Raw genomic sequence first — 287,184 nt, 5'->3', positions numbered from 1 at the left:
TGTGGATATCAATCGGAGTGTTATTTTTGTCTTCATGGCACAAATGAGATCATAGATAAGCTGTCTCAGCACATTTTGAGTTAACCAGTCATCACTTCACAACTCCGTCATCTCCGTTTCTACATTCTAGTAGTTCATATCACATTTTAACTACTTGGTACATTTATCAGATAAACAGTAGTTTTCATACCCATGCGATCTGTGTGTATGTGTTATGTGGTGCATCTTAATTCAGACATGACATTGAGCTGAATGTCTTGATTCCTTACAGGCTGCTGGAGACCAGTCTTCAGTGAACCCTGCCTTTCAGGATGCATGGAGCAGCGATGAAGATTAATTCTGGCGTTTTGCATGTGCGGACAAAGTGGACATACACAGACCATGCAAATGAGCACACTCCCTTTTGAAAAATTGAAAAGTTAATCATGGTATGGGACACCTGTGAAGATATTTGTGGGTTTAGGGAAATGTTTCCTGTTTCATCATTGCAGACAAAGATGAAGGCCTTTAAATGAAAATGAATTGTGTGAGGAATTGTACATTTTTATACATGCACAATTTTATGATTTTTTTTTTTTTTTTTTTTTAATATTGCATTGCACATATATGGCCAACTTGGTGTGCATAGTAAGTTTCAAGAGGAGACTGCCCATAGTCTTCAGGTGGGAATCACCATGCATTCAAGTACTGCTGTCACCCCTGAAACTAGCCTAGGAGTGATGATGAAACCTTTCTCTCTGACTCCCTCTCATCACTGTTTTACATATTGCCATGACTACCATGAGGACACCTGGAACCCCAATTGGGTTTAATACTGACTCCCGAAAACAAATAACAAAAACACATCAACATTGTTATCTTCTGTGATGTACCATTATTTCTTGCATTTCAGTACATTTATTTTGATTACGACACTACTTATATCCAAGATAGTGTTACTCTGTCAGCTCTTTTCAACAAATGACCTTAAGTGTCTTGAATTGTACAATGTTTTTGTTAATCTGGTATGTTTTGCATAAAAGCATTTTGGATGCCACTTTATGTCTCTCACTTACCGATGTAATCCTACTGCGGTTTTAGGGAGGCTGTGGAAAAAAACAGTAGCAATGCTGATCCCTTTTTTTTTTTTGTGTGTACTGAAACCAATTAAGTACGTGCAAGGAGAATATCATCTGCTATTACAAAATCTCGACATAGCTTTCGATGAGGTATCACTCAAGCATGAACTAGAACTGCTGGACCACGCATTGGCCAATCAGCGAACGCGGAAGCTTTGCTGGAGAGCAGACCCCGCCCCCGGGAGGCTCCCATAAGAAGCAAGGGGCTCGCGCAGTGTCAGCGCTTGAGCAGAACAGGAGGCACACCTGTAGGGCATCGGCAGGTGAGCCGGGATTGTGGATATAGACAATTTGAAAGACCACAGGGATTTTCATCAGCTGGCAGCAGCAGCAGCTAAAGGTTTGCAATCAGTGTTTTTTATTTTCGTAACTGAATCCGAGTTAACTGATTTTAAAAACAACCCGAAGATAAAAGTTAAAAAAAAGAATTACCCGAATAAAAAATAAAAAAATCTGCTAACACCGGTGTTGATGCCAAAGCGTGCCCGTGATTACGGAAACGGTTCCTGTCTTTGTGTGTTGCTTGGCAGCTGTTAGACCCGTTTTTCAATAATTGTTTCACCTGGTCCTCATCAACTAGGGCACATGTTGGGATCTAAAGCGATACTGTTATGTAAATGTATTTGACATTGGCTAAAAAAAAAAATTAAATAATTTTGATGCCTTAATGGTTCACTAACTAACTGAACATAGGAAAGAGTTTATATTTAAATCTTCTATACACAATATAATTAACTTTAATGTTGTGTATTTTGTTTAAAATGTATGGCTGGTTAATATCTTAATGTAACGACGCATTCATGGCTTTTTATCCTGTTTTTTCACAACATAAATAAGTCTGCTTAAGTTGTTGGAGGATTTTGAATGTGCTCAGATTCATCCAATTGTTAATTTTATTTATTTTTTTTAATCTTTTGTTAAATGTGGGAGCTGACATTAAAGGTCCACCATATGAGGGTGCGCCATGGGAGGAGCAGTCTTTACATCAGGATCTCCCTATAACGTTAATTGACGTGTCAATGCTTGCCATGTCTTAGTCAGTGTGGAAACTCCAGATAGACATGCCTCTTTTTTTTTTTTTTTTTTTTTTTTTTAACCGTTCACCCATAGACTTGAAACCCTGTTCCCGTTGCATTCAGGTAGACACACCTTGAAAACCAGTCATGTAGGGTTATGTCCTATGTGCACTGGTTGGCAGACTAGAGGTGATGCATTTTATTCATATCCATCAACTCACAGACCCTCACAAATGGCCCAATGTCTTTCTAGAAACAAAAATAATCCAGATGTATTAAATTGATGATTTTGTTTAGTATCGGTTTTGTTTTTTCAAAATGAAACCACCTGAGATTCGGACTCTTCTCAAAAACCAGTCAAGCCAGTTGCTGGGAGCTGATAGCGACCCTGTAACTGTGCCAGACACCACCCGCGTCTACACATTGTCACATGTGGGTGGCATTTTAAACTCCTGAACCATTACTGTTGGGTCATGATTAATGACTGCAGGGCTGTTGACAGGCTCACTGAGGTCATTTCATCCCATTTACCTTCAGTTTAGAAAATGATGCCAGTTTAAGCTTGGTGGCATACTAGCAGCATTGCAAAGTGTGTAATTATAAAGCATTGGAACTGTTTTTTAAAACGTCATTTAACATCATTGCCAAATAATTTCTGCTTGCTTACAGTATACCCTGCTAACTATTGTAAAGCATTTCCAATAGAGAAACACAACGTCGAGGCAGCGTACTTCTGTGATGACACAAGGTCCTTTTGAAAACATGGACTATGCTAACTATTCTATAGACATTATCCATGCGTACATTGTTGTTCGTTCTCTGAAACCAGACACTGACTGCCACTCATTGTACTCCCTGTACACTCTTTGCTTTGTCTGCCTCAGATGCTCAAGGAGGCCAGCAAAGAATGGCTGAGTGGTCTTTGCCCCCCCCCCCCCCCCTATACATTCCAGTCTTACAGCCATGGCAGTACACATGGGGATTTTTCTTCTACCACTATACTGAGTTGATGAGCACAGTTCAGATAGTAAAATTCCATTGAAAATGGGGGGGGGGGACTGATTGCATGTGGAGGAAACTGTGATGTCTGTTTTAGGGAAGTTTTGCAGCAGTAGCTTTGGGGAAACTTGCTTCCTGTTGGAATTTCATAATGAAAGTGAACCTGAGTAACCTTTTTATATTTTTATATTTATTTTTTTATTTTATTTTTTTAAATAAAAAATACACCTAACGAGTTTTCTTTTCTTTTTTTTTTTTTTTTTTTTTTTAATATAAATTTATGATCCTAAATACAAATATCACTGACTTATTATTGTTATTATTATTATTATTATTTTTTTTTTTTTACCTGACCCAAATGCCAGTGACCTTGAGTCTGGTCCAAACTGAATTTCTTACATCTGTCTTTGCTCTTTTTAGGAAAATTGCAGCCCTCTTTTTCCGAAAATGGAATACGATAATATAAAGTCCTCAGCCGCACTCATTTACGATGAGTTCATCCAAAATGCAGGTAAATCTTTAAGCATTCAAGATGACTTTGTGGTACATTTAGTAACTTTAAAATCCTCTGAAGCAGACCCTTGTTGATCTCTCAAACCTGACGACAATCTTGTGTTGCAGACAGGCGGACGGCGAGCTGGTTGCTTATGTCGTCTCCTCTCCCCCAAACCATCATCATCGCGGCGTACATTTACTTCGTCACATCGCTGGGGCCTCGGATAATGGAGAACCGCAAAGCCTTCGACCTCAAAGGAGTCCTCATAGTCTACAACTTCGGTGTGGTTGCTCTCTCGCTCTACATGTGCTATGAGGTGAGTCATGTTGTCTTTTGTTTCAGTCGGTTAAAATGAAATGTGTGCTGCTGAAATCCACATAGTAGAGTCAGTCAGTACTTCCTGCGTCGTTAGGTTCATTGTTCAGGAAAGAAGCCGTAATGCATGCCATCAGTCTATCAGTCTCATGCCAGCAGTCTTGTGCAATACTATTATATATATTTTTTTTTTTATCTTGACTTTGTGAGGTCAAACTAGATCTGCAGGTGTTTTTCCCTTCATGCATTGTATTGTGCACATGCTGGGTAACTTTCACATTACTTAATCAGGTTACTTAATTTTATTAATCTACTGCTTTCAATGTAATCAGTATCCCAACCACCTTTTTTTTTTTTTTTTTTTTTCTTTTGTAGAATGATTCATTTTAATCTGTGAAATACTACCTCAACAGAGTGTTGCTTACGAGTATTGCATTGGATATTTAAGCCAACAGCACCATGTTTAGATAAAAACTGAAAGATTCTGAGACAAATTAAAAGCTTAATAAAAAGCTACTTGCCAGTTACTTGTTAGTCACCACGCTCTTGTTTTCTTCAGTTTGTGATGTCAGGATGGGGAACAGGATACTCTTTCCGCTGTGACCCAGTCGACTACTCTGATTCACCACAGGGTGTGAGGGTAAGCCACTCCTTTACAGATTGTGATTTAAACGCAACATCTGATTAACTTTAGCATAGAACATGTACTAACAGAGGTGGAATATTTTATTCTTTTTCTTTTTTTTTTTTTTTTTTTTTTTTTTTCTTCTAAAGAACCAGTGCTGAAATATTATTTACTGTCTCCTCTAGATGGCAGCAACATGCTGGCTCTACTACTTCTCAAAGTTCATTGAGATGTTGGATACGGTAAGTGACAAAATCACTGTCGGGCATTTGGCACTGTCTGTTCAATACATATCCTTAAAGTATTGTGTTGAACCAGACTCTGTATTTCATTACTCCGGTAATATAATCAGTTAAATCATTACATTAATGGTGTTTTATTTTCCTTCAAGGTCTTCTTTGTGCTGAGGAAAAAGAATAGTCAGGTGACATTTCTCCATGTCTACCATCACTCGATCATGCCCTTCACCTGGTGGTTTGGTGTCCGCTTTTCTGCAGGTAGGAGTCTTATTTTTTTTTTTTTTTTAATTGTTGAAGCTAGAGTTTGACCTTGCATTCATTTCGTATGACATTTTGTGACATTCTCCCTATTTTCAGGCGGCATGGGGACACTTCACGCCCTGCTTAACTGTATCGTCCATGTAATCATGTACACGTACTACGGCCTGACTGCTATGGGCCCCAAATATCAGAAGTACCTTTGGTGGAAGAAGTACCTCACTACGATCCAGCTGGTATTTTTTTTTTTTTTTTTTTTTATATATATATATATATATATATATATCTTGTGATCTCAAAAGTGTTAATGTGTGAAATCTTGACAACTGAACAAACCTTCTTTCTCTGTTGCTCCCCAGATCCAGTTTGTTATCGTTACCAGCCACATCTCCCAGTATTTCTTCCTGAAGGACTGCTCCTACCAGTTCCCCATCTTCGTCTACATCATCAGCTCGTACGGCCTGATTTTCTTGTTCCTCTTCCTCAACTTCTGGTACCACGCCTACACCAAGGGCAAGAGGCTGCCTAAAGTACTGCAGAATCAGACATGGGAACACCACAGCAACGGAGTTATGAATGGGAACGCCAGTCACGACAAAGAAGAGTGACGCAGGCCTCTGCTTGGGTGTCGGGGTTTGGCCTCATTCATGTTAGCAAGATGCATCTGAGATTCAACTCCAATTAGTTTGGACTGTATCTTCTGATTGGTTTTCTACTTGCAACTGCGAAAGACAATCTTTGCAATTTGACACAAGCTATATTTAAGAGGTTTATCGACTCAAGCTGAAGGGTTTTATCTTGGTTTTTTTTGTTTACAATGAAGGTAAAGCCCAAGTTCTGCTATGGAAGTACCCAAATATCCCTCCTTTCTACAACAGTATGGTTTTAAAATATTTCAAAAAGTCAACTCTACTATTCACACTGACTATAGGGCTTCACCTATGGTAAGACTGTGGGACCCTCAGCTATACGTTCAAACTGGGCTTCCTCAAAAAAGCTTGTAATGCTGAGATAATTTTCACTTTTGTGACTTGATCTTAATGTGAAAAGGTCTTTTTTAGGAAACCCAGTTCAGGGTTTTTAAAGTTGTGCACTGAAAAGTTTGTTATTTCACCTGGCCCAAAAATAATAATAATTACGCTGACTTTTGAGTCAATATATTTTTTGTCCTGTTCAGGTTGTTGTTGTCCAATGGTTACATGCATGCAGAACAGGTTTTTTTTTTCTTTCTTAGTTTCTATCACATATGCACACCCACTTCTCTATGGTTGAGTCGCACTGCTGCTGATGGTACACACATTTGGTGAAAAGATCTAGCTTTTATAAAGTAGAGTTAACTTATTCTCCTATGAAGCGAGGATGTGACAGAGATGCCGGAGTGGAAGGCTGACAGCCCGTTGGGGTTCTTGTAGGATCCAGAGCTTGAGTTAGTTTTACTTATTGCAACATAACACTGTATTACAGGAACTCAATATGCACAATTACTTGGATTCACTATTAAGCCTCTCAGACAAAACAGGAGCAGCCTCCCTTGCCTGCTTTTTAAAAAAAAGAAGTATTTTGCTTCATGTGTTGAACTTTTGCGGCTAATGATGTCTTCAGATGGCCGGAGACGAGTAGTGCCTTTTGGACTGAGGTCTGTGGAGTAGTTTTATATCAGAGTTATGATGATCTTAAACTGAAAAAAAGTGAATGTAACACTCTGCTCCTTTGGTAACTTTAGAGCACAGGCTTGAGCTTGATGTGGAAAGAGTTCCACCTTTTTTTTTTTATTCAGGTGCAAATCCAAGTTGACACTAAATATTTAAAGTTATACATTGCATACAAATAGGGGGGGGGGGGACTTTTTTTTTTACAATTCTTTGTCAGGTCCCTACTGATAATTGTTAGTCTACTGAAAAAAATGATGTGAAGAGATGTTGTTTATATTGTATTTTATATGTATTTATATGAGAATAAATGATCAATGTACATTTAAAAAATGTCTCTTTTGCTTTTCTTTTAATTGAGTTGTGGAAGTTTTTTTTTTTTTTTTTTTTTTTTTTTATTAACTTGTTTTGAAAAGTTGGTGCAACTCACTTGGACAAAATAATTGCAAATAAAAGATTAGCAGGCAGAATATTGTCGAAACCAGATTTAAAATTGAACCCCAAGTCAATTTTACGAGATTTTACCCTTTCTACAAGTGAATGGCGCTGATATTGCCTCTTTTGTACATTTTACATTTGTTTTAAATAATTAACTTATTTGGGGATTAATGCACATAAAGTCTTATGGATTTTTTATTTTTTTTTGTAAGTATTCCCATCTGGAACCATGCATTGTTCAGCAGCACACTCTTCCATCATGTACAGATACATTTCCAGAACCCCTGAGTGACTAGGAATAAAATTGGATTGCATTGTCCCATCACATGTGCAGCCCACATGACCATAGCAGTGTCTGACCCAAAGGGCTTAATGCTTTCAGGTGTGTTTTGATTGTATTACTGGAGTGGATATATTTATTTCAGATATCCTTGGGCAAAGTACATGGTTTATAACGTAACGCCTTTTAGCTAGGTGCCTGTTAACATGTGGGATGTAGCTTGATTAAGCATGCGAATGTAGTAGTTTCAATTCAATGTCCATTTTGTATTGTGAAACATCTTCTAATAATTAGTTGTTTGCTTCAAACCTAAAGATTGCACACAGCCCATGTTGTCAACATTTCCGAAGTACTTTTCCCGATTATTTAACTTGCTAGCTAAATAACTCACCACCACATGGCACATTTCACATTGTGGGCAATTTGACAAATATATGGTTAGTCTCTATCAGCATATATAACATGGTCAATAAAGCCTGAGCAGTTTCCCCTTGTATTCCTGTTAATTCAAATACATTCAAATTGTGCAACTCTAGAGTCCATGCTTACTTCATGAAAAACATATTTTCAATAACCAAGTGATGCTTTGACCTGACTGTAATAAGCTATTTTCACCAGTACGAGCTGCTGTTAATCTGCGAATAGAGAATGTGCGCTCCTTTTCAGTGCATTATAGTGAGATTGATGGACACATAACTATGAATAAACACACTGGTGAAAAAGCATAGCATCGCTGCTCCCAGCCATCTGGTTGAATGTATTATGGAGCTACGCTCCATCTTAATCTCAGAACATTGACTGTACCTCCATCGGTTCTCTGTATCTACAGGGTAAACATTTTCTGAAATTGTATTTTGCAGTTTAGCTTGTTTCCCTAAACTGCTTGTGTTTCCTGAACAGAGGAATTTATTTTTTTATCCCACCATGCATAGGATATTCAATTTTGAGCAGACTTTCATAACGTAAAATGTATTTTCTCAACCAGAAGAGAAGCATATACATTTAATTTGTAATATAAATTAAACCAAGCACACTATTTAAATGAAAATCCTGCAAATTAGTTTTCCAGAAAGACAATGAGCCCGAGCATAAAGCCAAAGCTATAGGGACGGCTTGAAAACAACATGGTGATGTCCCAGAGGCCCCAGATCTCAATCCAATTCATCATTTGTGACTGGACTTGAAAAAGGCTTTTTTCGCTCACTACCTTAATGCAACCAGACAAAGATTGAGCAGTTGTTTCAGAGACAAATGGGGAGAATCGTGACCTATTAGAGACCTTTCCACACAGACTCAACTGCTGCCAAAGGTGCATCCTGTAATTACTGGCTTTATAATGGGTTAACACTTATGCAAACAAGTATTTGGAATTCTATGCTTGGCATTTTCTTTTTATAAAAAAAAGTCACATTAAATCTACTTTGAGTTAATGTTGTAAGACAAAATGAAAACGGGGTGGGGTGGGGTGAATACATTTCAGAAGAACTGCATATACTCAATGTAATCTTTCCAATTATATATCCATGTATTTTAGATTTTGGATTATTTATATTTTACATGTAGGAAAACATGCAGCTCTTTTTCAGTCTAACACACTTCCTTCTCTCCATCACATCACACACAGGAAACAGGAGAGCACACTGACATGTCTATTTATACGTCCTTCTGCACTTACGTGGTACATAATGACACCGCCACCAAACAACAGCCCCGGAGCTTTTTATTGAATGACACTCGGCTGCGTGATGGCAAATAAGAGAGCTTTAAATACATAAAGGGAAGCTGACGTCAGTGTAAGATTAAGCTGCAAATTACAGAAGTCATTTAAAGTCTGTGAAGCTTTTCCATACAAATACACAGTGGTATATGAGCGCTGAAACAAACCGGTTCAATGGAGAGATGAGAACAGACATAAGGACAGCCCAACCCTCTGAGGGCATGGATGATCGCTCTCCGCCATGATGAGTTCCAACAACCCCCCGTCTGTCTCCGAGCCACCCTCGCAGGTCCTTCCCTGGTTTTACTGTGGGAGAGGCCGGGTTAACTAGGTCATTATCAGGCGTGTGAGACGGCGCATCACTGCAAATAGGTGTAACACACATGAGGAGATTTGTTCCTGCCTTCCATCACAAGAAGCACACTGATTTATAGATTTAGAAAGGGTTTGATGTTAGGAACATTTAAGTCACTTTTAGTCGTCTCAGTGTTTTCATATTTGCCTTGCACCAAGCGTTTTACTCCAATTTGCTCAATGAAGAACAGCAGAAGTGGCACAATGATAATCACAGTAATTGGCAACAGTTGCCATCCCTTTATTGTCATTTAGAGGACTTGTAGTGGAAGAAAAATGACCTCTGATATGTCCAGTAACATCCTCATCAGCAAGCTATTTTCCTTACCTCAAAGCTTAATTAATGACATAGATATAATAATAATAATAATAATAATAATAATAATAATAATAATAATAATAATAATAATAATAATAATACATTTTATTTTGTACAGCGCTTTACACATACAATAAAATAAATAATGAAAGGCAGAGAGATGACATTATAACAGAAACATGTTGCAACTTCACTCTCAATTTGGCCTGATAGTGGACATATTTAATCAAATGAAGTTCAATTTAATTTACAGCATCTCATCCATATTGGGCACCCAGAAACCATTTGCAAAAGTATCATAAAAAGTATGCAATAAAACTTAAAATGATTAAATGAAGAGATTTTTAATGTGATCAAAAGACTCTTTCTTACTATGGGCTACAACATGAACATAGAATTGTGGTCATGTTTTTGTTTTTTTTTGCTCTTCCCACTGGTTTGAAGTGGCATCCAGCAGTTATGGAGCACATTATTGTTCATGTGGGGAAATGTTAACTCAGAAAGGGAAATATCTGTCTCTTTAGATGCTAAATGCTCCACTATGTTCACCTGTTAGTTGTTAACTTTGTCTGTGTTTTGTTTGGTGCTGGGCAGGTAGTGTACAGACAGGTCTTTAGTGCTTCTGAAAACAGCTGCAGCTGGAAATGACGCTATGAGAACAATATGACTGAACTCTGTAGCACTGAGAGGAACTCTAATCATCTGTGGGTTCATAACTTTGCAGCATTCACACAAGTTGTCCCGTGGTCTATTGTTAATATGAAAATATTGATTATATGTGCTTTAATGATGTGGAGAAAAACTTGTTGTTCAACGTCTTTAATGGTGACTCTCCATACAGGATGTCACAGTTATCACACTTTGCCACAATCAAAGGTGACATCCAATTGAAATGAAATGTGTTGCTGTCTACCACAGTGGTGACTGTCAGGGGGAGTCGTGAGGCTGTTTGAAACGGCAGAGTCACAGCTGATTGCAGATGACAGAAAGAGAAAATAGCTAGTCAGTAATTGCTTTTTCTTTGTGGACCCTGTAATTTGCCAGATCACGCCGCTTCCAGTGGCTCCATCGTTAGAGCATGCCTGTTTTCTTAACATGACTTGTCGTGACTCGTGACAGCAGTTTGGGATAAGGACATACACGTGTCCTACACATCTGATTTTTGCACCTTGTAAAGGGGTGACAGCCCCTTGGAAGACAGTGAGTGCTCACATATGGGAGAGAACAGAGGGTGCTGGAGGGGGAAAGATAGCATATGTCTGTGACATGAGAAGTGCCAAGGTGATCTATTGAGGCTTTGATATTAACAAGAGCAAAGCAGAGCAGGAAACTGTGTGTGTCAGTGTGTGTGCGTGTGTGTGCGTGTGTGCATGTGTGTGTATGTGTGAGTCTGTCAGCAGAGAGTACATGTCTCTCTGTGAATAATCATTGTATTTTAGATAATTGTGGGTATTTGGTTGCCCCTAATGATAACCTAATCCTCCTCTGTCTCTTTCTTTTTTCTGTTTTTCTTCTCCTTTTAAAATCTTTTCACTATAAAAAAAAAAGCAAGAATAAGTATGGTTTGGCTTGTTTGAATTTTAAAGACAGACACCATATTTTGCTCTCAACAGAGTCTGCTTTCATTTGTTGATGTCAGTACCTTTAAAGTCAGACAGTGCTGCATAATCTGGTAGTTTTGATATCAGACTGGTTTGATGGAGGACAATCTTAAAGAAAGCAATTGTTTTTTAGGCCCATATAGATTTTTGTGCAACTCTGTACATTCGAGAACTTAAAAAAAAATGTAATCAACAGTTGCATTTGGTATGGGTTCAACTCTGCAGGCTTCCATGTGCACCTTCACATTTGCACCTCTACATGTATGTTTTTGAACTTTGTGTGCAGGACTCTGTGTGCACAGCAGTGGAACAAATACGCTGCGTTTGGACAGAAGGATGTTTTCCAGGTTCTTATCCACCGCGCCACAGTGTATAATTTGTCCCAAAGCCGACTAATTGATCAGCGTCTTGTCTTCCAATAAGTTCTCAGAGTGGTGTCTGGTCTGCTGTGTGTTTCAGCTGCTGCCTCTGCTAGCTGTCATATCGGTTTAGGGACAAGCGGAAAAAGGAAGACTATTCATGTGGCCTGCTTTCAGATTTTCTGTGTGTTCTAGGAATTTTCAGCCTGATTAAACTATTCCCCTTTGCTCTGACAAATCATTGATGTAAATTTGTATTCATTTTCCCGCTGTTTACCCAGTGTATGATGTTTTGATGCAACAGTACGAAAGGGGAACAAGGCGTACACCCTTTGGCATTAGCATAACCCTTCCACTCCTGTGAGTATGATAAGCCTGGGGGACAATAGCTTCATGCTGTAGCACTCTGCTTGCTTGCTTTGCTGAATCCCAGGCTGTGTCCCGGTTCGCCTGGCTGTTCCCCGAGGGCCTGACTACTCTGCTGCCTGCATTTCTGTCTGCCTGTCTAGCTTCTTACTCGCTTGTCTTCCCATCATAAAACTGAATTGAGATATTCCTGGCAGAGTTATACCTTCAAGGAATAGTTAGGTATTTTTCCAGAGACATGCTTATTTACTTTCTTTGTTAGATGATCAATATCTGTCTGTTGAAAATGAAGCTGGAGCTAGAGGACGGTTTGCTTGGAATACAATCTGGAAAGAGTTGGACAGAGCCCAGCTCGCTGGTCGAACCTGTTTTCTAGCCTTTTAGCTAAACTAAGCTAATTGTCTCCTGGCTCCAGGTTCACATTCAAAGGGAAAATTTGAGAGTGATATCAACGCTCAGGAAATGTCTATGTTTTAGTTTTGCACAACACACATCCCCGGGTGATAAATACAAACCCGTGACTCAACATTAGCTTAGAGAAGACGATTCCTGCGAGATGTTTTTAAAAAAGCTGCACTTCTGTCGTGATGGATGAGGTAGTCTGATTCAAATATCATCGCTATTATCCACTGTGTGAAAAATGTCTGGCCATTGCAGCTGCTCACGCTTCCAGTCAATATTTGGATGAGGGAAGAGGCACATTACCTTCAGAGTGTATTTATAAAAGCGAGACTCTTCACTCGGGGAGCAATGGGAACATTACCTCAAAATGTGTTCTCAGAAATTCTCAACAAGCGCACAGTCACATTTGCTGGATGCTATTACCAATTATCTCATCCCTCTGTGTGTTTTTGTAAGGCTTTATGGGCTCTCTGAGCTTTGTTCATCCTTGTTATTGCGGTTGCTGTTTGCCATCATTTTTTTGTTTTACAGCCTGAACTGGGACAGAGTGTTGGAGAATGCACAGCCACACAAATCAGCAATACAAATACTGTGTGTGTGTGTGTGTGTGTGTGTGTGTGTGTGTGTGTGTGTGTGTGTGTGTGTGTGTGTGTGTGTGTGTGTGTGTGTGTGTGTGTGTGTGTGTGTAATATGAGGTTTTGAGCATTTTCTGGACAAGAGCCGTAAGCTGAACATGTTCCAGATATGTAAGAATGGAAGGGAGGCAGTTTTGGCAACAGTTGTCCAGAGGGGCCTCTCGTAAAGTACACACTTTAATTTGATTTGATTATTCCTGATGTTTGCCATACAAAGTGTTGCATAGGTGCAGCCTGCCCTTCAAGCTGTTCATGGGCCAAGGCTTCTATAATCTTCAAGGCCTTATTACTTGAGGAGATCCACATGTGCGCTGACTGAATTGAACTTTCTTTGACCTGCAGTCTTTTTCAATTTAAAGTGAGACTTGCAAGGGACATTTGCAAACAAATTGGTCAAATGCAAGGCAACAGATGTCGTGATATCATCATTTTAACGGGTCAAGCTGCAATTCTGCTGGATCATACATTTCGCATAATGCAAGGATGAACTATGTCATTTTATTACATACCCCCCCCTTGACTGGTTAAAGCCTACGTCTTTCATTCTTGCCTAGTTTTGGAGGTATCGGCCGAGAAGCTGTTTGCCTTCTCTCCAATATAATATAATATATAATGGGAATGTATAGCAATCGGCTTGTGGTGCTCAAAGTGATGAGAAAATACATTGAAAACTCAAAAGCAATGTCTCTTTCCACAAATCATGACCCAGAGACTAAACCTTGTTGTGATCATTTTCATATAGGAACTATGGTTAAAACAAAAATAGTCCCACTTTTTTCGAGAGAAGGAAGACATCTTTACCATCGATATCTAAAAAACAATGCAACTCACACCAACACAATCTAGTTTGATAAATAGCACTACAGGTAAAAGGAACAATGTGTATTATTCATTTTAGGGTGAACTCTTCCTTTAACACAAAGACTGTAAACAGGGGAAACGGCTTGCCTGTCTCTGTCAAACAGTAATAAAATCTTCCTACATCTACCTCTAGGGCTCTCTAATATAATACAGTTACTTTGTATCTGTGCACCCCTGAGCTCTGGCTACTGCACTCTTGAAAGAGCACACACTGCACTCATACACATCATCATGACATCGCCATTACTTTTCAAACAAAATATGCACACAAAGCTTTTTTATCTCAGATCCGCTCTAGATAACCAGGCTGCAGCTCAAAGTCCTGCCTGACTAATTCCACCTCCTGACTGAGGTGAGAATGTCTCTTGCCCAAACGCCATGTCTCCATTCCCTCCAGGGCAAAAAGAAAGGTGTCTCAGTGTGTGTGTGAATGTGTGCGTCAGCATGTGTCACTGATAGCTTTGGAGCCTAAATAAACACGACAAAGCAGACGTTCTTTGGCTCTGCCATAAACACAAGCCTTATCCGCCTTGTCTATGTGTTGTCACAAAGAACATTTGCAATTCATGTCTCTCTCAGGGTACGCTGCGTTCCCCCTGGTTGCTGAAGCAAGAGAGAGTCACATAACCTCTGGGAATAATTGCAAGTGCATCTGTGAGTGTCCTACTTACTTAAATATGTCAAAGCAGATTGAGCCTTTATTTCCAATATGTCACAGTCTTTATTCCTGCGTTATTTTCTCTGGAAAAAAATCCTGAATAGTTGGGCAAATTCTGATTTTACAAAAGGAATCCGCTTTCTCATGTAATGTGAGCCCATATTTAAGGAATAGTTCAACAATTTTGGTAAATATGCTTCTTTGCTTTCTTGCCGAGAGTAAGATCGATACCACTCTCATGTATGACCGCTCAGTATAAGCTAGAGCCAAGAGGCCATTAGCTTAGCTAAGCTTAGCATAATGAGTGGAATCGGGGGGACATAGCTAGCATGTCTCCGTCCACGCGTGACAAAATCCACCTATCAGCGCAGACAAGACCAATAAATAGTCCAGCACGTGCCCTCCATAAAACCATAACTTGTTGTTTCTTTTTCTTTTCATACAAATGTCGTTTTTTGCAACGATTAATCAAACCAGAGTGTGTTACTGAGCTCTAGAGGTGCAGGGGTGGCAGAGTTTGCTACCTTAAGAACAGAGGCAAGGAAGAGGTTTCCTGTCTTTATGCAAAGATAAGCTGAACCGGCTATAGCTTCATATTTAGTGAGCGTCTTCTCATCTGACTCCTCTGGCAAGAAAGGCAATAAGTGTTCTTTCCAAAGTGTTGAGCTATTCCTTTAATATTACTGATATAGGCAGTAGTGAAGCATGGTCAACCTGGACATTAAAGCACCACTGCCAACTCAAAGGAAGGTGCAAAGCACAATTTTACAATTTTAAACCATAGCAAAAAAATAAATAAGAATCCTTAGCAACCATTAGCAGATTAGGCTGCACAACAATTTCCAGAGTTTTGTCACTGACATTCACAAAGTGCTAATTCCCCCATTCTGTAAATACTACATAAGTTCTTCCCACTCTATATTACTCCTCTCCTCTCCTTTAGAGTTTGTCCAGCCATGGGAACTTTCAGGAGGAGGGGGGGGGGATAAGAGGCTGGAGCATGAGAAGAACGTGATTGGCCAAGAGGCAGGAACCACTCTGACATGATTGGCTGTGAGCCTGGGAGCTGTGAGCAGAGTTCCCTCCTTATTCCAGAGAGCATCAGTGAGCAGCGGAGTGGGACTTGCTGTGTGAGAGATGCACACCGGATACTTTTGTTTGTTTTGGTTTCTCTGTTTATGATTCTAGGAGAGCAAACGCAAGACACCGCACGGCAGACAGGAGTGGATAAATAACCGTTTTCTGGAACTTTCTCAAAAAGATATAAAGTAAGTTATAATAAAACCCTATTTTTCTCCATGTCACTCCTCTGTAGTGATAACTGTAACTGTAGTACAGCAGCTCTTCTTGCTATTGGCTTACTATTTGAGAAAAAGTGACACATCACATATAACAAAACATATAACAATAAATCAGTAATTGTAATGACATGTGATACACAATGTGATAGAATGATAACAAATGCAGACACAGATACATCACAATAAACTCTTTACCACAGTTTATATTCTGAAATTAGAAGTTGTGTGCGTGCATGTGCACAAGTGTGAGTTATTGTGTTTATGTACACATGCATGTACATGTATGAACCTAGATGTGTACATCCCTGGGATTACTGAGAGTGTACTTGCACTCTGTGTCCGAGGGATGAGGCATGGTGCTTTAGAGCAGGGGACGGTGCAGTGCGACTTCACGGTGACCAACCTCATCTGCAAACTTGTCACCGCAATGCTTTGCGTTGACAAGAGGAGCTCAAGGACTCCCCTTCCCAAATCTCCCGGTGTGACTTTCAGGCTGCAGGGTGGTGGTGGCGGTAGTCGGCTATAAATAGGCCTGCTCCAAATTGTGCTGCAGTCACACATAAATCCAGAGTGAACAGGAAATGACACAGTCATTGTTTGTATTCGATGTCGTGAGTACTTTGATCCTCTCGGCAGTTACAAAAAATGTAATTTGAGTCCAGTGTAAACACAGAGTAAAACCCTAATAGATTGAGAGAAAGGCAAACTGAATTCAACAGACATGGACAGTAGAAGGAGACAGAATATTATAGCATCAATGTGTGTGTGTGTGTGTGTGTGTGTGTGTGTGTGTGTGTGTGTGTGTGTGTGTGTGTGTGTGTGTGTGTGTGTGTGTGTGTGTGTGAAAAGTGTTGGCATGTGTCAGAGTTTTCTTTGTTAAACTGCCATATGTGTCAGAGCAATACTCAGCAACTCCCCATATTGCCATTAAAGGAGGTTATCACCTCTGCTGCTTAGCCAAACAACAACTCCCTTGGTTTTCCATAGATATTCTTATCAATTACTCGTCAAAGTGGTTTACAATAGCAATATATATAGCAGGTGTCTTTGCGAATGTGGCGGACCATACAAGGAGCAGAGCTTTGTCTTGTAATAATGTGTACTCACTGAACACAGTGAGAGTGAGTTTAAAAAGTTACATCATACAGTATCATTACACATGAAATAGACCCAGGAGGGTTTATTGTAGAGCCAGATGACCAGCTAACCGACATATGGACTTGTTTATGTTTCATATCCCAACGCCCTCTTAGGTAGAGGCAGAAATGGCATTGTTATAAAGTTTTCTTCATCAATAAAAGCAGCTTGCCATGACAAAGTAAACTGTTTCTTTTTGTTTTACTTTGAAGCCATTTAAAGATAAGAACTTTTGCATATGACATCAACTTTTTAAAAAAGCCGCTGTCTCCTGCCCTTTGTTACTTCAAAGCCGGGGGTCGGCCTGCTGTTTCTAATAAATACCCGTCCGCCAGCCTTCTTTTCTCCGAGCTCCTTTATTGCAGAGTAGAACACAGGGTGCCTTGTGTTCTACCTGACCTCTACTATGCAAATATATACCGTCAGACTGCCAGCCAGCGCTGCACTCCACCTCAACATGGATGAGTCTGCAAGATGAGAGAGCGACACTAAACCCATTGTTTCACCTGTGCATTACCTGAGATAGAGGATGTAGTCACACACATGCTGAAACTCTGACCTGTATGACAGCACTCTCTTCCTCACTTCTAGTCCTGTGATGAAGCATCTACTTTGCAAGTCAGAATAGGCTGAATAATGGATGCCTGCACTGACTTGAAAATTACTGTAAAAACCACAAAGCGTCGAAAAAAATGATTATGGAGCACACATTAAATTTGTATTCCTACAAACCTCTGTATCCCCAATGTGATTTTGCCCTGGGTCTCTTTTCTGAATGAGTGTTGCTGCTTGCCAGTGTGAGAAAAAGCGAGGACAGAGTAATGAGCTTGGCTAGATGTACTCTGTGTGTACTGCACAGGGACAAAAAGCACCTGCGCTGCCCCTGATGTCTTAATATTGAAGAGGATCTCTGCAGCTCTGAGTGAAATAGCGAGCGCTGTAGGGTTTACGAGTTTCCAGAGGTTAAGGGTCAGGGGTCAGGCTGCAATGTTTGGCGCCAACAAAGTCAAATGTCAAACGTTTCCCTGAGCCATTCTTGGCATTTTATTAGTGGGAGTTAATGGAAAATTAAACCGTTTGCGTCCCAAGCATATTCATTACTGTAATAAAGGCTGTGTTTGTTTTCCTCCACTTTTCTGGCAAGGGATAGTATGCAAAGGTCCTCTTAACCTCTTGTGCGGAGGCACTGCAATATGCATGCATATACACAGACATGCACACACAAACGCTTATATGAGTGAGCAGTGCCAAAAGCATTTAAGTATCTTTAAATTGGAAACCCCGTTCCCATAACAATGAGCAGGAAAGTCTCTGTGTACTCAGGGCTTTTAGAGGTCATTCTGGGACTTCGCTGGTCTACAGCGCTTCAGTAACTGGGCTGGTTGATTGATTGTAAAAGTCCAGTCCTTTTAAAGAGATGCTTGAAAGGTATTTTCATCAATTACGTTTACATCTGCTTTTAACTTGTGACAGGAAACATGTTTCAAATAAGGTTTGTTGCCTGGGTTAAAGATGCTCCCAGCCTCCAGATGTTTGGCCGTATTGTCATGAATCCCTGTTTGATATTATATCCAAGGTGTTTGACCCTTGTAGCTGAAACTGAGTCGCTTCCAATTACTCGCCCTTAAAAGGCAGCACCGTAAGCATGCCTTGAGACCATCCCATGACAGATAGCAACATACGAGACATGTACAAAACATGCATAGAGGAAAAGATCTACGCTTCTTCCTCTCTGTCTTCCTCTCTCTCTCTCTCTCTCTCTGTAGTAGGGCCCAGTAATCAATGACCTTCAGCACAGCTGGATGGTATCAAGGGAACCACAACACAATGTCTCACTATGAAGCCACACTGTCATGGTCAGCGGTGGGACAGATAGCCTTTAACTGATGTCATGTACACGGACATAAGCAGGGACTGACGAATGACGGGGGTCTCTGCCTCTGCAGCAGCATCTGTGTGTGATGACTTTGTTACGTTAGGCAGGAAGAATGACCTCCAAGGGACTTGAGAGAGGAGAAGAAGGAGAAGAAGAGAGAAACAGCTGGGGCCTTGTGCTTCCCTTTCACGTTGTTAAACTGGAAGTCCTGTCACTGTGTCTGTTAAAGAGCGACAGTACTTTAACAGCTGGTGATCTGGGATCTGCCCTCAGAATCTGCCTAATCGTGGAGGGAATAGGTGGGGTGGCTTGATAATGTCTCAAGAGAGAGTGATGGTATGCGCCGGTCATCGTTTTGGTCATCTCTCGCACGGCACATCCTGGTGCTTTGTTTAGTGAACGCAGAACACTTTGTTTTCCTGGACTGCAGTAAAACTTTCCATAAACAACTGTTGACATTTTCTATGTTTGGAATGGGTCACGGCAATGTTGATGATAAGATGCAGACACATGACCAGAAACTCTTGTGCCCCTGATGACTGTAGGGGCAATGTTTTCCTTTGAGTCCATCACACAAACACAGGAAGGCTCCGTCCAACACAATAGCACAGTATCACACGCAATAGGGAAAAATGAGCACGACTTTCAAGCATTTGAGAGTTGAGCGGCGCGGAGAAACGAGCGTATTCAGCACTAAATGATTGTTCTTGCCCCACCACAGCGTCTCCAACAGAGTGAAGCAACTGGATAGTGTTGCACTGTAACGTATCAACTTGTCTCTCATAGAGAAGTGATTGCAGTGCTTGGAGTAAGCGCACACCGCAGAGTAATTGGAGTTAAGTGCCTTTGACAGCTAGTGTTGGTGCAAGGAAGGGATGAATAAACATAAGGGGTGGCACATGGATTATTTGATTTTTTCTCCCTGCAGCAGGGCCAAAAAGGACTCACTTGAGCTTACTTCTGGTATTTGTAGTCTTCGCCTTCCCCTGAAATAAATCCACTAGATGCATGCTTTTCTGCCAGTAGAAAGACGACTTGCCAGTTGGCAAGAGTTATATTAAAACAAGGGCATTTGGTCAGGTGACCTATATTATTTATCAGGTCATGGTCCTGATAAGAGCCTTGCTTTTAGTAGGGCACTGTGATGGAGTGAAGCCAGCTAGCTGAACATTAGATCAGGCTGTCTTTGCTTGCATCGCTCCACTCAAAAGTAAAACCCTTTGAAACACACATCCAATGTGTCCAATACAGAGTTTATTTAAAGTTATTTAAAGTAACAAACTGGCTCAGCAATGGTCAGGTCATAATAATTGTGTTTTCACTGTGCTTCCCACTGTTTCTCCATTAAATTATGTTTCTCCTGAATTAGGGTTGGGTACCCCCCAAAAAGAACTGGCTGGTACAACTTGTACAACATGTGTCTGCCCACATCATTTGGCAAAATTTGTTAGCTGTTACAAACTGCTACACTTGAGGGCGGGGTAAAAAGCCTGCTGTCGACCTCACATGTTTGCCGTGACTTGCGCTTTCTCCAAACACCTTTTATTGCCTGTTTTATACTTCCATTGACTGCCTGGTGTCTCCTCACTCACTACTCTTAATCGGCCCCCGATTGCAAACTTCTATTGTTTTGGACGGTGTGTTTGGCTAACAGCTAACAGCTTATGAAACTACACACACACGCTCAGCTGCTGCTCTTCGTGAAGATACACAGTTACTCTGTGCCTCTTAATTGTACGCCAACCTCATGTTTCCATGCAAATTTTTGAAATAATACACCAGAAGCCTAAATAAACGCTTCAAGTCTCGGTTACACACATGAGATGAAGCTGAGACACACACCTGCACAGAGCCAGTGCAGACGAAGAATGTGAGCGTATCTGTTGTGTGAAACATGGGAGTGAAAAACATGTCTGATCCACTAGATGGGGAGGTTGGCCAATTTTGTGGTTTGTATTCATGTAATCAAACAATACATCAGTGGCCTTTGCAGACACACCTGGTGGAGATCTGTACTCTACTGAGTGCACCCTTCTAGTGACTCATCCCGATGTCGTGGAAATCTGTCTTTGATGTGACTTGTGAGTGAGAACAACATTTTTTATAATAAATAAAAACAGATAAGCTGTATTATAAATATTAATATGGGTTTGGAGCATATTTCCCCCAAAGCTGTTTCCTGTTTACTCATTTCTTATTTTAACTTGGGCCAGCAATGAAGGTTATAAATTGGCTTCAGCCCATTCACATACTTATTTCCCGTTATATCGGTATCATGGGAAACACAACATGGCTATTCCATACAATGTCGCACACAATGTCCTCACACACTTTATATTCCTCTAATCATCAGACAAATGTCATATCCTGATATAGACAGCGTGCTTTATCCACCATCATAACATCTAATCGGCCAATCTTTTTGGTTCATGCCACTGCTGCTGCACTCGATGCCCTCTATTGCCAAATGTAAGCTTATATTTGCTAATAGTCATCAGAGGTTGCATATGAAGTGGATTTCTGGATGAAGATCAAGCTCACTTATTTCCTCTGATAGTATATTATTTGGAATGTTCAGAGTTTATTTATTGGGGAATAACCATGCTGGTTGATGCCCGACTCACACATTTTAGATTCAACATGTGTGCGGTTCTATATCTAATTAGTTTTTTTCGTTTGTCGCAGCCTGTGGTGTGATGGGTTCAAAGCCTATAGACGCCGAATAAACCTATTGCACATTCAACTGGCTGACTGAAATAGTGGAGTGTAAATTAGGTGTGTTTCACTCGCCATCAAAAGGCCTATATTCTACACTGAAAAGCACACCACATAATCTTGTTGTTACAGCACAACAATACAGTCCCAATATTAGCTCACCATCACATACAGATATCTGAATGTCCCATCATTTTCTTCCCCATAATGCCATTTATCTGTTATTTATCTGCAAACAGATTTCAGATGGGGCTTCACTGCACACAGACACACAAAATGTACCCTCGAAATGAGTTTGACCTCTTCCTGGTTACATTTGTCAGCTGGTTCAAACTAGATGAATGCTCTCTGTAGTAAAACGTCACTCTCTATTTTGCTTTCTCACTCCTACTCCCTGTTTCTCTCACAACAGTGGGTGGAAGAGTATTCGGTGGAGTCTCAGGGTCTAATCCAATGTGACCATCTAAGGATGTTGGCTCACAAGCCTCTGGGCAGACCTAAATTAATCTCATAGCCATCTCATAACATGTTGATCTTCAACATAGAGATGTGTTCGCACTCGGCTCTGTCTAATAAATCAGTCAAACAAATGATCAAGTTATACGGAAGCGGGGCTTTAAACAACGTAGCGAATATAATTGAATGGACACAGTAGAAGTATTACTTAACTAAATAAATACAGTATAAACTGCGTGCTTTGCTGCATTTGCTTAAATAAGCTTTTGTGAGGTTTCATGCACTGCAGCATTGGCTTTTTTAGGGTGATGTAAGGGTTGTTTTTACATTACATTCACAAATTCTATAGATTAAATAGCTGAGGGAAATCAAGAGTTTGAGATAAATCTGTTCTGCCATTTTACTTTGACTCTGAATCAGCAAGTAACTAATGAAAATGTTTTCTCTGGATGAACAAGTTGGCAAATGCATGTCTGTTGGAAAATGTTTGGTTTTATGGTTGTCTGTTATTACGTAGACAAGATGCCCACATTTCTGTGGTTTGATGCTGCTTCAAGTTGGCACATCTAATCATTGCAGGGGTTCACTGGAGAAATCAGCCCTGCACTCCTTGTATTTCTGCCACTGGAAATGTTTTATAAAAACATGATTACAGATATGTAATCAGCTTTCTGGCTCTCCCCATGTAATCCGAGGCCAAAGTAAGCCTCAGAGGCTGGGCCTTCTTTACATAACATGAAGAGAAAATCACAAACAACATTTCACCTCTGAGCAGCTGAGTTTTGGCCCCCCTTTCCTTAGCTCATTGGTCTGTCTGCTTAGCTTACCTTAACCCAGTTTAACAGTCACACAGCCAGCCCAGGGGAGGGAGCTCCTCCACTGGGAATAACATTCACCACACGCAGCATCATTGACTCATGTGTTTCACCAGCTCAGCTGATTTTAAAGGCCCCATGTTCATTTGTGCTAGAATACAGTTCTGTAGAGAGAAGTCTGCACAAGCTCAAACTCAGGGCTGTAGAGAGGAGTTTGAACATTATCATGTGAGGGTCACTTAAGGACAAAACAAAACTACAACTAAGATATACTAAGGTACTCCTCTGCCCTCACTGCGGGTGTAAGTGCACAACTCAAGATATTCCTGAATGTATGCTTACGTACCAGTGGCTAACGTTAGCAAGCAAGCTAAGAACGTAACCATAGCGATTTAAGCTACCCCACGTTGTGAGCACGAGGCCTACTCCTCCTCTTTAGATGGAGGATACCGTTACCCAATCCCCTGTGGCAACACCTCTCGGACCAATTAGCCCTCAGACGATGAAACTGATATGAATCATCCATCAAACTCCTTGTAAGTCAGCAAGCAAACCCAACACACAAAATGTCGAAGTAACTGGGATAGGTTAAGTAAATGAACAGCCAACGCAGCGTATTTACTACATTTTAAAATAAGTTACTGTTTAACAACTGTTTGGAGCACATTACTAACGTTAAACATTGCACATAGAGTCCACAATACTACAAATAAATGTTTAAAATATATAACAGTTAGCCAAGCAGTAAACATTTAACTTGATTTAGAAGTTTAGAACGCTACTAGCATTCTGTGATGGCTAGCTTCATTCAGAACTAGCTGGCTAGACTGCCATTGAACTGTGCCCAGTAGTGGTTGCTACTAGCAACAACACCCAACTGAAACCAATAGTGGAGAGTGCATAGGTCAATATATAGAAAGAAAGACGATGAAATTGTATGTATAGTTATAACTTACATGCATAAAGTAGGCTAATTCTCTGTGTTTGTGTAACAGAGTCAACTTTACTGTTAAAATGTTGTATTATAATTACACAAAATATATGTAAATAGTCATAACCCGACATGTTATACCTCCAGATTTAATAAGTGGAACGGTTGAGACTCCAGTGTTATTCCCCCAGTTTCTTTGGTCCCCCCTATATATGCTGTCCCCTGCCCTCACGTCTCCCCTTTTGTTGATATAATGCATTGGAGAGGTGAGTGATCTAGCTCCACATTATTTTATTGTAATTCACAATATAGATTTCACTAAATAATTGTGTATTTCTGTTGGACCACTACATAACTACCACTGAGTATAGTATTTTTTCTGTTTTTGTATTAAGTTACATTTACGAGTTTGCCTACTATCTTACACTTTGTGTGGTAAGCTAATGCCTCGTGTTTTGTGCTTATTCAATTGTATAGGAGCTGAAGTGCCGTTTACAGCTACTGACCGGTGGGTTTTACATTTTTATTTCTGTCAGATCTGCCGGCATAAAGACAATAAACGGAGACCGCCTCCAAAGGGTATCCAGTCTCGGGTCTCTTCCTTCTCCAACACAACACAACGCAGACAACACCGATTACATTTGGAACAAATAAAGTTGCAATGGTTTGTAAAAGTCTTGGTGCTCTGGGATACTGTGTGTGCATTCACGTAGAAGAAATTGGGCCTTTTAAAACATTGTGGGTGAGAAAAGGTGCAACACTGACGCATTCACAGGAGCTGGAGCTATTGTGCCAAGGGAAAATCATGTCCTGTCTTCGGGGGAAATATATCTTATGTACTTGGACACAGCGTCAGATATTTTTTTCTCTGTGTGTTGGCAAACCTCTGATAGTACGACTGTGTGCTGTGAGCTTCACAATAAGCAACAATACATTGGAAAGTAAATGAGACTTTGGCCTGGATTGTTATATGATACTTTATAAAATAAGTAAGGCTGCTAACCATGTTTCTAATGAGGCCAGCCCCCAACATAAATGCATCCGCCTTTGCATCTGTGTTTAGTTTGGTACATTTCCCCAAGTCTATGTTAACATATGGACAATAACTGCTGAGGCACTCAGGATTAATTAGTCAGTCATTGCCAGTCATTCCCTAACTAGCCGGGTCATTAGAGGGGCAGAAAACCACTAGGACTGGGTTTGCGACCTTGGCATTAAGCAGCATGGCTGTGTTCAGACACTCATTAGTGTCCCATATTGAAGCGCTTCTGATGAGAGAGATGCTTGCTGAGATTGGCCTCACCATTCGCGTGCCGGCTGTTTTCTGCTGGGCTGTACAGATAGGAGTGAGTCATAGGCCAGCTCTGCAGGGCCTACTCCTGCTTCCTTGGGTCAGTGATGTCATTCGGCCGTAGTGGGCCATGTGTATGAGAGAAATTAAATCGTAGACAATGCCTTGTTTGTGCAAGAGGGATGGAAAAAAGGGCACTTGGTGGAGGACAAATAGAGAAACACGTCTAAAATGCTTAAAAATGTGCGTTATTATATCAGCAGAACAAGAACTGGCGGGCGTACAGAATACTGGCAGTTGCTATGTAAACAATGTATAGTGTGAATTAAGATAGTTACTACTAAAAGGACAACATATAAATTGTGTCACATGGTTTTTAGTAAACATTTTAGAGGACAGAAAATGTATCAGGAGTGAAAAATTGGTGTGATACACAGTACAGGAAACTGCAGCTCTCTGGTGATCTCTGCTGGCACTTCAGAGCAGAGCAGCACGCTGTTTCATGCTGAACTCCTTGAATTTCTCTGTCTTAACTATTTTTTTTAAATATAGTGGGAATTACGTTTTTTCTATGTTATTTTTCAACGAATGTTTATTATCATTATACTGTTTGTTATTAACACACCAATGTGTTTTGTAGTTGCTACTGACTGATGCTGCGTAGTAATTCACTGCAGGCTTTACACAGCCATTTCTTTGGTTTAACTGGTCCACAGTGAGCCACAAACTGGTGCTGACACAAAGGCTTTCCTAATTATGAGCCAGTAGTAAGAAGAAAGAAGTTACACAGATTTAAAGGCCACAGACAACAGTCTCTTTCCTCCAGTAAGCCTCTAAATTGGCTCTTAAATCATATCACAGTAAAACAAGATATTTATTCTTACTTTATAGACCACAGTGTATGGCCAAGACTGATTAAATAACACGTAATTCACAAAAGGCAAAACAGCTGCCTGCTGTGGCTGGAACATTGACTGTATATAAGAAGTGGACGTAGTCACCGTGACCTCACACATTGGTTTGTGGACAGGCGTTATGGCCGTCTTCATCTTGTTTTTTTGGAACCAGAAGTGACACGAGAGGTTGGAGCTAAGTACAACCAAACACTTAACAAGACATTTTTAGATGACCAAAATTGTTACATTTAACTTTTATGCACTGAGTACACACCGTGAAAGGGTTAAAGTTGTAAACCAAAAACACGGACAACTCCCAGACCAGACAACAGCGTAGTTGCGACCTCTCAATCTCAAGGTAGAAACGCCCTAAAGCATACCCTGCTTTATCGTCTATTTTACTCTAAATGGGACCATAATTTATTAAATTAACATCAAGACTTGAAACTACGTTTCAGACACTAAACTCATGTTTACAATGTTTATTGGGGTGATAAATCAAGTGAGAAGAAGGGTCATTTTCTCATAGACTTCGTTTTGCAGCTGGAAGCATGGTTAATGAGTGCCATAAAAAGTTAACCAAACAGTAAAGTTGCAGACCTATAAACAGTGAGCTGAAATACCAGCACCATTTATAGTGGCATTCATTGTTGTTAAAAAAATGTGAGAGAATTCTCATATGTTTTTGATAGACCATAAAATCAGCATGAACTCTAATAACACTTACTCAAATAAATTTGGCAATATCTTTAAACATTTATTAAGTCATGAAGATTATACTTTAAAAAGATACTCCAGTGATATAGTATTGCACTGGTATTTAGTTGAGGGACTTGCAAGAGGCAGTTTTAAATTGGTTAAAATTAAGGCAGCAGAGTCTGAAACATCTTGACTGTTACTTACTTACATGACGAGTAAACAGACTAAATGTGTAAAATACTGCAGATGGACTGACTGTGATCAGAGCATTTTAATCAGAAGGGTTAGTGCTTCATTAACTGTTATGAATTAAAATTTTAACGAGATATCAAATTTAAAATATAAAAGCTTGAATGTCTTGTTTACCCTCATGATGTCACAAATGACCCTATCCTGAGCTCCTTTTTCTAAATAGCTTCAAAACCACATTAAAAAAAGCTAGTCACTTGGTTTACATGCATGCAACGTGTAATTTATCACATTTTGAAAATCTTAAAAAATCTGATGATGTGAAATGTTTTGAAGAGTTTCTTAAAATATTCCGGTGAGGAAAAATACATTGACCTGGCTAAATGGCATTTCAGTTGGTGGAGATAGAAAGCTTTCCTCTGCTGCAGCTCCCATCAGGCTTATGATCCAGACACGTTTTAATATAAAACCCTGCCAGGTGCAGCTCTACAACATCTCCTGCAGTGCTTAGCAGGGGCTTTGAGTGAAACTGAAAGTTCTATAGGCCCACATGCAGTCAAAGTTAACCTCATTAAAATAATCACTTTTGTTTTCCTATACCATAGGCTTCCTCATTTAATAGTTTTTTCAGATTTTTAGAACAAAAAAAAAGAAGACGTTATGAAACTGAGGCTCAGGAGCCTGAAGAAGAAGAACTTGGAATAGAAATGATTTCGACTTTTAGACTTTCATCTCTAATGCACAGTTGAATATCAAACTGTACTCCCACAACTGATGAACACAATTTCACAGCACAAAAAGCAAACAATAAAATATATGACTCATATTCGGGTCTGCCAGACAATTGGCGGAATATAAGACAATTATTATCAAGGAGCCAGAGGTGTGAGAGCTAATTTACATTTCAAGTTAATGTTATTGTATTTTTATCCCTGGTCCACCTGCTGTGAAATGGTTTCGAGCTGCTACAAAGGGCTCATAATCGTCAACCGAGTGCTACGGGAATGAATGGAAAGGAAATTTAGCTGTTTTGCCAGATATGGCTTTGCAACAGCTACTTTGAATTTATCCATACTTGAGAGTGAATTGGATCTCCAACATGCATATCATCATCTACAATTTTGAAGTATAGAATAAGGACTGTCATAATCCCTCCTGAAATAGAGAGCCTGCACCAAGTGACAGCACACATCTGTTGTCTGCATGCCGTGTGTCAGGTGTGTGTGCGCACATGTATGTTGGCATGCCTTTGAGTTTTAGTGCCTGAGTGTTTGATTGTACTACAGGAGGCGACAGCCCTCCTGTGGTTTGATCGTAGCTGATTTATGTGATGAATGGATTGAGGGATTGCAGTGGCAGTTAATGGTAGTCCTCAGTGTAGAGGACAGGACAAGGTCAGCCAGAGAAAAGCATTGACTGCTAAGGATGTGCTGCTTCTCAGTAGTGTCTCCGCATAGAAGAAAAATTAATTTAAAGTTGAGCCGGTCTTTGTTATTTGTGGTGTTGTGTCTTTTAGGTGCAGCACCACTTGGAGGAGCCACTGCTATGTTTGAGCTCAGTCAGTGCGGGCCGGAAGCCGGCTGCTGTTCAACACTGAGGATGAAGGCTTATTTTCTATTAATTTATTCCCCCTTCCAAAAGTGGTTCAGCTGTGATCTTAAAGCTGCAATCAGTGACCAAAATACAATTACCGAATCAATAGGATAATATTTGAGATGCCATCTTTAGATAAGTGAAGGAACTCCACGAGGTGGAAAAATCCACTTCAGTCGATGGCTGTGAAATGAGATTGATTGGATTGAACGCAGGTAGCTTTTAGTGAGCATAAAACAAGTGTCACTGCGTATTTACTCTGAAAACACTGTGATGTGCCTTATGATGGGTTGTAATTTATTTTAATTTGAAGAAGCAAAGATGGAGCTTTGCCTGATTTGTTTAATGATTGCTTCATTCCAGTATTTGCCATCTAGAATTGACTTTTAATGTATAATCTTCCAGTGACTTTTCTCCGCAATATTAGCGTGACAAATTTAGCAAAAAGCACATTTGATTAATATGGTCTATGCAGATCCGCCTACAAAGAGAATAAAAGTGACTGGCCATTTCAACAAAGCCACAGCGCCTGCTCATCTCAGCTGATTGAATGGCTACAATAAAAGGCTGAGATACTTTTGAGTGATTATTCAATAAGCAGCTGTGGGAGCTCAACAAGAAAAAGGAGACGTTTCACACAGTGGCTGAAATTTAGAGCACATTAGATAGCCATGACCTTCTACTGCCGCGTGAGGATAAACCATAGCTCAGCTAAATTTTTTGCTCACTCGCCTAATGTGATCACACAGGATAAACTCCCATCGCTCTCCTAAAGATGGCAGGAAGTTAATTGAAAACGCCAACAGAGAATGTATCAAAAGGACAGGGGGAAGGCACGGCACCTGAAGAGGGCAGGTTTCGTATCTGGATCTCTCATGCGAGGGGTCTGTAGGTTCACGTAACTTATGCTTCAGCCCAGACAGAAATCAACCCCCTGTGGTTTGCGCTGATTCATCACACACATAAAGACGCACAAACAATAAGGGCTTCCTGCCTGCAGTACAGAAAAAGACAAGATGTTTGTTTCAGTGACAGGTCTCACAAGCGCAAGTGAGACCAGTAATTTGTCTGCAATAGGGCCAAATTCACCATCATGTTATAATTCATTTCATATCTAGAGAACGATGTTTAGATAGCACGTTTTCTGGTGGTTCAATAAATACATATTCCCAGAAATAACAACATGGTAAAGCCTTTTTTTATATATACCATTGTGTGAATCAAATAGTTGACAGATGAAAAGTATTTTCTCATTTTATTAAGAACTTTAGTGCAAAATGAACTTTACAGTTTAAATTGAAAATATATTGAAAAAAAATAAAATAATGATTTCCAGCTATATACTGAATATGTTTACATGCTTGCACACAAATACAGATAAATCCGATTAAGACAATAGTTTAATAGCTTAATTCAGATTTTTTGAGAAATTTGAGTTGGCGTGTGCTTTTTATTATCAACTAAAACAACGCAATAGTGTATCACGAAATCTTGTCACATGATTTAATCACAGTCCCATTCCACTTCAGGAGGATTCATAATTATATTGAAGTGTCTGTAAGAGAAGCGTGTCATGGGACTGGTTATTCATCATAGAAATATATTTGTGTCACAAATTGTGCACATATGCATGAACAATCTTTGCAACACATTCACATCACTGTTTTGGCAAATATTTATAAAGCATGAATGGTCATCGGCTGCTGTTTTAATTGAGAATTTGCATGTCAAAATACTTTATCCCCCAGTGCAGCTTTCATGAGCATCCAGTATAACAAGGTGAATAATGATGGCTGGCTGAGATCAAGAGCGTGATGTTGTTCATCCATCTTTTTCCCCCTCTGTGTACTTTGTATCTGCCCCATGTCTCCTGCTGATTCAGTCTTTTGTTAAATTAGCTCCGTGCTCTCAAGGCTGAAATCCACATTGTTTTGGAGAATCATCATATTTGGGCTCTAGGCCCACCCTGAAGGGACAGCGAGAGATGGAAAGAGGGAGAGTTTATTTCAGTCATTTTAACAGCTCCTCCAGCTACCAGGAATAATCTGCAGAGTGGATCATGACACTGTTAATTCTTCATATGCGGCTGATAATGACACCACAGTTTGCGCTAAGACACTGAGTTCTTGACAGTTGCAAAATGTCAACTGCACTGCCACGTTCAGGGAAGTTTGTATCACTCCGTCTGTTAATTAGAGTTTTCTCAGTCTGTGCAGAGCGCTACGTGCAACCCGAGAAGAGCAGGATTGTCTGAAAAAGCTGTTTACAATTTATAAACTGCAGTCTTGACAAATTCAAAATAATTGACTGTGTTTTTTCCTAACAGGCACAGGTGCAATAGAGGTGCAGCTGTGTAGGATGAATCTAGTGCAACACACCCAGCAGGACTCTGCAGACAGCTTAATCATAAGGACTTACATCATAATAACACTTAATGGCTGCAGAGGGATGGCGTAGTGTGAGATGCCAAGAAATGTTTGACTGGAAATTTCCATATCGCTGTTGCTATGTTAAGGGATTTGGTGGCTACATTGAGACAAATGGGTTATGATTCCAGAGCCTGTAAGTGTGGTTAAGCATGATGGCTCATAGCAGTTAACAGTCGAAGAGATGGCTGAATATGAGCAAAGGTCAAGGCTGTGGTTTACCCTGAGGTTAGTTTGTGCTGCATGCTGATGATTATAATCTTATGTGCAAATTACACTCCCACTGTACCAAACCCCACTGCAGGCCTCTCACAGTAGAGGAGGACCAAATATACATTTTCATATTGTCTTGCCGTGATCAGTTGGTGCACCACTCAGTCTTAAGGACGGAAATTGACCTCAAGATGGTCACAAATGTGTATTATATATACATCTACAAGTATCTAGAAATAAAAATGAAGATCTAGAAATTTTCAACAATTTGTGCATAATTTTAGGTATTCACAAAAACGTGTTTGGATCTACACACAAATACCGATAATTTGAACACATATCTAAATAGTTTAACGTTAAAGTATTTTGAGTAAAGAGTTTTCACTTGAACTTCCCAGATCTGATGCTTTGCTTTGTCATTTTTTTTTAACAAATTAATTGTAATGCATGCATCACCTGTATATGTGTGGATCAAGCTACTTCTGCGTGTGGAATTTTTGAGAGTATTTTTTGCAGTCTCCAGCTCCACACTGATTCACAAATGGTTACAATATGGCGGTGATGATGATGCAAGTCCATCTGTCAGTCCCTTATTCAAACCATGGCCTTTATTTACATTTATAGGCTACTGTATATTGTACATAGTTGGTAAATGTATGCGCTCTAATCAAGGAGTGACGAGCTAGTCTGTCTATTTAGAGAAATGTCTTTCCCACGTTTAAATTACACATGACTTCAGCGAAAGCCCAGATGTCCCCAGTTTCCACTAGCACTTAAACGCAGCATACATTATTTGCGCTGTGTGGAGCTTTAACTCCAACATAAAAGTTACTCGATCCGAACGTATCATGTGATGCATTTGCACACATAAACAGTCTGTAAATACATACAGACGAAATACATTAAGACTGTCACAAAGGATTTTGGGCAAGTGTATACACAGGAAGCTTTTCGAAGGCGAAAAGGATAAGATCTGTGAGGTTGAAGTTATAATCCCTACGTAAAGTATTACTATTGACTCAGGTTGTGATGTGTGCATTTGTAAAACTATTTTTCATATGTTCAAATTGCTTGGTATTTGTGTGCAGATTGGAACTCGCATTTGTGAATACCGGACATTTTGCACTAATCTTTGTACATATCTACATCTTGTTTTTTATTTGTAGTTCATGTCCATTTGTGAACACTTAGAGCTCAACTTCACTCTGAGTACAGTCTGAGTGGAGTCTGCTCTCACCAGCTCAAGATAATAAACCTGAAGGTGTAACTAAAGGTATAAATCTTTGCAAAGTATACACGATATGGTGTGACAGAAAAAAAGGAACTGCACATTTTCCCTGTTGGATGCCACTTTGATAAACAGCAGGAAGGATAGTTGCTAAGTATGCTAAGAAAATCTGACATCAAGGAATGCAAGCGCTATTTATTGTACCAATGTGTGTCTAATATTTGTGCATATGTATTTTTGTTGCTGTGCATTCATTCCTGTCTTTACAGAGTGATGCACATGGTGCTCTTTAGTGCAAAATCAACATCATGCAAAGCCTGTGCACCATGTCATGACCCTCTCCTCTCCTCTCCTCTCCTCATGGCCTAGCTCTATCTGTTTTCCTGTCTGTGGTTATTACCTGGTCGTCCTATCAGTCCATATCTATTTAGTGGAGATGTGCCTGAGTGGAGGATAACGTGTTACCTGTTTAGCTGTTAACTCATTCAAAGTGCATTCTATGTCGCTGATGAGTCCTGATAGACATGGATGAAGGGGGGATTGTGTTGCTTCTGAGCTCATGGATCATACAAATGAAGGCGTATGTAGTAAAAGGCAGGTAGGGAAAAATTATTATTCAGGGTCCGCATAGGTGCATTCACACACAAGCTGCTAGAAAAATACACCGCAGGAGCAAAATGAGGAGTGCTAAATTGTCTGCTTACTCTCTTGATACTTCTCACTGTTTGATAACAACAAGACAAACCCAGACGTGACATGAATGCCAAAACAGTAGACTGTCTGTAAATGCTGCAATCAGACCACACCAGGATCAGATTATTTACTTCTTTGAAGTTCTACACGATTCTCCGCATGTGTCTCAACACCTTACACTATGAACGGTCCTGGACATTCAGTTCAGAACAACTGATCTTTCTGTCTTTGTGTGTGTGTGAGTGTGTGTGTGTGTGTGTGTGTGTGTGTGTGTGTGTGTGTGTGTGTGTGTGTGTGTGTGTGTGTGTGTGTGTGTGTGTGTGTGTGTGAGAGAAAAGATGAGAGAGACAGGCAGGTGTAGGCTCGGGGTTATTAGGCCAGGTAAACAGAACAGGGTTGTGTAACTCTGGCTGATAATTCACTGACCTTTTACACCCTAATGCATATAATAGGCCAGTGAGTCCCAGCATGGCTCCTTTCTCTCACACACACACACACACACACACACACACACACACACACACACACACACACACACACACACACACACACATACGCACTCGTGCCTGGTTGTCTAGGAGATCAAAGCTTTCATATTCTCAAACCACAAAACCCCTGGGAGGTGGCATGAACAAAGCCTGTCAAGAAAGCACTGTCTTGCTTGAAAACAAACAAACAAAACAAACAAATAATACATACACTGCATATAAATTCTTCACAGATTGGTACCAACTGCGTTTTTATTCATTTAGTAAAAACTTTACTTAGATGAAATAACCTGAATCAAATTGTCTTTGAACTCAATATAATTTTTGATTTACTTTACTATAGTCTGGAAAATACATGGGCTGCCTCCTCACAAATGTTTTCTTTTCTTTTGTTTTCTTTTGCTGATTCCCCTCTCCGATTATCCCTGTGCTACGGAAGCCTGCCTGTTTTCAGAGGTGGCACGCACCATGCAAAAGAATGAGCGGTCCGGGGACGACAGCCAGCGGGACAGTGTAAGTGAAAAACCAGCTTTGTCTTTTTATTTTTCCCTTTCCATCCTTTCACCTTTTACCTTCACATATCTCTACATCTTGACAGTAAAGATAGTCATTCTTATGTCTTCTATTATACTCCATTATATTTTATTGTGTAAGGGCTTTATATACGTCTTGGGCATGTCCTGATTCAGATAATGTGTCTGGCATTTATGGATCCTTTGGACGTTTAAGTTTGAAAAGCAATGTTGATTATAGAGCTACTTGATAATGTCTCGGAATTATACACCAGTTTTGATCATTACTGGGGATTCGGGATGGAAACCCCAACTTTTATTAAAAGTGAGATTATTCAAAATGGGAACAGACTTGTGAGTATGTCTGAAGTCCTTGTGCTGATCACTAGAACAATTTTAATTGGGATATTTTGCATGGACATCCCAGGATTATTGAGGTGGAATCTTTTATGTCTATCATTACTTTAGCGGAATTTAAACATAGCAATGTAACTTCAGGTAGGCTACCATTAGCTATAGAAACAAATAAAAGAAAGGCTTCGTTTGTTGAGAGACTCGGGTGAGAAAATTAGTGTGAAATCAATTTAGTCTTTTAGCAATAAATGCACAAACGTGGCATCGAATGACAACCAAGGATTTGAATGATTTCATCTTTTATGTTAGTATCTAATACTGTCAAAACTGGTAATTTCCTATTATTTCATATCTCACTTATCACCCATCCCCCACAACAGCCACTAGCAACATCTTACCGACTGTATCTGGGCTCTTGCATGATGTTGTCAGAGTTGTGTGCAAGCTGTCCGTCACCCACCACTATCCATCTGGATATAAAAGGCGGGTTCCTGGAAATCCTTATAAACAACTAGAGAGGTCAGAGCTGCTGTGGTGCTCGAGAGATGGTGCTCGGTTGGAGCAGCAGCAGACACTATCGGGCTTATTTTTCCACTGTGCATGAATAAGATATTCAATCACACTCCGCGGTTGTTGACCTTGGGTCGACGTCCAAATGTAGGGCCAGTGTGCGAGTCTTTCAGATTGGCTGACATCAGAGAGGAAATGCATTAAGCATGCAGAGGGACTATTTCTCCTTGAACGACTGTTGTAAGTTTGCCACATGCTCCACATTTCTGTGTGAATTGTTTACATGTTGTCTTTGCCTGTATAGAAACCAAATTATTATCAACTCTACATTCCAAATGCACTTTGCTGTAGCTCCGCGGGATATTATTGTACTCCAGTGTTGTAATAAACAATGCTGCTTTCAGAAAAATCTAAATTGATGCCGATGAACCCCTTGTCCCTCCTGTGGGGAAACACTACTGCCAGAGGTCACAAAAAACAAAAGACATGATTGCCCACAAGATAGACTGCTCTAACTGATCCAAAACATTACATTAAAACAAAAAAAAGCATGTATTCCCACTGGCATAATATTGAAAAGAGCTGCATAGATGTAAATGTTTTTTGAAAAAAAGTACGAATTACCTTTTTAAAATGTAATGAAATCACTACTAATGGAACAAAAACTGATTGATGATTCACATTTTGTGTCATTGAAGAGGCAATGATTTTAAGAATAACAACTGCGCGTGAGTAAAAATAATCTCATTACATTTTTAATGTTCCATCGTTGTTAGTGGGAAGCGTGACTGACGGGATTCATAACCGAGCAGCAGTAAGAGATTTGGCGAGTTGAGCAATAATTCAAGTCAAATGTGCCTGTGATTAATGCCTTCGTCAGTTAAGACAGAGTGAAAAGAGCAAGGCAAAGGGGCAGAGAGGAGCGACAAGTGAGTCGCTAGAGAATTGGGTGGGACATCAAGAGAGGACAGGTAATTAGAAAGAAGGGGGGGGTAAGACAAGAAGTGAATGTGAAAAACAAACTGAGAGCAGCGGAGATGCTCCCTCATCATCCTGAGGGGCATATTGAGGTAGAGCAGGGACACAGGCTGCGCTGATGAATACCTTTCGCAGGGCTCTCAGGGGCTGTCCAATCAGGCAGCGCCGCTGATGAATAGTCATGAGTCACCTTATCAGTATCACCATGGTTACGCAGATGTGACTGTGGTCCTGTGAATGCGATGAGGGAATAGAAATGGGCAAAACGCTGCTCTGTCTACTTCCCGCGCACATCTTGATCGCCAATTAGACCCCAGCAGGGGAGCATCAGGCCGTGTGTTTGGGCCTCTCCGGCCTTGATGGAGAGGGGGGCAGGTTTTGAGTGAGGGTGAAGGGACAGGGTGGGTACAATGGGGACGTTGGTTAGGGATTTAATGCACGGGAAGAGTGCAAAGACGGAGGAGGAGGAGGAGGAGGAGGATTCAGCTTGAATTAATCATAAATCACATTAATCAGCAATAAAGCCAGTTGACACTCAGCATGTACAGGTGGCAGGACGAGGAGAGGGGAAGTGGATGACAAGATATTAAATGAAAAAGAGCTGGGAAATTAGATTGAACAGGATCAGAGGAGGGGAACATTATCAGAGAAGCAGAAAAGTGACTGAAGGATGAGCGGGACAAGAGCCAGCTGCAGGAGATCAAATAAAGAGAATGGACGAGGGATAATGGAATAAAGGGCTTGGACAACAAGTAATGATTTATATAATTTCCTCACACAGACAGTCAATTCCCCAAAAAGCTGGGCTTTTAACACAAGTTTGCATCCCCATCAGGATTTGAAGGCACCATTAAAGACAGGTACCACTTATCTCAAACAATAAAGCCAAGTTTTTTTTGTTGCAATGTTTCAGCTCAGGGAGGAAGGGCTTTTTATCACTCCTCTTATTCAACCCTCCACTCATTTTTCACCCAAATGCACATTTTACACCATCACAAACAGCAGAGTGCATTGGTATAATAAAACCTGATAATAGCCGTCTTCTTATCGCTGATTTGACAGAGCCAGTGCTTATCTGCTTGCTTATTTATTCATGAGACAGCGGAGCAATCTATTGCATATTTGAAACATGTAATTAGATTAGCAGGCAGCTCCATACAATTAGGACGTACTCGGCCACTCAGGGAAATGATATGTGCTTTTGCCCCTCAGGTCTGCCAAAACTCGATGAGGCGACTTTGTTTTATTTATCTGGTGCACATGTTCTTGTCTCTCCCTTGTCCTGCTTGTTTGTTTGGAGCCAACACTTACTGTAAAGGCATCATCAAAGCAAACAAGGAGAGAGGAACGCAGGCCCAATATTTATCTATTCAGTTACACCTTGTGTACAGAAACATTACCACCCGCTCAGCGTTTCTCATTTCACAGCCTGTTGGCTGCGTTTAAAGGGTGATCAATCTTGCATAAGGTGTTTGGCAGCGTACTCAGCTCGGATGTGGGGCTGATGCATGGAGAGCGTTTTGTGAACTCTGGGGGAAGGTCGACACGATGGATTCGTGGAGTGATGAATCTGCCGTCCTGGTCGTGACAGAGTTTACCCGGATCAATTGATGGACGACATGTATGCTATCTTTTTTGTCTCACTTTGTCATTACAAAACAATCCAGACAATTACACTTTATCTCAGCTCAGAGTCGGCTGCACTTTTTATTTTACTGTGGCCCTGACCCTTTGCGCGGATGAGAATATATAGAAAATGTGTGGTAGGTTAAGTAACTTCATCCTGTCAGACGCCTCTCAAGTGTTATTTAGCATTTATTTCTCTATCTGCTGCATCCGTTTTCTCCTCCCTCTAGGTTTGGGACGCCTCCCTGGGAATTTCCTCTGATTTTGTTGTGCATCACAGAGCCATGCCTGAAGTCGAGGTAGATTCCAGGGCTTGTCCCTTCTAGACATATCTTCTCCCGCCTCACGATACTTGAGGATGGGGGGGGGGGGGGGCTTTTTGAAATAAATTGATTCATCTCCCTCACCTCCAATTTGACACTTCAGTGCACCATTGTTACTTCCTTATCATCCGTCCTGCTAGTTTTCTCGCTGTGAATCTTTTCTCATTGTCTCATTTCGTTCCCTCCTCCTGCTGAGATAAATAGGAAACGAGTGGATATGTGCCACTCTGTTTTTACAAACTACCATATCCTGCTGTCATCCAGTGAAATTGGACACTTTTTGCAACCACATTCGAAGCAGACATATTTAATATAAGGCATGCTATGTCACTTTGAAATTGTACTGCCCGAGGAGTGATGCAAATATGAATGGAAATGTAAGACAGCCTTACTTGGGATAGAAGAAAAAAAACCATAGCTTGATGTATGCCACGAATATCTAAGAATAGAAAGCCAATTTGCATATAACAGTCGAAGCAGACACTTAGCAGAGGCGTGGAGATTTCTGGAGATCCCCCACAAAGGAAGGTAAATAACATTACTGCCATATGTGATGCAGCTGAGTATGTATGTCACACAGTAAATGTGCAATGAAACTGAGGTTTCCTGATGATTGATAAGACCTTTAGAGAACCACTATAGGTCTTAACAATTTACTGCCTCTCCCAGCGATCATCTAGATCATCTCATTGTGTTATCCTCTTGCTGCTTTTCCCTCTCTAGGTCTGTAAATCCACAGAAATATTATGTTACTTATAGGCGTGAAATATAAACCCCTAAATAAAGACCCCTATGTTTTATTGTACTGTATGTCTCCAATGCAAAACACTCTTCCCATGCAAGAGCCCAAATGAGCCATAATATTCACGTATATGTCTGTTTATTTAATTATTAAGTGAATTATTCATGATTCAAACAGAATGCAAAAAGAGTACTGTAACAGAACACTATTCCCAATACACACTACCCCTCTTTTCTTATCCCCCTGACCCTGATACATCTGCTGTGAGCACTGTACACTGCAGGAGATGAACTGAGTTAATTTTTATTACACCATAGGATACCGTGTTTTACAGCTAAGTGAACCATCTGATCAGGCAGTAAAAACGCACACCCTGGTTGTAAATACCAGTAGCTCTCACCACGGAGAGATAGATAAAGCCGTGTTGTTGAGGCAACCCTTTTACCTAGACGTCATGTGCCAAGCAAACTCGTGACTCATGGAGACATTCAGATTGCAGTGTAACGTGAGCCACGGATATCAAGTTTGTCTAAATAAATCAGGTTGCATTAAGTATGAGATCTCTTTGTAGCCAATAGGGTTCAGGCAGAGAAGGGCAGATTGTAGATAAAAAAACCTCCTTCTCGCTCCCTTGTTTCAAATGTAGTGTAGGCTGCCAGAGAGCAGAGAGCTGCCTATGAGGCGGCAGATAAATGGAAGGACTAAATTGTTTTTTCAACCAGGTGATTTACTGCATCTCTTCCAATGGCAATCTTTCTTTTTCATCTCCTCTCTCTTTCTCTCTCTTCCTTCCCCTGCTTTGTCTGTGTTAAGTTCCATCCAAGTCACTTCTCTCGTTGCCGCCAGGCTTTACCCAGAATCCATTTAAGATTCATTCTCTGATAAAAATCAATCACTAAATGCAGAGCTGAGAGATGAATAATGGCACTGACGAAGAGGAGTTGCACATACTGAGTATAGTTGCAGGTTTCCCCCTGGGTTTGAGCGATGATGGTGCATCCCTGTATTTTAATTCTAAGCCGTGAAGCGTTTCGTAATCCCATCCGGTTTTGTGAAGTAGCTTGTAGCAAAACACACTTAATTCTGAAGCGTTTGTGGGATCCTGTGACCCGATCAAAGAGCAATACACCTGTTTTTTGGAACATGTCATCAACATGGATCCTGACTTGGCATGTAACATTATGTAACATTTTTCTCAAACTCAACTGCAATAAATCTGAAATACTCATCATCGGCCCTAACTCCCTCTCCCGCTCAGCCCAGACCTTCCCTCTCAACATTGATGGCTCCATCGTCACCCCCTCCACCCAGGTCCGCAACCTCGGAATCATCCTCGACCCCACCCTCTCTTTCCTACCCCACGCCAACCACATCACCAAAACTGCCTTCTTTCACCTCAGGAACATTGCACGCCTCCGGCCCTCCCTGTCCTCTGCCACCACCGAAATTCTCATCCATGCCCTCATAACCTCCAGACTCGACTACTGCAACAGCATCCTCTATGGCTCTCCCAACAAAATCCTCAATAAACTCCAATATGTTCAGAACTCTGCCGCTCGACTGCTCACCTCCACCCGCCGCTACGAACACATCACCCCGGTCCTACGTAACCTCCACTGGCTCCTGGTCAAATACAGGATAGACTTTAAAATATTACTCACCATCTACAAAGCCCTAAACAACCTGGCCCCTCCCTACCTTTCAGACCTCCGGACCTGGGGTGACAGGGCCTTCTCAGTTGCTGCACCCTCCCTCTGGAACGCCCTCCCCATCCACATCCGTCAGGCTCCCACCCTATCATCATTCAAACAAGCCCTCAAAACCCACCTCTTCAAACTCGCCTTCACCTGCTAACCCCTGCTCCCTTTCCCTCCCTACCCTCCACTACATGACTCATTCCGCACAGCTTCTCCAGTTTTTTTTTTTTTTTTAAATGTTCTGTTTATTTGTTTTGTTTGCTCCTTTGTGTTCTTTTTTTTTTGTTTTGTTTGTCTTCGCCCTATGTAAAGCGTCTTTGGGTATCTAGAAAATTGTTATATAAAATTAAAGTATTATTATTATTATTAGTAACTTAAATTGATATTAGGTCATCAGAAACTGAAATGGTGATGATATTTTTTTCTAAGAGAGAAATGCCTCTCTGCTGGGCTTACAATTCAACATTCAGATGGTGACGGATAAACTGTGAAAAGATAGAGAAAGATGCATCAAGGAAGCGAGCTCTTCCAGACCCTGGTGGATGTACTCCCTACTGATGATTTCACACTGCTATCTTTCTATGAAATTATTTCTATATGGGCACAATTGTCCTAAAAATAGATCCGGCAGGGCTGATGTCCTGTCCAAATGCTGTTTTTGGCTGCAAACTCTTACCAAAAAATTGAAGGCCATGCAGCACACAATCGATGTGCCATCTTAATCTCTCAAAAGGTCAAAAGAAAAAGTCAGTTTATGAAAAAAGGGATGGCGTCCTGTTAGCTGACAAAACGGTCTGATTAGTATGAATTAATTCATGAATCATACACAAGGGAGGGCTTTACTCTGAAACCTTTTAATTGCACATCGTAATGTGTCAGTTTGAACCCCAGTGATGTATCTTAAAAGTGGAGATGGATGGGAAGCAGAGATGCCTGATGTCTGATTTGCAGCAGGACCATTAGAAAGGTGGAACAGTGAAAAAGAGTCCAGGTCATTTGGCTAAATCACAAAGTCAGAGGAGAAGACAGGAAGAGGAATCAGTTAGGATGAAGGGAATGTAACAAAATGAGTGAAGATGTGGCTGCCTGTCGGTCCTTACATGAATAAATGAGAGTTACATGTGGGGGAAAATACCTGAAGCCAATATTGAACCACCTGCATATCTAAGAAGCCTCACATCAATAGTCTTCATCAAAGGCTACGACGCACAGAAGAAAGGATGGTGAATAATCTTTTGGGCAAAAGAATTCCAAGTCACATACATTTTTTAACAATTTCCAAAATACAACACAAATCAAAGCAGAGTGTGAATTGTGTTTTTCTCAAGTCTTGTGTTTTTGCTGGCCCTCAAAAAAAGGCAAAAGACCTGTTTTATAATGGGCACAGAGATTTCAGTTGGTATATTGATGCGCTGTCATGATCAAAGTATCCTCAGGCTGTTTAAACTGACTTCTTACCTCTCTGTCCTCACAGTAACTCTTTTCTATCAGATTTTCTCTCTAAGGGTGCCTTCACACCTAACTCGTTTGGCTCAGCTAAAGCCAACTCAGGTGCGGTTGCCTGGTTTGTACGGTTTGTTTGGACTGGTGTGAAAGGACTCGGTCTGTGTCGCCTGTTTTGTCAGTTCATTATCTCCCTTAAAAAGTGTGTGACAGCAATTCCACAGTAGTACGCCTCATGAATCCCCAATCTACGTTTGGATAGCTAGTCCAACTACGTCTAATTGACTGTTTGCTAAACCTTTCCCCAGTTGTCAGATCAAACTGTAACTACCGGCACAACCAGCCTGTCAAGGTTTGAAATTCTCCCGGGTATGGGGCTCTTGTGAGAGAGATACTCGTTATCTAAATAGTTTAAATGTCTTCTATTCCTCTATAGTTCATTTCGTATGTTGATAACGATATATACATCACAAAATACCATGTTTTCTGGTAGTTTAATAAGTAATTAGTCAATATGGATTAACCACATGGGAAATACTTTTTTTTGTGTACTACAGTGTAAATTAAATACAGGAGCATAACAGTTTCAAGTGAAATTCTGAGGAAAGAATTGATTTCCAAAAACAAATTTGTTAATTGCAATGGTCTAAGTGGTAATGAAAGGTGTTATGTAAAATCCAAAACCGCAATCTTAAAATAATATTCCCTCAAAATGTTTCACATCAGATTTTGTGATAAATTTGAGTTAGTATGTGCTCAATTTATACAACGCAATTGTCGATCAGGATCTGGCATTAGCGAAAGTGCCTTAAACTTGCATTCTTTCTAATGACCAGCAGGAGGCGACTCCTCTGTTAGCAAAAAGAAGTCTATGAGAACATGACCTTACTTGCACTTCATTTTATATCCTCAGTAAACATTTTAAACACAAGTTTGATTTATAGTAAAATAGACGATAAATAGACGATAAAGCAGGGTTTGCTTTAGGGCGTGGCTACCTTGTGATTGACAGGTTGCCACCACAGCGTTGTCCCGGGTGGGATTTGTCCATGTTTATCTCTTACAGCTTTAACCCTTTCACAGAATGATTTTAATTTATGAAAGTAAATGCTGCTTCAAAATGTATTATTCAGGGTTCAGTTGTACTTTGTTCCAAATATGACTTTGACTAACACATATTAACCTCTACAACTTACCACAAAATAGAAGAAAATTTGGAAAATTCACAACATGAGTTGTGCTGACTGCTGATTTCATGAAATCTGACCCGCAGCCCGCCCTGGACCAGACCCATCAATGGATTGGCACATGAAGTACACAGAGAGCACAGAAGAGTCACAGCAGACCAATTAACCTTTCACCGATCCCACTTATCATAAAGGGCCACTTAAGGCTTTAGGAGAGACAGCACAAGTGAGTGAAGATGAAGGACGGTGTGTGTTTAATCTTCAGTGGGAAATCACGAACACACACACACACACACACACACACACACACACACACACACACACACACACACACACACACACACACACACACACACACACACACACACACACACACACAGTTGGATGTCCGCACCTTTATACTCTCAGCTGTCTCTTTTTTCACACCCCTCACTCATGCAAGAGGCTGGACTACTGTAACCTTCTTCTGTCTGGTGTGTCTAAGAAAGCTATTGGTTAGTTATAGCTGGTACAGAACACAGCCAAATGTGTTCTGATAAAAAAACTGACGGAGAGCACAATCTTGAAATCTTGTCATTGGTTATTTGTCTGTCGCAGAATTAATTAGGAAATTTGTTTATTTGCTTTTAAATCACAAAAGGGCTTTGCCCCATCTCATCTGTCTGACATGGCTACAACATCCTTAGCTGCTCTGACTCCAACCTCTCACTAAACTAACACACATTTTAAACCTTCATTTAGGACTATTTCTGTAAAGGAGAGTTGATTTACGGGGAAGACTCTTTGCTACTTTCTTGAATATTCTGATCTTCTCACTGTAACTGACAAATGGAAGGACATAAAATCAAGTGAAATACAAAAGGCAAGCAATAAATAATTTAAGTTTGCACCTTATTCATAGAGGGATTTAAGAAAAAGTAATGTGTCAAATAAAGTGTCCAAGTATAACATCAGTGGTACCCAGAAACTAAAAGAGCAAAAGACCAGCACATAAATTGTTTAGTAGTCTGTGAATATACTGTCAAAAGAGGTTGTCGTTAATTCTGACAAAACTTCATTGACTCATTAGATGCATTATTCATCTGATATACTTTCAGCATGATAAAAAGTGAGGGTTAATCATGCTGGCTCCCTCGTTCCCCTCTGTTAGCAACCGTCTGTAGCAATGAGGCTAATACAGGTAATTATGTAGCAATGAAAGGCTGGATGGCTTCCTGGATGAAGATTGGCATCTTGACGGATGCAAGGGTGGACGGGGAGGGGCAGGGGTGAGGTGCTTTGGCTGCACGATGGAGGGTGAGGCTGAACAGTCTCGACAAAGAGGAGACGAAAACAAAGATGCACACACTCACACACGCAAGTTGATGCTCCGAGAGGTCCTTCTGGTCTAATAGAGACGTACCATGCTGAAGGGGGCAGCGTATGGTGCTTACTGCCAGGATAATTCATTTGTTTGCAGTTGGAGGGTGAATAGGTGTTTTTAAGCGGTGGGCTGCCTCAGGCCAGGCACACAACATTGAGCACCTCTGGTTGGCACAGCAAAACCATCTACTGCATGGAAAACTGCAACACACAAAATGGCCGAAATAAGAAAATCCAAGACTTAATTCCAGCCTGCTATTGTTAAGTGATCATTATTAGTAAGGCTAAAATTCATTCCCAACTTGTCAAATACCGACCTTTGGTTAGTTCCACTCGGCATCTGATACAGACGCACGGAGACAAACTTTAGTGTCTTTATGCAACATACCGGGATTTCAACTATAGCCAATGTAAACCCATCCATGCCATTGTTGTCCGCTTAGGGTGGGCAGTGTGAAACAAAGTCGTTAGTCATGTCAGTCACAGGAGTCACTAGTCACGTCAGTGGTCAGTCAGTCTGTAGTCACTCGAGTCATTTTCCAGGTAAACGTCCACCTTAATTATTTTCCTAAGCCGCACTAATTGGTTTTGTTGCCTAAACATAACTTCCTGTAGAGACAGAAGTTTATTTTGAAAAGAGAGGTGGAAATTCTCACGCTAAATGGGTACCTAAAGCGTCTTTGTAGGAAGCTTAGGGGCCAATAACCAAATGTCAGTATTTGATGAGTTGGGATTGAGAATTAGTTGGTTAACCCAGCCCTTGAAAGAAAAACAGGGCGTTTAACTGTTCTATTACTATTTGTGATGCGTTTTTATGAACTTTAGTGGCAAATCCGCGTTGGCTTGGCACTCGCATATCGGCGCTCATGTGTTATGTGTGAACTGTTCAAAGACGTGATCGGAGAGGGCAGCAGGGCTATAACAGACATATTCTTTGTAAGCTAACTATCTGGATCGGTCGTGGAGCTACAGCAAATGAGAGAGCAAGACACGTGGTTGAGGCGAAACCTGGGGGAGGAGTCGCCTAATTATAGCTTACCTGTGTGTGCTATGTGATGCATTTGCAAAACAGACAAAAGTGTTTTTGTTGAATGTAGGGCGTTGGATTTTTGCATGAATAAACATAACACAGTTCACAGTGAATAATCTATTATGTGATAATTTGTGCTGATGACAACATCAACAAACAGGAGTATGCTACGTCCATGTCAGTTCTTGTGTGTTTTCGTGACAAAATGTAATTTGGAGAGGTCTTATCTATAAATTGAAAAAGCATATAATGTAGGGGTGTCACCTATTAAAGAGCTACGTGGAATGTAAATGTTAACGGTTGAGCCTTATTTGATGGGGAAGCCTTGTAATTCATACAGAGTAAATGAATACTCCTCATGGTTGGACAGTTTACCATGCGGTCTCACCAGCTCACTACAAATGTGTGTATTTGTGTATTCAAGTGTGTCCTGAATCAAAGATTCTCCTGGAACCACTCAATACGCAAATAACTGATTACCTCTGTGCTACCCCCAAGGACAGTGCACCACAGAAACAACACAAAATTGAGCTTCTTCTTTCCACCAGTGTCCGGCAGAATCTTTGTGTGTTCAGAGGTGGGGAAAATGCATCTCGCACTGGAGGCTAATACAATGAAAATAAACAGCAATTTGCATATTAAAACTAATAATTTGCATCAGGTAACGCGTTTGGTCTTCGTCAAAATGAGATTGATAACTATTAATGGGTTTTCAGGTGCTTACATTCGGTGAAAAGATTGACTGTAATGGCCTTGAAGCAGTCTTTATTTAGAGGAGAGTCTCTGCTTCTGCTCTCACTGCAGCAGAATCAACTTCTCTGTTATTGACCACCTGATGTGTTTCCTCCACGTTGACTTGCTACTGTAGAGTGACATTCTTTCCTATCACACCGGTCTCACCTCAGATGTACACAGTCTCAGCTTTCAGATGGCTCTTGCCTCCCACTGTAATACCTATCATTAGATATATTTTTTTTTTCTCACCTCATGTGATGTGGCGTTTTCAATTTGAGCTGCTACTTTTGTGAGTAGCAGCTCAAGTGAGTGAGTTTTTTTTATAGCACTCTCTATTTTAACCTTTAAGTCCTCAACAATAAGAGGGACTCATTTGCATTTTATTTGTTTCTTGCTTGGCAATTTGGTCAACACATTATACCCTGACATCATCATTCCTCCTAAAAGCATTATAATCTTGTTAACACAGTTAGGTTTTCCCTATGACACATCTGATTATTCTCTCACTAAAAACGAATGTGATGCATACAGAAATTGAAGTTCATAAACCATTCATAGAGCCACATTTAAAAGTAATAAAATAATGTTCTCAAATCAATAAAAATTAAAATAAAGTAAAACAAATTTGCAAATTCTTTGACAACTTAAAGATTGGAAAGCAAGGTAATAATTTGCAGTAGGAAAAAAACTGGAAAATTATCAGAAACAATGAGCACTTAAACTAATGTAATTTAAGGTGATCTAGGTCATAATGGCCAAACAAATATTGAAGGCTAAAAAAGGCTCAGGCTAGCTTAAATAGACACACAAAGAGGATAATAAGAAACACTTAACGCTATATAATATTATATTCAAATGGAAACTGATTTGTAAAATGTGTGTGTTCTTTTTGAGAACATAATAACTTTAAGCGCATTGATGTGTCAGCGCTAATTGTGACGATGCTAAAAAGAGAAAGAAAATTCTGATGCTGCTTTGTGTAGGCCAGTGGTGCAGCAGTAACTATGTTACAAAAAGTATATGGTATAATGAAAAGAAAGACCTACCTGGTCCACCTGTAGTACACAGGTGTTTCCACTTACTTGCTTGATTAGGACATTCAGCAGGCTGTAGAGACTCTGCTTGATTGACATCTGTCAGACCCTCCCTTTAGAGAAAGGTTACGGTTTAATCATTCTTATTGGTTGATGAAGTTTGGTAAACTGCCCAGCTGCAACTATATGTTTAATCAGCCAGACTAAGGGAAAATGTGTGTGTGTGGTTGTGCAGAGCACTGAAGTCACTGTATGGCTAACATGTTAGCTAACAACTGGCTATCAACATTAGCGTTAATTGGAGTTCTACTTCTGACCACCCGGTGAATGTAAGTCCAGCATTCGGTCTCTTTCTCGTTATGTTTCGGTAACAAGTCTTCAGAAGTATAATTTTAAACAAAACTTTATCTGCTTGCTAAATGCTCTACTATGTCCAACAGCTAGCTGCTCACTTTGTCTGTGGGCGCTGTGTGACTCTGCTGTGGAAATGATTGAATCCAACCCAGCCCTCTGGGTGAACTCATTTTAAATAACAACCTGTGCTATAAAGTTTTGAACATGAACAGGGAGTGAGCTGCTGGTTCACACTCGGTCTGTACTTGGTCTGTGTGGCGACTTGAGCCGGCCACTTTTTCCGTTCCCACAGATTTGAGCTACTGCCGCCCCCTCAGGATCATTTCCGTGTTCTGTAAAAGAACCTCTGCATTCTGATTCTGATTCCGTCCATCTTTTCTTAGAATTCCGAATTCACTTACACTTCTTTTCTCCTCATCCAGGCGTCCGATGATTCATCCGACTCCCCAGAGCCGGAGCCGGTCAACTGCATGGAGCCCTTCCTGGTGCGGAGGCTGTCTTGCCGGACGATCCAGTTGCCCCCTTTGGCCTTTAGACAGGCAGAGCAGTACTACTGTGATCGCAAGCCAGAATCAGACACAGTCACAGTCCCACCAAGGCCCACAACACTGCCACTACGCACCCCGCCGCTCATCGCCATCACCTCCGCTGACACCAGCAGGTAGGACGACGTGGATGTGTGTGTGTGTGTGTGTGTGTGATTGTGTGTGTGTGTCCTTTCACTACAAAATATCTGTCAGTGGAATGGGTAATTAGAGTAGGGGGTTATTAGAGTGGAGTGGTTCAATCAATACAGTATAGCGTTGAGCCAGTCTTAATTTTATTATTAGATTAGTAAGCCACGCAAACCACAGGCTAACTCTTAATAAAGAGCCATGTTGCCATGGCAATTAGTAACATAACAATCAGGGACATCCGCCGAATATTGGCATTATATGACAAAAAGATGAAAACAAGGTCATAGTTTGTGGTTTGCTAACAATGTTGTGGAATAAGCAATGGTAAGGGAAAAACCACAGTAAGCTGTTAGAAAAAACAGTAGTGGCAGAGATTATTAACAGTTTCTTTAGCCAAAGAAAACTATCCTGAGCCTGACTGACGAGCAAGGAGAGTCGTTCAGCCCTGTTAAATTAAAAAGTCACAGCAGCTCAACTCTGCTACAAGTCTGCACGGCGCTGACATTTTATGCTCCTGGACATTTTTCAGTATTGTTACACTCCTCAGTTTCTCTGTCATTATTTTCTTTTAAAAAAGTCCTATTTTACCCAGAAATCATGGTAAACCAGTCCTATTTAAGTCAAGAACTAGACGGCTTTGTGCAATGTATGATTTTACACGTCTACATGAAGTCTGAATATGAAATAGATCTAAGCCATAGTCAAAGTTTAACTACAATGAAACTTAAAGGAAAACTGAAAATGCCTTTACTTGGACAGAATGGTCATGGTGATGGATAATGTGTTCCACGCAGCTTTCAAGCCTCTGCTAATTGTGTTTCACGCCGTATTGAAATTACCAGAAACAAATGGCAGCCTGAAAGGTGGGGAATTGATTACGGTATGATTTGAAAAATGGTTGGCAGCAATGCAAAGTATGCTTGATGTGTATTGGACTAATAACATGCCAACCACTGGTATTTAAATTATGCCTGACTGGCGTGAGTGTGCCTCATCAAATAACTAGGCCCAATAGGTTAATGTTTGTCACCACTCCACTGGCACTTACTGATCTCAAAACAGGGAATGTTATGCACCATTCATCATGATACAAGATAAAAGCAACTCAAAAGAGTTTTGTTTTTGAAAAACCTTTGCTACAACATATTTTCAAAACGAGCACTGTGATTTTGATTAATCTACTGTGTTATACAACAACACTAAAGCATTATACATCTCATTTATTTATATATTTTCGTACTGTAATAATCCAAGCTTACCGGCTGTAGACCTTTCAAAGTCTCAGTTTTAGAGGTTATGGCGACTACTTAGTTTTACCACAAAGAGACAAAAAGAAAATGTATGAGAAATGCTCAGCATCACTTTTTAGTGAGCACTGTCTCCGTCTCTCTCTCTCTCACGCTTGGAAAACATGACCATTCAACAACTGAGAAAAGAATCACACCCTATCCAGAGAATGAAATTAGGTTTGGCAGAGACGGTCATCAAGGCTCCAGCCAGCGTGATTCTCTGAGGGGAGACAGAAACAAACAAAGCAAACACATTTCTTTATCAAAGACAGAGGTCCAATGGAAGATAAATAATTTAACTTAGCAAACGGTCTAGAAATGTAGCCAGACAGGTGGGTATAGCATATAAAATTGTCGGTCAATACCCATTGTCCTGAGTTAGTATTGTACATGGAAACAGACGGCAGCACTCTTGTCAATCAAAGGGAAATCGGTACTCTGACTTGTCTTTGATTGTGATGGCATGCTTCGATAGACTCTGTTTCTCCCTCATCAGCATCATGCTATCTCGGTAACACAGTTCAGAGACGCGTCAATTGCCAAGATGAGAAAGAAAATACATCCGCCCTCCCCTACATGTTTCTCTATTGACCTTCTCTCTCTCTCTCTGTGTGCCAAGAATTATGGGGCCGACAGTGTTTCACAGAGTGAATAAGCAAAACAAAAAACGAGCAGTGAGGTACCGCTTATTAATTAGGCCTTAGCTTGTAAGTGCTTTTAATTAGAGAATATGGTGTTGCGGAGGACACTTTAAACAAGAAGACAGCGTTATTGACTTGTGGACTTCTTTAGAGGGATACAAAGGAAAGCTGGTGTCACTTGGCTCTAAATGACATTTTCAGCCAGGCGGAGCGATTTTCATGGCGACCCACAACAGTGATGAAATAGTTTCCACTCCTCCCTTCAAAATGAGCGCTATAATATCAAAAACATGTCGATTGTAAGAAAAACAGTATGTTTTTGTCTTTAGTTTAACATTTCTGTCTGTAGTTGGGCGCGTCACACATCTAATTTGCTCACGGCGTTGTCTGCTGTATCGCTGGACAGAAACTGCCACTCATAGTGAAGAAACGTAGTTAAGACAGCCGTTGTGATAAATGCCAAAAAGTTTCAGGAGTTAAATGTAGAGCAGAGGCAGCTCATCCTCTCTGAATTAGTGACAGCAAACCTTTATGTGAACTTCAGAAAAGGGCAAACTAGTCCCAAGTGTGTGCAGCTGACCACTCTTTAAAAATCACATAACATTGGCTGGATAAGGATCGGGTAATTGGAAAGAGGGTGTGTGATTATTTGAAAGAGGACAAGGCAGGACAGGCCAGTCTTTTCTTCCTCTACTTCAGACGGTCCTATTGACTGTTTTCAATTATGCCAATGTCCTTATCTTGTTATATCTTCAAAAGATTTTTTATCATCTTACCTTTCAAAACTATTGCCTGCAGCTCCAAAAAAGCTCAACCTGATGTTTAATCAAAGTGTTTTGTTGTGTCACACAGCATTTTCGTCTTTGATTATATAACCGTTTGGATTCATTGTTATTTCACCCTTTGACTGCAGACAAGCCTAACTATTAAACCATCAGTCATGTCCCATCATGTTAACACCATATCAAGCACGATTGACTGCTTTCATAACACAATAGACTAAGTATGAGCAGTTTAAGGGAGGATTTTAACAAAGGCCATACATCTTGACTTAGCTTCAAGCACTGATTCATCAATTATTCAGCACGGCGGTGAGGAAGAAATATACAGTTGTAAAACATTAAGAATGGAAGACGTGCTGTCCAACTGCAACTTCTGAGTGAACTTAGTGCCATTAACTTTGGATGTGGCTTAATGAGACTGTCTGCAGTATTAATCTACGGACTAATAAGAACCACAAAGTAGTGCACAAAGTAGTAATGTTCCCATTACATGCTGTCATGATGGGAATATAAAACAATGAGTCTGTCCATTAAACAGTTCCAATGCTGTTGTATTTGCCACTCCTCAGTGACTAGCAAACATTTAGTTTGACAGCTTCTGTTTAATTTATAGGAAGGGTAGAGATTTGACATAATCCATAGTATCCATAATCAAAGTACAACAGGTTTTGTTCTGTTTACATGCACATCAATGTTGTTTTAATAACAATCAAAAAGTTTAACTATATAATTGCACAGCAGACAAGATTTACAGATGGGCACAACTAATTACCATTACATCAACAGATGAACCAACTGAAACGCTAACCAACAGATGTTCAATATGTCACTAATATGTGAAAAAGTTTAAATATATAAATATGTACTGACAAAGGCTGAACCAGTATCAATAATTATATTGGGTTTTGGCTCAATATCGGATCAAAAACAAGCTATCAGTGCATTGAAGTCCTAAACACTAAAATATCATCTGAAGAGTCATATGCTTCATGTAAAAGATCATTGGTAAATTAATGTTTTTTCTCTCTTTTTTTCTTTTTGATTTTAGAAACGCATACATGCAGGTTACAGATAGAGATGTTACTCTTCTGATACTTTTTCAGACACCTTAATGCAGATACAGATACCAGTGGTTATTTTTTTAATGAATAATCTTAATAGCTGATTGGGTCATTCTTCTATGTGTAAGGGAACACAAGGCTGCAGATAGACATCTTACATCTTAACTATAAGTATAGGCATTTATACACCTACTTTTTCTTTAGGTTTGTTCAAACTTTAATTATATTCTTGAAGGGTTATAAAACAGTGTTGTGAATAAGAAACTAGTTCCTGTGAGGTGAATTGGTCAGGTTTGGCTGCTCTGTTAAATAAGGACCAATCAAGATAGAATCACTTGTTTTCGACCGCACTAATAGTAATCTCAGTCACTGTCTCATTCTCCCAAAATAACACTCTAAATCAACATAAGTAGAAAAGAAAACAAACAAATAAGTAAATTGTCATGCATGGCCTCCCGTAAGAAGCGAAGCTACTTCACCTGGATTTTGGAAGTCTGCAGGTGAGGACAGAAAATGCAGCCGTTTGCATCAATGATGGCAATAATGCTGGGTTGTGTACCAGCTTGTGCACAGAACAGCAAGCTGGTACTATCAATGCAATTAGCCCTGAGCACCCTTCAACATGAACTGACTCTTCCTCCAGTATCTAGTTTTTCTATTTATTTTTTTGCATGTGTGTGATCATTTGATGTTTACTGACCGATCGACATGCTACATGTAACAACAAGCAACACATTTTGCAAAAGTGTAGGGAAGGGGGCAACTTTTGTCTATTGTGTACCGCCTTTGAATATAAAAGAAACTGAAGATAATATAATGTATATAAAAACAACAATATGATGATAGAGTTCACTCTGCATTCATCATGCAGATGAATGCAGAGTGAACTTTCAAGAACTGCTTTCAAGAACTAGTTGCTTTCACTCTGCATTCATCATGCAGCGTGAAAGCAGCTAGTTCTTGAAAGCACTCATGTTGATTTCTGACGGATCTACAGATCTCAATGTTACCGTGTTTGAACCTTCCAAAGTCATTAAATCCAGTGGCACACATATGTGCTAATGCAAATATGCAAAGGTGTGCAAACGTAAAAAAAATTGCCCATCTGGTGCATTGTTTGGTGAAGGTGAGACCCACTACATGACGGGATACAATCTTCCCCGAGACTTTGTTTTCGGTCACAGTAATGGAAAATAAATGAAATGAATACGAATTGGGTTTGAGGTCAGTTCTCAGTATGAGAGTGCTTCCCTTCACAGTAGGTAAAGGTGGGCCAGCACAAAGTCCACATAAGAGCTGCTGATGTGTGCATGCGAGGCTTTTGCTCCATGTTTGATTTACCTCCCACTTCTGTTTTAAGTCACCTCATCTGGCAGGGGATGCACACTAAAGCAGGAGAGACTGCACACTGTTAGCGTCCAGGGTAATGGGCTTGGGAGAGGGTAGGGAGAGGAAGGAAAGAAAAGCAGTCTCCCCTGAAAGTCCCCTTTTCCCTCCAACTGATGACAAACAGAAGGAGAGGTTTAACAGGGTGGCTGGCTTGTTTGCACTCCTCCGGCCCCGTAGACCTCACAGTCGCACACACACATCCTGTAATGGCCCTCAGTTTAATTACTGTCAAGGTGAGCTTATCTTACCTGCAGAGTGTTTTAATCTTCTGTTACGGATATGTTCCTTATTTGGTCAGTTCTATCGATTGCATGTCCTCTTCTTCAACTCTACATAAACAGATTGTTGTTGTTTTTTTTAAAGATAAACCTATTTGGGCAAGTGGATAATGAAACTGGACCAGTGTTTTATGATTTGGCCACCTGGCTCTCTATCCACTCCCATCTCCTGCTCTTCACTCATGGAGGGTTTAAGGGGAGGTGCTCTGGGTGGGTCGCTCATGTTTTATGGATCATCCTGCTCCCTATATCCCGTCGCCACTTGTTTGTTCTGTGCAGGGGACTTGAGAAGGGAAGAGCAGTGCTATGGCTACTTGGTTTTACGCACGCCGTGGTTAAAGTTAACTACGGCCGTGAGGGTTTTTTTTCCCCCCCCAGAAGTTTGCGTAGTAACGTGGAAGGACCAACCGCCCGCGTGGACTGCAACACGAGCACCTTGCTAAAAAAATGGGCGTGAACGGAGAAAGCGGTGAGCACTTGGAAACCAGATTTAATTGAGTCGAGTTCCTTCTTCGGAGCTTCACTGTGGGACACTTGAACCGGTCCAAACCGCAGCTATGGGTCTACCTCGTCATGGGTAAATGGGTTCATCTTTGGCTCTGTCCAATGTGCTTCTGCCGGGCAGTGAGGATGAAGTTGATGGAGTTAAACTCATTATGTGAGCTCCAAAAAACTAACTGGACGTGAAGCACCCAGAGTAGCTATAAAGTTGTCTCGACTACTTCCAGGGTAACGCCTGTCATTTTGCATTCGGATTTTATTTTTTATTTTTTTCTTCTAAAAAGTCCCCATCACATAACCCCCGGGTCATTCCATTTGAATGCTCCTAAAGTGTTTACATTGATTTTTTTTTTTTTTTTTTAAAACCATCTTGAAAGCACCGTGGCGGGGAGGATGGACCCTGCCTCCGGGACAGTGGGCACGGCGTCTCTGGCTGCCGGCGGCGGAACCGGCGTGAGTGCGAAAGCGCCTAAACATCTGTGGAGGCAGAACCAGCCCGCGCTCTCTCCGCTCCACCACGCGCTGGTAGTGCGCAAGAACGACCGCGTGAGACAAAGAGGCTTTTCGGACACCGAGCGATACCTCAAACCGAGGAACATGGACCGGACTTACGCCGTGGACACGGGGCACCGACCCGGGCTGAAGAAATCCCGGATGTCGTGGCCGTCGTCGTTTCAAGGTCTTCGACGGTAAGGGCGAGCTGGGGGAAAGCGCTTCTTCTTCTTCTTCTTCATCTCGTGTGTCTTTCCTGGTTCTCCCTCGGTGGACATGGGCGTTGTGTGCATGAGCGACGCGCCAGAGCGGAGAAGTCTTTCTGCTCGTATTTCGTCCGAACTTTGAGGAGGTTATCCGGCTCTGTCGTGCCCTATGCTCGACCTCTGTTCATCCTCACTTTTTGTCTCGCACCGTCGAAAGCATTTACGACATTAGTGTAATGGAAATGACACAACGGATAAAGTATAGTGGTCGGTTCATAGCGAAAAGAATGAAATAGTCGCTTAATTATAGTCAAATATAATAGCAGTTTATGCCTTTTTTTTTTTTAACATTTAACTTATGGCATAACGTGTTTTTATCTGTTTCATTTTTTATTTTTTTTTTATGTATATATAATAACGGAGCTCTCACGCGCTCACACTTAGCTGTCACATTTAGGTCAGAAAGATGCGTCAGCCTGAAAATGAGGGTTCATTTGTAGAAAATAAATAGGAAAAGTTTAAAAAAAAAAGGATTAAGTAAAGGCAGCAATCACAGGCGTTTGCGTGTATGCTCATATCTATTAAATAGACTGAAGCTGGCACACTAGGCAGGCGGAGACCAAGGTTACTTAGTGAAGTATGACAACGGAGACTGGGAAGAAAAGGTAGGCGTTGACCAAAAGGCAGGTCACAGGGGACGTGCACATGCAAGGAGCCCCGAACGCAACTAATACTGGAAGCATGTTTTGTGGTCTTGAAGGATTAATACTGCTTAGCTTTAGGATGAGAGGTTAGTCTACTTTTCATGTTTTGAAAATACCCTCTGGTCTCTATGAGGGAAGAGATGCAGTAGGGAAGCTTCAGGCGACAGCATCACTAATACATGGTGACCACATCCTCTAAAATGACACTCACAATAATCTGACTCACTACACACAACAACATGGATAATCTTAGAGCATGCACGACATGTGCTTGGTATTCAGACATTGTGTGCATAAAAAGTATTTAACCAGACAAGATGCTGTGAAATGACGGCAGTTTTAGTGAAGCCTGCCTGCTTCCAGACAGACAGACACACACACAAGCAGCTTTGCACTCTGACAGCCCGGGTGTGTGGGTAAATGTTTCTGCTCTAATTACTCACTTGTTCTGGGAAAGAAGGGGGGGGGGACCCTAACTGAAATTAAATTAGAGAAGGTCACCTCAGCTCCCTGACTGAAGTGACTGTTGCGGATGTAAATTTATGTCAAATAGCTCGCCTTCTTTCTTTCTTTCTTTCTTTCTTTCTTTCTTTCTTTCTTTCTTTCTTTCTTTCTTTCTTCCTCTTATAAAATGGGATCGTCATTGTGTAGTTATGAGTGATACTTTCCTGCACACTGGCTTGTCCTGCCGACAGACAGAACGGTCCCTGTCACTGTGGCAGAGCAGTCACATGGAGGGAGGGAGGGAGGGAGGGAGTGATGAGAGCACAGATGGAAGTGACATTGTAAAGTGGTGTGCTGGACCAAAACATCCGTGTGATGTGAAAAGGTTGCATTGTACTTTACTACTTACTACTTTATCCCAACAAAGTGCAATTTAACAGGAGACATTCACTTTTCAGATTTGCTTCAGGAGGGTAATTACACGTAGATTAACCCAAACAAAACAAATCAAATTTTGCACAGGAAGCTAATTATGTAAGAGGCACATTTCACTCCAGCACATATTCAGGAGCACTAGCAGCAGGCCAAATCAAATCTGGCCCCTTGTTCATCGCAGCACGCCAGCATTTGCAGTTAGCCAATAGGGTAATTTGATTGGCCGGGGTCTTTAAGTGCCTCCATTGGGTCAACACGTTTTTGTAATTCTTATTTCAATGTCTTCTACCACTCGCAATGGCCTCCATCTGGTGCTCATTTCATAAAATGAGCACACCTTAGGTGTAGGAGTCACAGTAGGCAATCCTATCATGACACATTGTCAACAGTAACAATGCAGGTGTTTATATGATGCACAGCATATTGCAAGGCAGTACAGCAGTTGCTGCTTAAAAAATCAGACCAGCTGTAGTTAAGTTAAGTGTGAAGTAAAGGGTTTCACCTATTTCTCTCAAAGTGACTCAAGTCTGTTCATTCTGTGTAAATTACATTTAACTGCAACCCTTAAAATAGCACATTGGTAGAAATAAATTACAAATGTGTAGAAATCCTAATTGATTGTTCCATTAAAAACAACGTTGCTTGGCATATTGCCTCATTGATTGTATCGCCCAAACATCATGGAGTCCACCCTCCCGGCATTCATTGCGTTTCTTGCATTGATTTAAAATCCCATTCTACGGCCTTTGTGAACACACAGATAAACTGCTTGTCAAGAAAGACAGCCGACTTCTCCCCGCGGCTTGATATCATTTTAGCACATGTAGTCGGCTTTTCAGATACCCTTCGGCCTATGCAAATGTGTTGCCTGATGCATGCATGTTTACATCCAAGCCGTGCATCTGATTGACTTTTCCAATTATCAAGGCAGCGGCAGGTTGCCTATCTTAACATGAAAAAAACCAGCAATCAAGTTGTTGCTGCGAGCTAGATAAACAAGACCTATTTCCTGATTGTAAAAGACAGATAGAAACAACTTCTGAGGCAGTGCCCCCGTAGTAAGCTAATCAGAAGAGCCAGCTACTTGCTCAACACACACAGTTGATTTCTGTCTCGCGGACGGAGAAAAGACATCAGATCTGTTTCCTCAGAGGATTGTGGATGCCGCCGTGTCTGCCTGAGCGACTGGTTTGCACAAGGTCCCCGTGGTAAAACGCATCACAATGGAAGCTGGGTCTTGACGCTGCTCACGGCTTCTGTGAGACCTCAAGAGGAATCTAGAGCATCTTTTGACGAGGAGATGGCATTTCTCCATGCTCGTCTGTCCCTGCATGGGGACGCTGCGGGGGGGGGAGGATCATGATCATGATTTCTCTTCTTTCTGTCAATTCACAATCACGATTTGGCCATTAAGTGGGCGGAAAAGGAAATGTCAAAACAAAAAAAAAATAGATGAAACATCTAAGGAGGGACGAAGGGATGGCAGGTGCTCCATCTGGACATTTTGTCCCCTCACCAGCAGCAGATTGGAAAACGTACCTCTGCCCTCTCACTTTAGTCTGACGCTGTTTTTAACGGTCGTTGATTTTTCTGCAGCCAGTCCTCCTCCTCCTACTGTGACTGACTACTGAGAGTTGCCAGAGTGAGGTTTTTAGCCAGCACAAAGCATAACCCCCTGGCTATGTCATTAGATCCCAAGGGCAGGAACTGCTATTCGCTATGTGGCTATATATAAACCCAGTCACAGCCATACTCCCAGTCATACAGCATAGGCCCTACAAAGCACTGGCACAATGCACATCTACTGTACCCGTTGGCTAGGCTCCCAGGCATGTGAGAGATGTCCAGAACATGCTAATGAACACATTGCAGACGTGGCACCAAACTTTTCCATTAGCAGAGATCAGCACCAAGCGTAGCCTGGCTAATGAAATGGGTCATGAGGGATCATTTCTGACTCTTCTGTGTTTAGTGTCACAGCATGAAAGGCAGGCAGAGCTGATAATTACATGTGAATGCTAGGCCCTTGTCTGGGTCTTATTGACCTATTCACTCAGGCAGAAGTGGAAGGTGTATTGAGTTGGTTCTTCAGACGAGTGTCGTGACTTACCGGGGCGTTGAAAGATGAGCGTGTGCATTAGGAAGTCAGTAATGTGGACAGTGAGATAGGAAGTCAATTTTAGACAAACTGATCAGAAGCTCCCTAATATGTTTGAAATGATCACGGTAATAGATGTACACTAAATATCAATACTGAGGAGACGTTTCTTCTATTTAGTCCAGGTTTTTTTAATTAATTTTTTATATAAAGTTAGGATACTGTGTGTCTATGTAAAGAAGACACACAGTATCTGATTTCTCCCTACCTCAGCTAAATGCAAAGAAAACAATCTTATCAAAAAAGGACTTTACGCTTTTATAAGAATACATTTGCAGACATACAGTGAGTGCGACACTGGTCATACAAGAGGAGGGAATATGGTTTTAAATGTATTCACTAAGTGAATGGAATACAACCAAAAAAGCCCCATGGAAGATATTGAAATCCATGCCACTTCACAGCTACTCATAATCCATTAGCAAGTCAACTGTATGGCATTTACAGTCACTGTTTCAGTCATTCTGTCAGCCTTATCTGTAATACAATCATGAGGTAACGCCATTGAAAAGTTCCCCAACCTCCGGCTATAACACCAAGCACCAGATCAAATTTAATCGCATAATAATATAAGGTCAAAGATGTTCTAAATCAAACTTTGTTTTGTACTGTTCCTTTATAGTCCAATATAACTTACTGCGTGGAAGTTTGCAGAAACGCATATAAATCAAACACAACCCACTCTTTTTTTCAAATTAAAAGCACTGGAATTTGAAGATTTGGTTGAGCTTTAAAACATTCCAAATCATGCACAAAGCAAACAAATAAATTCTAACCAAACAGAGTTCTTTCAAATTAGAGAGACTCAGCACGATCTGAGAGGGATTTGTAAGAGAGGGAAAAGGTTATGTTCTTTATTGTCATGAATTTTTTTATTGAAGTGATCGAGCGCATGTTGAACACTGAGGCGGAGAGTTAGAATATTTATGTTTGATGTTCAATTTTTTTGATAAAATATAAAAACGGGGAAGGAAGTATTCACTTCTTCCTATTTCTTTTTTCATGCATAAAACACTTAATTATGTTAATGAGGTATTGTTTTCTATGGTTGCACAATATGTGTTTTTTTTATTTTTTTACATGTTCAAAAAAAAAGAGAAAAAATCACATCTTAAAAGATGGTACACTCAAGAAGTCTGACCTTGACACGCTTCTCTATTGTTACAGGTCTCAATACAGATGGCATAAGCCGTATGTGTGTGACCATATAGACTTTTTCTCTGGAAGAAAAGTGCTGGCAAGCTGAATAAAAGCGTTGAAGTCTTCTAGTTGAAAATCTATGAACTTTTTGGCAGCGGCTATTTGCGCACGCTTTGAATTGTGCTTTACAGGTAAAATATTCATTGAGTTGAATTCTTGAGGAAGAAAACCATAACATTATTAAATTAAATGACAGGACTTGGCCCAAAAATCCCCCAAGCACAAATCTGTTTTATTGATTGCCATCATTTTTTTTAAGTCAAATCAAAGAAAGTGGTAGAATTGCTTTATTTGTTCAGAAGACGGAGAATTCTCTGTGATCATTACAAAATCTAGCTACTTTTATCAGAACTGCACAAAGAGAAAAAAAAACCCCAACAATCTTGTAGAAGTTATGTCTTATACCAAAGCAAATACTGATTGAAATTAAAGTTCACAACTGTTATATGAACACTGTTGTTGTCTAGTGGGATCCTGCTAAGGGAACATATTTCTCCGTTGTGAAACCTGGACATTGTCCAGGGGGAACCACAGGCTGGTGGATGTGACTGGCTCTAGGAAAACATTATTGCTCCATAAATGAGAGGAGCTGTGCTCATCTGATTTTTACCAGCAGGAACATGCATTTGTTTAGTTGCCCTGGCTTCCCCTTCCCTCGCTGGTCATCTGCTGGGCTAATAAGAGGCCTGAAAACTTATTTTGTAGGACAGCCTTGTAAATGGCCATGAGCCAAAGCCTCTCCAGACTGACTGCTTGATGCTGGGTGATTCCCTGAGCTCTTGGCTGGCTGTGCTGTGCCGATCGCATTACACTCAACACTGTGATAAAAACTCTAACCACTGGTCTGGTCTAGGGACTGATAGCTTTGAGAGAGATAATACAGACTTATGACATATTAATGTGTTCTGTCAGGATATCTGTATCAAAGCTGTGGAGAGTACTATGAAGACAGAGTTTACTCTTCAGCATTTATTTCACATTAAAAGGCACATGGTCTCCATATGGCAGAGCTCAACTAATCTAATGTGCATCGCTGTGACCCCATACTTTCAAGTCATGAAATATTTGTTCCACTACAAAGTAAAAACATTGTGTATGCCATAAATAAGCCCCGTAGTTAATGTTTTTTTTGCTTGTTGTATCTTTACACATGGGTCTGAATAGAAACAAATACCTGAACTTCATATACATACATTTGTAAATGCAGTGATATTGAGGTACGTCTCTGAATCCAAGAGGACACAGTTCTCACTATCGTCCAGGGCACACATTTTTTTCCCCCTGATAAAACAACAAATCCATGTTGAAATGAACAACAACAACCTTGATGCTTAAAAAAAATAAAAAATACACTGACTGGTCAACATTTTCTGACCGTTCATTTGTGTCACACAAGACAATATCCTGTTTTGTTCAAAGTTTCAATACATTTTAAAAACTCCTCTGAGAAAGAAAGAGAAGAAACATATTTCCCAAAATGTCAAACTATTGAGTGGATGCCTCTGACTTTTCTCCACAGAGATTTAAAGCTTTCTATAGGTCAGTGACTTCCTGCTAAATGTCAGCTCTTTGTGTGTGTGTGTGTGTGTGTGTGTGTGTTTCTGCTCATTATAACCATATAACCTCAAGCAAGAGTTAAGCACTACAACTTGTCACAGAACACACATTTTATTTGGCACCCACTCAATTTCAACATCCCTATGAGAAACTGTAATGATACTTAACAGTGCATACACTGTAAATGCATTGCCTTAAAATTATCCATATGCTTTTATATACAGTAAATAATTTTTTATTTGATAAATCTCCTGCCAACAGAATGCCCCCTATAATAATTTTAGGGGGGGGGCTTATTTTCAGTTTTTTTTTACATCTTGTAAAGATCGTTTAGTAAATAGCAAAGCAATTGGGACTTAGGACTTGTGTCTCAATTTCCCTGTAGGACTGGACAGACTCAACAATAAATGGTGTTTATACTGGTGCTGACCAGGCTATCTGTAGGAGCAGGTGGTAGTGGAATCTGGGAAGCTTATCAGTGGGAACAAACGTAATGTACACTACCTTTTTTATCAGTGGCATGCCGATCAAGTAGGAAACATTGGAAAGCAATTGATTCCCTCGCATCCAGTGATGCCACAATGAAAACATATGATCTCACCCAATGGCTTTAATAGAACAGTTTAGGTTGCATAATATAGCAGGGCGGCAGCTAGGTATCACCTGCTGGAGGAAATGGGCTAACAATAAACAGCCTGACAGCTAGTTAAAAGGCTTCCTGCACACGAACAGGGTTTCATACTGCGCTGTAGTCATTGGTAACTGTCACTCATCCTAGGTCTCAACACCCCACGTATGGTGCTTGGTTTTTTTCCCTTTGCCTATTTTCTTTCTTTCTCTTTCAATCAGTGTGTCCTCTTGAGACATACTTTTTTTCTTTCCTTCCATTTCCTGATTCACTGACGCAAACACGGGCTCACAAATAACAGCAGTGGTTTGTGCACATACTGGCACACTTACTCCCCAGTTTTCATCTTTTCCTTCCATCCTTCCTATTGTCTTTTCCTTTCGCTCTCTTCTTCTCACACTCTGATTTGCAAGTAGAATATTTTCAGCATTGCATATAATGTTAAAGAGCAGGAGAGACAGTCAAACATTGGGCATGGTAAAGAGGACCAAGCCATAACTACAGTGTCATATGTTGGACCTTAAGTATTTTTGAGATGTTTGTATGGCTTTTATTTGATATTTTCACAGTAAAGCGACTGCAGGAACTGAGGGGAGAGAAATGTAGAATGGCAACAAAGGTTCCCCGCCAGACTTGAACTGGGGACGTTGCAGTTCAGTCCGTGCTTTATCCGTTAAACCCCCAAGGGATTCTGATCGGATCCCAATGCGGACAAGATCTCAGAGTGTACAGACTTGACAGTTAATGCGTCCTGGCATGACTGCATGACAAAAGTCACATTGAAAAGCCAAGTGTGACCACGGGCACAGACACGGATAGTGGTTTCTCATGTGGTTCTGTTTTTACTGCATTAGAGGTCTGCATACATGTTTTACACGTGTTTGTTGGCACGAATAGTTGCATCACTAAATGATAATTAATTACAGTAGAATACAGCTTCAGTCTCATGATAATCATAACAGTAAATTAAATCAAATTTGTAATTTAGGGAAGGTCATCAGTAATCTCAATTTTTGTTTCATTTGTGTTTTGAGAAAAAAGCAGCCCAACTGAAGAAATGCATATTTAATTCAAGAACAATGAATTATATATGCATTTCTTTTTATATATATATATATATATATATATATATATACACACACACACACACACACACACACACACACACACACACACACACACACACACACACACACACACACACACACACACACAGTACCAGTCAAAGGTTTGTACACTAAATCTAAAATATAAAACATATTCTGGTTTGTTGACCACATAATTCCATATGTGTTCCTTCATAGTTTGGATGTCTTCAATATTAATCTACAATGTAGAAAAAATAAAAATAAAGAAAACCCATTGAATGAGAAGGTGTGTCCAAACTTTTGACTGATACTGTATTTATAAATAAATGTGTTGTAGATTTACTGTACTGGGACAGAAATTTGTCATGCTTCCTATGATCTAGATATCAACTGAAAATAGTCTTTTATTCTTGTTTTTGATTCAATCAGTTATAAAGAACTCAGCTGACCTGAATCTTTTTTTTTATTTCACAAAAGATAGGTTTCTATATACCTGTTATCTCCATGTACATTTGACTACTTGATGATTTCATTTTTAGATCTCCTATACAGGCTTGAAAGCAGTCTGTATATTTCTACGGTCCTTGTTTTGCATGAATATGTCTGGGGCTGGTCGACAATTTAATTATGATGATTTATTGTCTTTCAATAGAATCGTATGCTGATGAAATCATATATCAAGATATCATGATTAACAATTATGCCGGTGAAATTGATAATAAAAAGAAAATGCTAACTCAGATTTTTAGAATATCTGAATTGCCAAGAAAACTGCTTGTTGGAACATCCAAGTGCTGTAAAATGAAACCTGTTCATTTTGTACTAGAGATCTTAATTAAACAAGCAACGTAGATGAGAACAACCGTGAACAACATTACCTGCAGCATATTTTGTCAAAACACAGTGTGAGGAAAATATTCTGAGTTTAGTAATGGACAGCAGAAAAGTGGATTGAGCTGCATGAATTTTTTAGGAGTTTCTATGGACATTGGGATCCTTTTTTTCTGCCTTAATCCACTGTGACTGACATGAATTCAGAAGGACCACCGCACGCTCTCTATGAAGAAAGCATCCATCTTGTACTGCCAACACACAAGTCTACAGGGTGTGCCTCTTTGAAATAGAAAAGTTTTTAGGTGCAGTATCAGTTTAAGACTGTGACTCATAAGTTGATTCACTCACTATGGGGATTTGATTGGCTAATAAATCGGCCCATGACCATTTGCTTATTAACAGGAGATGGATTTTGTAGCGGACCCATGGGGGAGAATGGAGAGGCTGGTCTTGATGGCTCCTATTACAGAGTCATTAGCAGAACTCTTCAGATTGTGTTGCAATCTTTGTAGTTACATCATTATCAGACCGTTCTATAATACATTATCCAGCTTGGTTTGGTTTACTACCTTCAGAATGACGGTGAGCTACCCGACATCATTTCTTTTTTTTTTTTTTTTTTTACAAAACTAGCTCTTGTGGGTGAAGTTAATGTAATTTACGGTAATTTCCAATTTATCTTTTCACGTCATTATTTAAAAGGTTTAGTTAATCTAGACTGTGCTCACGGAGGAAAAAGTCTTCCAGATACATTTTTTATTAGCTGAGAAAATATTTTGGTTCTTGCACCATTCACTACAAACAACGGATATTCATATCCACCCCACCCTATGCCATGACACTTCCCGTTCACACCCACTGATGTATTAGCATTCTAATTATGTTTGAGCACGTAAAGTCTGTCATTTATAACCACACATGCAGTATACATGCAATAATATCAGGACTGCTAAGTTACTACTGGTATGTAAGGTGTTCTAGAAGCACTGCACTGATCAAGCACACAGTTGCTGTAGACTTGAGATGTGGACCCACCATCGGACTAAAGTATCGAACTTCTCATAGAAACTTTGTGTGGAGTATCATTCCTTTATAAGCCTTTAATCAGTTTAAGGCATGCAAACATTTTTTTTGTTTTGTTTATACGGTTCCAAGCCCCCATTATTAACACAGATTCAGGCCCTCAAGTTCTGGTCCCCTGTCAACAACAGAATCAGACAATAATGAACATTACACATAAACACCCCCTGTAGCATAGTGGTTCAGCTATGTTGGTGGTCTGTTGACCCCTAATAGCCAAGTCTTTATTCCGTCTTCCCTCCATTTTGCTGTTGTATTGCTCTATCTGTACTATTAGTCCGGTGGTGCACCTGGTTCATAAAGCAAAGTGGCTCTCCTGGCCCAGTTGTGGCAAGCTGACTGACTGACTGTCTGTTTCTGTCACTGCCATGTATTTTTTATCAAGTGTATCATTAGCCTTTTGTATTAATACGTACTTCAGTCTTGTCTATGACTTAAAATGTGTCAATGACATCAATTTCAGCAGCCTGATCTATGTCTTGTGAATATGACTCCAAACACAGATATCTTGCCATAAACACATCAATGTTCCCACAGACGGTGTCATCTTAAAAACACACAGGAAGGATTGTAGCTAGCACCTTTCACAGACTGTGACACTTGACAGCACACCTTCAGCAGCTTTTCAGACATATACAGAAGACAAGTCTCTTATCTGTCAGTTTTACACAATGGGAGTAAAAAAAAAAGAAGGTAATTCTAAAAAAAACAGGGCAGCCTGTGATTGACAATGGCTTCCTTTTAACAACTCCACCCACGTCTTGACCTGTACTGTTAATTTGCATGACACATCTTGAAGACCAGTTGTACATTGAATTAGATTTTTTAAGTATGAAATAAATCCGTCCTTTTTGAGTTGAAATATAATCTCCTCGCATTTTCCCTTCACAGAAGGTCACCTTGCTCATTTGGGAAATAGTCACCATAGCTACATTTGTTGGAGGGTTGCACTGATTTCATTAGTGATGAGATCTCATGGGGATGCTTTGAGGACAGTGAGCAGAGTGCGGGGAGGAAGACGAGTACAGGGAGTTTATTAGTGGAGAGTAGGAGAAGATGGGGAAGTTTTTGCCTGAGCAGTTTTCATCCAACTCTTAACTTGGTGCTCACTTTTGAAAAAAATACAGCAATTTAAGATAAATGTTATATATATATATATATATATATATATATATATATATAAATGCAAAATTTATATATAAAAAATGTTATCAAAAGGAATGCTACGAGTGATGAAAGAATCCTATTCCTCTCCTTACCGAGCCAGAATAGTGGACTTAATTTAACTATCCTACTCTGCTGTACTTATTATCTCTATCAAGGTTAAAGGCAACAGGAATCTACATTATCATTTTTAACATGGCTAAATATGCACAAAGTTTGGCAGGGCAAGGGAAATCTAGTACTCTGTCACACTTGATCAGTTTTTTCTAGATGCAGCAGTGATAAAAACTGCGACGTGTCTGCAGGGCATCTTGGAGCACAGAATAACTGTGGCCCACTTTCATCCTTTCCCTCTGGTATGCCCTACCTGCCTGTTTGCATCTGCATCATTTAGCGCAAGATGACTCAAGGCTCAACTGTAAGAGAAATTCATATTTCAAAGGCTGCAGGGTTTTGTAATGTAAAAAAAAAAAGAAAAACAAGCTGGAAATACAAGTTACAAGGTTACAATGTTCATTTTTTTTGTCATTGTGCAACCTTGTTGTACAATGACAATACAAAAAATACAGTTTGTATTCCCATATTGCTACATCAGAAAAGCACAAAAAAAAAGAGTCATATGTAGAGGGTGGAGGATGAATTTAGGAGTGTCACAGCCCGAGGAAAGAAGCTGCTCTGAAGTCTGCTGGCAAAGCAGCTGATACTTCTGTGATGCTTGCCAGGCGGCATCAGGGTGAGCAGGCTATTCCTCCTACTTCCTTGTGTAGTTGCTGTGCTGTAAAGTCAAACTTTAATAGCAAGATTCGTTAGAATATTTATTTAAAAGTCAGTAGTTCTCAGACTTTTTATATCCCTCTGTGCCTACAGTCGTGGTCTATTCTCGTAAACGCAATAGCTCAGGAGCACCTAGGGGGGGAATTTCATCAAATTTGGCACAAACGTCCACCTGGACTAAAACACCTAATTTTGGAAGTCAAAGGTCAACTGTCAAGGTCACTGTGTCCTCACGTCTTTTCCATGCTTGTGAATGGAATATCAAATTTGGCACAAACACCCACTTTCCAGGATGAACTGATCAGAATTTGGTGGTAAAGGTCAAGGTCACTCTCACAAAACCTCACATTTTTTAGCACATTTTGTGCCAAAATACAACCGCGAGGCGGTAATTCTATTTTTCTATGGTCATGAATGCTGACAATGAAGGCAAAAAATTATGGGGGATATGACTGGTAAAAGCTATAGCAACAACTCTACCGTGAGAGTTTTCAACACTCAAACGCATGCTTTAGCTTGAGGTTGTAAAAGAGGTTTATAGCCAATTTGTCATTCTTAAATGTCTTGCCTGTCTTTGCTCTGAGGCTAACTTCACAGCCAGCTGTGGTTCCAGCCTCACCTGACACTCTAAAGCCCTGCCATCCCCATACAGAGGGTGCACCATAAGGGACTGAAATCTCAACGCCATCTTAACCCATTTGTCTTCTCTTGTCTTGCTCCATTAATCATACACACTGTCAGGACAGTCTTGCATTAACTACAAATGTGCAGTGTAGAAGTTAAAGACGAAGCAGTGGTGAGAGAGAGAGAGAGAGAGAGAGAGAGAGAGAAAAATTAGTTTGATTCCTGTCACATTCTTAAAGGATTCCAGCACATTAGCATTTAGAATTCTTTTTTTTTTTACACAATTAATTCAAATATATGTAAGCATGGGGAGACTTGATATCTAATATGGTGCATGTACTACCTACCCACAACTGTTTCAATTCTGCACTCGCCCACTTTAAAGCTGCACAGTACACAAACTTGACATAGAGCGTGTAAGCCAAAATTATTGTGGTAAGCCCTCCAGCATATTTCCCCGGAGTCTGTATTTAATGAGACTGCAGGTCTGTCCGTCATATTGAATCATTGTTTGTCTTCTGGTGGCCTCTCTGATGCTATATACACGACAAACTTGGTCATACTTCCGGACCAAAGGACCTTCTTACTGTGTCTAATTACCATGTTAAAAATCCGTAGAGAGTAACTGTTCTTCAGTGTGGCCAATTATTTGTAAGGTGTACATGAAAGAAAAAGACAAAACTTTTCACAGAGAAAGTTGTTTTTTCTTCTACTGAGGTCAGTTTTTCTAAGCTTTGTCCTGGCCTGCTTAAGGACAGTGTTCCTATCACAACTGAAGTGATTAAGCCTATGGCATTTCACGCGTCATAAATTAGCTGCACATAAATCAGATGCATAAAATGTGTTACCTACGTTGAAGTATTTTTCTTACATTACACGTGTACATTTTGAAAAATAGGCGAATATATCAGCTTTGGCAATCTACCAAAATAAATTGAGAAAATATCGGCATTATGGATATTGGCAAAGATCAATATTGTGTATCCGTACCTGTGTAAAGCATTTGTAAACACTGTACAAAAGTGCTACATAAATAGAGTTTAGAAAGCCATTTATCCAAGCATAAACAGACCTTTATGAGTCAGCCGGGCAGAATGTGATATATAGAGAAGAGACTGATGTCACATACGGCATTTGATTTTATTACATGTTGTTCAGAGTGTGAATCATTTCAGCTCTAGTCTCTTACGGTCCATCTACTATATTCTTTAACTGCTTTATAATAAGATTTATAAATGTGTGGGGATGGGTATCATTAGGATTTTATCAATACTACTACTCTTATCCCATGTAGCGCGCTGGGCTTGGTGTGTGTGTGTGTGTGTGGTGGATCACAGCCCCAACACAGAGTTTGTGGAGATGCTGCAGTGTGAAAATAAATAACACCAAAACCCAAGTTGGCAATTAGTTTTTACCATCATTTCACCAATAAGAGAGTTCCTCTTATTTCCTGCCTTTGACGCAGGAGTTCAAACTCAGCAGGGAAATAAAATATTAGAGAACTCAGAAGTGGAGGCTGTGCATTGAATTATAAGACGCAGCACTGTGTGATACACCTTTTATATCATTGAGAAATCTGCTCTGTTTATACTGCAGGTTTGTTTAAATTAGTAGCTTAATATGTAGGCAGCGATGGAAGTTACTGAGCCAGAAGATAATCGTACTATAAAATGTTTGGATAATTATCTTCTCCTACAAGTTGACTTTGTATAGTTGCAGGATTAAATATACACGTGTTGTGATCCAGAACATTTCAGATCATGTTCAAGTGGGAGAAAAATATATTTACATAATGCAAATATTTCTGTCTTATTCGTGAAGTGGACATTAGGCTGCATGTGCACAAAATTTGATGACCAATATTAATTGAACTCAGACAAGCATGAATATCACATAAGTAAAGTTTAATAAAGTTTGAAGCTTGACTTTTGTTTTTAGGATTAATATGCACATTTAGTTTTGTTTTTGCATACTTTTTCTTTTAGTGTAGATCACACTCAATGATTGAATTGGTTGATTGATATGATATGATGATCAGGAAATGGTATTGAATATTGATATCTTTTAAGGTATTGCATCGAAGTTAGAAATTCCATTATCGTGAAACCACAACTGTATATAAAACTTTCCCCCAGCCTCCTTGTGCCTCTGCTCCCTGGTGTCTCTGGGTATTCTCTGGTGATGAATAGAGCTAGATCTGGAAGCAGGTATGATTTAAAACGCACCAAATACATAGTGGCTATAAACCACTGTCCCTATGCTGCCACATTACCAAGATTCATCGAAGCCAAACTGAAGGTTAGGAATTTGTCTTCTGCTGCTGTATTGAATAGCAATGTGGTTCTCACTGAATGTGAAGAGTGTATTTGGTTTGGCTCCAGATATGGCATGATTTGTTTATCTTCATAGCTCTATTGTCTTGTGTTTGATGGTGGTGCAGAAGTGCAAGTAAAGTGGTAGTTGCACAGCCAAAGATGTTTTTATGCAAATCAGCTAATGCAGTGCAGTTTTTTTTTACCCACTTTGGCGTCAAATTGTACCCAGCAGATTATGATCAACCGTAAATTGCAAAACCAACTGCAAAGTGCTGTTTTTGTATTTTTTTAGCCAAGGCACGCATTGATTTTTTTTTTTTCTTTGATAAATATATATATATATTTCATCCAATACAGATTCTGGGTATTTTTCCCTTTTTTCTGTCAATTATAGTATAAACAATTATATACTTTAGCAGCACCTGCACCCCATCTGCAGTTTGTAATTTGAGGAAAGTTCTGTGTGTAATTAAGCATGGGCCAACAACGTGGATATCTTGAGTAACTCAATCCTCCGAAAGATCACCGCCATTTAGTAAATACAAGTCTTTATCTAGAGTAGAGGACGCATCATCAGAGGTAATGTTAATTTTTCTTATCAAGCAAAATTTCAAACACTGCCTTCTCTGATATAAGCTAAAAAAGGTTTTCATTATAAAAGGTTTGCTATTGTGAATTGTTGATTTATGTAATCATGTTAATGACTTCAATACGCCACTGACAATAAGAGTTACACTTCAGTAATGGAGTTATTGTGCACATGTAAACATACAACATTGAAACTAACTAATGCAAACTTTTCAAACACTCAGTAGTGATTTAATTCAGTAGTAGTATATTAGTAAAAAATACATGTAATACATGGCGAACAACATAGTGAAATGTGAAGTTTCTTTGTTGATTAGAGCCCATAAAGACATAGTATATTCAGAGGGTAGAGATGCCGTGGTGTGTTCAGGAATATCACCCTCTGGAGTCTAGTCACTGGTGGTGCTTGTGGTGGTGAAGAGAGTTGGCTGAAGATCTGAATGATGGGATGTGGAGGAGGACTTGACACTGATGGGGTTGGAGACTGAAGGCAAAGGGGCGGAAGAGGGTCGCATTGGTTTGTCTAAAATGACAAGTAACACAGCAGAGAGGAGAACAGTTTTAAAGTTTGACAGCAACAATATGATTTGCTTGGGGAGATCGTGGCAAGGTCTGGTTGGTTTAACTTAGTGAACACCTTTAGTCAATTTATAGGCTATAAGCCGGAAAGCAGGAGACTGAAAGATAGTGAATGAATGAGAGCGTCAAGACTCCCACTTAGCCTAATTAAACAACATAAGTTGTTGGAGTTGTGTTCTTTTCACTGCACAGATAAAAGAGGCAATGTTGTTCAATGTCTAAAAGTGTTAGATTAAATTAGCTGAGTAAATGCACTCAATACAAGCCCTGAAAGGTAGAAAGAACATGTTCCCAAGACAAAGAGTTTAGGGTTATGCTAGCAACTCTGTGAGGCTGTACTGAGGCAAAGCAGTGCTTTGAGCATGACAAGCATAATTAATGTTTCAATATTTACATGCTGATGTTTAGCAGGTTTACCATCTAAGTTTGCTGCTGCAAGTAGCACTAGAGACAAAGTATAGCTAAATATTATTAGTTTTGTAGGTATTGGGTTGTATACCAAAGTATTGGCAAATTGGATCTTGATCTGCTGGTGGCGAACAGTTAAACTCTGTTGATATCATCACATACAATCGCACAGAGCACAGCGTGGTGGGATTTGACCTCTGCATTTAACCAATCCCAAGCATTAGGAGGATTGGGCTGCTGTAAAGTGCCAGGGGATCGAATCTCCAGCTTTGAGATTGAAGGACAACTCACTCTCCCCCCTGAGCCACAGCCACTAAAGACATATCCACAGACAGACAGGGATTTGTTGCTTTATGATTTGATAACAGATGATATGTGACAATATAGTCTTGACAGTTAGTCTTCGCCGCTTAGGACTTTACAAGGAGTTTTATAATGGAGGGCCTTAGCGGCGTCAAGATTGACAGCCCCAGACAATGACAGCAGGAAATGGTTGAGTGAGCATGCGTGAGATGAGTCAATGGCAGAATCAATGAGAAATAAAGTACAGGCCAAAACATGTAAAAGTATTGTCATCCTGACTGACAACTTCATATAGTTTGCAGATTGCATGGCATCACTGAAGTCTGTATGGTTCATCCTCTGGTAAACCTGAATGTATGTACAACATTTGATGTCCGTCCTGATATTATTGAGATTTTCACTCTGGACCCAAATCGCTTGGCCGCCTGACCACAATCAAACAGTGATAGAAGTAAATCCCTTAAACGTTAAACAGATATCATTATTTGTGTGGGTTGAGGCCACAGAGGCAGTCCCTGTGTGATTCAGTAAGAGTAAAGTTGAACGAGCAGCAGCAATTTCTCCAAGGCTCAGAGAGCCAAAGCATTTTGGAAATGAAGAAGAAGCAGTCGGATATCAAAGTTGACACCAATAAATGTGTCGCTGCATACTGGCAAAGTGAAGGTGCCACTGGAGGGGTTCAGGGAACCGTAACACGTTCTCCTCTTGATGAGTGTCTGGCTTCCATCATTGGAAACTGCCTTGTCAGTGATGTTGTTCCCCAGAGGGAAGTAGACGCACACCTGGAAATGGACAAAGCTGCAGTTGGTTAATCGTTGCATTCCTGGGCACAAAGACATTTTTTTGAAGTGCACACTTTATAATGACACTTGGTAAGGACATGGCATGTAACCATTAGAGGCTGCATAATATGTTTTCCATCATCTTTACAATGACTAAAGATGATTTTATTCTCAGGTTAAAAGTTCAAACTTTTGCATGCCAAGTGGCTCACACATCTTCAAGTCCCATTTGTGTGCACTTGTTTCCGAATCATCTCACAATCATAGGTGATTCTTCTCTCCTTCAGATAGAACCGGTGTTTAAAATCAATACACATAGTCATTTGTGTTTTTTAAGGTGTTTCATGCGCTCCACATTTAGCTTTGCTGCTCCTTTGCTGCATCTGCAAAAGTTTTCATTTATGTACATTTTGAATTGTAACATCTTCCAAGCCCATGTAAGTAAAGGTTATGGGGCGTTATAGGGAAAGAGGCAAAGAGCTTGACTTTGTGAAAAATACTTCTATTTAGCCAAACCCATATTATGTCCTAGTAATTATAGACCAGACATACAAATATTTGAATGCAATGTCCGTAAACTAAACGATAAACTGAAATCTGAAATAATGTGACTGTCTGCTGAACACATATGTGATATTTGCTTTACCAAAGGCCCTGATTGTTTTTAAAAAAAAAATATCAGTGTGTGTCAGGTGTGTGGGAGACTGAATTCCACTGATGGCTGAGTCCAGTGCTTTGTTCACCTCAGACAAGAAGCCGACGTGGTCTTTGCGTATGGCAGTCAGCAGATGGCTGTCACTGAAAGAAAGCCTGAGAAACTGTATGTTGGATAGCAACAGACGTCTGGCGTCATAGGGGTTAGCTGTTGTACGTTTCTATACAAAAGAACAGAAAAGCAAAGATGTAAGCCAAGCATATTGGGTCTCAAGTTAATAAACCCTACTAGAAAGCAAAACTCCACATTTACACAACGGCTAGATTAGCATTATCAGACGCATATTAACAGCTTAAACATTTAACAATATATGACAGCTTCTATTACTTCCTCTTATCAGAAGCAATGGAAGGGAACAAAAAGCGTTTCTTACACTACACACGCTTTAAAAAAGATCTCATTGTGAGCCAAAACCAGGTAATAAGCACTTACGAAGAGCTTCACGCACACGAACTCCACATGAACTGTGTCTTCAACTGCAGAAACTAAGCAACTAAAAGTCCGACTTTGTTTTCTTACTCGGCACCTGCTTGTTAACTATTTCACAGATCTACTTCAGTGAACCAAGAGCCCTGGAAATTCTCTATCTGATTGATTGTCGCTGATTTTGAGTCCATATTGGGTAATCTAGGAGTCTTTTCCACAGTCACTGTATTTCTGTTTGGATCCCTGCAGAGGAAAAGATGCAGCAAAGGATGTCATAAGAACCAGAAAACGTTTTACATTTTTTAGTTTTTAGCTATATAACTCTACATTCGGTCCCTGACTAAAAGACTGAAGTTTAAATTCACACATTGATTTCAGTTGGATGCAAGAACAGACTGCCTCATGACAACTGATCCGTCATACAAACCTTACTGAATTTATATTCCATTACGCTTTCAGCAGTGTGGTTTGTATGGCAGGGTTTTTACTGTCATTAAAAAATGCATCAGCTCATTATTTGGAATTTGCATGGTAAAACATTTGGTGGTAAAGGAAAAGGTTATTCTTTTTCAACCTGAACCCTGCTTTTCCATGTGTTTGCAGCCTGCATCCCTGAAATTGGTTGCAATGTTTTACCTTGCGGACAATTGGGCACTGTCAACGTACGTCCACTTAAAAAGCTTTTTATTTTGCCACTGACAGGCTCAGATTGTCTAACAACATTATGTGATGTCAAAATAACAGAGATTTAGTAGTCAATACCATTACCAGTGAAATTCCACTATTCCTGATAGCCAATTCGATACCATGGTAATACACAAAAACAGAATGATTCCCATGTACTTTATCATACACTCCTTTTTTACCGCCTGCTTACTATTTTTTTGCAAATGTACAATTAAAACCAGATGATCCACCTCAGGTTTCTCTCCAAAATACATTTTACAACATTACATTAGATCACATCATGATAATGTATGATTATAAATTAGCTGTAAGCTCCCTTATTTGGCCAGTCAGTACTGTGTTGCCCACCATTTGCAAACAGCTACATTATTAGCTCTCCTCTTTCCCATTTCAACACGATGTAGCATTATCAGGAACATTTTCTATTACGCATTACATCGCAGCCCATTTAATGGCTGCCGGCTCTCTCTCAATACCGGACCAATTCCAAACTCATGAGAAAATAGGGTCCAGGTTGAAAGTAACCTTCCTTCGAAGTCCACCGTGGACGTAGTTTTGTCACTTAACGTGTGATATATTTTGCTGTTCTAAGTAGTCTCTGGGGGGTTCATCCTGTCTGAGCCATCTGGTTTGAGTAGTTGAAGTGTTACGAGGTTCCCTGCTCTGCAGATGTCTGTTACCTGATTTGTGCTGCACTAATGAGAGGGCTAGCCAAATGAGCAGCCTCTCTGGGTCCTTCCAAAGCCGGATAACGAAAGCACCAAGGCCCTGAAAGACATTTGGAATGAGCTAAAATGAGATACGCCACTGAATCTCTGTGATGTGCTCTGTTCCACATGGTTTTAATCACATGGATAGCGATGGAAGTTGATGCTAATGAGTTTATGTTTTTTAAACTTTGAGCACGATTGTAAAACCTTTCTCTGCTGTCCCATACAGTGAGTCTATTTGTTCTTCAGAGAAAAATTCAATTGTGGATTGTTGGACGAGTTTGTTTACAGTAACAGCACAGATGCAAACTGAGTTCCTGATTGAATCGTAGGCCCACATAAACGAACAGCCAATCACCCGTCAGCTTTTCCCTCTGCTGGTGACCATAGCGGTCTGTCATTGCTTTGTTTCAGATTGTTAATGTTGTTTTTGTTGTGAGCCTGATGGATACCTTGGGGACTGTAGTTATAGAGTATATCCCTCCTGGGATACAGTTGTTTTAAATGTTGGCATCAGAAGCAGGTTTGAAGCTGAAAGGTTGTTGGTTTTTTTTTTAAAGCAAACGCAGCAGTCAAATAAGTCTTCTCTATATCCTTCAGCCATTATTAAAGAAATTACTTAAAATCAGTAATTCAATTTCATACATCCTAACGAAAGACGTCATGCAACTGCATCAAATTCCCCTCTGAGAAATTGATAACTCATCTAAATAACAAGTCATTTACAGAGAGACAATTACCCAACTTACTGAATCCAGTCTCTCTTTAGTTCATGTACTGTTAAAGGCTGAACAGATACTCAACAGGGGCAAACCCAGATCTGGATTACTGCCACACTGTGATCAGCTGTTCTCAATGTCACGGTTTACTTCCCTGCTAAATCCTTCATACTTTTTTGAGACATCCTGCTTATAGTCAGATCCACAACCTGACGCGGATGAAAATGTAATCTTGTCGGGGGTGAGACAATACTCAGTCACTGTGTCCAGGCATTCCAGCGGGGCTTAACTTTGTATTCACTCTTATCTCAGGGACAAGGTGACAATCTCAAATGTTAAATGGTAAAAGATGAATGAGAAGGATGCTGGCACACGTGGGGAGCGAATAGCTTTGTAGAGGTTGGCTGAGCGGTGAAACCGTGCATGTCATTTATTTACAAAGGGGATATTGTATAAAGATGGTGTGTTATATTGAGGTCAGCTGCGGTAGATGCATAGAGGTCATGCAGCTCTCTGCTTACAGGGTGATGTATATTGAAAGCTCAGTGGGATGTAATTGTGATTTTATCTTTTATTTTTCTGAACAACACAGATCAATTGTAGAACATAGACCTCCGGGTAGATGCTAGCTAAAGAGATATCTTTCGCTTAACATGGCATTGCAGACTGTAGTGTACACAGTAAAATGGAGACAGTGAGGAAAATGTATCGCACACGTGGCTTAGATTTAGATTTGAATGCACTTTATTAAGGCAAACTGCTACGTTGGTATAAAAGTGATTGTTGTACGGAGAGTGGATGTATCTCTCAAGGGTGCTCATTAATAACAACCCTCTGGGGAGCTGATGTATACACACAGAGCGTAGTAAAGGAGACAGAAGGTTAAATGTGTACGTGACTGTTAGTGTCTATGTGTGTGTGTGTGTTATGTATGACTCTGTCCTCTTGGAAACAGAAGGTGGGCTAGCCAGCGAATCAGCCAGGAAGCAAACTCCCAAGCCGACAAGAGAGCAAAAACAACAGCTAGCCACCCAACCAAACACGCATTCAGAAAGCAAGCTGCCAGGCAGGTGATTTGCCATATGCCAAGCACCTTCAGTAGTCAGTCAGGCAGTCAGGCAGTCAGTCAGTCAGTCAGTCAGTCAGTCAGTCAGTCAGTCAGTCAGTCAGCCAAGTGGTGCACTTCCTCACTCTTTCAGTGGATAATGAAATAAACATTTCTCTCTGTCTGTCTTGGGCTAGATACATTAAACATCACACATAAGGAGCCATTGTTGTGCTCGGTTCCCTCAGCTCAGCAGCCCTGTCCATGTCCACGCATGCTAAAACCCTTTTTCCTATTTTCCCAAGTGCCAGACGTAATGTAAAGGTGCAGCAGCTTATAACGCTTCTGTTCTTGTTTGAATCGCTTTTGATGTACAAGCATGATTGGGAGCATTGCCCTTTATCCTGTCGAGAGATACATTTGTGACCGGTTTGAATCTTGAGACACGTTGGCACAATCCGATTCAAACAATGATCGGTACACACCTTGTGTCTTCTCAACAGACAATGCTGGAATGATTTGAACAAGAATAACAGCCAGATGGACCCAGGAAAGATGCTCTGTGGGCCAAAAGTAGAAAAGCTTAGGCTATTCAAGTTCATCCAGCGTGAAGCAAATAAGGCCGATAATTATTGCAGATGCACTTGTTGAAATACAGAAATTGCCAGGCTGAGGCTTATCTGTGATCTGAAACTCAAGCAGCATGCATTTATGCTTTCACTTGATCCATGTAAATTTGATTTGCTGTGTTTAATATAATCACCCACGGCTAAAAGCAATGAAATTATGAAAGAATCAGAGTAAGAAAACTCATTAGTATATGTATGTGAGATGTCCGCTGGCACAGAATATTCACCAAAGGGCCCAAGAGCAAGTCATATGAATAAGTTATGACCCTGCCAAAGCATGTGTACTGTACATGGATGTACTAATGGGCTATACATCAGAGAGGCCGACTGAGAGATGCGGTTGTTATTTGAAGTGGTGAGGGACAGCTTAATGCCTGATGGCTTTACACCAGAAGAGATGAAAGTGTAGCAGGGTGTAGAGTGTCTCTTCAGTAACAAGCAGAGAGAAAGAGCGGGCTGAATTTGAGCAGGCAGAAGGGAGCTGTAGTGTTTCCCTATGCAACATGAGTGTGAGCACTCCACTTCTCCTGCCTGTGAAGTTAAAGTCTCTGACTTTCTTCCTCGCTCTTATCAACTTGAATTTGACATCATCTGTTCTTACCCGTATCTTACTCTCACTACTTCATCTTTAACTTTCTTGGTAACTTTTACAAGAGTTGGCAGAGTACTTTCTGTTTAGGATTTTGAATTTCAAATGATTTATCTTTCATGCAGAGCCTAGCTCTTAATTTTTTTCTTTGAAGTTTTTGTATCTCTTTGGTGACCACTCAAAATACTCTAGAGGAGGAATAGAGAGCTTTTCATACTAAGTAGTACGATGTGGCCACTCGGAGGTCGAGCAAGAATTATTCTCTCTCTCTAGAGTGTTTGTGAGAAGACCTTGAGAGGGTCCTTGGTTTGACGAGGGGACCTCAGAGCAACAGGAGGCATATGCATGCTAAAGACCGCCGTCTGCTCCAGCTTGTGCCTTTGCAATAAGATGATGGTGCTCTGAGTGTCGATACTGGATAACCTATTATCAGTATATGAGACCTGAGAGGAGTAGTTTGATATTTTGTCAGTTAAGATAAGAAGATACAGTCAGCCAATTTAGCATAAATACTGGAAGCGGGGAAAGAGCCAGACAACATCTCAATGTCCGACTTTTTACCACATTCCAGCGTGGAATTTGTGACCAAGGGGCTTAAATCTTAAAATGTTGCAGTCTACATACATGCAAACCACATGTGACAATCTGAAATTGTTGTAACCCATTTAGCTTATATTTTTGATACACTTTTAACATTTAACTGTGGGGTATGCATTTTTGTTATATTTTCAGTATGCTGTATCTTTGAGGGCATAAATTCAATTTTTGCCAGGGAAAAGAAAAAATCTTAATTATAAAAAAATGAAATATAACTTCTAAAATAAAACCCAAAACTGAACAGTTTTAAAGTCATTGAAATGTTTAATACACTGTCGTTGAATTAGCATAACCTTTTTTTATAATTTTCTTTCCAATGGAAAAAGTTCTTTAAACTAACTGCTTCCAAAGCCTTTTCAGCTGAGAAGATTGTTTTCAGTACTTACATAGCCCAACTAAAGCACTCTTCTTGTCAAACATACTATAAATGTAAGTGTAAAGGCGTTTGAAACATAAATAGGGCAATCGTTTATCTCTAATGTTTTTTTCATACAGAATACAATGTTCTTGTCACTGATCTTTCTACGAGACAGTGTAATACTCCCACCATCACATTATTTTTCACTTTAATCTGATACCAAACGACACGTTCGCACAGCACCTGTTGCCCTCTTGCGTGATGCATGACTCATATCCAGCCGGTGGCTTTGTCTGCGCATAGCCAGGTACAGTAGTAGCATATGCTAGCTGCTATTGTTTGAGTCCGACTGTAAAATAACCAACACAAAATTGATGCGACACAAAAGATAAACATTGGCAACTGCCATCGGCATATGCAATCTTATTTTCCAATAGACCAATGGCTGCCAGCAAGGTAAATAATAGTTTGATGAATTGCTCCATCCCTATTCATAAGGCAACTAATTTGTCTATTGCGAGTTGCTTTCCAACTCCAAACAGTAAACACTGCAAACACTAAACCAGCTAAAAAGCAAAGGGACAAGAACACAGCAGGTACATGCAGTATTTACTCTAAGCTTGCGGATGGGAGTGAAACAGTGGAGAGGACAAAGAGCCCCACCTCCCCATTCCACTCCCCCACCACCACCAGGCCAAAACAGGGTCACAGCAACCACGTCCACTGGGGCCAGTGGAACGACAGAGTGCATGTTTGGAGGGAAACAAGGATTGCAGGAAAGGGGAGAGGAACAGTGGGAGGTAGAGTGGATGATGCTGTACTCTGAGGCTCAGAGGAGTCAGGGCCGAGAGCAGATACTGTAGTGCTTTGTGGGAAAGCAAAGAGCAGCACCACCGATACAGAGCTATCACAGCATTGAGCGTGTGTGGTTAGAATGAGATTAATCCCTCTATGCTGACTCCAAGATATTATCATACATGGAGTCCAGTCTAGAGCATCCTCCAAGAGTCGATGATGCTGAGTCTTGCAGTAGATTACAGATTACACATTACATATTTTCACACATTTCTGCCTCAGGAAAGAAAAAAAATGTAATCTAAAGTGGGTGGAAGAAAACGTGTTGACGTCTATCCAGCCCATCCATTTATTTTATGGATTATCTGTTCATGGCGGCAGGCATAACTCATACTATCAACTATTGTGTGACCCCACCGACACACTGGTGTGGTAATATTCATGTTCTTCACATAGACAAAAATACTTGCCCACCAAAGCATGTAGGCGAGTGAAGCTGAAATAATAATACTGAGCACAGGTGGTCTTTGTTTATTCGCCTATTGTAAAAAGAAGCATATTTTTTACGAGAGTACGGCTTTAAAAAAAAAGTCACTGTCAAAGGTGTAATGGGGAATAAATTGGAGCTGTGATGATAGCCGTGAACTTTCAAACACAGCACAAATTGCCCTCTATTATATTACATCTTGGTCACACCCAAGCACCTTTCAAACCAAAACTTTTGTTTTTTTACACAATAAAAAATGACTCATACAAGAAACACAGAGATGAAAACACCTTATGCCTAATTATACACATTTCACCTGCATTGGCTGCTTATTGAAAGTAAACATACATCTCTACCAGACATCATATATGTTGACATTGAAATACCACTATTAACTAATACATTGTGAACACTGAAAGTAATTATTATGTAACTTGCAAAAACAGATGTTGCACAGTTCGTTCTATAAATGAACAGCTTTTTTGTCTTTAACTATCATTTTTCCAAGTGTGTTCTCTGTAGAAACATCTTGCATAACAAGCAAACGCATTTATATTTAGTCATCTTTATTTATATTATTGGGCAGTGCCATATGTTGCCCAAGGGTTTAATTGATTGGTTAGCTCTGAAATGTGCACGCTTTTAAGCGTTGCCAGAGTACCACATTCATCATGAGGGAAACCTAACTTAAGACATTTCAGTACTGATTTCCACAGCACAGAGACATCTCTCCTCCAGGTGAATAATTATTTGCTGAGATGAAAGACAATCCCACGTGACACTTCTTAATCCCAGTGCTGTTTTTGTGAAAATGATTTATCAGTATACCCTTATTTCAAAGTATATTTTAAAAAGGAAAGTTTTATTAAATTCTTTCTCTTGTTTCCTGGATAAAACAACTCTGCTGAAGTGAATTTATTTGAATTTTTCCCGCAAAAGGTCTCTTATGGACCATTATTCTTTGTCATCTGTAAACATTGTATGACATTTTTTATCCTTTGGATTTACAAATAGTGTCACAACTGTACCCCAATTCTAATCTGCAACTTTGTCATGCAATCTTTACCTACCAAAGGTCATACTGGGATCATAAAATGTGTCCTTAAAAAAGGGGCTTAAAGTTGGTGTGCAGGTATCCTGGCAAATTAAATGTAGGTTAGTCTAATAGCTCTTTAACTACAGTGTTCAATGTTATGCTGATACTGAATGGATGAACTGAACTTCAAATGTAAGCAATGAACTAGTGATGGGAGTAACATATAACTGGTGTTAGGCTCCTTGACTGCCCTCATTTTCTCCGCTGTGAGATCAGCAGAAACAAAATATGTTTCAACTATTATTTTCCCCGTTTGACTCACTTTTATTCCCATCACTAAGCAATATCCGCGGTCTTCCACTGGTCTCTTTGTTATGCCAGTGTGGCTTGGAAACTGTTGAAGGAAGAGCTTTGCTTTGGCTGGCGTCACAACATGTGCTACACCATCGCGTGGGCATGTGAAAGATTAATATGTTTGCCTGAGATTCAAGGATTTCTCTCTGTCAGTGTGCTTGAGACGTAAGAGGCACTAGGAAGCTGGTGGCTGAACTGGGCAGTAAAACTGTGGGAGGTTTGACTCTGTACCAAACCTGAACACATGTATCATCAGTTTAGTAATAGTCTACAGTTTTATTTAATTTTATTTCCAGAACCCTATTCCATGGAAGAAAAACATCAGATTCAATTGACTGTAGAGGATTAGGATTGAATTGAATGTAATCGATAAATGTATACATACTAAACATTTTAACTTGTTGTCCCTTGCTCTGATGTGGTGATGATTTTTCCAATTTTCTGTGTGAAAACTGTGAAATCGAAGCATGGAAGCAACCAATGTTATAGGAAAATGGTAATACTATAACACTATTCTTTACATTGCATGTAACATTTTTGCTTCTTATCATACTGTTCCTGTTCCTCTGGGAAATGTCAGCCGAGTTTCAGTGTAGTTTTCTCATAGTTCACTGCACCAGCTCATTGTGTGGAAATTCTGATTGTAATTTATGGGATGATGAGACCAAACCCAACACTGTTTGGATCTTAATTTGGGAACTTCACTTCTGGTTTTTTTCTGCCTGGTTGAACACATTTATATTGTTAGCTTTGATATAAAACATTGTATTTAAACCAATTATACACTCATTCTACTACATACCACCACACCAAATTCCCAAAGTTAACACTTTGAAGTTTTTTTAAGGATTTATCAGTTACTTTCGAAATCCACAGAAACGACTTTCAACATCGGCATTAATTAGATCCACTGCACAACATTTATTGAAAAATACAGTTGTGAAGAACACCAGGAGCAAATGCCAGGAGTTCAGTTTTCATTTAAACTAAAATATGACTGATGTGTTGACTTCCTGCCAACTTTATCAGAGCACACAAGGCCAAATTGCCTTCTAAGTTACCATATCATCGGATGCTGACAAGCAATGTAGCATTCAAAATGCTATTTCTTAAACTGAGTCCGACGCGGTGCTCACTCTACATAAAACGCCTACGGGCCTACATACATCCCTTCCAGCAAATTTTACAGAGAACAAAGACTTCATCTGCATAACGCACCTGAATCTTTTAACTATGTAGGCAGCCAGGTTTTGTGTGCATGGAATAAAAACAAGACAATGCTGTTTTTCACTCTTTCCATGAGTCATCACGTGAACAACAATGTTGTAGGTGAACGCTAAATCGGTGGAGTACTAATTACATCACTGCATTGACCACCTGGGCCTCACAGCCTTTGACAGGTTGAGAGCCGTTGAAGCAATCACAATGCTATCAATCTCTGATCTTGCACCTTTTAATAAGTTCCGCTTCTGAAGTCTTGAGAACATTTACCAACAACCCCTGAGATTCACCTCGGTGTTACTTTGAAATGTGAGGATGAGCATTCATTTTCTCATTAATTATTCAGTGTCAATTTTGAGGAGTAATTCCCTTCTTACATGCATCAGTGGCCACTCCACACCCATGTCTGCAAACCCCAGCATCATCATCCCCTTGTTATTCACTTCCTAAATGAGCCATTTTATAATGCATCCTTATCTCGTTTAACAGATAATTTGTAATGAGTCTAGTCATTTCTTTGTTTCTGTTTACTTGAAGTGCCTTCTCTTGTGCGTATGTGTGTGGATTGGATGTGTGCAGCGCAGCCTGAGCAGTGCTTACTTCTTTTACGGAGTAATGAGGTGCAAAACTTGCCATACCTTTTTTGAAATCCTTTGAATGTGATAGGAGATCCAGAGAAGGAGGAAAAAGGTGTCTAGCATATTTAGTGAATTCATAGTGGGGCTGAAGGATATGGGGAAAAAACCAACTAATTGTGATATATTTTTTTGGGCCAAAAAAATGCAATTGTTATTCAGTATGGGATTACAAAAAAGGTTCCTTTTCCTATGAATTATTCATGAGCATAAAGTATTCTGTAGTATGACCAACACTATATAAACTCTTCTTTTTAGTAGGCCAGGCCTCTGTGTTATGATGCAAAAGATGAACTGAGGCACGGCTTGATATGAAAAGCAATTTGTTATTTAGCTATTGAATTGTAAAAAACTTCAATCACAGTAGAATATATATATATATATAAATTCAAGCCTGGGAAACTTGTTATGGTAACTGGTAAATGGACTTGTACTTGTATAGTGCTTTTCTAGTCTTCCGACCACTCAAAGAGCTTTTACACTACAAGTCAATCAGCCGTTCACACTAGTGGTGCAACGGATCGTATTACGAATCGGATCACAGATCGGATCAGCACGAATACAATGGCAGATACAGATCCCTTTGTTGTTTGGTTATAGCAGCTGGTCTACAAGGCTCCAGACTATTTTTATTATCACAAATTCTCAAATGTTATCCTTTTACTTTGTTTAAATCACCTATAGTGTTTTTTTTTAATTCTATATAAAAACTAACAATTCAAATGATAAGGAAATAAAAGATTGTATTTTTATTGATTAAAACAGATATTGTCATTAGTAGTTTTAATGAGTTATTATAAGCTGCTTAAACAGGTCATAATTAATCTCTAATATCCATTTTATGTTGCTGTGAAGACATCTCCATCAAACAACTATCTTTATTCAAGTTAATCACCATAAACACATCATAATAATGCTATAATTTACCTTCACCCAATACTCATTTTCACTAATCAGAGACTGAACGCATAATAATGTAACGGAATGTAACCTTTCTTCTCCTCCTGTCAATTTCAACACAGATCCTTGGACTCCATGTCTAAACACCAAATGGATCCAGACAACTGACATCGTGTTATTCTTTTGTCACTAAAGTCACCTCTTGCTCTTCTAGCTGAGGTTAGTTTAGGTTAGTTTAGTTTAGTTTAGTTTATTTGCACAATTGGAAAATATAAAAAAAAACATAACATTGATAAATAATATTACAGTGCAGGAAGAGGCAGAAAGCCCACTGGGCTTATTTGAAGCCTCCACATATATAATATCAACAAAAAAGAAATCCCAATACTATAACGAATACAATACAGCTATGGTATCTATTTTCTGCTAATACAAAGTAATACATTAACACACAAGCTGACAAACAACACATTTAGATATGCAGCTTATATTTCTAAGTATGTTCATATAAAAGACAAACCCACACAGGAGGAGGTTCAGCCTTCCCATGACCAGCATGTTTACAACCACAGGCTATCTCCCTGCTCTGCCCCTTGTCCCCTCTCAACCTCTCTTCCTTATTATCCCTGTGGTCATTTGTATTCATCCACCTCCATTTACTGTCACCCTGCGTCAGTTCCAGCCTGCTCTGAGCTCCTCTCTCGCTTGGCAAGCTGCTCCGCTCGTTTTCCTCCCTCACTCTCCTCCGTCCCTCCGTCCCTCTGTTCTGCATCTCTCCTACCCATTTCCTCTAATCATGGCTGGCTATGAGCACGCCAGAGTGCAGCTCAATAAATAACAACTACTGCCATGCTCTGAAATAAAGCAATACATGCAGCCCAACATAGGACAAATACACAAAGGCTGCCATTCAACAGCATGCACGCTCGCATGCACTCTTGTAATGAAACGTTTCTGCAGAGTATTGTAATGGATCCTTGCCAGGACCTATATTACTTCTTTCCTTGGCAGTGAACCCAGTAATAACTGAAGAATCCCTGAAGATTTAGCTTACTGGGTCATTACTCAGTCTTGACGCACATTGGCTACGACTCATAATGCTTTGAGAAACTCAGCGCTGATCAGGATCAAATATTTATTTATATTTTATACATATATATATATATATACACATATTATTATTCCTTTCTCCTGATTCTGTTATAAGTTGTTTTTGAAGTAGTTTGAGCAATTGGCAAGGGATATATTTATATATTTAATATGTTGTTGAAGCATCAAAAACACTGGATTTCACAATGATAAATGTGAAAACACAGCACAATAGCTTATTTAAGTACCCGAGGGCAGAAGAAATCTAATTACGGTTATATGTTTAGATCCACACATCTAAAACTGTAACATTGGCTGCCTATTGATTACGGACTAACGTAGCTCTACCACAGCCACAGCCAGTTTTAATTCCTCTTTTTTGTATGTTTGCTTTTAGGCCAGGAGGGAGAGAGGATGCGACCTTTGGTCATCATTGGGAGGGAGGGAATTATACAGCGGTCCCTGTCAGGGTCACCATAACAGCTGTGCTTGCTAACTAACTGTCCATGAGATAACCTCATGGTGTGTGCAGGTCTGCATGAAGATCTACTTGGATAATAAAAGAGGAAGTATAGCAGGTGTAAATATGAGGATTAAAACAAACAGGAAAAGCAGTTTAAGATTCAAGATTCAATAATTAATTGCAGTATCAGCCACAGTTAATTCCGAATTTGTTTCGGTACTACAAAAGATAAAATCACATAGCACACACACACAACATGGTCCGTTTTACTCAGGTGGAGGGAGGAAAGAATAGTGACATAAGGATAGAAAAAGTTTTCTACTTAAGAAAAAACCAAAACAGATCCCTCAAGTTCATGAATAACAATAAGAATAGAACAGGCTTACTGTATTTCCAACGTCAGTACTGTTCAGGTGTGTTTTCAAATTGGTTTTGTTTTGATGATATACTCCCGTGCAGGGTTTGTTTGGCTCCCTTGAGGTTTCAGCTCTCTTTCCTGAGCCAGCACTGGTTTATTTGTGATGTTGAGCAGTGATACAGAACCATGGTTCACTTAAGGACGGCTGTCACATCTTATGTCATTGGTAGAAACCTGTGAGAGGCGCTGATTATTCCCACTCTATCTATAGTTGTTTTTCTTTTTCCGAGGAGTGGACTGGCTCCGTTTTGCATTCACAAGGCCGACCGGTGTCACCGCAGGCTGTGAGTCATCTGAAGCGAGAGCTCCTTAAATTTTAAACTATAAAGATAAAATGTCACTGCTTCTGAACAGCACTGCATAGTCGGGGTTAAAGATGACGTAACTGGTATGACTGAGAGTCCAAGGACATTATAGCTGTAGTGACCTCACATGGCCTAAGATGGGGACAAGCCCAACATTTTTTGATATTGTATCAAAAACTACCAGAGGTGCAACTGCATAAACAGTCACATCACTGTTGAGGCCACACCAACGGCTCTACATGGTTTATGTCAGCCAGCATGTAGTCATGGTCTGCCTCCTTCTGATAACTCGGGTTTACTACAAAACGTTTCTACACAAATGCTGCCATCTATTGGTCAAATACTTAAAATGAACTCTGCTTGATTTTGAATTCTCCACTAGAACCTTTCAGTTCATGATGTTTACATTATGGTAAGCACATGAAAGAGCACGTTGAGCATCGATATCATATCTGGCCCCTTATCTCATTGTGTTCTAAGTAAGACTGATGGCACTTTTATACTCATGACTTGACTAAGATTAATACATAATGTCATTAACACAGTATTAGAGTAAATGATGAGTGTGTGATGGCAAGTATTCCCTAAATGCAACATTATGTTTCCATAGTGATGCAAAGAGTAAAATCAGCTACAAGCCTGAATATGTTTTATAATGGAATTTAGTATCTCTACTAAGTATCTATGGATGCCTACAAATGCATTTGTTTTTGTAACAAATATTAACAAATGGGAAGCTTGAGCAGCTGTGGAACCAAGATGGCCCCCGATGGTGGAACCCTCTGACTTCTCAGATGTGTGTTATATGTTTTTTCCTCCGTATTCTTTACAGAAACTGTGGCGTGGTGATTTCATGCTGTCCTTTATTATATTATAATGGCGTTGCCTCTTTTCTTTTAGTATATCTCTTTGTTTTTCCTTTTCTTGTTTTTTTGTAAATGACAGGGTGTCTTTGTAAATTAGGGTCGCCCCTCAATGATGATATCTCGGGTGTAAATAAAGGTTGACAGAATGAATAAGTGAGAAGGCTGTAATCAAGGATATGAGAAGATGATTGCTGATTTCAGATGTACTAATACATATGCATGAATACTCTCTAGCAATTTATTTGGAAAGAAGCAGAGAGGTTGTGCTGAAAAATTATTAATCCATTTTTACAAGTGCACAGGGATTTTGCAATAAAAATGCCTCCGCAGATGGCTTGGTTGGCATGGTTTTTTAAATGGTGATCTGTGCACCAGTGAGTTAGTTGAAGCTCTCTTATTCAGCAATCTTATTTTTCATCTCTGCACTACCTTTTGACATTTATGGTCAGCTCTGGAATAACTTGCCAGCCTCCAAATGTTCATGTTAACTCAATCATGAGTACCGGGGAGCAGTGTTCTTAACTCTGGGGGAAAGCATATGTAACACAAGAAAAAACACACAATTCTCACTACTTTGCCTGCTTCCTGGATCTGTCACTGAATCTCACAGTGGTATGAGATGTCCACTGGAGGGAGGCAGAGCTGCATCAAGGTCCTGGATGTGTTGTGTCTGTTAGTAACATAATAACATGTAAACACTTTAGTCTACATTGAAGTGTAGAGGAACCGTTGTTTAAGTCACCCTTTCAGGTTTTCTTGTTATCTCTTTAACTGCCTGCCACCCCTTTTCGTCCTACTAAATACTGTTTCAATACTATTTCAGCACTTTCCCCTCAACATTCATATGTCTGCTACACCTTGAGGTTTATGTCAGTGGTAACTATAGCAATAGGTACATGATTTACATAATAATAATAATAATCAATCCTTTATTAGTCCCACAATGGGGAAATTATTTCTCTGCATTTAACCCATCCCGGAGGAGCAGTGGGCTACAATGAAGCGCCCGGGGAGCAACTTGGGGTTAGGTGTCTTGCTCAAGGACACCTCGGCATGTTGCCGTTAGAGGGGTTTGAACCACCAACCTTGTGGTTACGGGACAAGCGCTCTACCTCATGTGCCACAGCCGCCCCATCTTAGTTATATTATACATTATATAAAATTAAAGGTCCAGTGTGCAGGATTTAGTGGCATCTAGTGGTGAGGTTGCAGATTACATCCAACTGAATACCCTTCTGCTCAACCCTCCCTTTCCAAGTCAGAGAACTACGGTGGCCTTCAGGTATCTTAAAACACAGAAGGCCCGCTATAGTTTGGTTTATCCGTTCTGGGGCTCGTTCTAATGTGACGACAACACAACAATTCTTACTTTCAGTCGATTGTAAACTAATTAAAACATAGTTATGAAGATATGATTCCATCTCTGCTAATGGATCCCCCTAAATCCTACACACGGGACTTGCAGTGATAAGATAGTCAAATGTCACGCAGAGAACCCTTCGCCAAAAAACAACCCAGACTCCAGACTGTGCTCTGAGAGGTGACAGCATGCTGTGTACTGCCAAAAGAAAGGCATCCAATCTGTCAAGATAAAAACATTTGTGGTCAATAAACTCAGATTAACACCAAGATTTTATGTATTATTTGAGCAGACAGTGAGACCCTAGAATTTGTCACACAGGGGTTTTGTTTTACACAGAAGAGAAATGGGAAATGGGAAATGTTTAGACAAAAGATTTGTCAATACAGAGTCGCAGCTGAATTATGCATGAAGGTGAATACAAACCAGACTAAATACTCTGGTCTTCAGTTTCCTTCTGTGTATGGTGAAGTTAGATGAGACAGTGTCCGCGCTGTTATCTTATTGCCTGCCGATCAGGTATGAATCATACATCTGTTGTATATCCTCTCGGCTAGTACGTAATGTACAAGGCATGAGACTTTATCATAATGCTTTGTGAATTAGTTCATATTTTGTTTAGACTCAGTAAGGTGCGGATTCACATCTCTTTTCAGTTTCATTATATTTTTTATTGGATGAAGTATTCTTAGAGTACTATTGGATTACACTCCACTGACAGGTGTTCCTGCTATTGTGTCCACTCCCTGTGTATGAAATAATATGGGCGATGGCTCTGAATCTTGATTTCAGTGATTACTGTATCCATTTTTTTCACTGGAGAGTACAAGGACTGTACTGTATGTTTAGCAAATCGTAATGCAGAATTTTTTTCTTTCATAAAAGAATACACACAAAAAATAAAAATCAAAGCTACACCACTGCTAAGTAGGTGCACATTGTGCTTTTATATGCGTTCTGATTGCATGCCAGTATTGTGAGCCAGTGTCTCTGTTTGTGGTGTGAGTCTGTTAGTGTGTCTGCATATACTGCAGTCCTGCCCTGCAGATTGGCTTCCCTTTTCTTGCTTTTGTTCCTCCAGCCTTTAGCTCTTGACAAATCCACTTGTCCCTCTCCATCCATGTTGCCCTTGGTAACCAGGGGGAAATGCACATAAATGTCATGCGCAGCAACGAGGAGGGGTTAAATAAAAAAATATTTTACAAAGAAAAGGAAAGAAAAATAGATGGGCAGTAAGATAGGTAGCAGAAACAAGGAAAGGAAAGAAAGAAGGATAAGAGAGGACAAGGAGTGGAACAGAATGACAGTGATGATGTCTGTTCGTGTGAGAGAAAAACAAAACATTTGCTCAAAGAATGGCACTCTTCTCCTTTGACTATTGTGAGGCGATGATAAATTGCAAGCTGTCAAATGAAGCCCAACAGCTCTCCATTGCTGACATGACTGAGTCTGACTGACTGCCACAGCTTGCTTTTGACTGACTGTTACATTTTGATGATGTTGACAGGCCATAGGCAAGAACCTTTACAACTTCAAAAGTTTCACATTTTTTAGCAACAAAGAGTTTGTCTTATTTATTAAATTAGTTTTTATGAATCATAGTTAAAGGCACCAAGAAAATTAACAAGACTGGAGAGTGATTAGGAGCCCCAACCAGTAGGATTTGCTTGTGAGTCAACTCAAGACACAAACCTAACTGACTGTGTCCATTTGAATGCGTCCAAACCGGATCTACTTCCACCATTAATCTTTTTAGCTCTCTTTGTAGTGGTGAACAAAGTCTTTACCCTTGTGTCAGCAATGTGCAGGGGTACTTGTAAGTTTATTGACCATATTTTTTCCCTATCAATTTCAAGCTCTTTTTCAATTTACAACATAATCATGAAAGAGTCTTTATGAATGCTTATAAAAGAAAAAAAAACACCTTGAAACTGTATTCCCTGTTGTCAAACTGAACTTAACTCTGTTTTCTCCCGGTATGGCCAGTTTTTTTAAATTGTTTTTGCATGTCTGTTTGAACCTGGTATTCCTGCACAATTGCAGATAAAGATCAGGCTAAACTTATATTATTACTATTATACTTTTCGTAGAATTAGATACCGGTGGTGGTTGTGTAGTTGTAATGATAGGATTGGCGGTTTCAAATCAGCTTAGTCTACTACTAGAAAACATCATGGATTGAGTCAGGCAGGTAAAAAGTGACAGTTAGTCAAAAGTTAGTTATCGATAACTTACAGAAACATTGTGTGCAATTGTCCACCTTCCACCTTCTCCCCTCCCTCAGGCTCTCTCAAACACACACATGCATATGTTTGCGGGCTGGGCGGTATGCATTTGCTTTCATATCGGTTCGGGTGAGTACAGGTTTTAAAAAATCCTGTCCCACGTATCACTACTGCGTGGGATTGATCACTCGTGTGATCAAAACATTTCCAGTGACTCAAGAGCGTTGTGAAAAAATGTTTTAATCATTTACAATATTCAAAACATGTTCTTATCCAACTAAATTATGCCTGCGTTGGCGTTTAGTCTTAAGAAAACATTTTCACTCCGGTCAAAAAAGTTTACTCTCCCACTTGCCACACACAAAGGGAGGCACGCGCCTGAATTAACGGGTAGTTCTGGCAGCAATTTAACAGCACCATAAACTACAGTTATATAACCACAATTACCAAAATGTTATTGGGTGCGAATGGCATAAAATATGACTACAGCCATATTTTAAGACATTATTTCAAAACCTCAACAGAAGCTACGAATGAAAAAAAAAAAAAAAAAAAAAAAAAAAAAAAGACATTTGGTACATCGCAAGTATCAAGTTTGACAGTATAATGGCTAAGATGTGTATTGCATTTTATTTTCAAAACAACTTACTTAATACTTGTTAACTCAAAGTACAGCATACTTCCACATCGTCTTCCTAATTCACGTGCAAGTAACTTGATGATTGCAGGACGAATTATATGCCAGAGGAGCTGCCAAAAGCTCCCGAAAATACTTTGACTTTGGTGATTGCATAATATTTCATCCAGGGCCATCAGGTTCAGATCTTTTGTAAGTATGGAGCACACTTACATGGTTCCTGGAAAAGGTATTCTGATAACTTTTTCAGTGCCACAGGTTGACATTTTTATAGTTTGAAGGGAAAAGTCTCGTCCAAAAACGTTCTACCTGCCAAACTGATGACATTCCCAACAGCCCCAGCAGCGCTTTGTGTTTAGCATGAGCACAAATTCTAACATGCTAAACTAAAATTGTGACCATAAACATGCTACTTGCAAAACAACAAGATGTCCTTGTGAGCATGTTGCAGAGCTGACAGCGTTTAGGTCACAACAGAACAGTTACCGTGGCTCTTAGTCTTTCTTTCCCTTAATCCCAGGAATGTGAATTGTAGCCAGAGTGAGATCCCAGATAATGTTTTCTTCTGTCTTTTCCCTTTTTTTGTTACAGCATATCTGGAACGCCTTGATGGGGAGCAGTTTACTGTATGTTAAGCTAAAGCTTGATAAGTGCAAAATACACTTTGAGTATATGCTTGACAACAACATAAGATACACTTATTGTTAATTTAATTGTAATTCTTTGCATTTGTATTGGCATGATTGGACTATTTAATAGTTATTATAAGAAATGCTTGAAATGTGATCCTTTGTGGTTTCTGCTCGGCCAGGTTAAATATTCTCTGCTGACTGCTGAAGAATAAGAACGTGTGTGCGTGTGCTGCGGGGAACTTATAGAAGCTAGATATATACAAATAGTACGGTAAAATTGTTGACACCTAGAGGTACGCTTTTAAGGTTGCATTTATGCATTTATGTAGAAATAGAAAGTAGAATGACTAAAAAGCTGCTTATAGTCAGGTTGGCTTTGTATTCCAGATAAGCTGCTGGTTGCTAGGCGGAGGAGGAGAAAATGCTAAAGGGTTGTATTTAGTCGGCAGACAAATGTTTTCATATCACCTGCAGGTCTACCCTCATTTGAAAAACTAATACAGTGAAAGGGAGTGGCAGAAGTCGGGGGCAAGATGACGCTGGTTGCATGAAACTCTCCCTCTCCTGCATTTATGCAAATATTAGCAAACTGCAAATGTGTGTCCATGCACCCATACAAATATGCGCATGACATCATATGCGGTCCCTAGGGACGTCCTCTCAAGCCGAGTCTGGATAGAGGGATACTCAATAACTAATGGGTGCTTTTAGAGCGGTCTGCTGCATCGGCAAATGCACCCTCACAGATGCATGTGCCTCGACTCTGAAGCACATGCATGAATGCATGCATAGGACATTTTTGCACCAGTGTTACTCAAGCTTGCCGTATCTCTCCTCATACCTCCCTGTTTTTTTTCCTCTCTATTGTACACACACACACACACACACACATACACACACACACACACACACACACACACACACACACACACACACACACACACACACACACTCGCTCACGCTCTGCTCAGCTCCAAAGGATCAGTAGCTTATAAACCGGCTGCAGTCAGCAGTCAGTCTCTCTGTGTAGGGGAGAGGAAGGGAGGACTGATTGCTTCGACTTGATGGAACAGAACTCAACCAAGCCTCACTGGATTCAGTCATACTGGGATGGCGCTTTATTATGGGATAACCAACGCAGGGCTCCTGTTGGCTTTTACCAGACAGAGCTGGGCTGTTCTGGGCTGGATTGGACTGAATTAGTTCAGCTTAACTCTTGCTGGGCTCGGTTTCACTGGACTCTGATGTGTTTGCCTGCAGGCCTCTGGGAGACGGGGCTGGAATAGACGGAATTCCCTTTTCATTTTTTATTTTAGCATCCCGCCCTCCCTCTCTCCGTCCTCTTTCCATCCTCCCCTCATCTTCTCCCTAGCACTTTCACAGCAGACATCCAGTGTTGCAGAGCAGACGCAGGCAGCAACCCTCAGTGCTTCTGCTCATCTGCTGGCTCCTTGAAAGAAGGAAAGGGAACAGGGATTCTTCGTCTCTTTTATATCCCCTGCTTTTGTACAAAGAGAGCTGCTGGTGTGAGGAATTACCAGCAGAGCTTTTCATTTCATCATCCAGCGGGTTTTTGGATATGCGTCTTTTTTCTTTTTTCTTTTTTCTTTTTATAGATTCCTAAATTTCGAGGAAATCGTTGGACTCTTGACAGAGAAGAAGCATATATTTGTGTGCGTATCGCTTTTTCTCTGATATATCTTGGCTGCCTTGTCTTGTCATTCATTTGGCCATTGCTGCTGCTGCTTCTGCTGCTGGTGGTGGTGGTGGTGGTGGTGGTGGTGACGGTGTCGGTGAAGCCGGGGCAGGAATGGCCCAGCAGGCAGGCATGGGGGTGACCCACCAGGACACCCTGGCAGTGCCCCCCATGCCCAAACACTCCGGCTTGAATGAAGACCTGGTGAAGATCCTGCGGGAGAACCTGCTGCAGCCGGAGAGGCCGAGAGGACACCGGCGGTCGCCCTCCTCCATCTCCCCCCGCCTCTCTCCCCGCAACTCGCCACGACTGCTTCGCCGCATGCTGCTCAACAACAACAACCACAAACAGAGGCGCTTCACTGTCGCACACACATGGTGAGACTTAGATGGACAGATATGCGGCTCGAAGATTGATAGCTATTGTCACTGTTTGGCGTTTGTAGATGGGGAGCTGCATAGGCTTACGAAGTGCTTGTGTGTGTGTTTGCCTTTGTTAGACATGTGGGCTTAAACCGCACACTGGCAAACTTTCAAGGTGGTGTTTGTTGAACGCTGTGTGCAGGGCGGTAGCTGTGTGCTAAGCCATTTGGGTAATTAAACTTTGTTTGTGGTTTAACTTGACTGCGTTCCTCTCCCAGAGAAACGGCAGTGGTATGCACGAGCAAATCTCCCCCTGTAGGTAATTCATGTCAAATCTCCGAGGAGACCCTCTTTTCATCTTCGGTAATGAGTTTCCCTCTCGCTCTTCCTCTCTGTCCACCTTAATCTCCATTTCTATCTCTCACCCCCGTGTGTGTGTGTGTGTGTGTGTGTGTGTGTGTGTGTGTGTGTGTGTGTGTGTGTGTGTGTGTGTGTGTGTGTGTGTGTGTGTGTGTGTGTGTGTGTGTGTGTGTGTGTGTGTGTGTGTGTGTGTGTGTGTGTGTGTGTGTGTGCCCTGTGTGCCTGTTACCCATTCTTACTCCTCTCACTCCCATCGTCTTCCCCTTCCTGTGCTGACTACCTCTGTATCATAAATCAAAATTTATTTCAAAATGCGAGGAGAAATACCCCAAAGCTGCCTGTCTTGTTAGTTGGGTAGCGTAGGAAGCCATCCATCACTACATTTCTTCCTTCCCGCTGTGTTTTTTTTTCTTCTCCACACCTGCCTGCAGTTTTTGTCTATTAATTAGTCGTCTATTCCTGGCTGTCTATCAGCCACTGTTGCACTCGCCCACGCCTCATATCATCCTTTCCTCTCATCCATCCCCCCATCTCTACCTCTTGTCTCCTCCCAATTCAGATTTATTTCCCCCTCCACCCTCCCTTCGCCGCCACCGCCCAGCATTATCATCTCCTTCTTAATTTTTTACGACCCTTCATTTTCCTCTCGTATTAATCACTTACTCTTTTGTCTCACTATCCCATTTTGAATCCTCCCAATTTTCCTTTTTCCTTTCATCCATCTTTCTTCCACTCTTATAAATACATACATATTTCATCATCCTTCCACCCTGATTCTTTTTTGTTGCCTTTGCTTCTTATAACATTGATGCTAATAGCTCAGAGAGATATACAGGATCTCGTGGCTCCTATAGCTTTTGCTATTTTAGAGGCTCCCTGCTTCCTGTGCGTCTGTATAATTTAAATATTCTGAATTAATTATCTGTGTCCCAAATTCTTCTGCATGTGAGTACGTGCAAATGTGAATGTTGTTAATTCAGTTTATGTAATTTCACACACCACCAGAATTGTTCTCCCACGTGCCTTTTTAAGCAGAATGCTATCCCTCACAGCTCCATATTAAGATGCCGAAACACTTTCTTTCTCGGAGTGGATTTTCCCTGTTCTGTATGACACCCAGCCTTGTCATCGGCTTGACGGTGGGGCAAGTGAGCATGGTTCTCAAGAAAGTCCCACTTATTAAATACCTGCGACTGATGAAAACGGCAGGGGTGAAAAGAGCAAGTGGCATGACGGTGCATTCATTATTGAAAAGATAAAGGAGCCAATGTTGGCCTACATTTTGTGATGAAATGCTGCTCAGAGTATTCTATCACAGTGACACTCAGTATGCACATGGAACGGACTTTCTGGTCATTCTCTTAGGAGGGGGGAATCCATTTTGAAAGCGTCTCAAAATACTGATTAAATGTCAAAGATTCACACCTGCCCCCTCTTTGAGATTCATTGCCAGTGTAGCATGATGTTGTACTATTCAGTTTTCTCTGCTGCTTTCCCTAGCCCTTCATATATTCATGCAGACCCTTGTTGTATGCAGTGTTGCCATATTAGACTGTCAAAAAGTAGCCCAGTAAGAGAGTAGGCATTTTTTTTCTAAATTCAATTCAATTTCTATCATCTCCAGTCCAGTCAGTGATTTTATATCGCCCAAAATCACATATTTGTCTCAATGCGCTTCACAATCTGTACAGCGTACATCACCTTCTATCCCTAGACTCTCAACTTCTGAAAAGGAAAAACTCGAGGGAGAAATAAAATGGAAGACGCATCAGGAAGAGCAACTGAGGAGGGATGTCTATTCGAAATGTCAGTCTTACTTGTTTTTTCCTCGTCTAACACATTTGAATTCAACACCTTCCTGGTTTCCGCTCTCACTTTCTTCACAGTCACCGTTTGATGCTGTTTGGCCTTCACCTGAGCGTGCGGCAGAAAACATCTCTGTATATGAAGCACAAAGAAAGGAATTCTTAGTTCCACCTTGTCTATGTGGATCCGGATGTAAAGTGTGTATTTTGTTAGACCTTGGTCGTTGCATCATGACTGTTGGGGTGACAGGAGAGCAAGAGATGGTGATGAGAGAGAACAATGAGCACTTAATCACTGCGTAACTCGTTGGTCATGTACCTGTGTCGTGTCATGACATTTGAAAGGGAAAAAAACAAGCGGCAGACTGCATATCAGACGGAGATAAAGAGAGTGTGGGAGGTTAGGAGAAAAATTGCTGTGTTTTTATGCGTGTGCGTGTGTGTGAGCGAGGGCACTGCAGAGAGACAATTTGTTTGCGAGAGAGAGAGACACCATCAAATGGCTGTAAGCAGGAGGGAGGTTGACAACTGCAGTGCAATTTACTCCAATCACCTCCTCATTGTTTTACAGCTGCAGGGAATCACAGGGCCACCTCGCTGTAAATCTGGTGACATACACAGCCCTCAGTGGCTCCACTCCACACTTCATTAACAAGAAGATCCCTCTCCACGGACAGATTGGCCTGATGCACTGCTCCGCCGTCCTTATCGGCACAATAGCCCAAGAAAACCATACACAAATTGTTTTACAATCACTTTGAGAACAGTTGAGAGAATGCGTCCCAAATGCTGATTGGCTTCTCTGCGCTGAATGAACTTGATTGGCTGTAATTATTTATAAAGACATAAAGAAGCTAATTTTGGGGTGGTTTAATGGAATGTAATCATTTTCCACCGTTCAGTGCATAAGGGGGGTTTGGTCTAATTTATCTGCAAATACATTAACCCCAAACAGTCCCGGTGGTTGTAAAAATGCGGTGGTGGTACAGTGGAATTTTGAAAGCTGTAAATATTTGAGCGGAGCTTAATTTGGATTTTAGGCAGAGTGTGCTAGTTTGATTCAGTTGTTGCCAATGATATTAAAACCTAATCCGCTGCACTGCCTCCAACAGCAGCAGAAGCATTAGAGTGGCTTTCTGTGTGGAATCAAAGGGTGCGTCTGCAAAACTGGGTGTGTTCGACAACAGACTTAATACCCAGTATTACATTGTGCCTTGCTCGCTAGGGACATGTCTAAGATTTGTGTTGTTTTTAGCTAAAGGTTAACAGCCAGATAAAGCGCCAGATATTCATGACCAGCATATGGCACCTTCTTCACCATGGTTACATGTTTTGGTCTTGTGATGCAGAAGGTTTATTGCTGACAAGAGTCATGTCTGCTTCATTATGACAGTCTGCTGATCTTAAGAGAGCTGCATGAATGCCCGTGCACACGTGAGTAGACGCGATTGAGAAGTGTTCTCTCACAAAGGCTCAGTACACAAAGCACGGCTTGAATGGTGCACTCTCAACTTTGAGTGACAGACAGGCCGACACTCACGATTCAGTTTTTTTTGTATTCTCTCCACCAGAATAACTAATGACTGTTAATATTCGGCTTTCAACTTTCCTCCTCAATGGCCCTGAGGTATTTTAAATGTTGTTGCACAACAGCGTCTGATGCTGCATTGCAACATCGCAAGTGTCTCTTTATGTAACAGCAGACGGGGATTTCAGCGGAGGGAGAGAACAGCTGGCTCCGACCGGTGGTGCTGATGCCAGAGCTTCTTCTCTGGCCGAGAGGTCCGTTTTGGGAGATTTGGTGGGGACGGCTTGGAGGGTTGTGGACGTGATGGATAGCCCGGTGAATGATTTATGATAGCCGGGTGAATACATGCGAGATCGAGGAAAGGAGGCAGGGCTGAAGAGAGAGGGGGAGTGTGGGAGTGGAGGACCTCAAGCAAAACAGTGGTGCTAATCTAGGCAGAGCATGATTCTCTACTTCTCACTGTGTTATATCATCTCTCTACATATGACTTTTCCTCTCCCGCATTTCTCTTTACCATTTCTTACTTTAAGGCAGCTGATGGATTGCACTAATTGTTGGTCAAGAACTCGCAATTGTTTGAAAGTACCTATCTGCACATCTGACCTGTCACGGACACAAGTTGGACATCTGGAATCTGACAAAACATGCATTTTTTTTTTTTTTTTTTTTTAATAATTAGTTTGACAGTGAGTATTTAACTGCTCCTGACCAAGAAATAGTCCACTACACACACGATGGGAGTAGTGTCTTCTGATCTAGCCCTCAGCAGGAAAGGGGATAAGCGCATTCAACAGAACAAATCCACTAACTAATTAAAATGATGAATATATGTCAAAGGCTTTATTATTTTGTGTGATGTACTTGATTAATCATCAATATTTGAGCTGAAATAATTCCCTGACAAATCAATAAGTCAGAAAATCACACAGCAACAAATTTGATACATTACTGATCCTATATTGGCAGGTTTTCTTTGTCATACCAGGATAGTGACCTGAATGAATAGATATTGAAAATAATTGTTAGTTTGAGCCCTCATCAATAGGATGTTTTAGCGTGACGGCAAAAATAGCTCCTTTCTCCTCTCGTCGGTCGAACAACATTTAGCTTACAGGAGCAGTGCCAATGTGTTGAGGGTAAATTAGTACGTAACACAGTTCTGTAACAAAATGCCCTTCAGCAAAGCCCTGAAATCCCAACTGCCCCAGTGGTCCAAATACGAGATGTCAACCTTGCCGGCTGGAATCAGCACTGACTGTCACAAACATGTTTCTGTTCCTCATCACAGCACCTTGATGTGGAGGTGATTTGTCCTTCGATGTGTTTACCCGGGGCTGGTCGATGAGTTTTTTGAGACGATATTGTTCGGTTGATCATTGGTGCTTTTATCAAATATTAACAGGATGAGAGTTTTAATCAGTATAATGTCCCAGTGGGCAAAGGCGATTGAAAGAACAGCTAGAACCATCTTGTATGTTCAGAAAATTGCATCACTTTACTGTAATGCAGCCCCTAAAACCAGGAAAAGACCACACTTTACGAAATCTAAGACAAAATCTAGTGTCCTGTCACAATATCGATGTGTTGCTCAGCCCTATGTAAACCCCCTTACATCTGAAGCCTTCTTGCTGCCTCCTCAGTGAGATGAAGGACGTTGTAAAGTGTGTACTCCAGGTGAGGTAGAGCTCTATGGCTGCCTCCGTTTGTCGCTTTGGATGACATTTCTATTAATAGCCAGCGCCATTTTGCCTGTTGTTCTTTTGATTGCCCAGCCTCCCAGTCCATGGTAAATACCTTCCTAACAGTCTTTGTTTTCAGGGTATGGCTTTGCACAAGTAATTACCTTTCGTTCCTTTGGATTGCAGCTGTCATCCTGCTGTGCAGCAAGGAGGATTCTCCAGGTTTTATCAGCCCAAACACTGCTCTCCACCCGGGAGAATAGAGCGCCTGTGATTTGCATACATATGAGCATTTGAGCAGTGCTACCATGCTAACGGTGCATGCTGCACGACACATCAGCACAGTACAGGCTTTTCATTCCCAAAGACCGGCATATTTGGGGGCAATGAGAATTTTTAAATCACATGCACACAAGCTTTTACTAATAGATACACACATTTTTCACCACGTGTGATTCCCGTATGTTACAGATGAGAAAGGACCCCGGGTTGTGACTCAGCTTTGACTTTGTATTCTGAGCTAGTTACAAAGTCGGTGTTGGCTGAGATGAATAAAAAAATTAGGATTATATAACTGTGGGACTGGAGGAGACTGTGAGGTGAGGTAGACGGGGATAGAGGAAGAGTACTTTTTTATGTTTGATATGCTGGAAGTGTATTTCACATCCCACAAAATGTTATATATCACTTATAAAAATGAAGAAGCCCCCTGGAATTACTGCTGTAACTGGATCATTTAGATATTATTAATATATCGGGGCCACACTGTCACGTTATAAATAGAGCTCCTGATGCTCTGCTCTGTGTCCTACCTTGTATTTGAGTGTAGTGGCCATTAGACTGACCTCAAAGGACTGCAGAACGGTCGTACATTACCAGAGACAGTTCCAAGTTACAGGAAGGCTTCTCGACAAAGAGACAGAGCTCTACCTAGAACCAGTTGCCTCAAAGACTATTTTTACTGCTAAAAAGCTTCCACAAAGGTTCCCCAAAACGCAGTTGTATCAAGAAACCTTTCATTGTAAAGGACCAGATTTGGAAAGCGAGAAACTGGAACTTCCACACGCTATATTTGCAATCACGTTCGGAAAATATCGGTCATAGTAACATTAAATATACAATAATCAAACCAAAATAAAAGCATAACTTTTGGAAATACATATCTGTAATTTTCTGCTGTAAGTAGCTTTAACTTCCAGTACACATATTATAGTTAGGGGTTACTTGATGCTGAATGGGTCGGGTAACTAGTTGCACATTGCCGAACAAAATAAAAGGTGAGGAATGTGCATTCACTGACGTAATACTCGCTAAATGACTCGATTTTACCACAAATATGGACACATAATGTATTTACTGTGAGGACTGTGAGGCAAAAGGGGAAATAGTCACAAACCACCCCTCGCACTATGATTTGGAACAGTGCTGTGAGTGGCTGTTTCCAAATTTTTGCATCTGAGTCCGTCCAAGCTCCTGTGAGTCTCTCTGGCTTTTCAGCTCAGTCTCATCCTTTTCTCCACATCGTGATCATCAAGCCCACTGCAGTGCCAGAAGTTGTCAGGCTCGCATCCATTACACTCCATTTCCAATTCTATAACCCTTTTGAATAACGGGTCGGGACACTAATGGTCATTTTCCTGAAGAGCGATGATCCATGCGACATCCGGCTCTGTTCCGTTGGGCTCTTCAGCAAACTAAAATAAAGGGTTCTGTGCAATTCGATTAGCATTTGTCATCCAACAGGTCCAGACACATGAAGGTGTGTTAGTGGTTACTGCTCGACCAGATTTAATTAAATGATAACCATAATGAATCTTGAGTTGAAGAGGCCACAGCTGCAGGGATTCATCAAAGGCCTTTTGATATGTTGATACGCTTTTGATTCAATAAAATGACATTCTGTCAGTGCTTGCTCCAACATGTCAGCCATTCATGTATTATGGTTTTCATTTTTGCTTGTATCAATGTATAAGAAATAGTATAGTAAATTTTAAGTCTTTGTGTAAACAGTATTCCACTAAATACACATACAGGCAGGTGAATAATAGAAATGATAAGAGAATACTGTGGTGAATTTGAACCTTTCCCCATTTCCAGTACTTTTCAGTTGTTTAGATAAAATAAGATAATCCTTTATTAGTCCCGCAGCGGGGACATTTACAGGATTACAGCAGCATAGAGATATAGTAAAAAAACAAGTATTATAAATAAGTAATAAAAGTAATAAAACAGGAAAGAATATTAAATAAGTAAAAAAAGTAAAAACATCCACAATAACTAAAAATATTATATATACAGACAGAATAATTATAGTATTGCACAGTGTATTTATATTGCATTTTTTAGTGTTGAAGAGGCCACAGCTACCATTCATTTAGTTACACAGTGAGGAGAGCAGGAGTGAGATCTCACTAGAAGAAAGTAGTTTCACCTTCTACCTTACCAGGTTCCAGAGGTCTATTGTACTTTTTTTTTTTCTTCACACTCTCCTCTTTTGGTTCTCCTCATTATCTTCAGCTGTGTTTCACTCCTGCTGATTTCACCACCAAAATTTTGACTTGATTGCTAATGGAGAAATCAGTTACTGATTAGGAGGCTGCTCTGATAAACGCAGCTGCACCAGAACCTTTGGCAGGGTAGCCTGAGAAGATGACTACCGTTGTGATGGGAAGTTTTTAATAGCTATGAGTATCTTTATAATAGACTGCAGATGGCCATGTAATCTTTTTTTGCATTCCTGAGGCCGCTTGGGAGGTTGAGCGGTACTGGCTATATTCCTTTCTCTTTCCATTATCACCACGGTGAAGATTCTAATCCTAATTACAGAGAGAAAAAAAGAAAATATTCACAACTCTAAATGAGGGTTGGATGTGGCCTAAAGATGCCATTATCATTTTCCCTGTGAGAGCCCTATTAGCCCGAGGTGAGATTCATTAATGGTGCATGGCTGTGGTAAACCCATTGGTTGTCTTGATTATAGTATGCAGGCTCAGTTCATTAAAGAATAATTGAAAGTATAACCCTTTTGAGTCATAACGACTATTTGTCTGTATATAGACACCATGTAGATTAAGGTCATTTTAAGGTTTGTGTGTCAATTCACACAAACATAATTTTTTTGTCAACAGAAATGTTTAACTTTATTTGGATTTGGAAAGCTGAAAAGCTGTGGATTTTTTCTTTTTTTTTTTTTATGAATGAAGTTAACATAAAGCTGTTGCAACTAAGTGTATAATGTGGAGGGAAGGGAGTATAATATTTGGTTTATAATCGGCTGTCATTAGTTTTTATTTTATTTTTATTTTAGTGGTTTCACTGACAAACTTTGGTGAATGAATATTTTAATATTTTCTATGCTAAGAAAGTAGAACACAATTGAATGCTCTTATTTTGAAATGATAGTAACTGCAATATTTTTTTAATGAAAAAAACAATCTTATGAGAATTCGATTTTCAGGTCTGATACTGTATGTTTCAAAGATGGCTGCAGAGCCATAGAGGAGACAGACTTGTTTTCTCCACACCGCTCTTTCACTTTTCATTCTGCTCTGGCCTCGACTCACTCAATACCTATTCTGTCCACATCCCGTGTCGGCTTTTCAAGGCTCGGTCAGATATTGAGGAGCCTTCATACAAGGGCATTGTACGGTATAAAGTCGGGTCATCTTCCATCATCTAACAACATCCCCAGGCTCGTTTCATCCTTTTCAATTCACTTCCATTCCCTCTAGTTTGTACTGGTCTTAAGCCAGATATGTAATGACATGGCAAGCTGCATCTTGTCATCCATGCAGCAATTGCAAAGATGATATAGGACAGGAAGAGGCAGAAGTAGCACAAAGGACATAGACTCCTGTGACTCCTAGCAGTCAGGTGGGGTGGGAAGCACTGTGACCTGCCAGCTTTTTACTGTCGCAGAATATTAAAAGAAAATGTTGAAAAATAGTTGAACTTTTGAGCAGCTGTATCACCTGTCAAACTGCAACAGGAGAACACTGAGTGGTGGAGTCTCCCACTTTCGCGACCCTCCCAGCTACCTCAATCCACCTTTCGTCCCTTTGACTGAACGGGGCCTGGTACAGAGAGACAGTGTCCACCTCCAGCAGTTCTAATGAGTTGCATGTCCACTTAAGATGCAGCTGCCTCCTGTGTTGTGCGAGCCGTCCTGTAATTGATGTCATCCCTTGATCATTTTTCACAGCTGCTTCCAATATCCTGTTCTTTATGAGGGTATGTTTTCATCTTTTATGTGCTCGCATTTGTGTGCGTTTGTTGGTGCAAATATAGACCCTGCAAATACATCTGCACGTTCGTGTGTGTGTGTGTGTGTGTGTGTGTGTGCTTTTCTATTTTTTTTTTCTTGTTTGTGAAAGTGCCTATCCTGATTACTATTCTCCTGCTGTCTGTCCGTCTGTCTGTCCACTGGGGCTGTCTTCTCTGATTGCATTGATTCAGTGCCTCTGCGCGCAGTATTATAAGACCAGAAATGAACAGTGTGCTCTGAGTATGAGGTAATTGGTTTGCACCTAGTTTGCACCATGGTTCTCAGGTGGCTGAGGATGAGTGAGATGGTGGGGAAACACTCGTGCGTGCGTGCGTGCGTGCGTGCGTGTGTGTGTAGAAGTAGTGCACGTGCAGTACAGCTATTGTCCTGGTTACAATTGAAAGAAGAATCAAAATCTGATTGTATACAAGTCAATGTGAAAATGACTCTACTTTTCACTTGTTTTATTCCCTCAGTAAACATTGTGAACATGAGTTTATGGTCTAAATCGCTAGATTCAAGTCTTCTTCAAAACAGCATGATGTCCATTTAGTAAGTTAAGGTCCATTTAGAGTAAAATAGACTACAAAGCAGGGAATGCTTTAGGGCGGGGCTACCTTGTGATTGACAGGTCGCTACCACAGCGTTGTCCAGTCAGTGAGCTGTCCTGTTTTCATCTTACAGCTTTAACCCTTTCACAGTGGGCTTTCATTTCGTGAAGGTTAATTCTAACCTTTTTGACGGCCCCAAAAAATGTCTGATTCAGCATTCGGTTGTACTTATTTTACCGTGTCCCTTTAACTTGTTGCCACCCTGTTATTAATTTGTTTTTAATTTCTCTTGTTCAATCTTGAATATAATCTACTCTTAAACTAGTTTTACATTCCTCTTATTTATTCTTATTTTTAGTTCCCTCTTTATTTGTACTTCTGTTTTGGGTTGCTGTAACCCTCCGTTGATCCCTAAAGGCTTGCCTAATCTCACATGTTCAGATTATGTTACAGTCACTGGCAAGAACCAGAAATCAGGACAAAATATTGACGCCATCAAAATGGATGTTTGAAGTCACACTCTGTAGCAAATAGCCATAATGATGGAACAGAGCGCCCAGGCTACACATCTTACATTGGAACTGCATTGTAATATATTTTTGTTAAATTAAATTGAAACAATTTGTAACATTTTGTAATTTGTAAGTGTAGTGTGTCCTTCTGAATCAATTCATCACAACATACTTACTTTAAAGAGCCACATCGCTGTTTAGGCCAGATGCTCGATTGGTAGTTTTATCTGTGAGCGAACAGATGGTACGGAGAAATGACCGTAAAATCTACAGGTGCCACAGAGGAGGAGGGAAAGTAGAGTGGATGAGGAGAGTTTGGATGGGTGGTGTACATTTCTGTCCCAGCAGCACCAGGGAAAATTAGCCGGTGAGTTTTTGAGGCAAACTGAACAATATCTGCTCTTCTATCCCAAAGGCTCAGTAGCTTGGCAACATGCACTGCAGTAATGCCCACACACAGTGTAAACAGGGAAACAGGAAACACACAGGAAAAACAGTTACATCACACTTCCCCCACAACACACACACACACACACACACACACACACACACACACACACACACACACACACACACACACACACACACACACACACACACACATGTGCGTACACAAACCCACACACCAAAAATGTGCAGATATTTATAGCCAAATATACTTTCTGCTACAAGTGTCAGACACAAGTCCTCGCTTCACTAATTATGTTTAACAGTTAATTTAAGAAAATATATGTTATGTGACTAAAACGAGAGATATGTTTGAGATGTAAGCTGCCTGAGACTAAGACATACAGTCTTGCTTTTATTTAGTTACGTGGGATTTTGAAAGGGTTCACTGTAATTACTGCAGTGGTGTTTGTAGGTGGAATGTGCTGGGGCAGCAACCACTCTGAACTGGTGACTGACAAAAGAATTACAGATTACAGTTGTTGAAATGGCCACTGTAATTACAGCGCGTTGAGTTGTTGCTGTGTGACAATGGGGATAACAATCTGACTCGAACTCTTTGGATATCAGCACAGTCTTTATCTTAAGCTCTGAGCCCAAAAACGGATAAAGCAAATTCTTGACAAAATATAGAGCTATAACTGTATACTAGTGGTGCAGCGGATCATAAAATTCATGACTCGGATTGCATCACAGATTAGCGTCATGGATCGGATCATAGATCGGATCAGCAGAAAATGGAAAAAAAAGGGAGCAGATATATCTTTTAGAGAACCCTGATCACATTTTCTTTTCCATCAACACTTATTGCCGATCATTGCTGATCTTTATTGTTGTTTGATTATAGCAGCTGGTCCACAAGGCTCCAGACTTTTTTTTGACCCATCGTCCCCAAAAACATTTCAACCACTCTGAAGTCTGTAAACCATAAACAATTCTAAATGTCATCTTGTTTACTTTACCTAGTTTTCTTTTTACCTCATAAAAACACACAATTCAAATGATAAGGAAATAAAAGATTGTGTTTTTATGGATTAAAACACATCTTGTCATAAGTAGTTTTATTGATGCATTATAAGCTACTTAAGATAGTGTAATCTCAGTGTAAATAGATCATATAAATTCCTTCTGTAATATCTATTTACTTTGAACATCTCCTTTTATATATCTTAGTTTTTCAAGTTTCTCACCAAAACTACATTTTGCGAAAAATTACATGTGAACACATCATGTATCGTTATAATTTACCTTTGTCCAATACTCATTTTCACTGAACAGAGCCTGAACGCATCATAATGTACCCGAACAGAACCCTTTCCCCGTGCTTTGAAGCAGCACTGAATGGTTCTCACAGACAAGTCAAATATTTGTTTTTAAACTTCCATCCCCTTTGTGTTGCCTCTGCGAGGGCTGCAAACTCCCAAGAGGAAAGAGGCTGTTTGGTCTGTAAAAAAAAGGAAAAAGAAAACACACCCTCCAGATGCTCACCTTGTCGGAGCCTAATCGATGCAACTAGGGAATTAGCTGCTGTGCATAGCAGTGCACCAACTGGGCATTTGGGTTTGTCTGGTCTAGTGTTCGAATAAACTGTCACTTTAAGCAGCGATGTTTTCTGTTCCAATTAAGCAGTGTTTTGAACAATATCCTGAATCACTAAAAGGTACACTTTCAAAATCTGTTATCTGTAAGATTAACCATTTTTTCCACAATGGCTGATCTTACCCTCTTCTCCATCTTAGACGTTTTGTTGCGCAGTTAATTTGAAACATTCAAGGTGGCTGGCATTGGGAGAGTGAGGGCAATTGCATGGAAGGCAAGCTGGTTCCCACTCTTTTCAGTCTTTATGCTAAGCTAGTAAGCGAACATACAACTGGCTATAGCTTCATATTCTGCATAAAGTGGTATCGATCTTCTTGCAAATAAGTGTATCCTAAAATGTTGAGCTACAGGTGCCAATTTCAGAACAATGGAAAAGTGTGTTTTATGATGATTTTTTGTTTCCTGATAATGGCCCATCTATGTCAGTGCGTTTCATATTCTCTATTGTTTTTGCCATTTGCTATCTACCTGACAGCAGCCACATGTTAATTTGTAGACCTACATTACTAATAGTCATTAATACTTACCTGTCAAAAGGATGATGTTCTTATAACTAGTCTTTCCATTGACATTGTTAATGTCAACGCTGTCGCAATGAACTAATCTGTCAAAACTGTTTTCATAGGGAAATGTGAAAATCCTTTTTCACTCTAAATAAAAACTCTTGATGCAGGTTCAGGGAGAGGTGAGAAAGCGTGATTCACACATCGTGAACTCTGAATGACCTGGTCTGGGAGAAATCCTCCTCCACGTCTAGCAGCCGGCCTTTAGCTACCTTTTACATACACTAAAGGTAGATTGTATGCTTCTGATTTAATGTTTTTCTTTTATCATGAGGTTCATGGTACTAAAAAGGTGTCTAATGCACACACACTCATTCACATACACCGGGATACAGCAAGTCTTTCAGCAAACAGGGATTGTCATTTAAGGAAGCTGTCAGAGGCTCATTGATTTCCAAGAAAAAGGGGCTTCCATTTACCGGCCCTTTTGTTACAGATTTTTTTTTCTCGTGTCATTTCTTGGCTGGAATCAAACCGGGGATGTTGCGGTTATGTTATAAACGGGGTAACCATTCGGCTACCAAGGCGCTCCCAGTAGCTTCTTAAAAACATCCACATTGTTTAGAATGCAGCTAACCTGGACATGGACTCTCTGTGACCAGCAGCATTAACGGATTGTTGTGTGTCCAAGCATGTTGGAAGGCTTTGAGTTAAAACCCCCTTTTGCTTTCTTATCACTTACGGAGAGACGGCGTGTCTGTATGGCTGTGGGCCTTCACTCTTCTTGGCCTGATGTTTGATTGCTAGTCTTGTCAACAGTATCTTATCCAGGGTGCTTACGCCGAAATATTAGGTCTGACTCACACTCTCTCTGGACATTAAGTGTACCTGTTTTCTTAAGGTGTTTGTTATTTTCAACCTTGCTTAGTTTGTTCTCTGGTCTGCTGCTAGGATTTCCTGATAATTGGGTTCACCTTTGCTCAGATTTCTTATGTAGCATCAGCTAGGTTAGCACAGAGGAACAGCAGTGGTAGACGGTCACCTTCCTGTATTGTAATATTGATAGCAAGCTGGAAATAAGGAGCTAATTTTAGAATCAAATATACCTTTATATTTGACCATGGAAATAATGGCCATCACGCCACGGCTCCTCTTAATTACTTCTGGTGTGTGTTTGATTAAGGCCCTGCAGTGCCATGTCTACGCTGTGGTATGAGATGTGTGTTGCTGTCTGTACTGTGGGCACTCTTGTGTTGGTGTGTACGCATTTGCACGTGCCTTCATGTTGCAGTGGGGTGGTAAAATTGATTTGAGAGCCAGAACTGCTTAATCTTCTTTTAAAATTGGTATTCGACAGAAAGCTTATCTCAAAAGCCAGAGACGAGGAGGTGGAGGAGGGAAGGGGAAAAAAGGAGAGGAGGAAAAAAATGAAAGTGGGATCTGTGTCTTTTGCGTCATTGGCCCGATTCCGCATTGACTTCTTTGTTTATCCGCTGGATGAAGCATGGGACTTGAATCCGGGGAATGGTAATCTGTGTTTTTGGAGGAGAGCCAACCCGAGTAGCCATTTTCAACTCTGTACTCACTGTAAGACAGCGGATGTTCTTTTTTCTTCTACTCTTAGAGGAGGGTCTGCTGTGTATCGAAGCACAATCTCTTAAATATAACTGATCCGTAGTATCAAAGAAACAGGAATTTTTCCATCATGGTGAAAGCGGTATTTTGCTGCTGCTGGTCTTCAAGATGAAGATTAATTTATCTTTGGCTTTATAACAATAAGAAAACATCATTCAGATTTGGCTGTAAATCAAAATATAATCATGTCATATGCAATATGAATACACCAGCAAGGATGAAAGTCTGCACCTGATGAGGCCTTATTAGTCTGCTGAAGAACAATGGATTGATCCCTCCAGGTTTGGGAGTTGCTTCCCCAAGTGAAGGAGTTTTAAGTATTTTCGTGCGTGTTCTCACCGAGGGTAAGCTCGAGATTGCAGCCGCGTCAGCAGTAATGTGGGCGCTACTGGACTGTTGATCTAAAGCATGCTCAAACCCTCAGATATGGACATGGGCTTTGGGAAGAGATTGAAAAGAATGAGGTTGTGGATTCAGGCAGCAGGAATGGTGGTTGGGCCAAGGCTGGACAGAGATTGGTTGAAGCTGCTCAGACATGGGAAAGGAGGCCGTAACAGAACTACTTCCTCTTTCCATATAAAGGAGCTGGTTGAGCCGCTTCTGGCCTTTCAAGGATTCATCCTGGTCGCTTTCCTGCAGAGGTGTTTGAGTCCCAAGGCAGTCCCAAGGCAGACCCGCAACACAGGTGGGTGTACATATCCAATCTGGCCTTGGGATCCCCTAGGATGAGGAAGTGGACATGGACGGGGAGGAGGATTTCTGCCACCACGACCAAGACCCTTATAATCAACTTAAAGCTCATTACATTGCTCATTACAATACATGCAAAATATTGCTTAAACTTGTGTAGCTGACAGCTCTTCTAAACAATATTGATAAGTCACTGGACTCTTGTGCCTTAAAGAAATAATGATCTTATTCCATTAGAGAATACAGCAGCAATTACATTTCTTTCACGTCTCCATTTCCCAGGATGCTTTGTGCTTTGGATAGAGCAGACAGTTAATGTACAGTATATCTTGTCTTTCTTATCTGCTGCTGTATGATGCAACTGGTGATGTATAGAGGGATGCTAGAGCAGAATGGATCAATGATTTGGCCTTTTCCTGTGCCTCACAGAAAACATAACTTCAGAAATACTGATATAATGCTAGTGATATTAACTACTCCATCGTTAACAGAGACGGAAGCAAGTTAAGCATGTCCATTCATCTCTCATTAGGGCTGAGGCAGCAAGTGATGGAAGATTTGCCGTAGATCAGACGGTAGATTTTAGCATGCATCAGCAAATTGAACTGCATAGACCATTTACTTAAGTTGCTGACCGGCGTGTTTGGGTATGATGCAGCAAAAAAACACTCTACCTTTGGCCGTGTAATGTTGATGTTAAGGGTGCAGAAGTTTTGGCATTACCTGATTTTTCTCATCACACAATGATATCAGGAAAGAATTCTCAGTAATATAATACACACTAACACAAGTCTAAATCAGTCACTGTAAATGTAATGTATGAAATGTGATCCATGAAATCTGAAACAGACCTTATTTGAGCTCTTATAATCCAGATGAGGTAAACCTGGATTTTTTTAGCGACCTTATTTATAACGTTGGCATTCACAGACTTATGCCCCATAAGGAGAGGAGGCCTTTATTATTCATGGGGAAGGAACATGCTGTAACAAGCTGTGAGAGTAATCTCATGATGATGGTCGTGATATTGTCCCATTGGCGAAAAAACATTGCATTTGACAGGTTGTCAGTTGACATTACAAAACAAACAACAGTATAACAGCAAATGGAACTACAGGACCATTTATTAGCATAATAGAACCAAGTGCCGCTGCGTACTGACGGACACAGAATATCCCCAGCATGCCTTCTACCAAGCTCATGTACCCTGTGCAGCCTGCAGTGGCTCCAAGTTTCTGTTTAAAGAATAAGCTGGGTCATTCACAATAATGAATCCCTTCACAAACGCACAAGTCTCAGACTTCATGTACATGTCACCGTGCTCAGACACGCCACAGTGATTTTGCTGGCCGCCCTCCCAGTGTTATTCATCTTGTGTTCGTTGCTTACTGTTAGCGAGTGAAAGCATGCAACAAGGGAGGTTGTAATACAAATGAGCAATAAAAGACGTCATTATATCTCTCTCGACTCCGAACTGTAACCCTCACCCGTATTTATTTATGTCCTTCCAAATTAAGCTTGAGAACTGCTGCCTCATCACACTCTGTGGGGTTAGCTTACTCCTACAGAGTTTGTCTCTTTTGTTTCTTTTTAAGGAGTGAATGAAATTTGGGAATTAGACACAGCAGATTCAGCTCTGAAAATATGTCGCCCTTCCTTCAACAAGGAACAATAAAAGCACACAAAACATATGTTCTGCGTGATCAACATGATAACACGACACACATACATTGAGATGTTTTCAGTACACCTTGCCCTCCAATATTGAAAAGCTGCAAGAAATATGATGTATATATAATTTCAAGATGTATAATACAGACATTAAAAACAAAAGGTAAAAGCAATTTGTTGCACGTAATTTAAACTTTTCGGAGTTTTTAAATGAAGTTTTATAATCTTTGCATATTTTTCTTCTGTCCACACACAACCAGAGAAGTCCTCATAATTTACATATACAGCTTTATAAACGGGCAGCACATGTGTATGCCTTCAGGCGTTATACACACTACTGATACAAACTACATATTGTGTGTGTATCAGTAAAATTCACTAACTCATTCAACAAAAGGACTGCCCGGTCCATCACTAAGATCCTCATCTGTTCTGACGGCCTTTGCTTTTTCAAGATATTCACTTGTTGTCCTCTTCTGTATTGCACCATACTGACGATACATTCCCTATCACAACCTTTGCACATAATTCTCTATATTTACACATAAACCCTGCATCAGTTCCACAAGAAGTGAAAAGCATGAGTAAGAGCTTGGGGATTGAAATGCAGTGAAAGAGCAGCGATTAGCAATTCATTTGAGGTATTCGTCATTAGTATTATTAGAGATGAGAGCTCCACTCCAACTGTAAGCCTGTGTGTTGATCACTAAATCACACAGATCTCACATACTCATTTTAATGTTTGGCAACCTTTACTTTGATTGGGTCAAATGTGTTTTTGTGATGTTCTGCTTGTGTGTGCATGCAGTTTTGTGATCATATGTTGGCAGGATGCCGGCAATGGGTGTGCCGACATGTATATTTGCAGGTTGACGTAGACAATAATAGTTGTGTGTCTGCATATGATCGTGTGCATACATGTTTCTCTACGTGTGCACGTGTCTTGCAGTACCTGTATTAGTCTGTAAGCATACAGTGTGCACCTCGCTCTGTCTCTGTGTTTATGTTCCCTTGTATATGCGTAAGCCTGCGGTGTGCTAGGAGAAGGTGGAGGCATCCGCAATGCCCTCCAGTGCTGGGAAAGCAGCTATTGGTGGGTTCCCAATTGTAGACAGAGTCATGGGGAATAAGCTGCTATGATTAGGTAGAGCTCCGGTCTGGTATCTTTGTTTGTTGTGGAGCTTAAGTTCTTAAGGAAGTACTGCTTAGAGGTGAGGCCTCATACTTTCATTCCTTCCTCTTCCTGCCTTTTATTTTCTTTACGTCATCCTCCCCCCTCCACATCATATTTTCCATTTTTCTTCCTCTGATGCCTCATAGTGAGGAGAGGGAAAAGACAGGATAAGAAGGTTCTAATCCAGCAAAGCCAGACAACAAAGACAGTGTTTTCTTTACTTTGTGGTAAAGCGGGGTGCGGCACTAGAACTCTTTGCGTCACTGCTGTCTTTGGTGCATTTATTGTGGAATTGTCCATAAAAACACAAGTGTGTTTATACAGGAGAGGGTGCTTATACATATGCCCTATTTCCCTGTTGATTTCTGTCTCTCATTAGGCATCCACTCGCGCACAACCGCACACACACACAGAAATACACTTGCAAAGACGCGCAAACATGCAAATCTCCTGCACGCGAATCCCTCATGAAAGGAGTAAAAATTAAGCCTATGCGCATGCCTATTCAAATGTTAAATACACACATGGACACACACACACACACACACACACTCCACTATTCGGGACTAGTGATTAAAAGCCATCATTATCTTGCTGTGGCCTTAATGAGAAGCACACACCTGTTTTCCACAGCTGTTCCTGATCACAAGCCGTCGTCATTCACTCTAGGACCAGACGCTTTGGAGGTGATGACTATGTGATGCCATAAATCCCCAGCTGAGAATCTTGTCACCACGGAAACAGGCCTCATTAGAAATCAGCTAACCGAAGAGAGTCGTCCTTTGCCCCTACACTCAAAGTTCTTGAGCAGAATGGGCTTCAGTCACCGTAGCTTTCTGCTTAGACTTTCGGCGCCGAGTGCATCGAGGAGAAGTAAACTGCAGCAAGAGCTCATGTGCAACTACAAGCCAGGTAGTTCCCAGCTTCACGGGTCATCAGGCATGTGAAGAGGTCCTATTTGGGCTTAAGCATGGCTGATATAAGAGAACATAATATTTAACATTATAAGCAGTGATTATGTCAAGGGCTTTTATTATGAAGCGTAAGAACAAAAGGAATGGATATGGTATGCACTGTATTTTCAAGGTCGAAAGGAGACATCAAGGCCGTTTCTCAATATGTGAACTTCTCTGTACTTGTGAACTTGTGAAACGTCATCTAGCGCGGCCCAAGTACTGTTCCAATACACAAGTTCGCATTCAGCCAAGTACGGTCCAGATACCCGGATGTGTCCTCGCTCCGCCCATTATATCGAGGATGCATCGGAGTAGACTTGTGTGGACTTTGGACAGCCAAGTATCCCAGAATGCATTTCACCAGCAAACAAGAGATGACAGTAGCGGAGACGGCTCACAACTGTCAGTTATAACTGTCTAAATACTGCTGTTGTTGTGTAACGGAATTTAGTTTTAACATTTTTTTAAGCGAGAATGTAGTTGTTAAGACTTAAAATATGCGGTCAATTTATCAAGATAGAGCCTGTTTGAAAAAAGCGCCGACGTTTGTCGGAGATATGAGGGACCAGAGAGGAGACCGGGCGGTGGTGCTCATGCATCCCGCTGACAGCAGCCTGATCTCGGCAAGGCTCCTCCAGATGTGCCGCTGGCTCCGGTGTCTCTGTGGTTGTGGTTGCAGATGTAACACAAAATATATACATATTAATTTTAATATTTTCTAAATGAAAATGAAAAAAGGCAGGGTTGTGTTTTATATCATATTTCGTTTTATTGTCAATATATATGACTGAAGATAACCGGAGTAGGCGGGACCGACGAGCTGAGTTGGTGACGTCGTGATTGGAGAACTGACGTCATCAAGTTCGCTGCTGTTCCAATTGCAAAATGACCGTACTGCGTCCTCCCGTCCTCTGGAGTTTGTACTCCCGAGTCGAACTATCCAAGTATGAACTTGCAAGTTTGCAAGTCCATACTTGACCATACTTGGTATTGAGAAACGGCCCAAGTTTGACATCTTGGTTTTGACTAAGCAGCCTACATGTGTACGCATGTGATTGGTTGATTTATTTATTTATTTGCAGTGTGAAAGTTCCGAAAAGATCACCATGGCTTTGGTGTGTTTGCTGCTAGTAAACCCACTACTCCTCCATGAAGAGTCACCACTGACAATTTGTGGACAGATGATGTGACATCTCCACCAGCGTCTTCCATTAAAGGGCTCTTTGCCCCTCGAACAAGACAACTCGACAGCATTTCTGAATAATGATGGCCAGAGTGGACAGATATGGTTACGAAAGAGTCGATGATGTTCCATTTACGTCTTTGGGTTTGAGCCACTTGTCAACAGAATCATGCAGGCTTACATGATGACTGTGAATAAATTCAGTTAAACAGAATAATACAATATTTTGTTCTACCCTGAAAGCCAAAGTAGAAATCCTTGAGTGTGTTAATCACAACAGCCAACATGATGTGTTCATAGCAAAGCTATATTTTCTTTTAGGATGTGTAAATTCCTTCTATCAATGTGTGCGACTCTTCCTTCCTAGCTTCAACAGTGACAAAGTCGCTGTTAAGGAGTAACCGAGGATACATTTCACAGCTGTATGTGGTTTCTCTTGGCTGCAGTCCAATTGAGCAAGGCAGTCATTCTCCATATGCCGGTCTACCTGTGTGTCTGCCCTTTTTAATAAGGCCCTGCTTATAATCACATCCCTGAGCCAGGCTTTCCTTTTCTGTCCGTATCGGCGGATTTTCCATCTCACTGTGTGGGTTCAAAACAGTAACTGGACAATATACATTCTAGCTGCATTTTCTGAGAGCTTGCCTTTCCGGTTGTCACTCCGTCCCTTCACCTTGGGTTGGTCTGCCTGCCACAATGAATTCAGACAGCTTGTCAAACCGTCTGACCAAGAGAGAACAGAGGAAGAGAAGATGCAGGAAATGCAGACAGGTAGGAGACGGATACGGAGTTGATGGATGAAAAGTGATAGGTAAAGTGGGGTGTTAATAAAAACTACACTTCAATACCAGTATTGAGTTTTATATATACACAATATAACTAGAGGTTAAGGCATAAGGATATAAAATGACTAGTTTTATGTGATGGTATATATTGTTATATAATACATTTTCTTGTAAGTCAGTTGATGCACATCATAGGATGCAGTGCTCTGCAACGTGACTGGTATGTGTTGCACTTTGGCTTTGTGTTGCCACACTTCAGCGGAATAATTTTGTGTAAACTTTTGTGAAGGACTTTATAGCGTTGTGTTCGTCTTGAATATATCATTACAACGCAATATTGACAAGAGATATGTATTTGTCCAACTGTTCATCCATCCTTCTTATAGCTACTTGTACCTGCACAGGGACGATATGGGGACAGATGGAGTTGGTTAGCACAGATATCCTGTATCCTCTGCATCCCTAGCGTCATTCAAAGCGAGCTGGGAGTTGTAGTCCCACCAGCGTGTCCTAGGTCTGTGCGTGTGGTGTGATCCAAAAGGAAGTGCCCAGGGCCATGTGCCTGAGCCACTTCAGTTCACCCGTGATACGTGCTTTTTGCACAGCTGATGTAATCTGTGGTCATATTTCTCATATTCTCCCCTTTTCAAAGGCTCAATCTCATATCACCCCTCATTGGTAGTGCAGACATCAGTCGTGAAATCGTTGTGAATTTGTAGGAGGATTCTGCATTTACTTAAAAAAGGGTGAAGGGCACGGGGAGAGACGAGAGGAGAGGTTTGACTCCGATCAATAGGCTTGCACTGGGATGGAGAGAGAGTGAGATAAAGAGAGAGCAGTTTTCTCACCACTGCAGTATATTGATATACACTCCCAGCCTTTCTCATTACTGTGTGTGTGTGTGTGTGTGTGTGTGTGTGTGTGTGTGTGTGTGTGTGTGTGTGTGTGTGTGTGTGTGTGTGTGTGTGTGTGTGTGTGTGTGTGTGTGTGTGTGTGTGTGTGTGTGTGTGTGTGTGTGTGTGTGTGTGTGTGTGTGTGTGTCCACTAAGCAGCGCGGGGAGAAGGGGTTTCAGGAGTCATATACAATGTGCCCCGATGCTTGTTTAAGCACAAATTACATCTCACTGCAGTCAATAGATTGTCCTGATAACTTCTGTCTCCCCCCTTGTCTCCCTCCCTCCATCTCTTTTCTCTTTCTAGGTAAGTAACAACACAGCCGAGATTTTATCTGAACATGAGATGGCTTGAAAGGTAACGTAACCCATGCTGGTTTTTCTGTTTTGTGGGGCATGAATGGTAAATCTTTACGGCGGTCAAAAACTTGAAGACTCAAACCCAGTTATATTAACACACCAACCTTTGCATCACTCGACTTGACTGTTTAATTTAGTACAAGCAGCGTCGACACGATGGTGTTAAATATTATTAAAAACACACGGTGAGTTTCAGAACGCAGCACCACCAGCCACTTAATAAAATCCCATCTTATTTTTTATAACTGATTGTTAGGTTGCCAGTCCGTATAATGGGCCTGGCATGAGCAGTATGTGCCTGCGCTGCTTTCACCTAATGGTGGTGTTGTGTTTTGCTGCTAATCTGTTTATCTAATCAGATGCTGAGGTTAGGGGGTCTATCTCATTAACGTGCAGGATATTGATTTCCTGTGTTTAGTGCAAAGTGCTCTGCAGCAGCCTGCTTCTACATTCCCAGATGGGAGGAATGCAGGTTGCTTTCCTCGTAGCTCATCAATCGATCCCGCCTCAGCTCAGGGCTGTTGTGCTCTCTGTCTCTCTCTCTCTCTCTCTCTCTCTCTCTCTCTCTGTGTGTCTGTGTCTCTGTCTGTCTGTCTGTCTGTGTGTGTGTGTGTGTGTGTGTGTGTGTGTGTGTGTGTGTGTGTGTGTGTGTGTGTGTGTGTGTGTGTGTGTGTGTGTGTGTGTGTGTGTGTGTGTGTGTGTGTGTGTGTGTGTGCAGTCATGCCTTGCTAAAAAAAAAATAGCTACAAAAGCAGATTGATTGCTAGAGAGACATGTTTTATGTTTAGAGGGAGCTCGAGATGAAGACAGAAAGATGGATGGGGTTGAAAAAGATTTGGCTATTATCGGTTTAGCACTCTTCCTCCTAAATGGGTTATAAAAATGAAACATAGCCTCTATGCTTTGATGCCTTTCTGATGAAAAACAGGCATATTCACCAACACCTTACATCTAGACCAAAGACTCTGACATCTTGTCAATAGACCTCTGTAAATTCTAGTAAGAAGGAGCCTCACAAACAAATTCTTTACAAATACATTCATCTTTAAAATCCAATATCTTTAATGTTTATTCATTCACGGGAGCGTGTAATCAGTAGGTGGATGGTAAGCCTGATATAGTTTTATTTCTTTGTTTATAGTGAAATTTGTCATTATGTAAAAATGAGGTGAGCTCAATTAAAATCATTCTTATTGTTTCCTATTGTGGTTTGGTAAGGAAAATCCATCTGTTTAGGACTTCATGCCAAAAGAGAAAGCTAATCTAAGGCTCTTCTCATTTCATGTTTCTTTTTTTTTTAAATTCCTTACGGCAGTGGTTCTCAGCTTCTTTGGCTCATGGCCTCTAAAATGTTTCCGGATCAAATTGATCGTGCACGTTGCATCTCTGCTCTCGTGCTGCTAGGCACTGTTGTATTGAATGGAATCGTCACTGTTGCTGCCGTTGGCTGGATTATGATAAATTCCTGGGAGTGGCTTCTCTTGCATGGAGCACATCAATGTGAATGTGTGCCGTTTGCTGCATTGAGGGTGGTGTGTGTGTGTGTGTGTGTGTGTGTGTGTGTGTGTGTGTGTGTGTGTGTGTGTGTGTGTGTGTGTGTGTGTGTGTGTGTGTGTGTGTGTGTGTGTGTGTGTGTGTGTGTGTGTGTGTGTGTGTGTTAGGGCAATGCGTCATTCTGCGACTTGCAGAAGCCCAGGAGCTCCCCTTTGGTAGCTCCCATGCTGCCTCTATCCGTTATGTAACAATGCTGTTCTCACACTATTGCCCTTTCTCTCTCTCTCTCCCTCTCTTCCTCTCCTCATCCTTCTCTACTTCTTTGTTTTTGTATATGTATGTGCAGATTTTTTATTTTTTTTTGGAGCCGCTGTGTTTGTTTGGGATGTAGCGTCTCTTTTGTGCTGACGTGGAGGAGTGTGTGCCAGAATGCAGCAGACAGCAACTTGTAGAGGTGTCCAATCAGTATTCCGTTTGTTCTCTTATTTTCATTTGTGTCTCTGCTTGGCTCTCTCGGTCTCTTTCAGTCCTTGCCTTCCTTGTAGTATAACTGTATTCTCTCTATCAATCCTCCACCCACTCATTCTCTGCAGCCTACCCTCCTGTGATACAGCTGGAGTCACAGTTGGAGAAAACAAGATTTTTTTTTTATGAGCACTCCCTTTATACCAGTCACTTTAAAGAGAATTCAGTTATACATCAGGGAGTTATTACCTCTCTTATAAAAAGAAATAGACAGAGAAAGTGGTTTGGAGAGGAGGTAGGGGAGAGAGAATTCTTTCAAATCTGTCATACTAGAATATAAATCGGGCGGCACAGTGGTGGTTAGCACTATCGCCTCACACCATGAGAGTTCTGGGTTCGATTCCCGGTCTGGGCGGGGCCTTTCTGTGTGGAGTATTCATGTTTGCGCGGATTTCCTCTGGGTGTTCTGCTTTCCTCCCACCACCAAAACATCGCTCGCTGTGAATATGGGGTTGATTAAGAGCATCTGGTGCAAAACTTATGCCAAATTAAACATGTGGATCATAAAATCAGATTACCATACCGGATCTGTCGAGGCCTGGGTTATCTAGATGGAAATAGATAAAAAGCTTTGGCGATCCTCCAAAACGAAGAAAAAGATAAATTCTTCCCTTTTACACGGTGGCTGATTGGATGATATCTGCACAAGACCAGGCTTGGATAGAATAGATGACCCACTGAACTTTACTGTGCCATGGGAAGCAGCTGTTTTACAGTCAGTTGAGGCAGGTGTCAGCATGGCCAACCCATTACCTTTGTGGACAGTTTTAATGATGGCAGTAACATGATACTTTGTTGATCTCTGTGAGGAAGCTCACTCTTTCTTCTAACCCGTCACAGTAGAAGTCACCATGTAGGGTCACATACATGACAGCACACCTGCAGCAAGTACGAGTCAAGAAGACCCCCTGAACCCGTGACCACCAAATCCCACACTGCATGACACTTAGGATAAAATGTAGAACATGCAAGACATACTCGATCCTCAGATTGTTCTGAAAGATCCACATTCTCATAAAAACACCCTTAGATCATATTCAGTTTATTGGAGTGTGTGTGTCAAGTTATTGGTTGCATTGGTTTAAGCATTCATTTTTAACATCCTATCACAGTACAAAAAAGAGCTGAGTTTTTCTCCAGTCAACACCAGCGGGTGGAGTGCAGTTTGGTTTTAATGTACAGGTAAGACCCCATCCCTCACAGTAACAAATGATAAGGATGTGAGAGAGTGGCTCAACCACTTCATTATAAAATAATTCCTAGAACGCACCGAACATCAGGGAGCTTTATATAACATATCCGAGGGTGGAATAATCCTCAGCGGTTTCTTCAGGGGGCTGAATAGCTGCCAGTGAGGGGGTTGCTTTTTGCTCATTGCTCTTCCCCGCTGTGTCAGTTTCCCCAGAGGTCAAAGTTTTCTGTGACTGTTTTCAACACATATGATCCACCAGATGGTTTATAGTTTCCAGTTACGCAGTAGGTTCTTCCTTTGATCTCGTGTTTTAAAAAATTTAAAGTTGCGGTTACTTTCTCTGAACCAGCCGGCTTGTTGGAGCCTGCAACTACATCAAACACACGCAGATGGTACAGAGAGGCAAATCTATATGCTTGTGCACACATGCAAGCACGCAGAACCCACACAGTCAATCGCATTTGCATATTTTCAACCACAATTTCTCACAGGCAGCTCAATTGACGGCTATCTCCTCTGGGCATCTGTTTGTGTTCGAGTGCGAGTTTACTTTATTGTGATCCATCAGAAAACTCTTTTGACAATAATAAAATTATTTAAAAAAAAAAAAAAAACGTTGCTTCTTCGACAGAGAGCAGAGAGCGTGTGAGTCTGAATGAGCTGCTTTCAGTTCAACGGAGGATGTCGTAATTGTTCATCTTGCTAGCCTTAACCTGCACCAGCCTCACACAGATTTCACACAAATGTAACAAGCCGTACACAGATCGCTTCGCACGTAAACTCCCACACTTTTACAGAATATTTACTCATCCTAAAACCGCATTTTCCCTCCCATCTAATCTGCAGTTGTACAACACGGCATCTTATAAAACATTTACTCAAAATTGTCTTCTCTTCTCTTCTCACTTTCAGGTCTTTAGCAGACCACTCATCACATATCGATCACTTTCGATACCTCTTTCTCTCTCTGAGAGATGAGGACCTATTGAACAGTAAAAATGTTCGATGTTTCTCTGGTTCTTCTGCCATTTCTCCGTCCTTATTCTTTGCCGTTTCTTACTTGGAGCCCCCGCCCTCCTGCCGGAGCTATCTAGTGGGCTGACAGGTTTCATTTGGTGAAGGTGAGGTGTGGATGAAAGTGGGGTGAAAGTTTGACTTTTAAATGTCATGGGAGCCATGACGCCAGACAAGGGTGGCAAGGCCATCTCAGTGTGCTTCCCAGCTTTTCTTGTCAAATCGAGTCTAGAAACAAACAAAGACTGCTATAATCTGTTGATATGCAGGGAGTAATACATCGCAAGGAAAAACAGTAATGTGAATATCAACAAAAAAAGGCAATTTAAATATAATCAAACTTTCAAGTGGCGGTCTGCGTTTGTAAGTTAAGTATTTGAGATTTGCAGAACAGCGTTGTAATCAAACTTCTGTAATCCATTTCCTCTGGTTATTGAGGCCATTTTCACAGTTTATTTGCACCATAGTTTATCATTTCATTAATTTGGCGGATCTATCGCACTTCATTATTCTAAAGGCTTTCAAATGGTAATCCATCTGTCTGAGGATAACATCTGTGTAGTTGGGCTACAAACATGCAGTGTTCTGTTTATGAATCTACGCAACAGGGGAGTTATATGAGGAAAAGCTGAAAATAACTCAATGCAAAATGGTGTCATTCACAAGCTGGAAAGTGTTTTTGTTATATCATTTTAATAACCGTGCACCCTAGTAGTTGTGTTGCTCGTTTTTAATTATCTGCCCTCACATTGGTTACGTTGTTAATTTGAGTAATATCAAATAGGTTAAAACAGCTGCTCTTTGCATTTAATCGTCTACATCTATTGAGGCCTTGTTACCCAGCAGATGACATTCTTTAATGGTGTTTTTTTATATTTTTGTACATTTAGCGTTCACACCCCCACTTTGCTTGTGTTTTATTACCGCGCATGTAAACTATGAATATTTAAAATATGAGCCCAATATGCAAGTATTTGGTAAGGCGTGTGCTGTTCTTTGTGACAGACTTCAGTGGTTTCCTCTGCAGTCTGCAGACTGACTGAGCCATTTCTAGAGTAAGATCATTTTACAGCCTGCAAGCCTCCTCCTCCTAACCTGTAATTACTTTAACAGTTTAATGTCACACAATACCCCCACAATGTTCTTTCCTACATCCTGCACCTTTTTCATAAGTCATGCCCTTTAATGAAATTAAGGGCAGTTAGAGAAAAACTTTGCAGTGATTTCCCATTTTGCAATTTTTGTTCCACATAGTCACTTACATATCTTGTTCATTCAAAGAGTTTTTAGTTTGATCCCAGTATATTAAAATGAATATTGTCTTCAATGGTTCATAATTTAGTACTCATGTTCCCCTAAGGATGAATTGTAATCACCTTGGATATCCTCTGACTTTTCATCTAGCGCCGATTCGGAGCAAATACCTGCTAATGACCTTCCTATCAGCCTCAGCTGTACTTTGTGTTTTGTTCAAATAAAAAAAAAAAAATGTAAGCATTCGAACATGCTAAACTAATTGGGGAACATGGTTAACGTTATACATGCTAAGCATCAGCATGATAGCATTTCCATTGTGAGCATTCTAGCATGCTGCTGTTAGCATTTAGCTCAAAGCACCGCTGTGGTTAAAAACAGCCTCAAAGAGCAGCTGCCAAGGCTGTATACTCTTGTTTAGTTCTCCTTGATCACATGTATAAACGGACGCTTTGGATCTGCTTTGTATTTGTTCCTCTGATAAACTTGTTGTAGATACCAGTGTGAATGAGTGTGATCAGATCAGTACAAAAACTAAATACATTTTGATACACGGCCTTAAAACAAACTGCACTGAACAGGATCTGATAAAGTCTTCTTAATTTATTCAGTGCAATAGCAGACATTCAATATCCCCTGAGCCTACAGTAATTAGCGTATCACCGGAGGTCATCATTGGGTCAAATCGTCCCCCAGAGGAATCACTAATCACAACCAGATAGACACACAATCCATCCAGTGCCGTGATCAAGGCTCAGGCTAGTCAGCCAGTGCAGGGGGAGCCAGTTGAGCTCGGCTGCAACAGTGACACAACGTTGGTGCAATGCAGGAAAAGTCTATTTTTGGAGGAGTTAAGCAACAGAGCTGACACCATGGCTGGTAATGGAGGTGCGGAGGGTATTGGATGGGAATGGATACGGACGTTAGGGTGGTAAAACTGTAGATCTACACAACAAAGGTCGACAGAGTTTGAGGAAAAGATAGCTGCAACAGAGAGATTGTGTATGACATCAGTGTGCAGTATTAGAATTCATGTGTCCTTTTCAACACATCTGTGAACGATATGTATCTTTACACTTCTCTACATTGTGAACAACCTTAGCTTTGAGAAATGTCCTCTAAAATGGTTGGGGAAAAAAGCTTAACACTGCCATTCAAATATTGTTTAATTTATATTTTCGTATATATTTAGGTATCCTTGATTTTTATAAAGCTACTTGCCACCACAACAATTAGAGCTTTCTAATTCTAGTTTTTCTAGTTCTGCTTGATGAGGATTTAACCCATGGTGCTCAGACATTCTTTGTCTAACTGTAAGACGACTTATCATTTTAATGGTCTTATTCACCGTAGACATTATTACTTGTCATAGCGAGAAATGCACAGGTGAAATTCACACCGTAAATGCTAGTTCTGTTCCATTTAAGTTTACCTATATGCAACACCTAAGATGGCTCCAAACTATGACCCTCTGTGTACAAATTTCCCCGCTGCGGGACTAATAAAGGATTATCTTATCTTATCTTACCCTTTTAGTGTTAGATTTGGACGTGGCAGGGACGGCGTGTCAGTTTCCTCTCAGACATGCGTAGTGTCTTTTCAAAATAAATTCCATCTTCACAGGTTGTTAGGTTTAGGCTACAAAACCACTTAGTTAGGTTTAGGAAAAGAGCATAATAAACTTGACAGACTAATGACTCACGTCACTGTCGGGTGACAAATGAGGTATGTGACTAGTGACTCACGCAAATGAGGACTCTTAAAGACCTGCCTGACTTACTACTGTCATGACAAAATGTCAGATTTACTTAAAGTTTGCACGGGACACGAAGAGCGGTGTCCTGGACCAAAGTCCTATGTTCGTTTGACACATGCAGCCGGGGGTACTGTCTCACACTTTTTACTAAGCTTCGACCGTTTGAAGAGCTGGGTGTGAGACTGGGTTGCAGTGAGCCAGCCTGCAAACTAGTATTGCCCAATAAAAGGTAAAGCTAAAAGGATTAATAATGTCCCTAATTGTATCTGTGCTTTTCCTGCTATGGCATGTTGAAATGTTAGGGTTAGGTCCCCAACCTGTTCTGTCAAACATCACTTAGCTTATACCTACTGTGAGTTAGCTTCATCTCCCTAAGCATAAAGAGCTGCCACCTTTGAGCATTGTCACTATAGCAACAGTGCAGAATGGTTTTTGGTGACAATAGTGAGCCCTTGGTTTTTAAAGTGGACACAATACAGCCAACTGACTGGTGACCACCCTTACCAGAGTGCTCCCATATCAACCCACTTCTAAAATACACCCGAAAGGTTAGCGGGTGAGCTTCATTTGATTACCAGGACACAGAGCTCCTATTGCATCTAATTGGTCCTATTTCATTTTGATGGCAGCAGATAAAAAGCAGAATGCTGGAAAATGACAGATGAATTGATAAGCATTGTGAGCTTTAGCCTGCACATGTTTGAGGAAGAAGAGACAGTTTGGAAACGGTGTGTGACCCCAATAAATGCGTTTGTTTGTTGTGCTCATGTATGTGCCTCAAAGTTTTTAGGAAGCATTGTTCTCCAAAATAATTCAGAGATTGGGGAAAATTGAAAAACGTTATAAAAATCCCTAATATTGTCAAAATACAACATTTCTTTGGCATTAAAAGTATTTATTCAACATGTTGTTTGACAGTGTCGGCGGTGATCGCTCACTTCCTCATTGACCAAGCTGGCGGCTCATCTTGTCAAAAAAGTGAAAGAAAAGGATGACATGTTGCTAAAGCTGTAAATCTCTTATATTTTTAACCTTTAATTTAAAACAAAAAGTCTGCAATATGTTGCACCTCCGTGTTTATCACTTGTGCGGACACACATAGAGTTTGCAGTTTGTGATATCAAGTGGAAAATACCAAAACCTGCAAAACATCCTGCAGCCCTGTAACTATTAATTAATGCTTTATTCAAAGCATGTGCACTGGAAAAGCCAACCAGCAGCATGTGATAAAAAACACAGAGCAGTGGTGTTTATTATAAGACAAATTCACAGTATGTTTTCTGCAACACGTAGCTAATTTAAGTGATAAAACTGAATACAAGTATGGCTAATTGTATTAGGTAGTAGGTTTAGTTGTTTTTTTTGTCGATTTTTTGACTTACTTTTGACTGCAAAATTCTGTGGCTTCTTTACTCTGTGTGTGTTCACATGTGTGGACACGCCACTGTGACGTCAATGGGGAAATACCAAAGCCAGCAATAAATTCCTACATATTCTACTCATGTTGCCAGCTATCAGGTTGATGTTTTTCCTAATCAGGAGTTTCACACTGAATGTATGCTGTTGTGATATATAACAAGGACATCGTTAAAAATGAATAAAACTACAAATACAGGTCTAGTTTGATGTTTTATGACTATGCTGTGCCAAGCAATAGTAAATGACCCACCCCCCTATAAAGCAACTGATAGGTTTAGCCAATGATGTATTAAGTGTACACTTTGTACTTAAACCCTTGTTAGTTCATTGTGCATTGGCAGGTCTCCAGTAACAAATGATAGTATGAGTATAAAACAGGGTGCACAACATGTCATTTGCAGCGTGGTCTGTTGATTTCAGTATTGGGATTTAAAAATAGGAAAAAGTGACATTTTCTCTTGTCAATGTAATTGGGATAATGAAGGTATCAGGGGTAAGAGCAGAGGTGGTTGCGTCGCCTGTTAGTGACTGTCATGGACCATTTGATATTTCGGTACGCTACCATCTGTACCTGTGCTTGGAAAACAGCCTTATGAAGCAGTGGAAATAGATATCACCTCTCTTTTTTTCACAAGATACTTGGGAAGAAGAAGAGATTCCCTTTTATGTTTTGTTCGTATCCGTTATTTCTTATTATTTTGTAAGTACCCATTCATTTCTGGGATTCACCAATGTTTTCTTGTTTTTGCCCTTCCCTTAGGTAAGAAAAGATTTTACAAATGGTCGAAAGAAATGGCTATAAAAACACTGGGATGATATTTTGTGCGTTTGGCTTCTGAATGCTTCACATACTTCTCTTTGATTTGTTTTGATTTTCTTGTAACACAAGTACTTTTTTTTAACAGTACTTGTGTTACAAGAAAATTAACAGTCAATTTCAATACTGCAGAAGTTTTTCTTCTTACACCATTTTTAGTGGCATCTCTCCAATTCTTGTTCCTGTCCCAGTGTCTTTGCACACAGTCAAAATAGACCTGCCCTTATATAGTCTTTAGGGGGCATTAACGACTTTGCTTTAGGCCTCCGTTTTATTATTTATTTGACTTCTCTTATGTGTTTAACGTTGCTGCATGAGGCCCATTGTGACAGATTTCTTCATGAACTTTGTTTGTATATGTAAGTCATGTTTTCTTTTGTTTGAATCTATTCTTATGTTGTAAATTATGAATTTTGTTTGAAGAATAGACATTTTTCATGGGGGGAAGTGATGAGAACCTGCACACAATAATTATCTGTGCCTTTGGCAGATTGCTGCCTATGGTGTTAGAGGCCAAATATTATTTAATTATGAATATTTGTGGCATTTCAGCGTGCAATTAAGCACAATCTATGCCTAATTAGACAACTGTCAAATTGAGCCTAATCCGACCTGAGCGAGGTCACAATATTGATGTAAAGTTGTATAAAGCATATTAAAGAGCTTAAATCAAACACATTCAGGGATAATCTTTACTGTTTTGACAGGTTGATGTTATTTGTCATACTCAAAATATATTTTATATATATATATATATATATATATATATATGTATTTTTCACAGCTGACTGCAATAGCTGCTTTGTTGTAATCCTGCACATTTTTCTAATGATTCAAGTCCTTCCCTTCAGTCTTTTGGCCCGCCTTCAAATCAAAGAGTAAAAAAACATTCTCCACTCCACAAGTGTTTTTGGGCACTTAGACATTCTTCACATTCTACAAATGGCCCTTGAAGCCTCCGTGTCCCCATTAGCTGTGGGAATCTAATTACAAATATCTGATTTGAAGGGGGAATGAGTTAACCTTTGCTCAAATGCCACTGCATAACCATCTCTGAATGGCAAGGCGGAGGACCGAGCCCAAGGCATCTCCACAGCGACACAGAGTGATGGACAGCTGGCCTACCTCAAAGGAACCAAACGTGCATGACGGCCCAGTTTTCTCTCAGTCAGAGGCGTTTGCTTCCCTTATTAAATGCAAAGTATGCGTTTTTCCTATTTATGTGATGATTTAGCTGTGCTGGTGTGGTTTATTAATCTTTTTCATCGCTTAAATGCTAACTGTGGCATAGAGCTGTCGTTTGGCTCCTATTCCTTTATGTGCTCAAGCATTAATAGGCAACACAGTTCATATATTGATTTTGGTGTTACAAAGCTCAACTTACATCGCTCTTCAGGTTTTATGACCTCAAGAGTTACGTCATGTCTGTTTTTGTTTTGCAAAACACTTGCAGCTAAAGCAGTCATGCCTCTGGCAGGCCATGCTGTTGGACCAGCTTTCTGATTTGACTATAGTGGTTGTTCAGCTCGTGTTCTCTGGACATCGATCTGCAACTGAAGGAAGAAAAGTACTTTGCTAAATGTCAGTACACGTGAAATCGATATGTACTTGTTCCGCTGTGTAATCCGGCCTCTTTCCCCCTGATGCCCGCTTAGAGAGGGCCATGTCGGACCACTAATGTAATGGAAAAGGCCCGCTGATTCAAATATGATGTGTCGTTTTGTAGACCGGAAATATATTGTTCTGCTTACAAGCAGGGGACACGCATGATGATGGTGTAACACTGTCCTCTATGGCTGTAATACGTCACTGTGCTGGCTTTATGTTCCACAGTTTCTGTGTCCCTGCAGCATGGTAGCATTTGATCTTTAATTTACTCGTCATCAATCTTACCTTGTTCTGTTGCTGCTGCACTTTCACCTCTGTCTGGAAAATTGATGAGATAAGCCCCGCCATTGTTCTTCTGCTTTTAAATATGCTAGAATGTGCTAGCAACCGTCTACCCCACCTTCTCTGTTCATCTGTGCTTTTTTCTTTCGCTCTCGTCCCCTCTCCTGCTTTGTATATTTATTTGATTTTGCCTTTACGCTCTTTATTTTTTGCCTCTCCTGCATTCTTCAGGATGAGTCGTGACAGCTCATCGCTGTGAGTAGAGCAGGGGCCAAAAGCCCCCAAAGCAGGGACTGAGATTATGTAATACCATATATGCACACACATACGCACAGGGGCATACACTGAATGTTCTATCATCAGAGTGCTGGCCCCAGTTTCCATTTGTACGCGAGATGTCTGAAATGATAGGATTATTTTAAGAATAATACTGTGAGACAGATGGAGTGTTGTTTTTTTTTGTATGCGCACATAATGTAAAACAGGTGCTTCAGTGCATTGTAGCTGCTTTTGTTGCTTAACCATTAAATAGAAAATGTTCTCCCTGTTGCTGCCTAAACTGTAAACTCTGCCAATTTACACACTCAACCCCCCCCCCCCCAAGAGAACTGCATTTCTGTGTTGATTTCCCCGCCAGCAGATTCCTCAACATTCAGCTTCACTCCACCCTGTTCAAGACTGGCTGTTGTGGCTGAAGGTGCAGGCTTACAGAGGCTGTGTGGTGGTTTGACTTTTGGCAGGAGTTGTGAGGCTGCTGACGTGTGTGTTGGGCAGGATGTGTGTAAGAAGCAGTGCTGGATCCTGTTTTTCAGACCACAGAAACTGGAGCTTAGCCACAGCTATGGTCTTTAATGCAAAACACACACACACGCATACACAGACACAAAGTTAGTGTGCTAACCCCAACCTTGACTCATAACATCCTTGCCAACACCACACGCACACAAATGTGTGAATCCCTCATACACGTGCATGCAAACGCAGACTGCTGCATGGACAGACACGCATTCTCAATAACATTAGATATGATGACTGAGGAATGCATCACACTGCATTAAGGCCAAGCAAGACATCCTGTATAACAAGTTTCTTGAAACAAACATGCCTTGAGAGGCCCCCTGCATGCTTTCACAGTTAGCACAAACTATATGTCAAGCACACACACACACACACACACGCGCTGGCAGAGAAAAATAAGATGGCATTTGTGCAGTTTGAAAATCTCATGGTTCACTGGCATGCATGCAGACACTAGAGACAGACAGGGTGGGCTTAGGGTAGCGAAAACAAACGGACAGGGCAACAGCAGGGTTTGGGTTGTTATGACGACGGCTACGACAGGGGCAACGACACATTACTATAGAGAATAAAAGTAGAGTGGAAGACGGAATTAAGGGGAGGAAATGAGGGGAATTACTTCTGTCAACACTTTGGCCATATTACTTAATACAGTGGAGGCTGTCTGTGAATATGTGCTATCTAGTAGGCATGCAAATTGTACATGTGCAGACTTGCTCCCCTCTGAATGAAGTGGAGCGTCATGTGGTAAGAGGATCAATAGGTTTAGCTGACTGGATACAGAAGGAGCAGCCACACCTCTTACACAGGGTCAGGACATCCCACTTACTGGAGCAAGGAGGGAGGGAGGGAGGGGAAAGGAGACGAGCAAGAGCGAGTCAGAGAGAAGAGGAGATACCGAAGAGGCACTTCACTGTTTATTTTTTTCCCCCTCTCCCCATTTCCTCTCTTGCCTTCCTGGGAGGTTGTGAAAGGGCAGAACAGAGAGGGAGACACAAAGTGAGAGAGACAAAAGGGGGCAAAGCTGCGAGGATAAAAAAGCGAATGTGAGTGTGTGTGAGTGACTCTGTGTGTAACATGCTCTGTCATGCTGGTGTGACTACCGCTGCCTCTTCAGCCGGCGTCTTTGGCTGTCAGGGAGTGCAACGTTTTCCGGAGGAATGAGTCCCTGAACCGGCTCACCATGTGGATGTGGGACAGTAATTTCCGAACCTTTGCCGGAAGAATCCCACGGAAAAAAAGAGCCGCGGCCGGAGAGCTTAGCCGGTCCTGCTGGGTGGCCGCCTGTGTGCTCCCACTGCTGAGACTCTCTCACTGACAGACAGAGTTCACACTGGGCTTAAGTCTTTACCCAGTTTGTGTTTCTTTTTTTTTTTTAATTCTCACTTTTATTGGGATTTTTTATTTCTCATCTGGAACTCAATGGATTTTATGGCGCTATGTTGTTTGACTTTTACTGTTGCCTTGTTGGATTGAAGCCGGCTCTTATTTGCAGTGATGCACTAGGACAAAACCAGTAAGGTTGGAAGTTCATAAGGGTCTCTTTACCGGAAGACTGGTCTGAATGGGAGCATCACAGCACTGGACTGCAGTATGGAACGCTACATATTGTGCCGTGGCCTGCGGATACTGTGGGGCAGTGTCTGTAGATAGATAGCTAAATAGATAGAGGGGCTCAAAGGGTGAAAGGTGAACAGGTAGGGGGATCAGCCCTGACACCGCTTCAGTATGAAGCCCGGAAAGTGTCCAGGCGTCGCAAGTGACAGGTCCATGATGCACCTCAGCCATTTTCCTTTCAGAAGGCACTCCTGGATATGGTGAGTATTGAAAGTGTTGATGGTTTTAAGGGACATGTGAAGTTGTAACTTTGTGTGTGTGTTTTTTCTCCTGTCTTTTCAAGAGGTTCCTGCTGTTGCTTTACTATTTACATAAAGGAGTATGTGCATTTGTGGGCGAGTGTGTTATTTGTGTGGTATGGCTACAGCTCCCTTAAGGCCAGCCCAGCCCAGTGTAGTTTTTATCCCAGCTGAGCTCAGATGTATTCAGGGACATTTATTGTTAAATGGCCCAGACATTTCCTGTAATTTTCTTCCACACCAAATGCTCAAGTTGATCAAGTCGAAAGCTAGTCCAATACATAAATCACACAATGTTGAGATAGAGACTGCTTTTAGAGAGCAAAACTATCTGGATAAACATCCTGGGAAAAAAAAACCTGCTGTTTTGTTGCTGTCTTTGATTAGTCATACTAAGGCTGGGTATCTCATGGGAATAGTTCTCTCACAGCTACATTATAAACTGGGCGGGACACAGAGTCAGTGATGTCATCATAGCGGGCTGTTGGGATAGGAACAATACCCATAGCTCAACATTTTTCCAGTGGTTTGAGTTCTTCGACAAATGGTAACAGGGGTAGTTACATTGCTGTCTGTAAGACATGCTGTTGAACAGTTCACATGCACACAAACAAAAATTTCCCCGCTGCGGGACTAATAAAGGATTATCTTATCTTATCTTATCTTATCTTAAATGCTACTCTTGCTACACTTAACCACATTCTTAACCCCATTTTTTATATTCTTTTCAGTTGTAAACAGCTCTGGGCCTCTGGGTATTCTCTGTGCTTTGTTTCAAAGCTCAGCACAGATATGCACACTGCATTTCAGCCCTTCCTCTGTTGTTTCTCTCCCTTTACACTGGTGGATGATGTGTGTCAAGGCAGGAGGATGTGGAAAGATGAGCACTAGATTGGAAGCAATCTACAGTATGTGGCACAAATTGTTTTCATAAATAGGGCCCATTGATTTAACGGGTACAGCTGTTCAAATCGCAGAGGACGAGATACCTCAGGAAAATGCAATTTAATAGGTTTTAGTGTTGAATTCAACATCACATGACACATTGCATAGATGTTTGACTTAAATAGAGGACTCACTGACCTTTTTCAGTAGAGACAGCTAAAGAATGGGGGGGGGAGTAAATGGAGTACAGAAGAATAGATGCGGACAAACAGATGAACTCTAAGCAGTCGCCAAAGTACACATGAAAACACACCAAAGCGTGTCCACCCAGCTACTCAAACTTACTCGTGTACACACACACACACACATGTACATAAAAGAGGGCTGGCCTTTCAATCATGAAGCAAAGTCAAACATTGGTAATCCTTGAACATATTGCAAACAGAAAGACAGCTAAACATCCTTGTTCCTTTCTTCCCTCTTCACACACACACACTGAAAGGGATTAGCATGCACACAAAGTCAGGCTGTATAAACATAAACTCAGATGAAGGTGGAGGTGACCATATAGTGGAAAGTTTAGATGAGTGAGCTTGCAATTGGCCGCTGTTTTAATCAATATACATCATCCTGATGCTGCATTTACTCTCCTGTTGCTATAATTGAAATAATATATATATAATAAATAATAGTGAATACATATCACACTTGTCATAGGAGCAGTAAAGACAAAAACAGAGAAACCACATTGCTTTACTTGATTAAGTTGATAGAAATCTGTCCAAGATGTAATTCACAGTCTGCTAGAATGCGTTGTGTCGCCAAATTGGATGGATGTAGTAAACCTAGTGACAGCGTTGCAACAACAATTCAGGGCTGTCATGGCTGTCAGAGTTGAGCATTAGTCTCTGAAAATGGGAGACGGGCCTGTCAGACTCCATTTAAACCTCAGGCAGGGGTTTCTTCTTCTCTTCCTCTACACAGTCAGTGCTATGCATCATGGTAGTGTATGGGAGTGCGTGCGAGTCTCCAGCTTTCAGGAGGATCTGTATTATTCATTGTACCTTGATAATGGACCAGTGCCCTTCTGTCTGTGCTAGACCTGTGTTGTACAGGCAGAGAAGCATTGAGAGAATAGAGCTTCTAATGATGACACAAAGATATGGACCTTGATGCTGAGACACTGAAAAATACATAAATGTGCACTCGCACATACATGAATGCACCAATGTATTTGTTGAGGTGATTTGGGCACATGCATCTGAGTTGAGGCCATCTCTCTCTCTCTCTCTCTCTCTCTCTCTCTCTCTCTCTCTCTCTCTCTCTCTCTCTCTCTCTCTCTCTCTCTCTCTCTCTCTCTCTCTCTCTCTCTCTCTCTCTCTCTCTCTCTCTCTCAGCAGGCCACACTGCGTTATGGGGTTATTGTTGCAGTCAGCATATATTTTATCGATCGATGCCATTCTAGTCTGCATACATAACCGTTAGAGCACAGAGACTCTCAGATGTGATGTAATATGGCACGCTGTTTGGATCCTACATTTTTTTAATGTGCAGGGTGTTGCCTTCAGCATCGCAACAAATAAACCCAGATGTAACAGCATTATACGCTAACCAGAAAGGAAATGAAAAGTTTCTGTGTAGTAATCCAATTAAATGAATCCAGCGCCTCAGAGAGCAGGGGGAGAGGAGAGACGAGGCTATATTTAGAAAACAGGGATTGATGCTCTGCTTCCATCTCTCCTAAATATTGAAGGATGTGTTTAAATATGTAATCATTTTGCTTTTTCTAGGCAAGGTGTTAAAGGACTTCATGTTTCACTCTTCTAACCCCTCCTCTTCCTCTTCCTCTCCCTTGGGCTACCTCTGACGTACAACATTTTGAAACACGATAACAAGACACAAGGCATTGTTATCTAATTTCTTGGCGGTATTCTCCCACTGCACATTGTCATTGATTCTAACGCGGCAGGGTCAATCTTGACCAAACTTTAGATTACTTTCTATCACTCCAAGTTACTTTGTTGGGACTAACGCCGAGCTTTTGAAATGGGCTTTCTGGAGACAGCAGAGACCTGCTGTCAGTTCTGAGGAGACAAAGTCATCGCTCATTGTTGTCCCAGAGGACCACCAGTGCTGTGTGTGTGTGTGTGTGTGTGTGTGTGTGTGTGTGTGTGTGTGTGTGTGCGCGTGTGTGTGTGTGTGTGTGTCTGTCTGTGTGTCTGTCTGTCTGTGTGTCTGTCTGTCTGTCTGTGTGTGTGTGTGTGTGTGTGTGTGTGTGTGTGTGTGTGTGTGTGTGTGTGTGTGTGTGTGTGTGTGTGTGTGTGTGTGTGTGTGTGTGTGTGTGTGTGTGTGTGTGTGTGTGGAGCCACTTCTCACCTGCAGCATCAATCTCTGCCAGGGTTATGCTGATGTACTCAGCCACATTAAGGGTGCTCTTCACACACACACACACACACACACACACACACACACACACACACACACACACACACACACACACACACACACACACACACACACACACACACACTCTTCACACTTCACAAAAGAAATACTGATTTGGGGAAGCACACAGCATGCTGCGTTTTACATCCTTCATTTTCAGTGTAATTTAATATCAGAGTAATAGATGAATAAACCTTATATATTTATTTTATTTACAAATTAGGGATTTTTTTTTCTTCATTTTGACAAAATCATATTGTCTAAAAGACAAATTGAAAAATATTTGATAAGTTTGTCTTTGTTTTAAACCTTAAAAAATATTATAATATGTTTATTTCTGCTGGTCAGGCATCACAGCATTGTTGTAACAAGTGATAGGTATTTGCCAATAATATTAAATAGTTTTAGAGCAAATGTTTTATTCATTAAAGCAGTATCCATTGATTATTTTATTTTTTTGCCAGTCTGAGGCAACTGATCGAGCTGTAAACACATCATTGGGTTATTATCACATAATCTGTTGATATGGCGAACATGTTGGCAGATAATTACGGTTTACATATCCGGAGCACATTAGCATTAATTTGGAGTTGGCAATATACAGTACAAGTCTAATATTCACTCACCTTTTGGGTCTTTTTTAGTCTCCAACTACTCTTCATAGAAGTATTTTTATGTTTTGCTTCACCAGCTTGTCGCTGTCTCTGTGAGTAGTGTACACTGGGTTTATCAGACCTTTTATCACAAACCGCTTCCTGCTGTGTCTGGAAACTCGATGACAGCGATGAGAGTGGACCAAAAATAGAAAAGTTGTGAGCCATAAAACCAAATTGAAGTTTTAATGAATATCAATTTTCTGTAGAGATGAACTGCAGATCTGTGCCATTACACATAATCCTTGTCAATAGTGCAGCTTTTAAAAACAAAGCAACCCTTTTTTCCTAATTAAAAATTCAAAAAGATTGTAAGCCGGATAAATCTGTTTGAACTTCAGATGAAAAAACTTTCAAGGCAGTGTGCTCCGCTTTCAGTCATATAGACAGTGAAACAGCTGTGTGTGGTGTGACTGTCCCGTCTGATATGATCACACGATCTATGACTAAAATCTAATTTTATGCTGAATATCAGATCCTGTGACACTTGCCTAATGACTTATTACGGCCTTTTCACTAGTTTGACTAAATAGTAAAGTCAGTACTGTAATGTGCAAATAAGAGCTGTGATGGTGTGAATTAACTGGAATGTGTTGTTACTCCCGCTGTCCCATGAGGCAGTGCGGTGTTAAATTGATTATGGAGTTTCTTGAAGCATGACAGACATGTTCTTACTGATACGTTTGAGGCTCTCGGTTTAATCTGCATAGAGGATAGCACGCAGGTTTTTGCTTTTGCTCACAATGACTCCACTGTTTCACCTTCCCTTGTTGGAGGAATTTCAATTAGCCCCTCTTTTGAATTGCTAAATGATCAGTTCATTATTTCACACCTATTTTGCAGGACATCTTGCTGTTAGTGTGTGTTTGTCTGAGCACACACGCTGAGTCAGTCAGTGCTGGCAATGCTAAGACTCTTCGTGCCCAAGCTGTGCTGTGCTCTCCACCATCCAATATCTCCTTCACACATTGCTGCTCTCGGATTTCTTATTGTGTTATTCTGCCACTTATTTACAGTTCATCCTTTTTCTTCCACTCTTCTGCAACGTGTTATGCAGGAACACCTCATGTGTTTTCTATCAGACACACACACACACACACGTACACACACACACACACACCTTGATGCGGTGCATAATGAACAATATCTAGCGAGAGTGTTGTCATTACTCATTACAGCGTCTCAAAGCCAAAAACAAGCTTTCACATTGGCAGTTAGCAATAGGCTAACACACTTTAGTTCCACTGGCATCATTAAATAATTTACCATATCAGATTTTTATTTCTCACCCAGACAAATAAAATGAGTCAACCATGATGGAATATTTGTCTGTTGATTTGGTTGATGCTAGGCTGCTTTCAGCATTTTGAAATAATAAAATAATAATAATGTCTCATTTGTGCCTTTGCATTGTTTTGGATTGTGAATCAATTACTGTTTGCATTTAATGTTATCTAATTAGTGCTCTCCTTTGTTAACTATAACATGGACCTATTTACTCTTTTGTCCCCTTAGCCTTTCATTAATTGTGACTTTAAATGAATAACTAGAGAGCAATAAGAGACGAACACTGCCCTATATACAGTCATGCCACTGGCTTCAACAGCAGTGGCTATATGACTCCATAGTTGCATAACTTGCTCACTGGAGTACATATATAACGCATATAAGCGCAGCAGTCCAGAAAACCCCGGAGGTGGAGGCAGCTCTGACATCACATTCATTTTAAATATCCATTTCATTTGGATTGTATTCATCGCGGCCTGCCGCTGTTCACATGGCAGCTGCAAGATAGGGCATTCAATCTTGTGTTCGTTTTGGGACAGAGGCAAGAAGATGGACAGATCAATAAGAATACAGCGTAACAGCCAGACATATTGGAGGCGGGGGATAGCTGCTTTTTTACTTGAGGTCTGTGTAGTGAGGTGTCCGGCTGTTTTTTAACATCTTGGGTAGCGCAGTTTCATTAAATATCAGAGTGCATTGTGATTTATTTTTGAGTAAGTGAGTTTGTATCCATAATTATAACTCGTGAAGATGTAGTATTGAAACGAATAAACGAGTCAAACAGTTTTCAACCTCTTAAATGTTAAGATTACCTTAATTTCTGTGTATTTTTGTAAATTGAGCATCTTTGGTTTTTGACTGCTGGCTAGACATAACCTGCAATCTGAACATGTCCTCTTGGACTCAAATGTCCCTATGATTGACATTTTTCACTATGTTATGCCATTTTACTGAATTAATCGGAAGCATAATTGACAGATTAATAAATAATGAATCATCCCTCTTGCATCCCTAATGACCACCATAATACTCTGTCAAGGACCTTTCAACTATGTAGTATTTAAAAAAAGATCACGTTTTCTTTCTTGTTATCCTGACATTCAAATGTGATTGCTTATTCTGTGACAAAATACAAAGAAATGAGGAAATATCATTACTCATTGTTGGGTTGGAATGCCGCCGTACAGCCGTGAACGTCACGATTGACCCAAACAAAACCTGCGGCTAGCCAACAGATGTTATCATGCCCCGGCCCTTTTCTGCAGGAACAAAGCCGCTCTCTGAGCGAGAGCGGCTTGTAATGAAACAAAAAGATCTGAAGAATAGAGTTTCAAGGAAAACAGTGTGGGGGCCTTGGCCATGGGATTTTCTTTAAGATGCAATAAGATTGAAGGATTTTTTACGTCACTGCTTGCTCTCTGTGTGTGTGTTTGTGTATGTGTGGTTTGGAGGTAGGGGGTCATCTGGCTTTGGTTTCTTGGCCGCTGCTTTTGTTAGAGGCCGCAACTTAACAAGGAAGCCCTTTTAGATTCTGATTCCCAAGGGGTGTTGACTTATCCACGGAAGGTACACTCGTTCTCAGAAGATCTCAGACTCCGTCAGCTGTTTTTTGTTAAACCACCTCCCTTGTGGTCTGGACATCACAGTCGTTAGGAGAATTGCCTCTTATTAGCAGGAAAGCATGACGTCCTTCATATCAGGAGGGGATTGCTCGTGATGATGATGATGGGGATTAGGATTGCCCTGATGACGTATATAAGGGAAGCATACAAACAGCTTAGAAAGGTTTAGGCTGGGACAGGGAGTCCCCTCACACACACACACGCGCGCATACACACACGCATGGCTGGGTTTAGAAATATTACAGACTCGTACAGTATTATAAATCCAGCTAATGATTGCCAGGTAACCTGTGCGTGTTTAGGAAGGGAAATGACTTGACGAGTTGTCTTTATGTAAAGTCTTTCATTTTGGCAGAGACATTGCTAGATTTTTTTAGTTTAGCTGCAGAGTCACACAAAAACCGTGGAAACTTTGAACTATTGAGAGTTTTCTTTGATAATTGTTTGGGTCTGCTTTTCTCTTTTTTGTCCAGTTTTATTAGTGCATTGTGTCAGACTTCCTGACCAAACTCTGCATATCCAAGCTCTTTTTATAACCACTGTTTAGTCTGCATATTTGACCTTCCTCTGTATTGTTACAAACATCGGTATATTATGAATGCACTTGTACAGCTCTTCCTTAGAGGAAATACACTCCAACTTGCACAAACCCGAACTGTTACACTCATCCATCCGGTACGACAGACTCTCACATTGCAGGGTGTAGAATAACACTCTCTCAGCAGGACAGGAACGAATGGACAATGACAGAATATTTCTGACTGCACTGAATATCTCCACTTAATTTCCGCTCTCCACCAGCCGCTTTGATTCAGTACGCAAAGTCAGTGCTGACCCTCTTTTTGCTGACTGTGCCACATGGATTCAGTTCTTCCCAGCAGCGCATTCATGCTGCAAAGATCCTGTTTTATGTCCTCCCAAAAGCTCTTTCATTGGATTCAGATTAGGGGCCTCGGCAGGTTGATCTGCAGGGCCCTGAAGTAAGATAAAGTCATCTTGACAAAATCAACATTTGAAGTATAAAGGGTCCCAATGTGCCAGCACCACCACCGATCTTGTAGCTCTGTACCTGCAAGGAGAGGTTCATGCTGTTGACGGTATATTCAGAGCCTGGCATGAACTTCTTCAAACTAGATGATTCACTTCAGTTATTCCACTTTGATCATGTCCTTGATGCGCTGAACAAGGACAAGTTGCTCTAAAATGACCCTCTAAACAGTTTCCACATCACTGTTATTTGTTGCTTACCTATCAGCTTGACCAGACTTTAGGTGAATCGGGTTATACTCTGTGGAAATGTCACTCTCTGTTGTTAAATCTAGCCATCGTATTGTAGCAATTCCTTGCAAGACAACACAGAAAAGAATTGTAAATCCTGCTTCTATTTTATAACTGTTACGTAGTATCAAAACTCAAAGTAGCTAAGCTTTTCAATAAAAAGAGGAGTCCCATTTGTGTTATTTATTCATTTGAAATTTGACATGAAATAATAATTGCGTGCACTTTGAATTGTAGTTTTCAGTAGGTTTCAGCCTGCGGATGTCTACACCTAGGGTTAACAGGTTCCTATCAATCTTCTTGCACTTCTGTCTGGACGATAAACTTCTTTGTGTGAACGGGGAGGCGTACTTAATAAACTGCATATGAGGACAGTATAATTAAGATGTTTTCCTGTGACGCTCATGTTCCCTGGGTGTGTTTTAAGGAACATCTTAACCTGGATTACTCGGACAGCGGCGAGGACACCCTTGGCACTCACTGGCAGGGTATCCCTCCCACGCACGCACACACACATATTATGAAGGCTTGGACACACACTCTACAAACTTCTCTTTAAGTATGGGACCAAATCTCTCACACACTCTCGCCAGTGTTGTGGTGTCATCAGGGTTTTAATGAGGGATTACTCTGACATCACAGGGACCGCTGCCAAGTTAAACCTATTAGCTTCCCCATGTGCTTGCGGTGCACTACTGCTAGAACTACGCCCGTCTGTGAGTGATCTGCAAGAGCCTATTGAGAAAATGGTGCAGTCCATGGGCGTTCTGCGTCCTGTTACCGTCCACCCAGTCATCTCTCCATTAATGTGTCCGTCAAAAAACTGCCTCAGTTTGCCGGCCAGGTCTGTGTACTGTTGAGGTAACGGCAGACCTTCAAAAGGCGACACAGGACTGGTCTGCAGCCCTGATAATGAGGAGCAGCAGCATAGCATAATATAATTACTCATCATGTCCTGCAGGTAAACAAAGGCACATGAAGGGAGACCCGAAATGGCATTTCATGTGAGGGTTCTGTTTTGCTGTTCTGAGCCCAACTTGGCACAACAAATTTCATTTACAGAATTGTTTTGTTTTGTGTTTGAACCGGTGGTCAGGGGACTTTTTCTGTGTTCTTAGGTTGACTGTTTTAGATCATTTATTGGTGACGGGAGGTACATTACTGAACACAGCGATTACACAGCACTGCTTTTCATCGTGGGTGTATTATGTTTATAATGAGTTTACAATTTATTAGTTCATTAAAGTATTCTTTGGCTTATTAATAATTTTCTACTTTTGTTAAGAATGAACAGGAGTATTTTTTTTTTTTTTTACTTTAAACATTTTCTTGTGTAGCTCTTGACGAATGGCATTGATTATACTGAAATAATTAGTCAATAAATCGATTAGTCGATTAGATAGAAGATCATCAACAATGTTTATAATGAATTATTAAAGTCATTAATGAAGCAGAAATGTCATACATTTGATAGTACCAGTTTCAAAAATAATAAAGAAGCATTTTTCTAATTTGTTTGGGTGACAACAACAGTTAATAAATAAGTCAAAGAAAAAAAATTGATAGAATGATTAATAAAAATAATGTATAGTTCCAGCCCTCCATAACACTGGTTGGTTGGTTTGTCAGGTTTCTGATGTGCATGTGACTCAGAGAGCTGCACTGACACAAGTGTGTCTTTGCCCCGGAGCCAGATTTCTTCATGCTGGTCTCAGTACATGATTCTCACATTCATACTGTCCAGCATCACCTCGGCCTTAACACATCACGACACACTCATGTGGTCAGTGTACACAACCAGATACACACACACACACACACACACACACCCTCACACACTTGCAGTAGACAAACATGCACAGCACAAGCAGAAGCCTTTGTTGGTCTTATCCTCAGCGGTCACGCTTCTCCAGACTTTTCTTCTTTTTAATAATTTGCAGGGGCTGCTTTTCTATTCTTCTTTGTGCTCTGGTGAGTCTGTGAGACAAACAGTAGTTCAGCCAGTTTAAATCCTCTCCCCGGTCTGTGAGTCAGCTGGATGTATAAATAGAGCACAGGTAAGTCATGCATGGCTGCTGTGAATCCTTAATTACTTGGCATGAACCGCAGTCACATCCTACGATGGCGTGTTCGGGTTGATCATGTCGAGAGCACGTTAACGTGTACATCGTTAAACCCTCGAATTAAAAAAAACAGCGCTGATTGCATGGCTTCCCTCCATCTTTCCATCCTTGACCCCCCGAGAAGCCCACTGTCATCCTGCTTTTCTCTTTACTCAATCTGCCGCTGTACCCTTAGCAACTGAAGGCTGATTGGTTGTCAGGACCTACCTGTCCCTTTTGAGTTCTGCCAGGTCACCATGGCAACCACATTATAAACATGAAACCAAGCAGGGGACTGTGAAGGCAGGCAGGAAGTGCGTGTCTAGCCGAGGCGAAGGAATTGCTCCTTGACATACATAATAACAGCTGACTGGCTGAGAGCCGATTCATTCACACAAACACAGTGCCGCATGAATCTCTATTGTCTCTTCATCACATTACCTTTGCAAATTTACATGCTAGAAAACAAATATCCAATCATTTTAATCCTATTTGGGTTTCCTTGCAACGGCAGGTGAGGTACAGTTGCCATGGCACTAAGCTGCAACAGCAGCTTTAAGCCACTGTTATACCTGACTTTCTCATCATTCTATATCCCACTGCCTGTTGCTTTCTCATACAATTCAGTTTGCTGACATGAAGCTGCTTTCTTGACGGACAAATCGGTAGTTGAACCTGAAAGATGGCAAGAAAGCAAATCCCTTCCCTCCCTGTCACTTTCTGTTTTTGTCACTGGACGAAGCTTTACAACCAAGGGCCAACTGAACAAGCTGCCAACATATATCTCTTGATTCCTCACAGTCCGTCCTAATAATTGTCTTCGGAGGCAAACAGTGTAAAAACAGTCAGTACTGTAGTTTCAAGGATGTCGCCTACTTCAGCGTGTCAGAGTCTTCATCCTAACTCTTTCTCAGGATCAGAATCAGACATACTTTAAAAAATAGAAAATATGAAAATGTACAGTATAATATGGTAGCAAATAAACAAATAACAGTATGTTGAAATAAGTATGTTATTAAAGTGTCAAGTGTATATCAATAGAGAAGAGTAGTGCAGGGGTGTGTAACTGTAGGAAATTGTCCTGGAGATTTAAGTGTCACTCAAGACACCTTATGTGTAGAAGTGCAGGAAGGAACAGTACTTCAGCCGTGACCCAAAGCACTGGTGAGGAACATACTGGCCAATCAGGGCGCAGGCACGCTCCAACCAGGGTCCTTCAACTATCTGGCTCTGCTCCAAAAGACTCTCATGCAATGGTTAAAGCTGTGGAGCTAACATTAACTATAGCGTGTCTATGCTCGAGTGTATGTAGTAGTGTATGTTCTGTCTGGCTTCACAGGAAAAGTGTGCTTCCTTAATTTCAGTATCTTCTGTCTTTCTCGCCAAGGGATGCGCCGGTTCACTTTTACCCTGTGATCTGCAGGCTTTAGCTTCTTTCTGCAGTCAATGACACCGTGGGCTCCATGGTGGCTCTTACAGCTTGAGTAGCAGCAGGTAGTGGGGCTTAGTGAAGGGTCAATTAGCTGTAATGCACCTTTGTACTTAACCTGTGGAATCTGCATCCCTGTCTGCTCATTTCTGCCACTGATTACTCTATTAGACGTTTTTTTTTCCACTTGTGTAACTTTTCATGCAAAGTTTTGTTTATGCAGCAATACAAATTCTGAATTTGTATTTGTATGGCTTTCTTTTTCTACTGGGTGGGTAGCACCACAACCTTCCCAGTACTTACTTCGCTTTTAAAATAGGATTTGCAATAAATGTCACCAGGAAAAAAATATACAATTGAACTGTACCACCCACATCTAGTATTTGGAAAAATGTGTTGCTGCTCGTATGTAAACATTTCATCATTCAGATACAGTGGTTCTGGTTGTATGGCTCTGAGCCTCAGGGACACTGAGTGACGACAGTCGCGCCGTCACCTGGCGCTCTGTCACAGCTCGCTGCTGCCTCCGACAGTGTGTGGCCGACTCAGGCAGCTAGGCAGACATATGCTCGTGTTACAGGTTGTGTGTTTGTCAGAGGGAGCGAGAGAAGTAGAGATCTGAGAGGTCTTGTGATTTGAACCGTGTGCGCGTTTCATCCGGCATGTACATGTTGCAGTGCGTGTGCTTGTAGTGCCTGCATTCAGTCGGCCCTGTGTGTGTGTCTGTGTGCTCATGTGGTAATGTTCAGATGGTCGGCGCGAGTGCTGAAGCCTGTTGTGTCTGTCGTTGCGTCTGCGACTTTGACAGCCTCCCTGTCCACCCAGGAGCTGTTGTCACATGCTGGATGCTTCTGTCAGCGCTGAGCAGAAGCCGTGACTCCACAGAGACTCACAGGATCTCTGTGTTTTAGAGCTGCTGACGGTTGAGCTCTTGTCACTGCATTTTCTCTGCAGAGCAGCCTGCCCCCTGCTGGTGGAGGAGGAAGGTTCGGAGATTTATCAGTTGGAGTGATTTAGATTTTATCTTGACGGTGGGGAAGTGTCTGAAATGATACCTCACGATAGCAAATTACAATAATCTTGTTTAAAAGATCATAAATATTCATGCTTAGTTGACTGTTCCACTTCCAGCTCTTAATATCATGATATCCTGACTACAAACACAGATTTATTTTCAAAAAATAATTAATACATAAATCTGATCTACTAATTCTTGCAATTGGCTCACATTTCAGGTAAGGCTGTTGGTTTTACATGTAATTCTCATGATGCACTGCTGGGTCCAGACTGTTTCTTGTGGTACTCTGCTCCCCTCTAGTGGTGGAAATTAGCCATGACCAAGGTTTGGGAGTGAGACGGGGCTTGGGGCTGGTGAACTTAAGTTGGTTTTATTCAATTTCATTAAGTCAAATTTGACCTTTTGGTCGAAATAATGAGGTGACTCATTTTGTTCTTGGTTTTATCAGTATTTAAAATATTCAGATAAGCTGAAATAGTTTGACTGTTAATGTACTGTAGTAGTCATCCTTGGTTTTCTGTATCCCATTTGATACATGAAGCAAATTTCCTAATTTTTCAAGATTTTCTGTTATACTTATTTGAGGGAATATAAAGATTGCCGAATTAAGCTTAACCCCTCACATTTGTCATATTTTCTCATCAAAGAGAAAGTTTTGTGACCTGGCCACCATCAAAGTTAGTTTTACTGAAGTTACCAACTGTAGCTTTGACACAACAAAATAAATGCCACACACACACCTCACCAACAATCTTGGGCATCACCAAAGCCCAAAGACAAAAAGATATATTAATTCCAAAAAACAGATTAGTTTGCTCTTGCCGCTGTACAGTAATGTAGCTCGGGTTCTGGTACAATCTTACCTACTGGCAGAGTTCATGCAGAAGCAGGTGGTAAGGACGATAAAGACTCCAGCATTACCTGCAGTGGGAGCATCTGTATTGATAAAAACATGACCTCTTACTTTCATTTATCATTTTTACTGTACACTATGATCTTACCTTCTCATATCCACCATAAATCTAGCGTTTTACATACAACACGATTATGTAGCATTACATCGACAATATCACCAAAAACGTTTATCGGAAAAAAACCCAGATAAATTAGTTTGCTCTACCCCTCCACTTTGCTCCTCCCTCTCCTGCCTCTCTCTCTCTCTCTCTCTCTCTCATTCTCCATCTCTCTCCATCTTTTTCCCGGTCAAGTCACACCCATGCTGAGCCCTCTCTTCTATCCTCTCACACACCCCTCCCTCATTCATCAGGCTTGTCACTCTATCTTTTCTCTCTCTACATCTGTCTTGACACAGGTGTGTGTGTGTATGTGTGTGTGTGTTTTAGTGGTCAAGAGCCTTGCTAAAAATGAGTTTGCCTGTGAACTCTGATAATCTATCTTTGGAGAGGATAGCCCGCTACCGCCACGCCTGCTCCAACGGCTCACCTTTTGCCACAAACAAGCCCATCGACATCAAACCTCGTGGCAGGAGAGGGTATGATCGCTCTCTGGGACTGAAACTGTTTGTGGGAGGACGGGGTGGGGGATGGAGAGTGTAAATGATGTGACCTAAACCTAAATTTTCTGTCTTGTAGTGAGGATTTGTTTTTATGTGGAACTATTTCACATTATCTGCATGCTTTAAATATATATATTCAGTGTTGTTACTTAATGCCAGCTTCTGCTTGTGTTGCTCTTTCACTATAGCTAATAGCAAACCATCGCTTGCACAAATTTGAGATGCAGTACATAAGAGAGTAAAAGCTAACGTACGAGGAAAACATACTGAAACTGAATGTCAGTTGAACTTAAAATCTGTCTGCCTTACTGCTCTTTGGGTCCAATCTGCGACTATGTAATGTGTAAGTTTGTCCATTCATGGAAGTCGTACAAACACATGAATCCACACAAAGTGTGTGTGTGTTCCCTCTCTTATCAGAGCATTAGCCGATGAATAGCTCCACCTGGACAACACAGAACTGGAAACAGTGTTCACAACCGAGCGTTGTGTAAATGGTTGCTTGGTGGCTGGTTGTGTTGTTAGAGCTCAATCGAAGCTGTTTACCCTGCTAAATCTATACGGTCGCCATGAAGTGCGTGTATTTGTGTCCATGTACATGTTTGTGTCTCTCCGTGTTCCACGAGGAGCAGCTATTCTGCTTTTTACAAAACATGGTTAAGAGCCGGGTGAATGAAAATTGAGCGGGTTCATCCAGCCTTCATCCAAAGCATCAAGGTGATCAAGAGGACAGGTCCGTTCACTAACCAGCCAATCACCAGAGCACTCTCTGTCCATTAAAGCTCTCACAGAAAAATGTTGAGACCTCGCTAGATCCATTTTCATACTGCATTTCCTTGACTCATACGTACTCAGCGACCCCAAACAAAACTAAGATGTGCTATCATCTGACACGCGCATGTGTTCATAAACATGAAGTCCAATGTGTTTGTGCCTCTAGTATTTGAATATGAAGCAGCGGTAATGGCTGGTGGCGTTTGTAGACATATAGATATGGATGAGGCCTTGTCAATACTGCGGACCAGCCATCTGTCCTCACTGCCTGCTCCATAGTTAAGTGCTATTTATACCAGCATTTACTGAGTGTGTTTATCTGCACCATATACTGAACCTGGTTCATGGAAGAGGTCTTCTTTTTAAACTAAATCAATCATTTTGTCAATTACTCACTTGATATATGCATCTGGTTTATGTGACAACAGTTATACCATTTGTACCACTAGGTGGCAGTGGTGCTCTGAGTTGAATAGAATAGCATAGAAAAGAATTACTGTATGGCATAGAATATTGATACAATTAACTTGTGCTTATTATATGGTGCAATACATGTTTTAATAAGTCACGTACAGCCTACAAACAGTTACCTTCTATACCATGAATGCAGCCTCTGTTTTGCCTCAAACAAATAACAATTATGTATTGTTTTTATTGGGCTACTTTTGGAAAAAAAAGACAGGATCAGAAAATGTATTAGAAATAATTACATAAGCAAAGAATATGGTTATGTACAGTATATAAATGTAATATTGTTTTTAATAGTAGTTGTAATTGGTAGCTTAGATTGGATTGGAGTCTTTTCTGCAGGTCATTCCAAGACCAAGAGCCTCCAGTCTCAGTCTGCACAGGTGGTGCCTTTTAAAATGATTGAATGAGTCATTATTTTTGTTTGTGTCTTGCACCTCTGCTTCCTGGGGATGGCAATAGGGTAGCCTAAAAACTAAATCCTCATTATGTGTGAGTGTGTGAACTTGTGGGCTACATTGTATCTCACAAGAGAGACTGTAAAGAAAAGGAGAACACAAAGCGATTTCCTGCTGATTAAGACCTAGTTTGCTGATTGCTTCTATCCAAACCGATCCGTCTTTAAGGCTAAATAATGTGGCCTAAATGTGTTTAGTTTCCTAAATATTGAGCCCACAATGGTGACATGGGATGAACGATGTTTGCTTAAGTCTTGTCATCATGCTGTCTGTCTGTCTTCGTTGGGATTCATGTGGTACGAGGCAGAGGGAAGAGTTCTCTTAAGAAAACTGTTCTCTTTTGTTGTTCTTTCCTCGACCGCATGGAATGTGCAGACCGTGGTAATAGGATTAGTTTCACCACTTTGACCAAGCTATAAACTCCATCATGCTGCCATGCTACGCTGAAAGCATTAGATGTGCCTATTCAACTCACTGTAACTCCCTTCAAACGCTCCTAACGTGGGGAATGTAAAACATAAAGTATCAACTATCAAGCTTGTCAGTATGAAATCGGATTCACCGTCCCAAGAGATGTCAGCAAGGAGTGAAAAGCTCCATAAGTGTCTTTAGTCAATTAGTGGTCAATCCCCTTCTGGCATGGAATGTGAAACCGATGGACACGTAGCGATTTGAAAGGACGCCATAGATTTCTCACGCAGTTTCAGATTATCAATGCAGGGCCTCGTCGCTGTGCCCATCAAAGTCATTATTTGATGTTAACACGTTAATACGTTATTATTCGCCTGGAGCTGTCTGCCTGCCACAGTATGGCTAGTGGCCATGTGTCTGCCCTTGTGTGGGTTGTGCATTTTTCTGCATGTGCGTACACACGGAATAAGCATACGTCATCCGTGTCGCTCTTTCATCACGCCTGGCTCCTTTTCTTCCCTTGACATAAAAGCACATCTACGTAATATGCAGGGAAGCATCAGTGGCCGTGGAGTGGATGACCCCAGAATTATCAGTCCATGGGTGCAACGAGCAATTTATTCTTCCCTCATAAGAGCTGGAGGTGTATGCATTTGCTTCTCTGCTGCTTTTTTTTTCTTCCCTTGAACAAAAGAGAAGCATCAGCCGACTGATGTCCATCTCTTGGTACTCACGCCTACGGCCAGTTGCAGTATTGATGACATGTAAATATTCTCGCTGCTTTCAAGATGAGAGGGCTGGCATAATGTGTATGCTGATGCTTCAGTGTTTCTGGTGACAGGTGTTGTGTTCTGTCTGTGTGTTTCGCTCTTGGTTTTCTGAGTTTTTACTTCATGGAGCTACAACTGGGGACGCAGCAGTTGTTGTGTCCTACTTCTTAAACTATGTTTGCTGATCTGCTGCTGCGTTTTCACTTCATCCCTAATGGACAACTGCAACAGAGAGAACTACAAAAAAACTGTTGTCTGTAGTGTGAGAGAAGGATTATAGGGATGCCGGATAATGCTCTGAAGCAAAACACTGCTTATGTGTCTGACTCCATACACTTGTTTCTTTTTATGTTTTTCCCTTTATTGGTTGATTTGTGTCCTCCAACATACTACAAGCTACAGGTATGAAACACATACCTGTAGCACACAGAGATGGAGCGGCTTGCCTGGCTTTACTCATTCATGTGTGGTTGACATGCCAGACAGCTGACACACCTGTCTGCCCCGTGGAGCGATAATGCTGGATCCTTTGCCCAAAGCTCTGACAGCAGACGATGCCATCTGAGCTCCACACTCAAACCTATTGCCTAAATAGTCTTCTTAAGTATCTCATAGCCAGTAAGGCATTGCTGATATATTTTTTTATGTGAAAATAAGCACATTCTAGTCACAATAACCTGCTCTGTCATTAGTAAAAGAAAACCTTTGTGACACATTTTAGCATGACAGCTTCTGTTGGTTTGGAGAATTTAGGAAAATAATCTACAAATAGAAATTAGAGTCAGGAACCTAAATGATATACTTATGTACTAGTAAAACTCTTGACATGCTGCTTGTCTATTTACCGTGTAGTTCAGTTAGTTGGCAAGTTAATTTAGTCATTTTTAGACTAAATCATTAGCCATCATGTGTTAAGATAAGATAAATCATTAGCCATCATGTGTTACTATTAAAATAGCTACGATTGATAGTAAGATTAGAATTAATTTGTCCTCATTTCCTTTCACATATTTTCACTCCTACACATGATCTTTATTTCATAATGCTACTATGTGCAAATCCTTGTTTTTTTTATTGCTTTTCCTATTATAGTGAAGGAAGTCAACCAGTCAACACTGTCTTAGTACACCCTCTGCAATGACATGCTGTAGCTGTTGGTTTTAGGTTACTGTGGCAGCCGTGTGAGTGACACTTGAGACGATCGTGTGTATTGCTGGGGGGGATACAAGTCCCGCCTTTCAAAGGCATTACTACTACCAAAACAACCCCTCCCAATCCAGACATAACCATGCTGCAGCTTAGACAAGCAGAGAGACAGCACATGAGAGTCATGTAACTCAAATACAGGGACACAGTCGTAAAGAGAGAGAGATAGAGTGACAGAGGTAAAGAGGGAGGGGGGGGGAAAGACTGCGAGAGGGACTTAAAAGAGAGAAGCAGAGTGAAAAAGTGGAACGGAGTGTGTGCATGGCTGGTTTAGCAAAGAGGAAGATCGCACGCTGAACTGGCAAGAAAGATAAGTGCAAGTGAGTGACGGAGAGAGAGAGATAGAGAGAGAGAGCGCAGGGTAAAGAAACCACCTACTGTCAAACGCTCGGAGCTCGAGGAGGAGCAGCAGCAGCAGCGTGGAATCATCTTGGACGGAGGGTTTAATCTGACTGTACTCAGGTCTGATCTCAAGCAGCTTGTTGGAACCTTGCCACTCCACCAAACTAACGCTGAGGGAATAAAAGCTCCCATTGGATCACTTCAGACCAGTCAGGACTGTGTTCAGACCACAGCTGAGGTTCTCCTGGTGGCCCTTTTAGGGGGGGTGTGTGTGGCTTCATGTGTGTGTGTGTTTGCAGATGTAATGTGGAAGGAAAAGCCAGACCATGAGTATCATTCTTAAACCGCGGTCGCGCTCCACCAGCTCACTGAAGAACACGGAGGGAATATGGTAAATAGATGCAGAACTTTGTCCTCCTGGCAACATTTTCCATGTTAATCCTGCTGTTGCGTGTGCTTGTGTTTTCCTCTATTGTTCTCCATCCGCCTGTTTATTGCTTTCGGAAGTACCTGTTCTCTGCCTCACCGGCTTTGTCCCAAGTCCCTCCTTTTCATTTTGTTGTCCCCGTTTGTTGTCGTGCTTTCTGCCATCACTCTTCCTGTCAAGCAAAACTTCTCTGCCTCTTCCGTGGTTATCTTCAGAAACCTTGTGTACTTCTGCTTTTGTGTCTGTTTTCTTCTGTTCATGGCATGTCCTGTGGTCAGATTAGACTGGTTGTGTCCCTAACTCCAGTGTTCTTTATCAGACACACTCAATAACGGCATGCCCTACGCTGTGGTTGTCACGACCCTGGTGTCTTACCCTCAGTGTGCTTTCATTAGAACTCACTGTCTATTCAGTTATCGAAATTGTTTAAAACACAAGGTTAAAAAACGTCAAAAGGAATGACTCATTTAGGAATGTGTTGTGTCGCTCAGGACATTCTCCTGTCTGCACATGGCCCAAGATAAATGCAGGATGCAGAGCGCAATGCCGAGGGCACAACTCGCCCTGCCCTCCCCCTCTCGTCTCCTAACCCCCTCCTGTCTAAACTTGTCCTTGCCTGTCAGCACTCATTCCAAACTAAGAATCAGCCCTGTAGCTTTAACATTGAAAGTTTAATATTCACAGTTTTTCCATTCCCATACTCTGGGGAAGAGAGGGTAAATGGATCATAACAACCCTCGACAAAAACAAGGTGTTCGTTGGGGGGGGAGTTGCCCAGCAGCAGCACGTGTTTGAACCCTGTCGGACCTCCCTGCAGGGTTCACAGTGTTCTCACATTGTCAGTTAATTTCTGTGCTCTACAACCTCCCCAGCAGGAAATGACGCCTGCGTGAAATGAAGACATATTAATTAGGTCTTTGAGGGTGGTAGGTCTTTGAGGGTGGTAGTTCTCTGAGCGGCGGAGATCACAAACAGTATGTGATGTGGTTTGAGGGTGTGAAATGTAGTGAGGAGACGCATAAACCCTATATTAATGTTTGAGCTGGCTGCAGAATGAAGCTCTTTCTCGTGTTAAGAGCTGAGAATCTGGCAGTGTTGGGTTTGCATGAGCCATCTTCTTGAATAACTACCAAAAGCAGCACTCAGCTGTACAAAGCATACCGCCTCCTCCATCTGTCCTTCCCTCCTCTCTTCTGGTATTTACTGTTGTATCAAGGCTTCTTTCACTAATTCTCCTCATCGCTTTGTATTTCACAACTGTTATCACTCAGCCTGCAAGATTTGTGGCCATTAGTATTATTCAAAAACCTGAGCTGTTTGTGTGAGGGTGGGTGTGTGAGGGTGGGTGTGTTCGTGCAGCGGATGCATGTGTAATGCAAAGTGTGATCTCCCTAAGTCGCCTAATTCTCATCAAGCTAGGTACACCAAACACACAAGTTAAGCATCTAGGGATGTGTGTCTTAACTGTATGTCTGTGACAGTGTATGCGTCTTTGGGTGCCTGTATGAGAGCTTGTGTGCTCATGTATTTAAGACAGTCCAGGTGTGTGACGTGGCCCCTGGCTCAACCAAACCCAGACCCCACTCAACCCGACTGTGTAAACGCAGGTCCGTGTACGCAGACTCCTTGGTGTCTACCAGCGGTTAAGCTTGAGTTTGGCAAAAGGCAAAAGATGAAGATTTGGGAATAAACAGATGTGTATGAACTGCTTTTAGCTCCACACTTATTTTAGTGCCTCTTCCCCACCCGTAATGGTGTTATGGTGAGCTGAGATAAAGCGTGGAGAAGTGGGGAACGTGTGAGTTTGAACTCAAGTGTTTGCATCTGGCCTTTGTCAGTCTGCAGTTGAGCATATTAGACAGGCCATAAATGTTGAAGGTTACGTGTTATCTGGCCTCTCATAGAGCTGGACAACATGCACTGTTATCTAACATAGTTTCCCAATTTGACCTTTAATGGTTAAGAACTGAGATTATGATGAATGGGACTGAAAATAGGTTCATAGTTAAGTGGATGTCTGTATATGTAGAAGCAGAACTGGTTTACTTTGCTCAGGACCATGTGACCTGAGATTGCGCTGCATTGCCATAGTGACCTCTTTGTATGTCTCTCATGATTGACTGAGTTTCCTGAATGGGGCAGTGACAGCGAGCCCTAAAGTAGTGTCTCTGCTAAAAGTGAAGGACTCACTTTGTTACAGACAGGGCAAGAAAAACCAGGGAAGAGAGGAAATGGAAGAGAGAGAGGGAGAGAGAGAGAGCAAACCCTTAAGGATCATTTTTGACAGACATTACATAGTATACAACAACTTTCATACAAACAAAAAATTGTTAGCCATTGGAGCACAGCCCGTATCGATGTATTTGCCAAAGACCAATTTTGCCCGCATTTGCCGCCTAATTGGTGCTAATTTCACTTAATGCATGTGTGTTTGCGTGACTGTGTCTGTATGAGTTCTAACCAAAGTATGAGTACCTACTAAAAAAAGCAGACGTGTCTTGGTTATCAGCGAGCGGTCAGTCACTTATCTGCTTGGCCTGACAGCCCCGTGGGTGCTGGCCTCCTCACAATATTTTTTTTCTGTAACCTCTAACTCTTAGTGGTGAAAGGTAGTGTTCGTCCCCTGATGACTTTCCATACAAGATGGCGAGGACAGCGATAGGTGTGGAGGTTTATGAACACTAACATGCTGCCTCATGGAGCTGTTTTTGTCCGTAACGTCATAGATTGTATGTGTAAGCTTAAGCAGAAAAAGATGATGGTCACGTTCTTAGATATCAAAAGATGCAGAGCTGAATTTTTCTGTCTTTTGCTCGTCTCTTTTCTGATTCTTAGTAGGGCACATTTCACCCACCATAGAGCTCTTCTATATGATCTTTAAGGCTGGATTAAAGTAAAGTGATCCAGTGTAAATTAATTGAAAATATTTGATACAGTACCTGAGTTTCAGCTCTGGTACCCAACGATTCTTTTTTCAGTACCAAGGAATGTAATCATGTATTTGTATTGAACACTTTTTTTCATTCAGTGAAATATCTCAAACTTCCACTTTCATTGTTATCAATCAACAGTGCGAGTTATGATTTAAGATAAATTAATATCTGATCAGACAATAAGTAAACAAGATCAAAAATCTGACAGAGCATTCAATGCCAAAACAAACCAACACAGCTTTTCCATTAGGTGCAGTATGTCGTATGCGTCATTTTTAAACTCTTTCTTCTTTGGTCTCCATATTTTTTTCCTCTGTAATGAGTCGCTGCTTAGCAGTTAGAACGTGGTCAAGGTTACCCGCATTTGTTCAGGATCACATACCGGCGTGCATGCGAGGGAACACACTCCTCACAGTCCTCATAAATACCGCTACAAACACACACACGTACACACACACGTACACACACACGTACACACACACGCACACACACACACACACACACACACACACACACACACACACACACACACACACACACACACACCAAATGGCATAGAACGATGAATCATTTTCAGCCCTGGGTCACTTGAGCAATTGTAAACACCACAGGAATTGACGTGACAGCGCTTAGGGGAGACGTACTGGAGAAAGAGGTCAGGGCATAAGTGTGTTTGATACATAATCAGGATAGTGAGGCTCTGTTTATCAAGGATCATTCAGATTTGGTGGACCAGAAGAGGCAGGAGACAATAGGTAATAGCAACATATTTTAGTCTCTTCCCAAAGTGCCAACAAGTATAGAATATCCTCCCCAAAAATGCTTTCTCTTTTACTAAAACTAGGACACAAATCTGGCAAGAATGACACAGATTTGGCCATAAACTGCAATAAGAGATGTGTTTGTGTGTGTGTGTGCTGTGATGTAGATCAGATCAGAGCTGTGTGTTGAAGTAGGAAGACAAGGGAAGACGACACTTGATTTATTTTAGAAAGCTGTGAGGACAAAGGGGAGCAGGCAGTGGTGAAGGGACAAGGAGAGACTTGTAGGAGCTGTTTGTGTGTGTGTGTGTGTGTGTGTGTGTGTGTGTGTGTGTGTGTGTGTGTGTGTGTGTGTGTACGTGTGTACGTGCATGCATGCATGCATGTACACGAGAGAGGGAAACATAGACGCATAAGGAGAGAGAAGATTGAGACAGAAGTGATGGAAAGCCAAAGACAGAGAGAGGATTAAAGAGTTGTGTGTTGTCCTTAGGCATGTATGTGACCCAGCAGCGTGCTACTGTATGAAGCCACAACAGCCACTACTTGTCTATCTCATTGCCCTGTACATTTCACCTCTTCAAGAAGTACTACCCTGAGCCTTCCTCGTAGCACTTATTGTATTCGTATCAGTTCGTTGCACTTATTGTATTCGTATTAGTTTGTTTCTGCACTGTACTTTTGCTCTGGTTTATGCTTTTAGATGCTTGTTTAAGAAAGGAGATGCACTTATGACTTCTGTAGTTCTCTTGAATACCTATGTTGAATACACTTATTGTAAGTCGCTTTGGATAAAAGCGTCTGCTAAATGACTGTAATGTAATGTAATGTACATTTGACTCTTAAAAGACCCACAAAGAGGGGTTTAATTGTTTTGAAGGGGGGAACAAGGGATGTTTAGGGGGGAAAAGCAAGTCAACATTATATGCCACATAGAAGTGTTGTAGGTCATTTGCAAGCTGAGAGCCTGAAGATTAATTTGAGATGCAACTAAGCAGTGTGTGTCAAGATGTTCTACTCATGAATCGGGAATGAATGCGAGTGCTTCTGTTCTAGAAACTGCTCCGATACCCCCTTATTGTCAACTTACCTATAAAGGCCATTCCTCCTCTGAATGCCCCAGGTCTCTAGTCCCTGGCTGTAAAGTTTCATGAGTTTATCCTTGAGGTCATTTTATACAGTGACGTCAAGTTTCAGAAAATGGTCCTACTGTGTGAAATGGCTACTTTGTAGACTAACATCATCACACTTAAATACAATAAGGCTTATTGGATCCACAAGAGTCCCAGCCTTCCAGTCATACCCAATGTATGCAACTCCAGTACAGTTTAGGGACGCCAGTATGCAGGAATATTCAAATACAATTTTTTAGAAAGATAAAAATAACACATTTATACTGCCTGCAAACAACAGCATTGATTTTTCCTCAAACTGTATGATACTATCACAAAGTGGGCATATCTGTAAAGGGGAGATTGTTGGGGACCAATATAAGTCAATTTCATTCACATATCCTGAGGTGAAAGGTCAGGGGACTCCATGCCAGTTTCCAGTTTCTCGCCAAATTGAAGCCTCAGTTTGGCGCATTATTTAGCACCTTTCCCGACAAGCTAGCCTGACATGGCTGGTACCAATGGATTCATCAGGTCGTCTAGTTTCATATGATACCAGCTTCTTCACTCTTTGCAGCTACAGCCTCCGAAAGACGGATTAACCCACGGGATCACCTGCAATCCTGTGGGTCTCAGTGGGTTCTTAGCAAAGCTCTGTTACAGTGCAGCTGAGCAGCTGAGTGTTCTAGCAACAAACAATCCCTCTTTCTTTTTTTCTTTTTTCCCCCTGCAACCTAAACTCAAGCATGAAACTCTTTCAGTTAACTATCTATAGACATGAGACAGATAATGGGCAACAAACCTTTGTTATCAGCACCTCCAGCCCTCCAAAAAATATGTTTATTCCGTTTATAGCCCAAATTGACATGTTTTTCTCTGAGGATTTTATAATCTATTCAGGAAACAACACCTTTTATTCTCAATCCCTCAATGCTGTGCTTGAAATTATCAAGTAGCAACCTGTCAATTGCAGGTGAAAATTGGAGGATGTTATCATTATCGAGATCTAGCTATTGTGTAAATAAAAAATGTGTCAGCTACTTTGGCTAAGGGTACAAGAAGTAAATTCTGAGCAGTAGTCATATGTCATAATACTAAATATCAGTGCAAAATACGAGAGGCATCTATATTGGAAATCATTGATCAAAGTACTGTGTAGTATATCTCTACCCATAGTGAAGAATGTATTTATTTTGTTCTTTTGTTCTTTATTTCTTTGTATTGCTCTTTCTTTCCTCTCTCCTCTCTCTGCAAGTTCACTTTAATGACCATGTGGGAATATATGAAGTTAAAAAACTAGAAAGAAAGATAAAAAACAAAAGGTGGTGTGACTTTAGATGATGGAGAAGAAGGTCCCCAACATTAACAGTGATATTCAGCAGATGGAATATCTCATGCTGTTTGAAAGAACTCTCCGTCATCCATCCAATGTTTGCACATCAAGTATACTTTCTTGCCAATTATATCTGAGTTCTGAATCACTCCCTTTTTGGGTAAACTGTGGTCTCTTGGTCTCCGTCTCCAAGTAATCCTGGATTTACTTCCCATCTCCACAGAATCCCCCTGTTAGTTGTACTCGTGCTTTTTGTTGATCCTCATAACACAGTCATAGGGGTGTTGACATTTATCTTTTCTTTTTTTTCTGTTTTTTTTCAAAGCCTGCTGCTTTGTGTCATAGCAGGGGAAAAGGCTTGACATTCCCACTATGATGTCACCGCTGGTGCAATACCTCAGTAAAGTTGTTGCAAAAATCATTCCCAAAGAAGGCGTGTCTGCAGAGTCACACTGTTCATACACACGTACACGCACTTACGTGTCAGGGGTTTGTCTGAGAATCTGTGTAGGCTGTGACGTCGGTGTAAGTGTGATAATGAATCAGTTGTTAAACATATGCTGGGTGTTACATTTTGGCATATTCCTTGTCTCTCTATCTCTGATATGTGTCTGTCACACACCAATGCACACTTATTGGAAGGTAACAGCTGGAAAACGGACTGACCTGTGCCTGGAATAACAGTTTATACGTCACTTGTGGATCCGTGGTTGTTTCAGACCTGCAGTATAGAAAACAGATGGTTCATGGATGTGATAAGAAGGTGTGGATTGGATTGGTCATGTGGATTGTGTAAGTGTAGAGATGATACTGGTTGTGACTGACATGCATTTGATTTTATACTTTATATAGAAAAACGGAGTGAGAGGACTCAGAGACATTGTGTGCAAGATGAGACAAACTGGAGGAGAGTTGCTGGGAGTCATTGGAACTTGCTTATTACCTTTGTGTGTCTGTGTGTGTGTGTGAGTGTGTGTGTGTGTTTGTTTGTCTGAGAGCTAGTTAGAGACCAGGAAGAGGACAATACGATTGTCCTTCCCTCAGTCATCAGGCAGGCAGCCAAACTATCCCATTCCACAAGCAAAGCTCACTCTCACTTAGCTGCTGCCATAGATCACACAGAGATAGCACAGCGTTTAGCCATTTAGTTGTTGTGGAAAATATGCTTGGCATGTCCTGTGTGTCGGTGTGATACACAGAGATAACCCACTTTCTCGTTTCAGATGTGAGAAGCATAAATGACTTACTCTGAAAACATCGCTCGCACAAAACAATACCAAACCTACGAACCAACCTTGCTAAATACAATACAAAGTGATAATAAATTCCACTTGTTAGGTCAGTAAATCATCTATTGAGGAAGGGAAATACCTGGAGAATGAATACAAGCTCAAGATGGTTAACAGGAAGGTGACTGATTGAAATGTCATTTTTCTCATTTCCCATTGTGTAATGACAAGGAATGTTTTAGTTGTTAGTTAGATGTTTAAATTCAGTATAGGAACAGGCTTTCTGCACCGTGCAAACACACACGTATGTACACACTCACAGTGTTCTTAGGACATATCCTGCTCTACTACAAACGTGCATGCATTAACATACAGCTAACACGAGTTTACGTAACTTTCAGTTGTATTGCTGCTATGATGTTCTAATTTCCATCCAGGGATTAATAAAGTATCCATCCATCTATTGGATTAGATGTGTGGTTGTTTTTATAGAGAGGGTGGTGGTGATGACAAAGGTTGCATCATCCCCATGCGTATTCTATGTTTCACTTGGGGGAATTGAGGCCTGACCTAAGCATCCACACCAGGTGGGAATATGGGATTGCCTTAGTGATGAGGCCGATATCCCTGGTGACAGGCGTCAGTAATCACCTGGGCGAACAACCACCTAGGGAACTAAGGAGCCCATCGTGATATCCCAGTGGGAAATGGTATCACTGGTTTCGAAACCAATGCCACTGACTCACCGACTGTGAGTCAGTGGCATTGATAGAGCAGAGGTATTCCCTGTGGCCAATGCTTTAAACCATGTGGTTGCATGTAGAGGGCTCTGAATATTACTGCATTAGTTCTAACTGTTGGTGACGGTGCTAATTATTCTGCCACCAATCACAGCCATCCAATAATCAGCCAGATAATGAGTGACTGACTGGTTATAATTAGAAATGGTTAAGTTTATGAGCAAATTTACATCATCCAGCAGTGACCGAGCAGTGTAGGGCCCTTATGCCTTCACGTTAGGCCACGAACAGCGTAGATACGTCATGTTGTCTTTGAATGTTACAGCTTGTGACCTTTGGGCCAATTATCAGCAACATATGAAGTGCATGTCAGAGTCTATGCTGCTGCGATTGAAAAAAATATTCATGTGGGTTTGTGTAAGTAAGCTCTGAAATCATCAAGACCTCTAAGGTGTAATTAATGTTTGCATAAAGCCTGTGATTATTTAGACATGGATAGTTGAGCCCCATCATGCAGCCTTAAGTACAGTCTGTTCCTGACAGGACTTTATTAGAAGTTTATTTATTCATGCATGGTGTGCACTCTTATAAGAGTTTTATACAAAAAGTCAGGATAACTGGCGGTCGGATTCTGAGCAGAATTGATCACTGCGTCCTTCCCCTTTTCACTAAACTGTTGAAAGAACATATCATTATCTCCTCTTCTGTATTGTCACATGGAAGTTTAAAACGATAACAAATGTTGTTTGACCTTTCAAATACCCTCTAAATAATGTTTACATTTTTCAAGCCATTTTTTGTATTAAAATACCAATTAGCATCAGCTGTACATGTTCAGATTCTGATCTTTGTGTCTTTGTCCGTTCCTTCATGTACAGTTTCGATGTGGACAATGGCACGTCATCAGGTCGCAGCCCCCTGGACCCCATGGCCAGCCCGGGCTCAGGCCTCATCCTGCAGGCCAATTTCGTCCACAGCCAACGGAGAGAGTCGTTCCTGTACCGCTCCGACAGTGACTACGACCTCTCGCCGAAGTCTATGTCCCGAAACTCCTCCATTGCCAGTGACATGTGAGTGCACGTCGTTTCTTGCTTCCACCTTCTTGGTTTATTCTGCTTTTTGTTCTCTCTGAATCTGTGTCACGGCTGCTGGTGTTTATTAGACCAGGTCTTAAAGCTGCCACACGGCTAGTTTTGGCCCCGGTGGGAGGTGTGCATGACCAACAGCTGATTATGTGGTGTCACGTCTATTCTTAGCGATATCCAGTAGCATAAACAAGGTGGTCCGTCACAAAGGGTACACAAGCACAGTTCATGCGACAAATTGCCAAATATGTCTCTATAACTCATAAGAATAATGGGATGGATATTTGTGCTGCCATTAATCTATTTACGATACTGCATTAGTTTGACATCAATTCTTACTTTTTATTTTTTTACTCCCCATTGCATTTCAACTGTAGCAGACTCCAGTCAGCAAAACAAAACAGCTTGCATCTTCTGGGTCGGTGTATTTATTGATAAGCATGTTCCTCATTTCCCACACAGTGGTGGCTCTCCAGTTACATGTACTGTACACTTAGTGCAGCTAGAAATAAAGATATTGCCTGAAAATATAGCTTTTCGATCCAGCCTGAAGGAAAGACAAATAGATAAAAGGATGAAAAATAATTTCCTGCCGTAAACTAAGACTTCCTCCTTACTGCTGCTTTTTGCTCTGGAGTATTAAACCAATGACCCTTCCTTGACCTACGCCCACTACCCAGTTACCATGTTTTAAACTTCATCTTTTATGCTTCATTCTGTCATATCTTTTTTTTTTTTTTTCTCCTGGATTGCATCAACAAGGAAACTTGCAGGAGGCAACTTGTCTTAACAGCACTATTCATTCAATTAATAATACAGCTTCACAAACAAGTTAGTAAAGAAATAATTGTGTGTTTCCCTAAGCATTTAACAAAGAGACATCTTCAGAAGAAGAAAACAGCCATACCCTAACTCAGATTCTCGCCTCTCCTCTTATCCGTCTACAAAGATTCTCTCCTTCACCCTCAGAGAGTACGTCGTCTTTACCCTGAATACCTTCCCTCTGTCTTGTGATAGTGGCATATGACAAGCCTGCGTCTCTTTTGACTTTCACGCCAGGCATGTCAGCTCACGTGCAAGTGAGTGTGTGTGCGTGTTGTGGCTGCGGTCTTACAGAACTGAGCAGTAGGAGGAGAGTTGCATGACACTAACGCACTCCTGTCACCTGAACAAATGTTGACTGTGTTCACAGTCATAACTTGAGTCTGACTCAAAGTTTACTGTGTAAGCCTCCTATAGTGGGACATGAATGAGTACGGCTTTCCACTCCCTTAACAATCCTCACGCAGCAAGGGCGACTGCGTGAGGGGCATGTCTGTACAGCAAGTGAACAGACAGCTTGCCGGTTTTACAGCGTCCTTGCTGTGAGAATATCTTGCTGTGAAATGGCATTCACTAAACAACCTTATGTGTACAGGGGCACGTCCACCAATAAATCCCTTCAAACTGTTGAAACTATCACGTTTTTGTGACGTAGGGCCTCAGCTGGTAGCTGACGTGACGAGTGAACATGTCACTGTGATTGAGTGACGATGGTGAAACTAATCTAATGTGATGACCCCCTGCTCCCCCCCTTACCCCTCTTACCCCTCCTCCCCTTGACCTTTGCAGCACATGAGCACACTCCTCTGATGTCGGAGGTCAATATACTGTAGATCTGCAGATGACATTAAAGCCACTGTCTTTGTGTCTTTCAGTCATGGTGACGATATGATTGTAACGCCGTTTGCACAGGTGAGTGCTTGTGCCTTTTTTATTTATTTTTTGTATTGTGTACATATTTTACATTTTCATAAATGAATGTACGGTTCAGTCCTAATCGCTCACGTTCCTTTCAGGTTCTTGCCAGCTTGAGAACTGTACGAAACAACTTTGGTGCATTAACTAATCTACAGCAAGACAGGGCGTCCAATAAGTAAGTCGGAAGCTTTACTGCTTTTTTCTTCTTCTTTTTTTCTACAGAAATTAAATTTGTCACAGTGGGAGAGGTGAATGTATTAAAGATAACAACAGTCAACATGCCAGCAAACTACAATATATGATGACAGTCACTTTATGACTAAGATGTTCTACCTAATAAGTGATCATATGCTGAACTGTGTACAGTGCTCCACACAGTCTGGCTTTGCTCGCCCTCTGCTGTTCTTATTGGGTAGCTGACTAGAACAACAGTAGCACTTGTCTGTGACGGAACCTTCTGCTACAGTGCCCCCTACATGTGTAGAAACGAGTTCAGGGCAATGGTGCTCATTTACTGCTAAGAGTCATGTAGAGAGAGTGAAACATTTTGAGGTAAACTACCTATTGTTTTGTTTTGGGAAGGACATCTCTTAGTGTTTGTTTGTCCCCCGAACAGGAGATCACCCATGTGTAACCAACCACCCATCACCAAGACCACCTTTACAGGTACGTGGACAGCAAGAGCAGCATGACTTTGTCCTTGATGTGTTTGTGTTTGTGTGAATATGTGTGTGGTCTGGGAATCAGGAATATACTTTTCTATAGGAAAAGTAACATAATTACAAACATAATTACTATTATTAGCATTAGAGGAAACACTTGACTTGAAGTCCCTCTATATAGCATTTATAAGCAGTATATAATCATCCAATAAATGGTTCATAGCACACTATTATGTAGTTGTAAGCAGATACTTGGTTGACAGTATATTTGCCCAAATCTGTTATATAATATGTCATCATAGGGGACATTATAATTGTTTACAAATACTGTACATTAGTGTATTAATGTACAGTATTTGTCAAATATTCTTATATTTGCTCACAATGACATTATGTTGTGTTATGAATCATTTCTAACAAATTTACAAGCTGCTTGTACAGAATAGTAAATAGGGGTACTTAATGCAAAGAGACACTGCATTAGAATAAAACAGTATGCAATCTTTTACTTACAACTAGAGGCCTTTATAGATTAGCTTCAAAGGACACTGGTGTTGTTATAGTGATGTTTTAGTCTGTTGTAAGATATCAGCATGGTGGTGATGAGGGGCTGGCAAACACAGAAATGCTCTACAGGGAGCCAGAGAACATGAACATAATATCCAACATGATCAGAATTCAAATTTGGACGACATATTTTGCAGATAATGGGGCCAGAAACCTCTTCAGGCTGAAAACCTCTAAGGTCCCCCTCATTATTGTAACACCGCTTAGGCATATGCTTACTGCCATTTGTACTCTTAGTACTATTTGTATTCTAAAACTTTTCAACCAAAGTATTTGAGACCTGTTTCATAGTGATAAACAAAAACACATTTCAGTTTGAATCGTGTTAAAATGAGATAAGATGAGATAGTCCTGCATTAGGCCCGCAGCGGGGATATTTAGAATGTTACCACATATGTAACTTTAAACAGAAGGTGATTTTATTCAAAATGCTTTAGGACTGTACTTACAACAATTATAGCCTACATTTCAAGTAATTGATCATATTAACAGTAACAAGACTGGCACAGTCTAAAGCTGACGTTCAGTAGGTCCTTTTAAAATGATTCATTTACTGCTGCATGTCACAACCATATCAGAGTGTCTATTGGCCTAAAGCTAGAGTGCGTGGGAGTAATGGACACAATATGCTTGAGTTATTGGTGAAAATGGTCTCTATCTGCAGATATGCACTGTTTAATGATACAGCACAATTTTATGATTTATAGCAAATTATTTTGCAGACTCCCTGACTGAGTGACAGGGGCCCCTGAGGGTCCCCGGACCCCACTTTGAGAATCAGTGTGTTTGGCACAGTCTCTCTGGCCTACTTTAAGAGTTTGTTGTTGTGAGCAGGAGGACATGGCACCGACAGTCTTAGATGGCTAGAATACATTTGTCCTTGACAGTCACTTTGCTTTTTAGCAGTATCAATGGCTGTGACCTAGCTGGTGTTTGCAGGGGAGACCATGTATCCTCCACCATTCAATAATTATTTCATTGTATTGTGTTCAGTGAAATTATCCCCAAGGCATGTGTGCAGACTCTCATAGAATCACATAAACACACTCCCATTTATGCATATTGTAATGTTTATTTTATTTTTACTATTGCTAATATTATTAAGTGTTAAACAAGGTGTTTTCTTCTTCTGCATTTGAGGGAGATTTATTCCTACTAAGAATCACATTCCTGCTGCATAACCTGCAAATAAATGAGGAACTGGTGACATTGAGCTATATTTAGAACACAATCATACTGGTGCGCAGCCATTATGGGCCCTGCCATAAACTGATGACAGCTGTGAGTCATGAGCATGATTGTTTGAGAGTATTGACTTCGTGGAAAGCAAAGGCTTGCTGAGGCGGCGACTAAGTCATCTTGCAGTAAATCAGTCAGGAATAGTATACTAGTGAATTAAGGAAGATTGATAACATTTAGGCTTCTTTGCTCTTTCTCTATGTTTCCTATCTATGCTCATCTCACTGCCATCCTCTCTTGCTTTGTCATTTTACTTTATCTGTCACCGACTGTTGCTGTTCAGATAAGAAGAGTTCAGAAACGCCTAAGATTTTCAAAAGTTAAGTGGCCCTTTACCTATTTTGGTTGAGAATAGATGCTGGTTAAAGCAACAATATTTAACAATATGCTTTTAACCTTTATCATCCCATACACTCAATCCAAAATGTTCTTCAAGTTTTTCTTGGTCTGCATTTTCAAGGTCCTCCTTGATATTGCTTGTATTCTATATGGAAACAACATGGCTTTGTTGTACTATAATATCAAGTCCCAAATATATAGGATATTTTATTTAAATGGCCCGACCCCCATAAAATCTGTTGGAGGATTTAAAGAGATGGACAGTTCTTTCTCTTTCCATAAGGGGCAGAGTGGAGGTATTAAAGATGGACATTTTACCAATATTGTCCTATCTCTTTTATTAAAATAATTTAATCCCCACAGCATTGGTTTAAGGACATCAACTATTTATTTTAAAAGCTCCATGTGAAGGGCAAAAATATCTTGTATATTTTGTAATTGGGATTATGATACTATTCTAAATGTATATCCAAGCATTTAGGCTGTTGCACTATGAAATTACACCATATAGGAAGTATCTTAACAATTGATATCACATCAGTATTATTTCTTAGTAGTCGAGCCTCTTGTCTCTGCATATTTTTCTCCTTATTCCCCTTCCTCCTCCTCCTCTCTCCTCTTCTCCCTCTCCAGTCCGACTTCACTGTCGAGCTGTTCCGGTACATAGTTTGGCTGCAGCCCTGCGTCTGTGCAGCAGAGTGGCCTCTCCGAGCGCCGGTGTCTGATGTCGCACTAAGCATGAGAAGAATGTCATTGACGTCAGTGCAGTTGCTGTCAGAAAGAGTAGCACCCCAGCCAGCGACACCACACCGGGGAGAGAGACAGACAGAGAGAGAAAGGGGGACTGAGGGAAAGAAAGAGGAGAGAGACGGAGGGGAGACAAAAGAGGGAGGAGGAAGGATGTTCAGAGATCAGCGGAGGAAACAAGGAGTGTGGGAGAGGAAGGGGACCAGTGGAAGGAGGGAGAGAGAGATTTGTCAAAGACAATGAAGCAGGAGATGGGGGATATTTTAGAGAATAGGAGGGTACAAAAGAGGTGTAGAGATGGTCAGTGGTCATGCATATACACCAAATACTAATGCATTGAAACAAATATGGTTAACATGTATCCAAACATAATATATGGTATAATATTATAATTCTTCCCTCCAAAATTTTGATAGTCCTTTGAAATATTCAGGTGCTCACAAAACTACACATGCAATCCAGACTTATTAACTTTGCAAAATTTAGTTTAGGATTTATTTGTCCCAGAATAAAAAAGATGGTTAAAAAAAAACCCAATGTTATTATTATTAAGGCTTTTATGGGGTCTTAATGCAAATGAAAATGTAGATATCGTGTGATTTAATGTAGTCTTCCTATTTTTTTAATCTGGTACTGTTGTCTCTGTGTGTGTAATTGAATCACAGCAAAAGTGACCCCCCTACCAGATCACAGATCACACAGCATTAAAAGCCTGTGCTTTCCTAAATTAGTCGAGGCATCAATATTAATTGGCTTCTGACAAGGTGACATTTTTCTGTTAACGTAGGCAGCCTTTGAGAGAGGCATTTGCCGTATCCTCAGCCATCTATTTGTTTACCTCTGTATTTCGGTGTATTTGTATGCTGAACACATATTAACATGCATGCACACACGCATCATAGGGAGCTCCCAGCTCTGGCTCCACTCCTCTAGTACTCCAGTCCACAGGTTGTCACTCTCCCTTCCCCATCCACGGTGCAGTCCTCTCAGGCTTTAGGTACAGCTTGGGGAGAGCAGCACGTTTGGCTACCAGGGACGCCGAAGCAACAGCAGCCCACCCCCTATACACACAGCATTTATAGGAAACACTACCCAGCTCACACTCGTACACAGCACCGGATTATACCCTTTGCTTCCCGGACACGATGGATATTTTCATTGGCAGAGAGGCTAAGGAGACAAAATCATGATGTGTTATGGTTAGCATTTTGTCTGGTGTGTGTGTGTGTGTGTGTGTGTGTGTGTGTGTGTGTGTGTGCGTGTGTGTGTGTGTCTGTTTGCGTCCGTGTATGTTTGAGATGTACTTGTAAACCATGTCAGGATGCTGTGAACCCTCTGGTGTTTGTTCCTTGCTGGACAGTATTGACATGGATCTCGACTGGTTCTGAGTCTCTCACTGGATCCTCTTTTCCACCATCCCTCTCTTCCCACCATCCCTACATTGGCAGGCATGGGCCTGCTAAGCAGACTTCTGTTCATTCTGCTACATGACTGGAATTATATCTCTCTCACGAATGATAGCGTAAACCTCACACACCTAGATCACTGAGTGTGATAAGTGTGCTGTGTTTGGAGAGATAGTGAATGAGTCTGTCTGCGTGAGAAAAATCGCTGGTGCTCCTTTCTGTGGGGTTACCTCTGTATTCTTTGGTGTGATTTTTTTCTTACTGTTAACATTCATTTGGACACCCAGATCTGATTCAGGGTGGCTGCTTGCCGTTCGTCACGTGCAACCGTACTCCCTGGGATTGTATCTGACTTATTCTTAAAAGGAAGGATCCAGGATTTGAACAGTAGGACTGCACTGGAGGTTTCTTTTTTTCTCCAAGGGAATCAGTGAGCTTTGCTACAGCTGACCTGTGACCGCTCATCTCTGGGTTGGGATACAGGACTACTACCAGGCCCACACAGCTGGCTCACCTGTCCAGTATGAAGAGTCGCCCATGTGTCTTCTCGGGGTATCCCAGCTTAGCTGTATGTGGGGCGGGAGACCCCGGTTCTGGACCGTCCACTAGCCCTCTGAAGCGGGCCCTTACTGACCCCTTGCCCTCCTGTCTTGCCCCTGCAGAGGAGGCCTACCAGAAACTGGCCACCGAGACCCTGGAGGAGCTGGACTGGTGTCTGGACCAGCTGGAGACCTTGCAGACAAGACACTCTGTCAGTGAGATGGCCTCAAACAAGGTAAGAATAACAAAAAAGTGTCCTTTAACTTTTTCAGTTTAATTCTGGAGGCCAACATGATTGCATCTGATATAGCTTTTGTTTGTGTTATTTATTTAAACGTGTTTAGAAGTTGCTACCCATGATGCACTGTGGTGTGTTTTTGTTAGTGACTGATGAGAACAGAATGTATAAGGAGAGGTATATGTGATGCATAGTATACATACTAATCTTTATAAGGTTACACTATTATATACTATGTATTACATATATAGTGTTTGTTACAGGTAACATCATTTATTTGTGGGTGTCATAAACCGACACTGACACTTGAATTGGCTGCAAGCAGCACTCCCCTTACAGGTTAACGTTAGATAAGGAAAACATCATTTAAGCAGACTTTTTAACCCATCCACACCTACAGCTGCATTTCCACACATCAAAGGAGATGTGTAAAATTACAAATAATATTTCTACAAATCTGTCGATGTAAAATACTCTGTATGGTCATTAATCAGCAGTGAAGAGGCGTTTATTGTCCACTGACAGGCCAAGCTGATGTGCAGCACAATGTCTCAGGGAGATAGATCCAATATATTTTAGGTTGTTGGTTTGATTCATATTAACAGGTGTAGTTTAATATTGATAAGACATTACCTCCTCTGTGTGCGACCTGCTCTTTTGCCATCAAGCCCCTGTCCTTTTGCTTTTTTCAAGTGTTTATCAACTCTAAGCAGTTACTGTTTGGGCCTGTGGAGCTCACTTCTTCTACGATCATTACCTGCTTGGATATTATTATTTGCTTTGATGCCTTTTTCAGCACCCAGCCATCAAAGCGCACATTGGACTGTTAGTGTTATATTATCTCTGTGTGTTAGTGACGGCATCGTCGTGCAGGCAGGGAGTATATATTCAATATCTGATATTAGTTGGTTTAGGTTGATGTAAGGTTAAGGGTTACAGTTAGGCAAGTAGTTGTTAGGGTAAAGGGTGAGTCCGCAGGAAATTAATGCAATTCTTTAATAGTGTCCCCCAAAGTGACCTAAGTAAACGTTGTGTGTGTGTGTGTGTGTGGAGGGAGGCTGCTGTGCCACTCTGAATGCTGAGCAGCTCTGGTGATGTCACACACTGTGATGTCACACAAGGGGGGGATGGACCAAGACGAGAGGCAGGGAGGACGGACAGACAAAGGAACTACTCAAACGCACGCATTCACCGCTTATGTTACCACGGTCACACACATGACACCTCATTTAAAAGTGAAAAGATTAAAACAATGAAGAGGGAAAAAAATTAAAACATGCTCCACCTCACTATTACTTACCAGGACAACTATCTCTGGTTGTCATGGCAACAGCTACAGGCCCAACCAGCCTGCTATCTCACTCCACTAACACATACACACACATCATAGGTAATACAGTCCCTACACCTCCCACACATAGCTTTTACTTCAGTCTGTACCTCGCAGACTTTCATTGATCAACACTCAACATAAACCTTAATTCGTCAATGATGGAAATTGTGAGATTTAAAAGAAACTATAAAATGGATTTCCCTTGATGTAAACAGAATTAACCTAGAGCAAAATCTGCACCTCTTTGTCTCTGAAGGTGATCTTCAGTGACACTCCTGTGTAAATCACCATCCATACGGGTGCTTTAGCAGTAAAATAGGTAAGCTGCTGTTGTTGTAAAGTAAAGAACCCAATCAGAATCTGATATAACCTAAGGAAATAATGCATGTCACCTCTAAATATATATACCTATAACCTATAACAATAGGTCAAACAAGGTGACATACCTGTTTGACCTAAAGGATCTCACAACAGGCAGAAGACATGTCCAGTGTTATTATTGCTGTTGCAGCATTCATACAGCAGCTGAAATACATATTATTCAAATACCATGGTTATACAAACTTAAATAGAAATTTGTAGCACAATTTGTTCTGTCCAACAATAACCTTTTTGACAACCTTATTTCTCTTGAGCGCGAGCATTGCGCTGGTGGTTTATCTGGGGGCTCTAGTTTAGGATGCTCCTGTGGTTACAGTCCCACCCTTTGTGTGGGCGTAGGCGTCTCTAGAATCAGCACCTGGTCTTCCTCTGGCTCTGTGTGTGTCGATCAAGCTCGATCAGAATGCCTTTTCAGTGTCTGCTCATTTCCAGAGGTAACAAAGTAGGACAAGGAAGATACTCTTGAAGAACCACTGAAACCCACTAAAATGTAGAAGGAGTAGCATCTAGTGAAGATCAGATTTCCTGGAGCAAAATGTCCCACAATGTTTTGGTTGTGTCATGATCCAGATTGTTGGCATCCTCTGTTGAACCCTGGCTCAGGCAGTAACAGGTTAAATGTACAGTAGACCCCGTCATTTCATCAGGCGGGGTACTTTTAAACATGGTCAATTTTCGGATACAAACACTGCAAAAATACTTATATTTTCGAATTGCTTTTCAATATTGGAATGCTGTGTTTTAGCCTTTGTGAGGTCAATGTCTAGCCGGTCAAAGTGACATATGCAATACCTACAAACATTGTTTTCTACACACAGCAACACACGCCTAGAACCTCTCATGTGACCGCCATGCATACTGTACAACTTGGCTAAATCCTTAGTGTCTCTGTTGCAGTATATTAAATATATTTGTGTTTCCCTTGGTTGGTACAAATGCTATGAAACCCCACAACACAGAGCCATCATGATAAATAGTGGATTCTGTTTCATTTGGTCAACATCTTAAGGACATACTCCTGATCTTGAGACGGCACCATATATATTTTGTCCAGTCCAGCCTCTGATGTGTGTTGTATCACTGGTGAGTCATCCAGGACACCCATCATCAATGATTGTAAATGTCCTTTTCTTTGACCTGTTCAGGCTCAATATACTTGTCTTTACAAGGTGTTTGGCTGGCTATACACAATGGCCCGCACCTGCGGAGATCCCAATTGGGCAATCTGCTTCTTTAGATTGAAAAAAAGATGTGAGCATGATCAGTATAGATAATTGACGGAAACCCATACAAAAAGTTTTGTGGAGTTTCTTCATTCCAAACACACCGATCAAGCATCTTTTTCTGCTGGTCTCAGGAGGTGATGGGAAACAAAACAATGTCCATTTCATGTGACGCTGCTGTTCTGGTGCCATCAGACAGGTTGAGTTATTTTTCAGCATGAGCTAGTTGTATTCAGGGTTTGCAGATCTTTCTTTTCATGATGCTTTTTAGTTTTTACTGAACTGCCATGTCCTCTAAAGTTCAGCCAGGAGATGTCCCACAATTGGGTCATCATTCTGTTTGTAACTTGTTAGTCATACTCGTGGAGGTAGAAGGCATTCTACAGTAACCCAACTGGTTGCTGGTAGGTTTTGACTTTTGGATTTTCTGAACTTAGAAGGTTTCTTGTAAGGCTGTATGTCAGTACCACGACTATAATAGAATGCCTTTATCCAATGTTATCCATCTAGATTTTCATCTTTCTGTTATTATTTGTTTATTTTCTTAATATATTGCTCTGATGTCTTACACCTTACCTTTATCGTTTAGCTCCTCCTTATTTTGTTACGGTTATGAATGGACGCAAACTGTCTTTGCACAGTCATTGGTATGTTCATTGAAAACAGTTGGAAGCAGCAATTACAGTGTTACTGTTCTTCTGTATTATGAAGAGGTGTGTGTGTTGGGGTGGGGGTCGAGGGGGGACGCTGCCACCAGAATAAATATGTTATGTAAGAAAAGAAAGAATGCAACACAGATCTGGAGGTGTCATGGGCTATATACAGCAGGGAGTGGATATTTCTGGTCACTCCTCCGAAGAGCAAATTACACACAAGTCACAGCTAAGCGTGGTGTGACACTTTCCAATTTCAACCCAATAGTTTGTGTTCACACCTCTTGGCTAAGCTATCAATATGTGTGTGTATTTGTGTGACGGAGGGATGGAGTTTGTGTGGAGGGGTGTCTGTGGGCGTTGTATTTGTGTATACTGTGGGCTTCTACAGGGAGTAAACTGTGTGTGTGTGTGTGTGTGTGCGTGTGTGTGTGTGCGTGTGTGTGTGTGCGTGTGTGGGCCTGTGCTGGCCTGCTTGGCTCTGAGTCAATCAAAGCTGCTGGATGTCAGTTAGCCAGTTGTCTCATCTGCTCCAGCGTAGCTGTAAATTACTCACAGTGCCAGGCTGGCTGTAGAGGTGTGGTGTAAAGTAAGCAGAGACAGCTTTGGTCCCTTTTCAATCCATGCAGCAACTGGACCATCACAGACACATGACACAAGCAGGTGCACGTATGTGCTCACATACACACACCAAGAAAAAAAAGTCCTTATTTAAGATTAAGCTGTTCTACATATATTTTTTTGAGCCAACTTTTAAACCTCTACTTAATTCTGTTTAATGTAATGTCATGCCCCCATAATCATTACAGCATCCAACAGAAATATCTCGTATTATAACAACATATTTAATCTAGGGTTGCACATTTATCAGCTATTAATCGCAATCTTGATTTTACCACAATTAAATGACCATGATTGAGTGCGATATTGATGTTTATATTACATGCTCCATTCTTAGAAAACCACGCTGCATATCAAATCAGGCGGTTCCTAAACTGACAGCCAGCCATCAGCCACTTGGCTTGGCACCTTGCTTCACTTTTAATAAACCGTCATGCCACTGCATGCATTCCCTACAGAGGCACTTTCCTGAATGTTGTAGCTGCAGTCCAGCGTTGACGACTAATAAATATTACTCTGAATTCAGGTGAAGAAGAACCTTCATTTAAGACATATGTTAATGAAAAGTGAAAGCAGTGCTTTGTTTGTTTCATTTTGGGTGAATAGTTTTGGTGCAGCTGTATTTTGCTCCTAGGAGATGGGCTGCGAATAGAGACCAGTATTATTTTGGTGCATAGCTTTGTAAATGAGCAGGAATGTAGCACAACATAGATATTAAAGAAATGCTTGTGTGAATCTCAATCCCATCGTGATCTCAGTTTTGATTAAAAAAAAAGAATTCATTAATGATGATCATTTTGGTCTCATTTTGGTCTCAATTGTGTGGCCCTAATCTAAGGGCAATATGAAAACAACGTGACAATGTGAAAGGGGTCGTTCATAATGATAAAGCCTGCACCACCTTTTTCATTGCATTTTTACTTGATGCGTTGGTAATATTGTCTTTGTAACACTTAAAGCCAATACAATAAAGCATATTGATTTCAATTGAATTCAATTGAATCTGCTTTATATAGAACTTCATGGCGAGTTGTTTCCAACCAAAGCAACAACCTCTTGAGCTCAGTGAAACACGCAGCAGCCTGTGCGGACAATGTGCTTTCAGTTTGTGTCCTACAGAGCCCACTTGAAATAACTGTGACGCTCATTCTTTTTGCAAGATTAATTGGTTTTCATGTGATACATCATCTCAACAGTGATGTTACTGTGACTCACCTCCCATGAATACTGGCGTGAGAGCCGACCTCAGTTTTTCTTTTGTTAGATGAGGTAACCTGTGCTTTTACATCTTACTGAACAGAAGGTTAGGTCATTGAAACACGCAGACCCACACACACAAGTCCTAGTGCATGCAATGTAAATATGTCCTGCATACACACAAATGAACATGTGCTGTATGAACACACACAGACACACACACTCATGCACACGCACAACCGCATCCCGCCTCACTGCAGGAATGGAAGGAAAAGGGAAGAGGTAGATTTTCCACTGACTTCAGTCCCAACCAATCACACAGCAGGTGATCTCAAGTCTGTTAAAATCCAAGCCAATCAGAGGCGATGATGAGCTCACACTTCTTCCATATCTGGGCCCTGATTTGCTGCTGTTGTGTGACACCGCAAGAGAAGCAGCTTTGCTCTTCACATGGGAGCTTGTGTCATACACACAGAGGCGGGCAGACAGGCAGTCAGGCCTGTTTGGGAGCTGTTGATAGATTATTTTTTTGTGCTGTCCTGGAGCTTTGGCATCCACCAAGCATCCGCACCATCATCAATAATTCACAACCTCAGCAGTGCGTCCCTGTATCCGAGCGTATGTGCTTGAGTGCGTGTGTGTGCACATGTCATGTGTATCACAGTGTGTGAGGTCTCATCGGATCTTTGGGGAGCCAGGTTCCCGCTGCTCCTCTCTCTTAATCTGCTTTCCTCTCTGCTTCCTGCAACATGGGCTCCTTTCTGTGGATATTCGAAGGACCAGAACATAACGCTTCGTTTATGGACATTGAAACGAGCTCCGAAGGCTCTTCAGGTTGAAGTCTTTTACTGGCCAGAGCTGTGAACTGTTTTTGTTTTGCTAGCGGCCTAACGCTTTTATCATCCGGACTGTATTTTGGGCTATAAACCTGCACCTTTCTGCTTTTGGATCTCTTGTGTTCGTTTGTCAAAATGCCTGAAGCTAATTATCTGCGCTCTGTGTCCTGGGGGTATATAAAGGTAAGATCTGGTATCGGATTAGTCTGTCTAAATTAATTATTCGGGTATTTTTTTTCCACACCTATTTCAATGTGATTGTTTCTATTCATTTCCAAAGAGTGGAAGTGTTTTTGTAACGGAGGTTCATCCTTGGATGCAGGGTTATATGACCACCAATAGAAAGCACATACGACATGTTGCTCCTCGCCAACATGTCGTCCACTGAACAAAGCTTTAATAGGTGACATTTCTGGATCTATCATCCATTTTGATACATCTGTGATGGAGAGAGCTGATAACGATGGCACTGTACTTTGAAAGGTGTAGACATGGCTGAAGGTGTGGCACAGAAAAACATACGTAGTTAAATAAAGAGAATTTGATATTTAAATCTCTTTGGTTATTTCAGGTATTTTAATGCCAATATGGCTCTCTTAAATCGAATAAATAAGCAACTCTTAGAGCTCTGTGAAGAGTTTTTTAGGTCAACAATCTCTCGGTAGTTGAGATGCTCCACAATTTTTTATGTCATGGGGTATGTTTTTTAGGCTACCCACACATTTTAATTAAAAAAGCAAAAATCTATCTCTTTTTTTTTTCAGGGATCTTATCTCTTTTTTTCTTATCTATATGTGTTATAATAATAAATAATTTATGTGTCTTGTTAAAACAGCTCTACATGTAATGTATTTGTCGCTTTTCTCCTCTACCAGCTCTTATTGCCTGACAAAAGCACAGTACAGATGGCTCTTTGCCTCTTGTGTATCCATTTTAAAATGCCACCCAATGAATGCCCGTGGGTGTTACTCAATAGGATGTCAATACACAATTGCGCAGAAAGCACTCTGCAGTGTAGTAATGGTCTATTTTAAGTGATCAATATTGATGTATACTTAATCAATATACATAAATTATGCATTTTGATTGAAGCCAGAATGATTCAGACAAAGCAGCGACGTTTGTGCAAGAGGTTTTTGTTTTTTTGCAATCCGTTTTGTTGTTTGGCAGCCACTTTAGAAAACCCCTGATTTCAAGCATCCTCCTCCCCGTCAATCAGTTTGGTCTTCAAATCAAAAACTGCAGCTAAATTTGGGTCTGCCACTCCAATTACAGCAGGCAGAGGTGACAGAGGAGAGAATAGGGTGAGGGAGGAGCAGGCAGTGCGGCAGAGGAAAACTAAAATTAAAGGAAAGAAAGTGGGAAAATGGGTCACTGATTATGTGGATACCTTGCAGTAGCACTCTGACCCGCTTGGTGTGTTTTTGGGCACGTGTTAAACCAGAAATGGTGACGTTCCTAGTACAGGTCTGTAAGAATCTGTAAGTAAAAGGCCGCAGCCATCAGGAGGGGCTGCGTTGATGGAATATTTTGATTCTTCACTGCCATCATGAAAATGTATTTTTGATCAAATGAAAGGTTCTGCACTACCTGTACTACCATTATTTTGCCTCAAACACATTTAGAGAAATGAGCAAAGTTTATTTGGCTCTTGAATAGTTGTTGCAGTCACTTCGTAAATGGGTCATATTTATTCAAATATGTGTATGGTACCTGAGTATCAGCTGTTAAAAAAAAAAAAGAAAATGAAATTGATGATTTTTCTGTCGCATTTTACACACTGTGAAACCCCTCATCTGTGTGTGTGTGTGTGTGTCCCTCTTTCAGTTCAAGAGGATGTTGAACAGGGAGCTGACTCACCTATCAGAGATGAGCCGCTCTGGGAACCAGGTGTCTGAGTTCATCTCCAGCACCTTTCTTGGTGAGTGATGACACAGGATAGACTCACTGGTTTTGAAAAAAAAAAAAAAAAAAAAAGTCTCCTTCTGCCTGAGGAGTAAAAATGAATATGGTGCAAAGCTTCGGAGTGAGTTCATGGATTCATGTTTTGTATTTTTCTGAAACCCTGTTTAAATTGTAAGCACGAGTTATCAGTTTTTTGTACTTCAATCAGGATTTAGTACTACCATCATATCTTATTCAGCCACAATTTACAGGAAGAAAACAATTCTTTTTTTCTGGTTGAACCACTACAACATTAACCCAAGTGTGCAACATAAGGCCTCATATTCTCATTCCACCTTTGTTTCACTGGGTTTTTCAAGACAAGCAACATGAAGTGGAGATGCCAACCCCTCAGACGCAGAAGGAGAAGGAGAAGAAGAACAAGCCCATGTCTCAGATCATTGGGGTGAAAAAGCTGCAACACTCCTCCAGCCTAACAAACTCTAATATCGCTCGCTTCGGAGTCAAGACCGAGACCGAGGATGAACTAGCTAAGGTGTGTTTGTGTGTCCTGACGAACGTTGTGCACACAGACTGTGCACATTCACATAAATACAGTGCACACTATCTGAAATGTACTTTGGCTTAGGGGCTCAGGTGATAATTAAGGAAAAGAAGGAAGGAAATAAAAGGGTGTTTTTTATCTAATTGTGTCTCAAATGTATTTTTCCAGGAGCTGGAGCATGTGAATAAATGGGGCCGTAACGTTTTTAAAATCGCAGAGTTCTCTGGGAATCGGCCGCTGACAGTCATGATGTACACTATATTCCAGGTAAAGTCACGTCTATTTTTTTCTCTCTTAATCTTTCACTACAAAATGAATTACCTGGTAAAACCTGAAACTGTTTTGACCACAAACTTCCTCTTGTGTTTTTTGCTTTGTAGGAGAGAGACTTGCTAAAAACGTTTAAAATTCCACTTGACACCTTTATAACATACCTGATGACCTTAGAAGACCATTATCATGGCGATGTGGCCTACCATAACAACATTCATGCTGCTGATGTCACCCAGTCAACTCACGTGCTGCTATCCACCCCCGCCCTCGAGGTGAGGCGCATGTGCACTTACAAAATGAATGAACACACTTGCACAGACATATATGAAAGCACCAACACGCAGCCACCGCTTCCACAATCAGCTTCAATCAAACTCCAGCTCGAAGTCCAATCAATGGCTCTTACTTGCAAAGATATTCTTTTGTCCAACCGTTTGATTCTCTCATCAATGCCCTCCCTCCTCCCCTCTGTGCTTGGTTCTTTTTCTTCCAGGCTGTGTTCACAGACCTTGAGATCCTAGCTGCCATCTTTGCCAGTGCAATTCACGACGTGGACCATCCTGGTGTCTCCAACCAGTTCCTCATCAACACCAGTGAGTCTAATTATGGTGCTGTCTTAGCAGCTACGTCAGTGCCTCAGCAGTCTCATTAGTGCACATTCACAAACAAGAACAGTCTGTTACCCAGGTGGGAACATGCACGCTATAGCTTCTGCCTCAACAGCACGCACACACACACACACACACACACACACACACACACACACACACACACACACACACACACACACACACACACACACACACACACACACACATCCTCACACATCCTCACAATAACATTTTGTAGACAATTATCCTTTCTCCCATAAAATAAACTTTGCATACAAACCAAACTTGGATGCATATTGACTGCACATAGATGGTCAAAATATTCTAAACAAAACACACATGCACATTATATGCATGCACACGCGCTACTTTTTAGTCATGTGTGATGCTTTGAAAAGTGATTCCAAGGAAGAGTTCAAAAAGATGGTCAACACTACAATAGTAGTCTTTCCTTGCAGCACATCATCAATCAAGCTAACATATTTTCAGGAAACAAACATGGATGTAGTAGACCACACTGCATAGAAACCCTCATTTGACATTGTATGTAGTATAAATGCTGTTGTTAGGGTAGTAACAAGGTGGGATAGTATTTATGCCAGACACATTGTAATACAGTGGGTACGGAAAGTATTCAGACCCCTTTAAATTTTTCACTCTTTGTTTCATTGCAGCCATTTGCTAAAATCGAAAAAGTTCATTTTTTTTCGCATTAATGTACTCAGCAACCCATCTTGACAGAAAAAAACAGAAATGTAGAAATTTTTGCAAATTTATTAAAAAAGAAAAACTGAAATATCACATGGTCATAAGTATTCAGACCCTTTGCTGTGACACTCATATTTAACTCACATGCTGTCCATTTCTTCTGATCCTCCTTGAGATGGTTCTACTCCTTCATTGGAGTCCAGCTGTGTTTAATTAAACTGATTGGACTTGATTAGGAAAGGCACACACCTGTCTATATAAGACCTTACAGCTCACAGTGCATGTCAGAACAAATGAGAATCATGAGGTCGAAGGAACTGCCCAAGGAGCTCAGAGACAGAATTGTGGCAAGGCACAGATCTGGCCAAGGTTACAAAAGAATTTCTGCAGCACTCAAGGTTCCTAAGAGCACAGTGGCCTCCATAATCCTTAAATGGAAGAAGTATGGGATGACCAGAACTCTTCCTAGACCTGGCCGTCCAGCCAAACTGAGCAATCGTGGGAGAAGAGCCTTGGTGAGAGAGGTAAAGAAGAACCCAAAGATCACTGTGGCTGAGCTCCAGAGATGCAGTAGGGAGATGGGAGAAAGTTCCACAAAGTCAACTATCACTGCAGCCCTCCACCAGTCGGGGCTTTATGGCAGAGTGGCCCGACGGAAGCCTCTCCTCAGTGCAAGACATATGAAAGCCCGCATAGAGTTTGCCAAAAAACACATGGAGGACTCCCAAACTATGAGAAATAAGATTCTCTGGTCTGATGAGACCAAGATTGAACTTTTTGGCGTTAATTCTAAGCGGTATGTGTGGAGAAAACCAGGCACTGCTCATCACCTGCCCAATACAATCCCAACAGTGAAACATGGTGGTGGCAGCATCATGCTATGGGGGTGTTTTTCAGCTGCAGGGACAGGACGACTGGTTGCAATTGAAGGAAAGATGAATGCGGCCAAGTACAGAGATATCCTGGAAGAAAACCTCCTCCAGAGTGCTCAGGACCTCAGACTGGGCCGAAGGTTCACCTTCCAACAAGACAATGACCCGAAGCACACAGCTAAAATAACAAAGGAGTGGCTTCGGAACAAGTCTGTGACCATTCTTGACTGGCCCAGCCAGAGCCCTGACCTAAACCCAATTGAGCATCTCTGGAGAGACCTGAAAATGGCTGTCCACCAACGTTCACCATCCAACCTGACAGAACTGGAGAGGATCTGCAAGGAAGAATGGCAGAGGATCCCCAAATCCAGGTGTGAGAAACTTGTTGCATCATTCCCAAGAAGACTCATGGCTGTACTAGCTCAAAAGGGTGCTTCTACTCAATACTGAGCAAAGGGTCTGAATACTTATGACCATGTGATATTTCAGTTTTTCTTTTTTAATAAATTTGCAAAAATTTCTACATTTCTGTTTTTTTCTGTCAAGATGGGTTGCTGAGTGTACATTAATGCGAAAAAAAATGAACTTTTTCGATTTTAGCAAATGGCTGCAATGAAACAAAGGGTGAAAAATTTAAAGGGGTCTGAATACTTTCCGTACCCACTGTATATCTTATTTTCTCATTTACCTCTCGTGGTATCTCACAATGCAGACATCTGTTTGCCCCTGGCAAATCGTCACTGTACTGTTCAGTGCAGCAGCATCAGGTTTGTCATGTTGGTCAAAAGAATACATTGTTTTAAGAGATGTTGTTTCTGCAGTCAATAAAAACAGCCTGTATATCTGTGTTAATCTCATCAAGGGTTATCTCCATTTTCGTGACAAACTTTGGGTTGGCTTGCACAACACCAAACATATTTAAATTGCTGAAAAAGTTGAGATAGCTGCTGGCAATTGAAAGGTCTTGAACATGGGTGCAATACACAGGATCAAATGTCATCTCTGGTTTTCACTGCATTGAAGAATTTGTTATTTAAATCAATATATTTCCAGAAATAGTGTCCCCGTTTCTCTGGATAAAACCACAGACACTGTGAACAAATGTTTTTTTTAAATAAGGTGCTTCCTATTTTTTACATCTGACAGTGTTTTGTTTTATTTGTATTGCTGTGAGCATCATAAATAAAAATTCCATTCACAGTCATTATAAAGTGAAGGCAGAAAAGACATCTTAAAAATATGGAAACATAGAAGCAAAACTATCTGCAGGGTATTGATGGAAGGGGGTGAACTGAGCCTCCAACCAGACTTACGGGGTTATGATGTTGAGTCCTCAAGCAAGAGAATGAACCTCTGCTACCTCTCTGCTTTAACGGACCCACTCGCTCATGGCTGGAGGAGCCACAAATATCGCCTTGATTTGGCAATTTAAAGGACAACACAACCAAATAGAGTTTATATCCACTAGGTGTTGCCTTAAGCAATCATTCTGGATGCCATTACAGAAGTAGGGGTTGCATAAGGGCATTAGTAACACCTTATCAGAAAAGAAAATACACTGCACACCCTCAAACACTTAACACACTAAATGTGTTGTCCTTCCCATAAGCCCAAATGGGGAATCCCTGCAGTAAAGGCAGTGTGAGTCATCCTTGTTAGGAGCCACCAGACTGATCTCCTGTCAGCCACAGAGCAACAGAGCAGGATCCCCTTTCTCCCCTCTGCTGCTCTGTTCCACTGTGGCCAAGACTAATGCATCTTAATGGAAAATCTAAATACAGCTAGAGGACCTTCAAATGACCCGGAGTGGGGAGACCTCTCAGCGGAAAAACATGCTGGTGCTTTCTTCTGCAACTCATGGAGCAAGGGATGGATGATACACCTGTCACCGCAGCACACATACAAGTTAGAGAGGCCTATGAGAAGGAAACCTTTTAGCACCGCATTCTGTTGAAAAGATGTACTTTGTTGCATTTGTATTTCCTTACAAAATAACCTGTTTATTGACGCATACGTTTTATAGTATTACAAAAAAACAGAAAAAACACAATTCCTCAAGCTAAATGGTCGATGGTGTGCTCCCTGCAGATTCAGAGCTAGCGCTGATGTACAATGACTCGTCGGTGTTGGAGAACCACCATCTAGCAGTTGGTTTCAAGCTTCTACAAGAGGAGAACTGTGACATCTTCCAAAATGTGACCAAAAAACAAAGACAATCACTGCGAAAGATGGTCATTGACATTGTAAGTGAAGAGAAATATATAGTGGAATGCATTATGTGCACTACATTATACAATCTCTTTTTTTCTGCATTGAATGCTAACAGTTTGTTTTGGTTATTCCCAGGTGCTAGCAACAGACATGTCCAAGCACATGAATCTACTGGCTGATCTGAAAACTATGGTAGAAACCAAGAAGGTGACCAGCTCTGGTGTCTTGCTGCTGGACAACTACTCTGACAGGATACAGGTCAGAGTTACATAAAGATCCATATTACTGTCATTTTAATGTCCAGTCAAAGAATACCCGGGTCCCCTTGAAAGATTCTGCAACATTAAGGCTTATGAAAACATTTATTATAGTTGTTGCCTCCTTGTCAATGCAGAAAGTGTGGGTCATGTGACAAAGTAGTGTGTTACATTCCCTCACTTTGGACTCTCTGGTTTCCTCCATTCTCTTATAGCTGCATAGAAACAAATTAGTCACATCTAAGTTGAACTCGGCACAAATTCACTTTAACAATTGAATTAAAATCAGATGATTTCAGCCTGAAACTTCACAGTTGTAATTGATGCTGGATCCGAGCCCTTCAGCTTCTCCCTACCCTAAATCCTAAAAAAACATGTGGCCAGCATTGTTTAAAACCTTTCTGTTTTTTATATTCAGGTTCTCCAGAACATGGTGCACTGTGCAGATCTGAGCAACCCCACTAAGCCTCTCCAGCTGTATCGGCAGTGGACGGACCGCATCATGGAGGAGTTCTTCAGCCAGGGGGACCGAGAGAGGGAGAGGGGCATGGAGATCAGCCCCATGTGTGACAAACACAACGCCTCGGTAGAAAAGAGCCAGGTAACACACACACACACACACACACACACACACACACACACACACACACACACACACACACACACACACACACACACACACACACACATAAGTGCATCCACATACATATTGTGCACAGACTGAATGACCTTTTCTTCTCCAATGCATCCTGTAGGTGGGTTTCATAGACTATATTGTTCACCCTTTGTGGGAGACCTGGGCCGACCTGGTCCACCCAGATGCCCAGGACATCCTGGACACGTTGGAAGACAACAGGGAGTGGTACCAGAGCACCATCCCCCAAAGCCCCTCTCCTGCCTCGGACGACCCAGAGGACGGCTCTCGGCCACCAGGAGGGGACAAGTTCCAATTTGAGCTCACCCTGGAGGAGGACGGGGAGTCGGACACTGAGAAAGACAGCGGCAGCCAGCCGGAGGAGGAGGAGGATGACGAGGAGGAGGAGGAGGAAGAGGAGGAAGACGAAGACGAGGAGAACAGCTGCACTGACTCTAAAACGCTTTGTACGCAGGACTCTGAATCAACAGAGGTTCCTTTGGATGAACAGGTGGGGGACGATGAAGAGGAGGAGGGGGTAACGGAAGAGGGGGAGACGTCCTGCTCACAACCATGTGTTGTGGAGGAAGAGGTAGCAGAGCAGGAGGAGGGAGGGGAGAAAGAGGACGACCCCCACACATAGCAGTTTATGGACATCACCTGATTAACTGTTCTTCTTAGTAATGACAGATGATTATTTATAGAATATTTTTTGGGTTTTGTGGAGTCTCTGTTTTTTATACATCTATGTTTATGGTTCCAAAGCGTGTGCTGCTCTCCACCTTGGCCACTCCTCCCCGTCAGCTTCGTTCAGACACGCCCACCGGTACTTCTTCAAGTTTTTTTGCACTCAGGAAAACTCCTCTCCATTCCCGTCTGTACTGAAGTGGTGTGCCCTTATTTCACTTTTACGCCTCCTTTTTTTACAAGCTTAAGTTTAGTAACCGGACGAGCAGTTCAGTCTGCTCAGTGCCGTCCACACGACACATGATATCACATTCTCCTTCCCTCCGCTTCGTCTCAGCCTTGCCTGAAAAGTTTAGCAGTGTTTCTGTGTTTTATCAAGTGCCCATTCTCTACAGAGACGGTTATCGGCGTGTTCAAGGAGCATCTCCCTCTCGGTTAGGTCATTTTCATCCCTTCTGCGAATTCCGAGGCATTTTGATGCTGCCCGTTCCGCTGAAAAACCCGATGGGACGCCGCAGAGATGAAAGCTGCAGCACACCGGGGAGCTTTTTCGAGACACATTTCTGATGTAGAAGTCTTCCTTGAAAACCTGACTGATACAAAGCTCAAATCTAAACAGCCATGGCGCTGTCCTAGACCTCTTTAATTTTTGTATCGTACTGTATGTAAGATTCAGATATTTTCTAGAATTTACTTTTGCAATCTGAGGCTTTCCTTTTGTTGGCAAAGAAGATAAGAGAACTTTTTGGAAACCAGTGGGGAGAAATGTGTCACATATGTTCAGTGTTTTGAAGGGATATCTTCACGACTGGATTACATTAGGAGAGTTCTGAGGTGTTTGCACTTGCTCCAACAGCATTTATACTACTATTCCCATGCTACTATACCCACATTTGGTTAGTCCTGTGAGTTGAAATTTGGAATTTATTCATAATAACTATTATTTGGGTGAGAGTTTTCACTGAGAAGGATGCAGGAACCTTATGCTTTACTCTCATTGAAACAGTTCATGATGTGGATGAAGCCTTCAAATTGTATTGTTGTTGCCTGCAGTTCTTTTGAATACATCCTGATACAATGCAATGCTTTGTAGTTGATACAAAAAGCACCTTTTTTTTTTTAGAAGCTTGATTAGTGTTCAGAGTATTCAGAAATAGTAATGGTGTTAAAAGCCACTGGTGTGATTGTATACCAATGTTATGAGAGAATTTTATTGTCTTTTATTTTTGTCGCCCATTTCGTGCACATCACCAACAGCTGCATACCTGCTTGTTTTAACCACTTCATTTTTTGTTGAGCAGTATAAATATTATATACAATAATATATATATTTTTCATCAAAATAATGTTTATTTTTGCCATCACAACATTAAACCCAGTTGCTGTCTTTGTTTTTGACAAGACAATCAGCTCCGTTGTGTATTCATCAGATAAGACTGTCCTCTACGTAGATACTCTAATGCACTGATATATTTCATATATCACCGCTTGAATATGTTTGAACTCGCCAAAACACTCACCCATGAATACTTGTGCTGTCTCACACCTCGGCCAAGACACTCTTTCTTTTTCCATGTTTCTATCAGTTTTTATCACTTTACACCTGATGCTATTATTTATTGGTATATTTTTCTATTTGTTGAGTCGTTTTTGCAATATAAAGGTGGTACAGTAAATATTTAACTGTAGCATAGACCACAGTACAGGCTTGGCAGTTACAATACCCAAATATCCTTTTTTTCTCTCTGTGTACATAAAATATAGAAACATTCACAAATGTATAAAAAAACAAAACAAAAAAAACACTTGAAATACTGCACATCGCTTTTTTTAAAGAGCTTGTTTTGATTATGTGTAATTTCCAAACTTTTTATTTAATCTTTCATTTTGTGCCAAGATTTCTCTCTTTTTTTTTTTTTTTTTTTTCGCCTCACCCAATGCCCTTACCTGTAATAAAATGTTCTGGTTTTATCGCTGTTTACAAACATATATTTATTGTGCTGTATATAATATATAATTATTAATGTTATTACTATCATAATGCCGTTTGTTGTAAATGGTTGATTCTTATCATCCCTTTTGGTGATGGTGTGGCTGTATTTACGTACCTCTTGTTGAGAGAATGTTTATTACACACAAGCTTCAGTGTAAAAATGATCCATCGACATGTTGCTTATCTGAGAAGTAGCTCAGTGAAGAGAGGGGGAAAGCCAAATTGTTTTTTAAAAAGAAACTGTTCCTTGGCCCATGGGCTGTGCCTTAAATTCAACGCATGTCATTTACTTTAGCCTTTTTTTTAATATGTTTTATTTTCTAGTTCTCTTTTGCTGCATTAGTGAATCTTTTGGCTTGGGTTGGCCTGATCTCCTGTTGTGAATTTGAAAATGTTGCCTTTTTACTATCACAGCCAAACTCAAATTGTTCTATCGGGAAAAAAAAAAAAAAAAAAAAGTGACTGGGTTAGAAAATACGTTGTCAGTGCAGAAGCTTGCAGGGATTCAGGTCAACCACAAGCCATAGATGTACTACTTGAGTGACGTGTGGCCTAAAGCCGGATGTCCAGGAGTCGTATTTGCTGTAGACCTGGTCTGAACAGCTCGCACCTTCCTTACGCCCTGACACTACACTCACAGATGTGACGCAACCCGTCGGATGTAAACGTCATGGGAGCAACTCTGTGTCCGCTACAAGTTACCTTAGTGTCGTCTGCATCCACGTGGTTGTACCACAGCTACAAACACTGAATGGGGCACAGAGGGAGTGTGTAGTTGCCGCTGGACCACAGCCTACGAAGCACAGAGGCTTTGAGACACATCTGCATGTTCAGCCACTGCTGCATTAATTATGGCTGAAACACTGACAGTGTGTTGCTTATCTATGCTCGGCCCACACTTCCACTCACATTACTTGCAATATCCAAAACCACTGACATCTCTCTGCCTGGACGGGAGGAGGGTTGAGTATATATCTGTAGTGAAGGGGCGGGTGGGGGTGGGTGGGACGGGGGTTATGGGTGAGTGCATCATTGTCCCGAAACGGGGACTCTTATTTTGACACACATACTGTAGATTCTAAACAGCCCTGGACCAATGGAAACAGTGGGTTCTTTTCTCATTATGTGTTCTATTTTTTATGGTATGAAAGGAAAACACAAACTGTAACTTAAAAAAAGGTCTTCAGGACAATTATTTTTTTGGGTTATGTCTTTAGAATGCCAACTTGTCTGGAAGTTTCACAGGACAAGTAAAATGTTATTTTAATGGATTCCTTGTTAATTGCAGTCTATTGGATAGCACTGTAGATCATACAACTTTGTGTAAAAAACAAATAAAAAGAATGAAAAAAAAGTTTTTATATGCAATGGATTAAATAAAAGCATGGGTTGATTCTGCCTACTCACTGATTTCTTGTCATTGTTTCCGATGGTAAAACAAAAGTGTGGGATGCATGAAAGGTACATTTGTTTCACTGATTAAAAAAGAAACTTTCAAAGATCATTTATACACTTTCTATAATTAGCATTTCAGTAACTTCCCAACAGTCTGCTTTGGCCAATGGGTGCGATCTGCAGTTTTTCTGCATTAGATGTACTTTGTGTTTAAACAGCCTCTTACAGAGATTCATATTTAAAAAAAAAAAATTGAAGAGAATAAAGGATATAATATCGGTCTTTTAGCCACTGTGACTGAAGGACGTGAGCGTTTCTTCAGCTCTATCAGAGCGTTATCTACTGTTCATCTCAGTGAACAGTTATCACTGCAGCCCTGATAAGGCAGAAAAGGCTGCGGATGGCATTTATGTCACAATGTCTTTGTTAATTTACTAAAAGCTTCCACTAGAGGGACTGTTGTGTTACATTTCAGTCTACAGCATTTTGGGCAAAACTGTTTCTCAGTTAAAGCCGACAGGATGCACCTTAGTTGACCTTCTGTTGTTTGTTCCGGGGGGGTAGTGGTCTTGGTTCTTAGTTTTTCCGAGGCTTTTTTATTGTGTCCGTTTGTTAGAGAGTGAAAGGATTTGATTTACTACAACTGATCTGTTATCTCTGTAACCTGACCATGACTAGTGGCCTCCACCTGAAGGGTTAAAGAAAAATAAACAATATTCAAAAAGTCAAATTAAAAATAAAATAAGTATTTCTAAAGACTAGAATTTTTGTAATGGTCACTAGCCGTGTAAACCCTAGAAAGTGCAATAAAGACATACAGGACTATGTTCTATGTGATACTGTGATAGCAGGCTACCAGTTATGAAGTGATCAATAAATCCCTCTTTGACATGTTTGCTTCACAACAGTAGGTTATACAGGTTAATATAACATATAAATATAAATTATATAAAGCTGGTTAATTTGTGTGTATTCTGATCGTTTACAGTATCAAAAGCTTATGAAGCAGATTGGCCCTTCACAGTTTTATAATAGTATATATTATTGTATCATTATTATTGTTAATGAATTACTGTTGAAGCAGTATTTTCTTGTTCTAGCTAATGGAGTTGAAGCTACTACTATTACTTGATTAGTTTAGTAATTTTATAGAATGATCACACATTTTGTATGTAAAATTATAATCTCCAAAGAACTAGTTGCTTTCAGACAAAGGTAAAAGTACAATATTCGTCTCTGAATTTTAGGGGAGTGGAAGTATAAAAGTAGCTTTGAAATACACAAGTACCTCATACTTAGACTTAAGTACAACACTTGAGAAAATGTATATTGATACATTTCATCACTGGTGTTATATTATTAAATATAACATTATTATTACTCATACATAAGCATGTACATTGCATTTTTATTAAGCTGTTGAGGTGACATGTTACTATTTTAGGTATGTGTTATTGGGAGATTAATGTACATCAATTCATTGTGAGTAAAATCTTAGTCTTTAACGCAACTCAGTAGATGTCAAATAAATGCAGTGGAGCTAAAAGTCTATTTGCCTCTGAAATGTAGTGAAGTAGAAATATAACGTAGCACAAAATGTACCCATACATGTTATATAAATACAGTACTTGAGTGTACTTTCCAGCAAATGCAGTACAATGTCAAATGCCCTGCATTCATCACCAGCTGCAACGAATCAGAAACCAACACTAGGTGGTGTATGTCGCCTAGAAATGAAACAAGTCGTCTGTGCTGCAACAGCAGAGCAGAGCAGACAGCAGGGCCAGGTTAGAGATCAATACCTCCGTCATTCTCCTACACAGTCATCAGAGAGAGAGAGAGAGAACACGGAGACCCACTGATAGAATTTGATTTATTTCCTATAATCTCAAAAACATACTTCTTACTTTGCTTGCACTCTGAGAAACAAATATATTCAGTAATATGTAAAGTCATATTGTTCTACAATGACTTTTGACCAGAGTGACTATTTTGGCATCGCCACATAGCTATTCCTCTATCCAATGAATCTTGACTGGAGATCAATACAATAATTTATTTCATGGCTACTAGCACAAATGTGTCACACACGTACACGGATGCACACGCACACGCACAGAGCACGTGTACACACATATGCGCAGGGTCTTTGAACTAGTTTATGTGCATCCCTTTTCTTGGATTTACAACAGTATGGCATGGACTAAGTAACCTCCCTGACTATCGTTCACAATAACACTGCATTTTGACGTGATAATACAAGATCAATCAACACCCAACAGTTAGCAGGAACAGCATATAGTACGTGAATACATTTGTACAAAAGGTATACACAAACAATACACTATATTATGTCATTTGTCTGTTCAACATGGCAGGTACACACACACACACACACACACACACACACACACACACACACACACACACACACACACACACACACACACACACACACATAAACACAAACACACATACACACACACTCACTTTTATTCATAGATTGTACATCAGTTTCAGAGCCATTCTGACCAAACTGTCTCTCACATACTGCAGATAGAGTCATAGTACTCGAGGACAGGAGAAACTATGTACAGGGTTTCATTCATAAAATATTGCACTTATTGGCCCATTGCATCTCACAGCGAGTGCTGTGACAATGCTTCTAAATCTGTAACACAGAGTGATATATACACTATCTTATTATATAAATCTACATAGATAAGTCAGGACTGGCTTCATGCAATATTTTGGGTTTTTTATTCAACTATGCAACAAACAACTGACGATGCTAAAGGAATTGTTGTGTTTTGGCACAAATGTTTTTGCAGAACTGAAAGGCTTTCTGGATTTTAAAATGGGCTACAACTGTTATACTAGATGTACTTGAGTTATCATTAAGACCACTACTGTTTATCCACAATGTTTTTCTTTCAGGAGGGAATTATTTTATAGCACAAACATGAAATTTAAGCATGCTAAATGAAATATTTTTATATATATGGCTGTTTATTCCATGCCAGAGCTGATCAGTTGTTATATGTCATACACTGTACTGTGCCTTGACAGTGTGAGATTTGTATTTAATGAAATGCTGGATCATTGCTATCATATGGAGTTGAGGATGTTTAGGTTCTATCTTCAGATAAAACAGCACATATGATTGACTTTTTGGCAGCATGCTCATCGCACCAAACTATAAAGGGTCACCTTAGAGGCTAAGCACATAGAATTAGTTGCTTTTAAGATTTTACAGATATACTTATCAGAGAAACCACACATCTACAGACAGCAAAACGTAGAATAGTACTCACATCAACATTACACATACGGGATTCATTCCAAAAGTAAGCATGACAGAGGAACTTACGGAGGCCGTGTTGGAGATGCTAAAAGGCCACTTTTTTATCCAAGGTAGACGATCTTTTGAGATGACAGAGTTTCACTCATTTGTGACATAATACTCACACTCGTGCAAACCCTCACACACTTACTGTACAGTCACACAACCGCCACACACTCACTACACAAAAGAAAGCCGCTACATCCTTTTAGTGCACTAAATCATAGATTTGGCAGCTTTAGGAGACAAAATAATCCTATAAAAGTAAAATACATACTGTACAAAAAATAAAATAAAAACACTCACTTACTCTATCTCTCATTTTATAATTATACTAGGTCTTAAAGATTTTTAAAGGTCTTAAGGACTAACTGTACATCATGTCTATGGACTATTTCCAGCTTTATCAAACAGACTTGGTTTATGACCACACTAACGAGTTTAGGAATGAGAATATGGTGTCTCTATATTTTGGATATCCTGTAATGTCACACAGTTTACGATAGCCATGACTGTTTGTCTGGTTATTTGCTCTTGATATAAGGTGATAAAGTTGAGAGATAGTACAACGGCATTTTGTAATTCTACCACTAAACAGGGTTTGAGCTGTAGTCCAGAGAAAGCAGCACTAGCAGGAGTGACAGGGGAGAACAAAACTCTGCACACTCTACCACCTTACAGGACCCGGGCTGCCCTCCCGTATATTTTTTCCCTGACATCAGTCACTAACAGTTGCATCCAGGCTGCTGGAGCGGCGGAGCGCTGTCTGTGAGTTTGGCAGTGGGAGCTCCTGTGGTGACGGCCGGGTCCGAGTCCAAGCTCTCGGACATCTTGTCGCAAATGAGGTCGACGAGACGTTCAAAGGTCTGCTTCACGTTGATGTTGTCCTTGGCGCTGGTCTCAAAGAATTCAAAACCTTGAGAAGGAGGGAGAGTTAGCAAGCAAACAGGAGGAGAAAAGACAACCAGCATGTGATAAATATTTCATATTACATTTTTAGGAAAAGCTTTGAGAGTTATTGTTACTGATTAAAGCTGCCTCGTGTAGCAATAGGATAATATCCTAAAAGGTAACAAAAGCACTGGACCAATGCAATGATGATGAATAACATAAAGGGTTAAATGTTGCTCCAAGACTTACCCAACTGTTCTGCCAGCAGTCTGCCATTGTCCACTGACACCACTCTCTCCTCCTCCATATCACACTTGTTTCCAGCCAGCACCACCTGTGCATTATCCCACGAGTAGGTTTTTATCTGGGTTGACCTGCGCGTAATCAGAAGTTTTTTTTTTCATTAAGGCATCACAGTCAAATAAATGCTGTTGCTGAATTTTACAATAACTCGTCAGGATTGTCTTTGTGGCTCTTTTTACTGGACGGGATCCTGAAAGTTGGTGGAGCGAAGGACAATTTTGGGTTTGGAAGTTTGTTTCCCGCTTGGACCAGACGTGAAGAGCGATTACATCAGCTTGCGTTTGGCATCACGTAATACTTGAGTCACTGATAGCAGCCGCGCAAAAGTGGGTCAACTGCTGGTCTGTGCTGAACACATGTTAGCACTATCACTCGGATGTAGGTTATCACTTGATATTTTCTAGCTATTTGGCATCGACATGTGTGACTTTTTATCCTTTCCTTCAGATTTGTTATTTCAGCTCCTGCTAATTTCTGATTGGTAAGCTCTTAATTGTACACAGCCTGCTGGATATTTAAGCTACACGGTGTATAAGTTATAGTCACTGACAGGGCATATAGGTAATGGCTAACTATACAGAAAAAGCACACACCTTGCAAATGTGGATTGTTATTTGAGCTCTGTGTCTTTCAACTTCAACTCAGGAAAATGATTTACATCCCAGATGGTGATGTTCCGGCACGGTAACAAATTAACTGTGAATCAGGGCGGTGCTTGTTCTCAACATAATTTGAGAAGGCATTTAGGGAACAAATATCTCCTGTTGTGTTGCAGTCTGACTAAAAGTAGGCTAACACACCGTAGGCTGAAATCAGTAGAGAAAGAGCCAGAAAGAAAGGGAGGAAGAAACAATGAGTCGGCGAGAGAGAAAGAGAGAGAGAGAGCAGCATGATGTTGGCACTCCTCCTCGCTCTCTGTCCAGTTCGGACTTGTTAGCGGTTCAGATGTGGGTCATTTTGAAGCCAACTGCTGATAATGTTCACTGACAGAAAACACATTAGTGTTTGCATTAAGTCAAACAGAGCTGCGTATGCAGGCTATAAAAGGTCTGTACTTTACCAGTGCTTTTTGAACAATGTAGCCTCTGAAGAACAGAGGACAAACGGTAATTGGAAGGTAAATCCTGTGAGATGGTTGCTGTTATAAAATGCTTTGTGTAATTCATTTGCATGATTTCTTTAATGTCCATTTGATGTCAGCATTATAATATTTCCCTGTTTTGTCTCTGTCACAGGAAGGAAATGAGCACGTCACAAGCTTAATTCAGCCACCGTCGGGGAAGGAGCCGTTGCCATGGCAGCCTTTCTTTTTTTCCAACAACCTTGTCACAAGGAACAAGGGAAAGAGAAAGTGGAATTAAAGCCTGTGGCAAAGGCAAAAAAAAAAAGAGTAATTCTGGTTATATGAAGGGTAAAAGAAAGAGCCTCTTCCTGTGTATACAGTTGAGTTATTCTGTCTGTCTGGTACGTAAACCTCAGGTAACTCTCTGGGATCGTCGCTGCCAGTGACACACTTGGCTCCATTAATTAAGATGCCTTTCACAGACAGTGCTCAGACTGCAGTATTCCATCAAGGTGTCAGACAGGCCTTAAAAGAATAATAGGTGTGTCTGGCTCTGACCTCTCTTCACAAGAAAGCCTTGTTTTTTCTTAATGACTGGAAATCTATTTAAACACAAATCAGGCTGACAATGTGGAGCGTTTTAACACAAGTCGTGCTAATAATAGTGCAGCATCTCAGTTTTACATTCCTTTAAACATTTCATCCAAAATTAAAGCATGCAAGGCTTTAATATGTGCCCACTTTAAATGCAGCTGCTTTAACCATGACAAGTGCTTTCTAAAGCAGCTGTCAAGTGCTGCTAGCTAAAGTGACGAGGGCCAAGCAGACATTGGCCTTAATAGTGATTGTCATAGTCCTACAATGGGTGCAAGCCACGTAGCATGAAGTAACACCATCTATATCAAGTATGTGTGAGTCTTATCCTTGCAGCGGAAACACAAACATCATGAGAATATCACTTTGATGATTCAGAAATTGTTCTTCTGAAAAAAAAAAAAAAGCTCATTCAGTGCTCCCATGATTTCTTTGGGCTGGCAGACACAGATAACCGTAGGACAGCAGGGTGTAAATAAAAACGGAAAATGATAACACCTCTGGAGTGTCGAGTTGTAAATCAATGTAAATGTAAATCAAACACACATTTATATCTGATTGGCAGAGCTGAAATCACTCGCCGCGTCCTCGCTGTTGTGCTGCACTGTTTGTGCTGATGAGAACGCGCTTGTTTCTAGAGCAAGAATCCTAACCCAGAAACCTGGTTTCTGCAGCCAATCCAACGTCGCCTTCCGAGTCCAGTTTTAGACACCAATGCATCATCATAAGTCAGTGACATTTGGGCTTGGCTCAGAGTTGCTCCTCAGCCTGCAGACGCTTGCGTGACTCATGAATGGACGAGAACCATGACCTTGACAAGTTTCCCCTAGATCGCCAAGCCTGACAACGACGCACACATGCACAATACATAGCGACACTGTCGAAATATAAGAGAGAGAATACTGTAGCTGAGAGAAAGGGATGGTGGACTGTTTGCAGGATTATCTTGTGAAAAGGAAAGAAAAACGTACAATATCAAGGGTGCAGGACTGATTGCATAATGGTGAAAAACAGAAAGCCCTTTTTGCTGCGTTGATCTGATGCTCATAACAACTCAATATAACCCACAGTAAGAGATGTGACGAGAGATGACATCTACATGCAAAAACTGTCAAAAACGACCCAGCATTGACTCCAAAGAGCTCAGGCGACTCACCAGTCCTGCACAGCGCCGAAGGACTCCTCATTGGTGATGTCGTACATTAGGATGAAGCCCATGGCCCCGCGGTAGTAGGCAGTGGTGATGGTCCTGTAGCGCTCCTGGCCTGCTGTGTCCTACACACAGAAAGCATGATTTAGCGTTGATGTTAGCCAGCTGATTCATATTTAGGCTCAGCAACATTGACATGATGCTGCGCAGCACAAATGCAAGTCCGTAATGGTAAATGTGAAGCCATGTGCATTATTAATCTGCAGCTATTTATGCATACTTAGAGATTCATCAGCTAAAATATGTGCACAATTTAGGGTCTACTTTTCTGTTTTCTATCTCCGTTTATGTACGGATACGTTTGTTGTGTTTGTGATGTGGAAATAATCATTATACTAACTGCCTCACTGGCTTTGCATTGATAAGATGCCAAAAACAGCGTGTCAGTTTTGGCTGATGTGATTGATTCTTTCCTCTCCTCAGCTGTGATAAATACCCAGTGGTGCAGTATTCAGAGCTCAGCTCTGCATGCATTTTGGAGAAAAAAGGGGCTAAAAATAGAGAACCAATGATTTCAACATTGGGAGAAAACTTGCTGTTAATGATAAGGCTGAACAAATTGTTCAAAGGCAAAGCAGGCGAGTGATTACGCAGCGCTCGAGGAGTAGTACATTGTACACAGATTACCCTGGTAACAAGTGGCCACTGCAGCCTTTGCAACGAGATGTCAATGAAAATGCTAATGAATCCCAATGCAGACGGATGAAGCTCTTCTGTGTGTCCATGAGGAGGGAGGAGAAGTGTGAGCTCAGGAAGATTTTTGTTTGCTCGTAGAAGTGTAGATTTGATGTTTTACGATACATTATATAATACTAAATCCCAATGATGTCCTTCCTGTTTCTACTGTATGTTTACTGTTATGTTGTTCCACCCACAACAACAAATGTGTTTGCAGGCCTCTGTGAATCATGATGGAGCACTTCTGGCTGCTCCACTTGGCTCTTGTTAAACAGAAGCTCGACAGGCAGCACTGGATTGTATTTGCCACAGTGGTGTGGCTTTCTGTCAGCCTGCACATGGCTGCAACAGTGTGCCTGTTATAGCCAGAGGACAGCTCTGACCTTCACTCCACAGAGACAGAGCTCACAGCCTGCCGAGCTTCCACACACACCACTGCTAGGACCCTTTGTTGGTGTACAATAACACCTAAAAAATGCATGTGGATGTCTGCATCTTTAATGTCAGTGGCTAGTGTGTTAAATAGTATAAAAGAAAGACAAATATGTTATTTCTACTTTCATAGTGCATGTACTAATTCACGAAACAGTATGTATAAGTCATCTGAATGTTTTAACTTTGGTCCTTTTTTCTTGTCTGAGTTTTGAGGCTCGGACATTTCAGTAGCATATTGATTCTTTTCCGAGTACTTGACAATGACCTTTCATTTCCAGGCTATTTCAGTGAGCCGGTTTGCTTGTTCTCAGTTAAAAAGACAAAAATGCTGAGTCCTGTGAATCAGAGCTCCTTGAAAAGCTTTGCTTTTATTCTGCAGCTCACTGGAAATCAATCCAAGAAGCTGACTGCTTCAAGCGGAGAGGCAGTGAGCGGCGGATGACACGCGCCTGAACTCGTCTTCATTCAGTAAAGTGAGTTTACAGTTTATCATGAGGTCAATCTTGGCTCGCCGATGTGCTTCATTAACTTCAGCCAAATACAACAACAGGGACAACTCTCAGCAGATTCATGGTGCGACTGCCACAATGACATTAGCCAACAGCTATCACCTTAAATGGCTACTTACTGTAAGTCAGCTCTCTGTGAGTCCAACTTAAAAAATCAGACCAATTAATTTAGATAGACAGGCAATATTGTTTTGTTTTTTATCTCTGAATATGCTTGTCTATGCTAATGATGAAAACACATTATCCTGATTTGCCAACAGTCATTTGACTGTTCAAATCTAGCTTTCACATCCTGCAGGAGAGCTTCTTCTTTGTCTCTTTATGGGATTAGCAAACACCAAAGGCCTGGAGGTGGCTAATTGCTGCAAAAGACAACAGTTGTGACAAGAGAGACCAAACCCGCTGAAGGAAAGTTGCCATTTGGTTAAGCACACAGAAGATTTTTTTTTTCTTTTAAAAGGAATAGAGAGAAAGAGAGGAACTTTTCCATATCTATATCTGAGGAATTACAAGACAATCTGCTCCAACAGCTCAGATGAACTCCTAGTAAAACAGCCTCAGACATTCTTCAGTTTCCCACACGTTCTGAGGAAGGTGTTGCTTCTGTGTTCTTCCCCGCCGTGTGCCAAACTAACACTTACTAGTCTCCTGTCAGTAATGTTGAGACTTCCATCTGTCTCCATACTCACAGTGTGGGGTGTTAAACAGGAAAACACAATATAGCCTCTCCTGAAGCTTCCTCCAATTAATTAAACACACAGCAAATGTGCTACATGTTTCTAAGAAATAAAGAGTGTTTCTAGTTCTGAATTGAGACACTGAAATTCAAACACTAGTATAAAATGGCTTAGTTAGGATGGTGCCAAACATTACTTTATGAGTAAAACGGTCCTTTTTGTATATTGATCTTGAAGAAGATTGCTTGAGGTGACATCAAAGTCCTTTATTATTGTTTATATACCTATCTATACCTACAAACCCGAGATGGTGTAAGAAATAAGATAAGCTTCAAATATACATTCTGTTCTTTGACTTAAGTATATATAACATAATGCAAACAACAAGGGATGAAAAGGGAAGTGCATCCAAGCATGTCAAGCAAGCATGATCTGTCCTGAGACAGAAAAAACGGACTAAATGTAATTGATGCAGAGGTGATCCCGTGTGTGCAGGACTTTTTTGTATGGCCAAGCAGCCATTAAGTCACAACCTGTCACAGTCCTTGAAACATATTGATCCAATGAGAAAGACATGGGCAGGGGTCAGGAGACGGTGGGCTCTGGGCATAGATTGACATCCTTTTAACAGACAGGACAGGAGTCACTCTGCATGAACACAAAGACGGAGAGGGATGAGGGGGGAGGGTGGCTCTGGAGAGCCCCTGCCCCCTTAGAGCTTAGGTAGTCCTCCAGGAGACCTTGGAGGACCACAGAAATCTGATCTCTTCCGCACACCTATGTTTCGACATGCAAACGCTCTGGATTTAACTGAATTCAATTTGAAATGTGTGCTTGGATGGCATGACAACCATGAAACCAAGAAACATGACATGTGATATGAAAGGAAAACCACTATTACAGCTTGTTGTATGTTGCTGGTTTGTAGTCTGGAAATGTGTTTTCTTCCTTCTATAAAATACCATCATTAGATGATATTCATATTCTAAATATAGTTAAGCTTTTAAATAGAAAGATTAATGGGGAAAAGCAGGTCTTTCAAGATTTAACAACAAATAAGTAGGTCATCATCTTATTGACCAGCGAAGGAGTGCAGGATAAGACAATACAACATTTCTTTGATCTTTTGTCATATTCCAATTCTTTCATCTGTTTTTTTCAGGAACCAAACATTTTATGACTCACCTCTAAATGTTTAATGCTAATATCTTAATATGTCATACCCAGATCTGCAGTTTGATCCTCTTGTCATTCTTGTACACCGTCTTCACTTTGAAGTCAATGCCCACTGTGCTGACGAAGGCCGAGGTGAAGGCGTCGTCGGCGTAGCGGAACAGGAAGGATGTTTTACCCACGCTGCTGTTGCCGATGATCAGCAGCTTGAACATGTAGTCAAAGTTTTGGTCCCCTCCCTCTCCCTTCCCTTTCACATCCTGAGTGGCAGCCATCTAAAAAGGAAAACAAAACACCAGAGATGCTGAAAAGAATACATTAAGAGCTTCACCTTGAGTTACTGTGAAGCTTTCCAGAGCTGTGACGCACAAAGGATGAGAACCAAACAAATAAGGAACTAATTATTTGTTTTTTCAGTTGACTCTAAATGTTGTACACAGACTCCAGTACTAGCTTTCTGTATAGGCCACAGATCAGAAGTGACAGAAGGCTGTGTCAGGCAAACCAGCATGACCAACGCAGCAAGCTGTATTGATGAGTATTAGATAACCAGCATTTTAAAGAGCTGACTGTGTATCCTCTAAAGCCAAAAATGATTCTGTTAATGAACTAAGGGATCATTATAATTGATGCTACTACCATTATCACTTAAAGATCTCATAAATTCAAATCAGATGCAGTATTTTTATATGCAAAATACACATATATTGTACTGGCACAAAACATGTCAAACTACAATGTTACATTCCAGTTCAAATGTGACTATTAGAGTGTGATGTTTTGATTTTACTTGTAAAAAAAAAAGCTTCCCTACCTAGAAAATACACTCACATTTCAACAGACATTAAATCTTCTTCCTTATTAAAAACTGATGTAACCTACTGTTATACATGTACAATAATACATGTATTTTCACCTTAAAAACGCATCTATACCGAGCATTTCCGCTGCAAGCAGTCAGCGACCAAAGAGGACAAGAGTACTACGAGCAAGATGTCAAGAGCACAGTCATCACTGCTCCAAGGTGAACGTTTTGACAAAGCCACTGCGCTCACATGCCCAACACGGGCAAACCACATCTCCTTGTAGCCCATCTGGTTATAAAAGATGCCGGACCTCGATGGTGCACATACTGCAACGGCGGTGTCTCTCTTCGCTTCCGTGTATGAGAAAAAAAAAACCAAAAAAAAAAAAAAAAAAAAACCACCACCGAGGCAGTATTTACAAGGACACCGCTACAAAAAAAAATATCAGTGCAACGCTGCACACAGCACGATAAAAGCAGCCATCTGATATGTAATTACATGCCAGCTAATGCTACACGAGCAAATCTGGGCAGGAGGTCATTTTTGATGAATTAATGAAATTCTTCTACATAACTATTAATACATTGAACCACCAAAACGCGTGGAGGACATTGCGTTAACAAACCTGTTTTGAAGGCCTCGGCTCTATCTGTATCGGCCGCTGTTTTGCAGAATACGGGTTTTGTACGTGTGTCTAACGCGGGCGTTGATTTTTCTTCCCCCAGTGTGTGTCTCTGTCTCTCTCTCTCTCTCTCTCTCTCTCTGGAGCGCCGACCAATTTCAGCACCTGGGAGCTGTCCCCTCCGCTTCGGATATTGTGGCACGCGCCCCTGAGCACGAGCAGAGGAAAGTGCGTGTCACGCGTGTCTCTGACGTCAGCTGGCCGGGGGGAGAGAGAGAGAGAGAGAGAGCGTGGGGTTGTAGTTTTATCGCGGTATGAGCGCAGACAAGGAGAGGGGCATTAACAGACGGGCTATGACTGCATTACCCAGCGTTCAGCGCGTCACAGCTGTCGGCAGCTGTATGGTTTTTACCGTGGAGGCACAGAGAAGAGCTTTGTAGTTCTTTGTACAATAAGACGTCAGACATCGCCGGAAAAAACGCTCCACATATTGCAAGAGAGAGACTAAAATTAAACTGCAATAAAACCGGAAACATTTATTTAGCATCTCACTGCTCGGTATACGTCATATCTGTATGACTGATGCTCTCTCTCTCTCTCTCTCTCTCTCTCTCTGCATGGCTTTGCAATACAATCACACATCTTACCTTCCCGTACAAGTCCATTTTGTGTCTGTTATCAATATAACTCCAGCAGCCTATTATAAACTGGCAGCTGGGCAGTATATTTTGAAGCAAACATAATGGCCTCTCCTTTTGCGTCACTCTGGTCTGTCTTGCCAACGCCCCCCCCCCTGCCATAAAGCCAGAAGCGGCTGAGCAAATAAGAGAGGCCTGAGTGGTGGATGAATGGATGAATATTATTATTACTGTGGGCCTTTCAATGGGGGCGAGGGCACGGTGAGCACACGGCGGAAGTGAAACAAATGGGCATCTTTGCAATTGTAATCACATCGGCCCTCTTTTAGGCTTACAACAGGCCCCGCATAATCAATTTGAATGGGGGGGGCGATGCTGCAGCATCGACATAATGAGGTGAGGACCAATAGGCTCATACCAGCAATTATTATTCTGTGAGCAACACTGGTCTTTCAATATCCACCTCCTATTACTAGACTCACACCTGATCCTAACATGCACAGGTCGCACGGTCACACACTTAACACACATTACATGAGCGTGGACTACAACTCCAACACAAGTCCTGGTTCTAGCTGTCAGGAGCCTTGAGTCAGCCAGTGAGCAGCCATTTGATAGGGCGTGTATGGATTTATAGGGCGGGACGTCGTGCTGACTGAGTGCCTTCTGACTGGAGGATCTGTGTGTGCAGGTTGCTGACTGCGCAGCAGAGGGTGCGGGTCAGGTAGGCTGCACAAACATGTCTGTCTCCCCAGATTGTGTGCTATAACTTTCCAAATGTGCCAAACATGTCTGCCACGCGTGTGCCCGCTACGTGTGTGTATGTGTGTGTGTGTGTGTGTGTGTCGCTCGTAAGTAGGTCAGTTATTCCATCATTCGTTTGCCTTTGAATAATTCTGTTTCGATTTTGTACAAAATCAGAAATCGTTAAGAAATCTATTGGCGTGTTTGAAAGCTGTTTTTGAATCATTCATATTGGTACATCTGCCAAGCTCCTCTGTTTCGAGAATGCGAGCATTTTGTTAACAGGGCTGACAGTTTCAATACATGACCTTAGCGTGGTAAACAAACTTTTCTAGAAGGTCTCGACGTGAGAAAAGGCCGCTGTGGCACCATCTGCTGTTGGAAAAAGGTGTTCTGGTGACATTTAATCTTGGTAGCTCTGAAAGGCTGCTCTGTGGTAATGATTAACAAAACTATATTGGCAGAGCTTCGAATTACTGCTGCTTTATAATAAGCCTGCTGACCTCCCGATGCTGAAGTGTATCTATTTACAACAGGAGATTGTATGATTATTTTCATCCTGCAATCTGACACTATTTTAATGTCACAGCTTCCAAATCAAATTCAGCAGCTTGAGATATCATCTTTCAATTGTTAGAAAGAGACATCAATGAGCACAAAATTAGCACAAAAAAGAACAATCCCTATTAAAATTGTTTATGTTTTGCCTTTATATTAAAAAAAGAAGAGAATATCTGATGATGTATCTTTGTCAGATTATTTTTATTTTGTTTTATTTATTTTTTATCGTCAAATATCAACATCGGTTTGGACCTAAATTATCTTATATTTTCTTCAGAGTTTTACTCTTTTATAGGATGCAGTTATCTCTCCTCTCATTTGCTGTATTTTTAACCACACTGGTGACAGTTTGCAATGGAGGACTCCATTGAGGTGATTCTGCAAGACTATAGCAGGGTCTGTCCCACCAACAGACCGCATCTCGTCCTGACTGCCTGCACAGGTGCTCTACTCACAGGCCTGTATGGAGTATGGAGCCTGTTTGCTTTGCCTGGATTTCGCAGAATCCCGTGGAACCTCAAGGTGCTTGAGATATTTCCCTTTTCTGTTTTTACCTGCCTGCTTTGCTTTCTCACCATTATTTCAATACCAAAGGCTGCAGGTTTGTGTGAAACAGACAGAACATAACTTGCACAGCAACAATAATTTGCTTATTTTGGACCATAATACTCCATGCTATCAAGAAGAACATGGGCTGGAGAACTGCACCATCTTCTACAGTACATGAGCCTGAAGTGCATTTTGTCCATTGCAGTAGCATAATGGATCATGCACTACTTTTGTTCACTGTCGGTGCAAGATGTCTGTAAATATTATATTTCAGTTATTTTGTTTTTCTACTGTTTTTATTGCTTATTTATAATACTTGTTTTTTTATTTTTATTTTTTATTTTTCATTTTTTATTTTTATCTTGTCTTCTACTATGTCTCTTGTGTGCACTTTACTCTATGCTGCTGTAAGCCTGCAAATTTCCCCGCTGCAGGACTAATAAAGGATTATCTTATCTTATTTTATGAACTGGAAAACATGATGATCAGAGTTTTTTTTTTATGTAAAAAGAATCAGTTTTAAAGCTAATACTAATACCTGAAACGTATGATCAACATGTAATTGCTTTTTTGCTTATGATTAACATATATCTGACCTTTTGTTTTTTGAATTAATGACATGATGCTTTTTTTTATTCTGCCAGCTAAATCTCACATAAAACATTTTATCCGAGGAGGAAAGTGTAACTTTACATTATCACAAATAAAACCCAGTTCCCCACAGCTAGAGACCAGAGACAGCCTGCATAATTCATCACTAAGTGAGTGGGAGATCAGATTAAGTGCCATAGTCACAACACTCAGAAGACTTTACAGTTGTGATAGAAGTTAATTCATAGTATAATATATTATACTGAGGTTTGAATAGCTTTACAAATCTTTTTTTTTAATAAGATAAGATAATCCTTTATTAGTCCCGCAGCGGGGAAATTTGCAGGCTTACAGCAGCATAGAGTAAAGTGCACACAAGAGACATAGTAGAAGACAAGATAAAAATAAAAAATGAAAATAAAAAAAACAAGTATTATAAATAAGCAATAAAAAACAGTAGAAAATCAACAATAACTGAAATATTTTAACTATTATTGCACAGTGTAATGTATTGCACAGGTTTTTATTGTCATGTTTTTATTGTCATGTGTCATGTGGTCTGCTGGGAGCAGAGTTGGTTGTGCAACCTGACAGCAGCAGGAAGGAAGGACCTGCGGTACCTCTCCTTCACACACCGGGGGTGAAGCAGCCGGTGGCTGAAGGAGCTGCACAGAGCTGCCAGGGTGTCCTGCATGGGGTGAGAGGTGTTGTTCATCAGGGATGACAGCTTGGCCATCATCCTCCTGTCTCCCACCACCTCCACCGTATCCAGTGGACACCCCAGCACACTGCTGGCCTTCCTGACAAGCTTGTTGAGTCTCTTCTTGTCGGCTGCTGAGATGCTGCTGCTCCAGCAGACCACTGCATAAAAAATGGCTGATGCCACCACAGAGTTGAAAAAGGTCCTCAGGAGTGCTCCCTGCACTCCAAAGGACCTCAGTCTCCTCAGCAGATAGAGTCTGCTCTGACCCTTTTTATAAAGTGCATAATGTAATTGTATATTTTATATTTCCATTGTAGTTGTAATTGTCCCTTTAAATCTTGTTTTATAGGGGGACTGTCTGACAGAATAAAGAGACGTATTGTGACGTATTGACTCACTATATGTTTGTACTTTGGTCCAGGTTCCTTATTTACCCTCCAGTAAAGTCCAGACCATGAACACTATGCAGCTGCTTGAGGGACGAATGGGTCGCCTAGCAGATCTGGGATCAGGAGATGGGCGACTGGTTAGTAAGCTGCAATTGTTTTTTTTTTTTTAAAAAAGGTTAATTTATAGCCAAAAAATAATAAATGGAAAATCTGACTCTGAAACCATGTGTTTCATGGTTTAAAATCCAGGTGTATCAATCTGAGTGTGTGGTGTATGTAGTTTATATTACATCCCCAGATTTGAATTTCCAGGTGTTTGCGGCTTCTTCTGCTGGTTTCCAGTGCACAGGTTTTGAGATCAACTCCATTTTAGTGGCCTGTGCCAAGAGCAAGGCCCTGTGGACAGGAGTGCCCTCCAGCCAGGCAACCTTTGTTAAAAAAGACTTCTGGAAGGTAAGACCGTAACAAAAATGACTGCTGTCTTAATGAAAGTTGGTAAATGACCCTATTTGTGTTTCCTTCATTCGTAGGCTGATTTATCTGATTACAACAACGTGACAGCTTTCCTTGCTCCAGGAGTGGTGAGTTTTCCACCTAATGAAGAATTATTTATTCATATAAGTAGCATAGATAAGATTTGATTACTAAGTGACTGATTTAATCTTTTTTGTTTGGTTGACAGATGGAAGTGCTTGGTGAGAAGCTGTTGAAAGAGCTTCCTGATGATGCCTCTGTCATCGCTTGTCGTTTTCCTTTCCCCGACTGGCCACAAAAATCGTCTGCTGGCTTTGGTCTTGACCAGACTTTTTCTTATGACATCAGCACCGTGCGGTCACACCTGAGAAAAATGCCGAAAACAGCAGTGCATTAACTCAAAGTCTCTGGGGTAGTTTTCGGTTATTTTATTTCTCTGTCATCCTCAACATCCCTAAACACGAAGACAACACATTTTTAGCGGTAATCAGACAGACTTTAGGGAAATGAATTGGTGATATGTGTCAGTTACGAGCACTGAGCAGGAGGGATCCTTAAGAAATATGTCATGAACATTGCGAGGATGAGAGGGCTCTGACTAAGCAGAATGTCAGGTGGATTTTGACATCACTTATCCCCTGCAGTATTTGTTCAATCTTTGCTCAGCCAGAACAGACTGTGCCTTTGCCATTTTACTGAGAATCTTGTTATAAATACCATCATGCACCACTATCTAGAACATGGCTGTATCTATTCTAAAAGCCCTTCTACTACAATTATTTTTACCTCCTCATCAACACTGATGAACTTCTTTGGTAAATGCTAAAAGAGGGATTATGAGGTCAATGTTTTGCAATGTTTTGTCTCACGTTGCTTTCGATGGGTTTAACTTAGATCCATATTTTGTGTTTATTCAAGATGGGAATATGTCTCCAGTTCAAGGCCGTTCTGAGATTTATTTTATTGGTCTCCTAGACAGCCACCGGAGTTAGACACAGACATTTTTATGTTGTGTATGGTCTAGAATAATGATCTGTGTCACCTGACTCTTGTGGGTCATATGAAATATGTAACTGGGTAGCGAAAAAGACACTTTACTCTGAAAACCATTATTGTGCATGGTTATATGTGTAACACTCTGTTTTTCTGTCTGTTTGTTAGCAGTATAACGAGACATTTCAGTAAAATTAGCTGGAAAGTAGGCCATTTGCCAATGAACAAGTGATTTATTATATTCGTATTAAAATCATATTAACACGAGATATATCTTTTTTGCAATATTTTCTCATGAGCAATGTGTGCCAGTGATTTCATTTGGTTACAGACACAGATGCAGACTGAAATTTTCTAAACATTTGGATTTGTTAAGCTAATACATTTAGGGGACTTTGCAGCCTTAGTGGATGAATCTGCTCTCTGTATTACAAATTACTGATATACTGTAGCACTTTCAGTGACACTGTACTTTTTCTAATAGTTCAAAGGTCATTAAAATATACCTGCAGCTGTGAGCTAGAACACAAATCTTCCACCTCTAAAACCTTTTCCCTCATACCACTGCATGATGAAGTCTCACATGTCAGTCGGAATACAGTATTCACTAAGTCTTTGGTTAAGTGTCAAAGGCAGAACAGGTTTGTAACCTGAACTGTACCTTGAATGGTATCCAAAATCTCCAGCTGAGGGTGCTAGTGCTCCAAAGAGAGTTTGGTGTAAAAACACAGGGTGAGGTGAGCCTGAATAGAATACTGATAATGTCTATCCTCTGCATGGAGGATATTTAATCGACCAAATGCATCAGACTTCTAACACCTTGAATTATATGTTGCACTAAAATGTAAAAGATCAATTCACGAGCCTGGAATCCTTAAACAAAATAGGTAAATTACAGAACATTATTGTTGTGTATGGAGGCTGGTGATGCAAATAATCATAGGAATCTATAAAAGTTATTACAAAATAGCAGTATCTACAAGCTGTTATTTTGTTCCTATTTCTGATTTCCTGTCCGTGTCATCATCAACACCAATGCACATGCAAGGTAATCGATATCAAGAAGACATCACGCCCTCATTCCACGCCGTGACGTCAGAGAGAGGGCGGCAGACAGCCGGGTGGGGTGGGTGCCAGACTATAAAGACTCAGAGACGGGCTCCGGGCTGCATTCTGAGTGCGGGACGACACGATCCACCTCTAATGGAAGTACAGAGAAATATCGGGCTCCAACAGACAAACAGCAGCAGTATGGGTGAATCGACGCAGAGGTCGAGCGAACCTCGGCGGAAGAGAACAGATGAGCGCAGTGCGCCCTCGGAGATGGCCAGGATCATCACTGACCCGGCCACGGGGAAGTGCTACTGCCGTGGGAAAGTTTTGGGAAAGGTAGAGCACGCATATAATATGTAGTTGTGTTGGGGGGATTCACCTTGTAACCTGAAGACGCGGCATGTTAACAGTGTTGTTCCTCTTTCCAGGGAGGGTTTGCCAAATGCTACGAGATGACCGACCTCTCCACCAGCAAAGTTTACGCAGCCAAAATCATCCCGCATGCACGCGTCTCCAAACCTCACCAAAGAGAGAAGGTAAGCGCGCACGGATCCGGTGCCTGTAACGCACTGGTGTGTTTTGGAAAAGCAGATTTTTTTTACAAAATTGCCTTTGGTTACAATAGTTAACATTTATGTCCCTTCCTCTGCTAGATTGACCGAGAAATTGAGCTGCACCGAGTTCTGCACCACAAGCACATTGTGCACTTTTATCACCACTTTGAGGACAAGGAGAACATCTACATCCTGTTGGAATACTGCAGTAGAAAAGTAAGTGCTGTTGGTCACATACTTAAGTCTCCGTGCTGTACTTTTTGAATAACACCTGCATTGCACCTAAAATCAACGAGGCAGCACTCGTTCTGTCCTCACTACAAAAGACTATACATTACATTACAGCAAATCTCCATATCTCCATACAGTTTCCTTAGATTAAGGATAATTCACTATGTTGAGGTTTTCTTCAGAGGGAAATATGTGTTGCTAGAATAATTAAACTCGAGGAAACCCCTCTATAATCATTCACCCCCTACATTTTGTCTTTTTGCAGTCGTTGGCCCACATCCTGAAGGCTCGCAAAGTGCTAACTGAGCCAGAGGTGCGTTATTACCTGAGACAGATTGTATCTGGACTGAAATACCTGCATGAACAAGAGATCCTTCACAGAGACCTGAAACTAGGTAAGGAATTTTTACGCTACATTCCTGAGACACTTTGTGCACAATTGTAATGATGCATTCTGTACAGGGAGGATATCTTTTTTTTGCTCATACGAACCCGCTTCCTCCTCTATAATCAGTTCGTCAGAGGATCTGTGCTGTATTTAGCCTTTGATCCTGGGTTGAATATCAAGTGCTCATCATCACATTCTCTTTCTTCCCCACAGGTAACTTCTTTGTGAGTGAGTCGATGGAGCTGAAGGTCGGGGACTTTGGTCTGGCTGCCAAGTTGGAGCCAGCGGGAAACCGGAGGAAGACGATCTGTGGAACTCCCAACTACCTGTCCCCCGAGGTGCTCAACAAGCAGGGCCACGGCTGTGAATCAGACATCTGGGCCCTAGGCTGTGTAATGTGAGTAGGAGAGCTGCATATTCACCATTATGTGCTTTAATGGTTCTGATGATAAATTATTAATATAAAAATACATATTTCTGTGGACTTTTCTATTCCTGTCACTTGTCTGAGTTTTTTTAGTGATGGAACTCAGCTCACTTTTGCCTTCCATCTTGCTCCAGGTACACCATGCTGTTGGGCAGACCACCATTTGAAACCACAAACCTGAAGGAGACCTACAGGTGTATTAGAGAGGCGCGTTATTCCCTGCCCTCCTCCCTGTCGCCACAGTCTAAGCAGCTAATCACCACCCTGCTGGCCAAGATCCCAGAGGACCGACCTAACCTAGACCACATTCTGAGGCACGACTTCTTCACGCAGGTTAGACCCTATTTTCACCTCCCTGTCTGTCTGTTCCGCTCTCTGTCTGTCTCACCAAATGTCACTCTGTGGGGAGTATAACAGTGACCCCCTTCTCAACACTGACCCACTTTTTTTTCTCCACAGGGGTTCAGTCCAGAGCGTCTGTCGGCGAGCTGTTGCCACTCGGCACCAGATTTCCACGTCTCTAGTCCCGCCAAGAGCTTCTTCAAGAAAGCTGCCGCTGCGCTCTTTGGTGGGAAGAGAGACAAGGTCAAATACTACGAGACTCTGAGTGAGTATTGCATCAACCACTGAGCACTCTAAACGCCACTTTTCACATCGGCGCAGATATGTTTCACTTTGCACAATTGTGGTTGCTACAAGAGGCACCAAAATCTAATTCATAAGATGAACATAAGAGCACCATTCACATTTCATTGTTATGTCAGTTTATGTAGCTGCTGGTTAAGAGGTCATGCTCTGATATGCTGTGTGTCGTCATTGCCTTTGATAGATAAGTTAACCAAAGAGGAAGAGGAGATCTACAAACTGCAGCACGACCTGGAGAGAACTGTCATCAGCCAACAGCAGAGCAAAAAGATTTCTGAGGTAAGAGATTGAATGAATATTCAACACAAAACAGGATATTTACAAGAGTGTAGGTGATGTTGCAGGCACATTATTCATACATCCATTAAATAAACAGGGAGGTTTGAGATATCATGTTGAGGAGAATCCAATGAGTCACTCTGATGCAGCACTAAAACATCATCGCAGCATAATTTCAGAGCAAACTAAAAGCACTTATTTTTCAACCTTTAGAGCCAACCACTTTGCATCCGTGGGTGACTGCTTAGTCATAGCAGGAAGGGATTATCCAAACTCAGAGATTCGAACTCATGTCGTCACTGTTTCTCACCTTCAGAATGGAAGTCTACTTCCGCCATCTGCCGAGAGCCCCGTTGGCCCGGCAACGGAGGGCCAGTCCCCGACGACACGAGACACCATCCGTCTCATCGTCAGGGGGAGTCTGGGGAGTTGCAGCAGCAGCAGCGAATGTAAGCTCACCAGCCTCGTTTCACTCACACACAGCCCAGTAATTGATGTTATATTATACTTTTTTTTTTTTTTTTTTTTTTTTTTTTTTACCTGTTAACTACACACAACCAAATAGAGATTTGATGCATCAGCTGGAGTGCAAAGTCATTTCTTGTACTGTCACGTTACATCAAGCTAAGTGACCCCCTGTTGTTGTTCCTGCAGGCCTGGAAGACAGCACAACGGGGAGTGTGGCTGAGACCGTTGCAAGCGTGTTGAGGGGATGTCTGGAGAATATGCCTAAAGGTGAGTCGACTTGTTGAAATGATTATCAAAGTCATGACCTATACACTTTGTGGATCAGATGATTCCACATTGAAAGTCTTTGCTATACAACCAAAGCACTTTTCCTGCAATTGACCTTGAAATGTCTAAACTGAGAGACATGTTGATCAAAGAACATGTAGATTCATGTTTAATTTCAAAGACACACTCCCTGATTTTGTTGACACACCTGCATTCCCTCAAAGCTCATTGTTGATGTTTAAATCCTCAATACAGGTTTATAGGTATGTTTCAGTGAACCTGGAGGACCTTTTGGAGTGTAGTTAAGCTCCTAGCTGCTTTAACAAAGCCGAGGATAGCTCAAGCTTTCACATTTAAGGTTGTCTGTTCTTTAATTCTTCCTTGTCATTGTAATCAAATCCTCCTCCTCTGTGTTGTTACCTTGCAGCCGACGACATTCCTCAGGGCTCAAACAGCTGCAGTCTTCAATGGGTGACTAAATGGGTGGACTACTCCAACAAGTATGGCTTTGGCTACCAGTTGTCTGATTACACCGTGGGAGTTCTCTTCAACAACGGCACTCACATGAGCCTCCTGCCTGACAGAAAGTATGCACCATTCTGTACTTTCACCACACCACACCTTCAGTTTGACAGTTACTAGGAACTACGTATAATGGAAATGGCTTGTTTAAACATGCATTAGTACTTATAATTTCTTTGATGGACCTGTTAGTGGTTTGACAGAAGTCTTCAAAAATGAAGGGATGAGTCGACTTGTTAAGTTTTAGTACATGAATTACCTTAACTGTTTTCAAGCAAGAGGTATATTTTCAGTCAAGAATACTAACATATTTTGAATGTCAGGGATATCCATCTATGTTTGCCCCTTTTTATGTTGTGTTTATCTGAGTGGTTGTGTAACTCTGTTTGTGTCCTTCTCTCCATCTCTTCAGGACCATTCATTACTATGCAGAGTTGGGCCAGCGCTCTGTCTTCCCCACTTGCGAGGTTCCTGAACACTTTGTGGGCCAGGTTACTGTGCTCAAGTACTTTTCCCACTACATGGAGGAGAACCTCATGGATGTAAGTAAACCTGTCTATTCACCCACTCCTCTTTCTGCTATTTCTCTTGCTATTCTGTGTCTTTGTCTTTCCATCACCTGAAGCATTAGAGATGGTATCTTTCATGTTGCAGCCTGTCTAATCCTTCTGCGATACTCCTTTGCTTTCTCAGGGCGGGGACCTGGGTAGTATGACGGATGCACACATGCCCAGACTCTACCTGCTGCAGTGGCTCAAGTCCGACCGCGCCCTCATGATGCTCTTTAACGACGGCACTTTCCAGGTAAACACATAAGCTATCAGAGAAAACAGAGCCGTTTCTGGGCATAATCAAAGCAGCACGTTTTAGGAGAAGGGTTAGACCACAAATCAAATTAGAAAAAGTTCACTTGCAATGTTCTTTTGCCCAAAATTGATAGAGAATAAACTAATAAATAAACTTATTTATTTTAAATCTAAACAGATCAACTTTTACCACGACCACACCAAGATCATCCTGTGTTGCCAGAAGGATGAGTACATGCTGACATACATCAACGAGGACCGCGTCTCCAAAACCTTCAAACTCAGCTCCCTGCTGACGTCTGGATGCCCCAACGACCTTCGTGAACGCATGGTGTACTCCCTCAACATGCTTCTGCAGAGGTGCAGCTAAACCTACGATAATGTGCTTTGGACGGCGTTACACAAGAAAAATCTACGCTTTGTAGTACCGCAGTGCTGCAGCGGAGCCAGAATCATGTGGGAAGGACAAGTTTGAGGATGAAGCTGGACCTGTGAAAAGTTAATTAACATTCCTTCACTGTTGCACCTTCATGACTCAGCAGAGGTGCAGGTGAAAAAAAATAATAACACTCAGAGACTCTGTGGAGGGGGGAATGAAATGTAGCACAATGACAGTGGATGGCAAAGGGCTGATTTGTATGTGGATTGTTAGAGGAGGGGAAAGACGGAGCATGTTGGAGCGAGTATGTTGGTACGAATGTGAACCCCAGCTGTTTGACTGGAAAGGAGGAATGTTTGGGAAGTAAAGACAATCGCTGGGCTGGCACCAGCTTAAATGTGTATTGTCCAGTTGATGCTGTTTTATAGAAGCGATCCATAAACTGATGCTCTGAATGTAACCAGAGCTAGACTGTGGAATAATGTAAATTATGTACAGTGTATGTTACAGCCATCTCAACCATGCAGACAATTGATTTGCTAATGTGTGTGTGGATGCTGCAGAGTTCGGCTGTTTATATGTGTGTGTGAGTGGGAAGGGTGTAACATCACACTAACTAACTAACTGTGATTTGTTCTCTTTAATGACGGACGGACTCGGCGCATTGAGATGGGTACCAGTTGGATGATGAGAGCAAGAGAATTACATTAAAAGAAAAACAGTACCAGGGATTCTTTAAGTATCCCTTAAGAGCCATTATCATCGTGGTAGAAAATGTCCTAAATAACTTATTGTGTAAAAAAAGGTGCAGTATTTATTTATTTAATAATAAAGAGCCTTTTCTAAAAAAAAAAACTACTCCTGAGTACTTGTCCTTGTTATTGAGTGTTTGTACCCATATTTATTTTCAGAAGAACAATTGCTCCGTCTGCTAAAAGATGTTATTAGATGTTTACTGCTATTACATTTTCCGAGCGTGCCCTCAAAATAGATGCCTGGTATTGATGGGGGTTTTTTTTCTAAGTGCATTTCAGCAAACATGAAAATGAACTGTGTTCTTGTTTCATATGTAAGAAGCAGTTCCTGAGTTCATGTAGGGTACATTGTGGTAAGAATTAGATGAAACAACTCATATCTTTGGGCTGGTTCAAGTCAAAGCAAGTATTTTCGCTTTAAACTTCAACAGGAAACAGGCACACAGAGAGATACTTGATAGAGAACATGTTTACAATAAGGTTGTTTGTACTCAAGGTTCTCGTCCCCATCTTTGCTGAGTTTTCCTCCGCAGTGATAAATTGAGGATGGCAAAGATGACTTGAGTGTGCAATGTGGCTGACCTTGTCTTACACAAACGGATGCTTGCTACTTCGCATACAAAACACGGCCCTGATCAACAGATAAGCCAGCTGGGTGGTTCAGAGACACAGCAGGAAAGACAGCCTAATAGAGGCATGCGGCTGGAAGGACAGGCAGACGAATTAAATGACATACTTTGGTACTATGTCAACGATTGCATCAGAGCTTTTGAGGTTACAATCATTCTTAGACATCCTTTCACGTTCACTGTACTGACTGTAACCATGGAAACAAGCAACCACTGACCAAGTTGGGGAGAGTCGGAAATCAATGACAGCTGGCACTTTTTCTCTTTGGTGAAAGTCAGAGCTCGTGTCCTGACATACTTATGCTTAAATTGTAACTCGTGTCTTTTGCTAATGATCAGCTTTTCCGCTGCACGCGTTCTGTTCTCAACACGGGTATTTGATCCAGCTGTCTGTTGAACACCTCGTCGCCCTCCCCGCTTATGTAATGATGGAAGTTGAACATGGATGTTTGAGTCATCCCTTTGGATGTTCACTCAGAATATCTTTTCTCTTCAGAGTTCGATAATGAATGCCTCATGCATAAACACACCCACACTGACAGAAGCAGAACAGGAAGTAGCCTACAAGAAGAAAGAGCAGAAATTATTCATGACGACACCTCCAGGTCTGAGTGTGCGTGTTTTGACAGTAATGGCCCCTGGAATGGATGCTTCAGTCAGACAGAAATAGATTTTGTTGTTGACGTGAAGTTTTGTGGCCTCCGAGGGCATGTTTACCCCTGGTCCTAACATCTGCAGCGGAGTGCAGCATCTCCATCAGATGGATGGACTGAGTTAACCCAAATAATTCACAGACTGCTGCCTATTACCAAGCAAGCGAGAGGAAAAGGGGCAGCTTCCCTGAGTTTATATGAGGGAAACCATTTCCCAGTCCAATGTAGTTTCAGGTCAAGTCAGGATCTCTTCTGTGAGTCAGCATTTGTTAGCTGATCATCTCTATTGGTCTCATGGGAACTTTCTGCAAGTCTGTGAGCGTAACACATAGATAAGCTAATTAGAAAACCCTGTGGAGTTCAAAAAGCTAATAGTGCAAGTTCACTTGACGTTCTTAGTGTCACTGTCATGCTATAACGCTGCCAGTTTTCAGTATCAGCCACACAAAGCTTCTGCTCCGGTAATGTCACGTTGACAGTGGGAAAAGTCTTGCGGACAGGCTCAGCTTGGGATTGAGTCTAAGCTGGAGTGACAAAGGGTATCTATATACCTCAGCTTCTATCACAAAGTTCTCTGCAGGCAGAAGAGTGAGTCAGTTTGGCGTTAAAAGTGATAGTAGGCACATTCTGCCTGAAAAAAAAAAAATGCTTTGATTTGTGCACACACTTGGAGGCACTACAGGGATGAGAAGGCCTTTGCATATCAAATGTCAGCACTCCTCCTCCTACTATGTGGACGAAAACAGATGTACTATAGAAGGAGCTGGGATGACTTTAGACTGCCCATTCTCTGCTGTAGCCTACAGTATCAACTGGAGAGATGAGCAATGCACAGCAGTCAAACTTATGTTGCCAGTGCCTTCTTAGTTAAATACAGTCTTAACCAGAAAAAAACGTACGTTTAACGTTGAGTCACCATGTATGATGCAGTGCATGCCCAATTACGCCCAGTAGTGTTCTGTTCTGTTTTTCTTTGTTGAAAATAGAACCTTTTGGATGGCTACAGCAGTTATTCTTATTGCATCTGTGAATCAAACTGTAGTTTGTAGCATATTGAGCCCCACTGTAGTTCAGACACATGTCTTATGTGTTTCATATACTACATCCTTTGTAAGCAGGGACAGACCGTGTCAAGCCTACTCTGATTCATTCCAGAACATCACATGAGCCAAACTAAAATGAGTGTTATTGCAATACATTGTTTAAACCTCAACGCAAGGATCCTGACTGAAGTACCCAAATGCAATCAATGTATACAATTTGCATAAAGCTTTTTGTGTCTCATTAAATACATTTAATGGATGTTTTCTTTATCCAGCCATTAATCACACGTGTCAGACTAACTCCGCTGAGTGAACCGATATGAACCGTTGCACACAGCCTTCATCACATCGCCGCTGGATTGTGGCAAAAGCTGTCATGTGAAGTGGATGAGCCTCACAGTCTGATCTTTACGATAACAGATTGTGCTACATCTCCTTCTACTGCAACAGCACCCTCCTCTGTGATGTCAGCAGGGAATGTGACTTCCTCGAAATGGGGTAACGACCTGCTGACTTCTTTAATAAAAACATCCCGTGGTTGTGTGTGGGCAGACAAAGGACGCAGATAAGATTCAAGAGGGGAAAATTACAAAACCTCAGCATGAAAAATCCAACACATTGAGCTTTTAAAAGATATAACACCTTTATACAATGCAGTGCCTGTATTTTGTATTACTAAAATGTAAACATCCAAGCATTAACAAATACTGTGCTATACATACTTTTCAAAATCTAGTGACTGTACACCAAATCCACAGACCTCCTGTACTTCCTCTATACCAAATGTGAAAACCCTTACCCTATATTCCAATTGTGCCCAAAGACTATAGCTAGTATGATAAGGACACATGCCACAAGATCTCATGTTATGATTGGTCTACCATCTTGAAATCTGGTAAGGCCATCATTTGGGCAAGTATCTAACATTTTTGGATCTCATGAAAAATCACACTTTCATCAATATTCAAAGTCAGAATTTTTGAGAAAGGATGAAAAACAACATTGTTTTATTTAATTACTTTTTTTTACATTGCATACACATCTTTGGTATTTAACTTGCTATGAGTTCATAGATACCAAATCCTCAATTGTGCTCCTTGTAGTTTGTGAAGTACAGCCATTTTCTTTGGGCACATGGGACCTGTTTTTTCCAAATATAGAATGGAGTATATTGAGAAAAACACCAGTCCCATCTGCCCAAAGATAAGATATAGTATAATAAGATAGTATGCAATTCCTGTGGGAGCCAAAAACCAAAAATCTTGCAGCATCAACCTCCCCATCCTGTCCTAATAGCATAGTAGTTTTATGGATGATCATTGAAAGGCACTGGGTTGGGAGATAATTACTGTTTAAGCTCTTCTAAAGTAGGCAATGCATTCCATCCATACCAGAAAATGAAAGGTTGTTAGAGACTTTCTGAAGTTCCCTTTCTCAAACTCAAATTCCTCTTTGCAAGGTTAGACTTGTCTGAGAATTGGCTGCTTATCAAGTTTGTAACGTTTTATTTGTTTAAATTATAATTTTTTTTCAAAAGCTGTTTGTCTATCTGTCAGTCTATCTATCTGAAAATCTAAACCAAAACTTGATTTAAAAAGTTCATGCTTGAGTGAGCAGCAAAACATCGGCTAGCCTGTTCAAGGCACGTGGCTCAAAGGCTATTTAAGCAGTGTTGGTGTCACTAAATGTGGATAGGGAGGCATTTAGCAAAGATCTGTGAAGTGTGGCAAGTGTTTAAATACAGCCTTGCCTTGTGGAGGGAGGAAACTCCAGAGGCTTCAAAGCAATCCTGTGACTCACTGTAGAGAAAGAAGGACAAAGCAAATCCTACACACACACACACACACACAAACACACGCATACTTACACACATACACACACAATCTCCCTTTGGATTTAGGAGGGGTTTCATTGCTCAATAAGTTAATAGCTGAATGTTAATGCTCTGTTCTCTATCAATGGTGGAGCTTTACATTCTTTTCATCACTGCTAGATACAGAGAAAAATGCTATATATATTTGTCAACATCAATGGCAGCAGATTTGTTGATACAAGGTTATGATTTAATTCTGTGTTACAGCTTCCACAACAAGAGATATGTAACTGAAAGGTCTGTGACACAACCCATGCACCTTTGGCATTTCCCAGAGCCCACAGTTACAAAGCCTTGGACCGGTAAATGCCAAAGGTAATGTTATCCAAATTGCCGTCCTCCCAGCATGCACAGAACAGATGCAGGGGGCGGACAAATGGACTGTGGTGCCGGATGGAGGAGGATCTGCTTCATGATGTCAGCTGGGGGAAGATGAATCTCCACAGACTTTGATGATGCTTCAGAGTGCTGCCATTTCTGGACACAAAAACATTTTCAAAGCAGCCAGTGCTGAAGAGGAAAAAAAGGAACATCACATTGTGATTTTCTTTATTCTAGGAAGAGCAAATTATGATCAACTGAATCTTTTGTGTGGCAGACAAATATGCTTTCTCTGTGACGTAACGTGAACATGAACTGGTATCTATTCGCATGTTGTTACATGCAGGGTATCAGCCAAATGTTTTCACCAAAAGCAAGGGAAAAAAAATGCTTCTCATGACGCAGCTGTAAGCGCTATGAGGATGACTGAATGAAATATTCTCTCATTTGCAGACAGTCTGTTCAACATATTGCTGCCCTCTTTGTGTGTCTAGATGCTCTCATTCATGAAAACTCTCTGCCTGCTCCAGTGTGGATAAAAGAAAAGGTAAGATGCCAGGACAAAGAGGAGACGGAGGAGTCTGGCATGAGGTTAGCGTGGTAGGGCAGTGTTCCCGGGGATCCGTCTGACAGCCCCATCAAAGAGCCAATCAGTGCATCATCTCTGATAATAGATCGGCAGTCTCCACTTGCTCTGCCATTGAGCTGAGTGGGAGACACACTACTGTTTCCATGGCAACTGACATTCTCATCATCGCCTGCACGGTTAACACCCAGCTGCAATTTATTTGGCCGCTCTCTGTTGGTCCTCCTGTATTGCGTACACGCTTCCTCGGTTAAGCGTTGTGATCATATCATTTTATACGATTGGTTAAAAGTTTAACAGTGTGCATTTGTAAACACTAGTTATTTAATTCAATACTGTGTAGTCTTCCTTCTTACACATACACCATTTGAATCATTCAACACCTGTCGATGCAAAATGTTTGCTGGCAAGCATGAAAACAACATTTCAAAATCTACAGTGTGATTTTAGCCATATTTGTCTACAGTATAGCTTGATTTAAGAAGGTCTGACCATCTGAATTTTTGGGACTTTATGCTGAACATACAGGTTGCTGCTCACCTTTAAATGATTTCTAGTTATAAGTAGCAAATTGCTCTCATCTCCTGCTTCCTCTTGGTTTTGTTTTCCAAAGTCTATCTGCTGTATCGTTTCTGTTTCATTTTGCATCAGCAAGCTGCCCCCTTTACTGTTGCTCCCCAAATACCACAGGAAAGGTCCACCCAGATAAAACCTTTAAAAAAAATGTGGCTATACAAACATAACTATCACATTCATGTCCTTTTATCTAAACCTTTTTTGGGCCTACACAAAAGAACTTCAAGCACTAAAAAATCATCAGAACGATCAAATATTACAATTGTGATTAAAGAAACGTCCACTTGCCTGTGATAAGTTGTGACTCTGACAACTTATTTTTAGAAGATTGAAGTTTGACTTTTTCTCCAGCTGCCAGAATCAATAAGGTGTAGAGTGAAAATGATTGTGAATGACTGACGCACGCCTGCTCTTTAAGCAACATGCGTTTATGAATTATACTTCAACCAGCCAAATGTGACACAATAACTGTTGATGAACTGTCATGTCATTTACTGTTAACCATTCGGTAGGACAATAGCTCTTGTCACTGTTTGTATTCCTTTCAGGGGGAAGTGAACAGGAACACATCCTACGGGATATCCTTTGTTTGGCCTGGCAGATGAAATGGGAACCATAAGTCAGATGAGTTTAGGGATTAGGGGGAGGAGGAGGTGGACTACCCACTCTCAAAGATCCCTAGTGTAATAATAGGACTATTAGGTATTACAGAAAATGGGTATATAATAAGCAGCCCTGTAAATCCTTTAAGCTAAATGCGGCCTGTGAGCTAAAACAACAACACAGCAGATAAATAATAAATGTACTGACGAGTAATAAATCCAACACCACGTAGGTGGCATTGCTGGTGTTATATAGATGATGTCATACATCTGATGTCATAGTATCAGACTTTGGTTACCTCAACAATCTAAGAGGTTAAAGATAAATAATAGGAAAATGTGGAATATAAATCTTTATTTCCACCAAAAAGAAATTAGGTTTGCAGCCATGGTAACTAACTACTAACTAATTTCAGACAAGACTGAAACATAATAATTTTTAATGATTTTTAGCTTGTGAGATACCAGATACTTTCACCTCCTCAGACCTTGAAAAATCACTATTGTACTAGCTATTTCAAGTCTTCTGGTACTTCTGGTATTAAGATTTTAAAACTTAATCCAACAACATAATTAAATTCCCAAAATAAATACTGACATGAAAGCCTAACTCACCATGTTAAACATTTGATAACATTTTTGAGACTGAAATCATGAAACATTAAACACAGCAGCATTGACAGAATTTTTGCAAACAACTTAAGTTCTATTTCTTTAAAAGCGTTTGTTTTGATATTGTATTTTAACATCCATATAAAGACTTGCCGTGTCCCTTCCAGATGTGTTTACCTTCCGTGCGGAGGAGCAGGTGTCATCATGAATGTGAGGCTCTGCGGAGTTCACATGTGTGACTACCCCGGCTAAGTGCAGCCACACAGACAAACAGCTTACTCACCATCACTTCACAGTTATGTGATGACTGTCAGTAATTGTACGTTTTGTCTGCGCATCTGTGTGTGTGTCAACTAAAAGCCCACCTGGAGACCATATCAAGGCTTGGCTAACACCTTTTAAATGTAGCTGCAATGTCATGTGCTTTGGCTTTGCACACAAAGGTTCACTGCAGCAGAGTGAATCAGTGGATTTAAATCTCAGCCTCATTTTATGTATGTGTGTGGGACTTTCCCTCATTGTGCTCTCCGTGTTTAAAGACAGGCAGCTCATGCCAACAAAATACTTTAAAGACTAGATGTGAGTGTCAATGTCCTGCAATGGTCTGCTGACCTTCCTTATTAGGGCTGTCACAATATCAGATTTTTGATACACGATTATCATGGCCAAAAATATTTTAAATAAAGATATTATCAGACTATCTACAGAGAAAAAAAAATCACAAAATAATGGTTTCAGTCAAATTTATCTTTAACTTTGTGTGTTTTGTTTCTTTCTGGCAAATTAATTAAACTTAAAATATGCGAGTAGGTACAAATCATGATTTAAGTGGCGCTGATTATTTTCACAATATTATCATGTGTATTAATAAAATTATGTAAATATTTCAGGATTATTATCAATACGGGTATCTCACCACACCCCTATTCCTTATGTTTATGAAGTTGTGAGAAGTAACCAAGTACATTTACTCAATTGCTTTTTTTTTTTTATTTCTTGCTACTTTATTCATTCAAGGAAGTATTTCACTTTTCATTTATTTGAAAGCTGTAGTTAAAAGTTACTTTGCAGGTTATGATTTCATACATGATTTCATTTATTTTAAAACAAGCTGTATACAATATAATGAATCACTCTACATTAAACAAGAGTGTAAAAAACTTTAATAAAATTAACTCCAGCACTCACCAGCTGAATTTGTAATACATTTTGCTGATAATCCCTATGTACTTGTACCTGTGTACTCAACTTGAAATTTAACTGCAGTTATTTTTGGAGGCATAACTGTTACCTGTAGGAGTTATATTTATAGTGTGTTGTTGTTACTGAGTATTACTACTGTAATCAACACAGGAATGACTGTGTTGAGATAGGTGAGTGTATCTGGAGAACTGGGCGTGTTGAAAGATATAAGAGGGATAACTCACCTCTGTCTGCTGTTATTATACACACATGCTGTGGTGGAACCACTATCATGGTCCTGAGTAGTAAAAAAACACCTGTTGAAAATAGAAGAAAGGATTGTTGTTCATTATCAGCCTGTGTATTATGTTGGATGCAGTCTACAGCACTTTGCATGAACAATTCCAGCTCTCTCAGCTACCAATACTTAGATAATATTGGTAGAAAGTCTCCTAGACTACCTTTCACGTTCAATAATACCTTCTGCTTCAGAAACATAGACTGTACAAAATATGGACGTAGTCTCTGTGACATCACCCATTGGTTTGTCATTGGTTCGATACCTGGCTTTGGCAGTCGATGTGTCCTTGGGCAAGACACTTTAACCCCAAGTTGCTCCCGAAGGCTTGCCATCGGTGTGGACTGGATGTTGCATGAATGTTAGTTAGAGTCTGATGGTGGCACCTTGCATGGTAGCCTGTCATCAGTGTGTGAATGGGTGAATGATATGTAATATACTACTGATTGTAAGTCGCTTTGGATAAAAGCGTCTGCTAAATGACTGTAATGTAATGTAATGTAATGTAATGTTTGTGGACTGCCATTTTGAAGCCTCGAGTCGAGTCAAACATTTAGCCGTTGCTATAATAGCTTTTTGCAAACAGTGTTGCCACCATAGGGTGGAGCTAAATACACGCTGAATAGGGCATTTAAGGCGAAGGAAAAGGTGACAATTATCTTTTTAAATGAACTGAAAACCCAATGTGAAAGGGTTAAAGTTTTGAAATGAAATAATGGATAACTCCCAGACTAGACAACACCCTGATAGCCCACTGCCAATCACAAGGTAGCCACACCCTAAAGCACCCTGCTTCATCGTCTGTTTTACCCTAAATGGGAACATAAGTTAGTAAATGAACATCATTATGTATTGAAAAACACTTGAAACTAGTAATTGAGACCATTCACTAATGTTTACAATGTTTACTCAAATACAATCTGAAATCTTTTTGCAACCAGAGGAGTCGCCCCCTGCCTAATTCAAGAAATAGGCAAAGTGGTGGATCACCATTGACAGCATCAAGTGGACATTCGAAGAACTGCAGTTTTTGGCACTTCCATTTCGACTTAATTTCTCAGCACCCGAGGTTGCTGCTTGATATGAAAGCATGTCCACAAGCAAGCTTTTGCAACAGTATAAACAAGTCCAGACAGGCATCAGAGTCCAACCCTCAAACCTCCCATATCAAGAATGAGGAATTGGGCAATCCCTGGGCCTTATCTGCAACCTCTGGTATAGAAGAAGCCTGGTTCATTGTGTCTTATGTTTCTTAATGTGAGGATCCATTGTCCAAAACCTCATGGAAAATAATGATACCCAGAAACCATGGGAGATGCATGAATGTCTGAAGTCACTATCTGGGCGCCATCTTCCTTGAGAGATGGGTGATCAGATAAATAGCATCCTAATTCATTCGTCTCAATATCCAGAGATCTCCAATGGGAATACACACAGTGAGGGGAAGATTATTCACACAGACACACACACACATGTAAGTCAAAGCCTTTCCAAACTCCTACGGAATCCAGGAGGCACTGCAAAAAGCACCGTAATTAAAAGTTATTTTGCCGTCACTGAAATTCAAGAACAATACCAAGAATGGAGAGTAATTCAAGTAGAGGATTCTCAGTGATGTTATCTCTAATTCAACACCTGGGAATGAAGGCTGTCAATATGCATTTTCCATGCCTTCGTTAAAAGCTCCTGTCAGGAATTTTTTATCATTCTATCCTTTTCTGTGTTTTGAGTCAGCCCTCATTCACTTGATGAAAGATTGAAAGTTTGATGGCACGATGAAGCTTCCAGTTTCTCTCATCTGGGTTTCTACATAGAGATGATGTCATTACTCCCCAGTCATAGGACACACACAAAATCAGATCACATTCACACGTCCACTCATAGGAGGTAGTCTATTTTCCAGCTGGCAGTAAAATTTCGAACTGAAAACTGTAGGCGTATGACTATGTCTATAACTCTCAATCTTTCTTCTTTACTCAAAATAAATTAAAAATCTCCCCTCTGACGCATTGGCTAGACAACGTTATACGACTAAGACTGACTTCAGCATTAGTGTTTGTATCACAGCCTCGTCCAAGGACATTTTACTACCACAGGCCTCGGGGAACTGATGTCTTTTAGAATACATGAGGCTTTTTCTTCTCATAGATTATGTAACACAGAGGAGACGTGTTTTGTCCCACAAGTTGTAAAAATAAAGCACCAGCATTTGAGTCACTTTGACAAATTGAGATGGACAGCACAGTACCTCAGTCCATTTACAGTTAGTATGTATGATTGATTAAAAGTCTAAATTAGCATTGTAATATTTATCATACATGTGGATAGGGGTAAGCTCTTCTCCAGAGATTGATATACAGTTTTTCTGTCTGGTTTGATTTACTTTGACCAAATATGTTGTGCTCCAATGTAACCTGTCGATATGTAAAAATGTATTTATTAGTTTTAATTAATTAATTAAATAATTAAGGGAGCTGGTGAATGACAATGTAATAATATGTCAAGGGATAGTAAACTGGAAGGCCCTGCTTCATATTTGCATTAAAATACATGTTTCCTCCAAGGTGTGGAAGTAACTAAATACATTTACACTTGTGAAAGTAAGAAAGACGTGTTTGTGTAGACAACTTTTACTCTAAAAAACGATATTTTTGCAGTTTTGCATGAAAATGCCCCAATGAACTCGAAGAGAAGAAGCCGGTGTCCGCAGCTGTATGGCGGCTGAGCTCCACACTCCGGAATAAATAAAAGTCCAAAGTGTAAGTTCACAGACAGGGGCGGAACAACGGTTGCAGGAGCCAGTATTAAGTGAGCTGTAACAAGCAGTCACAAAAAAATTATATTGCATCGATCTGCCTTAATGAATCACTGGCGTAATGTATGTTAACATGTGCATGCTGGGTCTGTATCGCTATGCTAAATGCTAAATTGCGCAATAAGTTAAGTTATGTTCCTTTCAGGTTAATTCTAGAGAAGCCACACTAAGGAAGGGTTTGATAATCAGTGGTTTGCACAATGGGATCATGATGCTGATGATGATCCATTAGTGTGGGACATTATACAATTTATTTTATAGCCTAAACATGTTCTTCAATTAGTCCAACATATATCATTACTTTTTTTAAAAACTTTTATTTTAATGACTTTTATGTTCGTTAGAAAAGTTTGCCTTCTTTAAAGTAACAGTACTTTTGGTTGAGTACACTATTCTAGTAGCTACTCTTTCCACCACTTTGCCTATTGTGAGGTAGCGATAGTTTTGCAGCTCTAGTTTAGTCATTTTCCTACAGATGTTGTAATTGTGTTGCTGAAGGAGAAAAAAATAGAATTTCAGCATGAGGGAGGGTTGAGTTCAGAGTAGTGTATTGTTCACTGTGAGAGGCTAAAAAGAAAGTGTGACTGTTGTGGAATTAGGAGATGTAAAGATTGTTAGAGGGTGAGTGGTAAGGGACTGAAATGACGCTGAGGTGACGCAGAGTCCTCACAGCAGAACCCGTGGTTTCAGTTTATTAGCAATCAATTGTCTACGAATGGAGGAAAATTGCAACCTATATAGAGAGCCATAAGGGCAAAGCATGTCTATAGTCGTATAAATGTGTGCATGCACTCTGTGATTATGTTTCTCTTATGAAAGGAGACAGATAACACAAAGAGCTATGACAACAAGCAAACTCTTAGAATGAAGGGGAAGGCGGCAAAGAACCGTGGTGAATTTATTGTTGGTTTGGACATTAGGGGTCATGATGCTGATGTTGTTCCTGTAGTGGATACGTTGCAATACATGCAATTCATTTTTTTTTGCCTGTAGATGTTCTTTAATTTAACAGTAATGTCATATATCATCATCTTTTACTGTTGTTTGGACATGTACATTTTTACAGAAATACTTTTAGTAACAGTACTTTTTCTTTAGTAAAATATTCGAGTAGCCAATCGCTCCACCTAAATCCTTAGTGTGAAGTAGACACAATTAGTTTAAGCATAAGTGTAGTCTGGGCTGCAACTAATGGATTGTTTTAGTTGTCAATTAATCTGTCGACTATCTTTTTGATTAATCAATTAGTTGTTTGGTCTTAATGATGTCGATCAGTGTTTCCCAAGACCAAGATGTAGTCCTCAAATGTCTTGTTTTGTGCACAGCATAAAGATTTTCAATTTACTGTCACAGAGGAGTAAATAAACTAGAAAGCATTCAAATTTAAGAAGCTGGAATCATTACTTACAGAAAAAAATACTCAAACAAATTAATCGTTTATCAAAATAGTTGCAGATTAATTTAAAACTTGACAACTAGTCGATTAATCGTTGCAGCTCTAGTTTAGTCATTTTCCTACTGATGTTGTGAGTGTTTTGCTAAGGGAGAAAAAAAAGAATATCACCGAGAGGGAGGGTTGAGTTCAGAGTAGTGGATTGTTCTCTGTGAGCTGTTAAATTTTTTTTGTGACTGTTGTGTAATTACGTGATGAAATGATTGGTGGGGGGTTGTTGCGACTGGGTAATTGACTGGAATAATAATAATAATAACTTTATTTATATAGCACCTTTTAAAAACAAGGTTTACAAAGTGCTTTGACAGACCAGCCAGCAAGACAGTGCATAAGAAACAAAATGAAATAACAAGTGACAATCAAATAAACAAACAAAATAAATAAAATAAATGAAATAAATGAAATAAATAAAATAATAATTCAGGCGCTGAGGTGACGCAGGAGCCTCACAGCAGAACCCGTGGTTTCAGTTCATTAGCAATCAACTGTCTAAGCATGGGGGAAAACTGCAAGCTATATAGCGAGCCAATTAGGGCAAAGCATGTTCATGGTGTTCATGCATGTGTGTCTTTCTGTTCAGGATTATGTTTCTCTAAGGGCAGGTGAGATATAACACAATGAGCCACTTGAGACCAAGCAAGCTTTTGCCACAATAGTTAGTATTCAGTGAATTAAAGCCTTTCATGTGATATCTAAAAAAGAATGAAATTACAGAGAAAAGATTGTCATAGTTTCTGATCCCTATGAATAACGCTGCACTTGACCTCACAAATGGCAGATTGAGAGGCCTAGTGCTGATAGGTAAATACAACCAAATTACAAGAGAGCCATTTGTTTGCCAAATTTTCACTGTAGTGGGACACATTACGTAATCAAGTTTTTGAATCAGAGGGGACCATGTGAATATTAACGGAGGATGTTTTGTTTCCTGGAATAGACAAAAAGTGCAGCTCTTAGTAGCTTTTGTAAGGTTCTGAAAGATGTCAGGAGAAATGACAGCTCATTATTTAGCTCTGAGGCCATTATTAAACTCTTCTTCACACTTCAAAAGCTTTTTCTCATGTTCATGCTGAATCATTTTGACTGACCAGGAATGGGATAAGAGCTGAGTCAACTGCTAAGACCAATAAGCACATTTGCTGCGTCCCAAGCATTTGTACCAAATACCACTCAACAATAAGGCAACGTTCAAAATATGCTTATATACTTTTAAGCTCTCAGTATTTGATTTATTGTGGTTGATAAATTACTTTATTGTGGTTGACTAATTACTTATTACTAAAATAAAAATAATTAACGATAATAATTAACTTTTGTGTTTCCAGGTAGTATTTAAGGTGAAGGGTCTCTTTGGCAGAATCCAAACCCAAATTAATTTATTGATGATGTACAAAGGCTGCTAGAGTATTTATTTGCCCCCCCTTCCTACTACTCACACTTATATCTATTTATTTGTGGATTGTTGGTTGTACATACAAGGCTCTGCAGCTGCAGATGGGTGAGTGCGTAAGTGATCACACCTTTCCTTCCAGCAGGAAGGAATTGGTTGTCTAAGCACAAGACTTCCTGCAGCCCAAATTAACCCAATAGTTATTTTCCTTCCAAACTGTTTCCTGAGTTAATGAGCCATTGCTAGCTTCTTACAATGGAAATGTGCAGCTGCATTGACCTCGCTTTGTGTGTTATGTTCAGCAAAACTGTTTTGTCCTGGGGATTTAATTTTTTTAGTTAAAATCATTCTTGTTTTTTTTATTAACAACTCACACATTTCTTGCCTCACTAGCTCACTCGCCCTTGCTTTCTATCTCTCTGTCACAGTGATTACTCTGCACCAGTGGGTGGAGCGGATTTAGCAACGCTTCCTGCACAACAGGAAGCAGGGAGCAGGGCAAGAGAGATGGGAAGGGCTCAGAGGAGTTGATGGATGAGCTCGTTTTACTCCATTGTCTCTGTTTTCCTAGACAGGTGCACTTGAGCCTGTAGTAAGATAACAAAATCTATTTGTTTTTCAAAAGACTATACTTTATTTTGATGTGAAAGGGTTTTGTGGATTCAAATGTACAGCAGCTGTGTACGTAAAATTGGGTATCTGAAAGTATCTCTGCAACAAAACTGCAATGTTCTGCTTAACAACAATTAGTTCTCAAAAACACTTATAAACCAGAAGGTCACCCGTGAATTGTTTTGCATATGGAAGCAGTTACATTTATGTTATCATAAAAGAAAGTAAATCTCTGTACTGAAATACATGTATTTATTCTTTTTTTTGTGTGTGAGGGATAATTTGTGCAGAATATTCAGAATTTCTGACTACAATAAGATAGATATAAGTGCCGTACCAAGTGTAATAAGTAAGTGTGTTTATTTATGTAGCAGCTTTCAGACATAACATGAAGAGAATTAGTAATAATAAAGGAGACTTTAACGTTTTAGCTCAAATGCACAGTCTCGACTTGAAGATGCACTTACATTGACAATGTGCTTTTATGATGATGTTTTGCATTTTGAACAACTTGTGTGGTGCAAAGTAGAGATTTCCATTTGATGATGCAGTAGGAGTCACTGACAGATTATTTTTATATTTAATTCAGACTTGAAGGTTAGTATTTTTAAGTGATGTACTTACTACCTGTTTTGAGAGCATTAAATGTTAGAGAACTGCACTGGAATATTTTGAGTACAAAAATGTTGAGAAAACACATCCACATGATAACATATTCTTCCTAATTAACTGAAGTTTTGTAGAAATAAGATGAAGAAATGAAGATTTTGGTTAATTTTAATTTATTTCGCTAGGCTGCCATTGGCCTTGACAATTACAATTAAGTATGTAGCCTATTCCCTGTAGGAACTTGCGTCTTAAAATATGAATAAGACAAATGGTAAAGAAGTTTAATGTAATTGTAATAAAAGCAGATCATCAACCTGAGGTTTTATTTTTTTAATTATGGAGGTGTCTTTTACCTTCAGTTCAGTTATGTTTCAGCAGTTTGTGATATGTTATTTGTGTTTGTGTTGTAACAGGATCAGTTGACTGCTCTGCTTAGGCTTGATTTTGAGGTGCCGCTACAAAAAATGTCTGGGCATGTCTGACATACGTGCAAGAATAAAAGGCAGACCTAAAGCAAGAATGAATTCCTAAACTGTTTGTCAGGAAGCTTAGACGATGTTGTCTTGCATGCTCTTCTTCATACTGTTAGAGTTAGACAAATTGAAAATCAAAACAAAATTATTTTAAATGCAATTATTGACAAAATGTCAGAAAAAATACTTAAATTAAAATAGTTTAATTTATTTGTTGTATTGATGTATACAACAATACAACAAATAAGCGTAACCCTTGTGCTGGGTTACGCTTCATTAGTGAAGTGTAACCCAGCACAAGTGAATAGAGCACACATCCCCACGCAGAACATTTCATTGTGTTTCCTGTGGCATCATTATTGCTGTGAATGCCTGTAGCTTGTTCGTACCAGTCATCAGTTGCTCAATTGCATACCAACAATACCAAGGCTGACTCGCTGTGTATAGCAGGTAGACAATGAGAATTAAGGTGAGACTGCACCAACCTTGGCTTGTGGCATGTTAGCTTTTTAAACAGTAATAAAAAATCTCACCTTCCAAAGAACACAATCTGCATTTTTCCTACGAATGACAAGCGTTTCTTACAATCCAGGCTATATACAGAAGACAATTTGAGTGTCTGATGTGTCCTAAAACGTCACTGTGCTCCCACTGGACTACAGCTGGAAATCACTTTGTCACAGTGCTCCAAAGGCTTTGTGGGAATAGAATGACTTTCATGTGGTTGAGAAAGAGAGAGAGAAAGGTCTCCATCTCAAGTGGCAGTGTGATTGCTTTGTGCTCTACCAAATAAGTTGATGTACAGACCTTAAAATATAATCTCAAGCAGGAGGTGTTTGGGTCATACAGGGCATGGAGGCTGTCAATGTGATGATGCTGGTGACGTGTATTCCTACCATCTGTACTCAGTTCTGTTTGTGTGACATGACTGGCACTACTTCAATGCAATGACAAATACTGAATACAAGTGAAAATATTTCTGAGTAGCAAAGCAGGAACATTTACAGGGTTCGTAGTATTGACTCTTCTGGGTAGCAGAGAGGGATGTTCCGCAAGAAAGGGATAGGTGATTGTTTTCCTGGAGCCCTTTGCATTGGCATTCTCGCTGGGCCGACAGACTGGCTCCATTCAAATGAATGAGAGGACTGCAGTTTTTTAAGCAGGGCTACTGTGTGAATGCAGCCTTTGATGAAGAGGTACAGGCGGCACAAACCTCCAACTTCTCAGCAAGTCACCAACTTAACTGCACCTGGTGTTGTTTGGAAAACTACTCACCCCAAGTGTAGCATACACTGATTGCAGTTGTTTATGGCATAATGGGAAAAAGCAGATCATTGTCTTCTTCAATAAAATCGTGTGAGTCTTTCTGGTGTCATCAAATCAACCAGGACTTACATCTTAAGGACTTGCAAGTTACGTATGAAGACTGTACTGAAAGTGATACGAAGCTGACTGAGATCAAACAGTTTGTGGTGGTGACAGATCTGACATCTGAAAATCTGATCCTTGGGCTGTGAACTGGTGCCTCATGGGACAGCAGGGACAGAGAACTGACTTGTGTGTGTAAGTGTTTGTATTTGTTTTTTTCCACTGCATGTGTCGACATTGTCACAGACCTACGGCTTAATTCAGCGACATCAAGCCTTTTCAAACTCTTCACAGCGATTGGCCTGAGGGGTCGGATCTCTGCTATCGTTTCTCAGAGCTGCCCCTGTTTTGCCATAGCTGACTTGACTGCAAGCAAGTTTAAAACACATGGGGGCTGGGCTCCTGCAGCAACACTGTAATTATCACATTTCCCAAGCAGTAGCTGAAGCATCCTGCTTTGCGTGAGTTGGAATTGGAGTGGGAATTAGCATCTTCGGCTCCACTGAACATTTGAAGGTCACAAATGCCATCTTGGTTACTAAGATACAGCAGGTATTCTGTGAAAAAAAGCAATGTTAAAATGCTGACCGATCCTTCAGAAAGCAGTGTTCATAGTAAATCTGGATTTGACATGAAATGCATAGTTGAATATTTAGTCTGGAGTACTTGCAGGACACACCTTCATCATTTAGTTTTGGTAAATAAAGCTGTTGTGATTTGCAATGCCATAATTCCAGGGTGATGTGTTGAGCTGTGTCTTTCCTATTCTCTTTTTTGCTTTGTCATGCCGTGTGGTGTCGTGCTGCTGAACACCGTGTTTGTGTGTTGTGCTGTCTTGGGTCTGTGTTTTCCTGTAGGACTTATCATGGCAGACACTGAGACAGGCTGCATTACAGCTCTAATGAAATCTGTCAGCACCGAATGCACTCAGGGGCAGCTCGCAGTGCAGCAGCACTACTTACCACCAGACAGGAGAGGGAGAGCAATAGTGGGGTAGGGGGTGGGATGGGTGGCTGGTCCATGAGATAGATAGGTAAAGATTTAGTGTGTTAAGGTTGTGTGTGTATGCGTGTTCCTTTGAGTAATTACACATTGATGAATAAAGTGTTCTGCCGTTGTGGGGTGCTTCACTCCAGTGAGTTCAAACCAGAAGAGCAGACAGCCACAGCCTCCTTGGTTAGACCGACTGGGACTGAACAGAATACTAATGTGCACAGGCGGCAGAGTGAGAGGGAGAGATAGAAGAGACAGAGTGATGAAGGGAGTGGAGGGAGGAAGAGGAAGCTAGTATGAGAGGAAAAATGCAGGGAGGGCATTAAAGACTGGGTGCGAAGACAAATCCTTAAAAGCTGAAAAGACCACGAAGTTACTGATGACAGGAAATGGTGGAGAAAAGTGAAGGGTCATGGAGGTGAAGCATGAATAATAAAAAGAGATAACATGTCAAACATGAGTGAGTAGAGGAATTATCAGAGCATCATGCAGTGATGTGTGACGTTTAGTTGTTTGTTGTGCTCACAAGGGCCTCGTCTTCTCAACAAGTGTCATATTACAGTATCGAGCTCAGCTAATGTAGCCAAAAGAGTAGAGTTTGTGAGCGAGGAACTACATCAAACAGAATCAGATATGTACGAGTTATAAAGAGTTAGAGTTGTAGTGAGAGAGAGGCAATGTGGGTGGTTGGCACAGGTTCTGTCTTTAGTTTACTCATTCAGTTTGTACCTGTAGGGACAAATCACGCACAGGATATCTTTTAAATGACTACAAATGCCATTTTAAACATTTGGTTTTGAGAAAAAATGTAAGGATTTAGATAAAAGCTGCCATGGAAAATATGTTGGGGTTTAAAGAATATCTTTGTATGAATCATGAAAATAGCTATTACAAAAACATTTGACAAAGAAAGATTGAAAGTATGCTGGGGTAATGTGCTGCAAACAAATCTCACTCTCCGCTGTGCTTCTGCTCAATTTATTGCCTCTCTACTGACGATCACTGAATGCAATAAAAGTTAACAATTAAATAACACAACAAAGTGATGGATTGTTCAAGTCCTTCCAACTGGGTAAGAAGCAAGGATGGTTGCATAGTTAAGGAGAGAATATGACGTCATGCTCACTGCTGAGCATGCCATTCATTTTTCACATGTCACTTAAATATTGATCACTGCAGTGTGAAGTTGTTGAGCTGCATTTCCCAAATACCAAAGCAGATACTTTCTGTTGTTCACTGATTCCAAACATTACCACAGTTCTCATGAAGGTAGTTTACATGATGTGCCATTTTCATGTCACGGATGGGTACGTTACATTTTTGGTGATTCATTCTCTGGCTGCCCTGACATTTTATGCTCTATTACCAAATGCAGCCCTTCGTTTTTCATTAGGATGTCTTTGATTGGATTTATGCTGCTATGTCTACTTTTTCGTCTTTGCTTTTTGGCCTTTGTCTGAGTCCTGCGACTATAAATCCCCCCAGGTTATATTACTGTGACACAGATTATGCAACTCCAATGGAACACTGTAAAAATAGAAATTCCTCTTCCTCTTGATGTGTTTGTTGTAGACTTTCCCAAGATCCAGCTGAAGCATTTAAACTTAATTCATATTAACCAGTGACCCCCTTGAACAACACAGGTTTCGCCTTTAGTCATTCATAATTATTTCAGGCCTACATCCCTGCAGTACTTCTGTTCCCTTTAAATTGTGATAAAAAACCATATGAGACTATAACTCTATCAAAACAATTTACTTTTTAGATTGTTTTTTTGAGAAGGTATGCTACATCAAACTATGCTAAAAGGCATAGCCGCATTACGAGACAAAGGGTCCCTGGACCAAGGCACGTACAGCATCCCCCTGAGCTTTTCTGCTGTTAAACATATTTAAATATATATTTAAACATATTTTACTTTACTTATTTTATGTGTTATCGTATCCCAACTGTTTGCTGCCAGCTGTAATTTTTAGGGAACAATAAACAAATATGATAAAACAATGACATCAGACGTTGTGTCAGCAGACACTCAATATCTAAGTATCAAAAGCAAAACATGTGAATAACATTTTTAAATAACAGTCACTTCAGACAGAGGCTCTGGCCTTGGGGACCCCTTAGCCCCTGGGCTTCTGAGCCTGTGCCTGGTAGCCAGCCTGTTCAGTAATCCATTATGCTGAAATGGCATCATGGTAAATTAAGGCTGCTCAAAGGTGGGTCTGAAAGAAGCCTTTGCCCTTTCACTTTAAGGGGCTGTAGTTGCTCTTCAAATACTCTATCTGGCCATGATATTACATCACATCCATCTTTTCACCGTTTACAAAAGTTATGACACCAGAAAAAAAGAACCAGTGATCAAAGAAATAAACAAGAAAAAAATGTGTTCTTCAAATGTTTAAAATATTTGCATGCTTAAAAGTCATTGTACTCAATTACAAGCTAAAATAAATCTCTGATAACTCAAGAGAGCAACCGAGAAATCCTCCATCACTTGTCAGCTGCTAAATCCACACCATTATTAGACTTCCTGAGGGACTGAAAAGAGAAAAAAATCAAACAATGCCCTCCAGTCCCACCATGCATTGCTGTTAAGATAGTTACCATGACGAACTCCACCAATGTAAGGACACATCAGTGTTTTTGGCTTTGGATCATCATAACTTCGGTTCAGGTTGCAGTAACCATAGTGACACGCACACAGATTTATTCTTAAGGTCACCTCTGTGTACTATAGCCTCCCCTGCTTACATGGGTTACTGCTTGTGCCCAAAACAAAATAGAATCCTTGATCGACTCAAGTGATAAACGACTTGAGTCGACTATGCAGATGAGGACGACAATGCAGACTGTGCTGTGATGATGATGGTGTATTTAGGTCATGTAATTTGAATAAAAATATTGTTTATAATGATGATATGAAATATGTCAATAATGATGACATACCATACAATTATGATAATATAATTAAAAAATCGGGAAACTTAAAAGTTTAAAATATGATAGTAGTAATAATGCTGTTACATAATATACAACATAATATAATAATATATGATATGATATGATATAATATATGATAAAGACAGACAATGATAGCTCAGGCTATGCTCTGATGACTGATGATTATGATTACATTATTAGTTTAAGGAATTCAATGATGATATAACAATAAGTAAAGATTGATAAAAGTAATAAAGCTATTTATAAAGATGATATGATGCTTTATGCTAAATAGTAGTTGTTTATGTTCAGGAATTAGAAATATACAAACAAATGTAATGTATTTGTATCTTTTTACTGGATGTAAGACAGCGATATCATGCTATTCATGCTGCACAGAAAGTGTACCTTTTCACTTAAAAGAGGCAGCAAGTGTTTACATGTTTGTTCAAAGCCTCTTTTAATGCTGGGGGTGAAGGTCAGTTTGTTATTCTTTGCTCCACTGTAGCCCACTGGAGCCTACAGCCACACACACACACACACACACACACACACACACACACACACACACACACACACACACACACACACACACACACACACACACACACACACACACACACACACACACACACACACACACGCACACACAGAGACACTTTGTCAAGAGTTATCATATTCAACCACCAAGCAACACTAGCCACCCTTGCCCCATGTGGCCGTTACTTAACACTTTTGGTTTACTCACACACATGCACAGATACACGGTGACATGCACACACACACACACACACACACACACACACACACACACACACACACACACACACACACACACACACACACACACACACACATGCACAAAGAGTTTGCAAGTGCACGGATGCATGCTACACACACATCCGCAGCATGCCCTTCTCCATCTCTTTTTTCTTTCTCTTGCACCCACACACAGACGCAATCTCAGATACTTATACGTTGACACAATGGTGGAAAGTACCACAATGCATTTACTCAAGTACTGTATATCAGCAAAGTTTTGAGGTAGTGGCACTTTCCCTCAACTACATTTCCGGGGGAAACATTTTTCATCTGACATTGCATTGCATTAATCATGGTTAGTATGATGTACAGATATGAGAAATGCACCAATGACTCTCTGTATGCATTTGAGTGAGCACTTTAACTTTTGCTTACCATAAGTACATTTTACTGACAAAAATTGGATTGCATACTTTTTCTCCTCTATACAGAATACACAGAAACACAAAATGCCAGTTGCTCTCACCCCTCTGACTGCTCTTTCCTCTTCCAATCGACAGTGTGTCTACTAAAGGTCACCCACTCTGTTCTTGGTCTTCTCTCTATCCTCCATCTTTGTTCTTTTTCTGTCTTCTCCAGACACACTGCAGCAGACTCCATGGCTAGTGACATCAAGACTGTTTGAAGTCTGACCTTTTTTTGTAGATTGATATAAATAATGTGAACTTTTTCCAGCATGTTGAGTAGCACTGCCATATAGTTGTTGTTTAAAATATGGTTTCCTACAGAATGTACAACATGTATCTTTGTTTACAATCTGATGTGTGGTTGACCGTCACTGGTCGTTTACTGAGACAGGGACTTTCTGGTGTGGTGAACTTTCCTCCACTAACCACAGGGTTCAGGACAACAAGCCCCTGTGTGTGTTGTCCAGCCAGCTGCACTCTTCGTTTTAATGAGGACACGTGTAGCTCGGTAAACAGAGGTGGGAGCCACATGATGTGTTGAGGTTTTAGTGCGTGGGTAAACACGATGGGGAGCAGGTCTGGATAACGCTGGCTACATCAGGCATAGTGGGAGACAAATATTTACAAACTCATTAATCACAGAAATTAGCTGTAATAGCATTGTAAAACGACTCTGCTATGTGTAATCCAATGTGGGGAGGTTGAGCAAAAATTGTTAAGCACTGAGTTTTTACTATGAGGCATAATTCCAGCAGACGGTATGCTGCAATCACTGTGTGCAACCTGGCATGCAAATTAGATACATCTGAATAGATGATGCAACAAATGTAAGATTTTTGCAATGATTTTAAGAAACCTGTATGTAAGAGTATCATGAAACCTCAAGGTTTCCATATCTCATCTCCATGCCCTAAAAAAACTAATTGTACCTTCTCACATTGGATCTTCAGTTATCACAAAGGTGATTCCTTATTGCATATAAGTGTTGGACTAACGCAATGTTTTCAAATTTTTCTAAAGACCTAAACATGCATAATAGACTGTAGAGGATAGAGCAATTGCAGGTTGTGACCTCCATGTTAGTTGCCACTGATGACTCAGAGCTGTATACTGAGGGATAATAATGATAACAATGACTCTTAATAAGCTTGACTTGTGCTGCTGGTGATTTCAGTCAACGGCACATGAAAGCACCTCGTCTGGGAATACATAGATTGTAGGATCAATGTTGCATATAAGTAAGTGTATTCATTATGATCAAACATGACTTATAATACACAGAAATTGAATATATATAGAATACCAAATAGGCGGCACACCAGGATGTAACATTGATCCTGACCACCTGCATTCACATGATATCAAACAGACAGTAGATAGCAAACCATATATCATTTTAGTGAACGAGAGCAGGAAGGTTAAATTAGGTGAGGCTGGCAGAGAATACCGGCATTGGCACATGCCATTTCTGTACAAAGCTCCCTGCCCTTTTCCGGTGTAGAACCACTTAGTGTCCGGGCGTTGGCCACAGAGGAATGCCAAACATCATTCATCTGCACACACTGCAATGACACAGAGCTGGTTGAAAATCTGCAAAGTATCCCTTTAAGCATGTAAGCATGCTTAATTTAGGGCATTATACACAAAGGAAAGCTGAGGCTCATGGTAATTACATTCCTTTTGCAGGTATTTGGTATAAAGATAAAGTATTGGACAGTTTAACTTTTTCACCTGATGATGGTGCTATATAAGAAGTAAGGGAATCGCCAAAGTGATTACGATAAATGCAGAGGAATCATGAATGTATGAAATTTCATGGCAATCCTTCCAATCGTTGTTAAGACATTTCACTCAAAACCACAACCTGGTGGTGGCACTAAAGGGAAAAGTCAGGGGATCATCAAAATCAGATGGATTCATCCTCTGGGGACAATGACCTTTGGCCACCCAGCAACCTGTACTTAGAAGTTCATAATTTCTGATGTCATGACAGTATCAAGTGATGGTTCTGTCTAAACACAGGCTGTCATACTATCCAGCAGGTATCACCGGGAGGGAGTGGTCCTGTTTATTCCTTTCACTGCTTGTTTCACATTATTGTTTTGCTCCTCCAGCTGCACACAGTCAGTGGGAACCAAGGACTGAAAGGTCCTCCCCCTCCTCTCCACCCCCTTCTTTTACCAACCTTCCTCTGTGTTCAAAACATCCCTAGAAGAATGGCAAATTTTGTCTCTAAGAATGACCTCATCCATTGTTTTTTCCGGGCTTAAAGCTGCAACACTGTTAAACATGACTGCATGACGTCTGTCTTAGACTGTATCTTGTAGCAACAGCCAGAGAGAAAACCTGCAATCTTTGTTGATAGAAAATACTGCACTGAGAAACAGATTACCCTCAAACTATGAATTATTACCCCTTCTGACTCATAGCTTTATATATGTTTGTATTAAAATGGCTGTAGATCAACATTTGGATTAGCTGTGTGTAGTTCTATTTTCCAAAATAGCTTTCATGGGAAAAACAATTTCCAAACAGAACCCATTCAACAAATCAGCGTCCTGTTTGTTTCAGGACTTTGACCTCAGCTGTTGCAGACCTTGGAGCGCCTGAGGGATGTGAGTGTCACAACAGGAATTGTAAATCAGCATTTATCCTGGCATGCTGCCATCATCGATATTGTAGTAAGAGCTGTTTTTAGAGATTGAATGATGTATAACCCTACATAACGACATATATGTAAATATAGTTTGCTATTATAAATATGGTTTGCATGCTCATATGTTGAAGACTTTGAATTTCCTAAAGGTGTAAATGTGAATCTGGACGAGATTTGTACTGACTATATAATGTACGGCTACCTATCCAGGATATATCTAAACCTCTCATCAATACATTCTGGCATAGACATGAGCCCCTAAACCCTGAATAACAATCAGTGGATGCTAAATTCTCCCCATTCCCAGTTTTGGGGACATTTTCCATACAATTAACCATCCAGGAGTCAGACACTTTTGGGTATTTTTTTGGCAATGCAAGCTTATTCTGTAAATAAGACAGTTTGGGGTTATTATTTGACTTATAAATGAGGATAACTGTTGCTTTAAGAGGCTAATCACATGCTAGACCAATCTCTGTGCAGCAAGATGAAACAGATATCTTATCTGAATGTTTGTTTGGTGGCCAAAATAGTGCATTTCCCAAAATTCCTTTTACCACACAAAATACACATAAGCTGAAACATAGAGGTGCCCTAACTAGTTCTGCTTAAGGATTATAAAAGAAAGGTTCAGTGTCCTCATCCTCATATGCCCTCATATCCCTCCTGTAGAGAAAATACAGGAATAACAAAGACACAACAGACATTTAGTCAACAGGATCTGAACAATGTCTTAGCAATGGCAAACTCCAAATATATTTAAATCTACCTTGAGACCTACTTTGAGGACTCTGTGTTACATTTATATCAACACATTTGATTGTGCAGCTGTCTTCCAGTGCTTCACTACTTCCTGTACTGTGCTCCAGCCTTCTGTAAGCTCTGATGAAAACTGTTAAGCTGTGCTTTAAAATCGCTCCCTTGTTCATATTTACATGTGCAGTACAAGCAAGGACTTATGAATCAGAAGAGGGTGCACACTTCCTGTTAAAGCAGGTGGTTCAACATTCTGCTGCCTTGACACTACTGACCGTATTCATGCCAAAAGAGTGACACAATAATCAAGCAATGCAAAGGTGAATCTCTCTCATCTTATTCAATGAAATGCAATTCTGGTTAACCTCTAACACCTGTGGCTCATTCAAAAAGCAGAATGATATATGATCATATATCATATATCACAACTTACAGTATATTGCATTTACACCTTTGCTGGTGTTTCCTGCTTAATGCTCCTGTTGAATAATCTATCAGCAAATATGTCCTTGATGTTTTAAGATGTCATCACTCTCCCACTCCTCTGTCGTCACATTTGGCTAAAGATGGTAATGACATGACAGGTTTTTACAAATGCTGGCTTGCTACAGAGACATACACAGGTGTGTGAAAAAACTACGCATTCACACCTCAAGTGGTTGTCTAAGCCAAAGCACATTCACAGAGACATTCCCACACAAGTGTGAATAATCAGCATAAGCCTTGCAGAATGAGTAATGTTTAAAATCTGTACCAAATAAGTGTCTTGTTCCCACTGAAATTTAAATGCTTTTTTTTTACCAGTGAGCCAGTGGTACTCAGACAAATCTCCCTGCATTAATATTTAATGACTCTGAACTGGCAATGGGCTGCAGCCTTCAGGTGATTTACGGAAATCAGGGAGCAATTCCAGTGCTGCTTGACATTAGTGACCCCTGCTTCGTGCACACCTTTGCCAATCCAGTTGTCTATTTCCTACTGTAGAGGTGAATGTTCCCCTCCTAGAGGAAGTTCCCTGGCTCTCACCTAATCACCCTGTGGGTGAGTCTTCCTCTGATCTTGTTAATGGGGTGGCTTCACCAGCCTGTATGTTCATGGGATCCCAACGATGATTCACCGAACTTGCTTGCTGTAGAGCAAGTTATCCTCTCCTCTCCATGCCAGAGCTAAGAAACATTTCACACTCCTCCCCCTCTTCCCCACCTTAGTCAGAGAGCTGTGGCTCTTTTGTCTAAGTGAGTCACAAACGGATCCATGAATATAGATGTCCTGTGTGGGTGGATGGTGCCCCCCGTGCTCAACTGCAGTTATTGCAACCATGAAGCTCATCCAGCCTCCTTTAGAGAATACAAAAAAAAGAAAAACTCCCCCACATTGTCCTCATTTTAACTGTAATATGTTTAATATGTATTGTCTGCAATATGCAGTTTTGATTTTCTCAATTGTCTGTCAAAAAACAAGTTATTGTTTTACAGGTGGTGTCACCACACACCAATGCACAGATTCAATCTCCTTAACAACATGTCCCGGCCCTTGGACTATTACAGCTAAGTGATACGGCATTGAATTTAGACTGTTTTACATAAGATTGCATATACAAGATAATTTGTAGTAGCAAATGGTAGCAATATTGAGATGACACTTTGTCTCAGAGGTAATTTGCTTTTAATAATTCGCAGGTCCCTTTACTCTTTCCACAATCCCTTGCACACACAAAACACATACACTATCCATCACACAAAGAATGTAGAGGTGCACACACCCATAATGTGAACATAAGCCCCTTTGTACTCGACACTGAGATGTGATCAGGACTTAACATAAATACTGCACACCCAATCTTCACAGTTGAACTTGACTGGGAGATGAGTTTAAAGTGAGGAAAGGGTGGAACCTTCAGAGTGGAGGAGGTGTGATGGCATCCTTCCTTAAAGGAAACATATGGATGGTTGAAGAGAGGAAACCAGCTCCCCCAGAGGGTAAAGTAAAGGACATGGAGAGGAAGTCTAATTAATTACAGAAATGTGAGAGCTTTATTTGCATTCTTTGGGTTTGTGAGTACCATAGAGACACTACAAGTTTTCTCAGTGATATGAAATAGAAAAGTGAAGAGCACTTCAAGAGTGATTTTATTACATTAGTCACTGATATTGTTCATCATCTCATACTTCCAATGTGGGCTGGTAAAATTGGAAAATGCAGTAAATCATTATGCTCTTTGCTTAGGTAGAGGGTGTCTTTGTTGCAGTTTAAACTTCTACAATCTGAGAAAAAGGGCTTCTCTTCTTTTCAGTTAAAGTGATTAGATTTTAGAGCAGAAGGTATCAGGAAATTATTGTTAGGTTTAGTTGATGATCAATCCCACAAACTAATATTCAGCTGAGTGTTCTACATATAGTTACAATGTTAATGTTTTTTAGGAAAATGCACTATATCATAACATCATCTGTTTGCAAACATAGCTCCATTTATTATCCACAGCTTTTTCTTTGACATCGAGTTATTATACATGTTATCTTGCTACTGGTAATTAACATTAAAACACCTACTGAAATTTCCAAAGGGGATAATTAAAACGATGTACAAATCAAATGTAAAATATCTCATGCTTCTCCTCGCGTTTTCATGGGTTCCCTCCAAATCTGTCAGTTTCCTCCCACACTCCAAAGGATATGCAGTGTAAATAGCCCACAGGTAAATGAGAGGGTGTATGTTCGGCCACATTGACTGGCAAGATGTCCAGGGTATTTTCCTGCCTCCCACCCAATGCTTTCAGAGATAAAGTCCAGTCGCCTGCGACCTTTGTAAAGTGGGCCAAGTGAAGATCAACTGCAGTGCAATTATCGATATGACATTCAATCAGGGAAATTTGTTCCACTAGGCTCCACCACACTGTGAGCATTTCAAACTGATTTGTTGCTGGAGTGCTTGTTACATGAGTGATAATATGCAGCAGATTGGCAATGGGTGGTATATCAAGCATTCAGTCTGCTCAAGTGTCCCACAACCTTTTTCTATCCCAGCCGTTCTAGCAGTGGCTGATAATATTGTGAAAAGTAAACATTCATCTGCATCAAATAATGTACAAGATCGGTGTGTGCTGTATGTCTTCACAACTGCCTGCCATTACTTGCAGACTCTGCATGATTATGAAGTTGACCTCAAATCTACAAAAGGTCCAGGGATTATCAGAATCCCTGTACTAACACAATAACCGGCACATATAAGATGTCTCGCCAGTTGTATTATCTGTGATGTAATTGTTGATGCCGGAATAATATCAACATCCATTTTCAAGAACCTTTTCAACATGCAGACATGAGGGCATCAGTTTCTCAGTTGGACTTGGGTTGTTGGATGTTTTGTCATGGTTGTATAATTGCTTTCATATGAAGATCTGTCCCCTATGCTGTGGGAGAGAATGACAGATTTACTTACATTCCCACATGGTGAGCATGGGAACAAAGACAAGGCTACCAGGGTGAAAAACAAAGATTAGTAGTGATCTTGAGAAGGTGCAGGATAAAAGACACAACTGACAAAGCCTGAAAATAAATGAATCTGATTAGCACAAGAATGTGTTTTATGTAACACTTATTCTTTTATAAGAAATGACCACAGATATGTCTTGTGCTTGAGCCTGTACAAAATGACCTGTATGTTGCAATATCCTAGAATACTTTTCCACCCGTGAATCTCACGTACAGGCAGAGTCTTTGTCTTCGAAAGGAAGGCAGAAGGGCTTTTGGCTTCATCCCATCATCCCTGCGGGTCATCTTCACATCAGAGAGGGGCATCCTGAACTCAGGCTGAGGGGAAGCATGAAGGAAGAGGATGTGTGTATACTGTTGTGTGTGTTTGATTTTGTGTGCGTGTTTAGTTCACAGTACTGGGAACAGCTGCAGGCAGGACTTCCTGTTCTGCACAGGAAACAAAATGGCGGAGTATGGGAGGTCTGGAACAATGCTGTGAAAGTCAGCCACCACCCAGGTTAGGGAGCGAGATGCTTGTGAATCAGAGGGCAGAGAGGTGAACAGAGCACGTCCCATCTCTGCTGCAGGAACCACATGTTGGAAAACTTTCTCTCAATTGGCACTTTGTGTAGAATTTAGAGTAGTTTGTTCCTATGGCAGGTATACATGATGTTTGAACATAAGCTAACACGACTTTTCTCAACAGTTTTTAGACGTCATGTCAAACCCTGTTCACTACATAACATAAATGTAAAGATGTAGAGATAATTTATGCTTGGCTATTTAGATCCTCATCTGCATGGTCTTCCTGAGGAGTGATAGATACTGACAATATTGATATGTAGTAGGATATGATATTGCAAACATCCTGGTTCAGTGTCTAAAGCAGGTTGATTGCATATAAGATTACATAGAAGCAAAATGTTGCTTGAAAAAAAACAGTCAACAGTCAACAAAATGATGAAGCAAACAGAAAACAATCAATTTGCAGGCAATCCAGGCTCTCTGCCAAAGAGACTTTTGTTGTGAGCAGTCTCACGTCTCAAAACTGATCAGAATAGCAAGGAGGATGGAAGTTTACAGCTAAGTCTTTCAGGATGTCACACAGGCACTATATTTAGTCTGTTAGAGATATAATAAAACATCTGTGTGCAGTTTTGTATCCTTTGTGGATAAGGAACTGCATCTCCTATCTGCAACTTTTCTGTGGCTGGAGCCTAGTCCTCAAATAATTGAAAATGATTGTTGCAGGAATAGAGTGCCACATTTTAATCATAATAGTATTTCTTTATTTAGTAGAAAGGCTATGAGGGTAGTGTAGAATTTTAGACAGTGGAAATATGTAGGCCAAGTTACTGCACAGCTTGGAAAACTGAGCTATTACGTAATGCAACACTGCCTGCTACTCCACCAGAGATTTCCGTACGCTTTTTTCCTTTTCTTATCTAACCACCTGCGGTCTCCCGATTGTGCCCTTGAAAACAGAGGGATGATTAAGTCAGGATTAGAAAACTCAAGAGGAGGTCACACATTTTGAACATTGTTTCTTTCTTCAAAGACTCCATTCTTGAGGGTTATCAATGAGTTGCCTCTTTTTTTTTGCTCCTTCATATTTTTCTTGGTTCTTCACAGTCTAAAGAGTTCAGTGATTCTTGCTGGTTATATTCTCACACATTTGGAGCTGTTGTCCTGGGAGTTAATGATCTTGAAAAAAGCATTCCTTTTGTAATTTCTTCTCGCTGTCTTCCTCTTTACACTTTTATCAATTTCAAAACACAAACTGCTTTAAAAGGTGACAGTTAAGCAGAGATGTTTTGTCATACAACATTCTGATATCTGCATGGCATAATCGTCCCCCTTCAGAAATCTCTGTGAATGAAATAATGAAATATCACAGAAGACTGTCTCCCTCAGCTGAGAGGCACAGGGGATAACATTTTTCAGGTGAGGAAATAGTTAGACACTTTTCTGTCCCCTTATCGCACTTCACAGATGGCTTTTACTTCCAGACGTACACCTGTGGATACATCTGAGCTCTCTCTTTACATAACTGGCCTCCTATTCAGCGCAAAAAAGATAATGTGATAATTCAAATCATACTTTTATATATATATATATATATATAAGTATGATTTGAATGTAGAATATTTTGCTGTTTAGATGGGACCATTTATTTTTGGTTCCTTTTAAGTCAAACATGCCCTTTTCAAATTCATTAAGCAGCAACATTCATATCAGTGCAACTGCCTGCAATATATGTCATTATTAGTTTCAATGAATTTTAATGTCTATCATCTAAGTTTGTTTTATTTGAAGGTCTTCTAACAACATGGCTTTCATCTTTTAATCATAACTTAACTTACAAAGAGATGCCAAGCGAGATAGCCAGACATCAAAAGTTACTGTCAGCCGGAACTCATCATCATGTTATCTTCCAGTGTTCAACTTATAAAGCTCCATCCTAGAATAGCTTAATCTTATTTCTCAGTGTACTGGTATTCTCACTTTGAAAGTAACCTTTACTTTGTTCCGCATGCACATACAGTACAGCACAAACACAAAAAAAGCTTTATGTGGAAAGATTTATGTTTCATGCACATGGCAGTCCCGGTTTATTTGTGTAACCTCCGATTTTAGTTTTTATAGTCCAAGATGCTGACGAGCATGAAATAAGTTACAGGATGTATCAAACAGAAAATTAGGATACATTGATTGACTAGAAAGCATGTAATGCAAACTTTTTCGGTGAAAATAATCACCCTCTTTGAAAGTGTAATTATAGTATATGCATGCGGGTAGGAACACATTCTGGGGAAGCGATAAAAGTACAAGGCGTCAAAGTCTTGCATGAGGGCCTCATAAAACTGACAATGTCCTTAAACAAGTGATGTTTGTCAAATTTTTGATGCAGTAACTGTTGTATTAACTCATTATTAGAAACCACAGTCTCTCTTCTTCTTTCATCATTTTGAGAGACAATGTGTAGGAGGTCAAGAGCACTTCTTTGTTATTTGGTCACTGAATGAATGTCTCTGTAAGAAGGGGGGGTCGGATGTGTGACATCCACATTCATGTGTTCTCAAAAAAAGTGTGAATTTCCTAAGTTTTCAGCCTCTACATCTTCTGTTCTCTTCACAAGCTGTTCCTGTGCTAGAATATAGGTTACCATGGAGACAGAATCACCCACATGTCTCGTCACGAGGAGCCTCTTATCCATGACAACACAGCTGTTTCCTCTATCCTTCACATTTGGTACGTTGCTCATCACTTTGCATATTCTGCACAATACTTAAATCAAAGGAGCTTTGGAGCAGAACATCCTGACTAAACTGATTAAGACCTTCACTACTGCTGCCGCCATAAATGTCTGTGAGAATTGCCACTGGTGTTAAGTGATGTCTGAGTGATGTTACTACACGCTCACAGGCTTTTACTGGTAGCTACTCGTGTGGTTGAGCTTTGGAAAATATGCATCTGAAGGAATACTTTCTAGGGGTGCAGTAAATATAAGAAAAGAGACATCATATAGGTTTGTTGCTGTTGGAAAAAATACCTTTGGATCCTCATATGTTGCCTTTTTCGACATTAAATAGGTATCTTAGCCCATACCTTATACTATACAAAGTTACATGATTGGAAGTTCTTAAAAAACACCTCAAAAGTGTTTACTCTGCGTCATCTTGACAAATATGGGCATTTCCACAGCTGCTGTTGAAAGCAAGTCATTGAAAGAGGAAATCTCATATAAAATATGTGAACACACAGCATGACGCAAGTGACAGATATATACAAACACCTACACAAGTAGATAGTGCGTCTGACTACAGGAAGAGAGGAAATTGCAGTGCCCACTCACTGTTACTCCGCCTTGGAGGGAGCTCTCGCTGCTCAGTGTTTAGAAAAACCAGCATTTAGAAAAACCAGCAGAGCACGGGCTTGACTGCCAAGTTTTTACTACATAGTTTATGAAACATTTCCAACCTTTTAAACCGGCTGTGTTCATATAAACAGCAGAGTAGGCTGGATTAAAAAACGTTTATCAGATAACTATAATAGATAAGTATGGATAAATACATTAATATATTATATTTATCTATGTACCTGTCTGTCTGTCTGTCTGTCTGTCTATCCCTTCATCTGTGTCATCAAGTCACACAGTGAAAGGTGGACTCTGCTGTGCTGTTATGTAGAGCTCAGCGTGGGGCCAGGGAGAGAGGGAGCGCTGCTAATACTCAGAGTCTTGGTTATTGCATGCCCCAACCTCACCAACCCCTGTAGCACCTGAGGAGACTTGGCAGATCCCCAACCAGCTGTAGAAGTTTGCGTACCAGCTCATAATTACTGCATTATATTAAAATAATGGCGATGGCTGCGTTATGGGCTGATTTGATAAATAACCCCTCAATCATGTTACACTCTGGGTTGGTGTACTTAAAGTTGAATGAAAAGTCCGTAATGACAATTTCCTGAACTCTGAAGGATGCCCCCGTAAGTTCAGTCCAAACTGAGAGGGAAGTTTTAGGTTATATCCCTGATAACTTTATAAACTATATAATGGTGGCCTACAGCTACTAGACCAACTACATTCTGAACGTATAAAATCAGAGCCATGAAGAAACCCAAAGGACTAAGGCCCTGTATAACCCCTCTTACCTAAACATTTACATATGTATTCTTACACCTCAGACAAAAGTATTAATAAAACAGGGACCGCACTTCACAGCAAGTGTGGAACATAGAAATATAGCACAATTGTTATACTGAAAAAAGTGGTATGTTTGTGTACTGAAAAACAGTTATTTGATTATAATGAGTAAACTTTTGGGCACAGCTCTTACTACTGTAAGGGGAATGCTAAAGGGATGTACTAGTTCCACCAACCCCATTGGTACCAATGGCTGTCCATCTACTAGGTGAATAGTCATTCAATTTTCAAAATAAGTTTTGTGAATCATTCTGTGTGAGAATTCATAATTTCCTTCTGTGGCTTCTGTGTGTTTGGAGTTACTACTACTTCAAACCATGCACTGGAACAAACCTTGTGGGAACAAATTAAAGTCCCCCAAACAATTCAAGTTCTCACACACTTTCATGTAGTAATACGGGAAAAGAGTTAGGCCCAATTTCACCGTGCAAGGACGTTTGACTTTTCAATTTGATAAATTCCCATCACGTTAAAAATATTGAGCAACACTATGTTTATAAGTACTTCATAATCAATTTTCATTACCATGGAACCCTTTGATCGAGAATTACACTGTCTTGCCAGCTGTTACAGTAATAGCATCAATGTATCTACTTACTGTTAGTGTGTGCCTAATACACCTGATAAACCTCTTGAGGAACTTAATGGGTGATCTAGACAAATAGACCTTTTTGAGACTGGTACATGTTTTCATATATCAGCATTACTGACCTGGGCTTCACAGTCAATACCTGTTTTCTGACTGTAACATACCTAAAGATGTGATGTGTAATGCACAGCATCCATGGCTTTTAATGTCACTGCTCAATTCAATCAATTTGTGCAACACAGCACATATGCTTACCATGTCAGGTTTATTATGAAACACACTATAATTCATGCTTCTTTCGTTGCTGACTAGGATTTATATGATATCATATTCTTAGATTATCTATCAGTAACAAATTAATGTGTGAGTTGTGAGGAGTTTTAACCTGCTATTACTGAACTTCCATTCTTCATTTTCGACCGATTTACTGTAATGTACTCTTTGGTAATATATGTACTGTAACTTACATAATAAAAGATATGCTGATGATGATAAGATGATGTGATTTAATACATTAATACAAAGACTTGTCATGCAAAATCCCAATCTTTCATTCTTCTTTATAAAACATAGAAATGTATAGATGCATTGCCATAGCTTTTTAGCATTTACTGAAACCCCCATTAAGTGTAGCAGCCTGTATTTGGTGGTCATCAACGATGTAAACTTAAACCTGGATTTAATCTCCCAGGAAATTATTGTTGATAGAGCTGATTTGACATTACAGCTGCCCATTGTTTACTTGCATCTCTAGCTGCTACATGTCATAGTATAATACAAACGTTAATATTGTCATCACTTCTCTAGGATTTCATCGAAGTTGTATCATCTTACAGAACGTGCAAAACATTTTTTATATTACTCATCAATCATCTAAACTTTAAGTCTCTCAGAAAGGTCTGTTGACACCGCAGGGCTTGATCCACAGCTGCTGACTGTTTAGGGACCTCCATGTGTGGATAAATAGATTCCTTGTAAACACACACAAATCTGTGGCACTGCGCATGTTGGAGTTTTACATGATTCACCTCAGAATATCAACACAACAGGCAGTTGGTGTTCACACAGTCATTGTTGCAGCCTGACTGAGGGTGGTGTTTGGAGCAAAGGGTGAATGGAAAATGCTAAAGCTGAGTCATGGAGAACCCACAGCTGTCACACATTGCCACCTGGTGGCTTGTATACTTTAGAGTGGAACGGCCTCAAATTGTCCATGTAAAGTACAGAGTGAGTTATTTCACAGTGCTGACTTGACTCCATAATGCACTATGAAGAAAATGGAGATATGTTGCATGTGGTTTACCATGCTTTAATTCGTTCTCATTACAGCTTGATTATTCAAAAATAAATTAAATCTGAGGTTTAGTTTTAAATATTGAAATGTTTGATAACCCTCTGTGATTACGTATACCTAGTTGTTTTTTTAATACATTTTGCGACAGATGCGTTACAAGTGTGCATTGGATTATATGCATTTAAATTATTTGTTAAAAACATATAATTTGATTGTTATCATAAACCTATTATTTATGCTTTTATTTCCAGCCCTAAGTGTTCGATGCTCATCATCATATAACTGTGTATGATCTCTTTTCATCCATCCAGTCTTAGTGTGAATGAAAACAGTGAATACCCCTATACACAATTTTATTTTTCAACAAGAACATTTCCACTTCCTTATTGTGCAGGGATGACGGATTAATATGAAAAACCAAACGTTTATTAAGTGCAATATTCTGAGGTGACATATCATACAAATTAGAATCAGTGAATATGCAGCTGATGTTTCCGTTTGGTCTGAATTATAATTCATAATTAGGAGGAGCTTATTAGTATTATTAAAATGGGTTTGCTCTCTCTCAGTCCATCCAGTGGCACATAAACTGAGTGGGCAGTTGCTGTACGATAGCAAAACTTGTGTAGGTGTGGGCCAGTGTTAATCAGCCACATCCGTTTTACACTGTAACAATGGATTGTGACCCTTTGTCACCCAGCTCTCCATAATCTACGTCAGAGGATAACTTGTTGACCTGACAGTTTCACTCATTAGATGAGGGCCCACGTCTTCCTGGCTACATTGTTCTGTAAAAGTAGGCTTGAAATGGGCTTTCAAAAGACTATAGTAATCATAAATCAGCTGCAGATAATAATGTTGTGAGAGACAGATAGTAATGACTGTTCTTACTCACTTCTTAGAAGAAGAGCCAATGCTTTTGTTGGGTACTAATGATCCAACTTAGCTCAGGTAAGAAGTAAACAGATGTGGCCTGTGGAGGGATGCGCCTCTGACCTGTCTGAACTCAGTGACTCATTTGTTTGCAGATTGATCCAAATGAAGCCCACACTGCCCTTCCTACGCCTTACGGGGGATTCTGTTTGTCAAACACACAAGTGTTTACATGCTGCGACAAGTTTAAAGAGAAATATGATCCCAATAACAAATTAAATGGGACAAATATGTACACAACAATAGCCTGGACTCTATATAGTTTAAGAGATACCCACAACCCATGAGTCAGCATGGCTGATAGTTATATATGCTGTCTAGTTTACATCAGATAAAGATGTGTTCATGCAAGAGGAGCAAACAGATTCAGCAGTACCACTTGCAATGTTTTTGTGTATGCACAATGAGTGCACTTGCAGAGTGTGCGCAGGCAGGCAAGCATGTAGACAGGCAGTCATGACAATGTGACATGATGAGAATTTCAACAAATTAAACAAATAATGTTTTTGAAGAAGATTACCAACCTTTAATGTATGCATTTGTTTGGTTGTTTTTGGATTGGAATATATGTGTATTTATTAGGGTTTTTATTCAAACCAAAGTAACTTAAAACACTATTACAACTCACCAAATGTGGCAACCAATACAATTATGGCAGCCCTGACAAGCACAGCCAAGCTTTCAGACCCTCTCCTTTGTCTAATGTGAATAGGCCTATTGCAAGGTCCAATATATGAGACATCATCATTCCTCATCTATCTACAGGTCTGGCCTTATGTTGGCAGTTAGCTAAATGCCCAAACTGGACAAACAGAAAATCTAGTATTCACAGTGTACTGCCTTTTTAAAAGACAAACCATGAATGGTCCTCCTTGTACACAGAAAGGCATCCACCTGCCTGTTTTATGCCTGTCACACATAAAACTTAACGGACAGCAAAAGTTCAAGACAAATGTTGACAACAAAAACACATGACTAAGTTTCTTTAAACCTGCAGGAGGAAAGCCAATCCTGTCCTTGATCAAGATCAGCTAGGAAGCAGTTTATCACCAGCGCCCTGTGCACAAACATCTTCATCATTATTCTCTGACAGCAGCAGCTAGTGTTGGACTCACTTTGAACTAGTAGTAACCGTTAAGTGTCTTCTACTGTGCACAATATAACACTATGGAACTATTTCACAACCCTGATAATCAAAACAAAACAACAGAAAGTTGGGTAAAATTGTCTTCAGTTGATATGAGTGTACAGTAAAGTCCACCTTTACCGGTGCCTGACCAAAGAGTCAAACTGTTTTTGGTATATGATCAATTATGATGAGGTTTCGCAGTCATCCAAACCAGGGAGGGAGGGAAGAAGGAAAGATGGAGTGGATCTCAGTGGAGTGAGTAAAGCAGGCATACTTATAAAAGGTTATTTTGCCCTCTGCTGGCCTGTTCACCAAAAAACACTACTTTTAAATGTATTTCTGAAAAAGATTACGGTTCATAATTATATTAAGTATAAATCATTATTTGGTATCCAAACCTTGCCTTAAAGGGAGAGTTCAGATATTTCCCCATGAAAATGTATGAGTTCTCATTCATGATATTGGTGGATGGAAATTTGGGTAGAAAAACTTTCACAACAATATTAGAAAACCATGGCCATTGATTGTGTTTGAACAAGAGCGACAGGCTGTATTATGGGCAGATTTGTTAGAGATGTAATTGTTTTCTTTAAAAATGCAGCATAGGAAATATTGGTGACATTTTGACCCCATCTTATATGTGATTTGTCACTCTCATTACTTCTCTTAAAAGACACTCCAGTGTTTGGTATTAGTATAAGTATAAGAATATAGTCTATATGTGAAAATGACGCAACAGATTGCTAAAGTTATCATATGGAATGAGATACCTCACTAGTTCCAATCTAAGGGCATTTCGGCCGCAATTAAAAGCGTTTATGGTAACATGTAATGTCAAACATGTTATTGGTGACAAAAGCGAGCTTTTTACAATGCAATAAACAATAATGAGGCGAGCAGAAATCAGCTGTATGTTCAGAAAACATCCTAGGAATGTTCTGGTCATTTCTCATTGTGTGAGAGGCTCAACGCCATGCTACGATCCTTGGGACTCTATTGGCCATTTTATTTCTGCATTTATGTTTCTTATATTTTCATACAGTAGATTTAATACCGTTTATAAATGATTGTCGTTAGTCTGATCAGTGGTCAGTTTAAACGGCGTCACGACTAGATCGGTCACCTGGATCTCTGATTGGCTCAGAGCGCTCATCCGGGTACTGCGCTAGAACGAGCCCATCAGCTAAAGGTACCAATATGGCGGAGGTAAGAGGGAAAACAGGGGAGAAGCTATCGTTCTTAAATCGATATTTCTATGTCTTGTGTGTTGTATTTTTAATTTCTATGTTATCGATTGAAGACATAATAGTTTTTTCCTTCAGTGTGGCGCGTTTCATGTCATAATTGTCATTTTAATTCCTCTATAATATGCTTTAATGTCTGGACTGATCCTCCACCACAAGGCCGCTGCGCCTCGCTCGCTCAGCTGCTTCGGTGTAGCGGCTGTGTAAATTGATACGTAAATTTTACGTTAGCTTGCTAGTTAAAGGAAATAACAGATTATATCGTGTTTGTTGTGAATGGACATTTGTCTTTTCTAGTCGGGCTAAATGAGCGGCACACGTTTTGTAAACAGCATCTTACTCTATCGATTGCAGCTCAAAGCAATTAAAACGAGTGTTTACATTTTCCGATGCATAACGTTATCGGTGATCTTTAGGGTTAGCTCGCTGGCTAGCAAACTGTGACTGTAGCCGACACTGCGTAAATCCTACTGTACCCCTCTAGGTATTCCTCTATTTACTACTTCGACCGCCTCCTACCAAAGGCGTCATTTAAATGCCTGTGTATTTAGATACGTGTTTAGCGTCCATCCTCGGCTACCTTTTCTGTAGCCACCTATCTTAGGTAACGTTAGCGGCAAATGCAGCTTTCTTGCACAACTCTTCCCGGTAGTCACCATACAAACTATTAAAGGCCCTTTTTTCATGCTGCTTGATTTGTGGTTTAAGCGCTGGCATCATGGTTGAACCCGTGTTTAACTATTTCACTCATTTAACGTGTGCTCTGGTTTTATTTATTTTGCAGGCTTCCCTAGGGAGTTCAAGTCCAGGTAAGAATATGATTCGTATACACTGTTTATGATGTATCTAATTAAATGTGTGTATTTTAATGACATATATTTGCTTAACTTAAATGTCAAGATCAAGTTATATTAGTCACAATTTTGTTGGATAAAATGAATTTGAAAATGACTAAATTCAATGCTTTTCTCATTGCAATATAGTCATTATGTGAATGTGTCTTTCTAAGTGTGCATCTTCAATTTGTAGAATTAAAATTAAGCTCATTTGTGCTCTAAGATTAGAGACATTTAAGATTCTCTTTCTCACTCAGTTGGCTCTTTATCGTCAGAGGACCATGACTTTGACCCAACAGCAGAAATGTTAGTTCATGAGTATGATGACGAGAGGACTCTTGAGGAGGAAGAATCCCAGGAGGGAGGGAGAAACTTCAGCTCAGAGATTGCAGATCTTGAAAAGGTAAGCTGATGTGTGCACGAAATGCCCTGAAATAAGATTTACCGATGTAAATGTAACAAATTTTGTGATTTCAATTTTTTTTCAAAAAAGTCTATGTCTCCCTAATCTTGCAGGGCTACACATTTTGACACTGTGTTTTCACTGGGGAAAAGTCTGCTTTAGTAACAGAATGTTTATTGCTTGTGTTACCTTTATGATGATCAGGGTAAGCCATCTTGATTCATAGCTGCAGATGTTACAAGTAATAAAGGTCAACTAAGATCATGTATACATGCATTCCAATGGTTGCATCCATACATTTTCTCTTGGTGAAAGTGTAAAAGAGACTATCCTTACAAATTCAGTTAATTGGCTTTAATCCCAAGTTTGCTGATTCGGTCAAAAAACAAACATACAAATATATAAGATAAGATAATCCTTTATTATATATAAATTAATAGAATCAGAATTAATAGAATCAGAATATTAATTAAAATGCTTTGGGTTTTTCACTCAGAATTTTGTATAACACTAAAAATACACAGTATTTTACAAATTTTGTCACTCTGTTTTTCTACCAGGAAGGGAATATGCCTTTGGAGGAACTTTTGGCCATCTATCGCTACGAGGCCTCAGCAGGCTCCAGTATAGACAGCTCCTCTGGAGACCTGACTGATGAGCTGCCTGACATGACTCTGGACAAGGTAAATAAATTCTGTAATAACGTGAATAGATAGATTTGGGAAAAAAATATTTTCAAATTACAATATATGAATTACAATATCTTCACTACGTATTTCAAATACTCTGTTGATCCCTGTTGCTCTTCCCCAGTATACAATAGATATTATTCTTTATTTCATTCTAGGAGGAAATAGCTAAAGACCTGCTATCTGGGGACTATGAAGAGGAGACCCAGTCCTCAGCTGATGATCTGACCCCTTCAGTCACCTCCCATGAGGCTACTGATTTCTTCCCAAGAACACTTCGATGTAAGTGGCCCATGCCTGAAAAAGTATTTCTTGTCTGTAGCTTTGCAGGTTTAAAGCCTATACAGGGCCATGCAATAATAAGGAAAAAAGCTACCGGATTCAAGATATTTGGTTTGCAACAATTATTTTAATTATCGATTAATTGATAATAAATTCACGTCTTCCTCTATTCTAATATGCTTTAATCTTTTGGTCTATTAAATGTCAGATTATAATGACTTTTCCCTTCACAATTTCCCAAAGGCTATTGTGATGTCATTAAATGTCTTTTCAGTTCAAACATCCATAAGTAAAGACGTTCATTTTTCTTTCACATAAGACAAATAAAAGCAGCAAATCCTTTCAATTCAGAAACTGCAATTAGTGCAATATTTGCATATTTTAACATGAGTCAATTATTAAAATAGTTGCAGGTTATGATTGTTGTCGATGGACTTATCATTTTAGCTCAACAAAATATGTATACATAATACAATCTAAAATGTTGTTGTTTCCCAAATTTCTAAATCATTTTCTAAATAAAGCTGCTTTTTCTACACATTTTGAACTATTTTAGCAATGTTGAACATTCAAAATATGTTGGAACATGCACAAAACAAAACAAAAAAGAGCCTTTTCTTGCATATTTGCAGAGTACTGCATTAGGTTTAATGTGCAGCTGATTTTTATTGTTGATTAACAGGGTCCCTGCAGTTCCTTCATCACATCATAAATGTATATTTTGATATTCAAGGTCTTCAAATGTCTGGAATTGTAAGAGGGGAGGCATTTAGTCTGGGTCTGCAAGGTTCCTATTATTCGGTGCCCCTGTAGGCCTCTGGCCACTTTGGCCTCAACCTTGCTTTCCATTGTCGCTCTGTCCTTTGCACTTCCGGGCAGGGATTCCCAAAGGCGCTAGCGGCCTTTGTTGCTTGGCCTCTCGTCGCCTGTCCATGATGGGTGCCGTCGAGCAAGTTGGCAGCTGTGGCTGTGCTGCTGCCTCTGCGTTTCAACCAACCCCCTGGAGTTGTCCCGATTCGTAGTTTAGTTTGGTAGCTAACGCGTCAGACCTAAGAACCCATGTAGTGTCATTTCAAGGTATTCATTTGTCGTTTTTCCTTTTATCAGCCAACGCTATCTCTGATGGCGATAAAGAGTCAGAGTGTGATGAAGATGGCCCAAGCCCAGAAGACTCCAGAAAGGTAAATGGCACATTTTGGAACGCATTAAGAGGGATACATGTTTTAAGTTGAATCATCACTGGTTGGCTAAACTGCTCTTTACTGTGTTTTGATTTTCATCATAGGAAATAATGGTGGGATCACAGTATCAAGCAGAGGTTCCTTCTGGCCTGTGTCACTACAAAGATGGGGAGAAAGGTGACTTTATTTTAGCATGTGTTCTTTAATGTGATTGCTTACATTGTATTTATCCATACAATAAAGACATGATAAGATGCCACTTATTTCAGACAAAGTACAATTACAAGTAATTGTATTTGAGTACATTGCAACTGAGCAGCTTTTTAGGCTCAACTAATGGGAGGTTAACATGATATTGCCTTCAAGTTATCGTGTGCAGTGATATGTAGTAATAGTAGTAGTAGTAGTAGTACTAGTACACAATGATACCCAATACTGCTATTTGTGTATCCCTGTAATACAAACATGGTGACTAATCTTAATGTAATGTACTTTATTTTGCAGTTTATGAGGATGAAGACGAGTTATTATGGAGCCCAGGTAAATTGCCAGAAAACAAGGTTAGGACTTTCCTGTCTGACGTGTTGTCACGGACTACAAATGAAAAGACAGGATGTGACAAACCCTGGATGCACATTCGAGATGATGAGCAGGTTTGTCTTGTATTTATCAATCCTTTCATATTGATGAGCAGTGTACATCGTTTTTCATTCACCATACTAGGGGTGTCACAATTCTTTCAATTTTAAGGTTTGGGTTTGATATTATTTTTCAGCAAAAAATGTTTTTTTTTTAAAAGATGGGCTAAGTGGTAAATGTGTGCTATAACTGAAATGTTTTTTTGGAATATACCACACTAAGGCAATTAGGTTAAATTTATTTAAAATGTAATTAACTTATTTCACCAGTCAATTGGAACAAACTGTTAAATACAGAAAGAAGAAACCACTAAATGGCAGAAGGGTACCTTTCAACAGTGGTTCTTAATCCTTTGTAATTTAAGGCCCAATTCTGATTGGAAAGATGGTCCTCAGAATGTTTAAGACAAATAAATGAGGAAAAAACATCACAAAAAAAAAATAAACTGGGCTGTAAATATGTGTTTTGCCACTGTCAGCTGTACTGACCAAAATAAATATTTTGCTTACTTTCATTATGATATAAAAATAACAAGCTTAAAAGTTTACCCCAACATTTTTTAAATTGAATCCAACCATTTAGCAGTACCTCCACGGCCCACTAGACAAAGCGCTGAGGCCCACCAGTGGTTGAGAATAGCTGCTTTACAGCAACAGTACGAGTTTCCTCACCTTCAAAAAGCCACCAGATCCTGGTGTAATCGAGTCAGTCAAATCTTTTTATTTTTATGATGTCCGTGATGCTGCGAATATGTCCATCCATATTTGTTGTGTAGGTTGGGGTTGCCTATGGTTTAGAATTGCCTACAAACTGTAGTTTTTCTACAGACTTGTTTGTCGTTAACACAACACAACAAGGATGCAAAATTTTGCCACATCGGCAACTGTAGGAAGGCAGAGGTATTTCCCAGTTCTGTTGTTCCTCATTCATTTCTGACTCCGTCATTGGCAGTGGTGCCTCAAAAAGTACAGCTGCAGGCTACTCTGTGTCGTCTTTGAGTTGCTGTTTTATTTGTACGTGTGCAAGTAAGCAGGGGTGGAGGGGAAAATAAATACTGGGAGAATCCTCAATTCTGTTTTTGATTTGAAAAAGCTAATTTCGATCAATTTTGATGGCACCCCTACCATATACTGTAGCAATTGTGATGTGAATTCTTCAGATTAATTGTTTTCTAAATTACATGTGTTTTTTTTATTTTGCCAAAATTCCAGTCTTGACCAATCCACTCTTTCCACTTAGGCTTTGTATGAGCTTGTCAAGTGCAACTACAACATCCGCGAAGCACTAGAGAGACACTGCAACCGTGTGAAGTCCTCAAAAGGTAAACACAGGAACCGGTTTTCTAGTGGATATATGTAGAACCTGTCATTTCTGCCATCAGGCCAATGTAACTGATATGTTGATGGTAATTTATTTTACTATGGGCTCTTTCAGCATTGCCAAAAATATTTTTTGTTGCATTCAAATTGCTCATTGTGTCAAACTTGGCTCTCTCCATGTATTTGCTGAGTTGTGTATTTTAATTGACTAACTATTTGGGTAATCGGTGTTTCCCCAACAGTTTTATTATTTGAAAAGCCTCACCTGCAGACTCTTTGCTTACCCATTTTCAAAATTTTGTTTAAACAATCTTCTGTTGTATGTCATTGCATTACACAATGTACAGGGGATATCGTTTTTTCTTTTAGTCACTTTACCGTACTTTTTTTAATTTATTTTTATTAGTTGCATCCTAATCTTTATGTGTGCTGTCATGTTGTGATTGACTTTCAAACATGACAATGATTTAGATATTTGATAACTTCCTAATTTGTGTCCATGTGCTAATCTTTTTAGTAATCATTTTGGGAGTTATACAAGTCCTGGGTTTAAAATTTACGTAGTTGGTCTACCCTTTCGTCTACATATTGTGTGCAACTGTGCACCACCAAAAATGTATTAATATGTTTCTGGTTTCATTTCAGAAAAGTCACCATCGTGGTCAGAAGAGGAATGCAAGAACTTTGAGCACGCACTACAGATGTATGACAAGAATTTTCACCTCATACAGAAACATAAAGTGAGTTTTATTTCATGCTCTTGCGAAACAAGATGTTTTACACATAATACAAATTTACACATTTAATTAATAACTCCCCCCCCACAGGTCACAACACGAACAGTAGCTGAATGTGTGGCGTTTTACTACATGTGGAAAAAGTCAGAGCGCTTTGACTTCTTTGTGCAGCAGAATCGATTTGGGAAGAAAAAATACAGCAGCTATCCTGGTGTAACGTAAGTGGCAGAAGAAGAATTGGTACAACTGGTTTCATTCCTTTTGTGTTTTTTTTAAAAAAATGTTATGCTTGATACATTGAGCTCTGAAAAAATGTAATTATGAAGAAACCCCCAATTAACATGATTCTTTTTATCCAGTGACCTGATGGATAGGCTGGTGGATGAAGCAGAGGGACTGGCAGTGGACAGTTCCTCCTCTGTGTGTTCAGGTGCAGGTGGAGGAGGAAGACTGGACACCACCACAGACCAACAGCTCAGCCTGCTTAACTCCATCACTGCCAGCGACCTAACAGGTCAGTAATGGGACCTTATTCTGCACACTAGACTTATTCAAACTAAACTATTATTTTTTTAATGGCATACTATACTACGTCTTTTTAATGACACTGTATTCGGCAAACTATACTTTTACTTTTTTCTGACATGCTATACAATGACTTTTTTTAGTTGTCCGTCTGTCCTCTTCTGAAGTATGCGGTATGTTAGGAATGCCTTGAGCAAATTTCTTAAATTGGCACAAATGTCCACTTGTGCTCAAGGATGAACTGATTAGAACTCTGCGGTTAGGGAGCACTGTGACCTTACAAAACATGTTTTTGGTCAAACCTTAAGAATTCATATGCTAATCATGACAATTTCACACAAATGTTAAAATGATGACATTCTGGACAGACATGATGTAAACTGCAACAGGACTGGTTTGCTGAGGCATACAACCGTGATGCGGTAATTCTAGTGACATTTTAATGGCACACTACACTGTGATTATCATCATTATTATATATTTTTTTTATTATTATTTTTTTTTTTTTTTACGACTATATATGGCTATATATGGTAAACTATATTATGCATACTACACTATAGCATGTTAGACAGTTTTATGGCACACTATACTATATTTTTATAAAATATTTTAATGGCATATTATTAGTGGTGCAACAGATCATAAGACTCACGGATCGCATCAACACAAGAAAAATTGGAGCAAATATTTTTGTCAATAGATGTCTTTTGTTGTTTGTTTTGTTATAGCAGCTGGTAGACAAGGCTCCGTCAGTTCTTTGTTTTTGTTTTGTTTACATAAATGTTTAAAATTCTTAATGTTTCCTTTTACTTTGTTATAGTCATCTATATTGGTTATTTGCATTAAAACAAACTATTCAAATAAAATAGGAAGTAAAAAATACATTTTTACAAGATTACACGAGGACACATCATGATAAGGTTATAATTTACCTTTGCCAAATAATTATTTTTACTGAACTGTTTGTCAGCTGTCAGCAACGGTGCTTCCAACATTACTAGCTTTGCTTTGTTCGATTTCAACACAGATAAGTTGTTCATAATGTAGCATTATATCAATCGGCATGTTTCTCGACCTGAGTCTCTTATTCCCTCCAGTTTTACAATATTAAATTTGTGTCTTGTCTCTTTGCAGCTTTGAGTAACACTGTAGCCACAGTGTGCAACCCTGCAGACGTTGGTTGCATGGACTCCTACAGTTTTCCTCCACTGGAAAGTCTCCATCGTGGGTCCCTGAACCATGACGAATCCCTTGGTTTCCCTTCTAACGGCGCAGACCCCGACTGCCTCAACATGCTCGACGCCGGCTTCTACCACTCTGATCTTGGCCAGCTAGGAGGAGTGTGCGTCAACAAGGACTGTGAGCGGCCCTCCAAGAGACTCAAGATGGCCCTACCTGACTCCTTTATCAATGACGTGTCTGTGGGTAACCTTGGAGTGGACTTCGAAGCGCGACGGACATCATCGCACCACCATCGGATCACTGGCGCCAAAATGGCAGTCTCTGTCACAGACTTCGGGAGTTTGGCTGGCAGCGGGGAGCCAAATGGGTTTCTGGGAGCACATGCACGGCACCACACACAGCACACTGCAGCACTTCAGTCAGAGTGATCTTCCTCATCTTCATCCCTTGTTCTTCCCTTTTGAAACCCCTTATCCCACTTGTACATAAGACTGACCTCACTGGAGAATCCAATTTGTTAAAAAAAATTATATATGTATATATATATTACTTTTTTGTTTTCATTTTTTGTGTAATATGACATCAGTGATGTCTATCATATAGAACTAAAATCTTGATTTCTCTCAAGAGTTTATAGCCATTTATTTTATTATCGTTTTGCGGTCTTGAGATGTGTAATGTCCATGTATGGAGGGGCCCAGAGGCTGCAGTAGGAGAGTTGTGTATCTTCCTTCCTCACATCTTCAGAGCTACAGTATGTTATCCTGCCATTCTTTTCAGCTGCCAAAATTGGCTCAGTTTTCTGCCTCTAGTCTCAGTATTTAGTTGCTTGTCTTTGTTGTTTGAAGTGGTACTTTTTAAACTTAATGTTTGGTTTACAGGTACTTTAGTAACCAGACTGGTGCAAATGGTTATATTAGTCCCCAAATAAACTTGGCTAGATATTGTATGAAGAGCAACACTAGCATGGAGATTAGCTTGGAGTGTGGTGGTTTCAGCTGCTAAGGCCTTTCAGTTTGGTTTTCTTTTCATTTTCTCCTGTGGAAGCTTGTCTGCAGTTGGTCTGCTTGTTTACTTTTTCAACTTTTCTAAATGGCTTAACTGGAACATGTGATTATTATTTTAGTTTTAATCCCATTTAGTCAAACCCAAACTAAAGTCCCTAATTTGTAACTTTAAATAGCTCATGAAGAATACCTGTGCAGAGTAACATTATGGAAGTCCCTGGATTTTTACAGTTGGATTTTTTTTTTTTTAAACTGCCTCTTTCTAAACAGGTATTTGTCAGAAAAACAAACCATAGCAGCAATATTGAAATGCAAAGATATTGGTTAAATAATTAGTAATTTAAACTTTGACATTATCAGGTGCTGTAAAGTGTGTATTTATTACATTGACTTTTACCTTTCCTGCGATTTAGTTTAATACCTTCAATAATGCTACTCTAATGCAAGTTTAGCTGTAGGTGTCCTTTTTTGTAGTAAAGATAATGTCAGAGTATGCTCTTAAATTAAGTAATGCCATTTTCAGGCCACTTAGCAAGCTGCTAGCAGTATTATCTCTTTATTTAAAGCCACTTAGATTTTGTATTCAATCTCTGCCTAACCTGTACTGACTAGAGAATGCCTTGTATAATCTAGTCAACAGTCACTTGGAGTCTAGTAGCAGAAATGGAGCAGTCCAGAATTGTGAATTTTTTTTTAATGTTTTGCGGGTCATCATCAGTTGATTGGATGCAGTAGTAGTGTTTACTTAATTTATCTATGCATTGTGCTATGAATAATTAGTTTGTTTCAGGGGTACATCGTGTTTGTCATGTCATAAATGTAGTAATTCACCATTACGTGTAAACCGATGGGATTCATGCTTATAATCCATTATTCAGTTTTATCAAGTAATTCATTTTCCAAGCCCAGCATCAGAGAAGATATTCACTTCTGCATTTTATGTAAATAATTAGCAAATAGCCTTTAAAAAGTCTATTAACTGACCTCTTACACTTGTGAATCTATGTTAATACAAAGGTTTTAATTTGATTCCTTGACAAAAGGCAATAATTTGTAGATATGTACAGATATTTTGAGTTTTGCATTTTACCAGTTGACTTGGTGTTTAAACTTTGTTTCTCTCTTTGGAAATTCATGATCCCGGGACACAGCTGAAACCACGCATGCCAGCTGTGTCTGTTTCTCCAGTGTACCACTGAAAACGGATTTACCTGAAGACTTATTGATATTACTCAATGTTGCGATTTTTGCCTTCAAAACTTGCAGCCATTTGTAAAAGACGCTCATCCTTCTCTTTTCTTTTCTTTTTCTTTCTTTCCTTTTTTCATACCGTCAACTATATTTGTCTTGATGGTAAAGGGATGGCTTCTGCTCTAAGTATGTGGGGAGCTAGTTTCTCTTTTAATGCAATGTGCATAATGCAGTAGGTCCTCAAAGCTCTTCTAGCTTTAGCAGTGCAGTGATATTTATTTCACCTGTGGTTTGTACAAAGACTCAGAAAAACTGTCAGAATGTAAAGGCCATTAAGTAGTAGAAGTAGGTTTTTCACCACCCTGTGAACTCTCCAAAATGTGATATTTTATTGATATCTCTGGTATGAGACTTGTGTGTGCAAGACAGCACCAAACAAATTTATTTTATATTTTGTATTGTGTTTTGAAGTTTAAAAAGGAAAAACAGATATAGCAGTTGTGGTTTTGAAAAAAGAAAAGTCCTTTGATGAAAACAAAAACACCTTTGTGAATAAAAAACTACAAAACTTAAAAATGTATATCCAGAATTATAGACAATCAAAAACTTCACTATGAGAAATGTTCAAGAAGCTATCTTTATTGTTTATAAGAATTGTACATAAACATTGACTTTTTTTGTTTAAACATTATTTTGTATTTCTGTTGTACTTTAATACCTTGTGTACAGATCCAGAAATAAAGCTCTGGAAAAGGTGCAAAGATGACTGTATGTTCTTTATCGTCACACATAACTGTTTATAAGACTAAATTGGATTAGTACCGAGTTATGTGTTAAATCTGGAAGCATAAAGAAAACACCGGTATGATTGAAACCTACTACATGGTTATCCATACAATTACATTCGGAGAATTTCTACAAAATGAATTAGGTGACTTTGGTATTTTTGTTGAAACAAAGTGTCAACAAGTATAGCATACCATAAACAGTTTCATGGCAAAAGTCATAGTATAGTATAACATAAAAAATTGTTGTGAAAAGTCAACTATCGGTTACAGACCACTTGAAGAGCAAACAAGATGTGTAACAGCAAATTGCTACCAAAGGTTGTTTCATCGGTGTGTGAATAAGAATTTGTTTTAGGTCTCAGTGGGCAGGTGGCACCTTGCAGGGTAGCCTCTGGCATCATCGAATAAATGTTTGAATGGGTGAATTATGACATGGAGTGTTCAGCGCTTTCCATAGGGCGCTATACAAAAGTCTAATTTAAGTATGCTATAAACAATTCTTTATTTTGAAGTTTAATAAAAAATGTCACAGTGTAATATGTCATGAAAATAATAATAATGCCATTAAAAAAGGCATTGTGAAATATGTAATGGAGAATCATGCTAAAGTATGAAATATCAAATATACAGTACGATGCCATTAAGAAAAACATAAATAACTAATTGATTATAATTCCATCACAATGTCATGAGAAGTCATGAAAAAGATCATAGTAAAGCAAGTTGAAAAAAGTTATAAAAAGTCAGTATAGTTTGTCAAAAAGACATACTACCATATGTCAATAAAAGTAAAAAAAAGTTATTGTATAGTGTGATTAAAAAAGTAAAGATATAAAGTCCTAGTGTAGAACGGCTGAACAAATTATAGTTGAGTATGTCTAAAAAAGAAATAGTATAGTGTGTAGAAAAAAGTCACATTATAATGTCTGAAAAAGGTCAAGGTATAGTATGTCATGAAAGGTCATAAAGAAGTCACAAAGAAAATTGTAAAAAATCTTTAAAAAGTCATAGTACAGTATGTCGAAAAAAGTCCTAGTTTAGTATTTCGTAAAAAGTCATGAAAAAGTCATAGTACAGTATGTCGTAAAAAGTCACTGTATAGTATGTCGTAAAAAGTCATAAAAAAGTAATAATGTAGTATGTCGAAAAAAGTCAAAAGAAAGTTTGGGCATAGTATGTCGAATAAAGTCCTAGTTTAGTATTTCGTAAAAAGTCATGGCATTAAAAGGTCTTATGTTTCCTAAAAAAAAGTCCTAAAAGAGTTATATATAGCATGTATGAAAAAGAAAAAGTCATATTATAGCATGTAAAAAATGTAAAAGTCAAAGTATAGAATGTCGAAAAACAGCCTAGAAAAGTCTAAGTATAGCATGTCGAAAAAAGTCAAAAAACTCATAGTATAGTATGTAGCATGTTGGAAAAGGCAAGGTATATTATCTCTTAAAAAGTCCTAAAAAAATAATAAAAACTCAATGAATAGCAAGTTAAAAAAAAGTAATAAAAAACCCATAATATAGCATGTCATATTCATAGCCTAGCATGTTGAAAAGAGTTGTGAAATGGCATAGAAAAGGGTGTCGAAAAAAGTAATAAAAACTCAAACTATAATATTTTGAAAAAACTAAAAAAAGGCTGTTTCTGTTGAAGAAATTGATCAAATATGTCATAGCATACTATGGTAAAAAAAAAGTCATAGTATTGTATGTCGAAATAATTCATCAAAAATTCATAGCACAGTATATGAAAAAAAAATATTGAATTGTGTGTCAAAAAAGTCATAAAAAAGTCATAGTATAGTATGTTGCAAAAAAGTCATAAAAATTGATAATATAGTATGTCGAAAAAAGTCATGAAAAAGTCCTATTGTAATATGTCGAAAAAAGTCATAAAAAAGTCATAGTATAGTATTTTGAAAAAAGTCATAAAATAGTATGTCGCAAAATGTCAAAGTACTTCATATTATACAATACTGAAAAAAGTAATATAAAAGACATAGTATAGTATGTCGAATAAAGTCATAAAAATTCATAGCATAGTATGTCAAAAAAGTCTTAATGTATGTCATACTATAGTGTGACAAAAAAGTAATCAATAGAAAAAAGTAATAAAGTACGTTGTAGTATACAATGTCGAAAAAAGTCATGAAAAAGTCACAGTACAGTATGTCGAAAAAAGTCATAGAATAGCGTGTCAACAAAAGTCACTAGGACTTTTTACGACATACTATACTTTGACATTTTTATAATTTTTTACGAAATACTAACCTAGGACCTTTTTCAACATACTATACACAAACTTTTTTATGACTTTTTTCAACATACATTATTACTTTTTTATGACTTTTTCCGACATACTGTACTATGACTTTTTGTGACTTTATTCGACATACTATACCATGACATTTTTATGACTTTTCAATATTGTATACTATGATATACTTTATGACTTACGACTTACTGTACTATGACTGTTTCATAAATGTTTTCGACATACAATACTATGACTTTTTGATTTAGTATGTCGTAAAAAGTCATGAAAAAGTCATAGTACAGTATGTCGGAAAAAGTCACAGTATAGTATGTCGGAAAAAGTCATAAAAAAGTATTATGTAGTATGTCGAAAAAAGTCAAAAAAGTCATAGAATAGTATGTCGTAAAAAGTCATAAAGTATGTCATAGTATAGTATGTCGAAAAAGTAATATATATGCAAAAGTATATCATGTCGAAAAAAGTCAAAAAAGTCATAGTACAGTGGGTACGGAAAGTATTCAGACCCCTTTAAAATTTATTAAAAAATGTCGAAAAACTGAAATATCACATGGTCATAAGTATTCAGACCCTTTGCTGTGACACTCATAAACTCACATGCTGTCCATTTCTTCTGATCCTCCTTGAGATGGTTCTAAAGTCATTGGAGTCCAGCTGTATTAATTAAACTGATTGGACTTGATTAGGAAAGTATACACCTGTCTATATAAGACCTTACAGCTCACAGTGCATGTCAGAACAAATGAGAATCATGAGTTCGAAGGAACTGCCCATAGTGGAGCTCAAAGACAGAATTGTGGCAAACAGATCTGGCCAGGTTACAAAAGAATTTCTGCAGCACTCAAGGTTCCTAAGAGCACAGTGGTCCATAATCCTTAAATGGAAGAAGTCATGGGATGACCAGAACTAACCTGGCCTCATAAAAAACCCAAAGATTGTAGTAAGGTATGTCGAAAAAAGTCATGAAAAGTCAGAGATACAGTTGTCGAAAAAGTCAAAAGTCATACAATAGTATGTCCTCCAAAGTCATAAAGTATGTCATAGCTGAGTCCAGAAGATAATAGTAGTGCAAAAGTATAAAGTCCAAAAAGTAAAAAAAGTCATGGAGAATCCACCAGTATGTTGAATAAATGGCAGTATAGTATGACGAAAACCTCTCCTGTCAGTAAAACAATCCCATAAAAACATGGTGGTGGCAGCATCATGTAGTTTGTCAAAAAAGTCACATGAAGGAAAGTCAATAGTACAGTATGTCCTGAAAAAGTCATAGAAAAAGTCTCAGTACCTCAGATGGGAAGGTTCAAAAAGACAATGACCCGAATTCACACAGCTATAACAAAGTATGTCGGAAAAAGTCTGTGACCAACTGGCCCAAAGTCATAAACCCATAGTATGTCTGGAGAGTCATGAAAATGGCTGTCATAGTATATATGACAGAACTGGAAGTCTAAGGAAGAATGGCAAAAGTATAAATCCATGTGAAAAACTTGTCAAAAAAGTCATAGTATAGTATGTTGAAAAAGTCACAGTACTCAAAGTATGTCGCAAAAGTCAGAAAAAAAATGACCATGTATTTCAAAAAATTTGCAAGAATAGTATGTCTGAAAAAAGTCAAGATGTTGCTCAGTAGTATAGTATGCGAAAAACTAATTTTATGCAAAAGTATATCATGAAAAAAAGTCAAAATAAAAGTCAAAAAAGTCATAGTATAGTATGTTGAAAAAAGTCACAGTATAGTATGTCGGAAAAAGTCATAAAAAAGTAATAATGTAGTATGTCGAAAAAAGTCATAAAAAAGTCATAGAATAGTATGTCGAAAAAAGTCATAAAGTATGTCATAGTATACAATATTGATAAAAAGTCATGAAAATGTCAAAGTATAGTATGTCGAATAGTCATAAAAAGTCATAGTATAGTGTGTCGACAAAAGTCATGAAAAAGTCATAGTACAGTATGTCGAAAGAAGTCATAAAGTATGTCATAGTATATAATGTCGAAAAAACTGATAAATAAGTCATAGTATAGTATGTCGAAAAAAGTAATATATATGCAAAAGTATATTATGTCGAAAAAAGTTATTAAAAAAGTTATTAAAAAGTCATACTATAGTGTGACAAAAAGTAATTAAAAAGTAATAGAATAGTATGTTGAATATAGTCAAAGATTCATAGTATAGTATGTCGAAAGTCATAGTATAGTATGACGAAAAAAATCCTAGTTCAGTATTTCGTAAAAAGTCATAAAAACGTTATAGTATTGTATGTCGAAAAAAGTCATGAAAAGTCACAGTACAGTATGTCGAAAAAAGTCAAAAGTCATAGAATAGTATGTCGTAAAAAGTCATAAAGTATGTCATAGTATAGTATGTCGAAAAAAGTAATATATATGCAAAAGTATATCATGTCGAAAAAAGTAATTAAAAAGTAATAGAATAGTATGTTGAATATATTCATAAAGATTCATAGTATAGTATGACGAAAAAAATCCTAGTTCAGTATTTTGTAAAAAGTCATAAAAAAGTATGTCATTGTATGTCGAAAAAGTCATAGAAGTAGTATGTCGAAAAAAGTCAAAAAAAGTCATAGTATAGTATGTTGAAAAAAGTCATAGTATACAATATTGATAAAAAGTCATGAAAATGTCAAAGTATAGTATGTCGAATAAAGTCATAAAAAGTCATAGTATAGTGTGTCAACAAGTCACGAAAAAGTCATAGTACAGTATGTCGAAAGAAGTCATAAAGTATGTCATAGTATATAATGTCGAAAAAACTGATAAATAAGTCATAATAGTATGTCGAAAAAAGTAATATATATGCAAAAGTATATTATGTCGAAAAAAGTTATTAAAAAAGTTATTAAAAAGTCATACTATATGTGACAAAAAGTAATTAAAAAGTAATAGAATAGTATGTTGAATATAGTCAAAAGATTCATAGTATAGTATGTCATGAAAAAGTCATAGTATAGTATGTCGAAAAAAAAAAAAGTCATAAAAAGTATGTCATAAAAAGTATAAATATGTCATAAAAAATTCATGAAAGTCATGAAAATGTCAAAGTATGTCGAAAAAGTCATAGAATAGTATGTTAAAGTCATAGTATGTCATAGTAAATGTCGAAAAAATATATATCAAAAGTATATAATGTCGAAAAAAGTTATTAAAAAGTCATAGTATAATAATTAATAATAATAATCAAAAAATAGTATTAAAAAGTCCCACAATGTCGTTATTTCTCAAATATGTGACAAAAAGTAATTAACCCATCCCGTTGAAGTGTATAAATGAATGCCCGGGGAAAAGTATAGTACAGTATGTTATGTATGTCATAAAAAGTCGAAAAAACTATAAATAAAAGTATAGTATGTCGAAAAAGTTATTAAAAAAGTCAAAAAAGTACTATCATACTATAGTGTGACAAAAAGTAATTAAAAAGTAATAGAAATTCAAAGTCAAAAAATGTCTTCTGACTCCAATGATGCCTCTCACAAGTATGTGAGAAGTGGTTCATGAGTTATAAACAAATGTAAAGGCCATTAAGTAGCGGAAGTAGTAGGTTATTCACTACCCTATTTTATTGAAATCTCTGTCATTCAGAAAACACTACACAAATGTATTACATATTTTGTTTTAAAGTTTAAAAAGGAAAAATAAATGACAGAAGTTGTGGTATTGAAAAAAGACAACTCGAGCCACTGATGAAAACAAAATACACCTTTGTGAATACACACCTACGGAATTTGAAAACATACATCCAGAAATATAGACATTTAAAATTTTTGTAAAACATAATTATGTATTTTCTGTTGTACTTAAAAACCTTGTGTACAGATCCAGAAATAACAATAATAAAAGTTTTAGAGACGGCTGCATATTTTTCAGATTCATATTATATTGGTTTAGTACCGTTTTATGTGTCAACACTACAAACTGAAAGAAAACACAACCGAAACGTACAACTTGATTATTCATGCTATTTCATTGAGAGACTTTCTACTTAATAAATTAGATTGAATTTTGGTCTGAATTGGATATTTACTTGTCAATACATTGTTGTATAGCAATTAGTTGATCAGTTGTCATGGAATCATACAGAGATGTTCAAACTTTCAAATTGTCTGGGCTTGACAGTGGATCTGCTGATGAAAACTGTGTGATACGGTTGAAAACAAGAAAGGAACCTTGAGCAGAGATTGTTTTGTTGACTGCTGTTTCCAAAGTCAAGAGAGAGCTGTCAAGCTCAACTTCTTTCAGCAAAAATGTAAGATAAGTCATAAAAGTGCTCAGACTCACCCACTTTGAACATCTACAGTCTCATTACAAAATATCTAAACTCCATCATACTGATAACGACAGATGAAAGCTTAACCTAGTAAGTGAGCTGAACTTGAACTGAGATTGTCAGTATGTAATCAGGCAATATAAAAACTACATTAGTAGTTCATTACTATGGTCTTCTGAGAGGAATGGGCAGAGTAAGAAAGTCCTCAGCCAGAGTCACTTCTACACCACTGTCCTGTAGAGCATCTTCCGCCTGCCTCTTGAGCTCTGACACATTGTCCTCGTCCCCTTCCTTCTGCAAGGAGCAGGGTTTGTACCTCTGGCTGAAGTGGTATAGCACCAGCCTCCGCGCACAGCAAGCCCGAGCCACCGCTGCCGCCATTCCAGGTGTACTGTGTCCGTGGTCCACTGCTTTCTCTCGGTGCTCATCCCCAAGTGTGGCCTCATGAATCAGAACATCTGCTTCATTGCATAACCTCAGTGGTCCTTCCCCAAGAACTGAGCTGCAGTCTCCAAAGATGCAGACTTTCCTACCAGGAATAGCTTCTTCCAGCACCTCACTAGACAGAACGACGAGCCCGCTCTCCAGAGTTACAGGCTCACCAGCTTTCAGCCGCCCATAAAGCGGCCCTGGTTTCAGGCCTAGGGGGGACACAAAATACAAAATAGCATATTGTTCCACAAATGTGTCATAGTATTGGGTGACCTATGTGTATATGGGATCTAAGTTTGGGTATGTTAAAAAGTAACATTAAAAAAGCTACAGTATAGTATGCAATAAAAAAGTCAAAGTAGGTCATACAAAATGTCATAGTATAATATGCAATAAAGAAATCATAAAAAACCCATAATATTATATGCCATAAAAAATCATTAAAAATGTGATACATGTTGATATTCTATTTGAGTCTGTGGGTCACATTACATGGAAGTTATTGAAAAACCTGACATTATTTGAAATGAAATTATTTTTGCAAAAAATAAATTAAATCTATATTAGTATTGAAAATAGTTTAATTTTGGAATCCTAATTGCCACATATATTGGCAAGTCAGCATGAAGGTATTGAAAAACGTTTTGTTTTGTGTTAAGAACAGTAAAATATTGACGATCTCCAAGTCAGCCCGTCACATCGTATCCTGTAAAATGCATTTCTCTTATTAACTTCATGTTGTGATTTCATGCTTTCATTGTACAATTAGAAACACAAATCCATGGATACTTAACTGTGGAATCATTTAAAATATTTAACGGATACTGGTAGGGTGTAGATTTTTTATTATTTTTATGTATCTTTCACTACAGCTGTAAATAAGTAAATAAAAGAGTAAATGAAAAAGTAACACAAAAAGATGTGAAGTGCATTTACCTAGTTCCTTCAGTAGCTCAGTCTTCAGTCTTCCGGGTCGATCATGCTCCTGAATGCAAAAACCGAAGGAGGGGACGCGGTGAAACAACCTGAAGGCCTTGACCACAAACTGCTTGTCTTCAAAGAGGAGGTAACTGTCACTGGAGACATCCAGGAAGATCGTCCTGCCCGGCTGCTCCTGTGGGTGCAGAGGACCACACTCCGCTGTCATCTGAAGAGACACAACACAAAACATTAAAGATTACAAGCTCCTGTGTGGGTGAAGAACACAGTTACCACTGTCTCTTGGGCTGAGAAAAGATTTTCAAATAAGTTTTAATAAATTAATGGGAACCAAGCTACAATTAAGGCTGATTTACTTAGTCGACAATTGGACACCTCAGTTTTAAATCTCACATGTTAACATTGCCAAACGGATGCAGATAAAGTAAAGGATATAAATCGACATCACAAGGAAAGTCTTCAAGTATAATACATAGGGACAAAGTACATATGGATTTTGTTATACGTCATGAATGCAAAAATATGCTAAGGTGCGATAGGTTGAAGCCCATTACATTCTTTGGTTGTTTTCAGTGTGGAGTAGGGTTAACAAAAATAGTCCACAGCGGTTTGAGTCGGGTCGGGCCTGAATATGTGGGAAACCAATACTGTAGGCCAGTAGACAAATAAGACATGAAGACTGCCCTCTTTTATATCATAGATAAAATGAATGAAATCTAGAGACTAATATTTGCATGGTACATCTGTCCAGCCCGATTGAAAGTGTGTTGTATGGGGTTTTGAACTATATAGAGCACTAAAGTGTGATTTATTACCATGCAGGAATAACATGAAAATCAGTCCCTTACCTCCAGGCTGAGCTGTCCCTCTTCTGGACTCTGGTCAGTTGTGGGCTCCAGCTCATGTACTACAGCAACATACATAATATAGATGAGTTGAAAGCAGAGTAAATGAGAATTAAGTACGATAAAAAATTAAAATGATAAAAAACGAATAAAGTAAATGGGGCTGTAGGTGGTAAATTAATATATGTGTCAAGTACAGAAAATAAAGAGGGTTGAAAATGTGTTGTCGTTTCTATATAATAAAATAAAAAATGTAAACATAATAGCCGTAGCATAGCTACGACCTGATGAAGTTGTGAAAAATATATTCTTCATTTGCAAAGGCTACATGTTCTATGAATGAAAAAAATAATTCAAGGTATATGTCAAACCAAATTTGTCTTGGTATGGGCAGCAATCAATTGTGTAGCATACACACTCAACCTGCAGGGTAGGTTTGCTCTGCTGCAAAAACTATACTATACTATACAATACATTTTTACTACCTAAGTTTTTAAAGTTGTAGATATACTCATTTTGACAGAAAGTGACAAAACTGATTAACTAGTATGCAGAGTTAGAAAAAACCCCAATATCTGAATGAACTGTAATATCTCCTCCTGAAGGTTAGGGTTAAATTTCCTATGAGAATGTGCAACCCATAGTTTATATTGGCTGTGGTACTAATAGATCACCAGTGTTTTCAAAACTGCAGTAGTGTGGACACACTAGAGGTTTACATTTTGGACATGCCTGCATAAGGGAAGACCAGCTGGGATCCTGTGAGGCCAAGTGTCACCCTTAGAAAGTGGCGGAGGCCCCGTGGCCCGTAGATGTCCACACAGTTCAGGTTCTGCTGCTCGGGGTTGGTGTTGAGGCTCACAGTGCAAAGGAGACCAGGCAGACCAAACAGGTGATCTCCATGCAAGTGCGAGATGAAAACCTTGGTGATTCGACCTGGGTAAATAAAACACAACATATCAATTCATATTCAACAGGTGGTATGATGGTAATGTGGCGAGTTGAAACACTGGATTAAAAATGCAGTAAATAAAGAAGGTTAAGTGTTTGGTAGTTATCACATCAGTCATTCATTGTAGTCCAAAATCTTCTCAGCTCTGGCAGAGGATAAGGCTAAATTCACCTGAGATTTAAAAAAAAAAAGTAATCTTCCAGTCATGGCAAAAGCAATGTCATTTAAAAGTGACAGGAGTGATAAGCAAGTATATTAAAGCACTCAAATAAATCGTTTTGTACCATTTTCCTGTGCTTGAACATTCATCATAAAACCATCCTAAATGACATTGAATTTTTTGGAAAAGAAGACTTAACGTTACAGAGAAGCCTCACTAGGATGGAGTTGGAGTGGTAGGTACACTGGAAGAAAAGTTCATTCAAGGCTGGTTTTCAAGAACTTTTAAGACTTTGTTTAAGTTTCACACACATATTTTTTAGGCAGGCAGGACGAGGAACTGCACTGACTCACCGGCTCTGAGCTGGCTCTTCATCAGTTGGGTCTGGGTTCCCTCCCCGCAGTCAAACAGCCAGCACTCCCCTTGTGTCCGCAGCACCAGAGCCGAGGCCCCGCGGTGAGGAGACGGGTAGGCCGAGCCGGTCCCCAGGAAAGTCACATCCATGGTCATCCTACCTAAGACACAAGGCAACGGGGTAAAAAGAGTCTATGAGTGGAACTGAAGCGACATGTCATACATTGCCCACTGTAAACAGTCGCACAGTGATGACGTGTAACGAGCGACGGTGGGGCGTTTAAGGCGAATCCGATTTTTGGGAAGTCTATAAATGTGAATAATACTATGGTATCATACCGATACAGTATATTGGTTTGTGTCATTCAATGGTTCAGAGTTCAGTTACACGCACATCTCAGTTGCATCGAACATTTTAAACTCTTGTGAAACTCATCAGTTTGTGTTGACATCTCCCTTTTGGCTGGCATACTGTTTAAAGAAGGGAACAAAGAATAACTTACATTTTCAGACCTGTTTCCTGCTTCATTGCAGTGATTGCAATTTCTCAAAGCTTCAATTAAATTCATAGAATTTAAACGTAATCCTACAAAAAGACTACCGCTGGGTTTTAAACAAATAAAACACAAGTGCCTAAATGTTTATGTCAAGTTTCAATTTCAAATCCGGAGCCAAAGGAGCCAGTATAAAACTGTTTATTCTGCACATTGGTATTCTCTCTACACACAAACACTAAGGCAATAATATTGTGTGGCAAAAATACATTTCAGAACTACAACCAAAAAAGAGACAGCACTATATGAATGCACACTTCATTGAAAAAAGGTGTAAAGTTATGGGGACGACATGAATCACACAAAACGATATTCATGAACAATTCATACACAAGACAGTAAAAACTCACACTGGAGGATTACAGTCAGTAACAACAACAATAACCGGATAGACACTTAGAGACACACAGAGTTTGAACTTTACCTAAATAGTTTCTTTGAAATAATAGTACAAAACTATGCCTTTAACAACATATTGTGTTCACAACCTGAAGGTGCACAGTCTATCAGAGGAAAAACTGCACATTGAATACAACACAAGAAGATAGAATTTGAATTCAGAGTGGCCTAGTATTGACTAAGACTAACACATGATTCTGTAAATTCCCTTAACCGTTGACAATAATGACTAAGGCAATACAATGAATGAAGTAGATTAATTGATAGCTTTAATGTAACTTGTTAAATTTTTCAGACTTGAACACATTTTATCTGCAAGGGTGTGTGTACGTGTTTGTGTCCAATATATATGGTCAGGGCTTCTCAAGTCTCATTTCACACTAACACATCATTTTTTTATCTTTGCATTTCCCACAGTAATATACTGAAGCAGTCTCTCGGAGCACAGAGCAAAGTATAAAAATCTTATAGATAACAAGTGCAGAACATTCAAGTGACATTTACAGATGTGGAATATTAGAAAAATATAACTTGAATAAAGTTTATACGGTCTCTTAGTTTGATAAATGCATGTTATGACCTTGAGGAAAATGTCATCTGCTATAACTGTGACTGCTGAACTGCGTATACACTCACTGGATTTGACACAACATGTCTAAAGAAATGCTCAATCTAAAAAAACAATTCTGGTGACACTTCAGATATTTAAAGTGGACTTGATAGCCTTACTTGGTTTCTTCATCACAAATATATATTGTCAGTAACAATCTATATGCCCCTTATTAAATTTATTTAGGACTATTTATTCACATGTTACACTGCACTTTTATCTGTATTATTATATTAAAGTTTATATTCAGCTTCTATTTAATTTGACTTATTTATCTTTGTATATTTCCTTGGGTTTTTCCAAATGCCTTTTATGTCTTATATACAGAACTTTGTGCCATACATATAAACTTGCCGAAACAAACACACCAACCTGCTGAAACAAAACATGGATTTACTTAACACAACTTTATAAACACTCTTTCATTAGACAGTCTCCGGCTCTACAAAAGTGTATGTACAGTTCACAAAATATAATTACAACAGAGATCCGATAATTTTATCCTGTACTTTTTTTTTTTTTAAATGTTAGTTCATGATCAATTTGTATACCACATTTATCAAAGGGGTCATTTCTAGGGATGGCTTCTTCCTACCACACCTCATTCAAAAAGGTGTTTGGGAGAGACTTTCTAATGAATATACACCTCAAGGGCAACAGCTAAATACACTCCCATCAAATGAAATACAATAAATTCAGAGAAATAAATACAATGTGAGAAAAACATTCAAACAAATGTGATGCTGGAGTGGACATTAGTTTCTAGAGTGTTTTTTTATATATCATTTTCATTTAACTTCCCTTCATAAAATCTCATCATAATTTTCAGAGGTTTTTCTTTAGATCTTCCCTTCATTTCTCCACTAGATTGCACACAAAGGCCGAGTACTTTAACATTCTGCTTCACTAGACCTTCTCTGATAAGGAATGTTGCTGGATTAAAGCATACGTGAAAAAGAAGTCTTTAAATATATGTTTTATACCAGGCATTGGTTGGATTACTGAAGCTATCAAGAGGGCCACTTGATGTGAAAAAAGGTGATGATAATGTCCCAACTGCATATTGTGCGCATTAAGTTTGGAAATCTCTAGGTAGCTAAATATATTCGGAGTATTAGTAAAAAGCTTGGCACCAGGAGTGTACACAACTCTTTTGCATCAAATTAGAGTCATCATTACATTAAATGTGGAGTGACTACCTTTAAAACAGGTGAAACATATGATGATATTGTACATGGCATTTTATGACTAAAAAGAAAGAAAGTGGAGGCGATCCCAACCACAAAACAATTCATGGAGTCATCTCTGGTAAAAATCCATCTTAACCTTGTGCAGAGGCAGACTGTGCAGTGTTTGGTTTACTACTCAACACAATCTAATTGACCTAGTGTTCAAATTGTTGGATGCAAGTGTGGTGTTTTAGGCTCTGCTTTGTTTATGACAATCACATATAATTTAGTTTTTTAAGTAACTGTAATATAGTCTTATATTACCTTATTATTATTTTCTTTGTAAAACAGCATAGATCATCAAAATTTCTCTCAAGGTTGCAACAATGAATCCAGATTTCCACCATGCCTTTTTCCATCACCAGGTGGCCCTCCAGGTGCTATGCAAGTTTAAATGTGATGCAGAGGTGATAAAGAACTGGGATGTTAAGTAAAAGTGGCCATCTTCATTTAAATATCCTGTTTCAGATTCCATTCTCCTCTATACTCTTTCACAGTTCTAATAAGACTTGTTTCGTGCAAATGCGGTCACATGGCAGAAGTAATGGGCTTCTACTACCTTAAGCAGATGTTTGCACTAAGGTTATGATCATCTCAAATTATCTGTGATAGAGAGTTAAGTGGAAAACAAAAAGCACAGTGAGGGTCTGGTCTACTTCTAGTTTTTCTTGGGGCTGAAGCTGATATCTGGCCAGTCGTAGGTATCTGGCAAGAAGGAGTCGTAGTGGGTGTCCCACACAGTTGCACGTACAAAGCTGTCCTTGTCCACAGGCTCAGGGTACCGAAATGCCATACCTTTAGCATAGACAAACTCCGTCACCTAAAGCAAGAGAAAGTTTAGCGTTGAGAGATGCTCTGAGGCAGATAGGAATAGAAACACAAAGCAAGTAATTCGCAGACAAACAGCAATGCAAGATAAACTGATTTAGTGTTACAAGACAACTACAGCCAAATAAGACTGGGAAGCAATGATGATGATAGAAAAAGCAAAATTCAAGCAGGAACAGTTAAGGTTTGGACTAACAATAACAGGTTTATCAACAGCTGTCATTCAGTTGGGGCCTTTAGTTTTGTCAACAAGAGAAATTGTCATTTTCAGAGACTTGCCTTGACAGCCATCTGGAGAGAGACCTCTCTGATGTTGGAGAGAGGAGGATAGAGTCTGCCTTCTTCCAGCTCTTTATCCGTCAGCTGCTCTGCAAGGGTCTGGAAGGAGTATAAAAATACTTTAGAGTGAACTTGGATTTCTGGGGTCCAAAAAAGCAGAGACAGAAAAACTACTACTATAGCCAAACAGCACATGTCTCTGCTGTTTGCCATCTACATAAGTGTAAAGTGATAAAAACATGATTTGATTTTTAATAAGACAACATAAGATTAAAAAAAACTTGACAAAAGCACTACTCATATTACAAAACATGCAATGACAGTGTCTTCTTCATGCTAAATATATCAATATTGAACAAAGAATGCTGGCAATATTTAATCTTGTGATTTATAAAAATTAATTTCATTGATCAATGTATTCAAATCAAATACAAATAGAGGAAAGAACATAAATGGAAGAAGTGCAAAGCAGCATCGGCCTTTTTTAAAGCTCCTCATCCGTTAGCTGTTAGTGTATAGAGAGGGTACAGGAGACATCAAAGGTTTAAAGAGGATTTCTATGACCATATACAGCATATGTACACATCGCAGAGTCAGCAAGAAAGCACAGTATGGGGTTGGGGAAAGGTAAAGATGAACTTCAGAAAGTTTAAAGAAGGGATAGACAGAGAAATACTTTGTGATGACTTCTGACCTTGGCAGCCTCTAAGAATACTGTGTCACTGATGTGTCTCACTCCACTCAGGATCACAGCCAATGCCACACCTGCAATGCACAAGAAGCATGTGTTTTAAAACAGGCTGCATTCATTTTTTTATTTTCTAATCTAAAGTTATTCACAGTATTTTTGTATGTCATGGGAATCTGTAGAGAATCCATACTCTGTTGTGTTCATTAATGTAAATTATAAATATTCATTTAATTTTTTTCTTTCACCAGGGAAGATGTAAGCGTTGTTTCCTTGTCCAGGGGTGAAGATGCGGCCATCACTCAGTGTCACTGGACCGAATGGACTGCCACTGGCAAAAAGAACTCTACCCTGTGGGTCAAAGAAACAAAGGGGGAAAAAGTGATGATGGGGAAAAAGAAAGGACAATAACAAGAAGAATAAATTGACAGCACAAGAATTTTTTCAGAGCTAGTCAAAAGGAAACCAAGGAAAGGAAAGAACTGCGTACATCAGTGAGTGTATAGGCGTCCTCCGCTGTGCACTCTGCTTTAGTTGTTGGGTTACTCAAGGCAAAGATAATTGGTCGTTCGTTCAGGGTTCCCATGACCTTGATGACATCATGGGTGAAAAGACGTCCAGCTCCTGACACACCTGGAAGTAAAAAAGAGAAATGTTGGTCAGACTGGTTTTGTGATCTATCAATACCCCATAAACTGAGCTTGCAAGTACAGCACACTAAGCCTTCAGAGGATTATTTAATGAGCACATCAATTATAAAAAGACTAAATATAAAATAAAGATATTCAATTGACCAAATCTGGATTAAATTAAATAAATCATAACAACAGCATTACAAACAAGAGCATATATAATATTTTTTCAGTTTCTGTTATTGATTAACGGCTCAAGTCATATTCCAAACTGTTCTGCGAGACTTTACAGACACAAATACAACAAATCAGTTCGTCACCAATGATAGCTGTGGGTTTGATGGTGTTGACGGCATCTAGGAAGCTCTGTATAGTCCCTGGGCTGTCATGAAGAAATGCTTCCTGGTTAGAGTCTGTTTCCTGTTGTCTGCCCTGGAGTCACAAACAGAACATTTGTGGCAACAAAAATGTCATCCTGAATATAGTAAAACATCTGTTCATCAATAATACGGTATGTCAACAGTCTACCAGACAGATACATAATGTATGTTCTGGTTGTTGATGTCTTTGTCACACAGACTAACCTTTACTAGTAAGCCATGTTTATCGTACAACCAGATCTTATTTCTGGCCTCATCTTGGGTCATCCCTCTCTCCATCATGGCCATGACAATCAGATTGGCAATACCAAGGGCAGCCTAAGGAGGAAATAATTCTTCAAGTTAAACTTTTAGAAGTGCTAAGACAGTGTATCCTTAATACAAATGTAACCCTTATTTTCTTATAAGAATGCCTATGCAAATCTATCCTTTTCCCCCAAAAGGTTCTGGTCAACGTTGAGCACAGTTTGATTCATTTAAGTTCTTAGTAATGTTGGATGAACATTTCTTTAGCATTATCAGCTCTGGTCAGTAGGGGGCAGTATGGCCTGTAGAAATTATTTTTATATATAGGACCTTCACTTTACAAATGGATAGAAAAAAAGAGCAAAAGGCAAAAATCAAAGCAAAACCAAGAGAACTTGAATTGACCAATTAATGGATAAAGATGATGTTACCTCTCCAGCTCCCAGGAAAAGCACCCGGTGTTCAGTGATGGGTTTGCCAATGGCTCTCTGAGCTGCTAACAAACCAGCAAGGGCTACAGATGCAGTGCCTGGAAACATGCAGAAGAACACAACAGTAAAAAACAAAGCATCTTCCTTGAAGAAAACTGATAAATCACTATTGGTTTAGATAGTTGGGTTCCCTTAATGATTAAGTTATGCCTTTCAGACAACATAGCTCATGAATGCATGAATGATTTTGCACCCAAAACTCAGCTGTCAATGATTCCTTGAACTAAACACAGGTGAGTTTTCAAAATGGTCCCTGCTTCCAGCTGCATTTCCTTGCAGCAGTAATGTGACCTAAAGGTCAGAATTTGTTCAATAAAATGGATTATTTAATTTAGGCAAGTATCAGGTTTCTGCAACTTTATTTTCATGGTTGAATGAAAAGAAACAGCTGGCTGGAATGTAGTAAATCAATCTAAAAACACGGTTCTTTATAAAACGGCAACTGAACTTTTCTTAACTTAATTTATGTAAACGTTATGTCATATGCTGTGTGAGGGGTTATATGTGAACCTTGGATATCATCGTTGAAGGTGCAGTACTTCTCCCTGTACTTCCTGAGAAAGCGGAAGGCATTGTGGTTCCCAAAGTCCTCAAATTGGATCAGTGTGCCCTGCCCGTATTTGTCCACCACAGCCTCCATGAACTCATCAATCAGATCATCGTAAGCTTGAGACTGATCTCGCTCCTGGTACAGGCCCATGTACAGCGGATCCTTGAGGAGAGTCTGATTGGTGGGCAAGGACAAACGTATGAAGCATAATGCATGTACATTTATACCGTAGAAAGAACACATACACATAACCATCCTACCTTATTGTTTGTGCCAACATCTATTGCCACAGGCAGACATCTCTCAGGTCTAATTCCAGCACAGGCAGTGTACAGGCAAAGTTTTCCGACAGGGATGCCCATTCCGTATACACCCAGGTCACCTAATCCTAAAATACGCTCTCCATCAGTTACGACTACTGCCTGCAGAAAAAGGAAGATGGAAACAAAAGGTAGGCAAAATTGCAAACATTTGACAAGCACACAACTGTGAACAATAAACTGGACCCTGGACAGGTGATTGTTGAAACTGTGAACAGTGCTGGGTTAATTAAAAAGACTTCCCTAGACAAACTGTGAAAATTATAACTGATTTTGATCTATTAATAGTTGTTTACCAATATCTGCATATTCACAGGTCATTTCTAAAATCGTCAGTCTATGGGTTTGAGAGGGATGAACGGCCCAAGTAGACTCTTTTATAATATAGATATTAACTGAAGGGGTGTTACTGGGATGAGGAATCCAGGTACTCACTGCAACATTAGTCTCTGGCCAGTTGTCCAGGATGGAACGAATGTGTCCTCTGTCCAGAATAGAGATGAACAAGCCTCTGGCGAGAGAAACAAGATGATGGGATGAGAACTCTAATAATCAAGGAAATATTCTTTATATTACAAACTATAGGGAAAAAAAAAAACATATCTCAACTACAATAACATCTTTAAAGGGGACATATTGTGCCAATATTCAGGTTCATATTTGCATTTTGGGTTTCTATTTGAACATGTTTACATTACTATTCTCATAGTGTCTGCCTGAATATCCCTGTAGTCATCCTCTGCCTGCAACGCTGTTTTAGCGCTGGTCTCTTTTAGCGCCCCTCCTGAAAAAGCCCAGTCTCCTGATTGGCTTGCCAGATATGGCACACCTTTGCAGAGGTAGTTTTCATACTGTGCGTTGAATGTTTGTTTGAATGTATGTAATTTAGACAGAATAAAAATGAAAATGTTTAGAAAAAATATATGGCTGTTTTAATAAATGTTTTCAAATGAAAGAAATTGTGTTTTGGTTGGTTGGTGCTGTGTTGGTTGATTGGATGTGTGTTGGTTGGTTTTGGTTGGTCAGTTGGGTTTTGGTTGGTTGTTTTGGTTTGTAGGTAGTCTTTTAGTGGGTTGGTTGTGTAGTGGAAGATTGGTTATTTGTTGGTTGATTGGTTGGTTCTGTATTGGTTCGGTTTTGGTTGATGTATTGGGAGGGTGTCTTTTGGCTTGTTGGTTGTGTGTGGGTTTATCGGCTGATTGAGTATTGGTGGATGATTGGTTGTGTATTGGTAGTCTTTTGGTAAGTTGGTTGTATGTCGGTTGATCCGTTGATTGAGAATTGGTTGATTGATTGGAATCGGTTTATTTGTTGGTTGATGGTTAGTTAATTGGCTGGTTTGGTGTTGGTTTGTTAATTGGTCTTGTGTCGGTTAGTCGTGTGTTGGGTGGCACTCTAACTCACAATCATTTAGTCATTATATAAGATTAGACTCTGGTGTTATACTGTTATACCTTCCTTTCCCTGAGGCGAGGCTAAGCTAACTTCTGTTGATTTGGTTGTTTTTTGATAAAGTGTGTGTTGGTTTATGTTTGTTGGCTGTTTAGTCGTGTTTTAGTTGGTCTTTGGTTGGCTAGTTGGCTTGTCAGTTGTTTGATTGTATTGATGGATTGATTGGTTGGCTGTGTATTGGTTTGGTTTGCTGTGTATTGGTAGATTAGCTGTGTATTGGTAGTTCGGTTGCTGTGTATGGTTAGTTGTTTCTGTGTCTGTTGAACGGTTGCTCGTATATTGGTTGGTTGTGTATTGGTTGATTAGTTCATTGTGTTTTGGTTACTAGGTTTGTTGGTTGTGGCTTGTTTGTGTTTTGGTTTATTGGTTGATTGTGTGGTGGTGGTTGGTTGGTAGGTTGGTCTTGTCTTAGTTGGTTGTGTGTTCACATATCTGCACAGGTTGACACATGCACGCTCTACCTCACAATCACTAAGCCATTATTATTCCATCCATTATCTGTAATCGCTTATTACTGTTTAGGGTCGCGGGGGGACTGGAGCCGATCCCAGCCATCATTGGGCGAAGGCAGGGTTCACCACCGTGCAGCCCACATCACTAAGCCATTTTTTTTATAGAACTAGACTTGTGAGGTATCAAGTTTGCATTTATAGATCACAACTTTTTACGTTGGAAGTTGCTAATGCATCTTTCAGACCAATTTTGTGTGTATGCAAGTGTTATAAATGGATTCCAGGACGGTTTTTTTTCTCTTTTACAGCTTGATTTTTGATATCTTTACTGCATGCTTACTTGGGTCTTCTAAAGATGTGCCCATAATGTGTGCAGGCCAGGCCTACAGTGGGAGTGTAGACAATTGGCATCAATTCTTCGATGTCTTCCATCAACACCCTGTAGAAAAGCCTCTCATTCCTTTCCTGGATGCCCATCAAGTAGATGTACCTGGGTGAAAAAAGTAGGAGATATATCAGATACACATATGATTAATAATGAATGCTAAAATACAAAATGGAGAAACTCATACTGTGACCATACTTTCAGCAAAATATGTCCTTACTTCTGTAGGGGATCGGTCATCTTCTTGAGATTATTCTGAAAGCGCATTGCCTGAATGTCCTGAGTCTCCACTTTGGGAGGCAACAGACCGTGTATCCCTAAAATCTGACGCTCTGGTAGAGAAAAGGCCATGCCCTGGAGAAAGAAAAAAAGGGAGAGAGGGGATTAAGAGTTCCACCAGCAGCAGCGTTTGGATGTTATGTTTTCACACTAACATTTTCAACTCTTATCGTTTTCTTTAAAAAGACAGGTGTGCTATCCTTGTAAAATTATTTTGGTAATACATAACTACAGATTGTCCAAAACAGTGACATTTTTTTTATGATGTATACATTTTATAGACATCATTTCACATTTTTTACTGAGTAATAAAGTTTAATTATCCCCTCTCTGTGCAGCATGGTGTTCTGCTTTTAAGTTTCAAACTTAGCATTACTTAATCAACCCTCAAAACAATAAAAGAATATTACTGAACCAATTTTCAGAATCCTTGCTGCAGGAAATGTTCACATGCTATGATGTCTTTCTGTCACCAGAGGGCACATTAGAATATCTATGCCCCCTTACTCACGGCTGACCTATTGACTCCTAACAGGAGAAGGACAGCTGGGTTAAGAGGTGGAGACCACATGAAAGCAATTTTACAGTTGAGGAAAGAAAGAAAAAGAGCTAAGAAAGGGGTGTAGCCTCAAAGAAGCCAATAAGGAGGACTCTGGGCAGAAACACCCAGTGTGTAGAAGAGAAGAGGGGGGGATGCGGGGTATACATTATTTTTATGATCCTGCAGTGTATGTAAGAGTGTATGTAGGCTTATGCAACCATCTATGAAAAAATATATAGACATAACAGATGAAAAGCATAACATTTGGGGCTCGGGAAAAGGTTGACTATATTGTGAGAGTGATGAATGCTGGGGGCTCCCCTGGCAAAATGCTGAGTCATACTGATGGGGCATTACACTTCAGTCAGCTCGAGTACTCAGTTCCTTTCAACATAATGCAACATCCTGCACTGAAATCTAGTTTTTTGTTTTCTTTTACTCACTATACCTGGAATTGAATGTTTTATTTTGTTTGCATCTACATGATGAAAATTTGCATTGTAAAACTATTAAAGATAACATTTCAGTTGAGGAATGTGAGAACACAGCCAGTCAGTTTTGCTGAAGGTGTAATATTATAAACAATGCATTTTTGCACTATGACCTTAACTGTTGAGGTATGATGAGTCATGAGACTTACGATGATTCATTCTGCTGATGCAAGTCAGATCCGCTATGGCAAATACAGACCTCCTAAGAGTTAAAAGCATGCCGCTGTTTTTGTCTTGTTTGATGCAGTTTAAAGTGAACTTAAATGCAGTGAACTTAAATGCTGAAAGAAATTCAAACGTTTAATTTCCAATTAAATATAAATCCCAACCAGATAGTGATACTGCCCACAGAAGAAGAGAATTAAAACGGCTGTGGCCTTCTTCACAAAGTTTTTTCACACTTCATCAAATTAGTTCTAAACTAGACCAGAACAGATACAATAAACAATGAGGAATCAGGCCAAAAGTGTAATGTGAAATGTAAATACTGTGTGTACAGTATTTCTAGGACTATCAGCCAGCCACAGTAGCCTGACCAGTTAACATGCAGGTTGGAATGTCTATACTTAGCACAACATGTGTAGTCTATGCTAAGTTTAGCATAACGTGCAGAAAGTGAGTCCCTGTCATCTCAAGCAGCTACAGCCTCATGTTTCAAATGTCATTCTGTCAAGCTACTCTTTAATCACAAAATATTTTCATTTGCACAAAATTTAAATATTATCACCTGTACTTTGGGAATAAGAGTTGGTTAGCATTTGTCAGCAATTCTTGTAAAGAATAAATAAAAAACAGCTTATGGAAAACCATTGAAACTGATGGGCAAGTTTTTCTAGTTTTCAGCAGACAAACATGGGATTAACTGTTGCAGCTTTTGACTGTACTCTATAATGCCATTTTGTACTTTATAATGCCATTAACTGCATGGACTTGCATGCTAGGCTAGTTTGTTTTTTTAAGTAACTGTGTATTTGGTGATCATAACATGCAAAATATGACATATTCAATTTCTTATAGAAATATTATACTTTGATGATCAATTAAAATTTCTACCTAACCGCAGGAATTATTTTTGTGTTCATTAAGAAATAGAAAGACCCAGTCCATGAAAAACAAAGTCTGTCAACAATGTCAGAACCACCTACAAGTCAATCCCTGTCTTTTGCACTTCAACACAGCTCTCTACTATTCGTATCCAGGCATTACAAAAATGTGTCAGAGGATTGAAATGATAAAAAAAAGACATGGCTATGGGGGCTCAAAAATGAAGGGAGGGATATGAGGTAAACTAACTATTGTTGACAAAAAACACCTTAGGGACAAGGAGAAACTTTTTGAATAGACTACATTTTATATTGTGTATGCTGCACTTATGATATGCAGTGCATTTCTCCACCGTAACCAAAGAATAATATGAAATTTGACATGCATTGCATATATTTTCCACACTCAAAAAGCTTGTGCTAATTGGACTACTTCACAGCATCACAATGTCACAATGTCAGTAATCCACTCACTTTGTTGGTGCGAGGGTTGAGCATGAGGGGCTTGCCCTTCTCTTTGGTGTGTGCCCATCTGCACACAGAGACACAGGGCCTCAGGGACCAGGTTGTCTTCAACCGTGACAACATGGTGGTCAGTCACTGGTCTAGGAGGTTCCCTAGTGGAAAGCCGCTGAGGAAGGAAAGAGAAACAAAGTTGACAAAATAACCTATTGTTTTGTGGAGACATGGCTAATCCATTTCAATCTTCATCTTCCTGCTTCGGAGAAATACAATTGATTAAAGTTGGCTGAATATCTATGTACAGTAGTTTATATTACCATTGGCCATTACAGTTCGCTTCGCACATGATTCAAAGACAAAAAAAAAAATCCTCAGCTGAATTGTAATATTCATTGTGCGAAAGCATGTGAAACAACTCTTTAGGGTCAACGGGTTGTTAAGAGTTATTGCTTTAAGGTGAAGCTATTATTGTTCCTGACAGTCAGGAAATTAAGTGCACCGCTGCCACAACCTTTGATCATATGACATCATCATACCCTTATCGCACCCTGGTATGACATTAGGCTGTCTGCAATGAAGACTGTTAGGCTGCTGACACAAACTTAATCATGGAAGCCTAAGAATGCACTTGTGCATGGACAGTCCCACACTCGAGGATTACAAATGCTGACGGCAGCGGCTCTTCATTAATCTGGATGTGGACAGAAGTGATTCAGCGTGATCTGAGAAACAAAGCTTTAAAAGATTGTCATAATCCTTTTCCCAATGATCTCCACATGCAGGCTGAGAACAAGCAAAATCAGTCGAGGGAGAGAAAAGATCGTAAGAATGTCAGATAACATGTATCCTATCACACGCTGGAAGGAAGAATCCAACTAACGATCACACAAATCATATGTGGCATCTGCAGAGCATACCTGGATGAAGAAGATAAAACAAGCTCATCAATGAATACAAAAAACTGCATTGTTGGCAGAATTGCCTAAAACGAAGCCACACCAACAACCATGACTACCATACTTGCTTTACTTGAGAGACCCTATCCTAGTTGCAGCTGTTGTTAGTGGTGGCCTGGAATAGACGTTGTAAGAGCTATGTCATGTATGTGACCGGTGATTTGAAGCTATATTATGCAGTGCCGTGTTATGGTGGGCGCAGAAAGAGGCCACTTGAAGCTACTCTGATATACCTTTGTAAGTTATAGACAATTAAGAACAGCTTCCCCCTTGTGATAATTATTGTAGCAAAAGGTCATACGCCGACTACAAACCCACAAAGTGAATGCTGCTTTCCCAACAGACTGGAATGGAAGAACAACCTAAATTGCTAAATATGATTAAGATATAACACTATGTTGTGCTTTTTGTGAGTTTAAATAAATTAATGGCAGATTTCTGAAGAATCCCCCGTATTACAAAGTAGACCACGAGGGAAATGCAGCCAGAACAATTTCTCAATCTAACTATTAGACATGCTTATTTCTGCTCTAGCTCTGGTTTTAATTCCCTTTATTATCAAGCCCAAACATCTTTTGGCCTTCCTGTCATGTCAAAACCTGACCCAGAGGAAATGCAACTGGACCTCTAAGCAAGTTATGTGGAAAAAGCAACGTGACCGTTATCATGTGCAGTTTCTAATTTAGTTCCCTGTAGTTTAGTGACCGAGACTAGCAGTATGCTCAAATAAATATTACTGTGATATACAAATACATGAGGAAACTGCAGTCAACTGTTACCTGATTCCTCACTACACTATTCTTGCTTGTTTACCCATGCTATCATAGGGATAATCACCCACACAAAACAACTAGAGCATATAAATGGAGATAAGATAATTAAGATGCTAATAATGCTATATCCAAAAGTGCTTGTTGCAACAGTTATTTTTTTGTCAATCCCTGTGTAGAATCACTTTGCTGGTTTACTTTGATGAGCAACTAAAATAGTTTATAAATTACCACTGACCTTGAACAGTTCTTAGCGAACCATGAAAGTGATTTTCCATTAGCCTGCACTTTTGAAAAGAAAAAGCATAGCCAGATGGCAGTGTCTTGGCTTAGAACTAAATATCCAGGAAACATTGCCTAGAAAAGCAGCATCAAAGCTGTGCCAAAGTGTAAGACTGTATAAACATCACCAAAAATCAACATATTTTAATGCTCTGTTGATTTGTTATTCAGGGGAGAACAGCCTTAATGCAGCCTCTTTAAATCTATGTTTTATACACTGTAAAATAATGTTTCATATTAACGTCTATTTCAGCTTCCCACCCGTTTCTAGAACATATGGAGCCTGAACACAACTGCCACAGAAACCGTAATGAGCCAGCGTTGTCTCATTGTTGGAACAACAAGTCTGAATTCACTATTTGGACACCTGACTGGAGATACTTAAGGAATGAATTAGAAATACAAAACACATCTCATAGGCCTATGTGCTACTAGTAAATGCTTTTTATTCTAATCGTATGAGGAAAACAGGATATGATCTAGCCAGACCATTAAGTATTGCATTATTGTTTCAGGAAGTACTCTTTTTATAGAAATAATTTGTGCAAACAATGTCTGTATTGACTGAAGTAGGCATAATGAAATAAAAGGTTTCATTCCGGAAATGACTAACCGACAGAAAGCCAGTGCTCTCGTATGTCAACTATGCATCTCTTAATAGTCTAGCAAACAAGCAATCACACCAACACACATGCTTCCATTAGCATGCTTTCTATGGTGTATGAGGTGAACTTTACAGAGTTTTTACAGAGTCTTTATCAGAGTACACTGGCATGAGGCAAAAGCAAATATGTCTCATTATATTACCTCAAGTTGACAAGCATTCATCAATTAAAGCACAGCTAGGGTGTAGCTTTACACACAGGTGTTTTGTTCTCCCTTCCTCCCATTATTAACGGTGCTGACTTTCAAAGCCCATTTGAATCAGTCAGATTTCCGGTATGCTGTACATGTGGTGATAAGTAAGGATGATAAAACCTTTGGTCGCATCAGCCTACATGTTGTCATTGCGCTTAATGCATAACTAATAGGAATGAAAGGGATATTTCCTCCTTCACAGTTACTACTTTCATCTTCAGTTTGGAGATGTTAGTGGGAAGGAATGTTACTTTTACTACGTTTACACACACACACAAAAAAAACACAGTAACTCGGTACAGATGTAAGCTAGCCTGATTAGTTAGCCTAGCAATGCCAGCTACCATCTGCAACCTGCCAAAACGATACTCAGATCTAAAACGGACCAAGCTGTGTCTCATGTATTTGAGCAGCGGTGCAGCGTCAGAAAAGCCCACAGTACCAACGCGTGTTAACCCGAGTCAGTGGCGGTGCTGATGCTTTACATGCTGTCATTCATTCAGACCGCTCACCTTAATTACACGCTCAGAAACGGAAAAGTTATTAGATGACACACGCACTTTCAATTTTTAAGAGAACAGAGACTCGACTTACCTGCTCTTTGAGTAGTATAATACTGCGGTTACTCCTGTCGCATAGGTTACTGTTTATAGAGCATATTTTTTCCAGGGGTTTGCTGTAAAAATGGTGTTGTTTGACCGCTTGGTTTGTCCTCTCAGACGCAGCAGGGAGGTTGTGAGGAGACTCACGCAGTGTCGAGGAACTCAGCCGCTCATCCAATCACGTGTTGGGATTTCCTTCCTGCTTACCGTAAGCTACTGCAACAAGCGCAAGTTGTTACGTAGAGGCGCTGTCGTAGCGACTGTAATAGACAGGCATCCCATAACGAGGACAATTGTGGGGTTTTTTTTTGTTAAATAAGAAGCATTTTTTCATGTTTGTTTTTTTTGCAGCTTGTCAAGTTTTGTTGTATTTCAAAATATTGTCCTGAGAGAAAAAAAAACCCCATCTGTAAACCATTTTGACTTGTTTTCCTCACAACCTATATTGAGATGTTGTGTTTTTTGTTGTGTTGTTTGTGTAAAATAAGCAAAAGAAAAACAAAAAAGTGGAGCAAGATTGTATCATTGCTTGCTATACAGGAGAATGTGATAGAGGTCTGCTCTGGTTTGTATATTGGAAATATGCACAACTAAAGAACAATATCATGCATGATAAGGGCCTAAAGGCAAATGTTTATTGTGGTATGGATAATTTCATAGTCAAGCTTAATTTTAAAGAGGGATCAGTCATGTGGTCATGAAGATAGAGTCATTTTCATTGGGGTTTTGTATTTTCATTGTTTTTCTCTTTGTAGTCTGTGCTGTTTTGTATGTGTTTATGTTTTTCTGTTGAGTTGTGTCTAGGCCATTGTATAAGGGCATCCTGCTCTAGCATTGGCTTTAAACACTATAATGTAGCAGTTTTTAAAGCAAAATGGAATATTTATATCAATCAAATACAAATATCCTTGAATAAATCATTTCAGCAATATTTGTTAAAAATTGGCAATAAACCACAGCAAAAGAAAACTTGAGGTCAAATAATAGTTTAAGTAATGTTTTATTGATTTTTCAGCTAAAACAGAAACTGCAAAAGGAGATATTATCAATCAATATTGAGCATCTAAAATCCTCAAAGCTTTTCTCAAGTAAAAAGCTGAGGGGCCTTTCAAGTACAAAATAGATAAGAGCCCACAGAAATATGAATCCAAAAACATGACGTATAATAAAAACAACAAAGTTTATGCTATTTGAATACTCATGAAAGCCATGCAGAGGGGAGAGGATTAGTTACATTCAGCAAGCTGGAAGCATTGAGGTGAACTGAGGCACATTTTCTACATTTCTTCACACATTTAAAATAATTAACTTAGGCTCAGTAACCACATGTGTTACAGTATGCTTGTGATATTTGTCAATGATGTTATTGCTGGCTTACGTTCCCTGCAGAGGAAACTGTATAATGCAAAATGTGGTCATTAGACCTGTATAGGTAATAACTAGACTCCTTTTC

General features: G+C 40.1%; 9 protein-coding genes across 14 annotated transcripts in view; 6 read left to right on the top strand and 3 right to left on the bottom strand.

The window, feature by feature from the left end:
- The window catches only part of ercc8 (excision repair cross-complementation group 8), a 12,416-nt gene extending 11,387 nt beyond the window's left edge, over window positions 1–1,029 (top strand). For both annotated transcript variants that reach the window (XM_054610750.1, XM_054610749.1), the window contains one exon: window positions 272–1,029. In XM_054610750.1, the coding sequence (XP_054466725.1) occupies window positions 272–337 (66 nt within the window). In that variant the 3' untranslated portion in view covers window positions 338–1,029. The remainder of the gene's footprint in view (window positions 1–271) is intronic.
- Window positions 1,030–1,232: 203 nt separating this feature from the next.
- elovl7a (ELOVL fatty acid elongase 7a) lies at window positions 1,233–6,379 on the top strand. 2 transcript variants are annotated; one of them, XM_054610399.1, is made up of 8 exons: window positions 1,233–1,381; window positions 3,554–3,644; window positions 3,755–3,945; window positions 4,504–4,584; window positions 4,755–4,811; window positions 4,961–5,066; window positions 5,166–5,302; window positions 5,426–6,379. In XM_054610399.1, the coding sequence occupies exons 2-8, from the start codon at window positions 3,581–3,583 to the stop codon at window positions 5,672–5,674; spliced, it is 885 nt and encodes a 294-aa protein (XP_054466374.1). In that variant the 5' UTR covers window positions 1,233–1,381; window positions 3,554–3,580; the 3' UTR covers window positions 5,675–6,379. The 2 variants fall into 2 exon arrangements, with proteins under 2 accessions (XP_054466374.1, XP_054466372.1); XM_054610397.1 differs by having other exon boundaries at window positions 1,327–1,458.
- Window positions 6,380–54,550: 48,171 nt separating this feature from the next.
- pde4d (phosphodiesterase 4D, cAMP-specific) lies at window positions 54,551–184,766 on the top strand. Of its 2 annotated transcripts, XM_054610351.1 has the most exons (15): window positions 54,551–54,846; window positions 159,164–159,355; window positions 161,068–161,104; window positions 161,209–161,285; window positions 161,727–161,776; window positions 166,733–166,845; window positions 174,920–175,013; window positions 175,357–175,532; window positions 175,710–175,808; window positions 175,922–176,086; window positions 176,308–176,407; window positions 180,094–180,248; window positions 180,352–180,474; window positions 180,892–181,074; window positions 181,229–184,766. In XM_054610351.1, the coding sequence occupies exons 1-15, from the start codon at window positions 54,551–54,553 to the stop codon at window positions 181,748–181,750; spliced, it is 2,382 nt and encodes a 793-aa protein (XP_054466326.1). In that variant the 3' UTR covers window positions 181,751–184,766. The 2 variants fall into 2 exon arrangements, with proteins under 2 accessions (XP_054466326.1, XP_054466327.1); XM_054610352.1 differs by lacking the exons at window positions 54,551–54,846; window positions 159,164–159,355; window positions 161,068–161,104; window positions 161,209–161,285; window positions 161,727–161,776 and adding an exon at window positions 165,846–165,863.
- A 4,484-nt stretch (window positions 184,767–189,250) lies between these two features.
- rab3c (RAB3C, member RAS oncogene family) lies at window positions 189,251–198,151 on the bottom strand. 2 transcript variants are annotated; one of them, XM_054610895.1, is made up of 5 exons: window positions 198,134–198,151; window positions 196,109–196,333; window positions 192,533–192,651; window positions 189,666–189,790; window positions 189,251–189,441 (listed from the first exon to the last, which is right to left on the bottom strand). In XM_054610895.1, exons 1-5 carry the CDS (start codon window positions 198,149–198,151, stop codon window positions 189,251–189,253), a joined length of 678 nt encoding a protein of 225 aa, XP_054466870.1. The 2 variants fall into 2 exon arrangements, with proteins under 2 accessions (XP_054466870.1, XP_054466869.1); XM_054610894.1 differs by lacking the exon at window positions 198,134–198,151 and adding an exon at window positions 197,490–197,580.
- A 537-nt stretch (window positions 198,152–198,688) lies between these two features.
- si:dkey-190g11.3 (uncharacterized protein LOC567059 homolog) lies at window positions 198,689–203,389 on the top strand. 2 transcript variants are annotated; one of them, XM_054611444.1, is made up of 6 exons: window positions 198,689–198,848; window positions 199,778–199,951; window positions 201,694–201,798; window positions 201,974–202,114; window positions 202,192–202,242; window positions 202,344–203,389. In XM_054611444.1, the coding sequence occupies exons 2-6, from the start codon at window positions 199,784–199,786 to the stop codon at window positions 202,530–202,532; spliced, it is 654 nt and encodes a 217-aa protein (XP_054467419.1). In that variant the 5' UTR covers window positions 198,689–198,848; window positions 199,778–199,783; the 3' UTR covers window positions 202,533–203,389. The 2 variants fall into 2 exon arrangements, with proteins under 2 accessions (XP_054467419.1, XP_054467420.1); XM_054611445.1 differs by lacking the exon at window positions 198,689–198,848 and having other exon boundaries at window positions 199,737–199,951.
- Window positions 203,390–204,288: 899 nt separating this feature from the next.
- Window positions 204,289–209,985, top strand: plk2b (polo-like kinase 2b (Drosophila)). The gene is made up of 14 exons (XM_054610573.1): window positions 204,289–204,517; window positions 204,610–204,717; window positions 204,835–204,951; window positions 205,232–205,361; window positions 205,568–205,751; window positions 205,916–206,114; window positions 206,241–206,388; window positions 206,611–206,705; window positions 207,022–207,154; window positions 207,360–207,440; window positions 207,868–208,027; window positions 208,375–208,504; window positions 208,656–208,766; window positions 208,947–209,985. The coding sequence occupies exons 1-14, from the start codon at window positions 204,332–204,334 to the stop codon at window positions 209,136–209,138; spliced, it is 1,974 nt and encodes a 657-aa protein (XP_054466548.1). The 5' UTR covers window positions 204,289–204,331; the 3' UTR covers window positions 209,139–209,985.
- Window positions 209,986–248,862: 38,877 nt separating this feature from the next.
- mier3b (mesoderm induction early response 1, family member 3 b) lies at window positions 248,863–259,683 on the top strand. The gene is made up of 13 exons (XM_054610702.1): window positions 248,863–248,900; window positions 249,723–249,747; window positions 250,032–250,177; window positions 250,738–250,860; window positions 251,025–251,148; window positions 252,256–252,329; window positions 252,434–252,506; window positions 252,834–252,982; window positions 254,208–254,289; window positions 254,933–255,027; window positions 255,115–255,242; window positions 255,384–255,538; window positions 256,687–259,683. Exons 1-13 carry the CDS (start codon window positions 248,892–248,894, stop codon window positions 257,160–257,162), a joined length of 1,659 nt encoding a protein of 552 aa, XP_054466677.1. The 5' UTR covers window positions 248,863–248,891; the 3' UTR covers window positions 257,163–259,683.
- Window positions 259,684–265,546: 5,863 nt separating this feature from the next.
- On the bottom strand, window positions 265,547–270,215 carry elac1 (elaC ribonuclease Z 1). Its single transcript, XM_054611425.1, has 5 exons — window positions 269,952–270,215; window positions 269,219–269,422; window positions 268,490–268,548; window positions 267,639–267,849; window positions 265,547–266,911 (listed from the first exon to the last, which is right to left on the bottom strand). The coding sequence occupies exons 1-5, from the start codon at window positions 270,106–270,108 to the stop codon at window positions 266,436–266,438; spliced, it is 1,107 nt and encodes a 368-aa protein (XP_054467400.1). The 5' UTR covers window positions 270,109–270,215; the 3' UTR covers window positions 265,547–266,435.
- Window positions 270,216–270,637: 422 nt separating this feature from the next.
- Window positions 270,638–285,866, bottom strand: me2 (malic enzyme 2, NAD(+)-dependent, mitochondrial). The gene is made up of 15 exons (XM_054610387.1): window positions 285,724–285,866; window positions 282,276–282,432; window positions 279,668–279,801; window positions 279,403–279,552; window positions 277,594–277,669; window positions 277,099–277,260; window positions 276,799–277,012; window positions 276,229–276,326; window positions 275,756–275,869; window positions 275,492–275,603; window positions 275,030–275,172; window positions 274,788–274,890; window positions 274,546–274,616; window positions 273,852–273,950; window positions 270,638–273,564 (listed from the first exon to the last, which is right to left on the bottom strand). The coding sequence occupies exons 2-15, from the start codon at window positions 282,387–282,389 to the stop codon at window positions 273,403–273,405; spliced, it is 1,752 nt and encodes a 583-aa protein (XP_054466362.1). The 5' UTR covers window positions 282,390–282,432; window positions 285,724–285,866; the 3' UTR covers window positions 270,638–273,402.
- Window positions 285,867–287,184: the final 1,318 nt, after the last annotated feature.

The sequence above is a fragment of the Anoplopoma fimbria genome, chromosome 13 (assembly GCF_027596085.1).
Source record: "Anoplopoma fimbria isolate UVic2021 breed Golden Eagle Sablefish chromosome 13, Afim_UVic_2022, whole genome shotgun sequence".
NCBI lineage: Eukaryota > Metazoa > Chordata > Actinopteri > Perciformes > Anoplopomatidae > Anoplopoma > Anoplopoma fimbria.
Note: the sequence above shows the minus strand (reverse complement) of the source record. Positions and strands in the feature narration are given on the sequence as shown.

Coding starts and splice junctions, on each gene's coding strand:
- si:dkey-190g11.3 (XM_054611444.1), top strand. CDS start 199,784: ATGGAGGACTCCATTGAGGTGATTCTGCAAGACTATAGCAGGGTCTGT. Junction 201,799..201,973: donor GATCAGGAGATGGGCGACTG/GTTAGTAAGCTG, acceptor TTGAATTTCCAG/GTGTTTGCGGCTTCTTCTGC. Junction 202,115..202,191: donor TTAAAAAAGACTTCTGGAAG/GTAAGACCGTAA, acceptor CTTCATTCGTAG/GCTGATTTATCTGATTACAA.
- pde4d (XM_054610351.1), top strand. CDS start 54,551: ATGGACCCTGCCTCCGGGACAGTGGGCACGGCGTCTCTGGCTGCCGGC. Junction 54,847..159,163: donor TCGTTTCAAGGTCTTCGACG/GTAAGGGCGAGC, acceptor CTTCATGTACAG/TTTCGATGTGGACAATGGCA. Junction 161,777..166,732: donor CACCAAGACCACCTTTACAG/GTACGTGGACAG, acceptor TTGCCCCTGCAG/AGGAGGCCTACCAGAAACTG.
- me2 (XM_054610387.1), bottom strand. CDS start 282,389: ATGTTGTCACGGTTGAAGACAACCTGGTCCCTGAGGCCCTGTGTCTCT. Junction 276,327..276,798: donor CTTCAACGATGATATCCAAG/GTTCACATATAA, acceptor GCATGTTTCCAG/GCACTGCATCTGTAGCCCTT. Junction 273,951..274,545: donor TATTCTTAGAGGCTGCCAAG/GTCAGAAGTCAT, acceptor TACTCCTTCCAG/ACCCTTGCAGAGCAGCTGAC.
- mier3b (XM_054610702.1), top strand. Junction 254,290..254,932: donor CCGTGTGAAGTCCTCAAAAG/GTAAACACAGGA, acceptor GTTTCATTTCAG/AAAAGTCACCATCGTGGTCA. Junction 255,243..255,383: donor AGCAGCTATCCTGGTGTAAC/GTAAGTGGCAGA, acceptor CTTTTTATCCAG/TGACCTGATGGATAGGCTGG.
- rab3c (XM_054610895.1), bottom strand. Junction 189,791..192,532: donor TTCGGCGCTGTGCAGGACTG/GTGAGTCGCCTG, acceptor GATTACGCGCAG/GTCAACCCAGATAAAAACCT. Junction 189,442..189,665: donor ACTGCTGGCAGAACAGTTGG/GTAAGTCTTGGA, acceptor CTCCTTCTCAAG/GTTTTGAATTCTTTGAGACC.
- elac1 (XM_054611425.1), bottom strand. CDS start 270,108: ATGACCATGGATGTGACTTTCCTGGGGACCGGCTCGGCCTACCCGTCT. Junction 269,423..269,951: donor GAAGAGCCAGCTCAGAGCCG/GTGAGTCAGTGC, acceptor TTATTTACCCAG/GTCGAATCACCAAGGTTTTC. Junction 266,912..267,638: donor TGAGCTACTGAAGGAACTAG/GTAAATGCACTT, acceptor TGTCCCCCCTAG/GCCTGAAACCAGGGCCGCTT.
- plk2b (XM_054610573.1), top strand. CDS start 204,332: ATGGAAGTACAGAGAAATATCGGGCTCCAACAGACAAACAGCAGCAGT. Junction 204,518..204,609: donor GTGGGAAAGTTTTGGGAAAG/GTAGAGCACGCA, acceptor TCCTCTTTCCAG/GGAGGGTTTGCCAAATGCTA. Junction 206,706..207,021: donor AGAGCAAAAAGATTTCTGAG/GTAAGAGATTGA, acceptor TCTCACCTTCAG/AATGGAAGTCTACTTCCGCC.
- elovl7a (XM_054610399.1), top strand. CDS start 3,581: ATGGAATACGATAATATAAAGTCCTCAGCCGCACTCATTTACGATGAG. Junction 3,946..4,503: donor CGCTCTACATGTGCTATGAG/GTGAGTCATGTT, acceptor TGTTTTCTTCAG/TTTGTGATGTCAGGATGGGG. Junction 4,812..4,960: donor TCATTGAGATGTTGGATACG/GTAAGTGACAAA, acceptor TTTTCCTTCAAG/GTCTTCTTTGTGCTGAGGAA.